The 288,358-nt window shown below is 44.5% G+C and overlaps 4 protein-coding genes and 2 pseudogenes across 11 annotated transcripts in view; 3 read left to right on the top strand and 3 right to left on the bottom strand.

Moving 5' to 3' along the window:
• The window catches only part of SENP7 (SUMO specific peptidase 7), a 286,873-nt gene extending 146,320 nt beyond the window's left edge, over window positions 1-140,553 (bottom strand). Inside the window, exons 1-10 of the mRNA XM_033943657.1 lie at window positions 140,533-140,553; window positions 123,872-123,950; window positions 118,638-118,756; window positions 83,748-83,917; window positions 76,319-76,473; window positions 57,624-57,969; window positions 47,857-48,032; window positions 25,497-25,643; window positions 10,419-10,452; window positions 961-1,143 (exon numbers count right to left, since the gene is read on the bottom strand). Of these exons, the coding sequence (XP_033799548.1) occupies window positions 961-1,143; window positions 10,419-10,452; window positions 25,497-25,643; window positions 47,857-48,032; window positions 57,624-57,969; window positions 76,319-76,473; window positions 83,748-83,917; window positions 118,638-118,756; window positions 123,872-123,886 (1,345 nt within the window). The 5' untranslated portion in view covers window positions 123,887-123,950; window positions 140,533-140,553. The remainder of the gene's footprint in view (window positions 1-960; window positions 1,144-10,418; window positions 10,453-25,496; window positions 25,644-47,856; window positions 48,033-57,623; window positions 57,970-76,318; window positions 76,474-83,747; window positions 83,918-118,637; window positions 118,757-123,871; window positions 123,951-140,532) is intronic.
• Window positions 140,554-171,461: 30,908 nt separating this feature from the next.
• Window positions 171,462-190,794, bottom strand: TXNL4B (thioredoxin like 4B). The gene is made up of 4 exons (XM_033940446.1): window positions 190,683-190,794; window positions 185,860-186,033; window positions 172,550-172,701; window positions 171,462-172,014 (listed from the first exon to the last, which is right to left on the bottom strand). Exons 2-4 carry the CDS (start codon window positions 185,989-185,991, stop codon window positions 171,849-171,851), a joined length of 450 nt encoding a protein of 149 aa, XP_033796337.1. The 5' UTR covers window positions 185,992-186,033; window positions 190,683-190,794; the 3' UTR covers window positions 171,462-171,848.
• On the top strand, window positions 187,255-193,981 carry LOC117359694 (annotated as a pseudogene).
• LOC117359013 (putative protein FAM172B) lies at window positions 190,892-228,163 on the top strand. Of its 5 annotated transcripts, none has more exons than XM_033941083.1 (3): window positions 190,892-191,015; window positions 219,776-219,886; window positions 226,341-228,163. In XM_033941083.1, the coding sequence occupies exon 3, from the start codon at window positions 226,347-226,349 to the stop codon at window positions 227,412-227,414; it is 1,068 nt and encodes a 355-aa protein (XP_033796974.1). In that variant the 5' UTR covers window positions 190,892-191,015; window positions 219,776-219,886; window positions 226,341-226,346; the 3' UTR covers window positions 227,415-228,163. The 5 variants fall into 5 exon arrangements, with proteins under 5 accessions (XP_033796974.1, XP_033796972.1, XP_033796971.1 ...); XM_033941081.1 differs by having other exon boundaries at window positions 226,323-228,163; XM_033941080.1 differs by having other exon boundaries at window positions 219,776-219,899.
• Window positions 228,151-287,625, bottom strand: LOC117359014 (annotated as a pseudogene).
• Window positions 249,293-265,861, top strand: LOC117359012 (tRNA methyltransferase 10 homolog C-like). Of its 4 annotated transcripts, none has more exons than XM_033941076.1 (2): window positions 249,293-249,352; window positions 264,344-265,861. In XM_033941076.1, the coding sequence occupies exon 2, from the start codon at window positions 264,378-264,380 to the stop codon at window positions 265,659-265,661; it is 1,284 nt and encodes a 427-aa protein (XP_033796967.1). In that variant the 5' UTR covers window positions 249,293-249,352; window positions 264,344-264,377; the 3' UTR covers window positions 265,662-265,861. The 4 variants fall into 4 exon arrangements, with proteins under 4 accessions (XP_033796967.1, XP_033796970.1, XP_033796966.1 ...); XM_033941079.1 differs by lacking the exon at window positions 249,293-249,352 and adding an exon at window positions 250,187-250,309; XM_033941075.1 differs by lacking the exon at window positions 249,293-249,352 and adding an exon at window positions 250,210-250,365.
• Window positions 287,626-288,358: the final 733 nt, after the last annotated feature.

Raw genomic sequence — 288,358 nt, 5'->3', positions numbered from 1 at the left:
ATCCATGCTTCATTATTATCATAGAATTGATTAACACAACAGCCACTAAGATACTGTGCTTTTAATATATTTCAACTGTGAAGTTAATATACAGTCAAACCTCGGTTTACGAGTGCACCGGTTTGCGAGTGTTTTGCAAGACGAGCAAAACATTCTCACAAATCATGACTCACAAACCGAGCATTGACTCGATTTGCGAGTCCCCCCGCCCAGTAACCGGCAGCGCCCCCCGCCCGCAAACACTGCCCCTTCCCCCCCACGAACTGGCATCGCCCCCCCTCGCGAACGCCCGCCCCCCTCCCGCGCGAACTGGCATCCCCCGCCCGCCCAAACTGAAAGCTTACTCCCAATGTGGCACCGGCACGCAGCACCAACCCACAGGAGGTGCTGGTGCCCGAAGATCGTGCCTCTCCTCCGACTGGGCCTTGAGCATTTGCGCATACTCAAGGCCTTCTGGCTCCCGCTTCTCTCTGAGATTCTTGGAGAAAACGAGAGCCAGAATGCATTGAGCATGCGCAGATGCTCAAGGCTCAGTCGGAGGAGAGGCACAATCTTCGGGCACCGGCACCTCCTGTGTGCCAGTGCCACATTGAGGGGTAAGCTTTCAGTTTGGGCGGGCAATGCCAGTTCGCGGGGGGGGGGGGGCAGTGTTTGCGGAGTGGGGGAGATGTGGAAGCGCACCAGTGGCCTTGGGGGTGGGGGAGGGGTCTTGTGGGGTGGGGTGGGGTGGAGCAGCGCTGGTGGCCGGGGGGGAATGGGAGGTGGAATGAATCAAGCGAGTTTCTCTTAGTTTCTATGGGGAAACTCGCTTTGATATATGAGTAAAATGGTTTACGAGCATGCTTCTAGAACGACTTATGCTAGTAAACCAAGGTTCCATTGTACTTGGAAGATCACTAACTGTTGCACTATTCCTGCTTTTCAATCTTCAAAGACAGTTAAGAATCTTACTTTACTTACATGACCAATTTGAATCAGGATTGCCTAGCTGTATTTGGATCTCCTTTGCATAATCTTTAGCTAGCCGAAGAAAAATGAAACTATTACGTTTTCCAGAAGGTGAGTCACCATTGTCAATCCACAGTCCATATCCTTTCAGATGATGTGTATCCAGCAACAAATGCATCTTGTCATTATCATTCACTATAAAAAACAGAATATAAGGCATGTAAGCAGAGTTTTGTGCCTTTCGAAGTACTAGTTTTGAAAACAAGAAGCAATTCTGAGTTTCTCGAGAAAAATCAAGAGGCATGACCTCCCTTCCCCCCAAAATAAAAAAATAAAACACACACAAAAAACAATCAAGACACACTCATAAAAGATAGTTTCAAAGCAAAAAGCTTCACACCTAGAAAACAGAAATTAGGTCTTAGCTGCTAATTTTCTTTCCTGTAGTCGTTTCCTTTAATCCGGCTTGGAGCGCCATACAGAAAGGAGGTATCTTAAGGGCCCATTTATCACCTTGAGGTCTTCAATCAGCCTCCAGTCTTTTGAGCCTCTCTTGGACACACTGAAGTATATCGAGTATCTGCTGGAGCCCAAGTTTTCCTCTGGTATAGGCTCCTTGGCTTCCAGATCCAGCAGCCTTTTGCACTATTGCTCAGATTTTGACTGCTTTTTCCAGCTTCAGAGTCAGGATACGAAAGAACTCGAGCTTATACCCCGCCTCTATAATGACTAGCACCCAGCAGTCCTTAGTGATCTCTGCCAAGCTCCCCAATAGGCCGATAACCTCTGATGTGTGGAGGCTCGGCTGACAGCTTGGCATCATAACTGCTTCTTAGGAGCCGTTGCAAAGAGAATCCTGATAATTGGGTGCACCTGGCCCCTCCAAATCTTTGTTTAGAGCGTTGAAATAATCTCTAGCCTGAGGGTTCTCGTGAGAATTGATGATATTGTCTGAAGGTCTGAAAATTACTGTGCCCTGACCCCCTAGGGGTTTGAGGTCTGCTGTCTGGTAAAGACTTCAGCTTGCGATCCTGCACACTGGCCATAAGATTATCCATACCTTTCCCTAAGAGTAAACGTTCTCTAAATGGCAGTTTATTTAAGGTAGCCTCCAAAAAGATCATATAGAGCATCAGCTACATAATCTACCCCAGACATCAGAAACTGGGGATCCTTCCCGGCCTTCACCTCCAGATCACGGTGTAATTTGGAGCATGTGTGACAAAAGAAGTCGCTGCAGTAGCATCTAAACCTGAGGCCACAGCTTCAAATAGTTTCTTATGATCAAAATCTAGTCTAAGCTCCTGGGCCTCCTGTAATAACCACACAGCCTTCAGTGGGGAGCAAGGTACTCTTGGTAGCCTGCGCCACCAGGAAGTCTACTTTGTGGAACAAAAAATTGGCTAAATGCAGCATCCATTGGATAGAGCTTTGAAATAGCTTTAGTCATCTAAAGGGGACCCTCTGGGGCCTCCAAATGGGCCGTTAACATTTTGTAATGTCTTCATGAGTGTGGAAACATGTAGTCTGCACTTTGTGCTGCTCGTAAGCAAGCACTGTGTAGCTGAGGACTGCGGAGTCTCCATCTTTAATTTCAAAAGTGCTAAGAGGAGCTTGACCAATGTCGGGTTCTCACCAAGATCCCAGGCCTCCATCAGATTCGGAACTGGCCCAACTAATGAGAAAGAGTAAGCATGGGTTCAGCTGAGGGAGATCTTGCCTCACCAATTTGCTTGACTTCTTTGAAGGTGTGAATAAAAATGTGGATAAAGGTGAGCCAGCTGATGTAGTGTATCTAGATTTTCAGAAAGCTACTGACAAAGTTCCTCATGAGAGGCTCCTGAGAAAATTAAAGTCATGGCAATGTTCAGTTGTAGATTAGGAATTGGTTATCAGATAGAAAACAGAGGGTAGGGTTAAATGGTCATTTTTTCTCAATGGAGGAGAGTAAACAGTAGAGTGCAGCAGGGATTTGTACTGGGACCGATGCCTTTGATCTAGTAGATCATGAAAAATTGTTGAGTTGTTTAGACACAATAGGACTTTCAGGAAGGGTCTGAAACTGGTTTCAAGGTTTTTTGAAGAAAAGATCTTATCAAGTGATTTGTAACGGTAACTATTCCCATTCATGGAGCAAATCATCTGGTGTGTCCCAAGGTTCTTTGCTATCCCTACCTTATTCAACATCTACATTTCCCCTTTAGGACATTTATTACAGAGTTTAAATGTAAAATTTTATATATACGCAGATGACATTTATATTTTAATCCCTCTAAATAATTTTACTATTTAAATTTTAAACCAGATATCTTCTATTATGACTCAGATAGAACAGTGGACAATTAATTTCAAACTGAAACTCAATATGGAAAAGACTAAACTTTTCTTGGCTAGTCCCAACGACACAATAACAAACTCACTGCTTCATCTTAATGGTCATGAGTACCCGATTATTAAATCTATCAAAATTCTGGGAGTCACACTAGACCAGTGGTCTCAAAACTCAAACCCTTTGCAGGGCCACATTTTGGATTTGTAGGTACTTGGAGGGCCGCGGAAAAAATAGTTAATGTTTTATTTAAAAAATGACAATTTTGCATGAGGTAAAACTCTTTATAGTTTAAATCTTTCCTTTTGGCTAAGTCTTAATAATAATATTGTAATTTATAGCTAAAGAGACATATGATCAAGAAACTGCTTTATTTTACTTTTGTGATTATGATAAACATACCGAGGGCCTCAAAATAGTACCTGGCGGGCCGCATGTGGCCCCTGGGCCATGAGTTTGAGACCACTGCACTAGACCGACATTTAACACTAGCAGAACACATGAACTTAGTGGTACAAAAATGCTTTTTTACATTGTGGAAATTAAGAACCAAAAAAAATATTTTGATCCTTTATCGTTCAGACCATTGGTGCAGGGATTAGTTTTATCTATTTTAGATTATTGTATTATCATCTATTTAGGAGCACCCAAAAAAATTCTAAGGAAATTAAGGATAATTCAGAATACAGCTGTTCAATTGATTTTTGGTTTAAAAAAGAACGACCATATTATTCCATATTATCATTTACTTCATTGGCTGCTTTTGGAGGAAAGAGTATTATTCAAATTTTCCTCTAACTACTTTAAGCTGATATCGAGATTGTCTCCACTTACCTTGTTCCTCATTTTGTGTTGCATAGACCATCAAGAGAAATTAGAAACTTCTACTTATTTGCTTATCCAAAAATTAATGGGTGTAGATATAAGACCTTCTTAGATAGGACCCTAGCATTTCAAGCTGGTAGGCAACAATCTTGGTTAGGTAAATATATTCAGCAAGCTATGTTATTCTATTGCAGTTTTCAGAAATTAAGACCACTTTGTTCGATAAGTTTATTACTTAGTGAGCTTTATTATTGAAATTCTATTTTACAAATATTTGTATTTTTTAATGTATTATTGTATTTCACTGATTGTCCAGCTTTTTTTAGTGTAAACCGCCTAGAACTTTTGGTTATGGCAGTATAAAAGAATAAAGTTATTATTATTATTATATTCAAAACTGTTTATTGGTCAAAAACACAATCCAGAATCAAACAACAACAAACAACACAGACCAAATTTTTTTCATAAGGCAAAAACCACCCCCTCCCCCAACCCAAATTAAAAAAGGGGCATGGAGCAGCAGGACAGCAAGCGAGTAAGTATCACAAATACTAGAAAAAAAAACAAACCACTATGCATTCAAATATTCAATGGCTACGAGCATACCGGGTCAAGGAGGCCCAAAAAGGCTCCCAAGTAAGCTGTAATTACCGTATTTTCACGTAGATAACGCGCACCCGTGTAAAACGCGCACACGGGTATAGCGCGCGGAAAACACAAATCTATGTACAGAAATTTTTATATACCGCGCACACCCGTATACCGCGCATGCTGCCCGACTCTCCCGTTGCCGCCCGACTCTCCTTTCGCCCACCCCGACTCTCCTCTGGCCACCCCGACTCTCCTTTCGCCCACCCCTACTCTCCTCTCCCCCTTGAAGTCCTGTCCCCACCCTGAAAACCTGAACCCCCCCGATGTCCGATTCACCCCAACGCAGGACCGCTCGCACGCACTCCCGTCCTCTTGCCCCAGCCAACCGCGGCACCCCCGACACGATCGGGGCAAGAGGGAGCTCAAGCCCTCTTGCCCCAGCCAACCGCGGCACCCCCGACACAATCGGGGCAAGAGGGAGCTCAAGCCCTCTTGCCCCCCCCGACACGATCGCGGCAAAAGGGAGCCCAAGCCCTCTTGCCCCGCCGACTCCCCAACTCCCCGACAATATCGGGCCAGGAGGGAGCCCAAACCCTCCTGGCCACGGCGACCCCCTACCCCCACCCCGCACTATATTACGGGCAGGAGGGATCCCAGGCCCTCCTGCCCTCGACGCAAACCCCCCTCCCCCCAACGACCGCCCCCCCCAAGAACCTCCGACCGCCCCCCCAGCCGACCCGTGACCCCCCTGGCTGACCCCCACGACACCCCCACCCGCCTTCCCCGTACCTTTGTGTAGTTGGCCGGACAGACGGGAGCCAAACCCGCCTGTCCGGCAGGCAGCCAACGACGGAATGAGGCCGGATTGGCCCATCCGTCCCAAAGCTCCGCCTACTGGTGGGGCCTAAGGCGCCTGGGCCGGGGGTGCCGCGGTTGGCTGGGGCAAGAGGACGGGAGTGCGTGCGAGCGGTCCTTCAGGGTGGGGGTGCGGGTGGTAGTGCGTGCGAGCGGTCCTTCAGGGTGGGGGTGCGGGTGGGAGCGCGTGCGAGCGGTTCTTCGGGGTGGGGGTGCGTGTGCGTGCGAGCGGTCCTTCGGGGTGGGGGTGCGTGCGAGCGGTCCTTCGGGGTGGGGGTGCGAGCGGTCCTGCGGGGGGGGGGGGGTGAATCGGACATCGGGGGGGAACTATGTAAAAAAAATTTTGTACAACGCGCTCACGCGTATACCACGCAAGGTTATGCACGGTTTGTAAAAACACGTATAACGCGCGCGTTATATGCATGAAAATACGGTAATGTCCCTTAACAGAGTCCATCTCAGAAATGTCCAAATGTTCCATCTTCAATTGAGAAATCATCCCCTTACATTGTCCCGCCACTGTGACAATGTAGGGGGATGTGCAGCCAACCAATGAACCAAAATAGACTTTTTCCCCAACAATAATGCATGCTTCAAAAAAGTGCGGTATAGGATGAGTCAAAATTCAAGTATAAAAAAGTATCTTCTGATGAGGTAGACAACGCGTATTCCAAAAGTGTGCAATATGGCGATGAAGAATTTTGCAAAATCTCAACACAAAAGGACAAAAATAAAACATGTGCCCCATGGTAGCATTCACCCCTCCTACATTTAGGACAACAAGAAACTGAACAAAGGGCCGCACGATAAGCCCTGGAAGGGGAATGTAAACACACATCAGCAGTTTATATTGCAATTCAATCAAAGGAATAGAAGCCCAGGACTGCCTAAAGGACTTCAATGTAGTTTGTAACAACTCTACAGAAATAGAAGTCCCCTAATCAATAGACTACCGTTCACTCAAAGAAGCAAAGTCATAGTCCGAGGCCTCTTCTAACAAAAATTTATGATGGAAGCACAGAGGAATCATAGCCTGTGCTTCCAAACAATACGATTCCTTCAATAAGTCAAAAATGGTCTTAGTTAAAGTTTCCGGCAGCAAAATGCGAACATAATGTTGTAATTGCAAATAAGGAAACACATCTTTGGCTGGAGCCCGTACTTCTGAATCAAATTTGGAAAGGAGCACATCTGTCCAGCTGAGGTAAGGACATGATGTAGATACACCAAACCCTTAGCAGACCAAGAGTCAAACAATGACATCTCCAAGCCAGGGAGAAATTGTGGATTACCTTTTATCGTCAATAAAGGGGAACTAACTGAAGAAAGTTGTAAAAGTGCACGTCCATTGCCAAGCCTTACGAACCGAATGGTAGATAGGATTGTTATTATTTATAAATGATCTGGAAATTAGAATGAGTGAGGTGATTAAATTTGCAGATGACAATAAACTGTTCAAAGTTGGATTGTGAAAAATTGCAGGCAAACCTTAGGAAATTGGAAAACTGGGTGTCCAAGTGGCAGATGAAATTTAATGTGGACAAATATAAAGTGATGCACATTGAGAAGAATAACCCAAATCACAGTTACCTTGGGGGTTAGCGCCCAAGAAAAGGATCTGGGTGTCATTGTAGACAATACAATGAAATCTTCTGCCCAATGTGCAGAAGTGGCCAAAAAAGCAAACAGGATGCTAGGAATTATTAAAAACGGGATGGTTAACAAGCCTAAGAATGTTATAATGCACCTGTATCACTCCATGGTGTGACCTCACCTGAAGTATTGTGTTCAATTCTGGTCTCCTTATCTCAAGAAAGATATAGTGGCGCTAGAAAAGGTTCAAAGAACAGGGACCAAGATGATAAAAGGCATGGAACTCCTCTTGTATGAGGAAAGACTAAAAAGGTTAGGGCTCTTCAGCTTGCAAAAGAGACGGCTAAGGGGAAATATGATTTAAATCTACAAAATCCTAAGTGGAGTAGAATGGGTACAAGTGGATTGACTTTTCACTCCGTCTAGGGGACACTCGATGAAGTTACAGGGAAATATTTTTAAATAGGAGGAAATATTTTTTCACTCAGAATAGTTAAGCACTGGAACGCATTGCCAGAGGTTGTGGTAAGAGTGGATAGCACAGCTGGTTTTTTATTTATTTATAAATTTTCACATTATTTAACAAGCATACCATCTTGTACAGAAAGTGTAATTAAGATAACATAATATTTAAATTACTTTCCATCCAGAAAATAAATCAAACTATAATAGGAAAATATCTCTCTACTTAATCACACACTAGTCCTCAAAATTAAGATCCAAGATTAGAGAATAGGAGTGATTAAAATACAAAATAATAAGCAAGAAAACACATTATCTGATGCTGAAATAGAGCTAAATTATTACTTGGACATAGATATTTTTCCATTTTCAAGGCACTTCATGGAGAAGAAAGCCGTCAAATGAGCCGGTTCAAAGAACACATATTTTAAAGTACGATACCTCACTACACATTTACAAGGGTATCTAAGGAAAAATAAACCCCCAATCTGAGTCACACCTGGTTTCAATATTAGAAATTCCCTTCTTCTCTTTTGAGTCTCCTTAGAGACATCAGGAAAAATTTGAATATGGAAACCCAGGAAGTCTCTAGATCTATTTTTAAAAAAAAGTTTAAGGATCCAATCTTTGTCTGGAACCAAAGCCACAGACAGTGAGAGAGTGGCTGAAGTAGCCGCTTCTCTATCTGATTGTTCCAATAAAGCAGAAACGTCTAGAGAGCTTTCCTGAGGTTTTCCTAGATCTTTTTTCTTCTGAGAATCCTGAGTAGCACAGCTGGTTTTAAGAAGGATTTGGACATTTCTTGGAGGAAAAGTCCATAGTCTTGTTATTGAGAAAGACATGGGGCAAGCCACTGTTTGCCCTGGATCGGTAGCATGGAATGTTGCTACTCTTTGGGTTTTGGCCAGGTACTAGTGACCTGAATTGGCCACGGGCTACTCAGCTTGATGGACCGTAGGTCTGACCCATTAATGCTATTCTTACATTCTAATGCCTAGACATGAACCAGCATCCCCTGCTACTGCATCCTGTACATGGCACTGTTGCAGAGAAATTGCAATCTAAGGGAGGGAAAATCGGCCATTGCAAGAGGTTGCCAGAGGTTCTGTGTGACATTTATTAGTCATGTAAGTTTAAAACATCATATTGTTGAATTTCAGGCGGGAACCCCTGTCCAGGACATCGAGACGACCCCCGAGTATGCTCACGAGTTTCCTTCTGGATTTTGTGGCAGTTGTACTGCTGCACTTCACAAGGGACGCACTTGCGCTACTCCCCAGCTCAAACTTGAACATTTTTTTCTCTGGTCCTTGCACCATCTGGGCACTAATACCCCCATGGGACTAAGGGAGGCTAATCCAACGGCTCCCCCCCCCCCCCCTTCATACCACACGGCACGTGGGACATAGACAATCCTCAGAAAGTCATCCAGGACGAATCTGGCATGAATCCAAGGTATCCTTGCCTGAGTTCATTACAACTGTTTTTGAGTAAGATCAAGATGTTTTGAGGCAGATAAAGGTTTTTATTTTCAGATTGGGAAATTCAAGATGGTTGTGTGGCAGTGATTTTAGCACCAAAAACCAGCCATTTGGGGATTTTAGAGGTGGGGGACCCTGGCTCTAAGCCCAGAACCTAAAAAATTCCACTTTTAAAGATACCCCCCTTTTCTTTATTAAAGGCTGTCAGCTTATTTACTCACTGTGCCATGCTGTGAGTTAAGAGCTGCTTTAGTGAAGCTGCAAACAGCTTACAGAGAGAACTTCTGCCTCAAACAAGCCTGGAATCCAGACTGTCTCTTCAGATTGCCTTTCAGACTCAATGACTGACCAGAGACTTCAACCCCCACTGGAACCTCAGATGTACAGTAGGGGGGAGGAAAACAGTCTGTCCCGATCTTGGAAAAACTGCCACAGAGCCACTCAGCCTGTGCTGAAGCCTACTGCACACAGAACCTGGGATGAGCCTTTTCCCAAGGAACAGGTCTCTGCACTCCCGGATTGTCAGTGCAGGCTGTCCAAGTGAGTGCACTGCAAAGCAGTCTGCCCCTTGGATATAGACCTCCAACCTAAAAGTCTGCGCTCTCCTGCAGCCAGACTCACAACAGGAATCCTCTGCAGCACTGAAATGCTTCACAAACAGTAAATAAAAACCAAATTTAAAAGGAAATAAACAAAAGCAGAAAAGATAGGCTCCCACCATTTCACTTGAAGAGACAACTGAGGAATTGGAGGAGCCCAGAGGGATGAGAGGCAGAGCAAAAGAATGCTGAAGTTTTCTACAAGAATTCTCGCAGGAAGGGGTTGACTATTCAAAGGTTTAGGACTAAAGTGTCTGTTGCACTAGAATTTCTGATAGTTATTTTAGTTGTTCTCTGCCTCCATCTGCTTGTATAAACTCAAGTGTATGAACTGGCCAGATGAAGGATAAAAATGCAATGTGCTAATTTATATTCCAAAATTTCTTAGAAGTAGTTTCTGATAGTTATTTTAGTTTGGGTCCCAATGCCCAATGCTATTCTTACAGTAGAATATCATTTTGTGCCAGGCTTAGCACAGACTATACTAGGGGCACAAAATCCTTAGTGTATACTAAACCCCAAGGTAGGAAATAACCTGTTTAATCACCAATCTATTTCCTCCTTGTTAAGAGAGAAAGCAGCATATTGTAGTCTTGTATACATTTTAGGGAACATATCAGAAACAGCTCAGTCAATTAAGAAGAGCCTCTAAGTCTGCATTCACTAACTGAAATTACATGCACAGTCTGAAATAGAGAATTCATGTATAAAGAAGGAAAAATGTGAGCATCTTACCTTGAAAGGGGATCTCAATGTATTCTGTTGCAAACTTAAAGAAAAAAGAAAAAGAAATATTGTTTGTTCAGAATATACAAGAAGTCTCCAGGTTAAGAATGAGTTCTTTTTAAAACTGTTCTTAAGTTGAATTTGTATGGAACTCATATCATGTGAGAATCTATGTTTATTTATGTTCTCCTATATAGTACACAGTATATAAAACCATTAAACATTAAAGAAGCAGTCCTCAAAATAAAGTACTATATCTAGTTTAAATAGAAAGAAAAGATAGGAGGTTTACACTTACTTTCATTCTTCACCATACTCTTCCTCTCTTCAATGTCCCAACGTGCCCCTCTTTGTCCTTCCCACCCTCTATTCTGTGTCCCAATTTGTGCCTCCCTCCCTTACCTGTTCTGGCTGGCTCCCTGCTCCCAGCCATACTTCTCTTCACAAAGCCGCAAGCAGTGGCTCCTTCATGCAGCCCTCGGCTAACCCAGAAGCCTTCCCTCTCCCATCAGAAGGAAGGCTTCTAGGTCAGAAACTTGTGACACAGAATAGAGGGAGGGAAGGACAAAGAGGGGCATGTTGGGACATGGAAGGGAGAAGAAGGACTCTAGTTCGTAAGTGCAAATCCAACTCTTTTTATTTTTTTTAACAGCCAGTAGTAATTTGTTTTAGAAAAAAATTCCAATGTAATCAGTTTATGAAAAAAGCAAAAACAGATTAGGTTCTTACCTTGATAATATATTTTCTGGTATTTAGGAATGATATGTTGAACTATAGGATTATCCATGCATGCATGCTTGCGAGCATTCTGCAGAAGATATCAATCACAGCTTTTCAGCTCCTCCTCCATCTCCTTCTCCTTCTCCCTGATCTTTGCTGTCCCCTTCAGTTCATACCAAAGCCAACATTTTGACAGGGTAAGACAATTTGTAGATAAAGGACAACTGGGTACAACAATTAGTAGGAAGGCAATTGATACATAAAAATAACTCCTTATTTCTTTAAACAGCCAGTAGTAATTTGTTTTAGAAAAAAATTCCAATGTAATCAGTTTATGAAAAAAGCAAAAACAGATTGGGTTCTTACCTTGATATTTAGGAATGGTATGATGAACTGTAGGGTTATCAATGCATGCTTGCAAGCATTCTGCAGAACATATCAATCACAGCTTTTCAGCTCCTCCTCCTTCTCCCTGATCTTTACTGTCCCCTTCAGTTCGTACCAAAGCCAACATTTTGACAGGGTACGACAATTTGTAGATAAAGGACAACTGGGCACGATAATTAGTAGGAAGACAATTGGTACATAAGAACAGCCTTACTGGGTCAGAGCAATGGTCCATCAAGCCCAGTAGCCCGTTCTCATGGTGGCCATCCAGGTCCCTAGTACCTGGCCAAAACCCAAGGAGCAGCAACATTCCAATCTACCGATCCAGGGCAAGCAGTTGCTTCCCCCCATGTCTTTCTCAATAACAGACTATGGACTTTTCCTCCAGGAAATTGTCCAAACCTTTCTTAAAACCAGCTACGCTATCCGCTCTTACAATGCGTTCCAGAGCTTAACTATTCTCAGAGTGAAAAAAAAATTCCTCCTATAGGAATCGTATTAGATAAACATCTTACTATGAAAACCCAGATAGATGTTGTTGTACGTAAAAGTTATTTTACTTTATGGAGACTACGAACAATTAAACCCTATTTTGAATTTTCAGCCTTTAAATTGTTGGTCTACTCATTACTGTTGAGTTTCCTTGACTATTGCAATATTGCTTATTTATCAATTACTAAGAAGGAATTATTAAGATTATCATTGATACAGAACACAGCAGTTAGATTGATTTACGGATTGAAGAAATACGATCATGTTACGTTATTTTATTGCAAATTGCATTGGTTGCCTGTGGAAGCTCGGGTATTGTTCAAGTTGGGCTGTTTTTGTTACAAGGTTTTATATGGTGCAGCCCCTACTTATCTGGCTAATAGTTTTTCCATAGCTACGCACAAATGCAGTAGAAAAAAAACTCATGCTCTGTTCAATTTCCCTTCTGTAAAAGGTTGTAAAAGCAATAAATTTCTTAATCACTCTTTAGCATCTCAGGCAGCTTCTCATGAAAAAGAATTTCGATCACTGTTGCTCACAGCTGATTCTTACAGACATTTTAGAAAACAGCTAAAAACCTATCTTTTCTCCAAATACCTGACTAGCTGACTCATTCATATATACAATTATGTTTAATGTTTATAATCTTTTGTAAACCGCATGGAACTTTTTGGCAACGCGGTCTATAAGTGTTATGTTATGTTATGTAAAAGTATTTCCCTGTAACTTTGAGCGTCCCCTAGTCTTTGTAATTTTTGACTTGTACCTGTTCTACTCCAGTCAGGATTTTGTAGACTTCAATCATATCTCCCCTCAGCCATCTCTTTTCCAAGCTAAAGAGCCCTAACCTTTTTAGTCTTTCCTCATACGAAAGGAATTTCATCCCCGTTATCATCTTGGTCGCTCTTCTTTGAACATTTTCTAGTGCAGCTATATCTTTCTTGAGATAAAGAGACTAGAATTGAACACAATACTCCAGATGAGGTCGCACCATAGAGTGATGCAGGGAAATTAAAACATTCTTAATCTTGTTGTTTTTTTTTTTATTATTTATCTATCATTTCAATACATCCAATTTACAAAGATGTTAAGGCAATACAAAAGTATAAATTCACTTAGTTATAGGACTAAGGACCAGAAAATAAACAACGAAACATTTATCTAATACAGGCCACAATCTGAGAAGAGGAGACAAAATAATTAAAACCCCTCGGGAAAGGGGACATATACAAAAGAAAATCAAAAATTAGGAAATAGAGCAGTGTTAAGGTATTATCCCATCCATTAATTAAATACCGCATTAATAACCTGTTTCAATCAGACTGTGTCGAGATTCCTTTACCCTCTAAGAAAAAACCTAATTGGGCAGGTTCAAAGAAAATATATTTACTCCCTTGATATGAGACAAAACATTTACATGGAAATCTCAACTGAAACACTGCCCCCAAAGCAATCACCTTTCCTCCTGGATTATGTCCACTTTGAGACATCTGGAAATATATATAGCCTTTCACCTAAATAGGTGATCTGTTTTAAGTTAAAGTATAATTTCAACAGCATTTCTTTACCTTGTAAGAATACCAGTGAAACCAATAATGTTGCCTGCTCCTGAATTTCAGTATCAGAAGATTGCAAAATAGCAGAAACATCCAACTGTGTATTTTCAACTGCTACAGCTTTTTCATTTTGCATTTGTTTTAAATAATAAATTTTTTGTATAGGGGAAAGACTTGCTTCCAGAATATTTAGAACAGTCAACATAAAATTCTTAAAAAGTAACATAGTAACATAGTAGATGACGGCAGATAAAGACCCGAATGGTCCATCTAGTCTGCCCAATCTGATTCAATATACATTTTTTCTTCTTAGCTATTTCTGGGAAAGAATCCAAAGCTCTACCTGGTATTCTGCTTGGGTCCAACTGCCAAAATCTCCGTTAAAACCTACTCCAGCCCTTCTAAACCCTCCCAGCCACTGAAGCCCTCTCCAGCACATCCTCCCCCAAACGGCCATATACAGACACAGACCGTGCAAGTCTGCCCAGTACTGGCCTTAGTTCAATATTTAATATTATTTTCTGATTCTAGATCCTCTGTGTTCATCCCACGCTTCTTTGAACTCAGTCACCAATTTCCTCTCCATCACCTCTATCGGAAACGCAGTCCAGGCAAACACCACCCTCTCCATAAAGTAGAATTTCCTAACATTGCTCTTGAATCTACCACCCCTCAACCTCAAATTATGTCCTCTGGTTTTACTTTTCTTTGGAAAAGATTTTGTTCTACGTTAATAACCTTCAAGTATTTGAACATTTGAATCATATCTCCCCTGTCCCTCCTTTCCTCTAGGGTATACATATTCAGGGCTTCCAGTCTCTCCTCATACATCTTCTGGTGCAAGCCTCCTATCATTTTTGTCGCCCTCCTCTGGACCGCTTCAAGTCTTCTTATGTCCTTCGCCAGATACGGTCTCCAAAACTGAACACAATACTCCAAGTGCGGCCTCACCAATGACCTGTACAGGAGCATCAACACCTTCTTCCTTCTGCTGGCTATGCCTCTCTTTAAACAGCTCAACATCCTTCTGGCAGCAGCCACTGCCTTGTCACACTGTTTTTTTCACCTTTAGATCTTCGGACACTATTATCCCAAGGTCCCTCTCCCCGACCGTGCATATCAGCTTATCACCTCCCAGCATATACGGTTCCTTCCGATTATTAATCCCCAAATGCATTACTCTGCATTTCTTTGCATTGAATTTTAGTTGCCAGGCATTAGACCATTACTCTAACTTTTGCAGATCCTTTTTCATATTTTCCACTCCCTCTTCGGTGTCTACTCTGTTACAAATCTTGGTATCATCTGCAAAAAGACACACTTTTCCTTCTAACCCTTCAACAATGTCACTCACAAACATATTGAACAGGATCGGCCTCAGCACCAAACCCTGAGGTACTCCACTATTCACCTTTCCTTCCTCCGAGCGACTTCCATTAACCACCACCCTCTGGCGTCTGTCCGACAGCCAGTTTCTAACCCAGTTCACCACTTTGGGTCCTAATTTCAGCCCTTCAAGTTTGTTCAATACCCTCCTATGAGGAACCGTATCAAAGGCTTTGCTGAAATCTAAGTAAATTACATCTAACATATGTCCTGGATCCAGCTCTCTGGTCACCCAATCAAAAAAATTCAATCAGGTTCGTTTGGCACGATTTACCTTTTGTAAAGCCATGTTGCCTCGGATCCTGTAACCCATTAGACTCAAGGAAGTACACTATCCTTTCTTTCAGCAACACTTCCATTATTTTTCCAACAACCGAACTGAGGCTCACTGGCCTGTAGTTTCCTGCTTCATCTCTGTGACCACTTTTGTGAATAGGGACCACGTCCGCTCTCCTCCAATCCCCAGGAACCACTCCCGTCTCCAGAGATTTCTTGAACAAGTCTTTAATAGGACTCGCCAGAACCTCTCTGAGCTCCCTTAGTATCCTGGGATGGATCCTGTCTGGTCCCATCGCTTTGTCCACCTTCAGTTTTTCAAGTTGCTCATAAACACTCTCCTCCGTGAACGGCGCAGAATCTACTCCATTTTCTCGTGTAACTTTGCCAGAAAAACTCGGTCCTTCTCCAGGATTTTCTTCTGTGAACACAGAAGAGAAGAATTTGTTTAGCACATTTGCTTTTTCCTCATCACTCTCCACATATCGGTGCCCAGTATTTTTTAGGTTAGCAATTTCATTTTTCATCTTCCTCCTTTCACTAATATATCTGAAAAAATTTTTGTCTCCCTTTTTACATTTTTAGCCATTTGTTCTTCTGCCTGTGCTTTCGCCAAACGTATCTCTCTCTTGGCTTCTTTCAGTTTCACCCTGTAATCCTTTCTGCACTCCTCTTCTTGGGTTTTTATATACCGTATTTGCCGGCGTATAAGACGACTGGGCGTATAAGACGACCCCCCAACTTTTACAGTTAAAATATAGAGTTTGTTATATACTCGCCATATAAGACTACCCCTTCTTCCGCACACCTTCTGCACAACAAATAAAACTTAAAAGAACATCAGAGTTATTTCATTTAATTATGCTACTGAATTAAAGGCTCTGGTAGAAACCCATTTACAAATAAGCAAAAAGACTTTATTAATTTGAAAATATTAATTGGGAAGAATACATACTTTGTAAACGGGTTTCTACCAGAGCCTCTAATGTTTATAAATTTTTATCAACACAACTAATATACTACTTTATCCTGAAGCAAAAAAAAAAAAAAAAAGAAATAGAATTCTTTTCCTACCTTTGTTGCCTGGTTTCTGCTTTCCTCATGTTCTCATTCAATTCCTTCCATCCACTATCTCTCTTCCTTCTGCATCTTCCATTTGCTCTGTTACTGTGCCTCTCCTTTCTTCCCCCTTCCAAATTGGTCTGGCACCCATCTTCTTCTCTCCGCTCCCCCCATAGTCTGGCATCTGTCTCTTCCCTGCCAGCGTCTTCTCCCTACTCTCTCTTCCTCATTTCCTTTGTGTCCTTCTCCCCCCATCTTCCCCATGTCCTTTCAGCGTCCTTCTCCCTCTCTGTCTTCCCCATGGCCTTTCAGCGTCCTTCTCCACCCCTTTGTCTTCCCCATGTGCTTTCAGCATCCTTCTCCCCCCTCTGTCTTCCACAAGTGCTTTCAGAGTCCTTCCCCCCGCCCTTCTCATGGCCTTTCAGCGTCCTTCTCCACCCCTTTGTATTCCCCATGTGCTTTCAGCGTCCTTCTCCTCCTCTGTCTTCAAGTGTTCAGAGTCCTTCCCCCCCTCCTCCTGTCTTCACCATGGCCTTTCAGCGTCCTTCTCCCCCCCTCCTTCTCTACCGCCCCGGGTGCAGCACAGCCGGCCAGGTCCCCTTACTTTTGTGGCACTTCCCCGACCGACCGACAACAGCCCCGGTCCGACAAACCTCCCTGCCCTTAACCGCGAATCTAAATTACCTTCTTAGCTGCTGTAAGAAGGTAATTTAGATTCGCGGCTACAGGGCAGGGAGGATTGTCGGACCCGGGCTGTTATCGTCGGTCGGGGAAGTGCCACAAAAGTAAGGGAACCTGGCCGGCTGTGCTGCAACCGGGGCGGGGCGGGCCGCCCCTCTCCCATTGGTAGCCACTCGAACCGCGAGGCTACTCTCCTTCTCCTTATCTGCCCTGCCTGCAGCACAGAGCCGAACGGAAGTCTTCCCGACGTCAGCGCTGACGTCGGAGGGAGGGCTTTGTTTAAGCTTTGTTTAAGCCCTCCCTCCCCTCCGACGTCAGCGCTGACGTCGGGAAGACTTCCGTTCGGCTCTGTGCTGCAAGCAGAGAAGGTAGGGAGAAGAAGAGTCGCGTACATCCAGAAGACTGAGTACATCCAGCCCCGCAGGAGCCCCGCGACCCTCGGAGGCGTCCCCATGGGATCCCCGCGACCCTAGGGGGCGTCCACACGGGATCCCCGCGACCCTAGGGGCGTCCCCGTGCAGCTCTCTAATGTAAAGTAAGGGCATGTAAACAGTACCCGGCGTATAAGACGACCCCCGACTTTGGGGAGGATTTTAAGGTACTGAAAAGTCGTCTTATACGCCGGCAAATACGGTATTTCATGAACGCCAACTCTTTTGCCTTTATTTTCTCCGCCACTTCCTTTTTCTCTTGTTTTTATTTATTTTCTTCACACAAAGGTCCATAGCCATTTTTATCGCTCCTTTCAGCTTAGACCACTGTCTTTCCACTTCCCTTATGTCCTCCCAGCTCTTTCTTCAGGTACTCTCTCATTTCATTAAAGTCTGTAAGTTTGAAATCTAGGACTTTAAGTATCGTGCGGCCGCTCTCCACTTTAGCCATTATATCAAACCAAACCGTTTGATGATCGCTACTTCCCAGGTGAGCACCCACTCGAACATTAGAGATACTCTCTCAATTTGTGAGGACCAGATCCAATATAGCAATGTTACTTACCGTAACAGTTGTTATCCAGGGACAGCAGGCAGCTATTCTCACTAGAGGGTGATGTCATCAGACAGAACCCCGGTACGGACGTCTCACAAGCACGTGTTGCTTGTAGAAACTTAAAGTTTCTAGATGCCCGCACCGCGCATGCGCCGGTGCCTTCCTGCCCGGAGATCCGGGCGTGTCTCCTCAGTTCAGGTAGCTAGCCTGAGAAGCCAACCCAGGGGAGGTGGGTGGGACGTGAGAATAGCTGCCTGCTGTCCCTGGATAACAACTGTTACGGTAAGTAACATTGCTTTATCCCAGGACAAGCAGGCAGGTATTCTCACTAGTGGGTGACCTCCAAGCTAACCTCAGTGGGATGGAGGGGAGTTGGCGACTTAAGAGAATAAATTTTTCAATACTGTTTGGCCAAACTGTCCATCCCGTCTGGAGAGAGTATCCAGACAATAATGTGAGGTGAATGTGTGAACCGAGGACCAGGTGGCGGCCTTACAAATTTGCTCGATTGGTGTTGATCTGAGGAATGCTACTGAGGCTGCCATTGCTCTGACCTTATGGGCTGTGACCTTACAAGGAAGTGATAATCCAGCCTGGGCATAGCAGAAAGAGATACAAGCCGCCATCCAATTAGAGATGGTGCGCTTTGATACGGGTCTTCCCAACTTGTTAGGATCGAAGGAGACAAAAGTTGAGGAGTGGTTCTGTGTGGCTTGGTGCGATCCAGGTAGAAAGCCAAGGCACGTTTACAGTCTAGAGTGTGAAGGGCCGATTCTCCGTGGTGAGAATGGGGCTTAGGGAAGAATACTGGAAGTACAATGGATTGGTTGAGATGAAATTCGGAGACCACCTTAGGCAGGAATTTCGGGTGAGTGCGGAGGACCACCTTGTCATGATGGAATACTGTGAATGGTGGATCCGCCATCAGTGCCTGGAGTTCGCTGACTCTGCGAGCGGACGTAAGGGCTACAAGAAAGAGCACTTTCCAGGTGAGGTACTTAAGGGGGCCCTGTTGAGTGGTTCAAACGGGGCTTCATGAGACGGGAAAGGACTACATTGAGGTCCCAAACTACTGGGGGTGGTTTGAGAGGAGGGTTAACGTGGAAGAGTCCTTTCATAAATCTGGCGACCACGGATGGGCCGAGAGGGGTTTCCTTGTAGGGGCTGGTGGAACGCTGCAATAGCGCTCAGGTGGACTCGTATGGATGTGGACTTGAGCCCAGATTGAGATAGGTGTAGGAGATAGTCCAGCACGGAGGATAAGGAAGCTCGCTGAGGTTCCTTTGACTTAGAAACACACCATGAGGAGAATCTGGTCCATTTCTGGGAGTAGCATTGTCGAGTGGCGGGCTTCCTGGAAGCTTCCAAGACCTCCCTCACTTCTTGTGAGAATTGGTGAGGGGTTACGTTGAGAGGAACCAAGCTGTCAGGTGGAGAGACTGCAGGTTGGGATGAAGTAGTGATCCTTGATGTTGAGTAAGCAGTGAAGGAAACACTGGAAGTGGTACTGGTTCCCTGTTGCTGAGTTGAAGTAGGAGGGAGAACCAAGGTTGTCTGGGCCGAGGAGCTATTAGAATCATGGTTGCCCGTTCGAGTTTCAGCTTGACCAGAGTCTTCTGGATCAGCGGGAATGGTGGGAACGCATATAGAAATCGTTTCCCCCAGTTCAGTAGAAAAGCATCTGCCTCGAGGCGATGAGGAGTGTAGATCCTGGAGCAAAACTGAGGCAGTTTGGAGTTGTGGGAGCCGCAAAGAGGTCTATCTGAGGCGTCCCCCATTGCGTGAAGATTTGGTGAAGGGGGCTGGAATGGAGAGTCCATTCGTGCGGTTGTAGCAGACGGCTTAGTTTGTCTGCTAAGACGTTGTTCTCCCCTGGATGTATACTGCTCTGAGTAGGGCGTTGTGGCGCACCGCCCAGTCCCAGACTCGTAGAGCTTCCTGGCAAAGGAGGGCCGAGCCCGTGCCTCCTTGCTTGTTGATATAATACATGGCGGCCTGATTGTCTGTGCGAATGAGGATTACCATGTCGTGAAGTAGATGTTGGAAAGCTTGGAGCGCATTGAAGATGGCTCTGAGTTCCAGTAGATTGATTTGGTGTAGTCTTTCCGCACTGGTCCAGAATCCTTGGGTGCGGAGACCATCCAGGTGGGCCCCCCATGCATAATTCGACGAATCGGTTGTGAGAACTTTCTGATGGGGGGGAGAGTGCATCAGCAAACCTCTGGATAGATTCGAAGAGGTCATCCACCAAAGTAGAGACTGCCGAAGAGCAGGTGTGACTGAGATGTGTTTGGATAGTGGATCGGACGTCTGATTCCACTGTAATGCCAGGGTCCACTGGGGGATCCTGAGGTGGAGTCTGGCAAAGGGTGTCACGTGTACTGTGGAGGCCATATGGCCCAGGAGCACCATCAGTTGTCTCGCCGGTAGGGTTTGGCGAGTAGACACCGCCTGGCAGAGATGAAGAAGGGACTCCATGCGTTGCAGGGCAGGAATGCTCGGAGTCGGGTGGTGTCCAGGACCGCTCCGATGAAGGGGAGGGACTGGGTGGGTTGTAGCTGAGACTTGGAAAGTTGATCTCGAAGCCCAAATTTTGGAGGAAGTAGGTTGTAGCCAAGGCCGCCGAAGTGACCTCTGGGGCTGACGGGGCCTTGATGAGCCAGTCGTCGAGGTATGGGAACACCTGTAGACTCCTGTCCCGGAGTGCTGCGGCCACTACCACCAGGCACTTTGTGAAGACTCTGGGGGACGAAGATAGGCCGAATGGTAGCACTCGATACTGTAGGTGCAGATTTCCCACCCGAAATCTGAGGAACTTTCGGGAGGCCGGGTGAATGGGGATGTGAGTGTAGGCCTCCTTGAGATCCAGGAGCATAACCAGTCGTTCTGCTCGAGGAGGGGGTATAGAGAAGCCAAAGTCAGCATGCGAAACTTCTCTTTGACCAGAAACTTGTTGAGGGCCCGAAGGTCTAAAATGGGTCGCAGGTCGCCCGTTTTCTTGGGACGAGGAAGTACCGGGAGTAAAACCCTCGGTTCAATTGGTCTGACGGGACCGGCTCGACAGCCCGAAGCTGAAGTAAGGTTTGGACTTCCTGAAGAAGAAGGCGGTCTGCGTCGAGCTTGAAGGATACTCTCTTGGAGGATGGTCCGGGGGGGACCCGGTGGAATTGAAGAGAGTATCCTTCTCTTATGATGGTGAGGACCCATAGGTCCGTGGTTATGGCCTCCCATCGATGGTAAAAAAGATGGAGGCGGCCCCCTATGGGAGAGGCCGAGGTTATGCTCCCGGGGGGGGGGCGTCAAAAGGGCTGGGGAGCCTTAGGTGCAGCCGGTGGCTGAGGTTTTTGCTGAGACTTCTGGGGAGGTTGTCTCTTCGCAGGCTGTCTCGCAGCAGGCGTTTGCCTGGGCATGTAACGCGCTGGTAAATCAGGGGTGGCCTGGAAGGTCGAGACTGTTGAGGTTTGGGTTTGGGCCGCAGGATGGATTGAAAAGATTTTTCATGATCCGACAGCTTCTTGGTAACAGTTTCGATAGACTCATCGAACAGGTCAGCTCCAGCACATGGTACGTTGGCGAGTCTGTCCTGGAGGTTGGGATCCATATCGATTGTACGGAGCCATGCCAGGCGACGCATGGCTACCGCGCTTGCGGCAGCGCGTGCCGAGAGTTCGAATGCATCGAAGGAGGATTGCATCAGCTGGAGGCGTAATTGGGGAGGGAGGCTACCACTTCCTCGAACTAATCGAGCTTGGTTGTCTATGAACGGAGTGAACTTGCGGAGCACCGGCAAGAAGAACTCCAGATAGGAAGAGAAAAAGAAATTGTAGTTCAGCACCCGTGACGCCATCATGGAGTTTTGGTAGTTTTTCTACAAATTTGTCCATCGTTCTCCCTCTCGGCCCGGCGGTACAGAGGCGTAGACCTGGGAGGGATGAGAGCGTTTAAGAGAGGACTCGACCAGTAGGGATTGGTGGGAGAGTTGAGGGCCCTCAAACCCTTTATGGTGCACGATGCGGTATCGAGCATCGAGTTTGCTGGGGATCGCCGGTATGGAATACGGTGTTTCGAAGCACTGCATGAAGGTCTGGTCCAGTAATTTATGCAGGGGAGCCGAAGCGACTCCGTTGGAGGGTTAGGTAAATGCATGGTGTCCAGATACTCTTTGGAGTATCGGGAGCCCGTGTCAAGGGTCACATCCAGATCATCCGCCATTTGTCGGAGGAATGATGAGAAGGACAATTGTTCTGCCAGCGTCGGCCTGTGGGACGGGCTGGAGGAGGGGAGGCCTCCAGGTCCATGGATATCGGGAAGTGGCAAGGAGAATCGGGCATCGGTGTCTCCTCGTACTCCGGGCCCCCGGAGGGGACACCTCTGATGAGGAGTATCCCCTACGTTGCAGTTTTTTCTGCGGTGACACCTCCGAATGGCGTGAAGAGTGCCAGGATGAGTGTCTTGATCGGTGCCCGTCTCGGTGGCGGGACGGGGATCGGGATCGTCTGTGCATCGCATGGTCTCCCGAGGCCCCCAAGTGGATAGGGCTGGAAGCGGTGGATCGCAACTGGGTTTGCGATGCGGGTTCTTGCGATGCTACCCAAGTCTGGTAAGGAGTACGGAGGAACTCTTCCTGACTATGCCCAGGGCTTTGAGTATCGATCGGAGGTCTGGTCCCATGTTGGCGCGGAGGCGTAATGGGTTCTAATGGCAGATATCGGTAAGCGAGGCTTGCCGCGTGGGCATCGCCGCCCTCCCCCGTTCGTCCTCGTCGGTTTTCGAGGTCGAACGGGGAGGAGGGGGAGGGGGGGACCGCCCCTTTGGACCGGTACCGGGAGGTCACCCTGTATGGCAGCGATGAGCCCGGGTCCGATGGTCTGCATGAGCTCAACGAATTGAGCTTCCAGCACGGACCGTAGCGAAGCCGATAAGGAGGGATCCGCACCGAAAGGGGGTCCTCCTGCACGGACATCGCGCTCCTTCGAGGCCGAGTGCTTCTGCTTAGTAGCTTTCGGCACTTTGATGACCACTGGTGGCACTGTGGAAGGAAAAGGTACCTGAACCGAGGAGACCGGGGCAGGCACCGACGTCGAGCTCGTGGATGGTGTCGGGGTGAGCGATGCCGGTCTCACCACACTCGATGCAGGAGGGGTCGATACCGGTTTTGCCCGAACCGGGGGTATCAGATGAAGTGGAGGCTGAGGGATCCTTAGCTGCGTCCATCTTGAACATCGATTCCCACAATAGGCAACGCCGCTTGAATGAGCGTGCCGTAAGGGTAGAGCAAGGCCTGCACGATTTCGGGATGTGGTCAGGGCCCAAACACCGCAAACAGCGCCAGTGAGGGTCCGTGAGTGAAATCGCGCGTTGGCACTTGCTGCACTTTTTAAACCCGGTGATTGGCCGGACATAGGCCGGAAAATCTCCGCCGCGAGGTCGAAGCCAGTGGGCCTGAGCCCGTGGCCGGCCCGTTCGACCCGCCGGAGGAAATAATCTTCTTTTTTTTTTTTTTTTTTTACTGAAAAAGAAAAGTACTGTTAACTGTAATTAAAAGAAAGCGAAAACGGGACAAGGAAGGCAAATTTAACTGAATTCAGCTAGCGCATGATGAAGTTGAACTTCTCAGCTCCGCGGAAAAGAAAGAACTGAGGAGACACGCCGGATCTCCGGGCAGGAAGGCACCGGCGCATGCGCGGTGCGGGCATCTAGAAACTTTAAGTTTCTACAAGCAACACGTGCTTGTGAGGCCCGTACCGGGGCTCTGTCTGATGACATCACCCTCTAGTGTAGAATACCTGCCTGCTTGTCCTGGGATAACGCTTTTTCCCTCGTGGGTTCCGTCACCATTTGTCTGAGCAGAGCCTCTTGAAAGGCATCCACAATCTCCCTACTTCTTTCCGATTCCGCAGACGGAACATTCCAGTCCGCATCTGGCAGGTTGAAATCTCCCAACAGCAGCACTTCCTCTTTCCTTCCAAACTTTTGGATATCCACAATCTGATCCTTATCAATTTTCTGCGATTGAGTCAGATGTCTGTAGACTACACCAACGTAAGATAGAAGTTCCATCTTCTCTTTTCAGAGCGATCCATATCGCTTCTTCCTCTCCCCAGGTCCCTTGCATTTCGGTCGCTTGGATAGTGATCTTTACATAGAGAGCTACTCCTCCACCTTTTTGACCATCTCTGTCCTTCCTAAAAAGATTATATCCCGATATGTATGCATCCCATCCATGTGATTCACTGAACCATGTCTCTGTGATAGCGACAATATCTAGATCTGCCTCTAACATCAGGACTTGCAGATCATGAACTTTGTTGCTTAGACTGTGAAAATTTGTGGTCATCACTTTCCAGCTATTTTTCAGCAGTAATCTCCTTTTTCGTATAGATTTTTGTTTCGTTTCACTTTCCGTTGCAATGCTAAGAAATGAGTTGCTGATATTGTTTACGTTGCAATCTTTACTACCATCACATCTTTTCTTTTGCCAGGGGTGGTCTCTATAATTGTCCTTCATACATACACTACCCCCACCTTCTACTTTAAATGTCAGAAACATATTGTCTAAATTTCTCTGCAAGGTTTCTTTTTCCTGCTGTAGTAATATGTAGCCCATCAGTGCAATATAGCTTCTTGTCCTTCCTTATTATTTCCCCATCCTCCTATGTATCTAAAGCCTTTTTGATGACACCAGGCTTTGAGCACCTATTAAAGTCCTCTGTGTTTTTTACTCTTTGTTCTCCCTTTCCATATGCAGGCAGTATTTCAGAAAAAGCTAAAGTCTTTACAAAAGGTTTCAAACCCTTACCAAGCTCCCGAAAAGCTTTCTGTGCTGCAAGTGTAGAGTTGTTGACCAGGTCATTTGTTCCCAGATGGATAACAACATCAGTGTTAAAATCCATAGTTTCTTCCTTAATTATAGTCAGTATTTGCCTGGAACTCCTGGTAGCTGAGGATCCTGGAAGACATGTCACTATTTTGGTCTCCTCGCCTTGTGTTCCAAGGTTAATGCTTCTGATGATGGAATATTCTAAATGAGGTCTCTCCGGAGTCTTATACAAAGGCATCAATATCTCCTTTTTCCTACTGGCCATATCTCTCCCTATGCACCCTAGCATCCTTCTAACTTTCATCGTCACCTTTTCAACCTGTTTGGACATCTTAAGATCATCATATACAAATCACACCCAAGTCCCGCTCTTTCGTCATGCACATAAGTTCTTCACCCCCTAAACTGAATTGTTCCCTCGGGTTTTTGCAGCCAAAATGCCTGACCTTGCGTTTCCAAGCATTAAATTTTAGCTGCCAAATTTCGAACCATTCTTCAAGCTTCGCCAGGTCTTGCTTCATGCTATTCACACCATCCGGCGTGACTACTCTATTGAAGATTTTAGTATCATCTGCACACATATGAGAAAAGAGAAATACAAATTCAAATTTGAACTGAACATGTTTAAGCCAAGAATTCATTACAACAAAAGCAATGCTCTAAAAATGTGTGATAAAGAGGAATCCCAAGGAGCCAGATTGGAAGTCAGCAAACACTTACCTTGACTACTCCCTGTGGTCTTCCTTTCATTTTACCAATGTATATAGTATCAAACTGTACTTCTATCAGTGAATTTCTCAGCATCCTGCCTTCAGTCCGCGAGGCTGTAGATTTATGTGAACTAGGATCAAATGGTTCATCTAAAATCTATAAAATCAATTTTAAAAAGATGACTGAACATACTAAGTTAGAGTGTATTTTCATTATTTTCTTAATGCAATATTTTGTCCTCTCACTATGCTTAGGCAGTCATTAAATTACATTGTGATTCTTCTTTTCCACAATTACCTATGCAGATTACAGGACAAGACAACTAGGTCAATCCTAGGAATTATAACAAATATGTCATGTATTCTAATCACAAGCTACAAACACTTCCAACTAAAAAGGGCCAAAAAAAATAAAAGAGATTAGGTTCTTACCTTGCTAATATATTTTCTAGTAGATAGGTGTATCATTCTGGACAGTAAGGTATTCTCCCTATGCTCACAAGCCGTTCAGAAGGAATCCATTCCAGATTTTCAACTCCTCCTCCTTCTCCAGGGGGCTCTGCTGCCTCCTTCAGTTTGTAATAAGCAGGCAATAGACCTAGATAGGAACACATAAAAAGGAGGGGAATGAGGAGACTCCCCAAATTTCCAATCTGTTCTGATCTAAAAGTATAAAATTTTAATTGAATAATTGAAAAATCGAAATAACCATTCCAATCAGAAACATTTATGGAGCTCAAACATGCCCCCAATGTGTTATAGCAATAGATTATTTTTCATACCCTTGAGTCTGACTGATATCAAGATTTCAGTTTTGACTTGAACTTCCTGACTGAGACAGTAGGAAGGCAGAGTACATACTGATAGGGTGGGGTTACAGATTGACATATCTATCTACTAGAAAAGATATTAGCAAGGGAAGAACCAAATCTCTTTTTCTAGTACAATAGTTGTGTCATTCTGGTCAGTAGGGTCGCACATAATTAGTCCCAGAAATCTAGCACGGGACCTCTGCATCTGCTCATTAACACTGAGGACCCAAAGAAAGTGTCCTCCCGTGCTGCCACGTCCACTCTGTAAAACTTGGAGAACGTATGCAGAGTGGACCTACAAATTTCCCTGGACAAAATCGCCCAAGCTTCCACCCATGAAGAAGCCACACTTTTTATAGAATGCGCTTCCAAGGAGACTGACGATTGCTTCCAAATGAACGAGACTGTGGAAATACAATGTTCTCGGACCTTGGAGATAATTTATTCAAAATTTATTGATAAAAGCAAGCACAGCAATAAAACAGTGGTAAAAACTCAATCCATATGTGTCTTTTAGAAGGACCCTACAACAAAACTTGAAAGGAAGAACTAATAAAGTAAATTTCACTTAATATATAAACTTTCAACCTGAGAGGTGCTGAAATATGTAAATTTTAAGAGGTCTTATGATCTGATCACCCACGATTATGATACTCTTACCACAAGTAAATCTATTGTTTAGAAAAAGATAGTAGCTTATTTTGCTCTACATGGGAACAGCTAATATTGGAGATAGACATACTCAAGCTAGCCTATGGTAGGCTTTTTATATATTCTTCAAGTATTTTGGAAACATCCATATTAGACCCAATTTGCTCTATGCCTTATGTCATTCTGGATAGGATGATTATATAATAAGGAAGTCCTCTTCTTCTTGGTTTACCTAAGCTCACATATCCTGGCAAGAAGTAGCTACAGCAATAATGTTCTGTGAAATTACTGAATTACATAAAGCATATCTTGGAGCAATCACAACCAGGGTACAGTTGCCAGAGGCATAGCAGTTGCCAAAACTCTACATGACTTTTCTGGATACTCCAGCAGGGAGTCTACAAATCAGTTTGTTAGGGGATGGGCGAACTCAAGCTTGTACCCTCCCCGAATGACCTCCAGCATCCAGCAGTCTGATGAGATCTGCTCTCAGACCTCTGCATACATTGAGAGTCGGGAACTAAATGTATACGAACGCCTTAATATTTCAAATTTTTATTTTGCTTTGCCAATTGAAAGATCTCCATGACCTGCTGATGTCTTAATAACTTAAAAATTAATAGCCGAGGCCCCTTTTGCTTATCGGATCTATCCTCAGGGGGGAAGACTTTGGAGCTGGTATCATTGAGTCTTCTTGGAGGTTGAAGAAGGATGAGGACCAGAGGCTTGGCTTCACCTAGGTCTTGAGAATCTCTGTATTAATCCCTAATAGGATCTTTGAAATAAGGCACCTCCAGAGTATTGTCAAAAGCCCCTGAAATTACAAAAATTAGACTGCCCAGAACCTCTTGAAGTTTGCAGTCTGCTGTCCAGCAGAGATTTTGGCTGGTGATCTGCCACACTGGCCATCAGATTGTCCAGACTCTTTCTGAACAACATCTGCCCCTTGAAAGGGAGTCTGCTGAGAGTAGCCTTGGAGGTGGAATCTCCCACTCACTGCATGCATGACCCTTAGCATTCTGCGGGCTGAAATGGAATAAGCCAAGACTTTGCTCATGACTCTGACGATATTGTAGAGAGCATTGGCTACATAATACACCCTTGCTAGCATAAGGGAGAGGGAAAATATGATAAAGACGTTTAAATACCTAAGTGGCATAAATGCAAATGAGTCGAGTCTCTTTCATTTGAAAGGAAGCTCTGGAATGAGAGGGCATAAGATGAAGTTAAAGAGATGATAATATTTCCTTAGATTACTCCTGAGCCTTTTTTACAGAAATGGTGGTAGATGCGTGGAACAGTCTCCCGGAAGAGGTGGTAGAAACAAAGACTGTGTCTGAATTCAAGTAGTCATGGGATAGGCACACAGGATCTCAGAGTGAGGAACAGATAATGGTTACTGTGGATGGGCAGACTAGATGGGCCATTCAGCCTTTATCTGCCATCAAGTTTCTATGTTTCTATAAGCAGGAGCAAAGGCTCATCCTCTGCCAGGATGAGCACATGCATCTTGGTATGACAAGCATGTGCCACAAAAGAGGTTGCAGCAGCTGCTGTGATCCCTAAGGTCAAAGCTTCAAACTGCCTTTTTAGAACCACATCCACTCTGTACTACTGTGTATTCTTTAATACTATGCTTTCTTCATTTGGCAGGGACGTGCACTTGGTTACCTGAGCAACTAGGGAAACCACCTTAGGCTGAGTGAACATCTACTGACACTCCTGTGCCATTGGATACAGCCTAGACATTGTCTTGGCTACCTTTAAAGAGCTCTAGGAGCATCCCAGTGCTCCTTGACTAAAGCAGTCATATCAGGATGCCAGGGAAAAAACATGGGCTGCACTCTCACTCCGCTCAGGATAGTACACTGAGCGGAAGGGGCATGCTGAAAGTCTAATTGTAACTCTCGCAGGGAGTCAGTAATAAGTTCTAATAGCGCTGAAGCCTTGAACAGTCTGCATACAGTGAGATCCTCCCCTTGGTCGAGGACCACCACTGCTTCCTGTGTACTTGCTCCTGTTTGGTGACCCTATATCTCCCAGCAGAGAAGATTCACTCAGTGACAGCAAGGGCATATAGACTGATCCCTCACCTTACAAATCCCTGTCAGAAAGGTCGACATGATCCTGGTCAGCCACTACCAATGACTCTGATGCGCCCTGAGAACTCAAGCCCCCTTGAGCGACCCCTGGCTCGCTGCCAGACCTCATATGAGGATCCCAGCTATCCAAATAAGCTCTCCACATAAAATTAACAATTAAGAGAAAAGGCAAATACTAGGTATCACTGAGTCCCCTTTAGATAACTCCACCTTACATCTTTTAGGCTCAGTGGATTCCACACTCTTACGTTTAGCTATGCCGCTGTTCTAGGGCTCCAGGAGTAAATTTCTCTCAGTAGATAGGTCTCCCCCAGAAGTTCCTCAGCACTAGAGATCAAAGGGGAGGGTAAGCCTGACGCTCCCACCTCCCCTTCTTGTGTTGTGCAGCACGTGGCGCAAGGGCGCTCTTCCAGCATCTATCCAACACAAAAACTGGCATGAATTAGGGGTAAAAGAGCCTGAGGCAAAACGAGGTGATTTGAAGGATCTGGAGAACTTTGAAAAAAAATATCGGGAAATCCAAGATGGCCATGCAGCAGTATTTTGGCGCCAAAAACGGCTCAAAAACGCCTTAACTAAAAGGAATAATCTCAGAAAACAGGATGTGGCAGAACCCTTTAAAAAAGGTTTTTCATATCTCTCCCCTCACTCCCCCAATTTTGCCCATAGGCAACAACAGCTTTACTCACTGTGAAATGCTTTGAAGCTGTTGCAGCCTACCTCAGCTCTAAGAAGTAGCTGGATCTGGAAAAATAATCCCTGTTTCAATCAACCAATCCTCCAAATGCTGAAATCTTTGGGCTCTAAGTTGGACCGAAGTTGGACTGATTCTCAGCCCCCACATAACCATGCATGCGAAAAGGGAGAGGTGAAAACACTGGCACCCTGAAGAGCTCTCTCTGGATACCTAACAGCCTGTATTCAAGCCCCTACGATTCAATAGGCAAGTTAAACTATTAGGGATACAGACACTGAGCTTCACAAAGTTTTCTGCAGGCTGGTCAAAACAATTCCCCAAGGGATTAACCTGCCGGCTGCAGACCCAAATCCGCTGCTTCTCCATGCACTGGGGAGCTCTGGTGCACCAACAGCCACAAAAACCGTGAAAAATACCAAAAATAATAAAGAAATTATACAGAGCAGATCAGAAAGACACTTTCCAGCTCACAATCAGAAAGAAAAACTGAAGGGAGCAGTAGAGCCCTCTGGAAAAGGAACAGGAGTTGAAAACCTAGAATGGATTCCCTCTGCACAGCTGACGAGATTGTGGAGAATATCGTACTGTCCATGACACAGCTATTGCACTAGAAATTACAATAGACAAAAAAAAAAAAAAAAAAAAGAAACACTATATAACAGAAATTTTTGAAACAAGAAAGTCTTTACTTTAGGTATACTCTCTAAACATAAGGTATACTCTCTAAACATAAAATAGTTTTGTATCAGCCTAACTGAAGATGAAAAAAAAGCCTGATGAAAAAAAAGGATGATGTCAATAACATACAAGAACTATTCTTATTCACAGCAGGAAAATGTAAAGATATCTGGTTCCAAAAAGCACAGTTACTTACCGTAACAGGTGTTATCCAGGGACAGCAGGCAGATATTCTTGACTGATGGGTGACGGCACCGACGGAGCCCCGGTACGGACAATTTTAGAGTGATTGCACTCTAAGAACTTGGAAAGTTCTGGTAGGCCGCACCGCGCACGCGCGAGTGCCTTCCCGCCCGACAGAGGCGCGCGGTCCCCAGTTAGGATAAGCCAGCTAAGAAGCCAACCCGGGGAGGTGGGAGGGACGCAAGAATATCTGCCTGCTGTCCCTGGATTAAACACCTGTTACGGTAAGTAACTGTGCTTTATCCCAGGACAAGCAGGTAGCATATTCTTGACTGATGGGTGACCTCCAAGCTAACAAAAAGAGGGATGGAGGGAAGGTTGGCCATTAGGAAAACAAATTTTGCAAAACAGATTGGCCGAAGTGTCCATCCCGTCTGGAGAATGCATCCAGACAATAATGAGATGTAAAAGTATGAACTGAGGACCAAGTAGCAGCCTTGCAGATTTCCTCAATAGGAGTGGAACGGAGGAAAGCTACAGATGCTGACATCGCTCGGACTCTATGGGCCGTGACAGAACCTTCCAGTGTCAGTCCGGTCTGAGCATAACAGAATGAAATGCACGCTGCCAGCCAATTAGACAACGTACGGTTAGAAACATGACGTCCCAATTTATTCGGATCAAAGGACAGAAAGAGTTGGGAAACTGATCTGTGGGGTTTCGTACGCTCTAGATAGTAAGCTAGAGCCCGTTTACAATCCAAAGTATGCAGAGCCTGTTCCCCAGAATGAGAGTGAGGTTTCGAAAAGAAGACAGGCAAAACAATGGATTGGTTGAGATGGAATTCAGAGATAACCTTAGGGAGAAACTTTGGATGTGTACGCAGAACCACCTTGTCATGATGAAAGACCGTAAAAGGTGGATCTGCAACTAGTGCATGTAGCTCACTGACCCTCCTGGCAGAGGTAAGAGCAATAAGGAAAAGTACCTTCCAAGTGAGAAACTTGAAAGGAGTGGTAGCCAAAGGTTCAAATGGAGGCTTCATTAAGGCGGAAAGAACCACATTGAGATCCCAGATAACAGGAGGGGCTTTAAGAGGTGGTTTCACATTGAAAAGACCTCGCATGAACCTGGACACCAGGGGATGAGCTGAGAGAAGTTTTCCATGAACCAGCTCATGGATGGACTCTGATGGAAGAAGACTTAAGGCCAGAGTCAGACAAAGAAAGCAAATAATCCAACAATGTCTCCACTGCCAGGGAAGTGGGATCAAGATGGTGAAGAAGACACCAGGAAGAAAATCTTGTCCACTTCTGATGGTAACATTGCAGAGTGGCTGGTTTCCTGGAGGCATCTAGAATGGAACGAACGGGCTGAGACAAAAGAGTATCATGAGAAGTCAGCCCGAGAGATACCAAGCTGTCAGGTGCAGAGACTGGAGGTTGGGATGTAGAAGGGTCTCCTGATGCTGTGTAAGCAGAGAAGGAAACAGTGGAAGAAGAAAAGGTTTCCTGGAACTGAGTTGAAGTAGAAGGGAGAACCAATGTTGCCTGAGCCACCTCGGAGCAATCAGAATCATGGTGGCTCGTTCCCTCTTGAGCTTGAACAAGGTTCTCAATATGAGAGGCAGAGGAGGGAAAGCGTAAAGGAACAGATTGGACCAGTCGAGGAGAAATGCATCCACTGCCAGACGGTGAGGAGAGTAGAGTCTGGAGCAGAATAGGGGCAGTTGGTGATTGTGAGGAGCTGCAAAGAGGTCTATCTGAGGAGTGCCCCATTGAGCGAAGATGGATTGTAGAGTGAAAGGATCGAGTGTCCACTCGTGAGGCTGGAGAATTCTGCTGAGCTTGTCCGCTAAGGAATTCTTTTCTCCCTGAATGTAGATAGCTTTCAGGAATAGATGGTGATTTAAGGCCCAAGTCCAGATCTTCTGGGCTTCCTGGCACAAGAGGCGAGAGCCCGTCCCACCCTGCTTGTTGATGTAGTACATCGCAACTTGATTGTCTGTGCACAGCAGGAGAACTTGAGGGAAGAGAAGATGTTGGAAGGCCTTGAGGGCATAAAACATCGCTCTGAGTTCCAGGAAATTGATGTGATGCTTCTTTTCCTGGGCTGTCCAAAGGCCTTGAGTTTGGAACTCGTTCAAATGAGCTCCCCAGGCATAAGGGGAGGCGTCGGTGGTGATGACTAGTTGATGAGGAGGTAGATGGAGCAGAAGACCTCTGGATAGATTTGAGGATATCAACCACCATTGTAGAGACTGACGAAGAGATGATGTGACAGATATGTGACGTGAGCAAGGATCCATCGCTTGGGACCACTGGGTAGCTAGGGTCCATTGAGGAGTGCGCAGGTGAAGACGTGCGAAGGGTGTGACATGAACTGTGGAGGCCATGTGACCCAAGAGTATCATCATTTGCTTGGCAGAGATGGAAAGTTGTAGAAGCACCTGCTGACACAGAGATTGAAGCGTTTGAAGACGGTTGGATGGCAGGAACGCTCTCATGAGGACTGTGTCCAAGACAGCTCCGATGAATTGAAGTCTCTGAGTGGGGATGAGATGAGATTTGGGTAGATTGATCTCGAACCCCAGAAGTTGAAGAAACATGATGGTTTGGTTGGTGGCCAGGAGAACAGTCTGAGATGAATTGGCTTTGATTAACCAGTCGTCCAGGTAAGGAAAGACCTGAAGGTGGTGAGATCGTAGCCACCACAATCAGACATTTGGTGAACACTCTTGGAGAGGAGGCAAGACCGAAGGGCAGCACCTTGTATTTGTAATGACAACGATTGATCATGAAGCGTAGGTACTGTCTGGAGGCCAGATTGACCGGTATATGAGTGTATGCTTCTTTGAGATCGAGTGAACATAGCCAGTCGCCTTGATTGAGAAGAGGGTAAAGAGTGGCCAGAGAAAGCATTTTGAATTTCTCTTTGACCAAGCATTTGTTTAGATCGCGAAGATCTAGAATGGGTCTTAGATCTCCTGTCTTTTTGGGGACTAGAAAATAACGGGAGTAGAATCCCTGCCCTCTCTGATCTAGAGGAACTTCCTCTATAGCGTTCAGAAGGAGGAGGGATTGAACCTCTTGAAGAAGGAGGGAAGACCGAGGAGTGTTGAAAGCAGACTCTCTTGGCAGACTTTGGGCAGGAGGTGTCTGAAAGTTGAGAGAGTAGCCGTGGCGGATGATGTTGAGGACCCACAGGTCCGAGGTGATGATTTCCCAACGGCTTATGAAATGTATAAGGCGTCCTCCTATGGGCTGTGGAAGATGAGTAGAAGGAGGAAGATTGGCTATGTCCCGGAGAACCAAGTCAAAAGGGCTGAGTTGACTTTTGAGAAGGAGGAGGTTTCACTTGCTGTTGCTGCTGGGCAGGTCGAGCAGGTTGCCTCTGTTGCTGCCTCTGACGCCTGGGTTGTTGCTGTGTTTGAGGTAATGGACGAGCCACAAACCTTCGTTGGTAGGCCGATTGTTGACGAAAAGGCCTAGAAGGTGGGGTCTTCTTCTTTGTCTTAAGGAGAGTATCCCATCGAGTCTCATGAGCTGAAAGTTTCTGAGTAGTAGAGTCCATGGATTCTCCGAACAGCTCATCCCCTAGGCAAGGTGCATTGGCCAGTCGATCTTGGTGATTGACATCGAGTTCGGACACTCTGAGCCAGGCCAGTCGTCGCATAGCCACTGACATAGCTGTGGCTCTAGAGGTCAGCTCAAAAGTGTCATAGATTGATCTGACCATGAACTTGCGCAGTTGCAAGAGCAATGAAGAAGTTTGGCGAAAGGCTGATTTCTTACGGTCAGGGAGATATTTCTCAAAAGATGACAAACTTTGAATAAGATGCTTAAGATAAAAGGAAAAATGGAAAGCATAGTTTCCTGACCTGTTCGCTAGCATTGCATTTTGATACAGCCTTTTGCCAAACTTATCCATGGCCTTACCTTCCCTGCCAAGAGGGACAGAAGCATATACACTAGCCCCCGTGGATTTCTTTAAAGTAGACTCTACTAATAAAGACTCATGGGGGAGTTGAGGCTTGTCAAAGCCTGGAATTGGTATAACCTTATATAAGGAGTCCAGTTTACGGGGAGCTCCTGGAATGGTCAAGGGTGTCTCTAGATTTTTGTAAAATGTCTCTCTTAAAATGTCATGGAGAGGCAGCTTGAGAAATTCCCTTGGAGGCTGGTCAAAGTCAAGAGCATCTAAAAATGCCTTGGATTTTTTGGATTCAGCCTCCAAGGGAATAGATAAAGAGTCACACATCTCTTTAAGAAAAGAGGTGAAAGAAGTTGCATCAGGTTTGGAAAATGGATCAAAACCAGAAGGATCCTCGTCCCCTGATGAACACTCTCCCTCAGAGAGGAAAGGCTCTTCTGAATCACCCCACAGATCAGGGTCCCTCACCTGAAAACTGCGGTCTCGTGACTCCGGTGTGGAGGGTTCTAGGTGCCGAGTTTTATGAGTCGACTTACCAGACCTCTGTGAACCGGTACCGGGAAATGTTAAGGGTTGTGCCGGTGCCGATGTTTGAACAGCCTGGTGTCTCGGTTCCGGTGCCAAGACTGGCATTGATACCGAAGAAGTGATGTGCCCCGGTACCGACAAAGTGGATGCCGATAAAGAGGGCTGCTGCACCTTCGGTACCGGCGGCTCAGACCGGACCTGGACTGGAAGGCTCGGAGTCAAAAGAGCAGGGAGTAGTTGTTGGAGTTGTTCCTTTAGCTGGACCTGCAGGACTGCGGCAATGCGCTCGTCCAATGAAGGCACCAGTACCGCTTTTTTCTTCTGCGGTACCTTGGGTGCCGCTCTACACTCCGAAGAGGAACCTGATGTCGAGGGGCTCACCTCAATCGGAGCGGAGCGCTTCCGTGGGCGCCTCGTGATCGGCAGGATTGGACTCGCTGCTACTGAGACCGGAGGACGCTCCAACGGGGAAGGCTTCTTAGCCGGCTTACCTGCGGGGTGCGACGCCGGCGCGGTATCGCGCGGTGTCGACGAAGTAGGTGCCGATTGAGATGGAGCCGACGTCGGTGCCGGTGGTGCGGAATCAGACATCTCGGCGCCGAACAATAACTGCTGCTGTATCTGGCGGTTTTTAAGTGTTCTCTTCTTTAAAGTCGCACAGCGGGAGCAGGTAGACGCTCGATGGTCAGGACCAAGACACTGCAGACACCAGTTGTGTGGGTCTGTCAGTGAAATTGGTCGAGCGCACCGCTGGCACTTTTTAAACCCGGGTTGAGGGGGCATGAAAGTGAATACGGCTTCTGCCAAATCGAAGGCCGAGGCCTCGATGATGGCAATAGGCCCCGCCGGGGCTAACAGAAAACTGAAGAAAAAAATTAAGTTTTTTGTTTGTTTTTTTTTAAGAAAAGAAAAGAAACAACGGAAATAAAATTTCCAAAAGGGTTTACGCGAGCGGGAAGGCGATATTAATAGAAAAAAGAACTTTCAACAGCCGTTGAAAGAAACGCGTCTTCTTAGCTCCGCGGAAACTAAGAAACTGGGGACCACACGCCTCTGTCGGGCGGGAAGGCACTCGCGCGTGTGCGGTGCGGCCTACCAGAACTTTCCAAGTTCTTAGAGTGCAATCACTCTAAAATTGTCCGTACCGGGGCTCCGTTGGTGCCGTCACCCATCAGTCAAGAATATGCTGCCTGCTTGTCCTGGGATAATGCATGCATTCTACTACCATTCAATAACTGTATAAAATCTACCATATTGTATGATGATGCATTACATATAAGATTTCAAATACTAACATACACAATTTGACTTGAACTCTAGTCTCAATTGGTAACCAATATAGTCAGAGGAAAAAAGGAGTAATTCTAATAAATTTATTTCAAGTTGTTTCTGGACTGTTTGTAATTGCTTAATTAAAGTCTTTGAACATCCAGAGTAAACTACTACTACTATTTATTATTTATTACTTTTTATTATTTTTACTATTTATTATTTCTATAGTGCTGAAAGGCGTACGCAGCGTTGTACATTTTAACATAGAATAGACAGTCCCTACTCAGAAGAGCTTACAATCTAATTTAGACAGACAGGACATCTCAGGGTTGGGGAGATCATGGTAGAGGAAATGATACAGTGGGTATAGGTATCTAACATCAGTGAGTGGGAGTTAAGAGTTGAAAGCAGTTTTTAAAAAGTGGGCTTTTAGCACTGCTAGGGATGGAGCATGACGTATTGATTCAGGCAGCCTGTTCCAGGCATACGGTGCTGCAAGAAAGAAGGGATGAAGTATGGAGTTGGCAGTGGAAGAGAAGGGTACAGTGGAAGAGAAGGGTACAGATAAGAACAATGGTCCATCTGATATAGAGAATAACACGGGGACAAATTTGTCCCCATCCCCGCAGGAACTCAATGTTCTCGTCCCTGTCCCATTCCTGTAAGCTCTGCTTCATAGAAACATAGAAATAGATGGCAGATAAGGGCCACGGCCCATCTACTCTGCCCACCCCAATGACCCTCCCCTACCTTTCTCTGTGAATAGATCCCACAAGACTCGAACACTTATGATTTTAAAGTGTTTGAGGCTTGTGCAGATGAGGGTGGGGATGGTAGGGACATGAAAAGAACTTGCACGGGAAAAAATTTGTCTCTGTGTCATTCTCTATTCTGATATAGCAGCAGGAACTGAGTTATCAGTCTAAATGTGGTTAATCCAAAATACTTTCTCAAAAGTTCTAAGCTTCCATAACAGCATGAAAGGTTTTTGTTACTTTATCCACTTGCACCCCTAAAATCATCAAATGTATGAGTTTATCTTCAACTTTTGTTACTTTATCCACTTGCACCACTAAAATCATCAAATGTATGAGTTTATCTTCAACTTTTGTTACTTTATCCACTTGCACCACTAAAGTCATCAAATGTACAAGTTTATTTTCAACCTTATATGATGTATGTCAGAACTTATCAGGTGTTCCAATTAGAGAATGACATGGGGGAAAAAATTTGTCCCCATCTCCGCACCGTCCCTGTGAGCTCGGTCCCTGTCCCGTCCCCATGAGCTTGGGCCCCGCCCCACCCTATCCCCGCAAACCATCTGATCCCATCCGCACAAGCCTTGAATAGTTTTATACTGAATTTGTTTTATTAAAGTATAAAAAGAAACAATATTCTGTACAATTGTCATTTTATAAATCAGAGATTTGGCTGCCGAACTAGAGGAAGAGATCTTCAGCTGGCAGGGCTTTGTTTATAAATGTTTATCAACACAGCTACAATACAAATTTATCCTAAAGTTAAAAAAAAAAAAAAAAAGGAAATAGAAATTTTTTCTACCTTTGTTGTCTGATTTCTGCTTTCCTCATCTTATTTATTTATTTGTTCATTTTTCTATACCATTCTCCCAGGAGAGCTCAGAAAGCAATGTTACTTACCGTAACAGTTGTTATCCAGGGACAGCAGGCAGCTATTCTCACTAGTGGGTGACGTCATCCAACGGAGCTCCGATGCGGACGTCTCACAAGCATACTTGCTTGTAGAAACTTTAGAAGTTTCCAGTCGCCAGCACCGCGCATGCGCGAGTGCCTTCCCGCCCGATGCACCGGGCGCGTCTCCTCAGTTCAGATAGCTAGCAGAGAAGCCAACCCAGGGGAGGTGGGTGGGACGTGAGAATAGCTGCCTGCTGTCCCTGGATAACAAATGTTACGGTAAGTAACATTGCTTTATTCCAGGACAAGCAGGCAGGTATTCTCACTAGTGGGTGACATCCAAGCTAACCACAATGGGATGGTAGGAGAGTTGGCAACTTAGGAGAATAAATTTTACAATACTGTTTGGCCAAACTGTCCATCCCGTCTGGAGAAAGTATCCAGACAATAATGAGAAGTGAAGGTATGAACCGAGGACCAAGTGGCAGCTTTACAAATTTCCCCAATCGGTGTCGATCTGAGGAAGGCTACAGAGGCTGCCATTGCTCTGACCTTATGGGCTGTGACTTTACTGTGAAGGGGTAATCCAGCATGGGCATAGCAGAAAGAGATACAAGCCGCCATCCAGTTGGAGATGGTACGCTTAAGAGATAGGACGTCCCAACTTGTTCGGATCGAAGGAGATGAAAAGTTGAGGAGCAGTTCTGTGTGGCTTGGTGCGTTCTGTGTGGCTTGAAGCTAGAAAGCCAAAGCACGTTTACAGTCCAGAGTGTGAAGGGCCGATTCTCCAGGATGAGAATGAGGCTTCGGGAAAAACACTGGAAGAACAATGGATTGATTGAGATGAAATTCCAAGACCACTTTAGGAAGGAATTTTGGATGAGTGCAAAGCACCACCTTGTCATGATGGAACACAGTGAAAGGGGGATCCGCAACTAATGCTTGAAGCTCACCGACTCGATGAGCAGAAGTGAGGCCAATGAGAAACACCACTTTCCAAGTGAGATACTTCAGAGGGGCCCTGTTAAGAGGTTCAAATGGAGGCTTCATAAGTTGAGAAAGAACAACATTGAGGTCCCAAACCACTGGAGGAGGTTTGAGAGGAGGATTCACATGGAAAAGTCCTTTCATGAATCTTGAAACCACAGGATGAGCAGAAAGAGGTTTCCCTTGAAGAGGCTGATGAAAAACAGCAATTGCACTCAGATGGACTCGGATCGATGCAGACTTAAGGCCAGATAGTCCAAAACAGAGGACAAGGGGGCATGTTGAGGCACCTCGTGATGAGAAAAGCACCAAGTAGAAAATCTAGTCCATTTTTGGGAATAGCATTGTCTAGTATCAGGCTTCCTTGAAGCTTCGAAAACATCCCGCACAGCTTGTGAAAACTGAAGGGGAGTTACGTTGAGACGAACCAAGCTGTCAGGGGGAGAGACTGCAGGTTGGGATAAAGCAGAGATCCCCGATACTGTGTAAGCAGCGATGGAAACACTGGTAGAAGGAAGGGCTCCCTGCTGCTGAGTTGAAGTAGAAGGGAGTACCAAGGTTGTCTGGGCCACCGAGGAGCAATCAGAATCATGGTGGCATGGTCGGACTTTAGCTTGACTAGAGTCTTTTGAATGAGAGGAAACGGAGGAAATGCATACAGAAAGAGATTCCTCCAGTCCAGAAGAAAAGCATCTGCCTCGAGACGATGAGGAGTGTAGATCCTGGAGCAGAACTGAGGCAGTTTGAAGTTGTGGGGGCTGCAAAGAGGTCTATCTGAGGCATCCCCCACAGAGAGAAGATGTGATGAAGGGGCGTGGAATGGAGAGTCCATTCGTGAGGCTGTAAAAGACGACTCAAGTTGTCCGCCAAGGCATTGTCCGCCCCCTGAATGTAGACAGCTTTGAGGAAGGTGTTGTGGCGAATCGCTCAATTCCAAACTTTCAGAGCTTCCTGACAGAGGGAGGCCGAGCCCGTGCCCCCTTGTTTGTTGACATAATACATGGCGACTTGGTTGTCCGTGCGAATGAGTACCACCATGTCGTGAAGGAGATGCAGAAAAGCATTGAGAGCATTGAAGATCGCCCTGAGTTCCAGAAGATTGATGTGACATAGGCAGTATGCACCGGTCCAATAGCCCTGAGTGCGCAGACCATCCAGATGAGCCCCCCAAGCATAAGTCGAGGAGTCGGTCGTGAGAACCTTCTGATGGGGAGGCGTGTGAAACAGCAAACCTCTTTAGAGATTGGAAGATAACATCCACCAGCGAAGAGACTGTTGCAGAGCAGGAGTGACCTGGATGTGGCATGTCAGAGGGTCGGATACCTGCTTCCATTGAGACGCCAGAGTCCACTGAAGAATTCTGAGGTGAAGTCTGGCAAAAGGAGTCATGTGAACTGTAGAGGCCATGTGGCCTAGGAGAACCATCGCCGAGACGGACGGGCGAGAGGATACCAAGTGGCAAAGATGGAGGAGAGCTTCCAGACGTTGGGGAGGGAGGAACGCTCTGAGTTGGGTAGTATCCAGAACAGCTCCGATGAAGGGAAGAGTCTGGGAAGGTTGTAGATGGGATTTCGGGAAGTTTATCTCGAACCCCAGATGTTGCAGAACCAGATCGTCCTCCGGGCCGCTTGGACGACTCCCTGTGACGTGGAATCTTTAATGAGCCAGTCGTCGAGATAGGGAAACACCTGAATACCATGATTCCTGAGTGCTGCGGCCATCACAACCAGGCACTTGGTGAAGACTCTGGGCGACGAGGCCAGGCCGAAAGGGAGCACTCGGTATTGAAGATGCAGATGTCCTACCCGAAATCTGAGGTATTGACGGGAGGCCGGATGAATGGGAATGTGAGTGTAGGCCTCCTTGATATCCAAGGAAGCATAACCAGTCGTTCTGTTCGAGGAGGGGATAAAGAGAGGTCAGGGTTAACATGCGAAACCTCTCTTTGACCAGATACTTGTTGAGCACCCTGAGGTCCAAAATAGGACGCAGATCGCCCGTCTTCTTCGGAACAAGGAAGTACCAGGAGTAAAAACCCTTGTTCCGTTGGTCCAAAGGGACCAGCTCTACGGCCCGGAGCCGGAGCAAAGCCTGAGCTTCTTGAAGAAGAAGGTCGGTCCGGGTGAAGTTGGAAGGATACTCTCTTGGAGGATGTTCCGGAGGAACTTGATGGAACTGAAGAGAGTATCCCTCCCTTACGATGGAAAGGACCCAGAGGTTGGTGGTAACAGTCGTCCATCGATGATAAAAATGATGGAGACGACCTCCGATGGGAAAAACAGGGAAGGGCAAAACGATGGAAGTTATGCTCTCTACAAGACAGTCAAAGAGGCTGATGAGCCTTGGGTACAGCAGAAGGCCGAGGCTTTTGTTGGGGCTTCTGCTGGTGTTGTCTCTGCACAGGCTGACGGATGGTGGGCGCCTGCTTTGGAGGGTAGTGCTGCTGATAGATCATAGTCGGGCGAGACGGACGAGAAATAGCAGGCTTGGGCTTCTGGCGGAGAATGGATTGAAATGACTTCTCATGCTTCAACAGCTTCTCTGTCGCCGCCTCGATGGACTCGTCAAAGAGGTCGGCTCCCGCACAGGGAACGTTGGCAAGTCTGTCCTGGAGATTCAGGTCCATATCAATGGTCCGAAGCCAAGCAGCAGCTCTCGCAGCAAGGTCAAAAGCGTCGTAAGACGATTGCATCATCTGCAGAAGAAGTTGGGACAACGACACCAGAACCTCCGAATACTCGAAGCGAGCCTGAGAGTCCAAGTAGGGTAGAAACCTTTGGAGAATTGAGAGGAAGAACTCAAAGTAGGTTGCAAAGTGAAAGCTATAATTCAGGACTCGAGAGGCCATCATCGAGTTCTGGTAGATGCGCCTGCCAAATCTGTCCATGGTCCTGCCCTCCCGGCCAGGTGGAACAGAGGCATAGACCTGGGAGGGATGAGACCGCTTCAAGGAGGACTCTACCAAGAGGGACTGGTGAGAGAGCTGTGCACCGTCGAAACCTTTATGGTGCACCATGCGGTACCTGGCATCCAACTTCCCGGGGACAGCGGGGATGGAGTAAGGTGTCTTGAAACATCTCATGAAGATCTGGTCCAGGAGCTTATGCAGAGGCAAACGGAGAGACTCAGCTGGAGGTTGGGAAAGATGCATCGTCTCCAAATACTCCTTGGAAAACTTGGAACCCGAGTCCAGAGTAATATCAAGGTCCACCGCCATCTGACGCAGGAACGATGAGAAAGACAATTGGTTAGCCAGAGCCGGGCCCCGAGAAGGACTCAATGAAGTCGAGGCGTCCTGATCTGCAGAGGCCGAGGAGCGGCAGGGGGAGAACGATCCCATGGCGACCTCGAGCTCCGGCATAGGAGAAGGCGAGTAAGCCGGCGGAGAATAATCCCTAAAGGGGTGCTTAGGACGAGGCGAGGCATGCCTCGATGAATGCCTCAATGAATGTCTTGAGCGATGACCAGAACTGTGTCTAGAAGCAGGTCTCGAATGTCGAGGCGAGCGAGGCCCAGACGAGGCGTCCAGCGAGTAGATGGGGCTTGAGGCCGTGGATCGAAGCAGAGGAGGCTGAGAAGAAGCCCATCGAGGCACCCGCTAAGCCTCGAGGCTCAGCATCAAGGACGAAGGATCCACTCCAGGCAGAGGGGAGGAATCAGCGCCATGCATCGAGTGAATCGAAGGCAGCACGGGCAAAGACTCTACTCCTTGCGATGCATGCCCCGAAGCCAGACTAGACACTCGCAGAGACTCGGCTCCCAGCAGTGAGAGTGTACGTCGCGGGAGGCCTCCGCATGGCCAGGCTGGATTTGGGAGAGAAGCGTCGGCCCAATCTTAGTAAAGAGCTCGACGAATGGAACGAAGCCGGCAAAGAGGGATCCGCATCTGCAATGGTATCTCCTGCACGGACATCGCGGTCTCAATCGCCAAGGGGCTTGGGCTTAGAAGCCTTGGGCACCTTGAACACCACTGGAGCAATGGGAGGCTGCGTTACCTGACCTGAGGAGACATTGGAAGGCAACGCAACAGGCATCGGAGTCGAAGCTGGCAAGAACGAGGCAGGTTTGAGAAGACTCGAGGCCGAAGAGGTCGAAGCGGAAGTCGAAGGCGCGGCGCCCTGCGATGAGGACAGCTCCGAGGACGCCTCCATGCTGAACAGCGACTCCCACAAGATGCAGCGACGCTTGAAAGCACGTGCTGTAAGTGTGGAGCAAGGCCGGCACGATTTCGGAAGGTGTTGAGGCCCGAGACACTGAATACAGCATCAATGAGGGTCCGTCAACGAAATCGCGCACTGGCACTTGACACACTTTTTAAAGCCGGTGACAGGCCGGGACATAGGCCGAAAAGAATTTATTATTTTTTTTTAATACAAGAAAATGCAACGCGAACCAACGATAATGAGTAAAAGAACCCAAAACCGCGGGTCTAGAAGGCACAAGTGAAGTTACTTCGCACAGAGAGTCGAAGACGGACTTCTCGGCTCCGCGGAAAAGTAAGAACTGAGGAGATGCACCCGGTGCATCGGGCGGGAAGGCACTCGCGCATGCGCAGTGCAGGCAACTGGAAACTTCTAAAGTTTCTACAAGCAAGTATGCTTGTGAGACGTCCACATCGGGGCTCCATTGGATGACGTCACTCACTAGTGCGAATACCTGCCTGCTTGTCCTGGGATAACGGTTTATTCAGGTACTCAAGCATTTTTGTCATTCTCTTTCTTCCATCCACTGTCTGCTTTCTCTGTCTCTTCTTTATGTCATTTGCTCTATTTCTATGGCTCTACCAGAAACTATCTGCCTCTTCCTTCCATCTCTCCTCCCCCTCCAATTGGTCTGGCACCCATCTTCTTCCCTCCACTCCCCCCATGGTCTGGGATCTCTGTCTTGTTCCCTTCCATCTCTCACTCCCTCCCCCAGGTGGTTTTTAGCATCTCTTTCCTCCTTTCCTCCCTTAAGATCTTGTATCTGTCTCCTCCCCCTCCCCCTCCCCCAATGCTCTGGTATCTCCCTCTCCTCTCCATTTCCCTTCCTTTTCGGCTCTTCCTTCTCAATTTGTTTCTACCTCGTCTACTTTCTTACCTTCCAGTCCGCAATTTCCCTTTCATTATGTCTACCTACAGCTTGTCACCTCTTTCCCTCACCCCTTCCAGTATCCCACTAACTCTATCCTCTTCCCCAAATCCAGCTTGTGCCCTTTTTTCTTTAGCCCCTCCTTCCATCCAGTATGTGCTCCCCTCTCTCTCAACTCCCCACTTCCCTTCAGTGTCTGCTCCTCCCTCTCTCCACTTTCCTTCAGCTTCCGCTCCCCTTGCTCTCCTCCCCATTTCTTTCCAGTGACTACTCCCCTCTCTCTCCTCTTCACTTCCTTCCAGCATCTATTTCCCTCTCTCTTTTCTCCCCATTTCCATGCAGCATCTGCTCCCCCTCTCTCCTCTCCATTTCCCTTCAGCATCTATTTCTCTCTCCTCACCCCCCTCTCTCCACTTCCCTTCAGTGTCTGTTCCCCTCTCTCCCCTTCCTGCTTCCATCCAGTGTCTGCTCCTTCCTCTTTCTCCACTTCCATTTGGCTATTCTCCCCTCTCTCTCTCTTCTCCACTTCATTCCAGCGTCTGTTCCCCTCTCTCTTTCTTCTCCCCACTTCCATGGAGTGTCTGCTCCCTCCTCCCCATTTCCCTTCGGCGTCTGTTCCTCTCTCACCTCCCCTCTGGCATCACTTGACCTCTTCCCCTCATCGGGTAATCTCCCTCCCTTCCTGCCACCTTCACGGACAATCTTCAGAATCAAGGTTTTCTCTTCAAGTGGCCTGGACACTATAGCCTTTTCACAAATCACGCACGATTGCCCCAAAACATCTCCCTTCATGCAACTTCCTGTTTCTACCTGGGCGGCTCATGGCAGAGGAGAAATTTCAGGGCAGTCGCGTGCGACTTGTGAAAAGGCTGTGGCATCCGGGTCGTTCAGAGAGAGAAATCTCTGAAAAGCGCAAGCGAAGATGAGGGGAAAGGAGGGAGATGATCCAATGAGGGGAAGAGATGCACGGACTGTGGCAATCAGGAAGGAGGGGGCCTGCTGGACCGCGCAATCATGAGGAAGGCTGCTGACAGGGAGGGGTGGGAAGGGAGGCAATGCACGACAAATACTTCACTGCGGGGACAGGCCCATTCACTGTTCCATGGAGCAGTGAATGGCCTTGTTCCTGTACCCGCAGCTACCAATCCTTTTTTCACCCTATTCCTGTGGGTTACCCGCAGCTAGCCATGGGTAACAGTCACCGTGTCATTCTCTAGTTCCAATCCATAAAAATGTATTCTCTCTCTGTTTAATTTCAATTTATGAGACAATACTCAATTATCTAATCAAATCTAAAGATCTTTTTATCCCATTCAATGCATTTTTTTAATCTTGCGATATAGGAAATAAGATTGCGATATCATGTGCATAAATAAAAGATTTAGCACTAATTTTCTTCAGTTCAGTTTCCAGAGCTTAATTTATCTTCACGTTGAGTACAAATAATTTTATTAGCACAAAAAAACTGGGTAGGTAGAACTTCTTATTCATTGCTAACATTTTAAATCATTCTTCTAACTTGGACAATAAACAAACCAAGACAATTGCAAAGAAAGATTAGGCTCTTAACTCAATAATCTTTCTAGTAGACAGACACATTTTTCATGAACCTTCAATCTATTTAGTCAATCTATTTCTGCAAGAATTATTGTAGAGAGACTCATTAGCATTCTTTGGCTCTGCCTCCCATCTCTCTGGGCTGTTCTTCAATTCCCCAGTTTGTACCAAAGCAGATGTCAGCTCCAGCGAGGAAACAAAATAGTGAGGGGTACGGGGATGCTCCCTGAGAAACATGTCTGTTCTGCTCATATCATTATTTCTTCCCCTCCCCCCACCCTCACTCCAGCATATGCACATCTCTTTGGATCCCTCCTTCCCTCCCTCCTTGTACTTCTTCATCAGGGCCTTCCCCCCCCAGGCCTGCATGTTTTCCCCCCTTCTTTCTAGTGTCCTCCAGCTTCTTGGTCTCACCTTCAAAGCAGCCTGCAGCCTCTCGGCTGTAGCGATCCTAGCAGACTGCCGTCGGCATCTACAGCACTTTCCCTCTGCCGCAGTCCCGCCCCTCCTTTGACGTACTGGACTGCGGCAGAGGGAATGTGCTGCAGAGGCTACAGCAGCCTGTTAGGATCACTACAGCCGACCGGCGATCCTCTTGTTAATTATGTATGCTTTAAACATCATACTGATGATTTTAGGGGGAAGCCCACGCCCAGGACATCCAGATGGCTCCTGCAGACACTCACAAGCTCTTTTTGGGGGTTTGGCAGCAGCGATGTGGCTGCACTTCACCGGGATGCACTTTTGCTGTTCCCTGGCTCAAGCCTGAACTTTTTACCTGGTCCTTGCACCCCCCAGATGGTGTGTGTGTGTGTGCTTAGTACCCAGATAGAAACAGACAGCAGATAAGGGCCACGGCTCATCTAGTCTGCCCACCCCAATGACCCTCCCCTACCTTTCTCTGTGAATAGATCCCACGTGTCTATCCCATTTTGCCTGATTTTAAGGCCAAATGGGATAGACACGTGGGATCTATTCACAGAGAAAGGTAGGGGAGGGTCATTGGGGTGGGCAGACTAGATGGGCCGTGGCCCTTATCTGCCGTCTATTTCTATGTTTCTATCTGGGTACTAAGCACACACACACACATACACCATCTGGGGGGGCACCCCCCCACCGAGAAACTAGAAGAGGCTAAACCAGCGACTCTAATCTAACCTTATGTGCAGGACAGCACGTGGGACACGGATGATCCTCAGATGGCCATCCAGCATAAATAAATTCAAGGTATATTGGCCCAGGGAGTCCAACACAACTGTTTTTGATCAAAATCAAAGTGTTTTATGGCAGATAGAGGTTTTTATTTTCAAATAAGGAAATCCGAGATGTCCACCATGGCAGCAATTTTAGTGCCAAAAACGACCAATGGGAGCTATACCGGGGTCCAGAAAAACAGCAATTTTGGGATTTTAGGGTTGGAGGGTCTATGACTAACCCCAGAAACAAAAAATTCCACTTTTAAAGACACCTCCCCTGATTTTATTTTATAAGGCTGTCAGCCTGTTGCTCACTGTGCCATGCTGTATGCTGGGGGCTGCTTGTGATGAAGCTGTAGACAGCTTACAGAGAGAACTTCTAGCTCAAAAAAGCCTGGGATCTGAACTGCTTGTTTTTTCAGACTGCCTTTCGGGCCCAACGACTGTCCAGAGACCTCAACCTCCACCAGAACTGCCCCTCCCCCACACCAAACACACACATACAATGGGGGGGAAGTAGTCAGCCCCAATCCTGGAAAAACTGCCAAGGAGCCAATCAGCCTGCACTCAAGCCCACTGCAGACAGAACCTGGGGCAAGCCTTGCTCCCAAGGGACTGATCCCTGTGCTTCCGGACTAGTAGTGCAGGCTGTCCAAGTGGGTGAACTGCAAGGCAGTCTGACCCTTGGATGCAGACCTCCGACCTTAAGAGTCTACACTCTCCTGCAGCCAGAGATGTCCCCAGACTGGGATCATCTGCAGAACCTAAAAAACCTTGCAAACGGTAAGCAAAAACTGCACTTAATAGAAAAATAAACACGAGCAAAAAAGACAGGCTCCTACCAACTGGAGAATTTAAGGACAGCCCAGAGAGATGGGAGGTGGAGCAAGAATGCTAATGAGGCTCTCTACAAGAATTCTTGTGGGAATAGATTGACTACCCAAAGGTTCAGGAATAATGTGTCTGTCGCACTAGAAGTATACAGTGCAACTGTTTTATGTAGTGTTTTGCATCTTAGTAGGTGGTACTGAGATAATAAGATGCTGCCTTACCATATTCTGTGCCATTTCACCTTCCTGAATGCTGGCTGGCGATTGCTCTGATGGGGATGGCACAGTGGTCACTGCAGTGTCCTCTCTGTCAGATATCTCCCTTTGCAGAGTCTGCAAATGCACATCAGCACTCGGACTTTTAGGAGATTCTCCTTCCTCATCACTGGAAAGAACAACTGTGCCAGAACAAGAAACTTAATTGCAGTAGAACTGTTCACATTCATAATATTCCCAGCCACTGTAGTTTATAATCCTTATTTACTGCAACTGAATATAGATATTAAACTACTTTATTACACCTTTTTTTGAAAGGTGGGTGGTGAGGGGCTGGCAAGTGTCCATCCCTCATCCCGCCCCCCAAACAAACAAGATATTTAGTCAGGTCAATAAATGAAGAGATGCTGCATAGAGACTAGCACGGTGACAAATTTTTCCATGTCCCTTCAGGAACTCAATTTCCCAGTCCCATCCCCACAAGTTTTGCAGCTGTCGCTGTCCCATTTCTATAAGCTCAGTCTTAACCGCACAAACCTCAAGCACTTATGATTTTAAAGTGTCTGAGGCTTGTGCAGATGAGAATAGAGCTTGCAGAAATGGGACAGGGACAGGAAAAGAACTCGACGGGACGGGAAAATGAGTTCCCACGGAGACAAGGAAAATTTGTCCCCGTGTCATTCTCTAGTGCTGCATCATTGCTAAGAGTGTTGACAATGTAGTTAAGAATACCAGGCAGCTATTTTGCTTGAAGGCTGGCATGCAGGGATCAGGCTAGACTCTATACCCTTGTTACTTTATGATAGAGACAATCTGAGCTGCCTTGTTTGATTATGTAAAAGATTTGACCAATTAAATCATTTAAGTATCTAGATGTAATTTTTAATTCTGAACTATCTTTTGGCCCACAAATTTCTGTTTTGAGCAAATCATGCTTCTATACTTTGAGACAACTACATTCAGTGAGACATCTGTGATTTTTCAAACTTTTGTAACCCTAGTACTGTATTTTCACGTAGATAACGCGCACCCGTGTAAAACGCGTACACGGGTATAGCGCGCGGGAAACACAAATTTATGTAAAGAAATTTTTATATACCGCGCATGCCGCCCCGACTCGCCTCTGGCTGCCCCGACTATCCTTTCACCCGCCCCGACTTTCCATTCACTGCCCCAACTCTCCTCTGGCCACCCCGACTCTACTTTCGGCCACCCCGACTCTCCTCTCCCCCTTGAAGTCCTGTCCCCACCCTGAAAGCCTGATTGCCCCCCCCCCCCCGACGCCCGATTCATCATCCGGAAGGACCGCTCGCACCCCCACCGCTCGCACTCCCACCCCGATGGACCGCTCGCACTCCCACCCGAAGAGTGGAGACCGCCGGCAGAGGAAGCAGCTGGGCTCACTGGAATCCGGAAACAAGGTAGACAGCTTCTCCATGGGGGAGGGGGGAGGCTGTGGGGGTGCGAGCGGTTCTTCGGGTGGGAGTGCGAGCGGTCCATCGGGGTGGTAGTGCGAGCGGTGGGGGTGCGAGCGGTCCTTCCGGATGATGAATCGGGCGTCGGACAGGATGGGAACTATGTAAAAAAAAATTTATATACCGCGCACACGCGTATACCGCGCAAGGTTATGCACGGTTTGTAAAAACACGTATAACGCGCGCTTTATATGCGTGAAAATACGGTAACTGCCCTCTTCACAATCAAATTGGATTACTGCAACATAATCTATTCTGGTATTTCCAAAGTACTTATCAAATAATTTCAGATGTTACAAAATTATGCAATTAGACTATTATGTAGGGTTAACATATTCACTCATAACACATTGACTAAAAAAAAAGTACCTTTGGCTCTCCATAGAAAAACAAATTAAATTAAAAATTCTCATTCTCATTTTTAAAGTTCTTCGATTTGAATTACTAGAATACCTTCATCGACTGTTTCTTATATTGCATCCCATAATCTCCATAGGTTAATATTACCAATTCCTCGTCTTGCTCACTTGGAATCCATAAGACATTCCCTTGGATCTATAGCCTAAAAATTCATAGCACACAGAAGACAGTTCTGAACTTGAAATAAATAACATGAAGCTTGAGCTCCAGACATGTCCATATACACCCAAGGGCACCCACTGGCAGGGCCGCCATCAGGGCAGTACTACCAGTCCTGCATTCAGGGGCCCGAAGCTGACAGGGGGCCCGGGCTCCCCCAGGATCCTAGGCAGTGTTCTTGGCCCAGTAGCTCGCCAAGGCAAAGTGAGTCGATCACCCAGGACTCACTTTGTCTTGGTGATCTAATCTATCGGGCCGATCAGTCTTCCTCTCCCCGACGTCAATTCTGCAGTCGGAGAGGAAGTTCGGGCCAGCCAATCGCTGCCTGGCTGGGCGGAACTTCCTCTCCGACGGCAGAATTGACGTCGGGGAGAGGAAGACTGATCGGCCCGAAGCAGGGAGAGCATGCGTCGGCGTCGGCTTTGGGGCCTGTTATCCATTGCTGGGTCCTGTTTCCCGATGGCAGCAGCAGCGGCAGTGGCTTGGGGAAAGGCAGGGAGAAAGAAAGAAAGGGGGCAGGCAGGGAAACAGAAGGAAAGAAGAGAAAGGTCAGGGAGAGAGGAAGAAAAAGTTGGGGGAGGGAATGAGGTGTGGAGGAGAGGAAGCATACAGGCTGATAGAAGGGAAGAAAGATTGGATGCACAGTCAGAAGAAGAAAGTGCAACCAGAGACTCGTGAAATCACCAGACAAGGTAGGAAAAATGATTTTATTTTAAATTTAGCAAAGTGGAGGCGGTATTACCACAGTTTTCAAAGGAATTTGCCCAAATAACTTAATAGTTAACTGGGTAAATTCCCAGAGATTAAAACTTCCCTTCAATTACTATGCACAGTTCTGAATTTATATCTGCTGTCTATATTTTATAATATGGCCCCCTTTTACTAAACCGCAATAGTGGTTTTTAGCGCAGGGAGCCTATGAGCGTCAAGAGCAGCGCTGGGCATTCAGCGCAGCTCCCTGCGCTAAAAACTGCTATTGTGGTTTAATAAAAAGGATGGAGGGTATATTTGTCTATTTTTGTATGGTTGTTACTGAGGTGACAATGCATAGAGTCATCTGCCTTGACCTCTTTGAAAAAAACCCAGAATAGGAATGATAATTAACATTTTCTCAGCGTATAGTGTGCTTTGTGTTTTTTAATTTTATTGTTGGTAGATCATTTTGACTTGGTCATTTTAAAGTAGCTCACAAGCTCAAAAAGTTTGGGCACCTCTGAGCTAGAGCGTTGAAACTGTGTATTTCTATTTTATCCCCCCTTTTACAAAACTGTGGAGCGTTTTTTAGTGCCAGCCGTGGTGGTAGCAGCTCTGATGCTCAGAATTCTATGAGCATCAGGGCTGTTACCACCGTGGCTAAAATCCACACTACAGTTTTGTAAAAGAGTGAGGGGTTAGTTTGTGATGACATATTCCATACTAGGCAAAGGTGTTTTCTGTGTTCTGTGTGTTCGAAAGACATGGTTTTCTGTTAGGATTTACGGTGTAGGATTGATCTGTGCTGGTCTGGCTTGTTTAGTTTTACAATGGGTGTATTGATGTACTGCTCACTGCAATATGTAAGATGCTGCCTTTTCCTAGGTACTCATGTGTGACGTGTGGTTTGTTACTAAAAATCATGTTTTTCTTACAGATGGGGGGGGGGGTGCCAAAAAATGATGGGCCCCGGGTGTTACATATGCTACGTACGCCACTGTATGTAAACATACCAGAAAGCTGGCTTAGCAAAAACTTTAAGTAAATTGTTATTCTTCTAAGTTTTGAGTATTTAACCCTCCCACAATCTCACGGGCACTCGTTTCAAGTTTCAAGTTTATTGAGATTTTGATTTAAACGCAATATCAAATATTTTCAATGCGTATAACAAAAATAGATTTGGGGAAATAAATAAAACCATTTGAACAATAAACATACAAACATATCCATAGATGATTAAAATTACATAAGGAGTACAAGGATAAACTACATTTGTTTAAAAATGCGTTCTCCACGCCTGCTCATAAATTTGTTGACTGGAAGGATCCAGCAATGTGGCCAGATGTCATTCAGGACAAAGACAGAGAAAGAATTGTGCAATTTGGATTAATGATGGAAGATGATTTAAAGCAAATGGCACAATCTATGAGTAAAGATCTTGACGGACATTCTTTTTATGAATATCTCCTCTATGCCAAATCACCCAATGGACGTGAGATTTTAAGGGACTGGCTTAGGTGGAGCATTAGCAGAAAAGTATGTGTGTATTCGGCCCATGGAAGAAGGGGGGGGGGGGGTAGGGGGGAAGGGGTGCGTGGGGAGCCCAATAGGATTGCTCAGTAAGGGGCCCAGAAATTTCTGATGGCGGCCCTGCCCACTGGGGAGAATGCCATGACAGTCTCTCAAATATTTCACATCTGATTTTAGAGCTAAGGTTTGGGAGAGGGGCTTGTAATGCTGGTTCCAGCAGAACTTGAGGTATCACCACACAGTGGCCTCATGAGTAGTCTGGGTATATGTACATTCTAAAGGGAGAGACACAAACTAATCACTGCCACAAATATTTGTACCTGCCACCACTAGACACTTGGGCCATATTTTAGATAGGTCTGTCTTGTCTGCGATCTGGCAAGTCTTCTCCTCCATTTTCTTGCACGGTATCCTCCGGGTATACCGGTTCCCGAACCATCGACTCTCTTTCTCGGTCGACTGTCGGCTTTCCCCTTCTTCCTAGTTTAAAAACCTCTCAACTTCTCTCTTGATGTTGCTTGCAAGTAGCCTCATTCTGTCTCTGCTGAGGTGGAGTCCGTCTTTCCTGAATAGCTTGCTCTTCCCCCAGAATGTGGTCCAGTTGCGCTCGAAGTGGAATCCCTCTTCCTCACACCAGCGCCGCATCCACGTGTTGCCTGCTTGCAGCTCCATCTGTCTCTTCTCATCTGCCAGGAATGTGGTATGATCTCAGCCTCTCAAATTTACTGCTAACACTCATCATAGTACTTGCACCATGCCAAAAAGCTTCCTTCTGGAGTATATAAGAGGTAACATCTAGCCACGTATGCTTGAAAATTATTTTTAATCAAACCTGTGGCTCACAATACAAGTGGAAATATTTCTGTATCTTTCTGCCATATTGTCTTGGTCTCTGACTACATTTATTGGTATTTTAAGGAACCCTCTTTTCTCTCTTCACCCAATTCACAGAATAATTGCTTAGAACTGACACCTCTAACTCTACAATCAATGCTGCTCTGGTCTTTTTCTCATTTAACACAATGTCTGGTTTTCTAGCATCAAGTTTTTTATTGGTTGGAACCGAAATGTTCCAGATGATCATAACCTTTTCATTTTCTAAGCAATACCCACTGTAGCCTCCTTGTGACCCTGGGTAGGTCACTTGGCACTCTATTGTTCCAGGTACAAAACAGATTGTGAGCCTGCTAGGGACAGAGACAATACCTGCATATAATGTGTACAGCACTGCATATGCCTACTAGTGCTACAGAAATGATTAATAGTAGTAGTAGTATAATGGTTACAAAACTTCTAATGGATAAGATGTGCTACCTTATTGTGCCTTTCTGTACAGAAAATTTCTGAAACAGAACACAGTCAGCTACAAGATAAGTATTTCCAGCTCTTTCTCTTAAAATCTATGTATGTCTGTTTTCCAAGTTTTTACAGTTCTTGCTGTGAACAATCTTGTCCATGATCCAGAGTCCTGGGCTACAACTATCAAGCTTTCACCCTTTGACATCAGTTTACTTCTTCACAATCATTTGTGTGACCATTTGATGAACATATGGTTCCCTAAAGAATCGCTTTGTATTTCCCACTGTATTTGTGCAGTTCTACATCATTGCTTACTGATCTAATTCTTTAATAGGAGGACATATTTTTTTTCACTCAAAGAATAGTTAAGTACTGGAAGATATGGTAACAGCGATTACCATAGCTGGGTTTAAAAAAATGTTTGGACAAGTTCCTGGAGAAAAAGTCCTTAGTTTGCTATTGAGATAGATATGGGGAAGCCTCTGCTTGCCCTGGGATTGTTAACATGAAATTTTGCTATTACTTGGGTTTCTGCCAGGTATCCACAATGACATATGCTGTGGATAAAACTGAGGTGTGTGAATTGGGGCTCTGCCTCTATAAGGGAGGTGCTCAAAGCTGTAAGTATTCTCTCTGCAAGCCAGGTCGCAGAAAGGGATAAATCACCACAGAAAAGAAATAAAAACCCTGCTATTCAAGAAATCCATGAAGACTAACTAAAAAGAATAAGGCAAGTAAAACCCATCAAAACCACTACCTCTACCGAACCTATCACACCCGCATCTATTCCCTGTGCATATCTTAATATTAGATCTGTCAGGAACAAATCCTTCCTAATTAGTGATTGGATCATCAGCAAGCAAATAGCCTGCCTTTTTCTAACCGAAACATGGCTATTGTCTGAAGATGATCCAATAATAATTGATCTTCTACCAGACAATTTCAAAATCCTTATACTAAACCGCGCGGGAAAAAGGAGGAGGCTTAGCAATTATTATTAAAGGATTTGAGTTCGAATTACTGGATTCCAAAGTGACCGACCAACTAGAAATTTTAGCCTGCAAAATCAGCAACTGTCAACTAGAAGAATCCCTATCCTGCATATTATTCTATGTCCCACCAAAAAGCTGGCCAAAAGCCAAAGAAGACTTCTGTGAATTTGTCCTACATAATTCAATTGGTCCTTCTTACAATATCATCGCAGGAGACATAAACTTACACCTAGATGAAGAGGACAACACAAACACGAAAGAGTTTAAAAACTTTCTATCCCTACTCAACTACAACCTCCCATTATCCACACAAACACATGAAAAAGGCCATCACTTAGATGTGATAGCCATGTCCACAAAGGAAATCCTAGACCCCTTCATCTCTTTACCTAAAGGCACCTGGTGTCACGATATCTGGTCTGACCATTTTACTTATTATTTCAAGTTAATTTGGTCTTATCGTAAATCTAAAACACGTCCAATGATAAAAGAGAACATCACACAAGAGGTTATATTAATCTAGAAGAATACTGGTCACAATACGAATTGCAAACGGAGATAGAAGAAGGTATCGATTTCTGGGATCACTGGATGACAACCAGCACATCCATTTTAGATAAAATTACCCCTAAACGCAATAGCAAAAGCAACGCAAATAAATATAACAAATGGTTCGACACCAAACTTCTAAAAACGAAACAACTAGCTAGATGACTGGAAAGAATTTGGAAAAAAACAGGAGAATTAGCAGACCTTAACAAATGGAGAGCTAATATAAAAATCTACAAACAAATGATAAAAGACAAACAAACGTAAAGCATTTTACTCCACTAAAATCAACTCATCTTGCAATGGTTCACAAGGAATCAATACAAAAGAACTGTTCAACCTGATCACGAATTTATTTGACACCACTCACTACACCACACCCATACACAACACTAAGTTACCCTCTGCAAATGACTTAGCACTGCACTTAGATTCAAAAATTAAAAACCTTAGAAACCACTGTTCTACAAACGACCCTAGTGATCAGCAAATAGTTAACATACAAGGTAATGATATACCAGCAGACATGATCTGGAGTTCCTTTCAAGACTTAGAATGGAATAATTACACCAAACTATATAACAAATACTCTAAATCTTATTGCATTCTGGACTCATGCCCCCCAGAAATTATGAAAGCGGCGCCATTAGAATTTAAACTATCGCTGCTGCAATACTTGGCCCACAACCTAAAAAATGGGAAGTTCCTCACTAATAATGGTCACATAATAATAACCCCAATCCTAAAAAATCGTAAAGAATCTTCACCCCTAGTAACCAACTACAGACCGGTAGCATCCATCCCATTTATTGTAAAAATCATGGAGGGATTGGTACACACCCAACTGATGGATTATCTTAATCAGTTCTCTCTCCTACATGAAACTCAATCCGGTTTTAGACCTTTATTCAGTACGGAGACAGTAATTGCGGCTATTTTAGACAATCTGCGCTTACTGTTTAGCAAGGGCCTCAATGCCCTGCTTATGCAATTCGATATGAGTTCAGCCTTTGATCTGGTAGACCATGGGAAAATGCTACAATGCCTAGACGCTATTGGTATCAAGGACGAGGTGTTGAACTGGTTTCATGGCTTCCTTATATCCTGCACCTATCAGGTACGTTTCAATTATGAGCTCTCCGATACCTGAAGCAATCCATCCGGTGTGCCACAAGGGTCACCGCTATCCCCACTGCTTTTCAATGTCTACATGTCCTCACTGGGCATGCAACTAACCCAGCTGGGGATAAAACTATTCAGTTATGCAGATGACTTTACGATTATCATCCCATTTGCTGACTCTAACTCGGAAACTATTCCCAAAGCTTCAGAAGCTATAAACACGATGGAACAAGCTCAAACTCAATTCAGAAAAAACGAAATTATTCGTTGCTTCACCACACTCGCTTGACACCAAAACACCATTATGTATCGATGAACTTAGCTACCCTATCCAGCCCACCAAGAAGATACTAGGTGTAACTCTGGATCAATGCCTAACCTTGAAAGACCAGGTGGACTCCTTAATCAGAAAGGGTTTCTTCACCCTCTGGAAACTTAGATCCATTAAAGCATATTTCAATACGTCGGCATTCAGAACCCTGGTTTAATCCCTCGTACTAAGTCTACTTGTCTACTGCAACATCGCCTATTTAGCAATTTCCCAAAAGAATATGCGACGTTTATAATTAATGCAAAATGCAGTGGTCAGACTAATCTTTGGGCTAAAGAAATTCGATCACGTGACACCCTACTACCGGCAATTGCATTGGCTACCGATAGAAGCACGCGTAAAGTTTAAGTTTGCCTGCTTCTGCTTCAAAGCACTATACGGACTTGCCCCTAAATACATAACTGACCTTTTCTCCTTCTCAGCCAACAGACACAAGAGAAGTTCACATTCCAACTTCGTTTCCCCCCAGTTAGAGGTTGCAAACTGAAAAAACACCATGAACACCTTCTCTCACATCAAGCAGTATTATGGGGCAAAGATCTAGAACAATTGCTTTCACTCACTACTTATGAGGAATTCAGGAAGCGTCTAAAAACACACCTGTTCCTAAAGTATCTAGACAACTGACCCACTCATCTCTTTCTCCTCAATAATGATTACCTTGACCTATTAATCACTTTCTCCCCAACACTGGTTTTCTTGTCCTATTAATCACTTTCTTCCACCTTTTTTAAGTTCAATCAATTTGTACCTTCGCTTAATCTTTTGTAAACCGCATAGAACTTCATGATACTGCAGTATATAAACTGTTATTATTATTATTATTATTAACTAACACTGTATGAAACATTTCAATTCTCTGAAGCAACCCGCTCTACTCTGTAACACCTCTAGACATTGCCCAGAAATCCTCTTCTGTAATCCGACTTGAACCGCAAAGTAATGGTGGAATAAAAATCACTAATGTAATGTAATGTAATGTACGGAATCTGAAGCAGATATAACTGAATGGTTAGTGCAGTGGCCTGAAAACCTAATAAAATTGACTCAAAGCCCCACTGCAGAACCTTATGACCCTGGGCAAGTCACTTAGCCCTCCACTGCCTCAGGTACAAAATAAGTACCCGTATATAATATGTAAACTACTTTGATTGTAACCACAGAAGGCAGAATATCAAATCTCATCCCCGTTCCCTTACTTACTTGGATCAGGTGAGTTAGCAGCACTTTTACTATGATGGGATCCAGTACGCAACTTCCCCAGGCCCCAACGTTTCCCACCAATCTTCAGTTGTGGAGAAGTCCTCAAACTATTGTCTCTTGTAGAAAATGATTTGCAAGCCTTGGAAAATGAGTCAAAGCTAGGTTTACATGGATAGTTAACAGGGAGTTCTGTGCTGTCCCCATGATATGTTAACTGCGACTCTTCCTGTTGAGGCAATGTTCTGTTCTCCTGACCATCTGAGTTCTGGCCCTCCTTCCTGAGACAATTGTGATTCTTTCTTTGACTTTTGTTGATGGGAGATAAGCAATTAGTGTTTGACTCTTTCTGCAAATGAGACATCAGGAAAAGTACATGCCATCAGTATATTTCCAATTATTCATTTCTAAAATCAGGATTTTTTTTCCTTCAGATTTACCGTATTTGCCGGCGTATAAGGCGACTGGGCGTATAAGACGACCCCCCAACTTTTAGTTAAAAAATAGAGTTTTGTGTTATACTCGCCGTATAAGACTACCCCTTCTGCACACCTTCTCTACCGCCCCGGGTGCAGCACAGCCGGCCAGGTTCCCTTACTTTTGTGGCACTTCCCCGACCGACCGACAACAGCCCCGGTCCGACAAACCTCCCTGCCCTTAACCGCGAATCTAAATTACCTTCTTACAGCTGCTGTAAGAAGGTATTTAGATTTGCGGCTACAGGGCAGGGAGGATTGTCGGACCCGGGCTGTTATCGGTCGGTCGGGGAAGTGCCACAAAAGTAAGGGAACCTGGCCGGCTGTGCTGCAACCGGGGCGGGGCGGCCGCCCCTCTCTCTTGGTACCGCGAGGCTACTCTCCTTCTCCTTACCTGCCATGCCTGCAGCACAGAGCCGAACGGAAGTCTTCCCGACGTCAGCGCTGACGTCGGAGGGAGGGAGGGCTTTGTTTAAGCCCTCCCTCCCCTCCGACGTCAGCGCTGACGTCGGGAAGACTTCCGTTCGGCTCTGTGCTGCAAGCAGAGAAGGTAGGGAGAAGAAGAGCCGCGTACATCCAGAAGACTGAGCATCCAGCCCCGCAGGAGCCCCGCGACCCTCGGAGGCGTCCCCATGGGATCCCCGCGACCCTAGGGGGCGTCCCCACGGGATCCCCGCGACCCTAGGGGCGTCCCCGTGCAGCTCTGTAATGTAAAGTAAGTACATGTAAAACAGTACCCAGCGTATAAGACGACCCCCGACTTTAGGGAGAATTTTAAGGTACTGAAAAGTCGTCTTATACGCCGGCAAATACGGTAGGTGACATCTTGTCAGTGGTATCTCAAAGTGAATTACATTTAGGTACAATAAATATTTCTTTATTCCCTGAGAACTTACAATCTAAGGGACTCTTTTACTAAGCTACGGTAATCACTAAAACATTTTTACCGCAACATTAAATGGTATACACTTCTCCCTCCGTATTCGCTGTGATAGGGGATTAACAGACCTGTGAATAACTTTTTCATACGTTATTCGCTGTTTTCTATTAAAAACCATTATGAATATGGTGAAACCGCGAATAACATGGTGGGAGACCTGGTCTGTTCCTGAAGGAGAGGCAAAACATGGTGAAGAAAGTGCCGGGAATCAACTATTTTTCTCTGTAAACGCTTGGAATTGGCGATTTCTGTATGCAAGCTGACGTAATTGGGGGGAAGGAGCCAGCAAGCTAAAAACCGTGAATAAACAAAACCGCAAATGCTGAAACCGCGAATACGGAGAGAAAAGTGTAGTGCAAGGTGTGCTGAGGTATCCTACGCACAGGGCAGGATTAATTCTTTGAGGGCCCCTAGGCACAAAGTACACTGGGCCCCCTGGCCAACCACCCCGCCTCACCCCTGCCCCATCCCATTTATTTATCTGTTTTCTTATTTACTTCTTTATTCCCATTTGATTTTTTTCTTTTAAAATTCAAAACAAACAAGAAAGATTACTATACCAGTGCACAGTTTTTCTTCTATGCAACCCCCAAATATCTCTGAATAAATCCCCCCTTCCTTCCTAGAGGAAGAGATCTTTGGGAAGCCCACCAATTTATATTTTGCATTTAGGTAGGAGGCATGGGGCATGGCAGGTAGAAAATTTAGTGCCTGCCATTTTATTGGTCTAATACATTTCTCAATTAGTTTTCAGAGGTGAAAACCTCTTTCTTCAGGTCAGTAAACTATACTGCTTTTACACTATCCCTTTCCTGACCTGAGGAAGGAGGTTTTAGTCTCTGAATTAGTAAAAAAGAAATGTATTAAAATTAGTCCAATAAAAAGAATCACCTTATTTCCATTTTCTATTTATAAACGTTTATCAACACAGCTACAATAAAGCACAGTTACTTACCGTAACAGGTATTATCCAGGGACAGCAGGAAGCTATTCTTACATATGGGTGATGTCATCCGACGAAGCCCCGATGCGGACCCCTCACAAGCAGACTTGCTTGAAGAAACTAGAAGTTTCGAGTCTGCAGCACCGCGCATGCACGAGTGCCTTCCCGCCCAGCACAGGGCGCATCTCCTCAGTTCAGATAGTTAGCAGAGAAGCCAATCAGGGGAGGTGGGTGGGTTGTGAAAATAGCTGCCTGCTGTCCCTGGATAACACCTGTACGGTAAGTAACTGTTATTTTATCCCAGGACAAGCAGGAAGGTATTTTCAAATATGGGTGATCTCCAAGCTAACCAGAATGGGATGGTAGGAGTGTTGGCAACTTAGGAGAATAAATTTTGTAATACTGTTTGGCCAAACTGTCCATCCCATCTGGAGAAAGTATCCAGACAATAGTGAGAAGTGAAGGTATGAACCGAAGACTGAGTAGCAGCCTTGCAAATTTCCTCAATAGGTGTAGATCTGAGGAAAGCTACTGAAGCTGCCATTGCTCTGACTTTATGGGCTGTGACTTTACTGTGAAGGGGTAATCCAGCCTGGGCATAGCAGAATGAGATACAAGCCGCCATCCAGTTGGAGATGGTACGCTTAGAAATAGGATGTCCCAATTTATTTGGATTAAAGGAAACAAAAAGTTGAGAAGCAGTTCTGTGTGGTTTGGTGCGTTCCAAGTAGAAGGCCAAAGCATGTTTACAGACCAGAGTATGAAGAGCTGATTCTCCAGGGTGAGAATGAGGCTTTGGAAAAAAACACTGGAAGTACGATGGATTGGTTGAGATAAAATTCTGAGCCCACTTTAGGTAGGAATTTAGAATGAGTGCGAAGAACCACCTTATTATGAATGGTGGGTCAGTAACTAAAGCTTGCAGTTCACTGACTCGTCGAGCAGAAGTGAGGGCAATGAGAAATACCACTTTCCAAGTGAGACACTTCAGATGAGCCTTATCAATTGGTTCAAATGGAGGCTTCATGAGTTGAGAAAGGACAACATTCAGGTCCCAAACCACAGGAGGCGGTTTGAGAGGAGGTTTGACATTGAAAAGTCCTTTCATGAATCTGGAAACCACTGGATGAGCAGAGAGGGGTTTCCCTACAACAGGCTGATGAAAAGCCGCAATTGCACTGAGATGGACTCGGACAGATGTAGACTTGAGACCAGAATTGGATAAGTGCAAAAGAAAGTCCAAAACAGACGATAAGTAGAAATGCTAAGGCTCCTTATGATGAGAAAAACACCATGTAGAAAATCTAGTACATTTTTGGTGATAGCATTGTCTAGTTGTAAGCTTTCTAGAAGCAGGGATGAAGCAGGAAACTACAGGCCGGTGAGCCTCACTTCAGTTGTTGGAAAAATAATGGAAGTGTTGCTGAAAGAAAGGATAGTGTACTTCCTTGAATCTAATGGGTTACAGGATCCGAGGCAACATGGCTTTACAAAAGGCAAATCGTGCCAAATGAACCTGACTGAATTTTTTGATTGGGTGACCAGAGAGTTGGATCGAGGACATATGCTAGATGTAATTTACTTGGATTTCAGCAAAGCCTTTGATACAGTTCCTCATAAGAGGCTGTTGAACAAACTTGAAGGGCTGAAGTTAGGACCCAAAGTGGTGAACTGGGTCAGAAACTGGCTGTCAGAAAGACGCCAGAGGGTGGTGGTTAATGGAAGTCGCTCGAAGGAAGGAAAGGTGACTAGTGGAGTCCCTCAGGGTTCGGTGCTGGGACCAATCCTGTTCAATATGTTTGTGAGTGACATTGCTGAAGGGTTAGAAGGAAAAGTGTGCCTTTTTGCAGATGATACCAAGATTTGTAACAGAGTAGACACCGAAGAGGGAGTGGAAAATATGAAAAAGGATCTGCAAAAGTTAGAGGAATGGTCTAATGCCTGGCAACTAAAATTCAATGCAAAGAAATGCAGAGTAATGCATTTGGGGATTAATAATAGGAAGGAACCGTATATGCTGGGAGGAGAGAAGCTGATATGCACGGACAGGGCGAGGGACCTTGGGGTTATAGTGTCCGAAGATCTAAAGGCGAAAAAACAGTGTGACAAGGCAGAGGCTGCTGCCAGAAGGATGCTGGGCTGTATAAAGAGAGGCGTAGTCAGTAGAAGGAAGAAGGTGTTGACGCCCCTGTACAGGTGGTGAGGCCCCACTTGGAGTATTGTGTTCAGTTTTGGAGACCGTATCTGGCGAAAGACGTAAGAAGACTTGAGGCGGTCCAGAGGAGGGCGACGAAAATTATAGGAGGCTTGCGCCAGAAGACGTATGAGGAGAGACTGGAAGCCCTGAATATGTATACCCTAGAGGAAAGGAGAGACAGGGGAGATATGATTCAGACGTTCAAATACTTGAAGGGTATTAACGTAGAACAAAATCTTTTCCAGAGAAAGGAAAATGGTAAAACCAGATGACATAATTTGAGGTTGAGGGGTGGTAGATTCAGGGGCAATGTGAGGAAATTCTACTTTATGGAGAGGGTGGTGGATGCCTGGAAAGCGCTCCCGAGAGAGGTGGTGGAGAGTAAAACTGTGACTGAGTTCAAAGAAGCGTGGGATGAACACAGAAGATTTAGAATCGGAAAATAATATTAAATATTGAACTAGGCCAGTTACTGGGCAGACTTGCACGGTCTGTGTCTGTGTATGGCCGTTTGGTGGAGGATGGGCAGGGAAGGGCATCAATGGCTGGGAGGGTGTACATGGGCTGGAGTAAGTCTTAACAGAGATTTCGGCAGTTGGAACCCAAGCACAGTACTGGGTAAAGCTTTGGATTCTTGCCCAGAAATAGCTAAGAAGAAAAAAAAAAAAAAAATTTACATTGAATCAGGTTGGGCAGACTGGATGGACCATTCGGGTCTTTATCTGCCGTCATCTACTATGTTTGCTTCTAAAATGTCTCTTAACAGATTGAGAAAACTGAAGAGGGGTTATGTTGAGAGGTACCAGGCTGTCAGTTGTAGAGCCTGCAGGTTGGGATGAAGAAGAGATCCCTGACTCTGTGTAAGCAGAGAAGGAAAAACTGGTAGAAGGTATGGCTCCCTACTGCTGAGTTGAAGTAGAAGGGAATACCAGGGTTGTCTCGGCCACCGAGGAGCGATCAGAATCATGGTGGCATGATCATTTTTCAATTTGACCAGAGTCTTGAGAATGAGAGGGAATGGAAGGAATGCGTAGAGGAAAAGATTTGTCCATTCCAGAAGAAAAGCATCTGCCTCGAGGCGGTGAGGAGAGTATATCCTGGAGCAGAACTGAGGCAGTTTGTAGTTGTGGGGAGCTGCAGAGGTCTATCTGAGTCGTTCCCCACTGTGAAAAAATGTGATGAAGAGACAAGGAATGGAGAGTCCATTCGTGAGGTTGCAGGAGATGACTTAAGTTGTCCACCAAGCAATTCTATGCCCCTTGAATGTAGACAGCTTTAAGGAAGGTGTTGTGGCGAATTTCCCAGTACCAAACCTCCAGAGCTTCTTGACAAACGGAGGCAGTCCCTGTCCCTCCCTGTTTGTTGAAATAATACATGGCGACTTGGTTGTCCGTGCGAACGAGGACTACTGTGTCGTGAAGGAGATATTGAAAAGCATGGAGAGCTTTGAGGATCGCTCTGAGTTCCAACTGATTGATATGACATTGACGATCCGTACTGGTCCAGAGGCCTTGAGTACGGAGACCATCGAGATGAGCGCCCCAAGCATAGGTGGAAGAGTCTGTCGTGAGGAACTTCTAATGAGGGGGCATTTGAAAAAGCAAGCCTCTGGATATATTGGAAGAGAGCATCCACCAACAGAGAGACTGCTTCAAAGAAGGAGTGACTGTAACGTGTCGAAAAAGAGGATCGCAAACCTGCGTCCATTGAGATGCCAGGGTCCACTGAGGATTTCTGAGGTGAAGTCTGGCAAAAGGAGTCACGTGTACTGTGGAGGCCATGTGACCCAGAAGTACCATCATGTGTCTCGCTGAGATGGAAGAGCAGGAAGACACTGTATGACAGAGTTGAAGGAGAGCTTCCAGACGTTGTTGTGGAAGGAATGCTCTGAGTTGGACAGTGTCCAGAACAGCTCCAATGAATTGTAGATTCTGCGAGGGCTGAAGTTGAGATTTGGGAAAGTTGATTTCGAATCCCAAACTTTGTAGGAACCAGGTAGTCCGTTGGGTCGCTACAATAACCCCTTGAGATGTGGAATCTTTGATAAGCCAGATGGTGTGGTATATAAACCCAAGATTTAGTTTAGTTTAGTCTAGGCAGGGAAATACCTGAAGACCATGATTTTGTAGAGCTGCTGCTACCACTACCAGACACTTGGTGAACACTCTGGGAGACGAGGCCAGGCCGAAGGGTAGAACTCTGTATTGGTAATGCAGATTTTCCACCCGAAATCTGAGGTATTGACAGGAGGACGGATGGATGGGAATATGAGTGTAGGCCTCCTTGAGATCCAGAGGGCATAACCAGTTGTTCTGCTCGAGAAGGGGATAAAGATATGCCAGGGACAACATTCAAAACTTTTCTTTGACTAGAAATTTGTTGAGAGCCCTGAGATCCAAAATGGGTCGCAGATCGCCCATCTTCTTTGGAACAAGGAAGTAATGGGATTAAAACCCCCTGTTCTGCTGTTTCAAAGGAACTGGTTCAATGGCATGGAGATGAAGCAGAACTTGAGCTTCCTGAAGAAGGGCGGTCTGGGATGGATTGGAAGGATACTCTCTTGGAGGAAGGTCTGGAGGAACCTGAGCGAAATGAAGAGAGTATCCTTCCCTGATGATGGTAAGTGCCCAGAGGTCAGATGTAATTATTGCCCATCTGTTGTAAAAATGATGGAGACGACCTCCTATAGGGGGAAAAGGGGACAGAGACAGAACGGTGGAGGTTATTGTTCTGTTGTAAACAGTCAAAAAGGCTGAGAAGCCTTAGGTGCAGCAGAAGGTTGGGATTTCTGTTGCTTTTGAGGTTGCTGTTTTTTCAGAGGAGGGCGAGTATAAGGAGCCGGCTTCGGAGCAAAACGCCTTTGATAGATAACAGCAGGGCGTGCAGACTTGGCAGGAGCTGGCTTTGGTTTAGGTCTGACGATTGAAGCAAAATATTTTTATGTAGTCAGACAATTTTTTCGTGGCTGCCTCGATTGACTCATCAAAGAGATTGTTGCCTTGACAAGGAATGTTAGCCAGGCGATCTTGAAGGTTAGGGTCCATGTCAAGGCAAGCAAGGCAGGCAATATTCTAGGCAAGAAGCCAGGCAAGACGACGCATAGCCACAGAGCAAGCAGCCGCTCGGGCAGATAACTCAAAGGCATCGTAAGATGATTGCAGGAGATGAAGACATAACTGAGAGAAGCAATGACTTCTTGAAACTCAAAATGCATGTGGTTATCCATATAAGTCAAAAACTTTGGTAGAAGAGAAAGAAGAAATTCAAAATAAGTGATGAAATAAAAATGCGACATCCAAATTTGTCCATAGTTTTCCCCTCCCTTCCAGAAGGAACTGTGGCATAGACCTTGGAAGGATGGGATCTCTTCAAGGAAGATTCAACTAGCAGGGATTGATGAGATAATTGTGAATTGTCAAATCCCTTGTGATGCACTGTCTTATACCTCAAGTCCAATTTTCCTGGAACTGCTGGTATGAAAAAGGGAGTCTCCATGCATCGAGCAAAAGCCTGGTTCAAAAGCTTAAGAAGTGGAAGCTTGAGACACTCTGCCGGAGGCTGAGGAAGACGCATGACTTTGAGATATTCCTTAGAATATTTGGAGTCAGTATCCAATTGTACATCCAAGTCTACAGTCATCTGTCGAAGGAAAGACGAGAAAGATAGTTGATCTGGCGATGCCTTGTCTCGAGAAGGACTCGAGGACGTCGAGGCAGCATGTGTTGAAGAAGAAGCTTCGGCATGGAAAAAAGTAAAGAACCCGGTGACTTGGACAAGGCAATCAAGACCGGAATATCCTAGAGGTCCGGCATTGGAGACCTCAAATGAGGAGTCGGTGGTCTGGTCGAGGTTGGAGTAGAGCGAGGCTTCGAGGAAGATGGTTTATCTTGCAAAGACCGATGCCTGGAAGAATGCCTCGATGAAGGCTCGAATGATGGTGAGAACTGTGTCTAGAACCAGATCTCGAGGATTGAGGAGATTTCACCTTGGAGACGGAAGTAGCCGATGCCAATGTATGAATAGGACTATAGATCGAAGCTCCAGAGGCTTGGAGGAGGAACCTCGATGCACTCGCAGACTCTGCTACTTGCTGAGAGTGTGAGGATTCCTGTCGATGCACTCGCAAAGAATCTACTCCTTGCTTTTTGCGCTTGGATGGCAGACCAGACACTCGCATAGACTCTGCTCCCTGTAAAGAGTGTGATCCCGACTGGGACAGAGGAAGCGGCTCGACCTCGCAGGAGTCTGCTGAATGCCCAGGCAGGATAATAGGAAGCAGTTTAGGACCCATAATGGTAAGGTACTGAAAAAACTGCTTCTCTAATATGGTCTGGAAAGAAGCCGGCAAGGTTGGAGCCGCGTCTGAAACAGGACCACCTGCCTTGGCTGGAGGTTCCTTCGAGGCAGTGTGAATGTGTTTCAACTTAGTAGTCTTGGACACTTTAATCACCACTGGTGGAACCGACTGCTGAGCCATCTGACCTGAGGAAACAGGTAAAGTTACAGCAGGTGACGTTGAAGCAAGAGCCGCTGAAAACAATGAAGGTTTGATGAGGTTCGAGGTGGAAGCAGGAGGCGCAGAAGGAGCCTCAATGGAAGTCGAGGTCGAAGACGCCATCGAAGTCGAGGGATCAGTTGGAGACTCCATGTCGAAGAGCTTATCCACCAAAATTCAACGACACTTGAAAGCACAAGGCTGAAGTGTTTGACAAGACAGGTACGACGTTGGATGATGTTTCGGCCCAAGGCACTTGAGGCAGCGTCTGTGAGGGTCCGTGAGGGAGATTGCACACCGACACTTGCTTCACTTCTTAAAGCCTGTAGCAGGCCGGGACATAGATAGAAAAATAGCCGCCGCAAAGTCGAAGCTCGCGGGCTGCAGCCAAGCGGCCCGTCCCAGAGAATGGATGGAAGACAAAAAAATTTTTACTTTTTACAAAATGAAACAAAACAGCAATTCGTGAAGAAAAAAAACACAAACCGTGGTCGTATAGAAGGCAAAAAGTGAACAAAGTTGAACACAGAGAGTCAAAGACGGACTTCTCGGCTCCGTGGAAAACTAAGAACTGAGGAGACGCGCCCTGTGCTGGGCGGGAAAGCACTTGCGCATGCGCGGTGCGGGCAACTCGAAACTTCTAGTTTCTTCAACCAAGTCTGCTTGTGAGGCGTCCACATCGGGGCTCCGTTGGATGACGTCACCCATATGTGAGAATACCTGCCTGCTTGTCCTGGGATAATACTTTATCCTAAAGCAAAAAAAAAAAAAGAAATAAAGAAATTGAAAAATCTTGTTCTACCTTTGTCTGGTTTCTGCTTTCCTCATCTTCTCATCATTCTCTTCCTTCCATCCACTGTCTGCCCTCTCTCTGCCTTTTCCATATGGCATCTGTTCTCTTTCTAAGCCTCTTCCAGAAACTGTCTGCCTCTCCCTTCCATCTCTCGCTCCCATCCATTGGTCTGGCATCCATCTTCTTCCCTCTGCTCCTCCCATGGTGCGGCATCTGTCTTCTTCCCTTCCATCTCTCCCTCCCCCCTCCCCCAATAGATCTTAGCATCTCTCTCCTTCTTTCCTCCCTTCAGATCTGGTATCTGACTTCTTCCTTCTCCTAGATCTGGTATCTGTCTCCTTCCTCCTTTCCTCCCCCCAGATCTGGTATCTGAGATTAAGGTGACCTTTCGTCCCTTTTTGAACGTGACTGTCCCGTTTTTAGATCTCCTGTCCCGTTGTCCCCACGCACTGCTTCGGGACCCCGAAATGTCCTGTTTTCAGGGACAGTGTCCTGAAGCTGTGCATGGGGACAATGGGACAGGTGATCGCTTCCCCTCCCTCCAGCACTGAAGCCTGCACCCCCCCCCCCCCGGACCAGCTCCCACCAGCCGCAACTAAAGAGAAGGAAGGTCCAGGTGCAGGCCCACAAACCTTCCCAACATCAATTCTGATGTCAGAGAGGAAGTTCTGGGCCAGCCAATTGCTGCCTGGCTGGCCCAGAACTTCCTCTCCGACATCAGAATTGAAGTCGGGAAGATTTGTGGGCCAGCGCCTGGACCTTCCTTCGCTTTAGTTAAGGCGGGTGGCGGTCGGCAGTTGCGGCAGACTGGGGAGGTGTTTGAAGCGGCAGTAGGCAGCAGCAGCGGGGGCCAGTCTGGGGGGGGGCAGGCTTCTGCTTCAGCGCTGGAGGGAGGGAGGCAGGTTGGCTTTAGCAAGGCAGGGAGGGAAGGAGGTAGGCTGGCTAGCTTTGGGAGAGGGGTGGGGACAAAGGCTGGAAGGCAGTGAGGGGGATATAGGTAGGAGGCACTGTGGGCACTAAGGACATGGGAAAGAGGCACTGTGGGCACTAAGGACATGGGAAAGAGGCACTGGGGGCACTAAGGACATGGGAAAGAGGCACTGGGGGCACTAAGGACATGGGAAGGGGAACTAAGGACATAGGAAGGAGGCACTGGGGGCATTAAGGACATAGTAAAGAATGAAGGAGAGAGGGAGGGGAATAGAAAGGGACAATTGTTGTGCCTGAGTGCAGAAAGAAATGAAAGAAAGGATGCACAGTCAAGGAAACGCAACCAGACACTCATGAAATCACCAAACAGCAAAGGTAGGGAAAATGATTTTATTTTCAATTTAGTGATCAAAATGTGTCAGTTTTGAGAATTTATATCTGCTGTCTATATTTTGCACTATATTTGTCTATTTTTCTCTAGTTACTGAGGTGACATTGCATATTTTAAAGTCATCTGCCTTGACATCTTTGAAAACCCCCCAAATATAAATAATTAATATTTTCTCTGCATATAATGTGCTTTGTGGGGGGGGTAATTTTATGGTTTCCATTATGAATTAATAAGATATTACGTGTACATGAAAAATGAATGGAAGAAATTAGGGGCGGGGCTAGGGTAGAATTGGGATGGAGCTAGGGCGGGATTGGGGGTGGGACTGACAATTAATAGATGTCCCGTTTTGATGAAAAAAATAAATGGTCATGTTAAGTATCCGTCTCCTTCCCTTCCCCCCATGTTTTGGCATCTCTCTCTCCTCTCCCTTCCTCCTTTTCTTCCCTGGTCTTCCTTTTCAATTTATTTTCTGTCTCTATCTAAATTCTCTCTTACTATTCAGTCCTCAATTTCCCTCTTTCATTGTGTCTGTCTACAGCTTGCCACCTCTTTTCCCCACCCCTTCCAGTATCTAGCTCTATTCTCTTCCCCAAATTCAGCATGTGCCCTTTTTTCTCTCTCCTTCTCACCACTTCCATCTAGAGTCTCCTCCCTTCTCTCTCCTCCCTATTTTTGTTTGACATATTAAATGGAACGTCTGAAGGTAGTAGAATATCTCCTTTGTGCTTGAGACTGGATTGTCTTAGAAGACAAGGTGGTCATGCAATCAGTATGTCTTTTGATCTTTCAAATCGCCTCTTCTATGCGATCTCCAAAAAGATCATCTCCTATACAGGGTATGTTGGCGAATTGATCTTGTACGTTGATGTCTAGGTCTAAAATTCACAGCCAAGCTTGTCTACACATGGTAATAGAGACCGACGTGGTACAAGGGACTATGTCAAAAGCAATGAAGATGGAGCACACCATGTACTTTATAGATTTTAGGAGATCATTGGTCAGGTATTGGTAATCATTCAGATGTTCTGATGGTATACGATCAAAATATGACATTTTAAGATAAGTGATTTCATATAAAATGTCATGTAAAAATTGTAGTTTAATATTCCGTTAGCCAGCATGGAGCCTTGGAATACTCTGTGCCCAAACTTATCTAATGTTCTGCTTTCTCTGCCTGGTGGAGTACTTGCATAAGTTTTAGAACTATCAGCTCACTTTAAGGCAGATTCTACAACCAAGGACTGGTGCTGTAACTGTGGTTTGTCAGAGCCTAGGCACAATTAATTCTGTAGAGAGTATCTAATTTTCGTGAACAGACAGTAGAGCTTCCCAGTTTTTGAATAAGGAGAGCATCCATGAGCTCTGCTTGAGGCTCTGACTCAGATTCCATATTAATTGGAAGCACTTGCCCCAATTGTCTGATAAACTTTGTAAAAGACAGACTTTCTGGAAGCGACCTTTCATGAAGCGGTGGAGAAGATAGATCAGATGGAATCCATAGGACTCATCTGCAGACAAGTCAGGGTCATTGCTAGAAGAGCGTGGAGACAAGTCTGAGTCATACTCCTTGATGTCAGTCCTTGTAAATATAGAATGTTGAGAAAAGTGTTGAGGATTGCGTCAAGATAGACATCAAGGTGATGAGTTGTGCTCTCTAGAAGAAGATGGACATATTCTTGACGTAGACACTCAACGGTTTGTTGTCAAAAATCGATGACCCAATGGAGTTTGATGGCGATGCTTGGACTGGACTAAGACTGGGTGCATTGAAGCAGGTTTCTGCATTGAGTGCGGCTGCAACAACCCAGAGAGCTCCTTCTGTAACAACTCTCTGAGCTGATCTGAATAGATGGCACCAGTACGGATATTGGCATGGGAACAGTATGTGCTGTCTGCGTTGGGTGTCAAGGCACTGGGGACCGCTATGTCGAGGCATGTCTCAGAGGACACACCAATTGTAAAGATGGTGATCTGGCATCTGTGCACCACTGGAGTACATGGATGGCGATGATGCCTGGGACAACATTGATGCCTGTTTAGAGGGGGAGAGATGTTTACGATGCCTTTTTACGATGCCTTTTTACGAAGTTCCCCCAATGCAGGTGTTACTGACTGTCAGTACTGACATTGATCGAAGTTGATAATCAGCATCAGAGTCTCCAGCCATAGTCAATGAAGTAGACTATGGCTGCAATTTCTTAGCCTTAAGCAACCTTTTCTGTAACTTAGCGCAGAACATGCAAGGAGTATCTTAATGTTGAGGACCTAGGCACTGGATCAAAATAATAGGTGCTTACATTTGCTAATCTTCTTTCTTGTAAACACAGAGGAACATGCAGCAACCTTCGGATTTGCAGATTTCAGACCACCTCCCCCTAAATCACCTCACAGGCTGTGACAGCCTTACTCACTGTGACTTGTGCTGCAGCGTGCCTCAGCTCTGAAAGGTAGCTGAATAGAGAAAAATCACTGGGAATGCCTCCTTGACGATGATCATTTAGGCTGTCGGTCAAATACAGAGCCTAACCATCCCCCACCCCACGGACCAATGGATGCACACTAAGAAGGGGGGAGGTGAAAAATGCAGCCAGCACCCTGCGAGACACCGCTGAGCTATGGAGCCTAACCGTTCCCCACCCCGCGGACCAATGTATGCGCACTCAGAAGGGGGGGAGACGAAAAATGCAGCCAGCACCCTGCGAGACACCGCTGAGCCTCCTAAGGGTTCCTAACCTGCTGCGCTCCAACCCCTGCTCAGCAGTAGGTAAGAAAAATGGGGACAGCCCCATGCTCCGATTATACCTACACAGGCTGGCTAATAAGTACTTCCAGGGATTGGCCTGTCAGCTGCAGGCCATAATCTGCCATTTCTCTCTACAGGCAGAGCTAAATGGGAAAGTTCAGAGCACTGAAACACCGAATAAAAAAATAAGAGAGAGCAGAACAGAACACTCCTTCTGGCTCGCATGCACAATGGAAAAACTGCAGATGGCAGCAGAGCTCCCTGTGAAGTAGAGGAGAGTCATAAAAAAAATCCAGAGTGGATTCCTTCTGCAGATGGCTTGTGGCCATTGGGAGGGAACCATTGCACTGGAACAACAATTACAAGAAATGCAGTAAATACACAACCTAGATTCATAATTTGATAAAAAGTGACAGTGTTAGTCAAGACCATGAAGCCATACGACTCTCTAATATTACAATTAAGCTCCTGTTTGCATACATACCATTGCTCAGAATACTGGCTACTACCCAGTAGTTAACCTAAATAGCAGCAGGAGTGTACACTGAATATTGTAAGGGTCGAGTTTGGGGAACAGTTTATCTATCATAATATTTCTTGTATAACCAGGTTTTCACTAATCAACAAAATGCAAGTAGTCCAACACCAATCTGATCTCTAAAGGAAGAGAGTTCCAAAGTTCTACTCCCTTTCCTAGGATAGTGGAGTTGAAAGTCCTTCTCAGATGACACTTCTGATAGGTAGGTAAAAAAATTATCGTATCTTTTAGAAATCTAAGAGCTTAACATAGTAACATAGTAGATGATGGCAGATAAAGACCCGAATGGTCCATCCAGTCTGCCCAACCTGATTCAATTAAAAAAAATATTTTCTTCTTCTTAGCTATTTCTGGGCAAGAACCCAAAGCTCTGCCCGATACTGTGCTTAGGTTCCAACTACTGAAGTCTCTGCCAAAGTTCACTCCAGCCCATCTACACCATCCCAGCCATTGAAGCCCTCCCCAGCCCATCCTTAACCAAACAGCCATATACAGACACAGACCGTGCAAGTCTGCCCAGTACTGGCCTTAGTTCTTCAATATTTACTATTATTTTCTGATTTTAGATCTTCTGTGTTCATCCCATGCTTTTTTGAACTTTGTCACAGTTTTCCTCTCCACCACCACTCTTGGGAGTGCATTCCAGGCATCCACCACCCTCTCCTTAAAGAAGAATTTACTTACTTTGCTCTTCAGTCTCCAACCCCTTAGCTTCAAATTATGCCCTCTGGTTTTACCATTTTCCTTTCTCTTGAAAATATTTTGTTCTGCGTTAATACCTTTCAAGTACTTGAACGTCTGAATCATATCTCCCCTGTCCCTCCTTTCCTCTAGGGCAGGAGTGGACAACTTTGGTCCTCGAGGGCCAGAATCCAGTTGGGTTTTCAGGATTTCCCCCAATGAATATGCATGAGATCTGTTTGCATGCACTGCTTTTAATGCCTATTCAGTGGGGAAATCTTAAAAACCCAACTAGATTCCGGCCCTCGAGGACTGGAGTTGCCCACCCCTATTCAGGGCTTCCAGTCTCTCCTCATACATCTTTTGGCACAAACCTCCTATCATTTTCGTCGCCTTCCTCTGGACCCCTTCAAGTCATCTTATGTACTTTGCCAGATACGGGTCTCCAAAACTGAACACAATACTCCAAGTGGGGCCTCACTAACAACCTGTACAGGGGCATCAATACTTTCTTTCTTCTACTGGTTACGCCTCTCGCCATACAGCCCAGCATCCTTCTGGCAGCAGCCACCTCCTTGTCACACTGTTTTTTTGCCTTTAGATCTTAAGACACAATCACCCCAAGGTCCCTCTTCCCCTCTGTGCATATCAGCCTCTCACCTCCCAGCATATACGGTTCGTTCCGATTATTAATCCCCAAATGCATTACTCTGCATTTCTTTGCATTGAATTTTAGTTGCCAGATATTAGACCATTCCTCTAACTTTTGCAGATCCTTTTTCATGTTTTCCACTCCCTCCTCATTGTCTACTCTGTTACAAATCTTGGTATCATCCGCAAAAAGGGAAACCTTACCTTCTATTCCTTCAGGATTGTCATTCACAAATATATTGAACAATATATCGGCCCCAGCACTGAACCCTGAGGGACTCCACTACTCACCTTTCCCTCCTCTGAGCGACTTCCATTAACCACCACCTTCTGGCATCTGTCCAGCAACCAGTTTCTAATCCAGTTCACTACTTTGAGTCCTAACTTCAGCCCTTTAAGTTTGTTCAAGAGCCTCCTATGAGGAACCGTGTCAAAGGCTTTCCTGAAATCTAAGTAAATGACATCTAGCATATGTCCTGGATCCAATTAACTGATCACCCAATCAAAAAATTCAATAAGATTCATTTGGCATGATTTACTTTTAGTAAAGCTATGTTGCCTTGGAGCCTATAACCCATTAGATTCTAGAAGTTCACTATCCATTCTTTCAGCACCAATTTCATTATTTTTTCAGCAACCTAAGTGAGGCTTACCGCTTCATCACTGTGACCACTTTTGTGAATAGGGATCACATCCACTCTTCTCCAATCCCTAGGAACCACTCCCATCTCCAGAGATTTGTTAAAGAAGTCTTTTTAATAGTACCCGCCAGAACCTCTCTGAGCTTCCTCAGTATCTTGGAATGGATCCTGTCCGGTCCCATCGCTTTGTCCACCTTCAGTTTTTAAAGTTGCTCATAAACATTTTCCTCTGTGAACGGCGCAGAATCTACTTCATTTTCTTGCGTAACTTTACCAGACAATCTCGGTCCTTCTCCGGGATTTTCTTCTGTGAACACAGAAGTGTTTGTTTAGCACGTTTGCTTTTTCCTCATCACTCTCCACATATCGGTTCCTAGCATCTTTTAGTTTAGCAATTCCATTTTTCATCTTCCTCCTTTCAACTAATATATCTGAAAAAATTTTGGGCTCCCTTTTTTACATTTTTAGCCATATGCTCTTCGCCTGCACTTTCGCCAGACATATCTCTCTCTTGTCTTCTTTCAGTTTCACCCAGTAATCCTTTCTATACTCCTCTTCTTGGGTTTTTTGGTTGGTAAGTTTGAACAAACTTTTGTAGGTAGCCAGGGGCTAGACTATATATACCTTTGAAAGTTATCGTCAAGAGTTTGAATTCAATTCTCACTTTGCATGGAAGCTAGTGTAGCTTTACCAGGAAAGGGGTGGCATGCTTGAACCACCATCCTCCTCCTATTAATTTAACCACTTTCTACAATCTGTAGCTTCTTCAGGAGCTTGTTTGGAATGTCCAGGTACACAATGTTGCACTAATCTAGAACAGTAAGATCAGAGCTTGCACAATGATGTGGAAATGTTTCGAGTCCAGCAGATATTTAATGTGATGAAGTTTCAGTGCTTTCTCAGCTGATGAAGCCACCTTCTGATACAATGGTGCTTACTTACTTTAAATTTGTTTCCTAGAAGATTGTAACATGATACTAGAAAAATATCAGCAAGAAGAATAAGGGAACTATAGGTTCTAGCTTACTATTCCACATACCTAAAGTTGACAAAATAGGGTAGTGTAAAGAATTTATCTGAGATTGCTATCAAAAGTACCGTATTTTTTGCTCCATAAGACGCACCTGACCATAAGACACACCCTAAATTTAGAGGAGGAAAACAAGAAAAAAAAACCCCATTCTGAACCAAATTCTCCCTGCTAGGCTCTGTACCCAACCCCACACTCCTTGCCAAGCTCTGAGCCCTTTTCCCCCTCCCTACCAGGCTCTGTACCATGTCCCCCTCTGGTGGTCTAGTGGTAGGCTGGGACAGGGCAGACAGGGACAGGGCAAACGGCAGGCAGGTCTAGTGGCTGACAGGCAAGTAGGGACAGGGCAGGCAGGTCTAGTGGCTGGCTGGGCTAGTAGCTGGCAGGCAGGGACAGGGGACAGGGCAGGTAGCTGGCAGGCAGGCAGGCAGGGCTAGTGGCTAGCAGGCAGGTAGGGACAGGGCACAAGGCAGGCTGGTCTAGTGGCTGGCATGCTAGTAGGGACAGGGCTGGCATGCAGGTAGGGACAGGGCAGGCCGGCCTAGTGGCAAGCAGGCAGGGGCAGCCCCCCGTACCTTTTTTACTTTAATCTCTGCAGAGACCTCCGTACCTTTTTGTTCTCCCCTCCGTACTCCCCCCCCTCCCCGTGTACTATTTTTACTTTATTTAAATCCCGGCAGGGCCCCCACGTACCTTTTTGTACGCCCCATGGTGTTTCCTTTGATGGAAGGCAGCGACCTTTTTGGACTCCTGGTGCTTCCCCGATGGATGGCTGTGGCAGCAAGAGGCAGAGCGGCGAACAAGGCAGGTACGAGCTTCTCGCACGCCTGCCTGGTCCTGCGCCACTGTGTGAATGGTTGTCGTCAGTTCTGATGGCAACCATTCATGCAAGGACGGAGAGAGCGAGAGCCAGAAGTCCTCGAGCATGTGCAGATGCTCAAGGCATAGCCCAGGCAAGAGGCAGGATCTTTGGGCATCGGCACGTCCTGTGGGTTCAAACCCTGCGCTGCTCCTTGTGACCCTGGGCAAATCACTCAGTCCTCCATAGCCCCAGGTACGTTAGATAGATTGTGAGCCCACCGGGACAGATAGGGAAAATGCTTGAGTACCTGATTGTAAAAAAACCTTAGATAACCTTGATAGGCGGTATATAAAAAAATCCTAATACTTACAATGGCTTAATAATAGCTGTAACTTTTACTATGCAAGCTTTCAAGAACCATTGCAGTAAACACATTTAACTTACAAATCGTTGTGCTGATTTCTCTTGAGAACTGGTGCTACTTTGATCAGAACTAGAACCACTACTTCTTCTCTTTCTACTACAGGAATTCAGACACTGGTCTTTCTCTGAATCAGGATCTTTGTTTCCTTTTTTATGAGAATCAGTTTCTTCATTACCTATGTTAAAAAAGAATAAAGTTTGAGATAAACTGTATTAGGCCAGATTCAGTTTGTATAATTGAATACAGGTCTAATAGACTAAGATGCAAACTTTCATGACCCAAAAAATATTCAAATCAGAAAATAGCTGCAAAGTGATTCTTCACCCACTATTCTCACTTATAAAAATATAAAAAATGCTAAATTAGGTTATCAAACAGAGAATCCTGTTTCTAACAGTGGTCAATCTAGGTCCAAAGTACCTGGCAGGATTACAAAAGGAATCAAAATCATCCAAGAAACATATATATAAAATAAGTGTACTTTATGGAGGAAAATGACCTCAGTGAAAGGGGTAGACCACAAATGTTAATTGTTTAGCAGTACCACTGGCCCATATCCAAGTTCAATCATAGGTCAAAAAAAATCCAGTATCCTTAAATGTGTTATGAACTACAACGAGAAAAACCAGCACTTATCTTAAGTCCCTACAGAGTGTCTCCATTTCACCAACAGCTTCTTCAGGGGAATGAAATGGCTGTAAATCTGACTCTGTTTAACACAGTTGCAATTTCTAACAGGAAAAAAAAGAAATGAAACACTGGATAATTAAGGCAAAAGTTTGACTTAAATTATTACAACTGAGGCATATGGGACATTGTAAGCTATACTTATTGACGTATTCCAATTCAGGCTGAAGTTTCCCCATGCCATGCAGCCATTCAGTGAGTGGCGAGGGACCAGGCAGGAAGCGAAAAACTGGCGCTCCTGCCTTATTTGCCGCTCTGCATCAAGAAAGGAAGCAGCTGTCCAGCGAGGGAGGGGCAAGGAGCACAGAAAGCTCCTGTCAAGACCGCGCTGGACCACTGGCATTTAAAAAAAGGTATCAGGTGGCGGGGGGAGGTGGTTAAAAAAAAAATTGCATTCGCTCCATAAGACGCACCCACTTTTTTGTGGTAAAAAGTGCATCTTATGGAGCGAAAAATACTGTAATTGTTAGTGCACATGTTGAGGACAGAGTGGAAGGCAAGGCCTGTACAGGTGCGTACAGGTGACACTGGAGGTGAAGATAGGCCCCCTGAAATCCCCAGAATAATAGAAATATGCCAACACTGTTTAAAGGCCTGCAAATACACCCTGAACAAACTGTCAGCTTTTACACAATCTGTTCTTCTGGGATAAGCAAATCAAGGGAAATGCTGAGAAAGCAAGTCAAGTGGAACTTGTCCTTTCACATAAGCAACTAGCATGAACATCTGCTGAAGTATCATAAAAATAAGGAAGCAAACATAAGAGGATCAGCACATACCATTGACCAAGAATATAAAATTAACTATTATACAAGGAAAATCCCGGAATGGGCAGGCCCTTACTGGAAAATGGATGACCTTGATAGTAAATGGCATATGTCGGGGAAATAGCTAGATTTTTGGTACACAAGGGCATCACACGCGGTATGACTCAGAAAAAGAAAAGATGTTGACCAATTAATAAACTGATAAGTGAAATGATGATTGTAAGTAACCAATAGAAATTAGAAATATAATTTGCACTAACCTGGTCTCAGGCTGTCAAAAATGTATATAAAATAGCCTTTTGCTGATATAGGTAGAACAGATCTGAGGTTTCTTCAAGCCGGCTTGATGTACCTATCTATGCTCTGTTACTCCATATGCTGAAAGATTTATTCTTGTAAGCTGTTCTTGTTTGTTAATAAAATACATATTACTTATACCAGCATATTGGGTGTCGTGAGGTCAGTTATTGAAGGCCCATATAAACAGGGTGGTCTTCAATGTGCTGCAACTGTCACACAAAAAAGACCAGCCAGTGCACTGACAATTGCGTCCCACGATTTTAGGAATCCTTTGGATGGCAAAGTTTAATTTTTTGAAACACCATACTAATTGTAAGACTGAATTTATTGTCTATGTGATCATTTGCCCTTGTCAGAAATGTTATGTAGGCAAAACATCTAGAAATCTACACACATGAATGAATGAACACAAATCATGCATTACACTGCAAAAATTTGGAGCCCTTTGGTTGCTCATTGCTCTACTTTCAATCATGTTTTTCCAGATTTCAAATGTCTTGCGATTGATCATATCCCCACCAACATATATGGTGGAGATTGAGATAGGAAACTTATACAATGTGAAAAAAGATGGATATTCTGTCTTAACTCTGTTGAGCCATCCGGCCTGAACATTAATATTCAATGATCTGCCTATTGGTAACACCTCCTTGATATGTTTTATTCAATATTTTTCATTCAGTAGTTTTTACAGGAAGTCACCACGACACATTCTCTGCTGACTGGTTTCCCTTAAGCTCAGCTGTGGGCTTTAAATTTGCCCAAGGCCATTTTACAACACAGCATGGGGAAACTTCAACCCAAATTGCAGCACGCCGATACAGACTTACAATGTCCTGTATGCCTCAGTTGTAATAATTTAAGTCGACCTTTTACCTTTATTTTCCAGTGTTTCATTTCCTTTTTTTTTTCCTGTTAGAAATTGCAACTGTGTTAAACAGAGTTAGATTTACAGCCATTTCATTCCTCTGAAGAAGGTGTTGGTGAAATGGAGACACTCTGTAGCGACTTAAGATAAGTGCTGTTTTTTCTCTGTGAAGTTCACAACACGTTTAAGAACACTAGAGGTTTTTTGGCTTATGATTGAAATTGGATATGGGTCAGTGATACCGCTAAACAATTAACATTTGTAGTCCGTCCCTTTCACTGAGATCATTTTCCTCCATAAAGTACATTTATTTATATATTTGTTCATTGGGTGATTTTGATAACAAGACAATTGGAATCACAATGTTTCCCACTGTTGATGTGTACAGAAATGTAATTTTTGTGGATTCTTCCTGCCTTTTTTGTGGTTTACAAAGGATCCCAAAAGGAAGCCAGATTCTACATTGCTAAGATATAAGCAGTGGCTTTCCCCAGGGCTACCTTAATAACAGTTTATGGAATTTTCCTCCAGGAATTTATATAAATCTTTCTAAGGCCAGTTGTGTTGTTTTTAACATACCCTAAGACATCGTATACCAAAGCTTAATTATACATTGAGTAAAAACATATTTTCTCAGATTTGTTTTAAATGTACTCCTTAGTAACCTCATGGCCTGCCCCCCTAGTCTTTGAACTTTTCGAAAGACTAAACATCTACCTGTTCTATTCTATTCATGATTTTAAAAATCCAACCAATTTCAATCAAATTTGGGACATATCGTCTTGAAAAAATAAGCCTACTTGCACGCTGGTCACCTCACAAAAACAATGTCATTTTTCTATCCTGTAATCCAACTGTCACAATGTTTCCTTCAGAGCAAACTGATCAACCCTGCCACTTTCTCACTGGTGATCAGTTGAGCCCCTATCTTGCAATTTCTATAAAACATATTCTATGCTTACCTTCTTCCACCTATTTTCTGGAAACTCTTGTACTAGTCAGATAACTACTGTATAACCTTTCTCCAGATACAAATTTTTAATACAATCAGATCCTCCTGACTGAAAACCAAAAAGCAAAAAGGTGTCTGCGCATATAAGGACAATAATCACTAGGTGGTGGTGACATTGTTTAGGTGAGGTGGCTAACGTGAGTCTAGGCTTATTGCAAATTTATTCAGGATGATATATTCCAAATTGTATTTAAATTTGGCAAGTTTTGACAGAGCTATGCAGAAAACAAGTTTATACAGTTTGTTTGTTTTATTTTTAAACACAGTGTAGTAGAGCTCAATCATATTTTCCCTCAGTCACTTTTTCTGCAAGCTTAAGAGAACCTAACCTCTAATTATTTTGGTCACCCTTCTCAGAACCTTTTCTAATTATGCTACATCTTTTTTGAGATGCAATGACTAGAAATGTGCACAGTATTCAAGGTACATTTGCACCATGGAACAATAGAGAAGCTTTGGGATATTGTTTCATTTTTCATTTATTTCCTAACATTCTGGTTGCTTTTTCAGGCATCACTACACTCTGAACAGAAGACAAACATTTTGTCCACAATGACAATATGGGTCCCTTTTACAAGCTGTGGTAGCAATTCCCATTGTGGTAAATGCAATGAGGCCCATAGAAATTAAATAGGCTTTGTTGCATTTGCCACACAGGAATTGCTACAGTGGCTTTGTAAACTACTACTACTATCTACTCAGTCGTGTCTAACCCTTGGATACTCTGTAAGACAGTCCTTGCCATACTTCCCTGTTTCCACAGTTTCTTTCAATTGCTTGATGTTCATTCCCGTGTCATTCATGATGGGCCTTTGGTCTCCCCTGCTTCCTTTTACCACTGACCATTCCAAGTAGCACCTCCTTTTCTAGTGAATTCACCCTTATCACATGTCCAAAATAGGCCAATTTTTGTATGGTAATCTTGCCTTCCACACCCAATATATGGTGAGGCAAAAGCTGCACAAATCCATCTGGAACTAGAAGCCTTAGAGGCTGACTTACCCAGGAAACTATGGCTCGTTAGCACAAAAAGCACAGTTACTTACTATAAAGGTGTTATCCAGAGACAGTAGGCAGATATTCTTACATGTGGGTGATGTCATCCACGGAGCCCCAGTATGGACAGTGATAAAGTATGCTGTCACTTTAAGCTTTTAGCAAAACTTCAACACTGCCCACACCATACATGCGCGAGAACCTTCCCGTTCAATGCCAGCTCGTGAGGTTGTCAGTTCTATGCCCAAGTGAAGAAGCCAACCAGTGGAGGTGGGTGGATTGTGAGAATATCTGCCTGCTGTCTCCGGATAACACCTGTTACGGTAAGTAACTGTGCTTTATCCTTAGACAAGCTGGCAACATATCCTCACATGTGGGACTCCCAAGCTTTAGCATAGTGGATAGAGGGAGAGTTGGCATCTAAAGAAACATAAACACTTGTTGTCTCACAAAAAAATCAGATATACCATCTGAGCCAAGTGGGCAGAGGCAAGGGAAGGAAATAAATACAGACTAAGCAGAAGAACCATATCCTCAAGAAGAGGATAAAGGGAAGAATCCACGGAATACTAAAGTAATTGAGGTTGTAAATAATAGATGACCTAGGCGAGGAAGATGCCAGAAAGATTCAAAAAGAAAAGAATAAATGGGTACTGCAAATGTACATATATGGACAACCAGACCAAAAAGTGCAGGTAAACCCAGGTGTGGGTGACTCAGGAAGACACAGATGGGAGTGAAAGGGAATTCTGTCAAGCAAAATGAAAGCATGGTTCCTAGTGACTAGGAAAAAACACAGTAGTAAGGAGAGAAAAATTGTTACTGTGGATTACAGAAAGAAAAAAAAAAAAAAGTGAAGGACTGGGAGCAAAACCACATGGTAAAATTGCTCCCCTTGAGGGCTGTGAGAGACAGCTCTGGTAAGTCTTGAAAATGACCAGAGCAAATACAAGGATGGCAAGAAGAAGTAGCACTTCTGAAGAAAAAAGGGATACCAGCAGAGAAGTGTAAGAAAACCATGGTGAACAGGGAATGGAAATATGGACTATCCCCGTATAGAAGAAAAACAAGAAAGGATATGCAAAGTTACTGCAGAGGCCAGTCTCATCTTCTACTGAAAGGAGAGTAGTGAACTCAGAAACTTGAGAATCAAGTAAGAGATATATGACTTTATCCTCAAGAAAGGAAGGAATAGGAAAAAAAGAGCTGCCATAATCTGGCTGCAAATAGTTGGTAAGTACAGCGAGAAAAAATATGTGTATTAATGGAAGGAAACTGTAGAATGATCAAATGACAGTCCTATTCTGTTTCCAATGTGTGTGCCTTTTTTTTTTTTTAAATGAGAATAGAAAAAACAAACTAGACCACTGTTCTTCAACTGCCGGTCCGTGGACTGGTGCCAGTCCACAGAAAATTCCTGCTGGTCCGCACAGGGCTGGCGAGATCATGGGGAGCCTCCAACAGTGGCTTTCTCCCCTCCCAGCAGCTGTCGGTATTTGCCAGCGCAGCGATTCATGAAGGCAGCCTTGGGGATTTTGCTGAGTCGCAGCCGCCACTGATGATGCAACTTCCTCTTTCCTCAGAGGCGGCGCGACCCATCAAAGGACTCAAAGCTGCCTTAGTGAATTGCTGCGCTGGCAAGTACGGAGAGCTTCTGGGAGGGGAGAAAGCCACTGTTGAAGGCTGGGAAGCTCCTGGGCAAGGGAAAAAAAAGGGACAGCTGCTACTGGACCTGGAGGGAAGGAGAAGGAGAGATGGTGCTGGGAGGGGAGGAGGGAAAGGGAAGAGAGTGATTGCTGGACAGGAGGAGGGAAGGGAGAAGGAAAAAAGGAAGGAAACAGTTGGCAGGGAGATTAGAGGAGGGGACGGGGAGAGACAGGAATGAGAAAGTAAGAGATTGATGATGGGAAGGGGGTCAGCAGAGAAATAAGCAGAGAGGGACAAAGATGCTAGATCTGGTGTAGGAGAGATAAAAATGAAGAGAGCAGTGAAGCTGGAATGAATCATGTAAAAAGGAGAGAGGGGGCACAGGCTGGATGGAAAGGGGAGAGGGGCATAGAAAGAAGACAGATACCATATGGAAGGGGGAGAGGGCAGACAGTGGATGGAAGGGGCAGATGCTGGATCGAAGAGACAGAGAGGGCAGACGCAGGAAGGAAGAGAGTGTAAAGAAGGTGAAAGCAGAAACCAGAGACAACAAAAGGTAGAAAAAATAATTTTATTTCTATTTTGTGATTAGAATATATCAGATTTGAAATATATATCCTGCTAGAGCTGGTGTTAGACATAACTGGGGAATGCAAACATAAATATCATTTGTTGGTCTCCTAACAGCTTCTTCCTTCCTTTTTAGTCCTATATGAAACTGTCAGAGAATGTCCTGAAAACAACTGGCCCAAGTCCTATGACTAAAATGGATGTGCTCATCTTACTGAATTACAATAACTAGGGTCATCAACAGATGCCTTTATAAGCCTCCTTATAATCTTTCTTACGATTATTTTGTCACATAAGCGTGCTTTACATCAAACCTAATACATATGTGCTACACAACATACATCACCTTTTCAAATTAATTCTAATATGAGATCTGGAAAAATAAGAGGACAAACAATGATTACTATCGCCATCTCTTCTAGGTATATATGGCGACTTGCTCAATGTTTTTTATCAGACTAACTTACCAAACACCAAACATTACTACAACTACTATTTATCATTTCTATAGAGCTGAAAGACATACACAGCTCTGTATATTTAACATTCAATAGACTAGATTTGAATACCCAAAACCACTATTACCAAATTCACAAACAAACCTTTAGGCTCCTTTTTCTTCGTTAAGAAGATATCATGAGAACACTTCTTTCCCTTGTCTTGGGTTTTCTTCGTTAAGAAGATATCATGAGAACACTTCTTTCCCTTGTCTTGGGGACATTCAATCTGCTTCTTAGGAGAAGCAGCTGATATTTTCTGGGAGTACAGAGACCTGTAAAAACACCATTATACAGTTTAGCAGAACTCTTCTGGAGTCATACAAATCAATCAGGGCAATTCTATAAACAGACGACTTACCTATATCAGAGGCATAAGAACTTGCAGTCAAATGCTTATATACACTAGGTATTATTCTATAACTACAAGGGAAGCACACACTTTGGCATGGCATGGCATGGGCAGGCTATGGGTGTGTCGCCAAGCAATTAATGCAACTTATGGAAAACTATCAGTTATGAATGTTACAAAGTACATTTCAAAGGAACTACAAACAAACCCAAAAAGAGGGGAGATAAAACAATAAAGGGAAAAATCTCCCCAGCCCCCCCCCCAAAAAGAGAAGGATGAGGGAGAGAGACAGGTCAAACAACACACTATCACAATTAGGAAATATTTGTAATAAGAAGGAGCCCTCAGTAACACAGCTTGCAAAGGGGAACACCCCTAATGCACCGGCTGTCACAAGTAAATACCCAAAAGGCTAATATTCTACGGAGAAGCTAAGTACCTCCTATAGGTGCTTTTTCCTTTTTCTGCTCGTTCAGCTGATTTTGGACGCTCTTTTGTCCCCTGGATGAGTGGTAGAGACAGCTTTAACAACTTTGTATGTTTATGGTTTATTTTTTCACTTTTTCACCTTTAGCACTTGGTTTTGTGTATTGGTTTATCACAAAAAATTCACACGAAGGTAGCCCAGGGATGTTTCACAGATAATACCTATTACAAATATTTCCTAATTGTGATAGTGTGTTGTTTGGGCTATCTCTCTCCCTCACCCTTCTCTTTTTTATTTTTTTTTTTTGGGGGGGGAGATTTTTCCCTTTATTAACATAGTACATTTCAGCATGCCAACTTATGCCAGCCACTGACCTGGCGAAAAATGGGCATGCCTAAACTGGGACACGCCAAAGCAACTTCACACTAGTATTCTATAATTCCTTATGCACACCACAATTAGTACTCAGCACACTCTATTCTGCACAACTGTGCACAGAATTCCCCATCTGCACAAGCTACCTGTTTTCCCATATGCCTCGCCCAGCTAATTGTAGAGGTGACATTGGACTACTACTCTCACCCTCTTGCAGATTTCAGTCCCTTATTCCACCTCAGTCCACCACTTCTCTTCCTTTGAAGTCCACTCTCTCTTTTTGTACATTTGCATCTCTGCACTGCTGTCACTTACTGACTCGCTAATAAGTCCCTCTTTTCATTACTTACCAACATTGACTCCTGGCTTTTCTTCTTTCTTGAATCCATCTCCCTCCCCCATTCTTGGTGATTTCAACATTCATGCTAACCCCCCTCTGACTCTTATGCTTCTAGCCTTAACATCCTCATTTGATCTTCAGCTGCACTCCACCACCAGAACGACCACTGCCTTGATCTTGTCTTCTCCAACTCCTCTATCACTAATTTCTCCACGGCAGTCTATCCCCTCCCTGATCATCATCTGATAACCTTCACAACCCATCACCCTCCCTCTTCAGTGCTGGCCAATCTCCTGTACAATTAGGAATCTTCAGGCCATCTAACCCAGCACTCTAAATACATAAGAATTGCCATACTGGGACAGACCAATGGACTATGAAGCCTAGTATTTTGTATCCAACAGTGGGAACCCAGATCCCAAGAACCTAGCTAGATCCCAAATAGTAAAACAGATTTTATGCTGCTTAAATCCTAGGAATAAGCAGTGGATTTCGCCAAGCCATCTCAATAATGGCCTATGGACTTCTTTTAGGAAATTATCCAAACCTTTTTTAAACCCTACTAACTGATTTCACCATATTCTCCGGCAACGATTTCCAGAGTTTAATTACAGGTTGTGTGAAGAAATATTTTCTCTGGTTTGTAGCTTCATCGCATGCCCCCTAGAACTAGTATATTTGGAAAGAGTGAACAAGTAATTCACATCTACCCTTTCCACTCCACTCAGTATTTGATAGACCTCTATCATATCGCCCTTGAGCCATCTCTTCTCAAGCTTAAGAGCCCTAGCACCTTTAGCTTCTCCTCATAGGGAAGACATCCCATCCCTTTTATCATTTTCATCACCCTTCTCTGTATCTTTTCTAATTCTGCTTTATCTTTTTTGAGATACAGCAACCAGAACTGTACATAGTATTCAAGTTGCAGCCGTACCATAGAGCAATACAAGGGCATTAAAACATTTTCATTTTGTTTTCCATTCCTTTCCCAATAATTCCTAACATTCTATTTGCTTTCTTAGCAACCACCACCACATTGAGCTGAGTTTCAAAGTATCCTCAATAGTGACTCCTAGATCTTTTTCCTGAGCAGTGACTCCTAACACAGAACCCAGCATCATGTAGCTACAGTTCGGGTTTCTCTTTCTCACATGCATCACCTTGCACTTCCTCACATTAAACGTCATCTGCCATTTTGACACCCAGTCTTCCAACCTCAACAATTTTTCATAATCCTCTTGCAATTTACCAACTTTGAACAACTTTGTGTCATCAGCAGCAAATTTAATTATCTCATTAGTTATTTCTATCTCTAGATCATTGATAAATATGGTAAAAGCAGCGGTCCCAGTACAGACCCATGGGAAACCCTACTATTTAATTAACCATGTGAAATACGCCACATCCATAAACTCAAGTGACAAATTATTCAAAACTCCAATACTCTTGACCCAAATTCTCCTGTTCCCAAACAAAGAACATAATAATTGCCGTTGCTGGGTCAGACCAATGGTCCATCATGCCCAGCAGTTCGCTCCCGCAGCGACCCTTAGGTCAAAGACCAGTGCCCTAACTAAGACTAGCCTTACCTGAGTACGTTCTGGTTCAGCTGGAATTTGTCTAACTTTGTCTTGAATCCCTGGAGGGTGTTTTCCCTTATAACAGCCTCCGGAAGAATGTTCCAGTTTTCTACCACTCTCTGGGTGAATAACTTCCTTACATTTGTACGGAATCTATCCCCTTTTAAGTTTAGAGAGTACCCTCTCGTTCTCTCTACCTCGGAGAGGATGAACAGCCTGTCTTTATCTACTAAGTCTATTCCCTTTATTATCTTGAATGTTTCGATCATGTCCCCTCTCAGTCTCTTCTAATCTCTCACTGTACGGCAACTCCTCCAGCCCCTTAATCATTTTAGTCGCTCTTCTCTGGACCCTTTCTAGTAGTACTGTGTCCTTCTTCACTTTAGTTATTAGCTTATGTTTGGCTCGACAAAAAATATGCAAAAAAGTAGACATGCTTACCAGCTTAAACAACTAAACATTTAAACATTCCTTAATTCAAAGAACCACAGTACTCACTTTGGCTCATAGACTCCGTGCTCACAGGCATTGCAACAATGGCCACCGCTGGCTCAGATTTTGAATACCAGGGCATCTGATGTCATAGAAACGCCCCCTTAAAGGCAGGCCATTCAAATCGCCCTCTCCAGAAAATACAGCTGACCTCATAGAAAACTATGCAGACCAGCCTCAAACTCCCACTGGGGCTTAAGTCCCACCTACTAATGTTAACATCAGAACTACAGCCTCGGGGGAGGCGGAGCATAATCTCACTGCTCTCCCCTGCCTCACATATTTGAACATTCTGGAGGATTACAATACATCTTTTTTCTCTATTTTTTGAAATACTGCTATACTAAATCTCAGATATGGCTTAGAGAAAGCAAAATAAGACAGATACTGCTTTTCCATCGGGGGAAAATCCAAGCGGTTGAAAGCTGATCCCCCTACACCATCTAAGATTCCTTTGCCTAAGGAATCCAACGAACTTATGGAGCAAGTTATAGAAGATCTCCAAATAATAAAAGAATTGCTGAAAGAGAATACATCAAAATTAAATGGACTGCAGAGTGAGGTTTCTAACCTGTCCCATCAAATGGCAGTGAGCAATGCTCGTGCTGAACAACTAGAACAGAGGGTTGTGGCAGTGGAGGAGGCTGCTTGTCAGAGCCATTTGGATCACAAAATTATAGCCCAGATCTCTGATGATTTGAAGGAGATGGAGAATAGAAGCAGGAGGGAAAATGTCCGGATTTTAGGAATCCCAGAGCAATTGGAAGGAAAAAAACCCTGTTGCTTTCCTCACCACTCAAGCCTGAAGTTTTATCCCTTCATTTTCTGGAGCCATTTAAAATTGAGAGGGCACACAGGGTGCCCTCTCGTATGCAGAGCAACCAGAAGGGACCTAGACAAATGCTAATTAAAGTACTGCATTTTAAACATTTAATACAGATTTTTGAGGCTGCCAAACAGTTAAAAACAGTGAAATGGAAGGACAAGAAGCTTCATTTTCTTCCAGATTTTGCCAGGCAGACAGCTTCTGTCAGAAAGCAATTTTTGAATTTTCGTGGGCAGCTTCGGGATTTAGGGGCAAGGTACGGTTTATTTTATCCTGCTGTCATGCGGGTTACATTTAACAATAGTACCACTCATTATCGGGACCCGAAGAAACTCGAGGAATTCATACAACTCCATAAACATCATATGGAAGTGTAATGGAGAGAATTGACAGTTGCTGACAGTTTGTTGTTTTTGTGGAGAATTGCATCCATGAGTGATTTTTGTGGTCCTACCAATGGGATGGAAGCTTTGCTGGGGCGGGACTCCTTTTCTAGCACCCTGATTGGAGAGTGGAGATTTTACTCTAGTTTGATCACTTCCGGGAGGTAGAACAGAGACATTGCTTGGATGGAGACTGAAGCTGTGAATTACCATGATGATTTGGGTAAGGTGATAGATGAAATGCCCCAGGAAGTGGAGGGTAAAGCAGGCAGCGTGAAATGGGTAGATATCAGCAAAGATCTGTAGTGGTATGCAAGTAATTCTCATTTTCTCCAGCTAGTGCCAGAACATCGAGATCTTGTGTTTTTTTAACAGTTTTACTTGCACAAGAATTGTTTCCCTGAAACCATTTCTTAAATTCTACACCTGCAGAAATAATACTCCTTATGTAACTGAGGCTTAAGAGAGCGGAATGTTTGTTTTAACACTCTTTCTCATGCAGCTATCATTTCTGCAGCTCTCAGGGCACAGTCTGCTACAGCAGGGAATCTGGGCTACTGCTGGATAGGTTCCTAGAGGATAAGGGGATAGAGGGGTACAGATATAACTTGAGGTAGGTTACAGAAGTGGTCAGAAACCACTTCACAGGTCGCAGACCTGATGGGCCGCCGCGGGAGCGGACCGCTGGGCGAGATGGACCTCGGTCTGACCCAGTGGAGGCAACTTCTTATGTTCTTAATGCTTTGGGACTTTGGTATAGTACTCTATACCTTTGTAGGATTGCTTTTGTTGTGGGGGTTCTATTTCCATAAATATTAAACATAAATATTTTATTTCAATGTGTTGGTTATTTTTAAGAAGATATGATGAGATTTGGGTACAGGGGTTGCAATAGGTGTTAAGGGAGTCTAGTTATAGATATGGATGATTGTGGGAGGAATTAGATGATTGTAATTTACATGTTATTGAGAACATATGAAATTTAGTTAGCTTTGTCTAAATAGTTATTATACCTGCTAATTTTCTCTGATAAAATGATATGATAAATTGGAATTGGTAGTTACCATATAATGGGGATGGTATAGTTATGAAAAGATTTAAATTAAAAGTGAGGAAGGTAGTATAAGAGTAAAGTACATTGATGCATTGTTATTTATGATATTTAATTTGTTCAATTTATCAGTTTTTTTATGTATTCCTGAATATTTCAAATGCAAATTGGGTAATTTGTGATGAAATTATAATTTGATCAATTTAAATTAAAAGAGAGATAGGGGGGATGAATGGTGTACTTTAAGTTGTGGGGTGGGGGGATAGTGGTTTTGTGTGTCTATTCAATCCATATCTGGATTTTCAGAAGGTGTTCGACAAGGTTCCGCATGAACGATTACTTCGGAAAATTGCGAGTCATAGAATTGAGAGTGAAATACTCATGTGGATTAAAAACTGACTGGAGCATAGGAAACAGAGAGTGGGGGTAAATGAACAATACTTGGACTGGAAGAGCACCACCAGTGGGGTGTTGCAGGGCTCGGTGCTTGGACCCGTGCTCTTCAACATCTTTATAAACGATCTGGACATTGGTACGAAGAGTGAGGTGATTAAATTTGCGGACGATACGAAGTTATTCAGAGAAGTGAAGACACAGGGGATTGTGAACATTTGCAACGTGACATAATCAAGCTTGAGAAATGGGCATCGACATGGCAAATGAGGTCCAAAGTGGATAAGTGTAAGTGATGCATGTCGGGAACAAAAATCTCATGCACGAATACAGGATGTCCGGGGGGAGTTCTGATCAACAAATCAATGAAGCCATCTGCACAATGTGAGGCGGCGGCAAAAAGGGCAAACAGAATGCTAAGAATGATTAAAGGGATCACGAACAGATCGGAGAGGGTCATAATGCTGCTGTAATGGGCCATGGTACGCCCTCACCTGGAATACTGTGTCCAGCAGTGGTTGCCGTATATGAAGAAGGACAAGGGTCCAGAAAAGAGCGACTAAAATGGTTAAGCGGCTGGAGAAGTTGCCGTACAGTGAGATATTGGAGAAACTGGGCCTCTTCTCCCTTGAAAAGAGGAGACTGAGAGGGGACTTGATCGAAACGTTCAAAATACTGAAGGGAATAGACTTAGTAGAGAAAGTCAGACTGTTCACCCTCTCCAAGGTAGGGAGAACGAGAGGGCACTCTCTAAAGTTGAAATGGGATAGATTCCGTATAAACGTAAGGAAATTCTTCTTCACCCAGAGAGTGGTGGAAAGCTGGAATGCTCTTCCGGAGTCTGTTATAGGGGAAAACACCCTCCAGGGTTTCAAGACAAAGTTGGACAAGTTCCTACTAAACTGGAACGTACGCAGGTGAGGCTGGACTCATTTAGAGCACTGGCCTTTGACCTGAGGGCCGCTGCGTGAGCGAACTGCTGGGCAGGATGGACCACTGGTCTGACCCAGCAGCAGCATTTTTTATGTTCTTATGAAACTTGAAAACTCAGTATAGCTTGCCAGGCTTGTGCTTCCAAACAGATTTGCTGGGGCAGCCAAGTGGTATAAATTAATATCTGATTTTTTGAATAAAAACCCTCCAAAAACTAGTCTAAAAGACATTTGGAGCATTGAGACAAAGCAGCAAATTTCTGCTACTCAATGGCCACGGATTTGGAGGATGAGATGTTCGGTGTCAGCGTCTTTGAGACAAACATTTTTTTTTGTTGTTATATAGAAGTTTTTGGACCCCTGTTAGATTACAAAAATTAGATAGTTCTAAGTCAAATAGATGCTGGCACTGTCATCTCGATATAGGGACACTGGATCATCTGCTTTTATTTTTTCCCTTGATACTTAAATTTTGGCGATCCATTTGGGGTCAAATAAATGGAATACTGGAAGTTCCATTGGCATTGATGTTCAATGTAGTGCTATTTGGTATGTTATTGAGGGCCAAGAGTCCAATAACTCCACATAATAATAGACTACTTCTCATTATGACGAGAGTTGCCATAAAGCTTATTTTGAAAAATTGAGATAGGTTAAACTATAATTTTTGGTGGGAATCCTTGTGCCAAACTTACAAATTTGAACATATGAGTGTAATACAATTGGGACATTATAAGAAATTCAAGGAGGTTCGGGACCCATTGACAAAATTTTGTAAAGATTGATTATTAGTTTTGCCCATTGATTATACGCATCCAGGAGGGATGGGGGGGTATATGTACTTAATTCATTTTTAAATTGTAATTTGTTTATTTTGGTCATTTGTATTACTCTTGATTGTTTTTATTCTGTATGAAAGGGTGGGTGGGTGGGGGGAAGGGATATGTACTTATATTCATTGATGGAATTAAGTGCTGTTTATTTTGTAAAATGTTTGATAAATTGTTGCACTTGATGTTGATTATTAAAATGAATAAAGATTTTTTTAAAAAAATCCCAAAAACTTAGGCACCTGTAATATAGGCCAGGGTTCTAAAGGCCTACATTATAGGCACCTGAATCCTTTAGAGAATCACACCTAGTAGCACCTAAGTCTTTCTCTATCTCTAAACATGCCTACTTTAGTATTAGGCTCTGATAGGCACCTATCTTTTGTAGAAACATGTCCAAGAAGATAGGTGCCTATCTCCCATTAAAATTTTTTTTTTTTTTCAATTATAATCTTGTTAAAGCTCATTACTAAAGTCAATTTACTAATTAAGGCCTAAATTCACTAACCCTCCAAACCGTGTGCGATCCATTTGCATGCCAGCCGACGAATTCACTAAAGGCCTGCAAGTAAATGGGGGCGATCGTTAACCCTACCCACGGCAAGGATCACTAACAAGCGATCCCCGCTCATGCGCACACCCTGACAGTAGTGACAGGAGAAGCAGCCTCCTGTCACTGCTGTCAAGTCTCAGCCCCGATCTCTCCTGCCTGCCCTGCTCTGCCCAGATATCTCTTGCCTGCTTCCGGATTCTCCTGCTCTCTGCCGCCGTTCCCTGCAGTACAAGCCCATAGTTCTAAAGTGGGCCTGCACTGCGGGGAACGGCAGCAGAGAGCAGGAGAGTCCGGCGAGCAGGGAAGAGAGATCGGGACAGAGCAGGGTAGGCAGGAGAGACTACACTAGCCCCACCCACCAGCCCGATACTCCCCCAGGCCCCGACCTCTCCCTTGGCACGGCAAGGTCTACCCACCCCCGGCACCAAAAAGTTGGGAGCAGGAGGGGTTCTCAGTCCCTCTTGCTTCTAGGCATCCCACCCCCTGCCCACCCCTGGTTGGCCATGGCGGTCGGGGCCGGCCCACCCACCCCGGTACCTTTAAAATAGTTGGGAGCAGAAGGGGTGCCCGGTCCCTCCTGCTCCTTGCGATAAGGCTCCCTCCATCTTCGGGAGCAGGAGGGGTGCCCAGACCCTCCTGCTCCTACACCAATCTTAGGGAGCAGGAGGAAAGTCCTCCTGCTCCTGCCGGCCTTTGCCAAATAGCGACCTTAGGCCCCTGCCCCAGCGCATCATCTGATGCACAGGGAGGGGCCTAAGGCACTGATTGACTGAGGCACCTCAGGCTTCTCCCTGGGAGGAGCCTGAGGTGCCTCAGCCAATCAGTGCCTTAGGCCTCTGCCCGTGCATCAGGTGATGCGTCGGGGCGGGGCCTATGGCCGCTATTGGGCGGCAGCCAGCCGGAGCAGCAAGAGCAGGAGGACTTTCCTCCTGCTCCCGAAGATGGAGGGAGCTTTATCGTAAGGAGCAGGAGGGACCGGGCACCCCTCCTGCTCCCAACTATTTTAAAGGGACCGGGGTGGGTAGGTGGGCCGGGCCCGATCAGGGGTGGGCTGGGGGGGGAGGCCTAGGAGCAGGAGAGACTGAGCACCCCTACTGCTCCCAACCTTTTGGTGCCGGGGGTGGAGGGGAGGGCGAGGGCTGTGCCAGTCGGGGGGGGGAGGGGGTGAGTGCTGTGCTGCATGCAGCATTTTTTTATTTATTTTTTTTTTAAATGCTGATGGAAGGGAGTTGGCATCCCTCCTGTCTTTTATCTCAGGATGGGCGCTTTTGTGTGTGGGGGCACATTTTTTTTGACAGGCCTGCCTGTCTTATTAATTTTTTTTATGGGGCAGATATTTTGCGTGTGTAACACACGCAAATATCTGTGCCATGAAAAAAAATGAATAAAAAAGATATGCATGCCTGTCAAAAAACCTGCAGACCTGAGGGTAAGCACAGTTACTTACCGTAACAGGTGTTATCCAGGGACAGCAGGCAGATATTCTTGACTGATGGGTGACGGCACCGACGGAGCCCCGGTACGGACACTTTTAGAGTGATTGCACTCTAAGAACTTGGAAAGTTCTGGATACCGCACCGCGCATGCGCGAGTGCCTTCCCGCCCGACCCCGGCGCGCGGTCCCTCAGTTAGTATAAGCCAGCTAAGAAGCCAACCCGGGGAGGTGGGTGGGACGCAAGAATATCTGCCTGCTGTCCCTGGATAACACCTGTTACGGTAAGTAACTGTGCTTTATCCCAGGACAAGCAGGCAGCTATTCTTGACTGATGGGTGACCTCCAAGCTAACAAAAAGAGGGATGGTGGGAAGGTTGGCCATTAGGAAAACAAATTTTGCAAAACAGATTGGCCGAAGTGACCATCCCGTCTGGAGAATGTATCCAGACAATAATGTGATGTAAAAGTGTGAACTGAGGACCAAGTAGCAGCTTTGCAGATTTCCTCAATAGGCGTGGAGCGGAGGAAAGCTACAGATGCTGCCATAGCTCTAACTCTATGGGCCGTGACCGAACCTTCCAGTGCCAGTCCGGATTGAGAATAGCAGAATGAAATGCACGCTGCGAGCCAATTAGATAGCGTACGTTTAGAAACAGGGCGTCCCAACTTATTAGGATCAAAAGATAAGAAAAGTTGGGGCGAAGATCTGTGGGGTTTAGTACGGTCTAAATAGTAAGCTAAAGCCCTCTTACAGTCCAAAGTATGAAGAGCCTGTTCACCAGAGTGAGTGTGAGGTCTTGGAAAGAAAACAGGCAGTACAATAGATTGGTTGAGATGGAATTCAGAGACAACCTTTGGGAGAAACTTTGGATGTGTACGCATAACCACCTTATCGTGATGAAAGACTGTAAAAGGTGGGTCAGAAACCAGTGCATGGAGCTCACTGACCCTCCTGGCAGAGGTGATAGCAATGAGGAAAAGTACCTTCCAAGTGAGAAACTTGAAAGCGGCAGTAGCTAAGGGTTCAAAAGGAGGCTTCATCAAAGCAGAGAGAACCACATTAAGATCCCAGACCACAGGAGGTGCTTTTAGAGGTGGTTTTACATTAAAAAGACCTCGCATGAATCTAGAGACTAGGGGATGAGCTGAAAGGAGTTTCCCATGGATGGGCTCATGAAATGCAGCAATAGCACTGAGATGGACTCTGATGGAGGTAGTTTTGAGACCAGAGTTAGACAAAGAAAGTAGATAGTCCAATAGGGTCTCCACTGCAAGGGACGTGGGATCATGATGATGAAGAAGACACCAGGAAGAAAAACGTGTCCACTTCTGATGGTAACATTGCAGAGTGGCTGGTTTCCTGGAAGCATCCAGAATAGAACGAACGGGCTGAGACAGAAGAGAATCCTGTGAAGTCAGCCCGAGAGATACCAAGCTGTCAGGTGCAGAGACTGGAGGTTGGGATGTAGAAGAGTCTCCTGTTGTTGCGTAAGCAGAGAAGGAAACAGTGGAAGCAGAAAAGGTTCCCTGGAACTGAGTTGAAGTAGAAGGGAGAACCAATGCTGTCTGGGCCACCGTGGGGCAATTAGAATCATGGTGGCTCCTTCCCTCTTGAGCTTGAACAATGTTCGTAACATGAGAGGCAGAGGAGGAAAGGCATACAGGAACAGATTGGACCAATCGAGGAGAAATGCATCCGCTGCCAGACGGTGAGGAGTGTATAGTCTGGAGCAGAAGAGAGGCAGCTGGTAATTTTGAGGAGCCGCGAAAAGGTCGATCTGAGGAGTGCCCCACTGAGCAAAGATGGACTGTAGAGTTAAGGGATCGAGTGTCCACTCGTGAGGTTGGAGAATTCTGCTCAGCTTGTCCGCTAAGTAATTCTGCTCTCCCTGAATGTAAATCGCTTTCAGAAAGAGATGGTGATCTGTGGCCCAAGTCCAAATCTTCTGGGCTTCCTGGCACAAGAGGCGAGAGCCTGTCCCACCCTGTTTGTTGATGTAGTACATGGCCACTTGATTGTCTGTGCACAACAGAAGGACCTGAGGATAGAGAAGATGTTGGAAAGCCTTGAGGGCATAAAACATCGCTCTGAGTTCTAGGAAATTGATGTGATGTGTCATTTCCTGCACTGTCCAAAAACCTTGAGTTTGGAATTCGTTCAAATGAGCTCCCCAGGCATAAGGGGAGGCATCTGTGGTGATGATCAGTTGATGAGGAGGTAGATGGAATAGAAGACCTCTGGAGAGATTTGAGGATATCAACCACCATTGTAGAGACTGACGAAGAGATGATGTCACAGATATGTGCCGTGAGCAAGGATCCGTCGCTTGTGACCACTGGGTAGCAAGGGTCCACTGAGGAATGCGCAGGTGAAGACGTGCGAGGGGGGTGACATGGACTGTGGATGCCATGTGACCCAAGAGTATCATCATTTGTTTGGCAGAGATGGAACGTTGTGGAAGTACCTGCTGACACAGAGATTGGAGAGTTTGAAGACGGTTGGACGGTAGGAATGCTCTCATGAGGACTGTGTCCAGCACCGCTCCAATGAATTGAAGTCGTTGAGTGGGGAGGAGATGAGATTTGGGAAAATTGATCTCGAACCCCAGAAGCTGTAAGAACAAGATGGTTTGATTGGTGGCCAGGAGAACTGTTTGAGATGAGTTGGCCTTTATCAACCAATCGTCCAGGTAAGGAAACACCTGAAGGTGATGGGAGCGTAGGTAAGCAGCTACCACAATTAGACACTTGGTGAATACTCTTGGAGATGAGGCAAGACCGAAGGGGAGAACTTTGTACTGGTAATGACAGTTGTTGATCATGAAGCGGAGGTATTGCCTGGAGGCTAGATGGATTGGAATATGAGTGTATGCCTCTTTGAGGTCGAGGGAACATAGCCAGTCGTCTTGATTGAGAAGAGGGTAAAGAGTGGCCAGGGAGAGCATCTTGAATTTTTCCTTGACCAAACATTTGTTGAGATCTCGAAGATCTAAAATGGGTCTGAGATCTCCTGTCTTCTTTGGAACCAGAAAATAACGGGAGTAAAACCCCTGCCCCTTCTGGTCCAGAGGAACCTCTTCGATAGCGTTTAGAAGAAGAAGAGATTGAACCTCTTGAATAAGGAGAGAAGCCTGGGGAGTGTTCAAAGCAGACTCTCTTGGCAGACTTTGAGATGGAAGTGTTTGGAAGTTGAGAGAGTAGCCGTGGCGGATAATGTTGAGAACCCATTGATCGGATGTTATGTTCTCCCAACGGCTGAGATAATAAGTGAGACGGCCTCCAATTGGTAGGGGAAGTTGAACTGATGGAGGCAAAATGGCTATGTTCTGGAGAAACACGTCAAAAGGGTTGAGTAGACTTTTGAGGTGGAGGAGGTTTCACCTGTTGTTGTTGATTTTGTCTAGGTGGTTGACGTTGTTGCTGCTGGCGCTGACGCCTCGGTTGTTGGGAATGCTGAGGTAAAGGCCGAGCAGCATATCGGCGTTGGTATGCCGATTGTTGGCGAAACGGTCTAGCAGGGGGAGTCTTCTTTTTATTCTTTAAAAGAGTATCCCATCTGGTTTCATGAGCCGACAGTTTTTGTGTTGTTGAATCCATGGATTCCCCAAACAGCTCATCCCCCAGACAAGGAGCATTTGCTAGACGGTCTTGGTGGTTCACCTCTAGCTCTGAGACCCTGAGCCATGCCAACCTGCGCATAGCCACTGACATAGCCGTGGCTCTAGAAGTCAATTCGAAGGTGTCATAAATTGACCTGACAAGAAATTTCCTCAACTGAAGGAGAGAGGAAGCACAGGAATGAAAAGAAGGTTTTCTACGATCAGGAAGGAATTGTTCAAATGAAGACAACTGCTGGACCAAATGCTTTAAATAAAAAGAAAAATGAAAAGCATAGTTTCCTGATCTATTGGCCAACATGGCATTTTGATAAAGCCGTTTGCCAAATTTGTCCATAGATTTCCCTTCTCTGCCAGGAGGGACTGAAGCATACACATTAGCCCCCGCTGATTTCTTTAATGTAGACTCTACCAAAAGAGATTCATGTGGGAGCTGGGGCTTGTCAAACCCAGGAATGGGGATTACCCTGTATAGAGAGTCCAGCTTACGAGGAGCTCCTGGTACAGTCAGGGGAGTTTCAAGATTTTTATAAAACGTCTCTCGTAAAATATCATGGAGAGGAAGTTTAAGGAATTCCCTTGGAGGCTGGTCAAAATCCAGAGCATCAAGGAATGCTTTGGACTTCTTGGATTCAGCCTCCAAGGGAATTGACAGGGATTCACACATCTCCTTCAAAAAGGAGGTAAAAGAGGTGGAATCCTGTTTAGAAGGAGGGTCTGTCACCAGGTGTTCCTCTTCATCGGAAGAGCATTCTCCTTCAGATAGGAAGGGCTCTTCTGAATCTCCCCACAAATCAGGGTCTCTAACCTGAGAGCCATGGTGTCGAGACTCAGGTGTGGAGGGCTCTATGTTTCGGGTTTTATGTGTAGATTTGCCCGATCTCATAGAAACGGTACCAGGCGATGCAACCTGATGTATCGGTACCGAGGTCTGTACCGCCTGGTGCTGAGACCTAGGTTCAGGAGCTAGAACCGGCATCGATGACGATGTGGTAAGTGCCGGTACCGATAAAATGGATGCCGATAATAGAGGGCGTTCCTCTATCGGTACCGGAGGCTCCGACCGAACTGGAACTGGAAGGTTCGGGGTCAAGAGAGCAGGAAACAGCTTTTGAAGTTGATCCTTAAGCTGCACCTGCAGAACGGCGGCGATGCGCTCGTCCAAGGATGGCACCGGCACCGCTTTTTTCTTCTGCGGTGCCTTGGGTGCCGCTCGACACTCCGAAGAAGAGCCCGATGTCGAGGGACTAACTTCAATCGGAGCGGAGCGCTTCCGTGGGCGCCTCGAGGTCGGCAGGATTGGGCTCACTGCTGTAGAGACCGGAGGACGCTCCAACGGGGAAGGCTTCTTAGCCGGCTTACCTGTGGGATGCGATACCGGCGTCGAATCACGCGGTGTCGACGAAGTCGGAGCCGACTGTGGAACAGATGTCGGTGCCGGAGTTGCGGAGTCGGACATCTCGGCACCGAAAAGGATCCGCTGCTGGATTTGGCGGTTTTTGAGGGTCCTCTTTTTTAAAGTTGCACAGCGGGAGCAAGAAGATGCTCGATGGTCAGGACCAAGACACTGCAGACACCAGTTATGGGGGTCTGTCAGCGAAATTGGTCTAGCGCACCGCTGGCACTTTTTAAAACCGGGCTGAGGGGGCATGAACGGGAAAACAGCCTCTGCCAAATCGAAAGCCGAGGCTTCGATCGTGGCAACAGGCCCCGCCGGGCCGAATCGAAAAAGAGGAGAAAAAAATTATAATTTTTATTTTATTTTAAGAAAAGAAATAAAGAAAACTTTATTGTAAAAGGGGGGTTTACGCGAGCGGGAAGGCGTGAAAAAAAAATCTCTTCAACGGCCGTTGAAGTGAACGCGTCTTCTTAGCTCCGCGGAAACTAGAAAACTGAGGGACCGCGCGCCGGGGTCGGGCGGGAAGGCACTCGCGCATGCGCGGTGCGGTATCCAGAACTTTCCAAGTTCTTAGAGTGCAATCACTCTAAAAGTGTCCGTACCGGGGCTCCGTCGGTGCCGTCACCCATCAGTCAAGAATAGCTGCCTGCTTGTCCTGGGATAAACTCAGTTACCGACAGGTCTCAGCAGTCGGGTTTGCTAATAGTAAAACCCAATTAAAAATAGCCAAGCAATTGTTAGTGAATCAATCGCTTGGCTATTTTGCATGGGGTTTTGCTAATTTGCTAATTTGCATGGGAGGATCGCTACAGGCTTTAGTGAATGGGGTTGGTGGGAAATTTGGTCACAAAGGGCTCGTAAACCAATCAGTGTATGATCGGTTTGCTTAGTGAATTTGGGCATGTTAGACATCTAACTTTGGGTACCTATTTATTTAGGCGCCTAGGTGCCTCTTATAGAATTTCCCTCCTAATCTCTGATTTCACATTGCTTCTTCTATTATTTGTTATATTAAAGCTCAATGCTCATAAAAAAAAAAAAGAACTACAGCCTCGTTCTCAATAAAATCCTTATGCTGTCAATAATACTGTTTACAGTATTCTAAGTCCCTCATTTCAATGTCAGGTTCGTTTTCATCTATGGTAATCTTTAATAATGTATATTCTTTTTTAAAATCGTTCCAGTTCTTACAAATGTGTATACATATATTTCTTGCCAATCACTCATTTTACCACCTACCGTACTTAACAAATCTTGTAACAGGAGACAACCCAAAGAGAAACCTAAACAACAGGAGATCATAGAACAATGTGCCAGTCTATCCTGAAATTAAGACCCTGAGGCTCCTCTGTCCCAAGACAAAAGATCCACTCCTGTTCATGTTTTAATATCACTCTACTTCCATCACAGACACTTTCTGGAATGTGATCTATAATACAACATTTCAAGGTAGAGAGACAATGGTTCAATAGCTTATTAGAACCAATGGTTCTTCTTTCCTGTCACAGTTGATACTGTTCCTGTGCTCACCAAAACGCGTCCTGAACCGACGGGTCGTTTGCCCCACATACAGTTTCGGGCATGGGCGCACAACTATATACACCACAAAAGTAGTGCTGCATGTTGTTTGAAATTCTAGAAAAAAATCTTTCTTTAATCTGAGGATATTCTAAAAACTTTTCCAATTCCATAGTAGAATCACATGTCAAATATGTGCCACATTTCCTTTGCCCACCTTCTATTCTTAACAGATCTCTTTGCTCAGTATCCACCGGGCATAAAATTTCTTAAAATTACAGTTCCTACTGAACGCAAATCGCAACTGCTTCCCCTGGAAAACCTGATAGCGCTGTAGAATCCTCCAATGCTCTTTAATGATTGAAACCACTTGTCCTATCCCACTTGCATATCTTAAAACACAAGTAGGAATCCATGGGCACTTTGTTCTTCTCTAAGAATAACAGATCTCAATTACAAAATTTCACTCTGGGGGTCACGTGATGCAGCTTACCTAGAGGACGTCTGTATGGAGAGCTCCCGCCCTGTCCCCTCTAAATTCGGCGATTACTACCTGCATTCCGGTTTTTCCCCTGGGGCTTTTCTGCTGACTTGCTAGGGATAGGCTGCCGCTACCCCCCGGGTGCTTTGGAGAGCGATTTGAGCACCGGGTATGCCTATAAAATCGGCTCGGGGTTCCCGGGAAAAATCTATGTCAACCCCCTCCAAGATGGCGGCGGATCAGGCCACTTTCACGATCCCGGCCGGGAACTGGATTACCGATATTACAAAATCTGTGTCGGCTGCTTTGACGGACAGATTAAACAAAATACAGTCAGCGGTTGATGAAATGCATGAAAAATTTGACTCACACACTCGGCGGCTGAACGATGTGGAGCAGCGCGTGTCTGATCAGGAAGACACATGCACAAGTATGGCGGCGCAGATGGCGGCACTGCAGCATCAGAACCGGGAGTTAACTGCACAGTTGGATGATCAGGAAAACCGCAGCCGATGGAATAACTTGCGGCTGATCGGGATTCCGGAATCGGTCACGGATGCGAAGCTCTATGAGATTTTCAGTAAGTGGCTGCCTACCGCTCTGGGTCTTGAGGAGAACACCATGCAATTTGCCTGCGAGCGGGCTCACCGTGTAGGAGCGCGTGTTTCTGGGGCCGGGAGACCTCGCGTAGCTATTGCCCGCTATGTGAATTGGAGAGAGAAGGACGTGCTGCTCCGTGCGTTCCGGAAGGTGGGAGCCCTAGAATATGAGGGCTCAAAAGTGCTGGCCTTTAACGACTACTCAATCAGGGTGGCTGCTTTGCGAAAGGCCATATCGCCCTGCTGTACTGATCTGCACAATCGGGGGATTAAGTTCGCCTTGGTGTTTCCAGCCCGTCTACGAGTCTGGCATGAGGGCCAAAACCATTCATTGGCTACAGTGGAGGAGGCTCAGGCTTTCCTGGCTAAGTTGCCAGCCTGTGAATGCCTTCCCGACCTGTTTCTGCTCTGGCCTGGTGGGACTTTCGGGCTCCAGAGGGTTCGCTGCGATGGGAGTGGTCCTAATGGGTTCAGGATAACCCTCCAGGCTTGCCTGCTCTGGATCTACAGGATCTCTTGTTATGCCACCTGAACTACAGGGCCTGTGGAGTGGATTTGGTTTTCATCCTTACTGCCCTCCTTACAATTCTTCTCTTTGTCATCTGCTGGCTGGAGGCTGAGAGGGGCACACTTGCACTTGGACCTGCCTTGAGACCTGTCCTGATTGCTGCGGTTTGTAGCCCTGGATATTGCTGGACTATTTGCTCTGTCTTTCGACTGGACAATCTGTTTGTTCTTTGTGCTAGTTTGATCTTGCTGCATTTGGGGGTTTAGGGGACATTGAGGGGGGTGGCAGGGGGGGGGGGCTCTCCGGGTAGGTTGGGGATCTGTTTCTGGGAGTGCATGTTGGGGGGGTTGGCATGCTAAGGGGGGAGGGGGATGGTAGGAGGGGGGTGTGGATGGGAGGACTGAATGGGGAGTATGCATGGTGGATGCTGTGTGTTTGGTGGGTGTGTATGAGGTGGGGAGGGGGGAGGGCAGAGGATTGCTGGATACTGTGGGTATTTTCGACAATGGGGGCCGGGCTTAGCTGGGGGGCCTGGTCTCTTATTCCATTTTCTTTTTCTACATTGTGGCACTTTTGGTGGCTTTTTATGCTGCATAGTTATGGTTAACTTGACAGTGGTGACTCTTAATGTTGATGGTATCCACTCTCCTATTAAAAGAAAGAAAATTCTCACGTGGCTTCGACAGCGTCAGGTAGATATTGCATTCCTTCAAGAAGCTCATCTTACGAGTGCTGAGCATGAGAAGCTGCGCAGGGATTGGGTCGGGGATGTACGGTACTCTGCCTATAATGGCCGCCAGAGAGGAGTGGCTATCCTGGTTCATAAAAGCATACCACTCCAAGTTCACAAGACAATTCAAGATAAACATGGCAGATACATTATGGTTGCAGGGGACCTTTGGGGCTTTCAGTTTCTTTTTTGCAATCTGTATACCCCGAATGTTTATGACCATAGTTTTTACTCTGGGCTGCTGGGTATTATAGCTCAATTCCCTACTTATCAATTGGTTGTGGGAGGTGATTTTAATGTTGCAGCTGACCGACAGTGGATTGTTCTCCTGCCAGGCCGCGACCTAGGAATCATGGCCAGAGGGGTGTGAACTTTCTATGTACTCAATTGGCGGTGGTGGATACCTGGAGAACTCTTCATCCTTTTGACAGGGAATATACGTTTTACTCTCATCCCCATTCCATGTATTCTAGACTGGATCATGTTTTGGTCTCCCACGCTCTCTTTCATCGTGTGGATAAGGTTTCTATTGAGGATACCACTCTGTCGGACCATTCGGCAGTCCTTGTGACTATAGCGGTTACGGAGCGTAGGAGGGATAGATCTTGGCGGTTCCCAGCCTCTCTCTATAGTGACCAGAAGTTTCGAGAATTTCTGCGGGACAAATGGGTGGACTATGATTTGTATAATAATACTTCTGACGTAGACCCGGTAGTGTTCTGGGAGGCTTCGAAGGCTGTGTTGAGGGGTCATATCATCCAATATGTGTCAGCACAGCGGAAACGACAGGGGGAGAAACTCCTTGCCCTTTCGGAGCAATTGGCAGAGATTCGTAAACGACACCGAGCGACGCTACAGGGCACGGACGGGCAGCAGATTCGCTCCTTACGCTCTCAAATTAACGAGATACTGGATGCTAGGGCCCGTCAAGATATTTACTATCAAAAATTTCACCTTTATCGCTGGGGCGGAAAGGCGGGTAAACTCTTAGCAAATCTGGTCAGGCCCTACCGGAAGAAGCAAATTGTACGAGTGGTCAAGACTTGTAGGGGAGAGACCCTCACTCAGGAATCTCAAATACGGGAGCAATTTGTTGATTTTTATAGCGCGTTTTATGCGAGGAGAGACTTTACCATCGAGGAGCGGGACCGTTTCTTTTGGGATTTGTCTCTCCCGCAGTTGTCCGAGGTTCAGACGGAGCATCTGAATGCCCCTATTTCTTCGGAGGAAATCCAGTCGGGGATTAACAAACTAAAACTCACTAAATCGCCTGGTCCCGATGGCTTTGGCCCCGAATACTACAAACTTTTGCCTGACCTGCTTGTCCAACCTTTGGGTAATTATTTCAATTTCCTTTCCTCAGCACCCACGGGCGTTCTGCATAATCTTGCTCATATCACCCTGCTCCCGAAGCCGGGAAAGGATCCCACGCAGGTCGGTTCATATAGGCCTATCTCCTTATTGAATCAAGATGTTAAGCTGTTAGCGTCTATCATGGCAACTCGGCTCAATGTGTTTCTCCCTCAGCTTATTGGGGATGATCAGGTGGGATTTGTCCCTCAACGTTATGCATCGATGAACCTTCTTAAGGCGTTGACTGCGATCCATGAACATAGGGGGAGAGGGGGTACTTCCGCGATCGTCGGGCTCGATATGGAAAAGGCTTTCGACAGTATTTCTTGGCAGTACCTCTTTTGGGTGTTGCAGGAATATGGCGTCCGTGGGACTTTCCTCGCTTTGATCCAGGGACTCTATACGAAGCTGCAAGCTAGGCTACTTATTAACGGCAGCCTTTCGCAGTCGTTTCCACTTTGCCGGGGTACTCGCCAGGGTTGTCCCCTCTCTCCCCTATTGTTTGTCCTAGCTATAGAGCCGTTAGCTATTAAGATTCGTTCCAGTCCTGCCCTGCGAGGCATCCGCATTGGTAGGTCAGAGTGTCGTATTACACTATTTGCGGACGATATTTTACTTTTCCTGGACCAAGCCCTCACCCATTTGCCGGTGGCGTTGCAGCTGGTATCGGAGTTTGGTGTTCTCTCCGGTCTCCGTGTGAACTGCACGAAATCGGAATTGTTACCCCTGTCGGGGCTTGGGTGGAAACCGTGGCATTCTGGCCTGCCTATCCCCCCGGTAACGGCTCCTATGAGGTATTTGGGTATCTATCTGCATCCGGACCCTAGGGTTCTGTACAGGAGTAATATCTTGGCTGTAATTGATAAGATTCAGGCTCTGTGTCACGCGTGGCGGGACCTTCCACTATCCCTCTTGGGGAGGGCGGCGCTGATTAAAATGATTTTACTGCCTAAGCTGCTCTATCCCCTCCAAGCGGTGCCCTTTTGGATTCTACAGCGCGCTATCCGACGGCTTCGCTCTCTTTTTTCTGTATTTCTTTGGCATGGCCGGACTGCCCGCATTGCTTATGCTAAGTTGACCCTTTTCAAGCTGGAGGGGGGCCTGGGGCTTCCCGATATTCGTGCTTACAACGTGGCGGCTTTAATGCGCTTTATTCATGAGGGTGTGACGGGGTTGGCTCGATTTTCCCCGCAAGGATGGCTGGAGGGATGGTGCGCGCCTTACACTTTCTTGAACCTTTTGCATGCCCCACGGGGACTGCGGGGTGAGTTGTCCTCTAAGTTGCAGTTCTTGCGCCCTTTTTGCCAGGCCTGGCACTGGTGGCGCCGGCTGCAGACGAGATCTCCCAGGGCTTCGCCTTTTCTGCAACTACAGGGTAATCCGGACTTTTCACCAGGATTGGGATGTTCTCCCTTTGCCGCATGGGCGGTCCAGGGGGCTTCGACACTCGCTCACATGATGGATGGGGATACGGGGGTATTTGACTCTTTTGCCCAATTTCAGGATAGGTGGAACATACCTAAAACTCACTTTTTCGCTTATTTACAGGCCCGCCATTACTTTCAGAGTCTTTGTTTGCAGTATGGCGCGGAGTGGCCATGTGGACATCTTGATATACAACTCTTGAGTATCCCGCCTGCCCTGAGTTCTCTAGCGCTCTGGTACAGGGTGGTGCGTTCGTCCGTGGCTCAGGGGCCTTTGACATTGTTATGTAATGCCTGGAATAGGGACCTGGCCTCTCATTATACCCCTGACTCTTTTCTGACACTCTTTCACACCCTTCATGCTTTCGTGAAATCTGCGGCCTGGCAGGAGACCCAATTCAAAATCCTCCATAGAGCCTACATTACCACAGCACAGGGGGCCAGGATGGGTTTGTGGGAGGAACCTACATGTATTAAGTGTAGCGGGGCACCTGGGACATTCCTCCATTCTTTTTTGGAATGTCCTGAGCTTTCTCTGTGGAACTCTTCCTTCGCGCAGCTTCGATTGGTTCTCCACTGCACTATTGAGAGGGATTATAAGACGTTGTTGTTGGGTGACCAGACTTTGTTGGAGGAACAGGGCCTCACGATTCCTCAGAGGCGCTTTATCTACCTGATGTTCTTGACGGTTAAACGTCTGATCTTGCAATACTGGACCCAGCCGGGGGCTATCCCCTTGGACTGTTGGATCCATCAAATGCATGAGTTAGCCCGCTTTGAGCTTGGTTATTATAAACATTCTACTAATCTTGAGGTCATGGAATATTTAGCCATATGGCGGGTGTTCGCACATCTACCTATGGTTTCCAGCTTGGGGGGTCAGGGGGAGCGTCTGATTGATGGGGGTATGGATGTGGGATATGCTTGTGGGAGTGGATGGTGTGCTTGTCTGGGCGGTTGCTGAGTTCTATGTTTAGGGGGTTTCGCAGATGGATTTGTTTGCTTGTTCTATATAAAAAATACTTGTTGGGGTTGCCATGAGAGACACCTCATTTATGCTTTTGGATATAAGTAGAGGTCTCCTTGGATGTGTTCTACGCTCCTGACTGAGTTCATTGTATTTTTGTTGACCATTGTTCTATTCTTTTTGTATTTTCTTGGTCTCTCTTGTTGACTCCTCAATAAACATATTTTCAAAAAAAAACAACAAAATTTCACTCTTGTGAAAGCTTTAGTTAGTGACAGTACTAGAGGGATATCCCCTCTTCAACAGTTTGTGTTTTAAAGTCTTGGATTGTTGTTTATAATCTTTAATATCCGAGCAGTTCCTCCTATATCGGAGAAACTGAGAAAAAGGCAGACTTTTCTAGGATGACAACTATCATAGTGAAGAAATGTTGAATTCAAAAAAGCAAGAAATAAACACAGAGGATCTCTAATTAGAAAACACATGATATAAATTAAAGAACTAAGGCCGGTATTGGACAGACTTGTATGGTTTGTGTTCCATATATGGTGATTCAGTGAAAGATGGGCTGGAGAGGGCATCAATGGGAATTCCACTAACTTGGAACATAAGGACGTTACTGGCCAGACTTTACAGTAGATATCCTGCAAACAACGGGATGGTTGGGTAGGCTGGAGTGAGTTTAGATGGAAACTTCAGCTGCTAGAATCTAGGACAATACCGTGTGGACTTTAGTCTATGGCCCAGAAATATCAAAGAGACGTTAATTTAATTATGCATTGTATTTTTAATAACTAATGGGCAGACTGAATGGACCATTCAGGTCTTTATCTGCCGTCATTTACTATGTTATGTTACCTGGAGTAGGACCTCTGATATTTCTGAGAAGGGGGAACTACTTCTACGGCATTTAGTTGATGCAGAACTTTGATTTCCTGAAGAAGGTACATCTGCTGAGATGTGAAAGATGACTCTCTTAGAGGGTTGATGACTTCGAGGACTCAAGTGTCCGTTATGATAAGAGCCCAGTGCTGATGAAACGATTGTAGACGACCTCTGATAAGTTGGGGAAGAGGTTGAAGAGGAGGGATCTTGGCCATGCTCTCTAAAAACACATCAAAAAGACTGAGCTGGTTTTTGCAGGGTTGAAGACTGAGACACTTGAGGTCTCTCTTGTTTTTGCCTCTTCTGTGGTGGAGGCTTAGAAAAAGAGGATGCTGGATTCTTTCTTTTGTAGGAATAAGAACTAGATTTTGCAGCAGGTTTAGACAGTTGACTCTTAGCTTTAGAGCTGTTCAAAGAGTTCCAGTTTTGCTCATGCTGAGTAGGCTTTTGAATAGCCGCCTCTATCTGGTCACCAAAGAGTTCTTCACAAGACATGGGATGTTGGATAAGCTATCTTGGAGATTAATGTCCATATCAGAAACTAGCATATGGACTTGTTTTTAAAAAATTATCCAAACCTTTTTTAAACCCTGCTAAGTTAACTGCTTTCACCACATTCTCTGGCAATGAATTCCAGAATTTAATTACACATTGAGTGAACAAATATTTTCTCCAATTTGTTTTAAATCTGCTACTTAGTAGCTGTATAGCACAGTTACTTACCGTAACAGGTGTTATCCAGGGACAGCAGGCAGCTATTCTCACATATGGGTGACGTCACTGACAGAGCCCGGATGCGGACGCCTCACAAGCAGACTTGCTTGAAGAAACACGAGTGCCTTCCCGCCCAGCGCAGGGCGTGTCTCCTCAGTTCAGATACCTAGCAGAGAAGCCAACCAGGGGAGGTGGGTGGGTTGTGTGAATAGCTGTCTGCTGTCCCTGGATAACACCTGTTACGGTAAGTAACTGTGCTTTATCCTAGGACAAGCAGGCAGGTATTCTCACATATGGGTGACCTCCAAGCTAATCAGAATGGGATGGTGGGAGTGTTGGCAATTTAGGAGAATAAATTTTGTAATACTGTTTGGCCAAACTGTCCATCCCATCTGGAGAAAGTATCCAGACAATAGTGAGAAGTGAAGGTATGAACCGAGGACCAAGTAGCAGCCTTACAAATTTCCTCACTAGGTGTAGATCTGAGGAAAGCTACTGAAGCTGCCATTGCTCTGACTTTTTGGGCTGGGCATAGCAGAATGAGATATAAGCTGCCATCCAGTTGAAGATGATATGCTTAGAAATAGGATGTCCCAACTTATTTGGATCGAAGGAAACAAAAAGTTGAGGAGCAGTTCTGTATGGTTTGGCGCTTTCCAAGTAGAAGGCCAAAACACGTTTACAGTCCACAGTATGAAGAGCTGATTCTCCAGGATGAGAATGAGGCTTTGGAAAAAACACTGGAAGAACGATGGATTGGTTGAGATGAAATTCCAAGCCCACTTTAGGTAGGAATTTCGGATGAGTACGAAGAACCACCTTGTCATGATGGAATACAGTGAATGGTGGATCAGTAACCAAAGCTTGTACCTCACCGACTCGTCAAGCAGAAGTGAGGGCAATGAGAAACACCACTTTCCAAGTGAGATACTTCAAACGAGCCTTATCAATTGGTTCAAATGGAGGCTTCATGAGTTGAGAAAGGACAACATTGAGGTCCCAAACCATAGAAGGCGGTTTGAGAGGAGGTTTGACATTGAAAAGTCCTTTCATGAATCTGGAAATCAACGGATGAGCAGAGAGGGGTTTCCCTTCAATAGGCTGATGAAAAGCCGCAATTGCACAGAGATGAACTCGTATGGATGTAGACTTGAGGCCAGAATTGGATAAGTGTAAAAGATAGTCCAAAACAGAAGATAAGGAGGAGTGCTGAGGCTCCTTATGATGAGAAAAACACCATGTAGAAAATCTAGTCCATTTTTGGTGATAGATTTGTCTAGTGGTGAGCTTTCTAGAAGCCTCTAAAACGTCTCTTACAGATTGAGAAAACTGAAGAGGGGTTATGTTGAGAGGTACCAAGCTGTCAGGTGTAGAGACTGCAGGTTGAGATGAAGCAGTATGGCTCCCTGCTGCTGAGTTGAAGTAGAAATGCGTACCAAGGTTGTCTCGGCCACCAAGGAGCGATTAGAATCATGGTGGAATGATCGTTCTTCAACTTGACCAGAGTCTTGAGAATGAGAGGGAATGGAGGGAATGCGTAGAGGAAGAGATTTGTCCATTCCAGAAGAAAAGCATCTGCCTCGAGGCAATGAGTATATCCTGGAGCAGAACTGAGGCAGTTTGTAGTTGTGGGAGAGCGTTCCCCACTGTGAAAAAATGTGATGAAGAGATGAAGAATGGAGAGTCCATTCGTGAGGTTGCAGTAGACAACTCAAGTTGTCCGCCAACCAATTCTCTGCCCCTTGAATGAAGACAGCTTTGAGGAAGGTGTTGTGGCGGATTGCCCAGTCCCAAATCTCCAGAGCTTCTTGACAAAGGGAGGCAGACCCTGTCACTCCCTGTTTGGTGACATAATACATGGCGACTTGGTTGTCCGTCCGAATGAGGACTACTTTGTCGTGAAGCAGATGTTGAAAAGCATGGAGAGCTTTGAGGATTGCTCTGAGTTCCAACTGATTGATATGACACTGACAATCCATACTGGTCCAGAGGCCTTAAGTACAGAGACCATCGAGATGAGCGCCCCAACCGTAGCTCAAAGAGTCTGTCGTGAGGACCTTCTGATGAGGGGGCATTTGAAAAAGCAAGCCTCTGGAAAGATTGGAAGAGAACATCCACCAACGGAGAGACTACTTCAAAGAGGGAGTGACTGTGATGTGTCGAGAAAGTGGATCGCAAACCTGCGTCCATTGAGATGCCAGGGTCCACTGAGAAATTCTGAGGTGAAGTCTGGCAAAAGGAGTCACGTGTACTGTGGAGGCCATGTGACCGAGGAGTACCATCATGTGTCTCGCTGAGATGGAAGATCGGGAAGACACTGTATGACAGAGTTGAAGTACAGCTTTCAGACGTTGCTGTGGAAGGAATGCTCTGAGTTGTACAGTGTCCAGAACAGCTCCAATAAATTGTAGGGTCTGTGAGGGTTGAAGCTGAGATTTCGGCAAATTGATCTCGAATCCCAAATTTTGTAGGAACCAGGTAGTCTGTTGGGTCGCTACAATAACCCTTTGAGACATGGAATCTTTGATGAACCAGTCGTCTAGGTAGGGAAACACCTGAAGACCATGATTCCTTAGAGCTGCTGCTACCACTACCAGGCACTTGGTGAACACTCTGGGAGATGAGGCCAGGCTGAATGGTAGAACTCTGTATTGATAATGCAGATTCCCCTCCCGAAATCTGAGGTACTGACAGGAGGCCGGATGAATGGGGAGTGTAGGCCTCCTTGAGATCCAGAGAGTATAACCAGTCATTCTGCTCGAGAAGGGGATAAAGGGATGCCAGGGACAACATTCAAAACTTTTCTTTGACTAGAAATTTGTTGAGAGCCCTGAGATCCAGAATGGGTCACAGATCGCCCGTCTTCTTCGGAACAAGGAAGTAACAGGAGTAAAAACCCCTGTTGTGCTGCTCCAAGGGAACTGGTTCGATGGCATGGAGACGAAGCAGAGCTTGAGCTACTTGAAGAAGAAGGGCGGTCTGGGATGGATTGGAAGGATACTCTCTTGGAGGAAGCTCTGGTGGAACCCAAGTGAAATGAAGAGAGTATCCTTCCCTGATGATGGTAAGCACCCAGAGGTCGGAGGTAATTGAAGTCCATTGGTCGTAAAAATGATGGAGACGACCTCCTATAGGGGGAAAATGAGACAGAGTCAGAACAGTGGAGGTTATGCTCTGTTGTAAACAGTCAAAAAGGCTGAGAAGCCTTAGGTGCAGCAGAAGGTTGAGGTTTTTGTTGCTTCTGAGGTTGTTGTTTCTTAAGAGGAGGGCGAGTGTAAGGAGCCGGCTTTGGAGCATAACGCTGTTGATAGATAAGAGCAGGGCGTGCAGGCTTGGCAGGAGCAGGCTTTGGTTAGGTCTGATAATCGATGCAAAAGATTTTTTATGGTCAGACAATTTCTTGGTGGCTGCCTCGATAAGATTCATCAAAGAGGTCATTGCCCTCATAAGGAATATTAGCTAAGCGTTCTGGAAGATTAGGGTCCATGTCAATGGTACGAAGCCAGGCAAGATGACGCATAGCCACAGAGCAACCAGCTGCTCGTGCAGACAACTCAAATGCATCATAAGATGACTGGAAGAGATCCAAACGGAGTTGAGACAAAGAAGCAATAACCTCTTGAAATTCAAAGTGCATTTGAGTATCCAGATAATGCAAGAACTTCGGTAATAAAGAAATAAGAAATTCAAAATAAGTGATAAATTGAAAATTATAATTGAGGACTTTAGAGGACATCATAGCATTTTGATAGATGCGACGTCCGAATTTGTCCATAGTTTTCCCTTCCCTTCCAGGAGGAACGGTGGCATAAACCTTGGAAAGATGGGACCTCTTTAAGGAGGACTCGACAAGGAGGGATTGTTGAGATAACTGTGAGTTGTCAAATCCTTTGCGATGCACAGTTTTATACCTAGAGTCCAATTTGCCTGGAACAGCTGGTATGGAAAAAGTCTGATTCAAAAGCTTATGAAGTGGAAGCTTAAGAGACTCTGCCGGAGGTTGAGGAAGATGCATGACTTCTAGATACTCCTTAGAGTATTTGGAGCCAGTATCTAATTGAAGATCCAAGTCCACAGCCATCTGACAAAGGAAAGACGAGAAAGATAGCTGATCTGCCAATGCTTTGCCTCAAGAAGGACTCAAGGACGTCAAGGCAGCCTGTCTCGAAGATGAAGCTTCGGCAGGGAAAAAGGCATCAAAGGAACCTGGTGACTTAGACGAGGCAATTGAAACCGGGATATCCTCGAGGTCCGGCATCGAAGACCTCAAACGAGGAGTCGGTGGTCTGGTCGAGGTTGGAATAGATCGAGGCTTCGAGGAAGATGGTCTGTCTTGAGAAGAAGAACTATGCCTGGAAGGATGCCTCGATGAAGGCCTCAAATGTCGGTGAGAACTGTGTCTGGAACCAGATCTCAAGGATCAAGGAAATTTCGCCTCGGAGACAAGAGGAGCCAATGCCATCGGATGAATAGGACTAGAGGCTGTAGATCGAAACACCAGAGGCTTGGTGGAGGAACCTCGATGCACTCCCAAAGACTCTGCTCCTTGTATAGTGTGAGGATTCCCATTGAGGCACTCAAAGAATCTACTCCTTGCTTCACGTGCTTGGATGCCAGACCAGACACTCACAGAGACTCTGCTCCCTGCAAAGAGTGTGTAAGTTCAGACTGGGGCAAAGGAAGCAGCTCGACCTCGCGGGAGTCTGCGGATAAGAGGAAGCAGTTTGGGTTCCATGTTAGTAAGGAACTGAATAAACTGCTTCTCTAACATGGTCTGGAAAGAAGCCGGCAAGGATGGATCCGCGTCTGAAACCGGACCACCTGCCTTGGCTGGAGGTTCCTTCGAAGTAGTGTGAGTGTTCTTCGACCTTGGAGTCTTAGACACTTTAATCACTACCGGTGAAACCGACTGCTGAGCTATCATAGAAACATAGAAAGGGACGGCAGAAAAAGGCCGAGGCCCATCGAGTCTGTCCACTCCATTGATCCACCCCCCTAGTTAATCGCTCTCTGATGACCTTTTCCCTCGTAGAGATCCGACATGAGCATTCCATCTGTTCTTAAAATCTGGCACGCTGCTGGCCTTGATCACCTGTACTGGGAGCTTATTCCAGCTGTCAACCACTCTTTCGGTGAAGAAGTATTTCCTGGTGTCGCCATGAAACTTCCCGTCCTTTATTTTCAGCGGGTGTCCTCTTGTGGCCGAGGGTCCTCTAAGAAGGAAAATATCATCTTCTACCTTGATACGACCAGTGACATACTTAAACGTCTCAATCATGTCTCCTCTCTCCCTACGTTCTGACCACTAGGAGACAGGGGAAGATACAGCAGCTGACGTCGAAGAAAGAGCCGCTGCAAACAACGAAGGTCTGATAAGGCTCGAGGTGGAAGCAGTAGGTGCAGGAGGGGCCTCGGTAGGAGTCAAGGCCGAGGACGCCTTTGAAGTTGAGGGAACAGAAGACTCCATCTCGAAAAGCTTGTCCACCAAAATACAACGACGCTTGAAAGCACGAGGCTGAAGTGTTTGGCAAGGCAGGCACGACCTAGGATGATGTTTCAGCCCAAGGCACTTGAGGCAGTGTCCGTGAGGGTCCGTAAGAGAGATCGCGCGCTGATACTTGCTACACCTCTTGAAGCCCGTGGCAGGCCGGGACATAGAAGTAAAAATAGCTGCCGCAAAATCGAAGTCCTCAGGCTGCGGCCGAGCGGCCTGTCCCAAAAAACGGACGGAAGAAGAAAAAAAAATTATTATTTTTTACTAAAAATAAAAGAAAAAAATAAAACAGCGATTTGTGAAGAAAAAAATACAAACCGCGGTTCAAAGAAGGTACCAAGGAACAAAGTTAAACGCAGAGAGTCAAAGACGGGCTTCTCGGCTCCGCGGAAAACTGAGAACTGAGGAGACGCGCCATGTGCTGGACAGGAAGGCACTCGTGCATGCGCGGTGCGGGCGACTCGAGACTTCGAGTTTCTTCAAGCAAGTCTGCTTGTGAGGCGTCCTTATCCTGGTTCCGTCGGTGACGTCACCCATTTGTGAGAATACCTGCCAGCTTGTCCTGGGATAATGCATGCTCTCTAGTCACTCAATGCCCTTGTTTACTGGACTACATAGGACAAATGTCCTGCTCTAAGACACAACTGTTGGAACATTGTTCTTATGTTAACACGTTTTCCTTTTGTTCCAAACCTGTTTCCCCAGAAAACAACTGGCACAACTGGGTAAACCTCTCTGAATCTACATACTGCTCTCTTGCCTACTAAAACGGTCTCCTACTCCCGTAAGGCCCCCTGGTATCTTCCGTACCACAGAGAACTGAAGCAGAAATGCCGAAAACTGGAGCGTAAATGGAAAAAATCTAAATCCCCCGCAGATAGACAGTCCTGGAGGGACAGTATCAAGTTCTACAATACAGTACTAAAAAAAGCAAGGAAGAATTTCTATGGTGACAAAATCACCAGATCCAATAACCAGAGCAGCACATTGTTTAACATCTGGCGCTCCTTAACCTCTAAAAATGACTCCTCTATTCTCCCCTCCTCTCCAGCAGCTGACAACCTAGCAAAATTCTTCAACGAAAAGGGTGCTACTATAAGAAGCTCTTTTCCATCAGCAGTCACTTACAATTTTCTGGTGCCCAGCGACACTAACCCTTTCCCAGTAGACAGATCCTGGACAGTCTTTGAGCATGTATTCAAAGCACAGGACTCTAAACTGTGCCACAAGTTAAGATCCTGCAAATGTGCCTGGACCCGTTCCCTTCCTACCTTTACAAGAATATTCCCACGCAGTCTATTTCATCTCTCACCAGACTTATCAACTCAGCCTTACTATCTGGCCTATTTTCCGTACAAATGGGACACATTGCCCTGACCCACAACTGAAAAAAGCTGATCTAGACCCGTCCTATAGCAAATATTCCTCTCCTGACCGAAATGCTCGAGGTTATTATATCCACTCAGCTCTCATCTTACTTAGAGAGATTCTCCATTCTATTACCTTGAGCACTGAATCCCTGCTGGCCTCTTTAATCTCAAAGACTCAACAACTTCAATCTCGTAATAAGTTTGCTATCCTACTACAATTCGATCTATCTGCGGCCTTTGATGTTGTCCACCACGATATCCTAATTTACCAACTTTCTGAGATAGACATTGATTCCACAGTCTTAGACTGGTTCTCGAAATTTTTACGATCCCACTCTTACACTGTTAACATGAATGGAATCGTGTCTTCTCCTTGGAGACTGCTATGTGGTGTTCCCCAGGGATCACCCCTGTCCCCTATTCTTTTCAACATTTATATGTCTTCTTTAAAATTCTTCCATCTATCTCCCTTTGAAACTCTATTTACATATGCAGATGACATCCTTGTCCTTCTTGAGATAGATTCAAACCTCACTAACCTCAACGGAAATATAACAGCTTGCATAACGAAACTCCAATCCTGGGCCCTCTCTGTACAAATGAAGCTGAATGAATCCAAAACAAAACTATACTGGCTTTTGCCCAAAATTAGATCAGTTACCCATGCTCATTCCACTACCTTCTGGTCCCACATTGCAGATTGAATTCTCAAGCAAAGTTTTGGGCATCATTATTGACTCTACACTTTCTTTTAATGATCATCTCAACTCTCTGGTAAAAAATGTTTTTTTAGTCTTCACATGTTGAGGAAAGTGAGATCCTGCTTCCGCCAACAACATTTTGCTGTCCTTGTACAATCAATCATTCTTTCCAGACTGAACTATTGTAATTGGTGACAGGTTAAATGCGCGCAAGACAACAGCGCGCAGACAAAAACGCCAAGACAAATCAGCGCAAAGATAGCAGCGCGCAAGTACAACTCAGCGCAAGACATCTGAGCGCAAGGATAACAGCGCGCAAAACAATTGAGCGCAACGATAACTGAGCGCAACGACATTTCAGCGCGCTACAAAATGGCGCGTGGCGAAGGGCACGCGCACGTTCAGCAAGGCAACACGTCATCACGGCACCACGTTATCAGTATGGTTCCCTTGCCTCTTTGTGCTTTGAATATAAATCACATGAATGCATTTTCATTACTATGGTTACGTTTCCTCTTTATATATGTGCTCAGAACAGCCCGCCTTCCTTTCACTGCCTATAACAGATATTTGTCTCACACGGATTTTACTCGCCTCTGGTGAGAGCAACACTACTTCCAGATTTCAGATTTCTTCATTTCCAGATGTCTCTCGCTCAGTTGTCTTGCGCTCACTTGCCGGCGCTCAGATGTCTCTCGCTCAGTTGTCTTGCGCTCACTTGCCGGCGCTCAGATGTCTTGCACTCAGTTGTCCCGCTGGCGCTTGTTACTGAAAATGATTTGCGCTGAATTGTCTTGCGCTCAAATGTCTTGCGCTCGGTTGTCTTGGCGCTCATTTGCCTTGCGCTCACTTGTCCGCACGTGTTTGTCCGCATGCTGTTGTCTTGCGCACATTTGACTATGAACCATTGTAATTCCATCTATCTAAGTCTAACCAAGAAAAATCTTCAAAGACTTCAGCAGATCCAGAACACTGCGGCTAGGTTGATCTTCACAAAAAGCAAATTCGATCATGTTTCCCCACTTCTGTCAAAACTTCACTGGCTTACGGTGATTTCTAGGATTCACTTTAAATGTACCTGCCAAATTTTCAAGATCCTACATGACATTCTTCCTCCCCTAATCCCACTATCCTGGAATTCTTCGAGACCTGACACTACCAGATCCGCTCACATACTCAAACTATCTTTCCCCTCATTAAAAGGCGTCATGTATGCAGGTAAATTAGGGAAATCCCTTTTCTTCAAATTCACTGAGCTTTGGAATAACCTCCCTGCCCTGCTGCAGAACCTAGGCTCATTCCAATTATTCCAAAATCATCTGAAAACTTGGCATTTCTTCAAAATGTAAAGCTATCCTCTTCATACCCTCTTATTTCTTATTATGTCTTTCCCTCATTTATTGAACTACCTGTAAACCTTGCCGAGCTTTATCTTTATGGAGATGATGCGGTATAGAAACTTAAGGTTTAGTTTAGTTTAGAATGGAAATGCCTCTAGTGTTTCATTGCCTGGACTATCAACATGATTTTTCATCATTGCAATTTGTTATTTTGGAACAATGTACACAGTCAGTAAGAAGAGAAGACTGGTGTCTGTTTTTGCGGCAGAGGGGACAACATCGGATATACATGCTGGATTCTGAACAGCTTAGTGGCTTGAATGCACCCATTGAGTAGATGGTGTTCTTTTGAGGTAATGCTGGCTATGTACTGATTGGGTGATTTTTGGTGGAGGTGAAACTCGAACCTGATATTAATCAATTCTCTCTAGGCGTCTGTGGTTGCCAACGCCATTTTGTGAAGGATAATGGATTATGAAGAGAACAGTGAAATATGAACACCTGATGAAGTTTGTAGCGAGATGGGGATTCTGTGTCGAGTTGAGAATGAACAACTGGATTCCAGCATTGCATAATAGCAATTTAATTGTGTGGCATGTGTGGAGTGCAGCTAAGACTTTTTCTTTTTCTCACTGCATTGTGTCTATAGAGAAGATACTTTTGGAATAGAAGGTTAAATGATGTGTTTTCTCACAATTCTATATATATCATACATATCACAAATGATAACACACAAGGATCACCATCAAATGGGATCTGGATATATGGATTAAGGGCTTTTTTCATACTCACTCCCCCTTTTACAAAGCCACAGCTTGAAGAGACAAGGTGTTGCACTTTTTTCATTGCTAGATCATTCAAGTAGAACAAATTCCCCACCAACCTCTGGCTATGTTTGATACAATAATGTTTTTAAAAGGCAGTTGAAAGTAGGGTTATTCAGACAAGCATTTGATGGAGACACTTACTGCTGAATAATTTTGCCCTCCTCAACAAAATACTCTGACCCCTACTAAAAAAAAAAAAAATCAGATTTACTGCTAGACCATACTTCGCAGGATTTATGTCATGACATCATTGGTCTCGGAAATGTATATGTTAACTATATTATATCATTAGTTGCTGTAGTTTCTGTTTTTAAGATTTTTCTTCTATAATGTATGCACTTTTTTTAATCTGTTTTGTACTCTAGGCAGATAATTAATTAAATTAAAATAAATGTAAGCTGCCTATGCATCTACTTTTGTGATTTGCATGTAAGAATTCCCAGGGGAGTAGTTTTGCTAGAGTTGCCCGGTACTTGCAGGTTTTATAAAATATACAGGTATACGTTTAGAATTCCTGCATGCACTTACATTAACTGTAAAGGTGTATTTGTACATGGGCATTTCCACCCTAATTTGCAGCCGGTTTCAATGCCCTTTTTATAAAGGCACATAACTGCCTATGTTGCTTTTATAAAATATGTGCATTTTGGACTTCTCACACAGGTGTTGGGTTATAACATCAGGCTCATTACTGGCTAATGAAAAAAAAGGGATGAGACTTGCTAGTCACTATGTTTATCTGCTACTTGTTTTCCAAAAGACTCTTAAAAAGCGTAATTTTCAAAAGGCCATTTAGGCATGTTATTTAGGCTATCTGAAAATTGTCCATCCTTTCTCTTGGTTAAAAACAACCGCATAGCTAAGGAGGTTGACGCCTGGGGCAATGGTGACCTGCATTGCCACACCATCTTCCACCTGCTGCTTGCAGTGGCCTCAGTTCCCTTCCAACATCAAGTCCTGGTTACCAGAGATATAAAAAATTACAGGCCTTAGTGTAATTCTACTGCTTGCGTTGTTTATGTTAGCTACTTTCTAATGATATTCTTCATGTTGTTCTGAAATATCTTTATATTGTCTAGTATTTGTAAAGGCTTCTTACCAGACTTGTGCTTTTTCTTCAATAACATTGCATTTGTGTATGTCACATTTACTTCTATATTTGTTGCATTCCTGGTTTCTGGTCCTGTTGTACCTGTCATAATATGACGGTAAGTGGTCCTTAAAAAAAAAAAGGGGGGGGGGGATAAAAAATGTGAATACAAACCATTCAAAATGTCAGTGCCACTGCTATTCTCTACATTTACTGCCACTCTACCTCCCCCCAGTAACTAATTATGGCCTTTTGTAATCAGTTCTACAAAAAAGCTTAACCTCTTATTTTCTTGAGTCCCTTAATCAGATTATAAGCTCCATGGGGAAGCGAATCTCTTTCATGTAAGGCTGGACAATTATCATTTATTCAATTTGATACCCACCATCCACAGGATGTCGTGCTTGTATGTGGTGAGCGTGTTGTCGGGGCAGCAGCTGACTTAGGAGAGGTGAGGTCGTGCGCATGCTCGCACAGGATGGTGGCCGGCTTGGATCTGGAGCCAGGAGGCACTGACGGACGGCAGAGGCATCGGCTGAAGCAGGAGGGTAGCTGCATGGGGACCCCAAGGGAAGGAAGCCACCACTTTAAAAGCGCTGCAGCACCTGCAGGCAAGTACTCACCCCAGGGCCACCACTGCTGAGTGCTCGTTTATCGGGGCAGTGCTCGGTTTGCGAGACAAAAGTTTGCTGAGAGTTTTGCTCGTCTTGCAAAACACTCGCAAACTGGGTTACTCGCAAACCGAGGTTCCACTGTACTGGGATTTTCAACCCATCTCTTTTCTCCAGCAACTTCCAGGAAGAAAAATGGTGTGTCTATTTTTTTTTTAACTCTAAACTACCTATTGACATTATATCCCACAAAACTGATGCAGAGGGCAGATGGTGTTTGGTACAAGCTGTGTTGCACTCAATTGAATATACCTTCATGAATATATACGCTCCTGTCTCTGATAATCCAGATTTTTTTAGAGAACTCCAATCAGTTCTCTTGGAATTTAGCTCTTACTCCCTTGTCATAGGAGATGACTTTAATTAAATACAAGACCTAATACTAGACAGATTGTCCCTCTGTAAATCCTCCAAATCTAAAACATATTTAGAACTTCATAATCTCATTGATAACTTCACTTTAGTAGATCCGTGGAGGCTCCTCAACCCTAAAGGTAAAGAATATTCACCACCTCCTCAATTGATCCACTCTGTTACAGATGCCACGATCCATCCTATTACCCTTGCTGATCACGCATCCATTTCCTTACACCTCACTATCTCCCCCACTCCTCATAGGACACCCTCCTGGAGACTCAATAATCACCTTCTTCTAGATGATGAAATCATTGATAAAATAAAATGCTTTACTGCTGAATTTTTTGCATTCAACTCTAAGGATCCTGAGATATGCCCCATCATCCTTTGGGAAGCTTATAAGGTCTCTCTTAGAGGGGAATTAATTAAACTATCATCTTGGAAGAAAAAACAAATGGTCCAGAAAGAAAAAGACTTAGAAGTATCCATCAAACAATTAGAGTCTCAACATATGTCAGAACACACATACAATCCCTCTATATATCATCAGCTTCTGAAACTCAAATATGAGTACAACTCCATTATCTCTTACAAAGCTAGACAAGACCTTTTTCTTCATGCCTCTGGTCACTATATGGGAGTAACGTCATGGGCAAACCTCTGGCTAAATACCTTAAGACAAGACAAAAAATTTACATATTTCTTCTATTCAAAACTCCGCAGGACATGTTGTCACATCCAATGATGCTATTGCATCTCAATTTGAACTTTTCTACACCGACCTTTATAAAACCGAATCTACCTCCTCTGAATCAGACATTGACATTGATCATCCCCAATTGAGTGCTTCTGCGAAAGCAGAATTAGAAATGTCTATATCTCCCTCTGAAATACTTCTCGCAATATCCTCTTTAGCCAACAACAAGGCCCCAGGACCAGATGGGTACACCAATTAATTTTATAAAAAATTTAATGTTCTGCTAGCCCCTTATCTCCTCAATTATTTTAATTTCATTCACAACTCCTTGGAAAAACAATTCAACTTCACTGAGGCCACTATTGTTGTTTTCCCAAAACCAGATAGAGACCCTACCCTTGTTAAAAATTTTAGACCGATATCCCTCCTGAACTTGGATTACAAAATCCTGACCAAAATTCTTTCGATTAGACTTAAAGTGATATCCTCTTTGGTGCATAAAGACCAAATTGGATTCATTAGAAACCGTCACATATGAAACAACCTTCGACTCTTCCATCTTATTAATGCCCATGTTAAACATCTCACGGAACCCGTGGTGGGACTTGCCATTGATGCTGAAAAAGCTTTTGATCGGGTAGAATGGACTTTCCTACTACAGGTTCTACATTGGTTTAATTTTGGAACATACTTTACCTCTTGGATTAAAGCACTTTATTATCAACCCACTTCACACATCCTTATCAATAACACGCTCTCTAAACGCATCTCCCTATCCGAGGTACCAGACAAGGATGTTCTCTTTCATCTCTCTTATTTAATCTCACTTTAGAACCACTACTGGCATCTATCCGCTCCTGCACTGACATCAAAGGCATTATCTCTAATCCCAGACAGATTAAACTTGCCACCTATGCAGACAATGTTCTTCTTTTCATTAGAGATCTCCTCCATTCTACCCCAGCTATTATTACTCTTGCTACAGAATTTTCCCTCCTATCAGGCTACCTAGTTAACTGAGAAAAATCTGAACTTTTTCCTTTAAATGATCTCATCACTGTGTCAGAACTGTCACACTTCCCATTCAAATGGTCCCAAGAAGCCATCAAATACCACATCATAGTATGGAGCTTAATGTTGATAGGATCAAACAATTAATCACTAGATCTACCACTAAATGGTCTCCCCTGTTTCTCTCATGGTGGGGGAGAATTGCATCAGTTAAAATGACCTTCGCTCCTCAGATCACATATATATTGTCCATGCTACCTTTTTGCTGTAAGAAACTATTATTCCAATGGATCAATAGGAAACTTACTTCATTTATATGGAACAATGAAAAGCCTTGTATTGCTATAGCAAAACTGTTTGCCTCCAAATTGAACGGATGTATGAATCTCCCTGACTTTCACCTCTACCAAACTGATTTTTGGTTTCATACACCTCCTCCTCATGATTTACCTTCATGGTTGGAGTTCAAGACCTATTTATGCACTCCATATCTGTTAACTATATTAGGCACCATGAATATTCCAATGCATCTGAGGGTATATTTTTTGCTAAGTGCGACACAGCAAGCTTTGAGACATCTGGATGCTGCGTCTGAGGTATCTATCTATGCAAGTCCTGACATGTCAATCTGGGACAACTACAAAATTAAACACAACGGCAAGACCTTATGCTGGAAAAAATGGCAGAAGGCCAGAATATGGTCTGTAAATCATCTCTTTTGTAAAGACCAGATCCTATCCTTCTTTTCATTATGTATTCAATATCCACAACTAAAACTAAGCCCTTCACAATGTCTTACCCTTACTGCTGCCATTACAAAGGTGACACTGATTCTGAAGGATACAACTTCTATTCAATCTATACAAAGATAGAGTTCACTTGTTATATCTTCAGGGAAAGCCATTTCTACCTTCTACCACATTTTATGAGATAACCACTATACCTTCTCCCCACAATCTATGCATCAATGGGAGAGCATGTTGACTGTACCTCTTTCTGACATTAACTGGGCTGAGTTTTGGTCCATGACCAATCATCCTTTGCTATCATCCAGAATCTCATAATCACTGTTCTTTGTAATGTTGCAGGCAGTCTGGACTCCAGTTCGTATGTGGAAGGCCAAGTTGAAATCTGATCCGAAATGTTGCCATTGTTCTGAAGCTGAAGGCTCTCTCGATCATATGCTATTTTATTGACGATCTATTCATTCCTTTTAGTTCCGTATTTGGAAGACTACCAAAGACATTACATTTTGTTCTGCAGATTTGACCTTTAACATGGTCATCCTTCGCTCTCAGCATCCCTGTTTTGCTAATAAACCTTGTCCTCCTCAACTGATTGATACGATGATTGCTACTGCTATCATGCATATTCTAAAGAACTGGAAATCAACTGCTCTGCTGGACTACACCTTCTGGTGGAACTCGTTATGCCTATACCATGAACATGAACAATATGCTTTTGAAAAACGCTGTATATCCAGATTATCCTCACGATCCTCTTGTCCGTCCTCTCCATGGAAATTTCACGATAGGTTTATTTTATTTACTTAGCAGACCACTTCATCACCTTTAATGTCTATTTGCCCATTCTCTATCTTCTCTTCCTCTTCTTTTTCTCTTTTCTATTTATAATGCATACTTCCTATATCCGTTTGGCTGAATTTTGTACTGGGTTTTTACATAGTTCCTGTTGTTTGTTCAATTAATTGTTATCTTTCTAAATATGGAAGTTATTGTACCTGGATTTTTATTTCTTTGTTGCATTTTGCAAAAATTTCAATAAAACTCTTTTGAACTAAAAAAAAAAAAAAAATCTGTGGATAGTCCTGCTCAGTGCTACTTATTTAGACAGCAGGTACTGTAACCCAATAAGTAGCTTTGAATATTAGGCCCTATGTTTTCAGTAAATCAGTATGGCACATATTCTATAAATGGTGCCGGTAGGTGCCCTACCTGTGCCTAACTTAAGTTGAAAACACCGTTTTAAAAAATTAAAAAAGCATTTTAAAAGAAAAAATGTAGAACAGCACCTTCATTGTGCTTATGGAGATGCTTTATGATGCCTAATGCCACTGTAGGTGTGGCTAACGCCGGAAGTGGCATTAGGTGTCAAAGTGCCTCCGTAAACACGATTCACATAAAATGTAGGTGCTAGAAATGTAGGTCTTAAAAACCCTGGCTTACATTTCCAGCACCTACCTTTTCTGAAGCCATGATTCTATAAACAGTGCCTTTGCATGATTGACATGCAATTGGTGGCCACTGACAACAGCGCCATTTATAGAATCCAGGTCTATGTGACTATTCATGACAATTTAAAAGAACTCCTCTATAAAGAGTTATTTCCTTGAAAAAATAAATTTATACTTAAAAGTTCCCCATACTATATTTCAGCTCTTATTCCTTTAAACTAGTCTCTCTGGTCCTTTTTAGACCCTTCAAGCTTCTGATCTTTCTCTCAAACACCAGATCTTCCCTGGAGGTATACACTATTCCCATGCATACCTTGGCAGATTTCATTCTATTTTGATCTGAAGACAATGAAGCTGTTCGTCGCTCTTCTATTGTCGCCACAGCTGAAAATCTTGAAAAGAAAAATTATAATTAGACCAGGATTGGTTCCTTAAAATTACCACAAGCTAGAACACCAATTTCTTCAAAGATCAATACAGCAACTAAAATTCTGCACTAAACCAATTTTAAATTTACTTTATTGCATGCAACTCAAATGGATCAAATAATTACAATCAGATATCAGGATCCCAAATGCTGCCCCTAATTTGAGATTTTATGGGACTATCACAGTAACAATCCCAAAATCAGGCCATACTTGCCAAATCTTGTCTGTTTTTAGAGCCTTTGTCATTTCTCCCCATCTCAATCAGCAATTGCATTCCAATCAATATCATCATCTTTACACACACCAAGGAGATCAGGATTCTGATTATTGTTTGCAATTACCTGATTCATCTCTACCTTATGGCTAGTATAAGTAAGCCAAATACAATAGACAGACTAAGATTAACATCAAAGTAATTTGCATTTCAACCAATGCTACATGAGATGGCAACCAATATTTTGTCTAGTGAACAGCTATTGTCAATCTACTATAATAAAACCCTAAGCGCGCATGCGCACTCTTATCTGCGTGTTCCGTGATCCGTATGTCCGTGGCCGGCAAGAGTGCGCATGCGTGCTTCGACACCCCCCCCCCCTTCACTCACTGTAAGGAAGGAAGGCAGTTTGTCGTCGTCAACCCCCCCACTGCACCCAAACCCCTGTTAAGCCTCCCATCCGCCCCTCCCACCACAAAACGACCACAAACCTCCGCATGTTTCCATATCCCCCCCACCACTACCGCCGCTGTGCAGCCAACCACACTGACCCTCCCATCCGCCCCTCCCACCGCGAAATGATCTACAAACCTCCGGGCACCAGCAGCATCCCCAGCACTTTAAACACGCTGCTTCGCGGCCTTCTACTGCTGATTTCCTCTGCCGCGTCTCTGATGATGTCATCAGGGACGCGGCAGAGGAAATCGGCAATAGAAGGCCACGAAGCAGCGTGTTTAAAGTGCTGGGGACACTGCTGGTGCCAGGAGGTTTGTAGATCGTCTCGCGGTGGGAGGGGCGGGTGGGAGGGTCAATGGGGTCGGCTGCACAGTGCAGTAGTGGCGGGGGGGGGGTGCTGCTTACCGGTTCTACTGCACAAGGAGGAAGGGAGGGAAAGAAAAATGCCAGCTTCTACTGTACAGGGGGAATGGGGGAGGTAGAAATTGAAAGATGCTGCTCTATGGTTCTACTGCATGGGGGGATGGGAGGCAGGCAGGCAGACAGTCTGGTTTTGGGGGTGGGTCAAAGTCTGGAAGGCAGTGAGGGGGACATAGGCAGGAGGCACTGGGGCACTAAGGACATAGGAAGGGGCACTGAGGGCACTAAGGACACGGGAAGGAGGCACTGGGGGCACTAAGGACATGGGAAGGAGACACTGGGGGCACTAAGGACACAGGACGGATGCACTGGGGGCACTAAGGACATAGGACGGAGGCACTGGAGGCACTAAGGACACAGGACGGATGCACTGGGGGCACTAAGGACATGGGAAGGAGGCACTGGGGGCACTATGGACATAGGACGGAGGCACTGGAGGCACTAAGGACACAGGACGGATGCACTGGGGGCACTAAGGACATAGGAAGAGGCACTAAAGACATAGGGAGGAGGCACTAAGGACATAGGATGGAACACTAAGGACATAGGAAGGCGACACTGGGGGCATTAAGGACATAGGATGGAACACTAAGGACATAGGAAGACGACACTGGGGGCACTAAGGACATAGGAAGGAGGCACTGAAGACACTAAGGACATAGGATGGGACACTATGGACATAGGAAGGGGGCCACGGAGAGACAGGCCTGCATGGCGCAACAGAGAAATACAGGCAGGGGGGGCCAGGGAGACAAAGACAGAAAGAAAAATAGACAGGGGACCAGGGAGAGACACAGACAGAAAGAATGACAGACAGACAGCATCCAAGGAGAGAGAGACAAAGAAAAAAAAGCCAGACAGACAGACAGCATCCAAGGAGAGAGAGACAAAGAAAAAAAAAACAGACAGAAAGACATCTACTCTAGCATCCATTAATGTAATGGGCTTAAACACTAGTAGATATATAAATGTGTATACTTGATTTTTTTATTACATTCATAACAACTCATTTAGCATAATAAAACACTTCATTATATCCAGAGATAGTAAATAACTCCTATCATCACCATCCAATGGAACAACTTTAAGTAGAAAAAACTCTCTTATGGCATCAGATGCAATTTGGGCTGGACAAATATGGAAATGCAACTTTTCATAATGGAAAACTAAATTAAACCCAAAAAAGTCTCTAACATAAAAGAGCTTGAGCAGTAAAGTGCATATAATTATCTAGACTGAAGCTGGAAAAACCCGAAAAGATGGGAGCTGCAACACTCAAAGAACTACTCACTATGAGTGAAGATTAAATAAGCACTTTAAGCACTTTTTGTGTTATTTTGCACTAAACTCACTGAGAGCCCAAGGATGTTTCACAGTTGATACCTTTTGGTGTAAGCCAGTGACAGCCGTTGCCTCAGTTCGGAGGTGGCTGTGTGACTGAGGGCTCTCTACATAATTCTAAATTATATTTTCTTAGGTTATTTTTAGTGGAACATTTCAGTTCCTCCATTCTCCTTGTGGGCGGTCTCTACCCCTGATCACAGTTTTCGCCTCGGGGCTTGGGAGTTTTTTTGTTCTATAATTATCTAGAAGCAGAGGAAAACATAACAATCCAACTCAACTGAGAAAAGAACAGCAAAAAACACTATGTCAATCGCCAAGGATGCACCAAGGGCGATACTCTATGTTTGGAAGTCCAAATGCTTTTTCAATGGGCAGAGGCCCATCTTTTAGCTCTCTCAGCAGTAGCAGGAGTAGACAATGTGCAAGTGGAATTCCTCAGCTGGAAGACCCTAGTTCCTGGGAAGTGGTCACTGTCTCAGGAAGCCTTCACCTGCATTGTATATCGGTGGGGTCACCCGACATTCAATCTGTTGACATTGGCAGCCAACAAGAAGGCGGTCCAATTCTTCAGTCGAAGATACAAGCCAGGAAGAGAGGGCCTGGACACCCTGGTGCAACGCCTTCCCTCCGTAGCCCATAACAGGCAGACTTCTGCGCAACATCATGGTGCACCAGGGGCTGGTGATTCTAGTAGCATGGACTGGTTGAGACAACCGTGGTCTACAGACCTGGTTCGTCTACAAAGGAATCAGGGTCTCAACCTTCCATGTCATCTCCAGATGCTCATGCAGGGTCTAATCGCCCTGCAGGATCCAGAACGCTTTTGGTCTTACAGCATTGGCTTTTGAGTATGTAGGATGAAGGTGATTATAGTAGCATATGCAAAAGCCTGGAAGTGCTTCCAAGCTTGGTGCGATCAGAGGAATGAGGACCCAAGCTTGGCGCCAATCTCTATGGTGCTCGCTTTCCTGCAGGTAGATCTGGAAAAAGGCCAAGCGTTTGGCTCCCTGAAAGTTCAGATTGTGGAGCTCTTATGTTTTGGGACTAGGATTAATAAGAGCATATAGCCGAACATCCAGATGTGACCAGGTTCTTGAAAGGCGCTTTGTGTCTCCGTCCTCTAGTGCAATAACCTTTTCTGGCATCGAGTCTTAATCTGGTCCTCCAGGTGCTGGCTAGAGCGCCCTATGAACCTCTGGTGCAAGCTTCTCTGATGGACCTTACCATCAAGACAAGTGTTTTTGGTGGCAATTACCTCAGTCAGACAAGTGTCAGATTTTGTTATGCAGAGATTCCTTCCTCAGAATTTCGGATTCAGGTGGGGTCTTATGCACAGGTCCATCTTTCTTACTGAAAGTGGTTTCCAGCTTCCACATCAACTAAGAAGTGTGCTTGCCAGCCTTCACTCCCTCAGGATAAAGAAAGTGTGATCAGGTGCTGAAATTGTTTGGATGTCTGCAGACTCTTTCTGCTGTTTCTGGAGGTTACAAACACATTTTGACTGTTTGATCATCTTTTTATACTGGCGGGGGCTGCCCATGAAAGCCAACCAGCCCCGAAAGTGACCATTTCAAGGTGGATCTGTATAGCCATGTCTTCAGCCTATATCCGAAATGGAAAGCATCCACCTCTATCTGTGAAGGTGCACTCCACTAGAAGTGTGGCTTCCTCATGGGCGGAATTCTTCAGCGATGCCCTCGGAAGAAATCTGTAGAACGGCCACCACAAGGTCCTCTCTCCATAAGCTCATGAAGTTTTACAAAGTGGACATGGTGGCCACACAGAACTTGGCCTTCAGGTCTTCGGTTCTGAAAGCAGGTTCATCTGTTCCACCCTAAATTCAGGGGACTGATTTGATATGTCCCACATATTCAGAAATAGAGTGTCTGTCGCACTCAAAGGAAAGATTAGGCTCTTACCTCGGTAATCTTCTTTCTAGTAGACAGACACTCAAATTTCTGAAGCCCGCCCTGTCAGATGTTCATTTGCCTGTTTACTACCTTGAATGTAGGAGGATGTGATGGAGGACATGACTACTGCATTGCAGAATCTAGGGGGTATCTGTAGAATCTTCCATACTCTTAGTGCAGGTTGTGCTCAGGTTGGTGACTTGCTTGTTTTCACCTTGTTATGTATTGCAAATGGTTAAGTTTTGTTTTATCTGTTATATGTTAATGATATGAGCAGAACTTACGTTTCTCAGGGAGAGTCCCCATACCTCTCCCTGCTCTGTTTCCTCTCCAAGGCTGACCATCTGCTTTGGTACAAACTGAGGAATGAATGACAGTCCAGAGGGATGGGAGGCGGAGCAAACAAATGTTAATGAAGCACTCTACAAGAATTCCCGTAAGAAGGGATTGACTACTCACAGGTTCAGGAATAGAGTGTGTCTACTAGAAAGAAGATTACCAAGGTACGAACCTAATTTTTCCTTGCTTGTTCTGTCCTTTCTCACCCTCATGACACACTCTCACCTTTTTCTGCCTCCCTATCTTCTCCATGGCAAACTCACCTCGCTCTGCCTTCACTCTCCCTATGGCACAGCCAGCCAACATCAGCTGTTCTCTTCCTCTCCCCCACAGAGATTGCAAGGCAAGAGGAAAAAAGTGAACCACTACACACTGGGTCACTTCCTCCTCCACTGGCTCAGACCTGACTGCTTATGTGAACTGCATGGGCTTCCCTACATGAACAGTTGGGTCTAAACTGGCAGAGGAGGACGAAGTGATCCAAATGCAGCCATTCATTTCCTTTTCCTCTTGCTACACAAATTCTGCGATAGGGAAGAGAGACTAAGGAGAGACCCAGTGCCAGCACTTTGCAGAACTCTGCATAGCAAGTACAGTATTCTGCAAAGGTGGGGGAACTGTACACAAATTCTACATTGTGCAGTTGCACAGAATTCCTACCGGGTTATTATACATACTGAGCTAGTATCACAGATCTTCAGTCATACAGTTATTAAAATTAACAGACCAAAATACTCAAAAAGTGATGAGATTCGAAAGCAAATGGCCAGGCAGTCTCCATCCTTGGTCTACCAGTACAAAGAGGGAAATATGCAATAGAATTTGTAAAACAATTACACTAGCAATCAAGGAGAAACAACTGGCTAAAATATAAATCCAGCAGGAAATATGCAGAGTTACTTTAGAATTCACAAGGGGATTTAGATTTAGCTCATGCCTTTCGTAATAGTTCAAGGCAAGTTACATGCAGGTGCAATAATTGTAAGCCCTTTGGGGATAGGAACTAAGCTTATACTTCAAACAATGGAGGGGGTTAAATGACTTCCCAATGTCAAAAGAAGCCACAGTACTAAGATTTGAACCTGGCTTCCCTACTTCTCACTTTGCTGCTCTAATCATTAGGCTTCTCTTCCCATCTACAAATCTAAAAGGCCAATATTCTCGATGAAGGGTAAATAGAGGGGTTCATATATCCATCCAAAAAGCTGTAAATATAATCTGTGAAAACAGGCACTAACGGGTGTATGGTTTCTATGATTAATATGCCGGAGGAAAAGCCTCAAAGCCCCATTAGGGAGGAGACCCTTGTCCAACTGGAAAGGGCAACTAACCTCCATTGAGCAACAGAAACTCTTAACAGCTTTTAATTGATACGCAATCTATACGCAAACGCTGTCCACGGATTGCATATCGATTAAAAGCTTGTTTCTCTTATTCCCTGAAGCAGCCATGAGGCAAAACTCTTGGTCACTGTCGGTAGGGATGCTAGCCTTGCTTGAAGATAAATTTTCATTTAATTATCTCAGCGTTTGTGATGCTATAATGATTTGATTTACAAACTTAAAAAGTATAAAACTTACTCTGTAAACTGTATGTTATATTGTGCTGTGTTATGTTATGTGTTCTTCAGTATACCTATTAAGAGTTTCTATTGATCAATGGAGGTTTTTATGCCTATGAAGTTACCTGCCCTTTCCAGTTGGATAAGTGTTTTTCCCTAACGAGGCTCTGAGGCTTTTCCTCCAGCATATTAATCATAGAAACCATACATCTGTAGTGTAAGTTTTCACTGATATTTTCACAGCTTTTTAGAAGGATGTATGATTGAATTTCAGCTGTTTGGGCAATTTTTGTGTATGATTTTATAAATAGAGGGGTTCCCCAGGGGCCTATGCTGCTTTTTAACATATTTATCAATGATCTAGTGATGACAATAACTAAACATAGAAACTTGATGGCAGATAAAGGCCAAATGGCCCATCCAGTCTGCCCAGCTGCAGTAATCTCTTCCTCTCTCTAAACCCTCTTTTACAAAACTGCAATAGCAGTTTCTAGCGCGGGAAGCTGCGCTGAATGGCTCGCACTGCTCCCGACGCTCATAGGAACTCAATGAGTGTTGGGAGCAGCGCGGGTCATTCAGCGCAGCTTCCTGCACTAGAAACTGCTATTGCAATTTCGTAAAAAGAGGCCTAAGAGATTCCATGTGCCTATCCCAGGCTTTATTGAATTCAGACACAGTCTCTGTCTCCATCACTTCTTCTGGGAGACTGTTCCACGCATCTACCACCCTTTCTATAAAAAAGTATTTCCTTAGATTAATCCTGAACCTATCACTTCAACATCATTCTATACCCTCTCTAGTGAGATAATTAAATTTGCAAGATTGTGAAACATTGCAAGAGGACCTTGTGTGACTGGGCATCAAAATGGAAGATGACATTTAATATAAGCAAGTGCAAAATGATGCATGTGGGAAAGAGAAACCCAAACTATAGCTATGTGATGCAGGATTCCACATTAGGAGTCACCACCTAGGAAAAGGATCTAGGTGTCACAATGAGGATACATTGAAAACCTCAGTTCAGTGTGCGGCAGCGGTATAGAATACAGTGGTACCTCGGTTTATGAGTGCACCGGTTTGCGAGTGTTTTGCAAGACGAGCAAAACATTCGCAAAATCGGCGCCTCGGAAACCGAGCGCGCTTTGATTTGCGAGCGCCCCCCCCCCCTGCGAACTGGCACTCTCCCCCCCGTGATCCGCCCCCCCCACCCCCACCGCCAACGGGCACCCCCCCTGCCGCCGCCATCGGGCACCCCCCTGCCGCGACCTGAGGTCCCCCCAACCCACCTGAACCCTCTTCTTACTTTGCTGTAGCCTCCGCAGTGGCACCGGCACCAGTATGTCCTGTGCGTGGTGCCAGTGCCTGAAGATCTGCTTCCTGTGCTGGGCCTTGAGCATGTGCGCATGCTCAAGGCCTGAGAGTTCACGTGGAACGTGAACTCTCAAGGCCCAGCACAAGAAGCAGATCTTCAGGCACCGGCACCACGCACAGGACATGCTGGTACCGCTGCGGAGGCTATAGCAAAGTAAGAAGAGGGTTCGGGTGGGTTGGGGGGAACCTCAGGTCGCGGCAGGGGGTGCCCAATGGCGGCGGGGGTGTGTGGATTGCGGGGGGGGAGGGTGCCGGATCACGGGGGGCCTTTGGGGGGAGCAATGCCAGTTCTCGTGGGGGGGGGAGCAGCGCTGCTGGCCTCAGAGGGGGGGGGGAACCTATCAAAGCGAGTTAACATTATTTCCTATGGGGAAACTCGCTTTGATAAACGAGCATTTTGGATTACAAGCATGCTCCTGGAACGGATTATGCTCGTAATCCAAGGTACCACTGTATTAGGAATCATCAAGAATGGAATGGAAAACAAAGATGAAAATGTTATCATGGCTTTTGTATTGCTCTATGGTACGGCCACACCTCAAATACCGTGTGCAATTCTGGTCTTCGTATCCCAAAAAGATTTAGCAAAATTGGAAAAGGTACAGAGAAGGGTGACAAAAATGATAAAAGGAATGGGACAACTTCTCTATGAGGAAAAACTAAAGTCTAGAGCTTTTCAGCATGGAGAAGAGACGGCTCAGGGGAGATATGACAGAGGTCTATAAAATACAGAGTGGAGTGGAAAGGGTAGACATAAATTGCTTGTTTATTCTTTCTAAAAATACTAGGACTTGGGGGCGTGCGATGAAGCTACTAAGCAGTAGTTTTAAGACAAACTGGAGAAAATATTTCTTCATTCAACATGTAAATTAAACTCTGGATTTAGTTGTCGGAGAATGTGGTAAAAGCAGTTAGTTTAGCAGGGTTTAAAAAAATGTTTGGATAATTATTTCTTGCAATGAGATCTGAGGCACTAAGTATTGGTGCCTCATTCTTTTTGGCATATCCGTGCAAGTGTATGATTAAGTACTTGGGAATGAAAAGCACAGTTACTTACTGTACCAGGTGTTATCCAGGGACAGCAGGCAGATATTCTCTACATGTGGGTGACGTCATCAATGGAGCCCCGAGCGGACAGTCTCGCAAGCAAACTTGCTTGAAGATCTTCAAGCTTGCGAGTATACCGCGCATGCGCGTGTGCCTTCCCGCCCAAGTCAGGGCGCGCGTCTCCTCAACATGGCCTCAGTTCCGATAGCTAGCAAAGAAGCCAACCAGGGGAGGTGGGTGGGTTGCGTGAATATCTGCCTGCTGTCCCTGGATAACACCCGTTACGGTAAGTAGCTGTGCTTTATCCCAGGACAAGCAGGCAGCATATTCTCTACATGTGGGTGACCTCCAAGCTAACCAAAAAGGGACGGAGGGAGAGTTGGCAATTTATGAGAACAGATTATGCAAAACTGACTGGCCAATCTGGCCATCCCATCTGGAGAAAGTATTCAGACAGTAGTGAGAGGTGAAAGTATGAACCGAGGACCAAGTGGTGGCCTTGCAGATTTCCTCAATAGGAATCGATCTGAGGAAAGCTACAGACGCCGCCATCACTCTGACTTTATGCCCCGTGACCCGACCCGGCAGAGGGAGACCAGCCTGAGCATAGCAGAAAAAGATACAAGCAGCCCACCAGTTGGAGATGGTTCGCTTAGACAAGGGACGCCCCAATCGATTCGGATCAAAAGATATGAAGAGTTGAGGAGCAGTCCGATGAGCCTGAGTGTGTTGCAAGTAGAAAGCCAATGCACGCTTACAGTCCAGAGTGTGAAACGCCACTTCTCCAGGATGAGAATGAGGCTTAAGAAAAAATAATGGAAGAAGAATGGATTGGTTGAAGTGGAAATCTGAAACCACCTTAGGTAAGAACTTAGGATGTGTATGGAGGATCACCTTATCGTGATGAAAAACAGTGAAAGGCGGATCCGCAACCAAGGCTTGCAGCTCACTGACCCTGCGAGCAGACGTGAGAGCAATAAGAAACACTACTTTCCAAGTGAGATACTTCAAATGAGCCCGATCGATTGGCTCAAAAGGAGGCTTCATTAACTGAGGAAGGACAACATTGAGATCCCAAACCACCGGAGGCGGTTTGAGAGGAGGATGAACACTGAAAAGACCCTTCATAAATCGGGAAACCACCAGATGTACAGAGAGCAGTTTCCCTTCAAGCTTCTGATGAAAAGCAGCAATGGCACTGAGGTGGACTCGAATAGATGTTGACTTGAGACCAGACCAAGACAAGTGCAGCAGATAGTCCAGCACAGAAAACAAGGAGGCAGAATGCGGCTCCATGTGTAAAATCTGGTCCATTTCTGAGAATAACAATGTCTTGTGGACCGCTTTCTGGAAGCCTCGAGAACATCACAAACAGACTGAGAAAACTGGAACGAGGCAGTTAGGTGACGAGGTACCAAGCTGTCAAGTGCAGAGACTGCAAGTTGGGATGAAGAAGAGAGCTTCGACTCTGAGAAAGAAGAGAGGGAAAAACCGGAAGAAGCAGAGGCTCCCTGGCATTGAATCGAAGCAGCAGGGAGAACCAGGGTTGTCTGGGCCACCGAGGAGCTATCAGAATCATGGTGGCATAGACAGACTTGAGCATGACGAGAGTCTTCAGAATCAGAGGGAATGGAGGGAACGCATAGAGAAACAGGCACGTCCAGTCCAGAAGGAAAGCATCCGCCTTGAGCTGGTGAGGAGAATAAATCCTGGAACAGAAACGAGGCAACTTGTGGTTGAGGGGGAATGCAAACAGATCTACTTGCGGGGTCCCCCACCGAGCAAATACCTGATGCAGAGTCGACGAATTGAGGGACCTTTTGTGAGGTTGTAGAAGGCAATTCAGTTCTGCTGACCCTGAATGTAAACCGCTCTGAGAAAGATGTTGACAGATCGCCTAATCCCAAATCCTCAGAGCTTCTCGGCAAAGAGACAGAGAACCCATACCTCCCTGCTTGTTGACATAATACATGAAGACCTGGTTGCAATGAGAACCACGTGGTTGCAAAGCAGATGAAGGAAAGCCTTGAGAGCATTGAAAATGGCTCGGAGCTCTAAGAAATTGACGTGACAGCGCCGCTCCTCGCTGGACCAAGGGCCCTGGGTCCGGAGGCCGTTGAGGTGAGCCCCCCAAGCGTAGGCGGACAAGTCCGTTGTCACGATCTTCTGCGGAGGTGGCGCGTGAAACAGAAAACCTCTGGAAAGATTGGAAGAGAGCATCCACCAATGGAGAAAGTGTTTCAACAAAGGAGTCACCGCAACACAGCGAGAGACCGGATCACGATCCTGCCGCCACTATGAGGCCAGGGTCCACTGAGGAACTCGAAGGTGAAGTCTGGCAAAAGGCATCACATGAATGGTGGAGGCCATGTGCCCCAGCAGGACCATCATGTGCTTGGCCGAGATGGTCGAAAGAAGATACACACCCCGGCAAAGGCGGATGAGAGCCTCCTGACGAGGTCGAGGCAGAAATGATCAGAGACAAAGCGTATCCAACACCGCTCCGATGAACTGGAGAGACTGGGAAGGACACAACTGGGACTTGGGGAAGTTGATCTCGAATTCCAGACATTGAAGGAACAGAATAGTCTGTTGGGTCGCTGTAATAACCTCCGGTCGAGACGACGCTTTGATGAGCCAGTCGTCGAGATAAGGGAATACCAGAAAACTCTGCATCCACAGGGCTGCGGCTACCACCATAAGACACTTCATGAAAACCCTTGGGGAAGAAGCAAGTCCGAAGGGGAGAAAACGATACTGTAGATGGAGATTCCCCACCCGAAATCTCATAAACTGGTGAGAGACCGGATGAATTGGGATGTGAGTGTAGGCCTCTTTGAGATCCAGGGAGCATAACCAGTCCCCCTCGTCCATCAGGGGATACAAAGTCGGGAGAGAGAGCATGTGAAACTTTTCCTTGACCAGACATTTGTTGAGAGCTCTCAGGTCCAGAATGGGACGCAAGTCCCCGGTCTTCTTGGGAACCAGAAAAAAACAGGAATAAAACCCCGAGTTCTGCTGGCATGCAGGAACCTCCTCGACAGCCCGGAGATGGAGGAGAGCCTGAGCCTCCTGCAGCAGAAGGGGATGTTGCGATCAGTCAGAAGGAAACTCTCTTAGGGGCTGATCTGGAGGTACATGCCGGAAGTGAAGAGAGTACCCCTCCTGAATTATGGTGAGAACCCAAGTGTCCGATGTAATCAGCTCCCACTGATGATAAAAATGATGGAGCTGACCCCCGATGGGCAGGGGGGGAAGGCTGGTGGACGAAAGGGACCAGTATGCTTTGACTGGAATTGTCAAAAAGACGGTGCCGGCTTGGCCGCCGCAGGCGTCTTAGGTTTAGAAGGACACTGCTGCGGTCGCTGCGGTGGCGGACGGGAGAGAGCCAGCGTAGACTTCTGCAGGTAACGCCATGAAGGAAGCTTATACGGCTTAGCAGGAGGGGCTCAAGCTTTAGGTTGCACCAGGGAGGCGAAGGACCGCTCATATTCTGAGAGGCGTTTCGTGGCTGCCTCAATTGAGTCATCAAAGAGCTCGTTCCCCACACAAGGAAGATTCGCCAGAGGATCCTGTAAATTGGGATCCATATCCATGATGCGCAGCCAGGCTAAGCGGCACATCGCCTTGGCAAAGGCCATGACCCTAGATGACAGTTCAAAGGCGTCATACATGGCCTGGAGCATATAGAGACGAATCTGGGACAGTGTCTCCTGAAGTTGACGAAAGTTCGGTCGACGATGAGCAGGCAAGTCAGGGAGAAAAGACTGCAGGATCTTCAGGCAGTGTTTGAAATAGAAGGTAAAATTAAAGTTATAATTAAGGACACGGTTCGCCATCATTGAGTTCTGATACAGACGGCGACCAAATTTGTCCATCGTCTGCTCTTCTCTGCCCGGGACAGCAGCGTAGACCCTGGAGGGGTTAGATTTCTTCAGTGAAGATTTCACAACCAAGGACTGATGGGATAGCTGTGCCTTCTCAAAGCCCTTACAAGGGACCTTGCGATAGCAAGATTCCATCTTGGAAGGGATGGCAGGAATGGCATAGGGGGTCTCCAGATTCCTGAAGAAAGTCTGTTTCAACACCTGATTCAGGGAAAGATGCAGACTCCCTGGGTGGATGAGAGAGCTCCAACTCATCCAAATATTCCTGGGTATATCGGGATTCAGACTGTAGATCCAGCTGAAGAGCCGTACCCATGTCAGAGAAGGTCCGAGAAGAAGAAAGGGCCTCATGTGGCGAAGAAGATCCGGAACATGGAGCCGTCGAAAAGGAAGGGGATGCTTCCCTAGAAATCAGAGTCCCGAAAAAAGGACGAGGAAGTCCTGCTCCACTGCCTTGGGGGGAGGTCGAGGAACGCCCGCACCGCATCATGCTGGGAGAAGATCCCGGAGTTCGAGGAACAGGAGAAGAAGGGAATCTCCCAGACGGCTTCGATGGAGGGGTCCTCAACCTTGACAAGCTGCGCCCCAGCGAAACAGAAGGGGAAGGCAGCCATCGAGAACGAGACCCGTGTCTCAGCTGCACAGAGGCCTCAGGGGACCTCGAGGTTCGGGGGTCTGGAGACCATCCCTGCTGAGGTAAGTCCCTCGGCCGCTTAAGACGGTGGGAGCCTCAAGGTCGAGAGAGACAGAGCCCAGTGCTTCGATCAAGGCCCACGGGCTGGGGAACCAAGCCTCGAAGCAACAGGAGACGAATCACTGGAAGACAACCAGCAAGACCTGCGAGATTGAACTCGAAGGGCCTCGGGAGGATGCTCACGCTGGCCTGCCGAGAGCAGGATCAAGGCAGGAGTAAGCTGATTCAAGACCGATGAGAGCTGAGTCTTCAGGATGGCTTTCAACATGTCCTCGAACATCAGCACCGAGACCATAGGGACTGGTCGTACTAATGCAGCAGTGCACTCCAACAAGGGCGACCTCGAGGAAGAGTATTCCCTATGTGTGGAAGCACACTTGGAGGAATGTCTCAAAGAGGTCTGCAACACCGCACTCGCATGAGACCCCGTGGAAGGCTTCTTCGCCAGCGCACCTGAGGGAGGAAGAGGAGACTTATCCGAAGCAGAGATTTTCACAGGAGCAGCCATCGAGGCCCTAGAGGTCGAGCGCAACTTCGATGAGGTCGAAGCCTGCGAGGCCAAGGCCCCCGCCGGAGCTAAGATCGAGGCTGAGGCCGCACCGACCGGAGGATCCATAGCTCCGAAGAGCGCAAGGATCTTTGCACGCCGCCTATGAAGAGCCTGCGGCTGAAGAGTAGCACAATGTGGGCAGGATTCGGTCTGGTGATCGGCCCTCAGACACTCAATGCACCAATAATGAGGGTCAGTAATCGAAATCACCCGACATGCACCGAGTGCACTTTTTAAACCCGGTAACAAGCCGGGACATAAAGCCAAAACCACAGCCGCATGAGGCAAGGCAGCCTTGTCCCCGAGTCAAACGAAAGAGAGAAAAAGTTTGTTTTTGGGGGTTTTTTTTCCGACGCGTCACACAGCTACTCACCCATTTCCAAAAACAAAAAAGGGACAAGCTGCGGTGCAAGAGGCACTTAGCGATTGCGCAGAGCAGAGGAACAGGGCTTCTGGCTCTGCGGAAAACTAAGAACTGAGGCCACGCTGAGGAGACACGCGCCCTGACTCGTGCAGGAAGGCACACGCGCATACGCGGTACACTTGCAACCTTGAAGATTTTCAAGCAAGTTTGCTTGCGAGACTGTCCACTCGGGACTCCGCTGATGATGTCACCCACATGTAGAGAATATGCTTCCTGCTTGTCCTGGGATAATATGTCTTCTATGCACCGGAATAACTGAGAACATTCTTGGACATGAAGAAGTTGGTGACGTGAATATTTGGGAGAGATTAAGAAGCGATCTTATGGATATTGGGACCTTCCATTAAGCCTTTTCCTTAATTTTTGGGGGGTCTTAAATATGTTTCTCTTCTCTTTACCAAGATCTGCCCTCCCTGTTATTGGGGTCTAAGGAAGATAGCAATTTTTATGTTAATTGAAAATTTCTTTAATTATTTGAGTTTCTTTCTGTATTTCTTGTATAAGAGTTTATTTTGTCTTGTTGAAATTGTTAAATCTCAATAAAAAATTTAAAAAAAAAAAAGTTTGGATAATTTCCTAATGCAAAAGTCCATAAGCCATTATTGAGATGGCTTGGGGAAATCCAGTGCTTATTCCTAGAATAAGAAGCATAAAATCTGTTTTACTCATTGGAATCTTGCCATGTAGTTGTGACCTGGTTTGGCCACTGTTGGAAACAAGATACTGGGCTTGATGGACCTCTGGTCTGTCCCAGTATGGCAAATCTTATGTTCTTATGAATGGTTGAGGAGGGGTGATTTCAAACAAAAAGATAATGGCAACACACGATGATAAACAGACAAATGCAGATTTTGTAGCATTACTACTTATTTATATAGCGCTACTAGACAAGAGGCAGTTCCTTCTCAGTAGAGCTTACAATTTCACATGACAAGTAGGGTGTTAGGGAGTTTCTTAAAGAATGATGAAAACAAGCATGGGAGCTTTACAAGTGAGTGGGAGTTATGAGTTAAAAGCAATCTCAAAAAACTGGGCTTTAAGCCTAGATTTGAATGCTACCAGAGACGGAGCTTGACATACAGATTCAGGTCATCTGTTCCAGGCATAAGGTGCAGCAAAAGAGAAGGATAATAGCCAGGAATTGGCAGAGACTTACCCGATGAGCAAAGTTCGTGAAGGGGAGTACAGGGAGAGATAAGAGAGTGCATGAAATTGTAAGTCAATAAGATAAGTTTGAACTAAACTGTAAAAAGGCACATATTATATTATTTGGTGTGATATACTGATGTCAGAAAAATTGTATACCATAAGATAACAGATCTCATTCACTGGAAAATTTGTAACCACTATAATATTACTGTGTCAGAAAAACATGAACTATATGTAATTGTGGAGAAGGAAGAATAACTCTATGAAATAATACTATGAAATATATAAAATGGAGTAACTAAGGGGGTGTTGAAAATTTCTCAGCCCAACCAACCAACTTCCTAAATTCTGAGCATTATTTTGCCACTGTAGTTCAAAAAAGTGTTCTTGTTTTGTTAAGTGCCAATTTACAGAAACGAAATTCTGTTTTGACATTGTTTCACATCATTGATTGAACCATATCCACATCATTCTCTTCTTGGTTGGGCTGAGAATTTTCAGCACCCCCTCGTAGTACAATTAAAGGGGTCTTCACTAAATAAATGTTAACCCTATAATGTTCAAAACTGTGCATTTAAAAAATAAGAAAAATGCAAAAATCATAGTACACACAAAGAATATCTTCAGAGGAAACTACTTTTTATGAAAATGGATAAGAAAGCAATGTTAGTCACAAAAAGAAGTAGCTAACATAGTAAATTGGGAACATATTTTCAACTTTGGTCTTCTAACGCAACCTACTAAGCAAATTTCACCTTCACAGAAACATATTATTCAGCTCACAAGGGAAGGGATACTTTTAACAGGATACCTAGATGCCCAAGTACCAAATACACACTTTGAGCCTATAAATAACATAGGGTAAATGCTTAGGTGTCTTTATGAAATTAGCTTCCAAAACTAGCCCCCCCAATAGTGCACAAATATCAACACACAAATTTATATGTGCCCCTAATTTGATGTAAATGTGAGCATGCACATTACACTTGAATCAACATATTTTATAAAATATGTATGTGCATCTTTCAACTCTGCCACTATTCTAAACAAGCTTTGCTCCAGGAATGCCTATGCACTGTGTGCACCATCCTGTCAGTGTCTTATCAGTTATCTACAGCTACAGTATATCCCTATATGTATTAATATTAATACATGCGTTATATGGAAATACTGTACGTACCGTTTTAGTAATATTGATATTAAGATCCTTGAACATATGGTACAGCAGCTGCACTAAAATATTAAGGTATACTGTATAATCTCTTTGCTTACACTACAACTATTTGACATATCTCAGGATTGCAAGACAAAGTCTAAACAGGAAGCTACAGACACTGCTTTGGGCGGTGTCAGGTTGTAGTAATACTAAAAGCTAGGGGATCCTGCGGCCTACCCTGTCCCAGGCCTTCCGCCAGCTCGGTTGGCAGTAACCATAACGACAAAAAGAGGACAAAAGACCTCAGCTTCCGTGTCATACACTCTCCGTCACTCACCTGCCACCCACGCGTCTCTCCGGTGCAAGATTTGGGGGGAGGGGTTCGATTCCTCCCTCCCCCCTTCCGCAGTCTCAGACAACAGCGATAATTTCTAAGTGCGTCACGCACGCTCCACCCTGCTATCGCAGAGCCCGCCCACTGTTTACATTACGCTACTTGAGACTTCCTCTCTCCCACCGGAAAGGCCCGACTATAGCCTAATTCTATGTGTTTAACAATAAACACGGTTGTCCTGTTTTTCGATACATACACATTTCAACTTTCATTAATTGTATATGACATGTAGGAGCTATACTATAATCTTAGAAGGGGGGGCACAGGAGGTGAGGCACACGTTCCAGTCATCCTCTTCCTCTCCTATGTTTTTTTTTTTTTCCATTTACTAGTTTACCACTGTTGTCTTTATTTATCCTATCTTCTCCCCCCCCCCCCCCCCAATTTATTTAATCTGTGCCTATTTAATAAGTAAGGGTTGGTACAACTTTTACCTGCATTTTGAACATACATCAATTGCTCCTCTAGTCTGTGATGTTTTAATGAACAAAACTAGATCATTTCCCAAAGTTTAATAGATTGTGGGTTATAAATTTAATGGACTGCGGGGAACTGTGGGGGGAACTGTTTTAGTCTTTAGTTTTCAAATTATGAACTAACATACACCATATATTATGACTAGAGGAAAACAAGAAAAAATGAATGTTATTGATCTTCAGAAAAGGAGGAGGACAACAAAGCAGAGCTGTCAAGCTAACCCTTTCCAAGAGAGGCTTGGCTTTCTTACAGCGTTACCTTAGGGGTCCTTTTACTAAGGTGCAGTAGCCGATTTAGCACGTGCTAAATGCTAACTCGTCTATGGACACGTTAGCAGTTAGTGCACGCTAAATCGGCAACTGCACCTTAGTAAAAGAGAGAGTTAGTGTGCTATGGCAGTGGTTCTTAAACCTGTCCTGGGAACCTCCAGCCAACCCCAGCCAGTGGGGTTTTCAAGATATCCTTAATGGTAAACCAAATTAAATTAATATCTTAGGGATTAATAATACTTAAAAAAAATTAAGCTACTTATATCTTTATTTAATTACTCCATATTATAAATCCCCAAAACTGGGGGGGTGGGGCGGACCAGGGGGATGGTGGGAGAGCCTAGGGGGAGGGGGGAGAAGAGGGGATTAGGGGTTTGTGGGTGGCTGTAAATGACACATGTCTTTGTATTGAAGTGCTTTGTTAAGCAGATCTCTTGCCTATGTTCGTTGTCTTCTGTAACCTTTTGTTTTCCTCTGGTTCTGCCAATCTTTTTTGTCAATAAAAATTGTTTACAATCTAAATCCCCAGAATTGTTTATTATTATAATATTCATTTAACTACATTATAATTTACTCACAAAACATAATTTTCCTATTACATTAAAAAAACCCATATTGTTAAAATCTCCTTATATTTCGTTGTTTGTCTTTAGCAGTCTACCTTTAATCCTCTTTGTAAGGAGCAAACTGATTCCAATGTTCTCGAATGGGAATGTTTCCTTCCACAAAAATGCAATCTACTTGCACCAAAAGTTCTTATCTGATTATCTCACCATTAGAGAATGACACGGTAAAAAAATTTCCTTAGAATAGCAGCAGATGAATCCAGAGACAAGTGGGATAGCTCACATCGACCAGCAGGTGGAGATAGAGAAACTGATTAACAGGTGGTCTTATAGACTGGAATTCCTCCTGTCCATTCAGTTTGCTCTATCTCCCAGCAGAGGTTTGGAGCTCTCACTCTAGCTCCTGGATTCTGGCTGTGCAGGAATAAATTTCTGGGACTTTTATATTCTTCTGTTGAGACTAGTTCTCTTCAGTTAAGAAAGGGGTGTCTGGCTGAGTGGTGCCAGCTTTGGGAGCTACACCTGGGCCCCCCCAGGTCCCTTCTCCACCCTCCCCTCCATTGGATTGAGGGTTTTATTTGGCTCTGTGTTCTTTCTTCTTTCCAGTTTAAAAAAAAAAAACCCAACAGGGTCAGAGCCTTTCTGTGCTGTGCTGTGCCTCCGGGTCAGCGTTCAGCCTGTAACTGCCAGCTATAACCTTTCTTCGGTTGAATGTGTGCTTGTGTTAGGTGAGTTGGAATTTGAGTTTGGCGTGCGATTTGGGCCGTTTCGAGGGGTTAGTTTGGGAGTTCTGCGTCGGTGGTTTTTGGCGGGATTCTCCGTTTAAAAAAAAAAAAAAAAAAGTCCCCATGGCTGCAGAAACAGTGTTCGCGCTGTGGGAAGCGCAGGACACCGTCGGGTCTGTGCTCTGCAGGATGTGTAGACGCGCAGGCAGAGGATTTGTTTTCGCAGCTGGGTGAGGGGGAGTTTTCCAGCGCTGAAGAGGCACGCTCAAGCTCCTCTTCCCGCACGGTCGCGTCAGCCATGTTGCCGACCACGCGGACGCCTGAAGCGAGTGCGGCGGCTCCCGATGCGTCGGGTGCGCTAGGGGAGGCCGCGTTTTTGCCCCACGGGACAGGCAAGGCTGGACCGGCAGAAGGTGGGCTCGGCTCATTTTCGCCAGAGTTTATTATGATGTTGCACAGGGCTTTTGTGTTACAGAGCTCTCAACCTGCTCAGGCAGTGTATTTGGGGCTGCATTTGTTGCCTACTCTGTCTGCTTCTCCTATTATTCCTGATTCGGCGGGGCCTGCTTCCTTTACTAAGGTCGCTCCTCCGGTGCAGGTGCAGGCTCAGGCGGCCAAGCGGCGCAGGCTTGCAACGGCGGACGAGGGGGAGGCTATCCCCGTCTCCCCCGTATCTCTGACCCTTCCTGAGGAGTTGGAGGACGGTGAGGTCCCGGATTTAGACGCGGAGGAGCTGTCAGGTAGGGACGGGGATGATCCTTCCGCGCTCCGTCTGTTTCACAGGGAAGAACTTTCTTGTTAATTTCTAAAGCTTTACAAGGTTTGAACATCTCGCAGGAGGATCCGCCAGTGTCAGGGTCCGCGAACCCCCTTATGGCCGGAACTCGCAAGCTGGCTATATCCTTTCCGGTGCATGAGGCTATGCAGGAGCTTATCACGACGCAATGGGACACGCCGGAGGCAAGTCTGCGGGTGTCGAAAGCCATGCGACAGTTGTATCCTATTGCTCCTGTGGAACTAGAAAAGTTTAAGTTGCCTAGAGTGGACGCGTTGGTAGCCGCGGTCACCAAAAAGACTACCCTGCCGGTGGAGGGGGGTGCTGCACTGAAGGATGTTCAGGATAGGAAGATTGAGTCGTCGCTTAAAATGTCCTTTGAGGTAGCGTCAGTCACCTTGCAAGCGGCGGTTTGCAGTTCATATGCTGTGCGTGCTTGTTTGCAATGGTTGCAACTCATGGCGGATAACATGATGGAGTCCGGGGGTTCTGTTCCCGCGGAGATGGCTGATCTGGAATCTGGTCTGGCGTATTTGGCAGATGCCTTGTATGATATTATTCGTGCTTCTGCCAAGCAAATGGCTCTTTCTGTGGTTTCTCGCAGGTATTTGTGGCTTCGTAATTGGGCGGCGGATGCGGCGTCCAAGCTTCGTCTTGTGAAACTCCCTTTTAAAGGACGGTTGTTGTTTGGGGAAGACTTGGATAAGTTGGTGAAGGATTTTGGTGATACCAAAACGCAACGCTTGCCAGAGGATAGGTCTAGACCCCCTCTGAAGACCTCGGTTGCGAGACCGCGCTTCCGGGATGTTAAGAGATATAGGCCTGGTAAGCCTTCCTTCCAGCCCACTTACGGTTCGTTCTCTGTTGCGAGACCTAGATTTCCTCAAAAGAGTTCCTTTCGTGCAGCGAAGCCCCCAGCAGGTCAGCCAGCCCGTGCTCCAGCAAATCGCACTCCCCAATGACGGGGTCTCGGCTCCCTCCGCCATTCCTTTAGGGGGGCGGCTGTCTGCCTTTCTGGCGGAGTGGGCCAAGATCACGTCAGATCGGTGGGTTTTGGACATTATTCAAGACGGTTACAAGTTAGAGTTCGCCTCTCCCGTCGCCGATTCTTTCTTGGTGTCCCCGTGCAATGGGGCGGCCAAGGGGGAATCGGTCCGCCTGACTCTTCAGGTTCTTCTGGATCTGGGGGCGGTGGTGCCGGTGCCCCCGGACGAGGTGGGTCTCGGCAGGTATTCCATTTACTTCATTGTGCCCAAAAAAGGGGGGTCATTCAGGCCTGTGCTGGATCTCAAAAGGGTCAACAAATTTCTCAGGGTTCGCCATTTCCGAATGGAGACAGTTCGCTCGGCCATTGCGGCGGTAAAACCAGGGGAGTTTCTCACGTCCCTCGATCTCAAGGAGGCGTACCTCCATATTCCGATCTGGCCTCCGCATCAGTGGTTTCTTCGGTTTGCGATCCTGGGCCGGCATTATCAATTTCGGGCGATGCCCTTTGGTCTTGCTACGGCTCCCCGCACCTTTTCGAAGGTGATGGTGGTAGTGGCAGCTTTTCTGCGCAAAGAGGGAATTCGTGCGCACCCTTACTTGGACTAGTTGATTCGCGCCTCTTCCAGGCGGGAGAGTTTGGCGATGACTCAGAGAGTGATCTCTCTCCTCCAGTCTTTGGGGTGGATAATCAACTTTCCCAAAAGTTCTCTGTCCCCGTCCCAGTCATTGGAGCATCTGGGAGTGCGGTTCGACACTTGTCTGGGGAAGGTGTTTCTGCCCCGGGACCGGGGAGAGAAGTTGCAGTCTTAGGTTTGTCTGCTTCTCAAGTCGCCCAGACCTCGGTTTTGGGATTATGTACAGGTTCTGGGATCGATGGTAGCGGCTCTGGAGGTGGTCCCCTGGGCTCGGTTCCACATGAGGCCGTTGCAGAAGTCTCTCCTTTCCCGGTGGTCTCCGGTGTCTCAGGACTACGATCGGCATCTCCAGTGGAGTCCTCGGGCGGCCCGCAGCATGCGGTGGTGGCTCAGCGAGTCCAATCTATTCCGGGGAATGCCGCTGGCGACGCCGGATTGGGTCGTGATTACGATGGATGCCAGTCTTCTGGGCTGGGGAGCTCAGTGCCTGCAGGCTTCGGCGCAGGGTGTTTGGTCCTCGGAGGAGGCCCAGTGGTTGATCAATATGCTGGAGTTAAGGGCGATCAGGCTTGCGCTTCTGGCGTTTCACTCCATGATTCAGGACCGTCCGACCAGGGTCTTTTCGGATAGTGTCACGGCGGTGGCGTATATCAATCGCCAGGGGGGTACCCAGAGTCCTCAGTTGGCCAAAGAGGCAATGGTTCTGTTTCGATGGGCGGAGGCGCATGTTCCTCTTCTCTCGGCGGCACACATTGCGGGTCACGAAAACGTTCAGGCGGACTTTCTCAGCAGAAATCTTCTCGATCCAGGCGAGTGGGAGCTGTCCGCTCGGGCGTTCAATCTGCTGGTCCTATGGTGGGGTCTTCCGGAAATGGATCTAATGGCCTCGTCCCGCAATGCGAAGCTTCCTCGGTTCTTCAGCAGACACAAGGAACAGGAGTCGGAGGGGGTGGACGCGTTAGCCCTCCCGTGGCCTCCGGGTTGCCTTCTTTATGTATTTCCTCCTTGGCCGATGATAGGTCGGGTGTTGCACCGTATCTCTCTCTTTCAGGGCAGAGTGATCCTGGTGGCTCCAGATTGGCCGCATCGGCCGTGGTACGCGGACCTGAAACTGTTGTCAGCGGGCGATCGGCTGACGTTCCCGGTAACTCCGGACTTACTGACTCAGGGTCCCATCGCCATGGAGGATCCGTCCCACTTTGGTCTTACGGCCTGGCTCTTGAACGGTCACGGCTGAGACGTCGGGGCTATTCGGAGCAGGTTATTTCCACTCTCCTTCAGGCTAAAAAGATTTCTACCTCTGCCTCCTATGCTAGGGTCTGGAGAGTTTTTGAGTCTTGGTGTGGGGGACAGGGTATTTCTCCCTTCCAGGCGTCTCTGTCGGCTATTCTGTCCTTTCTGCAGGAGGGCGTAGCGAAAGGATTGGCCTATAATTCCCTGAAGGTTCAGATGGCGGCCATTGCTTGTTACAGGGGCCGGGTCTCTCGTTCTACGCTCGCATCGCAACCCGACGTGGTTCGTTTCCTCAAAGGGGTTCATCGTATCCGGCCTCCTGTCAAACGTACCTGTCCCGCTGGAGTCTTAAACTGGTCCTTGGGGGATTGCGAGCGGCACCTTTTGAGCCTTTGTCTGCGGCTACTCTGAAGGTTGTCACGTTAAAAACGGTGTTTTTGGTGGCTATAGCTTCGGCCAGGCGGGTGTCGGAGTTACAGGCACTGTCCTGCAGGGATCCGTTTTTGCGCATTTCGGATGCTGGGGTGTCTGTTCGGACGGTGCCGTCCTTTCTGCCTAAGGTGGTTTCTTCCTTTCATGTGAACCAGTGTTTATTCCTCCCGGCGTTTTGGCGGGAGGATTGGGGGGAACGCTTCTCTTCGTTGCGCCTCCTGGATGTACGCCGGATTGTGCTGCATTATTTGGGGGTGACTAACGACTTTCATCGGTCGGATCACCTGTTCGTGTTGTTCGCGGGCAAGAACAAGGGTATGGCTGCGTCTAAGGCTTCCATTGCTCATTGGGTCAAGGAGACGATTGCTTCAGCTTATTTGCTAGCGGGGAAGCAGTTACCGGAGCAGCTTCATGCTCATTCGACTCGAGCGTTGGCTACGTCTTGGGCGGAGTCCAGAGGTCTTTCTTTGGAGGAGATTTGCCGTGCGGCTACTTGGTCATCTGGGAACACCTTTTCCAAACATTACCGATTGGATGTGGCGGCCCATGCGGAGGCTAGTTTTGGCGCTTCGGTGATTGCGGAGGCGGCGTTAGCTTCCCACAAGGTTTGAGTTTTGCTTTGCTACATCCCACTTGTCTCTGGATTCATCTGCTGCTATGCTAAGGAAGGAAAAATTATGTTCTTACCTGTTAATTTTCTTTCCTTTAGAAGCAGCAGATGAATCCAGAGCCCCACCCTTTCTGGGAACGATCTGTCTGTGTTTTGTGTGGCGTTACTCAGTTGTGTGGCGTTACTCAGTTGGGTTATGGTTGGTAGTTCTGTTCTTTAGTTTACTTGTTGCAATTCGATACTGGAAAGAAGTTTTTGATTGCTTAGTCTCTTATCTTGGGATGCTTGGGCAAGGAGCATAACTGAATGGACAGGAGGAATACCAGTCTATAAGACCACCTGTTAATCAGTTTCTCTATCTCCACCTGCTGGTCGATGTGAGCTATCCCACTTGTCTCTGGATTCATCTGCTGCTTCTAAAGGAAAGAAAATTAACAGATAAGAACATAATTTTTCCTTATCACCGTTCCCGTCCCGTCCCCGCAAGCTCAGTTCCCGTCCCTGCAAGCTCAATCCCCGTTTCTGTCCCGCAAACTTGGTCCCCCGCCCTGCAAACTGTCAGATCCCATCTGCACAAGCCTTGAATAGTTATGATTTTATATTGAACTTATTTTATTAAAGTATAAAAAGAGACAATATTCTGTACAGTTGTCATTTTATAAACACAAATAATACAGAGCAAGGATCAACAAAACCCTGTCTTCCCTCCCTTTCACAAATATCTCCTCCACTATTGTGAAAACTGAACAAACCAAATTACTACAGAATGAAACATAGAAAAATCAAGCTAACTGAATACTTCAGTCACACATGGCAGGAATAGTGTTAGGGGAGTGCAACCACCCCCTGGTCAGAAAGCAAGTCCTAAGCCAGCTGGAAGCTAAAGAAGCACAGCCTGGGCTTTGCGATCTCCAGTTATGTCTAATATCAGCTCTAGCAGGATACATATTTCAAATCTGAAATATTCTAATCACAAAATATAAAATAAATTTATTTTTTTCTACCTTTTGTTGTCTTGTAATTTTATTCTTCAAATCACATTGGTCTCAGGCTTTGGTTTTGGGTTCCTTCTGTCTTCATCGTGGCTCCTGAAGGCAAAATAGGCGCAAGAGGAGCTGGGGAGGAGTCTGACAAGGGCGCAATTTTTTTACCACAGGAGCAAAATTTTTTCACCGCTCCTGCGGGGCGGTGAAAGGTCTTGTCCCCATTCCTGCGGTAAACCAGTTGCAAATGTCTCCATTCCTGCAGATTTACTACAGTGACCACGGTTTACTGTGAAAAATGGTCCCCGTGTCATGCTCTAATCACCCTCTCACAGTCCCACTCAACACCAGTCTGTGTTTTGCCTGACAGAGTCTGCAGGAGCTGAGACCACAGTGGGAGCCTTTCAGAGAGGATTTTGTGCCTAAAACACCAACTTTGAATTTTAATAAATTTAATTAAATCTTAAACATTTAACATATTTATTATTATTTTTTTATTTATTTATTCAGGTTTTAAAACATTATTACTTGTACATAATAATAAGAGAAGGATAATACATAAACAAAATTATAGAAACAGTATTAAAACCAAAGGTTATCACAGAATTCCTCTAGTCCTCATAACTGTGGGAGAACAAATACTATATACCATAACAAAAGTCTCAAAATAAACATGATCATATAGATCAATCATATTAGTGTTAGATATTTTAAAACTCCAAATAATTAATTATGTGGTGGCAGAAGAACTAGATTCTTGATGTTGCAAAAATTGTTCTAACTGAATTGAGTCCCAATAAACATAATCATTCTCCTTAAATTTAATCAAGCATTTACAGGGAAATTTCAAATAAAATGTGGCTCCTAAAGCCAACGCCGTAGATTTCAAAGCCAAAAAGGATTTTCTTCTTAATTGTGTTGCTTGGGCCACATCTGGAAAAATCAGTACGTTATCTCCACAAAATTTAATTTGCTTATTTTGAAAATAAGCCTTCATTATTAAGGATTTATCTATCTCTCTTGTACAAGTTATAAGGAGTGTAGATCTAGTTTGAATTATATCCTGTGAGTCTTCTAGGAAACCAGTTAAATCAAAATCAATTTGTTCCAACTGATCTATACCCAACTCTGTGGGAACTTTTTTCCTCTGAGGAATATAATACAAATTTGTTAAAGGCAAATTTTCTACGTCCGTCATCCCCAGAACTTCTTTAAAATATTTCTTAACCAATATTTCTGGAGATAATAAATGAGTTTTGGGGAAATTAACTAGACATAGATTTTTTGCTCTATGTAAGTTCTCAATTTTCTCAATTTCATATGAGTGATATGAAAATCCTTAACTGCTGTTGAAGAAACTGCTTGTAATGTAACCACTTGAGACTCAGTTGTTCTAATCGATTTTTCCATAATTTTTAAATTAGAGTCAACGTTTGCAAACTTTTCAATCACCTATTATTTTTTAATACTTAAATACCGTACATTTGTGGAATTTTGTAGAAGGAAACAACATTCCCGTTCAAGAACACTGGAAACAGTTTGCTCCGTACAAAGAGGATTAAAGGTGAACTGCTAAAGACTTCATTACAGAAACAACAAATTATAAGAAAATGAATTTTTAACAATCGAGGGGGGGGGTTATGTAGTGGGAAAATTATAATATGTTTTATGACTAAATTATAATATAGTTAAATGAATATGATGAGGGTCATTTTATAAATAATGCACACTTTTTTTTTTTAATTTACATGTTTTGTGTTTTTTTCAAGTATTTCTTTACAATCCTTCAATATAGTCTCCCTGCTTTGCAATGACCGAGTCCCAACATCCGGGAAACTTCATTATTCCATCCAAGTCACCGTTTTTGTTCAGTTGCCGAATGGCTCAGGTAACGGCGGAAGAAAGCTCTTCCAGAGATGCAAAACAATGTCTATGCATAGGTTGTTTCAACTTTGGAAAAAGGTCAAAGTCTGTTAGACTCATGTCTGGACTGTAGGGAGCATGAGGTTAACACCTCCCAGCCATATTCATGTAGTTTTTCAATGACGACATTCCTTATGTACATGTGGGAAAACGTCATGAAGAATAAGTGGCCCAGCCAAGAGCAACTGAAGTCGGGTTTTGTGCATTTTTCTGTGCATTTTTTCTAAAAAATCATGATAATACACTGCTGTGACACTTCATCCACATGGAACTATGTCGATGATGATGATGCCTTCATGATCATAAGCAAAAATCATCATTTGTTTGATTTTTGATTGAGCTTGTCAAAATTTTTTTGGTCTTGGGGGAAGGTGGAGCTCTCCACTCTTTGGAACTGATTTCAGCTCAACGAATACATCTGGGAGGTGTTATCTCATGCTCCCTACAGTCCAGACATGAGTTCACCAGATTTCGACCTATTTCCAAAGTTGAAACAACCTATGTGTGGACATCATTTTGCATCTCTGGAAGAGCTTTCTTCCGCCGTTACCTGAGACATTCGGCAACTGAACAAAAACGGTGTCTTGGATGGAATAATGAAGCTTCCTGGATTTTATTGTTAAAGGTTAAAAATTTTCAAGATAATTAAAAAATTTAGGAAGTAAATTGGTTTACAAGGGAAGTAGGTTTTAGAATATTGATTAAAAGGGGAAAGGGTATAATTTATGTGAAATTAAATTAAATATAAACGAAAGATAAAGAATTAACTCACTAATATTTTTTTTTTTTTTTTTATTATTTTATTTATAACATTTTACAATATTACCAAGCATATACATCTTGTACAGAAAAGTGAGATCAAACTACATATTAAACTTAAATTCCAAACATAATATTGCTACAAGGAAATATCAAATTAGCTGTTCTCACACTAGTCCTCAATATTATTGAATCCATTATTAAGAGCAGAACTTATATACTTCAAATTAATTAAATAAGAAAAAATCCTTGTCTAACTGAAGTGCAGGAAACTAATTTCACTTAGGCGTTTATTACGTTGTTATTCCTTTTTCAAGACGTTTCATTGAGAGAAAACTAACCAATTGAGATGGCTCTGTAAATATATATTTCAATGATAAGTATCTCACTACACATTTACATGGATATCTCAAGAAAAAATTACCCCCTATTTGAGTCACTCCAGGTTTTAAAATTAAAAATTCTTTTCTTCTTTTTTGAGTCTCTCTAGAGACATCAGGAAAAATCTGAATATGTTGCCCCAGGAAGTCTTTAGACCTATTTTTAAAGAAAAGTTTTAATATCCAATCCTTGTCTGGAGCCAAAGCCACAGACAACAAGAGAGTAGCTGGAACCGCCAACTCTCTATCTGATTGTTCCAATATTGCTGAAATGTCCAATGACCTCTCCCGGGGTTCCTCCATGTTTTCTTCTTTGAATTGGTGCTTAGCAGGTAAGTAATACACTCTTGTAAGAGGAGGTAAGGAATTTTCTGGAATTTCCAAAATTTCCATGAAATATCTTTTCACCATTTCTCTGGGAGAAGTTGACAGGATCTTTGGAAAGTTTATAAATCTCAAATTATTTATTCGACCATTATTCTCCTGCATTTCCAACTTCTTCCTGAGTAATATATTATCTTTTACCAACATATCTTGATTTTGTTTTAGTAATATTAACTCCTTATTTGTATCTTGTGTCTCTGTTTTAAATTGTAACATATCTTGCTTTAAAACTTTTATTTCTTCCTTTTGTTCTTTTAATTCTTTATCCAAACTTTTTATTTGAGGATTTAATGAATTTCCCAAATTCACCACCAAGTCCCATAATGCTTCAAGTGTGACTGTAGGAGGTTTTGTAGGTGAGAAAAGTTGTAAAGGTGTAGTGACTACATGTTCTGAAATTAGCTTTACCTCAGTGACGTCTTGTATTCCCCCAACTTCTGTTGTCCCGGTCACAAGTCCTTGTGGAGAGATCAGTCCTCTCTGCGTTGTTATATTCGGCAAGCTCTCCATACTAGCCTCTGTGGACAGAAAGGCACCCACCTCCTCAGGTGGGTTCTGGTCCCTTGGAGAGCTTGCAGCTTGTGGCGTTGGTTGAAGGGGTGGCGTCCTAACATCGGGGCTAAGAGTGACATCATGCTCAGGGGCACCCACCGCACCGCTCTCCGGCGGTGTTCCCAACGAGCTAGAACCCGACCCTTCTTGTTCCCGCTGTAGGCGTCGGAGAAAATCATCAATGGTAACCACTGGGGTTAAGGGTCGCCGGGAGGCTCCTCCGGTATTCCTTCCCCGTCTTTTCGGCATTGTTAAAATAAGAAAAATTCCAACGACGTCCTCACTGCAGTAGACATAGGATGAATTTCTTGGATCCAATAATAGGAAGCAGGGTCCAAGCTGGATCTATGCACCCCGAATAAAGGTTACCCACTATCGGCTCCTGGGCTCCACGTTGCTCCTAAGGGGCTCCCAAGGGGCCTTGCGTGCCCCTTAGGGCACGCCCCTTCGGCCACGCCCTGCGGCCGCAACCACAGCAGCGGCTGCCTTTAGCGATGTTGGAGACGGACCCAGTGACGTCAGGGGTCCGTCTCTGTGAGTGCCTGTCTGCGCCGCCCAGCAGGAAGAAGAGCCGCCGCTGTGGGATCCAGGACCAGCCACGGGTCTCCTCACACTCTCCTCCAGCCGGTAACTGCTCCGAGTACTGCCACAGCAGCGGCTGCCTTTAGCGATGTTGGAGACGGACCCAGTGACGTCAGGGGTCCGTCTCTGTGAGTGCCTGTCTGCGCCGCCCAGCAGGAAGAAGAGCCGCCGCTGTGGGATCCAGGACCAGCCACGGGTCTCCTCACACTCTCCTCCAGCCGGTAACTGCTCCGAGTACTGCCACAGCAGCGGCTGCCTTTAGCGATGTTGGAGACGGACCCAGTGACGTCAGGGGTCCGTCTCTGTGAGTGCCTGTCTGCGCCGCCCAGCAGGAAGAAGAGCCGCCGCTGTGGGATCCAGGACCAGCCACGGGTCTCCTCACACTCTCCTCCAGCCGGTAACTGCTCCCCTCACTAATATTTTTAAACAACATCAATCAATTATGGGATATAAAGGGATAAATTAATATGTATGTTAAGGGTCACAATATTTTTAAATGGATCCAAGTGTGGGTTATATTAATATAATTATATTATTTTTTCATAATGAATTTAGAATATGAGTTGAATAAATATAGTTATTATTCATAAGAGATCTCTTGATATTAAGAAAATATTTTCATTAATACATTGAAATTTAAAAATAAAATGATGCTTCCAAATTGTATTAGATAATATATATATATATATATATATATATATATATATATATATATATATATATATATATATATATATTACATTACATTACATTCGTGATTTCTATTCCGCTTGTACCTTGCGGTTCTAAGCGGATTACATTAGAAGATGGCTGGTCATTTCCAGGCGATGACAATACAATACTTTACAAACTTTGCATACCTTTCTTTACATAATTTTTCATACATTACTTTACATAGCTTTACGTAGATTTACTTTGCATTACTTTGCATTGCCTTACAGTACTTATATAACTTTACATTACATTATTTTACATATATAGTAAAATGTGTACAGGTATAGAAAGAATTTGAATATTCCACAAATGTTCTGAAGAATATAGATATGTGGACATATGATTTATTGGGATTAATTAACTTGTATGTATAGAATGATAATTTGTTCATATTCTTCAATCAAATGTTATTTAGATACACTTATTTATTTATAATCAATCAATTTATAAAATGAATTTGATTAATATAAGGTTTGGGGGAGGGGAGCTTTGGGATTTAGCTTCACATTAACACTTCCAAGCAGTCAAAATTTGCAGGGGTGGGAAGGGAGGGAAAAGGGGATAAATGGGTAGGGAAAAGGTACATTATTTACTTATCGATTAATAAAGGGGAACTAATGGGAATATGTTATGGAATGTCAACACATGAAATCAAAAATGATTATTACATTTTTTTCTTTGAATGTTAATGGCCTCAACCATCCGATTAAAAGAAAGAAGACTCTTAATTTCTTAAAGAAACAAGAAGCGGACGTATATTACATTCAAGAAACTCACCTTTCGGCAATTGAATCATTAACGTTAGAGAGAGATTGGGTGAAACATTGTTTTTATGCCTCAGCTGTGGGTAGAAAAGCAGGGGTAGCTATTTTAATAAATAGAAAATGTTCTGGAAGCTTTAGATTAATTTCTGCAGATGTCATGGGAAGATGGGTTCAAGTAAACATGAGTTTAGGGAAAGATACCTTGATGCTAGTTAATGTATACGCACCTAATTCGGGTCAAATGGAGTTTTTAAAATCTCTTCAACAGTTGATTTTACCACTGGCTACAAACAAACTGATTGTGGCTGGAGATTTCAATGCGGTTATGGATCCTTTGATAGATAAAAAACCAAGTAGAATATCGAAATCCTTAGGTTTGGAAAATTTAGTTCTATCTTGTGGACTAAAAGATATATGGAGGATTTTACATTTTAAAGAACATAAGAAGTTGCCCCCGCTGAGTCAGACCAGAGGTCCATCTTGCTCAGCGGTCCACTCCTGCGGCAGCCCATCAGGCCTAGTGCCTGAACAGTGGTCCCTGATTAATTTTGTAACTTACCTCTAATCCCATCCCTATAATCTACCTCTACTCTTATCTGTACCCTTCAATCCCTTTGTCTTCCAAGTACCTATCCAAAGCTTCTTTGAACCCCTGTAGCGTGCTCCTGTTTATCACATCCTCTGGTAGCGCGTTCCATGTATCCACCACCCTCTGTGTGAAAAAGAACTTCCTGGCGTTTGTTCTAAACCTCTCCCCTTTCAATTTCTCTGAGTGCCCCCTTGTACTTATTGATCCCCTTAATTTGAAAATTCTGTCCCTGTCTATTTTTTCTATGCCCTTCATGATCTTGAAGGTTTCTATCATGTCTCCTCTAAGTCTCCGCTTTTCCAGGGAGAAAAGCCCTAGCTTTTTCAGTCTGTCAGTATATGAGAGGTCCTCCATGCCCTTTATTAGCTTAGTTGCTCTTCTCTGGACCCTCTCAAGTACCTCCATGTCCTTCTTGAGGTACGGCGACCAGAACTGAACAAGTACTCCAGGTGCGGGCGCACCATAGCACGATACAGTGGCAGGATGACTTCCTTTGTCCTGGTCGTGATACCCTTCTTAATGATACCCAACATTCTGTTTGCTTTCCTTGAGGCCGTGGCACACTGTGCCGACGCCTTCAATGTTGTGTCTACCATCACTCCCAGGTCTCTTTCAAGGTCGCTCACCCCTAGCGCTGATCCCCTCATTTTGTAAGTGAACATCGGGTTTTTTCCCCCTATATGCATGACCTTGCATTTCCCTATGTTGAAACTCATTTGCCACTTTTTGGCCCATTTTTCCAGTGTTGTCAGATCTTTTTGGAGATCTTCGCAGTCCTCCATGTTTTCATTTTGTTCTCAAGTACACAAATCATTTTCAAGAATAGATTACTTTTTTGTGGCAGATACTTTAATTCAGCAAGTCACAAGAGCCATCATTGATCCGATTATTTTCTCAGATCATGGAGGAATATGGATAGAATTACAAATAACAGATCAAGATAATAGTAGACCTGTTTGGAGGTTTAATAATGCTCTGCTTGCTGAAGACAATTTTATTAAAGATGTACAACAAAAAATTGATGAATATTTCCAATTAAATTCTTCAGAAGAAATCTCTGTGGGATGCTTTTAAAGCTACTATGAGAGGACATAATTCATTTTCAACACACGTAAAGAAAAAACTTAAAATGGAATTTTCTAGTTTGGAAAAAAAGATTAAAGATTTAGAATTAAAATTGCCTTTAAAATAGGAACAAAGCACATTGCAAGAGTTATTAAAAAACAAATATAAGTATAATGAGATTTCCTCTAAATGGCTAAAAAAGAATTGTTTTATCAGCAAGCATTGTATTATGATAATTTGAATAAGGCAGGAAGAATGTTAGCTAATTACCTTAAAGTAAAAAAATAAAATAAAATAAAAATTGTAGCTATAAAAGATAAAAAAGTCATTCCCAAATTAAAAATATTTTGGAACAATTTTTGGAATTCTATAAAGCATTATATTCTTCCGAGCTTGATTCAAATAAAGAAACTGAAGGAATAGAATTTTTAAAATTAACTGAAGGACCTAAAATTCCTGATCATTTAAAAGAATCACTTGAAAAGCCGATTACATTGAAGGAAATACATTGCATTGAAATCTCTTAGAGTTGGATCCGCTCCAGGTGGGGATGGTTTCACTGTTGAGTTTTATAAATAATTTCAAACCACATTATTACCCCAATTATTAAATTTATATCAGGATCAACTGAATAATGGTTGTATTACAGGTACTATGGCTGAATCTTTAACTATAGTATTGCCTAAGCCAAATAAAGATCCTACTTTGGTCTCAAACTACAGGCCTATTTCATTGATCAATGTGGATGGTAAATTGTTGGCAAAGACTCTAGCCTTAAGATTGGCTAAGGCTCTCCCGTATATCATTGGAATGCATCAGGCAGGGTTTGTTGCTCAAAGACATTCCTCTAATAACACCAAATTGGTGTTTCATATGCTGAACTTAACAAAAACTTTAAAAGATCCAGCTTTCTCTGTGTCGTTAGATACAGAGAAGACTTTTGATCGTGTGGAATGGATCTTTATGTATCAGTCCATGAAATGGTTTGGAATTGGTTCAGGATTTATACGAATGATTCAGACCTTGTATAGTTCCCCCTCTGTTAAATTGTATATTAATAAAAAATTTTCGGAGAGTTTTGGTCTAAGAAGGGTTGTTAGACAAAGGTGTCCATTGTCTCCTTTGTTTGATATTGTATTGGAACCCCTGTTATTAGCAATACAACAATCAAGGGAGATTCAGGGTATTCCATATTCAGTTCGGGAATATAAAGTTTCTGCTTATGTAGAGGATATTTTGCTTCATTTGAGAAATCCATAATCTACCATTCCACTTATTGGAATTGATAAATAAATTTGGGAAAATATCAGGATATAAAATAAATTGGGATAAATCTGAGATTCTTTCATTAAATATTCATTGTCAAAAAGGATTATTTGATTTGTTTTCCTTTATATGGAAAGATGAAGGCATTAAATATTTAGGAATTTGGATTCAAAATACAATAGAAGAAACGATGAAGGTAAATGAAAATTTTTTATTGAAAAAGGTTACTGAGATGTGTGAACAATGGAACCCAATGCATCTGTCTTGGTGGGGGAGAGTTCAGATTGTTAAAATGATGATTTTGCCTGTAGTTTGCTATCAAATGAGTATGTTACCTATATATTTTCAGGAGTTCTTTTATAAGAAATTAAATAGTATGCTAACAAAATTTATTTGGCTTGGAAAATCTGCAAGAATTGCTATGGTATATTTAAAAAGCCAATTGCGGAGGGTGGGGTAAATTTTCCAAACTTTTATAGGTACCATCAAGCCTATATTATGCGCCAAGGTATGTACTGGATCCTCCCTGAGCTCATGAAAGAATTTCCAGACTGGTTGACGTTAGAATGGCAACTCATATTTCCATTGAGACTAAGTCATGTCATCAGTATCAAAATGCCTATATTATATAAGGATCACAGAATATTAGCTGATATTTGGAAAACAATAAGATATGTTAATGATTTAACACCTATTTCATTACTTAAATCAACATATCAGACCATATGGCTAAACTCCAAGATTAAAATAAGGTCATCTGGAAATATTGGATGAAGGCAGGTATACTTACTTTAGATGATGTTATTTCTAACTAGTCTTTAAGTCCGTTACATTAACGGGTGCTAGAATATGTGTGTGTCTGTCTTTCTTTTTCTCTCCCTGGCCACTTTCTTTCTCTCTCTTTCCTCGGCTGTCCACTACCACCCCTTGCCTGCTCCCCCTGTCCAGCAGTAGCCCTTCTCCCTTCCTTTTACTTCCCCCCTGTCCTGCAGCACCCCTTCCATGCTCCCCCTGTGCAGCAGGAGCCCTTCTCCCTTCGTTTTAAGTCTCCCCCTGTCCAGCAGCACCCATTCATTCCCCCCTCTGCCAAGCAGTAGGTCTTCTCCTTTCCTTTTACCTCTCCCCCGTCTAGCAGCACCTCTTCCCTGCTTCCCCTATCCAGCAGTAGGCCTCCCTTCCTGTTATCTCCTCCCCCCCCCCCCCGTCTAACAGCACCTCTTCCATGCTCCCCCTGTCCAGCAGTAGGCCTCCCTTCCTGTTACCTCACCCCTGTCCAGCACAACCTCTTCCCTGCTCCCCCTCCCAGCTCCCCCTCCCAGCACCCTTTACCTGCTCCCCCTGTCCAGTCCGGCGATCTCCAGCCATCGGGCCAGCTCCTGCAGGGAGTGTCGTTCCTGCCCTGTCCCCGCTGGGCGTGCAAGCCTGCTCTGCCCCCTCCCGACCTGCCAGGAGTATTTTAATTTGCTTCCTGTTGAGGAAACCACTCCTTACCGGACTCAGCGGAGAACTCCAGCCATCGGGCCTGCTCCTGCAGTGAGCCTCATTCCTGCCCTGTCCCCGCCGGGTATGCGAGCCTGCTCTGCCCTCTCCCAACCTGCCGGGAGCATTGAATTTCAGCGGACGCTTCTTGTTGAGGAAACCTCTCATTGCCGGACTCAGCGGTGGGAGGGTTGGATGGGAATGTCAACAGGGGTTTGGGTGTGCCGGGGGGGGGGGGGGAGCGATGATGGAAAACTCTGCCAGACATCACGGGGGCTTTCCCTCTTGCTAAATCGCTATAGGCTCTGCCAGTCTCGATCCCGCCCCTCAAAATCAGGAAGTAACTTAAGAGATGGGCAGGATCGAGACCGGCAGAGCCTTTAGCAATTCTCAAAAGTGAAGAACCCATGGCATCTGGCTTTGTTATTGGCAGCCGGTTTAACAGGGACAGGACCGAAGGCAGGACTGGTGAGGAGCAGAGGCTGGAGTCGGGCAAAGGAGACTTACGTTTGAGGGAAGGCAGGACTCCGCGTTCACTCCCTCTGTGACGGTCTTCTGCCAGTGACCTAGTAAGCACGCATGCGCACTCGTGCGGCCACATCCCGACAGAAAAGGGATCAGGGAACACGCGTCGCAAGTGCGCATGCGCGGGCTAGCATTTTATTATTTAAGATGATAAGTTACTTGACTTTTCACAATTGCAACAGAAATATGACCTTAATAAATCACAAAATTATAAATGGTTGCAACTGAAGCAAGCCATTCAGGCAGAGTTCCCTGAATGGAAAAATCTTAGTGATAAGTACAGCTTGCCTTTCTTATGTTTTCAGGTGGACTTCTTGGGACACCAGGCTGCCCAGTGATACAAATTAATATCTGGATTTATGAATAAAAAACCAAAGAATGGTCTTCGAGACATTTGGAGCATTGAGATTAAGCATCAAATTATTGCGTCTCAATGGCCACGAATTTGGTCTTGGAGGATGAGGTGTACAGTGTCAGCATCTATGAGACAAACTTGGTATTTTCTGTTACATAGAGCATTCTGGACCCCAGTGCGTTTACAAAAATTAGATTGCTCCAAGTCTAATAGATGTTGGCACTGTCATCTTGAAGCTGGTACATTGGATCATTTATTGTTTTTTTGTCCTCTAATACATAATTTTTGGAAATCTATTTGAAGTCAAATTAATAATTTATTTGAAAATCCAGTAGCGCTTTCATATGACACAAGGGCGAAACGGAGATCTTCCGTCGAACCGAGTGTGGGCATTTGTCTGCTCTTGAATTTGAGCTAAGTACCACACGTTTTCAGCACATTTAGTAGAATAATAACTGAAAATAACTTAAAAATAAGCATTTAAATTAAAGTATTAATTTTATAACTAATAAAAAGGCTCACAGAGAAAATAAGACAATATTCGATGATAGCCCTAGTAACGGTGTAACAACCATGACTAGCTCTGGTAGTTGACTGTGGGCTCTTGAGAAATTTAGTCTTCGTCTCTGCAAGTGAGCTAGTGAGACTTCTTAGTTTCATTGTTGGCCTAGTACGGTGTTTGAGTACAATATTATTTGGTACATCAATAAGGAAAAAGTCAAATATCCTTTAAAAACAATAAATTATTACTTATCATGACAGGAGTTGCCATTCAACAAATTACTAAAAACTGGAAAAATTATTATAGATTAAGTTATAATTTCTGGTGGAATTCATTGTGCCATATTTTTAAAATGGAAAAAATATTAGCTATTCAACAGGGGCAGTATAAAAAATTTATTGAAGTTTGGGAGCCATTAACATATTATTGTAAAGATTGATTATAATTAATAATTTATAGCTTCCCCTTTTATTAACTGAAGTATAGGGTGGGGGGTGGAAGAGTTCAATTTCAAATTATCTGAAACTATACAGATATATGGGAGGGAGGGAGAAATAAATTATATTATGATTTAACAAATGTATGATTAAAAAGTGATATTAAAGTGGATATGATTGTATTATAACTTGCTTGTTGAAAGTTTAAAAACGAATAAATAATTTTTTTTTAAAAAAGGTAGGTGCATCTTATAGTCAGGTGCATCTTTTATAGTGAAAAATACGGTAATCTTATTAATATTTAATGGTAACCACAAAAAAAAAAAATACAAAGCACACCATACACAGAGAAAATATTAATTATTTATATTTGGGGGAGGGGTTCAAAGAGGTCAAAGCAGACGACATAGAAACATAGAAACATAGAATATGACGGCAGAAAAGGGCTGTAGCCCATCAAGTCTGCCGACCTTAATGACCCACCCCATCTAAGGCACAAACTGGATCTTAGGGGTCTTTGGATGTTTTTCCAAAAGGAAATGTTGATTTTTTGACATCTATAGCACGCATTGCCCTTGAGAAAAATTATTTTCAGTTTGACACCAAATTCTTTTTACAAATTAAAGGCACTGCCATGGCTCCATCTGTGGCCTGTCTGTATGTGAGTGACTTTGAAGAACATTATGTGTACACTTCTTCATTTTAACAAAACATACATATATGGAAGAGATTTATAGATGACATCTTTGTACTCTGGACAAGCACAGAAGAACAGTTACAAGGTTTTTTACAGTGGCTTAACATGGCTGATCCGAATTTACAATTTACAGCATCTAGGTCCAAGTCAGTTATCCCCTTTTTGGATATAGAGATCCATTTAGATCATGGCCAGTTTAATACCACTATCCATCGCAAAGTCACAGATAGGAATAATTTATTGCAGTTCGACAGTTACCATCCTAGACACTTGCGAGTGAATTTCCCAGTGGGCCAATTTTTGAGGCTACGGCGATTATGCAGCACGGTTGAGGAATACAAATCAAGATCCACAGAAATGTGGCAGCGTTTTTTGGAACGGGGCTACCCAGTAGGGGTTATTAAAAAGACATATAAAAGGGCTTTATATGCACATCGGGAACATATCAATACTAATGCCCCTGCCAAACCCCGTTTAGTATGCACGTTACCTTACTCATCGAGATCAAGAGGATTATAAAATCCCACTGGCATATCTTACAAGTTCATGAAGCGCTGGTTCAACCCCCCCATTTTTGCATTCTCCAGAGGAAGGAATCTGTGTGACTGTATAACCTCGTCACAATTCCCAAGCCCTGATCAAAATTCTGTTACTGCTTCAAGAGGCCATTGGAAATGTGGTGGGTGTAGTGTTTGCCCGAATACCATTCAAACTGCATAAATCGTTTACTTTGAGACATCACACAAATTGTGGCACTGAAGGGGTTGTATATTTGATTGTTTGCCCTTGTCATCTTTTTTATATAGGTCATACTACCAGATCTATTCGAGTACGAATCACGGAACATCTTAGCAAGATTCGCCGGGGAGACATGGCAGCTCCACTTACCCAACATTGGCAAGCACAGTCACACACTCTAGTTGATTTGAAATTTGTAGTATTAGAAGCCCCAGTGCTGAAGAGAGGTGGTAATAAACAAGCACTGTTATGGAAAAAGGAACAATCGTGGATTTTCCATTGGCAAGCAGTGACTCCAGCAGGTTTGAATCGAGAGGTGGAGTGGTGGGCGTTTCTACCCTCAGATTGACATCTGCAGTAGTATTTCTACCGGGCAACCAGCAGGAAGTGGTTCTAATAGAAAGTGATGTAATTTTGGGAGCAGAGTAAGGCATCCACCAGCAGCGATGTGAGTTTGTGTGAAACTTTTTATGTGTTTTACATCATCAATGGTTTTATTTCTTCTTTTGTTAGGGAGAAGTTTTACTCTTGATTACAGCCAGAAAATGGGGGTTCTCTGAGGAAGCCACTGGAGAAACGCATCAGGACCCGCTGGACTGAAACAACTTCCTTTCTCCTTTATTTCAGTCAAGTTAAGTTTAAAAAAAACTTTTTTTGTTAATTTATGAGCTTTATTTAGAACTTTTTTGGAGTTTGTTCTACACTACTAAGTACACTTGAGATTTTGTTAAAGTCTATTTCATCCCCTTTCTACCAAATGAAGATGGTGCATTGATAGAGGATTGAAAACACTCACAGGGGAGGATTCCCCGACTCGTGATTTTCTCACTGTTACACGGTTCTGAGCACCGCTTTGGTTACAAAGGCTGAAATAGTCAAAGTTCCTATTTTTTGTTTTGGTGTTAGAAATAAACTAAACAATTCTGTTTTTTAAATAGGGATGATAAGCCTTGAAAAAAACCTTATGTAGGTGAAACATGTTGGCTCCTATTTCCCTGAAAAAAAGACCACAATTAAAAGCTAAGTTGGTGTGTTCGTTCCAAGATGGCGCCGAGCATGGGCCGTTTTGCTGGTGTCAGCAGCTTTCCGCGCTCCTGCCTGGCCCTGCGCTGCTTTCTGATTGGTTGCCCTCAGTTCTCACGGGACACAAGAACTGACGGCAACCAATCAGAAAGCAGCGCATGGCCAGGCAGGAGCGCAGAAAGTTTGCGCCTGACCTCCGCTGCTCCTGTCTGGGAAATAGAAGATGGCTAGCGAGGGAGGAATCACACTAGACCACCAGGATGGTTTTAACAAGGTATGACTGCGGCAGGGGGGGATGTTTTAAAAAGGTGTGGCAGCGGGTGTTTGCGGGTGTGTGTGAAAAAGGTGTGGTGGCGGGTGTTTGTGGGGGGATGTTTTAAAAAGGGGCTTGCAGCGTGGGGAATTTTTTAAACAGTATGGGGGATTAAAAATTGTACTTTTGCTCCATAAGCCACACCGAGATTTCCACCCACTTTTGGGTGGAAAAAAAGTGCATCTTATGGAGTGAAAAATACGGTATATACTGAGCTTGGTATATATCTTGGTGAAACTGTATGTATTTTCCAGCATAACTATTTCAACCAAACTTGGTATTCATATGATTTACTATCTGGGGAAAAATACTGTGGGGTAGAAAGGGGTGACATCACGCAGTGTTCCCTCTAAGCGGGCGGGTGTTGTGAGCAAACTTTTTTCACTGTGAGCTAAAAATATCGGGCGCCAGCAAGTTATGAGCCAAATAAATATGTTGCTTTCTACCACAGAACTTCCTTACGTTTGTATGGAATCTATCCCCTTTCAACTTTAGAGAGTGCCCTCTCGTTCTCCCTGCCTTAGCTACTAAGTCTATTCCCTTCAGTACCTTGAATGTTTCTATCATGTCCCCTCTCAATCTCCTCTGCTCAAGGGAGAAGAGGCCCAGTTTCTCTAATCTTTCGCTGTACGGCAACTCCTCCAGCCCCTTAACCATTTTAGTTGCTCTTCTCTGGATCCTTTCGAGTAGTACCGTGTCCTTCTTAAAGTACCAGTGCTGGACACAGTACTCCAGGTGAGGGCGTACCATGGCCCGGTACAGCAGCATGATAACCTTCTCTGTCTCTTCAGTCCAGCATCTGCCCCTTCCATTCACTGTCTGTCTTTCCCTGCCATCTCTCCTCCTGCCCCCCCCCACCCCCCAATTTGGTCTAGCATCCATCATCTTCCTTCTGTTCCCCTCATGGTCTGGCATCTCTATCCTTCCCTCCCCCCTGTGGTTTTTAGCATATCTCTCTTCTCATTTCCTCCACTCAGATCTGATCATTCTCTGCTCTCTCTTCCCTTTTCTTCTCTGGTCTTCCTTCTCTATTTTCTGCCTCCATCTAAATTAAATTCTTTCTTACTATTTAGTCCCGTTTCCCTCTTTTCACTGTGTCTACACACAGCTTGTCACCCCTTTCCCTCACCCCTCCATTATCTTACTATTTTCTTCCCCCTTTATTTATCTCCTCCTTCCATCCAGTATGTGTTCTTTCCCCACTTCCATTCAGCATCTGCTCTCCCTTCTCAACTGACATCCATCTGCCTTCTGCTCTCTCTCCCTTCTTCTCACTTCCATCATCTGTCCCCTTCTCTCTCTCTCTCATCTCCTCCATTCCATCATCTGCCCCTTCTCTCTCTCTCTCTCCCCCCCCCCCCAACTTCCATCATCTGCCCCCCTTCCCCTCACCTTTGTGGGTCACTTTCTTTCCCCTGAGGGTGGCTCATGTCACAGGGGAAGCTTTGGCCGAGCAGAACCGCTTGATTGACAGTGGAACTTACTTGATTGATGTCGATGCTGGGGCCCGTTGCCGTTTGAAGGAAAAAAAAAAAAGGTGGAAAAAAGGAACCTGTAAAGGCGAGAGGAAGGGAAACCTCCAGGACAGCTGCTTTTTGCCCTCCTTCAGCGGCCCAAGAGTTCAGACCAGCAGCGGCAGCTGTGTATGCTTTTAACTTCGGCACAGAGCTGCCCCTAATCAATAGTTTAGCGCGGTTTCATGAGGCAGCCTCGGGGCCTTTGATAGCCGGCCCGCTTCGATGATGCGATGTGGGCCGGCCTAGCAAAGGCCCCGAGGCTGCCTTATGAAACCGCGCTAAACTATTGATTAGGGGCAGCTCTGTGCCGAAGTTAAAAGCATACACAGCTGCCGCTGCTGGTCTGGAGGTGCGGAGACAAGGCAGGAGGCAAACGCGGTGGAAGGCAGGAGTCCCGGCGAAGGCAGGAGTCCCGGCACAGCGACTGCAACAGGAAGTTGCAAGTCAGCTGACGCCGGCCTTTCGTTGCGGCGGGGACCGAATCCTTCGCGGACCGGCAAGATTTTGTTTGCGGACCGGCGGTTGAAGAACTGTGCTCTACACTGTGTGCGCTGTGACGAGAAACTTGTGCGCTGCGAGGTAATATTTTGTGCGTCAGCGCACCCCAGCGCAGCTTAGCGGGAATGTAAAAATTATCAAAAACGACAAATTTTAGTATCTACCCCATAATTTTCGGGCTCGCTGAGATGAATACTCAGCTTAACTCTGAAACGCATAGAGAGATTTCAACCAAACTTAGTACACATATGACTTACTATCTGGGAAAAAATACTGTGGGGTGGGAAGAGGGTGACATGTAAAAATCGATCCAATACTGGAAGAAGGGGATAAATAAATATCCGGGCAACGCCAGGTGATCAGCTAGTTATTTATAAAGAAACTAGTGAGCAGTGCAGTGTAGTGCTGCCCGATTCAGGGAAAAATTTTTTGAATCAATTTTCCTGCCCATTTATCAAATGTCCTGGTAGCCTTTTCACCCACCCCACCCCATCCTTTTTCCTCTCCAACCACACGCCAGCGCTGTGGTTTAAACAAAAAATAACTTTTCCTCTCTCTGTTAGACAGTGAACGTGAGCTAGGACCTAACACCAGCTCTGGCAGGATACACATTTCAAATCTGACATATTGTAATCACAAGATACAAAATAAAATTATTTTTTCTACCGTCCACTGCCATATCAAACATTTGTTTCTATTTAACTATCTACCATCTCTCTCTCCTGCTCTCCCTGCCTTGTGCCTTGGGTCAAGCCCTTTCATCCAGCATCTTTCCCTTCCTCCCCTCCATTATCATGTGTAACATTTCTTTCTCTCTCCCCATGCACCATCTCTTCCTGCCCTCCACCCTATGTCCAACATTTCCCCCTCTCTTTTCTCCATGATTGTCTCCCTCCCCTCCACCATATGCAAAATTTCTCCCTTTCAACCATTTCTACCTCTTCTCTCCCTTCCTCTCCTCCACCCCAACAATGCTTCCTCTCTTCCACCATGTGCAACTTTCCTCCCCTCTCAACCATTCCCCTGTGTAGCAGCTTTCCATCCCTCCCACCTTCCCATCCCACTTTGTAGTAGTTTTCCATCCCTTCCTCCCATCCCCCTGTGCAGCAGCACCCCACCGACTCTCCCACCGTGCAGTAAGCTGACTTACTTCCAAGGCCTCCTAAAGCAGCAGCGGCAGCAGATGGTCAGCAGTGGCATCGTTCTGAATGGACTACTCAGGGCTTCCCTCTGCCGCATCATCAGTGATGTCATCGGTGATATGGCAGAGGGAAGGTCCCTGCAGGGAAGGCCACGAACACCCCATTCAGAACGATGCCGCTGCTGACCATCTACCACCGCTGCTGCTTTAGGAGGCCTCGGAGATATGTCAGGTTTGATAGGAGAAGGGAGCAGGAGTTGGTCGCTGAATCGATGAGTCTGATTTCTCAGACAACGAATCAATTCACCAAAGTGAATCGGTGAATTGGACAGCACTAGTGCAGAGGGAAAGGCAACTGCTAAAGGAACTTATCTGTCGGTTTAATAAAATTTATTTCCTTGTCATCAGCAGCAGATGAATCCAGAGACTAGTGGGATTATGTCCACCAATCAGCACGGGGAGATAGAGAGCACTGAATTGACCTTGGGTATATCTTGGATGCACATCCTTCTGGCCAATCAGTATACTCTATCTCCAGCAGGTTGAGGATGGGTTTCTTGCAGTTCATTGATTCTGCAGTGGATTTCAGCCAGGCTTGGCTGCAGCTACCAGCACCGGTTTCCTAGATCTGAAAGATGGCTGCTATCGTTCTGGTTCCTGGTTTCGGCTCCTGAGGACGGAAGGCTATTTGATCCTGTTGCTGCGGCTTCAGTAGAGTCTAGGGTGTTGGCCATATTGAGCCAATTTTAGGCGCAACACCTGGGCCCACCCAGGTCCCTTCCCCATCCTCCCTGCCGGTGGAGAGAAGAAGAAGCAGATGTGGTCGGAGGGTCCATTCCCATAAGAAGAAAAGCCCGACCAGGGTGCCGGTACAGTTCCCTGTGCGCCTCAGCACTAAAACTTCTCCCTTTGCCTTCCGGTAGTGCAGGAGCACGTGAGTACTTGGCTTGACTCAGTAAAGAGACATGATCCTGTGGCTTAGGCCTCAGTAGAGAGAAATGTTCTGGTGGCTTAGGCCTCAGTAGAGAGAAATGTTCCTGTGCCTTAGACCTCAGTAGAGAGATATGTTCCTGTGGCTTAGGCCTCAGAGAGAAATGTTCCTGTGGCTTAGGCCTCAGTTGAGAAATATTCCTGTGCATGTTCCTGGAGCTTAGACCTCAGTAGAGAGAAATGTTCCTGGGGTTTTAGGCCTCAGGTGGGAAATATTCCTGGGGCTTTAGGCCTCAGGTGGGAAATGTTCCTGGGGCCTCAGATGTGGAAATTTTGGTGGCTTAGGCCTAGGTTTAAAATAAAAATAAAAAGATTCTGGTGATTTAGGCCTAAGATGGGTAATGCTCCTGTGGCTCGGGCCTCAGTGGAAGGAGGATTCCTGGGGGGACTCAGGCCTCAGTGGAAGGAGGATTCCTGGGGGGACTCAGGCCTCAGTGGAAGGAGGATTCCTGGGGGGACTCAGGCCTCAGTGGAAGGAGGATTCCTGGGGGGACTCAGGCCTCAGTGGAAGGCGGATTCCTGGGGGACTCAGGCCTCAGTGAGAGGAAGATTCCTGGGGTTCCGGCCTCAAGGCAAGAAGGTCTCCGGCCTCAGGGCAAGACATATTCCTGGGGCACAGGCCTCAGATGAGAGAGGCTCCTGTGACATGGACCTCAGATGAGAGAGGCTCCTGTGACAAGGACCTCAAATGAGAGATTCCTGTGGCTCAGGCCGTAGTGAAAGGCCGATTCCTGTGGCTCAGGCATCGGTAGAGAAGGATTCCTGAGGAGTAGGCCTCAGTTGAGCTGCGAGATATGAGCTGTATGGTGCCTACCTGTGGGGGGGGGGGGGCAATAACCTGGGATCCCATGTCCCCTTTTCTCCCTCCCCCTGAAGGACTAGGATACTTCAGTTCCATAAGCTCACTTGGGCTATGGGTATGAAGTTACAGAGGTCGCTGTTTTCTTCAGGAAGGCACTGGTATGGAGAGCATTTTTACTCCTTTCCCACGTAGGGAAGCGGAAGCTGCTTCAGCTGTAGTAGCAGATGCCCACGGGCTTGCAGCCAGGTCGGGCAGCAGCGGGCAGTCGGAGGCCCTAAGGGTGGTCGCTCGAGGCCCTTCCCTCCTGCTGCGGATTGGGGTCACTGCAGTTGCAACTGACATGGCTGCCGCTATCAGTATTTAAACTCTCGGATTAGGGGCGCCGCTTCCAGCAATACTGCCTTTTCCACCGCTAACCGGCCAACCCTAGTGGCTGCCACACTTGCAGTGGGTTGGCCTTGGTTGGGGAGCCATTTCGCTTGCAGCCTGGTGTACCGTGTTTGGTCCCAGCCTGATGGCAGTTAAGCTATGGCTAGTTACGGGTTAGTTGATAGTTCTTGCTATTGCTCTGAGTTATTCTTTCCACTCCTTCTAGGTTCATTCATGTGGAGGAATGGACTGGCGGTTGAATAAGCTACCTCAGTGTCTGAGGCTCTGAGGTTACTGTTTCTCCTTGGGACGCTGGGACAGGCACTTGTCACTTCGTGGCCTGGGTACAGAGTAGTGTCGGGTTACAAGGGGATGCCTTGCCTCTCCTCTGGCATTATTCTTGACTGGGGTCAACAGTGTGGCCTCCTGGGTCCTAGGGACTTGGTACTTGAGAGGGCTTCAGTCAGATGGGGAATCTTCATTTGTCACGAGTCCAGGCTGGCTGCCCTAGAACCTTCCGAGGAAGTAGGTCAGGTTTACGAGGCTCATGGAGTTTGAATCAGCCGAGGACCATTGCCAGACATGTTGGTTGCATTCACAGGTTATTTGAAGCCTGGTGATCACATTAGCAGACTGCCTTGCACTCATACTATTTATGGAAGGAAGCTGTAGCTGGGGTTTTATGCAGCATGGTGCTCTTAGGCAAAGATTGCTCCTGCTCACATACCCTCTGTATGTTCATAGGATACATACTCTCTGGGTGTCGTATCTCCTTAGACATGTGCTGCAGGGCAGGTTTTTCAGTTCACTTTATTTCCCTCCCTACGTTTGGACTGCTTTTGTACATCCCACTAGTCCAGGGATCTCAAAGTCCCTCTTTGAGGGCCGCAATCCAGTCGGGTTTTCAGGATTTCCCCAATGAATATGCATTGAAAGCAGTGCATGCACATAGATCTCATGCATATTCATTGGGGAAATCCTGAAAACCCGACTGGATTGCGGCCCTCAAGGAGGGACTTTGAGACCCCTGCACTAGTCTCTGGATTCATCTGCTGTTGATGACAAGGAAGGGAAAATTATATCCTACTTGTTAATTTTCTTTCCTTTAGTCACAGCAGATGAATCCAGAGCCCTACCCTGGTGCGGGGTTTGTCGCTCTCAGGAGCAGTTTGGGCTTGCCTTTAGACTGAAGTTGCAGTCTCGATTTTTATGTATCAACGATTTAGGTAGCGCATGTGACGGAAGAAGTTCCATAGGTGTCCTATGTCTCATATGTTTAATGCGGTTGATGTGATTTACTTTTATATGATTTATTTCAACTGCTTTGAGAAGACCTATACTGATTGGCCAGAAGGATGTGCATCTAAGATATACCCTCTCTATCTCCCCTTGCTGATTGGTGGACATAATCCCACTAGTCTCTGGATTCATCTGCATCTGCTGTGACTAAAGGAAAGAAAATTAACAGGTAGGATATAATTTTCCCTTCTGCTGGTTTAAAATCATATTGACTGAGAATTACTTAAAGGAAGCAGTAAGCAGTGCCAGGAGAAGAGCCACTGTGACTAGAATTATCTCTTTGTTGGATTATAAAAGTTATTTTTGGGGAATTGGACTATACAACTTTGGCTGGTTCCTGGTCCTTGGATCTACAAATACCAGTATCAGAATCCATGTTAAAGCGGAGTTTTAAATTGGGATCGACTATCCCGGTGGCAGCGATTGAAAGGGAGCAATACTATAAATTCTTGGTTCGTGCTTATTTTGCACCTACACGAGCCTATAAAGCCCATATTAGTTCTTCTGCAGGCTGCCCTAGATGCGCTGCTACCAGGGCAACCCTCGGACACATGTTTTGGTTATGTCCTGGTATTCAAGCCTACTGGCGGCGCATAGGACTTCTAATTCAGTCCCTGTGGAAATGCTCCTGGACACAGACATCGACTTTTCTCTTCACTTAGAAATTTTCACTGGACCCAGTTAAGCCAGGGGTGAATGCTTTTGTTCAAAGGGCTATCTTGGTGGGTATAAAGACTATTTTACAATGTTGGTTGTCTCCGCAGACACCTGTCTCACACTGGCGGACTCAAATGATTTATTGGGCTGGTTATGAACGACAGGCTATTTTCGATTTGCATTCCAAAAAAGGTATTTTATTTCTCCATTGTTGGAGACCTTTTTGTTCTACTCTGTCTCCTGTAGCGAAAGCTCGTTTGCTTGATTGATTATTTACTGGCATGTTTACCAGTGGCTGTTCCGGATGGGGGGGCTTTCTTGTGTATTGTACATTGTTTGGTTGGTATTTTTTGCATATTGCCATTTACTGACCTTTAATAAAAAACAAATTTAAACATAAAAGTTATTTTTCTAAAGCTATGAAAGGTTATGAACCCGCACCGCTGGTAGAAATTGGGCTCAGCTAAAAGAAGATCCCTTACCAGCCAAAGGCAGATGATTTGGCCTTTATATCCAGAACCTGGCGAAGATGACCAAGGGACTCTTATCAAGATGAAATAAATTTATTCATATAACTCCCTTGAGGGAACAAGACACTTAACACTTCTCCCGCCATTTCCCGTGAAAATATGGAAGTGCAGATACCTTTTGAAGAACTCTAGTACTAATTAAAGGAATCTTAATATCCAAGTCCAAAACTGTCCTCATTTTTGCTTTACAAGATGATATGTAATTAGTATCTCACCTAACAAAGAAAAAATATATCAAATTGACTCTCTAAAAGTGATAGTTCAAGCCTTTTGCCAAGTAATCCAACTGCTAAAATTTGACCTTTTAACCAGATGGTTGCAGATACAATGAGCAGCGTGCAAACAGTCCATCTCAGTACTGGAAGAATTCAGCTTACTGCACAAGTCCAACATGATCATGGCTGTTAAATTCCTTGATAGAGAAGATCATACTTGGGAATGTTCTTGGGGTCAATAGGACTTTGCACAATAAGTTTTCCACGCATTGCTCCACGATAAATCACTTCAATTAAGTCTATAAAGTCTTGCTTTGTTTTGAAACTTCCCACAAACTTTGTATGATCTGGAGACCTAGAGAACATCAACAATAAAAATATTCTCTCATTAGCACAATTCTGTGAAAAAAATGACAGGTTTATAAGTATTCTTCAGCAATTCCCAAACCTATCTCGGGGATCCATAGCCAGTCACGTTTTCAGGATATCCACAATGAATATACAGGGGAGAAATATGCATGCAGTGGAGACAGTACATAGAAGTCTCATGAATATTCATTGTGGATATCCTAAAAATTTGACTGGCTATAGTTCCCCGAGGACAGGTTTGGGAATTACTCATTATGTAAAGATGCCTTGACTTTTTCTTTATTTTTTTCTAAGCTAGGGAATTTAATGTTAATTATTTTCTTTCTAAATCCAGGCATTGTGGAGTTCAGGCTTTTACACTCCAGTAATAACATGGATAAATTTGAAACAAATTCATGCAATGTGTTATGATTTCTAGCATCCACACATTTACTGTGATAGCCCAACACTATATTAAAATACTACCATATGCAGCATGTAAATAAAGAAGCAAATGGATAACAATTCTACAAACATCTTACCCATAATCCACCTTCATGTGCTGTCCATTGAAGAAAAAGACAGTGGATGGAATGTAACTGATGTCAAAATATTGGGTGTATACTGGCATCTTGTCCACATCAACCAAATAAATGGCTGCCATTTTACTTAGGTCATGAGAAGTCTTTGCAAGCTTTGCAAATAAGGATGAATACATGGTAAGATGATTAGTTACCAATGACAGCATGTTATACAAAATGAATAATTATATTCACATTATCACCAATGTGTTAATTTGTATAGCACCTTATACAATTAACAGTGTCCCTATGTCAAGGGGACTTAAAAGTTAAAGCAAAGAAAACTCAGAGCCTGATTTATTTATATACCACGCTATCTTATATTCTAGGCTGTATTTTATATAACACCACACTAAACATAACCTAGTCCCTGCTTCATTAGCTGACATACATTCCCCATGTATTTACAAGAAGCAAATTGTCTAGGATATGGCTAACTGGAAAGATTTTGTATTTGGTCCTAAAATGATTAGATACTCCTCACCTTTTTGATAACAAATATTGAAAGATTAGGTTCTTACCTGGATAATCTTCTTTCTGTTAATATACACAGGAGCCTGTAAATTAGGTGATCAATCTATGCTCTCGAACTGTTGCAGAAACTGGAGGAAGGTCAACAGTCACTCAAAAGACATGGTTCAGGACAAGATATCTTTAAAAGATATCATCATAAAAGGGAAGACATTGCATTCCGATAGTGATATTTAAATACAGGCCACAGTAGACCAGGTTTCCTTAAATACAGAGCACACAACACAAACTGACTTCAATAGAGTAACCAGTCTATAGAGGGTGATCAAAAATATGTAGAATGCTCAGAGACATGAAACTCTGAAGGGAAGGCTGAAAAAACCTCCCTGTTGTAAGAGTTCACCTTCCAGTCATTGCAACTTCATGAATCAATGATCACACTCCAAGACTTGGTGAATAACTTAAATTGATTTCAAAGTCCTTTTAGTGGTTCATAAATACTGAGAGTGATATCTTCTCTTCTTATAACAACATGCAATCATCACTAATACTTCCACTTAGCTTTAAGTGAAGTGCCATGGGGTGGAAGGAGACGTACTTAGATGAATCAGAAACTGGTTGGCGGGTAGGAAACAGAGGGTAGAAGTGAAGGGCCACTACTTGGACTGGAAGAGGGTCACGAGTGGGGTCCCGCAGGGCTCGGTGCTCGGGCCGCTGCTATTTAATATATTCATAAATGATCTAGAAGCAGGGATGAAGTGTGAGATAATAAAATTTGCGGACGACACCAAACTATTTAGTGGAGCTCGGACTAAAGAAGACTGCGAAGAATTGCAAAGGGACTTGAACAAACTAGGGGAATGGGTGACGAGATGGCAAATGAAGTTCAACGTTGAGAAATGTAAAGTATTACATGTGGGAAACAGAAACCCGAGGTACAACTATACGATGGGAGGGATGTTATTGAATGAGAGTACCCAAGAAAGGGACTTGGGAGTAATGGTGGACATGACAATGAAGCTGACGGCACAGTGCGCAGCGGCCGCTAAGAAGGCAAATAGAATGCTAGGCATAATCAAGAAGGGTATTACAACCAGAACGAAAGAAGTTATCCTGCCATTGTATAGGGCGATGGTGCGTCCGCATCTGGAGTACTGCATCCAATATTGGTTGCCGTACCTTAAGAAGAATATGGCGATACTCGAGAGAGTTCAGAGGAGAGCGACACATCTGATAAAAGGTTTGGAAAACCTTTCATACGCTGAGAGATTGGATAAACTGGGACTCTTTTCCCTTGAGAAGAGGAGACTTAGAGGGGATATGATAGAGACTTACAAGATCATGAAGGGCATAGAGAGAGTAGAAAGGGACAGATTCTTCAAACTTTTGAAAAATAAAAGAACAAGAGGGCATTCGGAAAAGTTGAAAGGGGACAGATTCAAAACAAATGCTAGGAAGTTCTTCTTTACCCAACGTGTGGTGGATACCTGGAATGCGCTTCCAGAGGGCGTAATAGGGCAGAGTACAGTACTGGGGTTCAAGAAAGGGTTGGACAATTTCCTGCTGGAAAAGGGGATAGAGGGGTATAGATAGAGGATTACTGCACAGGTCCTGGACCTGTTGGGCTGCCACATGAGCGGACTGCTGGACACGATGGACCTCAGGTCTGACCCAGCAGAGGCATTCCTTATGTTCTTATGGAAGTATTATTATCCTATTTACGCAGTGATGATTGCATGTTGTTATAAGAAGAGAAGATATCACTCTCAGTATTTTTGAACCACTAAAAGGACTTTGAAATCAATTTAAGTTATTCACCAAGTCTTGGAGTGTGATCATTGCTTCATGAAGTTGCAATGACTGGAAGGAGAACTCTTACAACAGGGAGGTTTTTTCAGCCTTCCCTTCAGAGTTTCATGTCTCTGAGCATTCTACATATTTTTGATCACCCTCTATATATTAGGCATGGATGTTGTTCAAAAATACCATCCTGGACACCCAGACTAGTCAGCACAAACAAATAGTTAAAGAGACCAAACTCTTTAAGGATCTCCAGATAATGCCACAGAACTCTGCACACATTCAGTTACTTCAACAGTTGACCATGTATCCTGGAACCAGTAGGCTGAAAGGCAGTCAAACGCACTTTCTGATTAACTTGGAAAGCTGATACCACCTTCAGCAGGAAGGAAGGAACTGTCCAAAGGGAAACCAGTCTCCAAAATCTGGAGGAACGGTTCTCTGCAAGACAGCCTGTAGGTCTGACACACATAGCACCAACCAGAAAAACTAACTTGAGCGTCAAGTCCAAGAGAGAAGTATCTCAAAGGTGCTCAATGGAGCCTTGGCAAGGTTAGACAGCACCAGGTTAAGTTCCCAGGAAGGGAAAAGTAGCTTAACCGGTGGTCTGACATGAAAAGCCCCCTTCAGATATCTAGCAATATCAGGATGTGACACCAATGAGGATCAATGTTCCCAGGATCTAGAAAGAGAGAGTGAGGCCATTATCCAAACCAGACTGAAGAAAGGCGAGAATCAGCGAGATTGGAGCTGAATAAGGGTCCACCAGGTCCTGGGTGCACCAATGTTGAAAGGTCTTCCGCATCTTAGCGTAAGCCGAAACCATAGATGACTTCTTAGACTTTAGAAAAGTCTCAACAACCATAGTATAGTATAATATCCTTTGTGCTCTAAGGCTGCGCTCAAGAGCCATGCCATAAGAGCAAAGTGACCTGGATCCTCCATGGACACTATACTCAGTGGGAGGAGGTCCAGATAGGTGTTAAGTCGAAGGCCACAACTCTTGCACAGATGTATCAGATCTACGGAACACGGCCTGCAAGGCCAATCTGGAGCCACCAGAATGAAGCGGCCCAGATGGGCTGCAATCTGTCGAATGACCTGGCTGAACATCAGCCAAGGAGGTAGGACATACAGGAGAATTTCCTGAGGCCATGGCTGCACCAGAGTGTCAAGTCCCTCGCATCCGGGCACTTTCTTCTTTCTTGTCATGGCCATGAGGTTGAAGCGGGCCGAACCCCAGCACCACACTATTGCTCTGAACGCCGCAGCGGACAGGGCCCACTCGCCCAGATCCAGAATCTGTCTGCTACAGAAGTCAGCTTGAGCATTGTCTACTCCCTCCATATGCACTGCCAGCAGCGCTAGGAGGTGACATTCTGCCTAAAGGAAAAGAAGGTGGGCATCCTGAGCCAAAGGAGTGCTCTTGGTCCTTCCCTGGTGATTGACTTAGGCCACTGCCATTGCATTGGCGGAGAAGACCCTGACTGCTTGACTCTCCAATCTTCTGCAATCTCTTCAGAGCAAGTTGAATGGCTCTAAGCTCCAACCAGTTGATGTTCCATTTTCGCTGAGAAGGTGTCCGACTCTCCTGAACAGGAAAAAGATTGCAATCGGCTCCCCAGCCCCAAAGGCTGTCATCTGTCATCACCAAAATCCAGGAAGCAATGTGTAGCAGTATGCCCCTGCGGAACAAGTGTTGGAGAAGCCATGCTTGTCTGGGCTTCCAGAGTCCAAGGCAGATGGGCCTGCAAGGCCTCCTTGTGTGGAGCCCGAGAAATCAAAGCATGCTGACGAGAATGCATGTGCGCCCTCGTCCAAAGAACTACATCCAGTATGGCAACCATGGATCCCAGAATTTGAAGCTAATCCCATGCCAAAGGAGCCAGACATTCTACAAGGGAAGAAATCTGGGCACATAGCTTCTGCCTGTGGGCTTCTGGTAGACAGAAGCCACCATGTCGAAAAGGACTCCAGGTATTACAGCGACTGTGTAGGTGTCAGATGGCTTTTCCTGAAGTTGAACACAATGGAATCAAAATACGCAAAAAGTCAATAACACCCAAAAAGAGGTGTACAAGCCAACAGAACTGGGTCAACTGGTTCTTTATTTGTTGAATAAAAAACCATTGGTCCCAGTTCTGTTGGCTTGTACACTTCCTCCTGAAGTTGACAATCCAGCACAGGTCCTCCAGCACCTGGAGCACCCGCTCTATCATGTTCTGTCCCTCAGTCAGTGAGGGAGCTCTGGAGCTCTGATCAGCCAGCCAGTGAACCAGGAGACCCATCTTTCGCAGGTAAGCCGCCACTATCACAATCACTCCGGAGAAGGTTTGGGGTGCAGTTGCCAGTCCAAAGGGCAGGGCCAAGAACTGGTAATGCTGTTCCAGAACATGAAAATGCAAAAACTTACGGTGGGTTGGAAAAATGGGAAAGTGCAAGTATGCCTCTGTGAGATCCATAGAGGTAAGAAACTCTCCTGGGGCCACTCCTGTAATGACTGAACACGTGGTCTCCAATAATAAGCGAGGAATCTTGATAGCCGCATTCACGTGCTGAAGATCCAGAATAGGCCTCCAATCTTTTGAGCCTTCCTTGGCACAATAAAGTATATGGAGTATCTGCCTGAGCCCGAAAGGTCATGCGGTACTAGCTCTATAGCTTGAATATCCAGCAAGTGCTGAATGGTTGCTTAAACCCTTTGTCCAAGAGGCCTGAAGGAGAGCCCACAAACCAATCTGTCAGAAGTTGAGCAAATTCCAGCTTGTAGTCCATAGAATAATGTCTCAAGACTTAACTGAAAAGGAGCATCCAACCAGCCTGGCACCATTGTGGCTTAAGTTTCATTAAAATCTAAAATAATAAAATGCTAGCCGTGCATGCGCACTCAACTGCATGCTTCTGTAATCCCTGTTCCGTGAGATGTAGGTCCGTGGCTTTGCAGGAGTGCGCATGCGCGAGTCCCCTGCCTTACTTAAGTTTCCAGCACCTACCACTCGCCGCTAGCGCTGGACTTCCTGCTCTCCGTGTCGGCTCCTCTCACCCTACCTCGGACTTAAACTGCTGTTGTGAATGTCAGGCGGGGATTGACAGAGGAGCCGCGGCACCTTTTCAAACCCTCCCCAGCACTGCCGCCATCGTTGCTAAGTTTTTAAAGTCCAGAAAAGCCGTCGGCCGTGAAGTATGTATGTGGCATACTTCACGGCCGATGGCTTTTCAAACCGCCCCCCCCCCCAGCACCGCCGCCATCGTTGGTAAGTTTTTTAAATCCGGAAAAGCCGTCGGCCGTGAAGTATGCAGGTGGCATACTTCACGGCCGATGGCTTTTCAAACCGCCCCCCCCCCAGCACCGCCGCCATCGTTGGTAAGTTGTTTTTTTTGTTGTTTTTTTAAACCTGGTAGTCCAGCGGTATCCCTACTTCGCTCTCGCGGCTGCCAACGCTGGAGGGAGCTTTGTTGTTAAGGCCTGGCTTCTTCGGGCAGCAGCAGCATTTAAAATTTGCTGCTGTTGCCGACTTCAGGCCTTACTCTCTGGCGGGTCCTGCCTACTTCCTGTTTTCATGAAGACAGGATCGGCCAGAGAGGAAGACCTGAAGCCTGGCAACAGCAATGAATTATGAATGCTGCTGCTGCCCGATGAAATTCAAGGAGGAAAGGGAGCAGAGGGGGAGATAATGGCTTAGAGGGAAGAAGACATGGCAGGGCATGCAGGGAAGGATGAAGGTATGCCACACCAAGTGAATAGGAAGGGGGAAAGGAAGGAGGAGATGCCATATGGAACAGAGAGAGAGAGAAGGCGGACACTGGATGGAAAGAGAAGAGAGGGCAGTGAATGGAAGGGGAAAAACAAGAGGGTGAATAGTAGATAAAAGGGGTGAGAGAGGGAGACAGATACTGAATGGAAGTGTGGGGGAGAGGAGGGACAGCCGCTGAATGGAAGTCTGAGGGACAGGGGGAGCAGACGTTGGAAAGAAGTGGGGAGAGAAAGAAAGACAGATAGTGGGCGGGAGGGAGACAGAAAGGACAGAAAAAAGAGACAGGGGCAGGGGGAGAGACAGAAAGAAAGAAAGACAGCGGCAGAGAGAGACAGAAATAAAGAAAGACAGACAAACATATATTCTAGCACCCATTAATGTAACGGGCTTAATTGCCTATTCCAAGGTTTCTAGGCAAAATACAAAAATAAAAATTGAACAATGTTAAAATACATGAACATAATTTTGGATTTACCAAACATACAGGAACATTAGGGTAGGCGGAAAGGAACTACAATTGTTAAAAGAAAAGAAAACATTCAAGGTTAGAACAAAGTGGGGGAGGGGTGTAAAGATAAGAGAATACATTTTGTTTTTAACAAAGATCAATAGTTAGGTTCAAAGTTATATTGAGAAAGCATCTTTGAAAAGACGGCTTTACAGTTTGCCTTTGAAATGGTCTAGTATTTTTTCTTCTCTTAGTTTGGATGGCAGACTATTCCAGAGCTGAGGACCTGTGACAGAGAAGATTTCCAATCATCTTACACCGATAATTTTTAAGAAAGGTATGGTTAATAAATGCCAATTGGTAGATCGAAGAACGCGCAGTGGGGTATATGGTATTAATAGATTATAAATGAATTCAGGTGTTTTTACATTAATTGTTTTATGTACTAATAAACCTAACTTATAGGCAATCCTATGTGTGACAGGGAGCCAATGAGCTTTCTTTAAGAGCAGTGAAGCATGATCGTATTTTTTGGCATTTGATATAATTTTTATTGGCGCGTTTTGGATTATTTGAAGACACCTTATTTCTTTTTGTGTTACTCCTTTTAATAGTAAATTACAATAGTCTAATTTTGTTATTATTTTTAGTGCGTGAATTCAGGTATTTAGGGATTTGTGTTCCAGAAATTTTGAAATCGATTGAATTAATCGGAGCTTGTAAAAGCAGATCTCACAACGTTACTACTATGTTCATGATATGAAAATTTCATATCAAAGGTGACGTCCCAGGATTTTTAATGAGGTTTAATGATTGGATCACCTAGATGTATTCCCTCTTTCCATGGGAATAACATCATTTAAGTTTTGCCTACAAAAAAATTCAAGGAAAGGTGTTTTGGAGGAAATGAACCTTAGCTTTGGCCCCAGACACCCTTAAAAATGATTTTTTCCTACACCCCCCCCCCCCCCCCCCCCCCAATTTTCCCCATAAGAAATAATGGGCTTTGTTCACTGGACTGGGCTGGTGCCTGCCTGTGTCAGTTTCACTTCAGCCTGACTGAATGGAGAAGACTTTTTGCCTCAAATCCACAACTGGAGATCTTCAGGAACAGCCATTCCACACTAAGGGCTCCTTTTACAAAGGTGCGCTAGCGTTTTTAGTGTGCGCTACCTGAAAAACTACCACCTGTTCAAGAGGAGGCGGTAGCAGCTAGCGCACGCGGCATTTTAGCATGCGCTATTCCGCGCGTTAAGGCCCTAATGCACCTTTGTAAAGGGAGCCCCAACAGTCACACTTGACATAAAAACTAAACATTAATAATAATAATCAATTTATATACCGAAAGGCCGTAAAGTTCTATGCGGTTTACAGTAGTTAAAAAAAACCAAATAAAAGAAGATGAATAGAATTTAAAAAGTTAAAAGCCAATAATTAGAGACACTAAAATGATCAAAACAGTGCATAATAAAATTTTTACGAATTAGCTGCCTAAATACTTTGAAAACAGATGTTTTTAAATGTCTCCTAAATTCCCCATAAGTGTCAGTAAGCAAAAGCAATTGTTCTAAATCCTTACCCCTAACGCTGCTTGATATGAAAAAAGATTTTGATGATGTTTTTTAAGTTTACATCCTCTAACAGGCGGAAAAACAAAATTCAGATGCGAGTTTCTCTTATGTCTGTTGATTGCAAAAGAGAAAAGCTCAATTATATATTGTGCTTATTGCCAAGATTAGCATTTTTCTGAATCAGTAATGGTCCCCCCTTTAAGAAACTGGTATTATTTTAAAAAATTTGTTGCTGCTATGCTGCTTATTTCGTGGGAGAACGATGCCCCTTACTAATTTACAAGTTTTAGCGCTGGTGACAGGTTACCAGCCTAGCAAAGAATATGTAACTGAGCTAGATAAACCAGTATGATGCAAAGTTGCATCATGCACAAGTGGTGTGCTACTTACTATTAACTGATATATCATTTTTGGTCTTAATTTTCACATAGCAAAGGAAAAATTGTGTGTGAAAACAGTCTTGTAAATGGGGTCACAAAGTCACAATAAGTCACAAAGTATTATTTTGTTGTGTAGATAATAACAGGAATTTTGGCATAATTTCTGTTATGTGTTTATAAGAGTATATGAATGATGTAGGCATGCATGAAAAATAAACATTGTTTACCGTATTTTTCGCTCCATGAGACACACCCTAGATTTAGAGGAGGAAAACAAGAAAAAAAAAAAAAAATACTTTCTGAACCAAATTCTCCCTGCCAGGCTCTGCACCCAACCCCACACTCCTTGCCAAGCTCTCCGCCCTGTCCCTCCTCCCTGCCAGGCTCTGTACCCTGTCCCTCCTTTGGTGGTCTAGTGGTAGGCCAGAACAGGGCACAGGACAGGCAGGGACAGGGCTAGATCCATCTGTCTGCTCATTTCCCTACCTACTACAGCACCTGTTTAATTATATTTTACTCTGCTGTTATCCATTTTGGATATTTTACAGATTTTACACTTTTTTTTTTACGACCAAGGATCCTCTGTGCCTAGTCCATCCATGATTAAATTTAATTTTTTGCCTCACTGCCACCTCTGTTTTCCACCAAAGGATCCCAAGAAGTGATTGGGGCCTGTGGGCACCACTTCTGGCCAAAACCACACACTACCTTTTTTGTATATTTATACTTTTATATCATTCCCACCCAGTACTTTTAGATCACCCTCTCACCCCAGTACTTTTAAATCATCTCCCACCCCCTCCAGTACTTTTAAATCACACACAAACACAAACAGTTCTTTTAGATCACCCTCCCACCCCAGTACTTTTAAATCATTCCCCACCCCCTCCAGTACTTTTAGATCATCCCCCCGTACTTAGTGGTCCAGCATGTATCCCTCCCTCGCTAGCAGTGCACAGGTCAGGAGTGTGGATGTCGGACGCGAGCTTTCCGTACTCCCGCCTGGCCCTGTTCCATTTTTTCTAAATGGCTGCCTTCAGTTCTCGCGAGTCCTGCAAGAACTGATGCCAACCATTCAGAAAGCAGCGCAGGCCCAAGCGGGAGCACAGAAATCTTACTCCTGACATCTGCACTCCTGACCTTTGTGCCACTAGCGAGGGAGGGATACATACTGGACCACCAGGTACTACGACGGCAATGACAGCAGTGGCGGGCGGGTGTTTTTAAAGGGGCTGTGGCGGCAGGCGGACATTTCTAAACATGCGGCAATGGCAGATGGATGTTTTTAAAGATGCTGTGGCGGCAAGTTTTAAAACGGTGCGGGGGGAGGGTTAAAATTTGTACTTTCGCTCCATAAGACGTATTGATGCCCCCAGTTTCAGCTGCAGAAAGACAGAGGAAAAGAAGGCTCATGTTTAGAGATGAAGGAACCTATGAGCAATATAAAGCCAAGAATGCTCAGTACAGCAGAAGCTTCCTCATGAAAAAGCAACAGGAGCTGAAAAGGTTGACAACACCAGGAGAAAAGCAAACAAGTGGATGAGAGAAGGGAAAAAGACAGAGACACAAATAAGATGTAGAAGCAGAAAGAGAAAAAAAGGTTCTTTCTTTGAAGGCAGTTCAGGCCTCAACCAGTCCTGTTGCAGCGTACAGTGCTGCACATTCATTTGCACGAGCACTTAATCATGTTAGACGTACGCTGCCATCAAGCCCCAGGAAAAGAGGTGCAGTAGTGAGGAAGTTGTCAATTGAATTTGGTGCAACAATAGCAACACCACAGGGCAGAACATCAAGATCAGAGGAGATACCAGATGAAACAATTCTGTGTGTGACCAGAGCTGTGGAGTCGGAGTCGGAGGAAATTTCGGGTACCTGGAGTCAGAGTCGGAGTTGCCAAACAATGCACTGACTCCGACTCCGACTAAATTTAGATTGGAATTAAAAAAAAGCAAGTTTAAATGTCCCAATTCACAAAAAGTTATAATTAATGACTTCTCTACTGTAAGAATAAAAACCAATGCATGCAGTGCCTCACGTAACTGCAAAACGAACACATGCTTCACTATATGGCACGCAATGCACAATTCGGAGCACCAATACTTATAAATATATTACATAGAAACATAGAAGATGACGGCAGAAAAGGGCTACAGCCCATCAAGTCTGCCCACTCTGCTTACCCACCCCCTGTCTATGCCCTAATGACCCATTTTCTTATCTTGACCCTCGTAGGGATCCCACATGGGTATCCCATTTATTCTTAAAGTCTGGCACGCTGTCTGCCTCGATCACCTGCACTGGAAGCTTGTTCCAATGATCAACCACTCTCTCTGTGAAGAAATACTTTCTGGTGTCGCCATGAAATTTTCCGCCCTTGAGTTTGAGCGGGTGCCCTCTTGTGGCCGAGGGTCCCTTGAGAAAGAAAATATCATCTTCCACTTCGACACATTCCGTGAGATACTTAAATGTTTCTATCATGTCTCCCCTCTCTTTACGTTCCTCGAGAGTGTAGAGCTGCAATTTATTCAGTCTCTCTTCATACGAGAGACCCTTGAGCCCCGAGATCATCCTGGTGACCGTCCGCTGAACCGATTCAATTCTGCGCACATCTTTACTGTAATGTGGCCTCCAGAATTGCACACAGTACTCCAGATGAGGTCTCACCATGGCCCTGTACAACGGCATTATGACTTCAGGCTTTCGGCTGACGAAACTTCTATTGATACAAGCCAATATCTGCCTTGCCTTAGATGAAGCCTTCTCCACTTGATTGGCAGTTTTCATGTCTGCACTGATGATTACTCCTAAATCTCGTTCTGCTGAAGTCCTAGTTAAAGTTTCTCCGTTCAAGAAGTACGTCCTGCATGGATTTCCGCTTCCGAGGTGCATAACCTTACATTTCTTAGCATTGAAGCCTAGCTGCCAGGTTGAGGACCAATTTTCCAATGTAAGCAGGTCCTGCACCATATAATTCTGTAAACTGCATTCACTTACTATATTACATAGTTTGGCGTCATTGGCGAATAGTGTTATTTTACCTTGAAGTCCTTGAATCAGATCCCCTATGAATATGTTGAAAAGGAGTGGACCCAGGACCGAGCCCTGCGGCACTCCACTGGTCACCTCCGATGTTTTAGAGAGGGTACCATTAACCACCACCCTCTGAAGTCTGCCACTCAGCCAATCATTGACCCATGCAGTTAGTGTCTCTCCTAACCCCATCGATTCCATCTTGCTTAGCAGCCTGCGGTGTGGGACACTGTCAAAAGCTTTACTGAAGTCCAGGTACACGACGTCCAAAGACTCTCCCAAGTCCAACTTTCTTGTTACCCAGTCAAAGAAGCTGAAGAGATTGGATTGGCAGGACCTACCCTTGGTGAATCCATGCTGACTGGGATCCCGAAGATTCCCTTCATTCAAGATCGTGTCCAATTTGCTTTTAATTAGTGTTTCCATGAGTTTGCACACTATTGATGTGAGACTCACTGGTCTATAATTTGCAGCCTCTGCCCTGCAATCTTATTTCCAACGTTCAACAAGGTTTTCAATACCTCGTTGGTAGAAATCACCTGGTGTAGACTCGAAAAATTCATCCAACCAAGCTCTCCCACCATACGCACAACATCTTTTTACGCGGTTGAAAATCTTGTTTCACGCGGAGTCGGAGTCAGAAATACAAAAAACTGAGGAGTCGGGGAGTCGGAGTCAGGGTCGGGGAGTCAGAGTCAGAAGTACAAAAAACTGAGGAGTCGGAGTCGGAACATTTATCTACCGACTCCACAGCCCTGTGTGTGACACAATTTTTTGAGGGTGATGACATAAGCAGAATGGCTCCAAGGAAGCAGGATGCACAGAACACAACAAGTTCAGGTGGTGAAGCTGGAACAGCTGAAGCCGTGTAGCCAACTATCATCACAGAAATAGGTCACTGGTATGCAGTATACTAGCGCAACAATGAGCACTGGTTTGTCAGTCTTGCCATTCAGAAGCAGGGGCAGTTGGTGAAGCTTGAATTCATTCACCAGACATCTCAAAATATAAATTGCTTCAAGACAGCCAATGACATCGACACAGTGCCCAAAGATGACGTGCTGACTGAAGTTTGTTCTCCTACACCCGTGTCATTATCACGGTGACTGCTCACTGTTGCACCTTACATATGAGGACTACAACACTAATTAGCAGTTACAATAACTTCTGTCATGCTTAAAAGAGGCAATTTGCAACACTGATAAAATAGTGTAGTGTTAAGTCGGTTCAGTTTTAAAACAGTTGACTTGGCTCCCAATGGAACAGATCCTGAGCCTCGAAGAAGAACAAAGCAGGAGTCTGTGTTCTCTCCCAATATTTCTGCAACAGTCTGCATCCTCTCCAAGACAGAGAGGCCCCAAAAATGGGATCCTCTTGGCACCGAAGCCTCCCAAAATGGAAGAAAAATACCCCAAAATAATACAGAGCAGAACACACCTTCTCAGTTTGCTTTCAAAACTAAGAGGGCACTATACTCCACTGCTAGGGGAGGAGCTGAAAGATGTGATCAACATACTTCTACAACAGTTCATGAGCATGGATTGATTACCTAACGTACAGAAACTGGATTATTATCCATACATTAATTACTGTACTTCCCATGTTTAAAATATTAAGGAAGTATGCTTCCAAATAAAAATTAAATGTAGAACACTTTAGAAAGCTTTTAATTGGTAGGACTGGCTGATGTGCTTTTATAACAGTTTACAGCAAACATTTAAGATGTTACTACACATGCCTGCTTTAGTGTGAAAATTAGGAAAGATGGAGAAAGACCTTGTAAATGAGGATAGGCTTAAAAATACAACCCACTCACTATATCATCAAGCTGTAGACAAACAGAATCCTCATCTCTTCCAAATCGAAGAACCAAAACTTTTTCTGCTGTGCTTTTTATCACTTGGTCTACATCCCTTTTGCTGGTTAACTTGGGCAACAGGAAACTCATTCTAAATAAAAGCTTTCAGATTTCCAAATGCTACCGTTACTTCTAAAATAATGAAAAAAAAGAGGATGCATCTTAACACATAATCATAAATAAAAATACCAAGCGCCTCATAGGATTAGATGGTGGTGGCACAATAGCATTCCGATTATAGAAATGGGTGTGTGGGAAGCAATGTTAACATTAGTGCTGCCCAATTTGCCAATTTGAATTGATTTGTTTTCTAAAAAAAAAAAAAAATCACTCACCAATATACTCACTGACATACCTCCGAGTCTCCTAAAGCAGTAGCAGCAATGGTGCTGGCCAGCCAGCAGAGGCAAATCTCTGAACAGACTTCTCCTGGCCTGCCCCACTGGGGCCTTCCCTTTGCCGCATCACTGATGATGCAGCAGAGGGCCCCCCTAGTGGGGCAGGCCAGAAGCAGCCTGTTCACCATGCTGCCTCTGCCTGCTGGCCACCACCATGGCTGCTGCTGCTTTGAGAAGCTTGAAGGTATGTCAGATCTCATGGGGGGGGATCGGGAGGTGCTGGACAGGGGGATGAGAGGGATGGATGAAAAGCTGCTATGCAGGGGGGATGGGATGGATGGATGAAAAGCTGCTACACATGGGAGAGAGGAAGAATTGTTGGATATGGGGTGGAGGAGAGGAAAGGAGAGATGCAACAGAGGCAGGAATGGGTGAGGGAGAAATCCTGCATATGGTAGAGGGGAGGGAGACATATGGAAAAGAGGGAGAAATGTTGGACATAGGGTGGAGGTCAGGGAGATGGTACATGGGGAGAGAGAAAAATGTTGCACATGATAATGGAGGGGAGAAAGGGAGGGAGAGATGCTACATGGAGAGTGTTGAGGATTTCTAACCATTCTATCCTTGTTGGTGAGAAAGTGATAACATGTGGAGATCTTAAAATTCCAGGTGATTGTTGAAAGACATAGGTATGGGATTTAAAGCAGAATAACACAAAGAAACAAATAATTTGGGGAGGAACACAATAGCCGGGGAGAAAATGTGAAAGAGTAAGGTATGAATCTGAAATTTACATGAGCCACACTTTTACACATTGCATTATTAGGTCAGAATGGCAAATGGGTTTTGCAAGTAATATTGGACATGAGAGAAATCTTTAGAACAAGAGTTAGAAGCTGTTTGTTAAAAGAAGTCCCCAAAATACCAGAGATCATAGCTAAAGATTAGGACAAGAGACTGAAACATGCCTAGGTGCAGATCTTAGGACTAACAGTATTGAGCAGGGCAGTGTCACATGAAATGTGGTAAAAGCATCAGCCATAGAACACTGGAACGGAGTATTATTCAGATGTTTCCTGATGATATGCTTCTGTACCAGTCCAATGTAGAAACCGCATGAAGTTAGTTATTAATAAGTTACAGCAAAAGTTACTAAGAGTATTGTATGAAAATTGCTATTGCCACCTAGTGATGAGTATATGACATACAGTATATGTCAAATAGTAAAGCTTATATGTGAGAACAAAAATAATAAATATATAACCAAACGTAGTCATCGGTTAGAAAAAGGGATAGGACATTATGATACTAGCAGTAGATAAACAAGATTAGAATTATCAAGATAACATGCTAGTTGAAAGAAGATGCTCAATTGGAAAGGTGAAGAAGATTAATTATTGGAATTTAGAGCTTATGTAATTTTGAATCAGTATGCAAGGCAGGATGAGGGCATGTAATAAATTATTTGCAAAAGTCACAGTACTACTCGAAAGGATCCAGAGAAAAGTGACTAAAATGGTTAAAGGGATGGAGGAGTTGCCGTACAGTGAGAGATTAGAGAAGCTGGGCCTCTTCTCCCTTGAAAAGAGGAGACTGCGAGGAGATATGATCGAAACATTCAAAATACTGAAGGGAATAGACTTAGTAGAGAAAGACAGATTGTTCCCTCTCCAAGGTAGGGGGATCGAGAGGGCACTCTCTAAAGTTGAAAGGGGATAGATTCTGTACAAACGTAAGGAAATTCTTCTTCACCCAGAGAGTGGTAGAAAACTGGAATGCTCTTCCAGAGTCTGTTATAGGGGAAAACACCCTCCAGGGTTTCAAGACAAAGTTGGACAAGTTCATGCTAAACTGGTGAGACTGAACTCATTTGGAGCACTGATCTTGACCTTGGGGCCGCCACGTGAGCAGACTGCTGGGAAGGATGGAGCCTTGGTCTGACCCAGCAGCAGCAATTCTTATGGTCTTATGTTCTTAAAAAAATTGTAAGTGTTCATAAACATTGCATTTAGTACAGTATATGTCTCACGGTTATGCTGTGTTTTAAAAAGACGAAGTTTGAGGAGAGAATCAAATAAGGAAAAAAAGAAACTAGCTGTGTGTATGTATGAATGTTTAAATGTAACCACAGAAAATGCATAGACAATGAAGCCAATGTAAATGATATAAAAGTGCTGTCTTGTTATTGTAATGTAGAAGGTGGTGTGTGACATAGCCTAGGAAAGATCACATGACCTTCAAGCACAAATGTAACTTCCTACTTTCTTTTCTTTTGTTTAATATACAATTCTTTTGACTTCAACCTTTGTGCTTTCCTCATTTTTGCTGATATCGTAAGTTTTACTAACACCTCAGGATTAGGGAGCCCCTAGAGTTATGAGGATCTTCATTCCTGGTGGGCTGTCTCAGTCTGAATGTTGGGGCTGTGATACTATAGTCTCAACAAGGGGAATAGAGAGGTTTGACCCGGGGAACAAAGCAGGGAGGGGGAGAGAGAGATGGTAGACAGTGGAAAGAAACAGAAATATTGGATATGGCAGTAGAAGGGAAGGTACAGAGATGGAAGGGAAGGCACGGAGAAAGAAGAAAACATTCAATGGGCAGGAGACCCTGATGAGTTAGTCAACAGAAGACAAAGAGAAACCAGAGCCTGGGGCCAATGTGATTTGAATAATAAAATGACGAGACAACAAAAAGGTAGAAAAAAAATTATTTTCTCTTTTGTGATTACAATATGTCAGATATGAAATGTGTATCCTGCCATAGCTGGTGTTAGACACTAGGACCTAACAGAGAGAGGAAAAGTCTTTTTTGTTTATTTTGTTTACACCACAGCACTGGTGTAGTGGTGGAGAGGGCAAAGGGGAAGGGGGTGAAGAGGCTACAAAATAAACCCACCATGATGTTTGAAAAAAAACAAACCAAAAAACACCAGATTGAACGGGAAAAGTGAATCGAATCGAAAAATCAATTCAATAGGCAGAATCAAATCAAAAAGTCTTTCCCTGAATTAAAAACAAACAACTATCCCTGCTGTATCATTAATCAAATCATATATCATAAATCAGTTGTTTAGACATATATGCCAACATATCAAAAGCTGGCGCATGAAGTCTCATTTACTTCTTACTGTGTCATTTGTCATTAAAGTTTTTGCAAATACACAAACTTTTTTTCTAAGTATTTTTGTATGGACCTTAGGGTAGCAATCAGGCAAACCAAGCCAGTTGCTTGAACTCTGTATCAGTCCAACCTTTATTTATATTTAATTCATTGTAAATATAACTATTTCTTATTGCTTTATATAAAATGCAAGGAACCTCACTTAACTTATAGTGAAGTAAATCTCGTGTTAGCCCCCGCATACGCATTCCTCGACCCTGAAGAAAGGTTTCAATCTGAAACATGCATGTTGGGAGAGGAGAATATAGGAGTACTTCACTATAAGTTAAGTGAGGTGCCTTGCATTTTATATAAAACAATAAGAAATAGTTACATTTACAATGAATTAAATATAAATAAAAGTTGGACTGATACAGAGTTCAAGCAACTGGCTTGGTTTGCCTGATTGCTACCCGAAGGTCCATACAAAAATACTTAGAAAAAATGAAAAAAAGTTTGTGTATTTGCAAAATCTTTAATGACAAATGACACAGTAAGAAGTAAATGAGACTTCATGCGCCAGCTTTTGATATGTTGGCATATATGTCTAAACAACTGATTTATGATATATGATTTCCCTGAATTAGACAGCACTAGTTAACACCACCCCTGATCATCTATTTGGTTATTTCAAACAATCTGGAAGTCTCAAAAAGCATACATACCATATTGACTCTCTAAGGGTAGAGAAGGGAATAAAATGAGAATTGACACTCAACACCAGCATACAGCATCTTTCACAGAAACATAAGCACTGGGGTGTTGAAGAGTTTTGGGACAAAGGAGCCACCTTTTCAAAATTATTGGGGGCGCAAAACCCAATGAAAATTACCTCATTGGACAGAGTCAAGGATTTATTTATTTTTTAATGTTGGCAGTTCTCAAGCACCACTGTGTCACCTTCACCCCTGCCAAGCTGACTCCTATAGTTTGAGATACTAAGGGGGAAGAGAAATTGTGAGCTACCAGATAGCTTATTTTACCACAAGACATACTATTTTTTTTTTTAGCAGTCTCACTGCATAAAATGGGACCCGCGCTAATATTTGCACGACTTTCGGTTAAAAAAAAAAAAATCAATCCTCTTTAACAGAAACCCACAGATCAGTTGACCTTGTCAAAGAGCTTTAAGAATCCTAGAGACATGCACGGGAGCCATACTACTTTGAGACACAAAAATGAAGAAATTTAAATGAGAAAGCGAAGCAAATAATCTAGTATTTTTTTTTCCTTAAACAAGATCCAACATAAAGTATCAACACTGATAGAAAACCAACAAACCCCAGCTCATATATGTTCGTTCAGTGTCCTCAGCACTAAAAAAAACATGCCCAGTAGGGGAAAAGCGGAACGAATGTGCTCCTCCAGAGGGAAAGATGACCCTGACCGTACCGGAAACGGAAGTAAGAGTTTCTCGACCAGCGGGTTCCAATAGCTTCTCGCGTTAAATTCAAGCCTCATTCTGATACTCCAATAGCTTCTATCAGAGCGTTCTAGACCTCACTCTGGCTGCTCACCTACTTCCTTCTTGTAGATGGTCGATCCCTTTTGACAACATGATGATTGCAGTTTCTCACCCACCAAGAAGGGTTTTTGGAAGTGAGAAAACAAGGGGTAAGATTAAACGGACATTATAATCTCTTGCTAGTTACTTTACTTTCAATGTAATATCTCAGTATCTGTTCTTTTGTGTGCAAGATTAGGAACCAGACTGATTTGTAAAAGTTTCTCCTAATCTCAGGCTGGAGTAAGATGTGGGGTGATGTTAAATGCAAATTGTTCACCTCAGGACAGCATTGTAATCTTTGTTCACCGGGCAGGAATGTTGTTTATTTATGTATTCAATTTTCCATACCTTTCTCCCAGGGGAGCTCAGAACGGTGTACATTCATTTATTCAGGTACTTTAAGTAATTTTTCCTGTCTATCCCGGCAGACTCAAAGTCTATCTGATGTACCTGAGGCATTGGGGGGATTAAGGGATTCACTAAGCAAACTGATCGTGTACCAATCGGTTTGCAACCTGATTTCCCTCTGACCCAATTCACTAACCTGTGTCCCGATCATCTTCCGATCCGCACGTGCAAATGAGGGGGGACGGCATTCAAATGATGGCAGGCAGCGATTCACAAACAAAATCCCTGCAACATCGACTGGCAGATCACAAACAAGCGACTGCTGAGGACCATTCGCTCAGGTCCTTTCCGACTGCCCTACTCTCTGCCCTGTTTTTCTGTTCTCTGCCCCGAACTCCTGCTTTCAGCTCCGATCTCCTGCTTGCCCCAAACTTCTGCATCCCCGACTCTCCCGCCTGCCCCGACTCTCCCGCCTGCCCTGAACTCCTGCAGCCCCAATTCTCCAACCTGCCCCGATTTTCCCACCCTTCCCCACAGTGCAAGCCTGTGGTTTTAACCCACGGGCTAAAGTGGGTTAAAACCACAGGGTCATAAAAAAGTTTTTTTTTAAATTCTCTGCCAGACTCGGAGGGCCAGCGCATGAGCAGACCATCTACAGATGTGCATGAGTTGGGATCGCTATAGAGCGATCTGGGCAGGCGGTTGGGAGCATGATTCTGATCGCCCTCATTTGCATGAGGGTGATTCATGAATCAGCCCCCTAGACACGGATCGGATCCCTCAGTGATCGGATCCGATCAGTGCCCTTAGTGAATCTAGCCCTAAGGGACTTGCCCAGGGTCACAAGTAGTAGGGTGGGTTTAAACCAGGGATCTCAAAGTCCCTCCTTGAGGGCCGTAATCCAGTCGGGTTTTCAGGATTTCCCCAATGAATATGCATTGAAAGCAGTGCATGCCCATAGATCTCATGCATATTCATTGGGGAAATCTTGAAAACCCAACTGGATTGCAGCCCTCAAGGAGGGACTTTGAGACCCCTGGTTTAAACCCATAACCTCAGGGTTTCTGATTACGGAGTCCACCTGGTCTTTCATGGTTAGGCATTGATCCAGGGTTACCCCTAGTATCTTTAAGGTGGGCTGAATAGGGTAATTGAGTTCATTGATGCATAGTGAGGTTTTGTTGTCAAGCGAGTGAGGAGAGGCAACAAAGAATTTTGTTTTTTCTGGATTAAGTTTGAGCTTGAAATCTGTCATCCATTGTTCCATCTCATTTATGGCATCGGATGCCTTGGGAGTAGTTTCCGAGATAGAGTTGGTGAATGGGATGATGATCGTAAAATCGTCTGCGTAACTGAATAATTTTATCCCCAGTTGGGTTAGTCGCACGCCCAATGAGGACATGTAGACATTGAAAAGCAATGGGGAAAGTGGTGACCCTTGTGGCACCCCGGATGAGTTGCTCCAGGTATCGGAGTGCTCATAGTTGAAGCGTACCTGTTAGGTAAGGGATGTAAGCAAGCCACGAAACCAGTTCAACACCTCATCCCTGATTCCGATGGCGTCTAGGCATTGTAGCATTTTCCCGTGGTCTACCAGATCGAATGCAGAGCTCATATCGAATTGCATGATCAAGGCATTGTGGCCCTTGCTAAATAATAGGCGCAAATAGTCTAAGATAGCGGCAATAACCGTCTCTGTACTGAATAAAGGTCTAAAGCCGGATTGAGTTTCATGCAGGATGGAGAATTGATTAAGATATTCCATCAATTGGGTGTGAACCAATCCCTCCATGATTTTTACAATAAATGGGATAGATGCTATAGGTCTTTAGTTGGTTATTAGAGCTGAAGTGATGAGCAACAGAACATTCTCGTGGAATGTTCCACCAAATCATCCAGAAAAAAGTAATTAAAACATTTGACTATTAAAGAACATTTAAAGAATGTTGAAAAAGCAAAGAAAGAAAAACAGATGGCAAAAAGGAAGATCATGCTGGAAAAGCCAATAGAAAGAGAGGCGCTAAGTAAGTCTCGGAACACTTCCTGCTTTTCTGGCAGAGATCCTTTGACTGCATGTACAAGTGGTGGGCTGCCCAGCCCATGAGGTTTGGTCAGCCTCTGGTGTTTGATAATTGTCTGTGACAAATACATGTCCTGTAGGGAAATGAAGAATACAATATAGCAGCTTTTAGAAACTGAAGGCTGGAACCACAAATCATTGGACCCCTTCTGCATCAATTTTTGCATTCTCTAAAGAGAGGGACCCTATCATGAGTTACTCGTCTCAAACACTGTGGAGAGGCATGGGATAAATTTGCTTGCGACAGCAACAGGAAAGGCTTATATACTGTACATAGAAATGTTTCCCAAGGACAAGCTTGTTTACTTAACTGCAGACTTGCCCAATAAAATAAAGATATGAACATGACAAAATTTACATCATTGATTCAGTTGTTGACAGATCTATACAAACAGAGTATCACTTGCCAATGCAAAGCGGTTGAAGCTGAGCACAGCATGTCTTCCTCTGGAGAAGTACTTGCATTGGGAATTTGGTAAAAAGAAACTCGCACTGGATCAAATGATGCACATTTTACTGACTTTGAAAAATACTGGTGACTGGAAGGTGGCTTTGGAATTTGTTCCTAAAAGGAAGCACATGGGGTTTGTGAACACTCAGAATCACAAGACAAATTACCATAAATACCTACCCCCTCTTTTATGAATGCATAGCGCAGGTTTTAGCGCCGGCAGTAACTGCTCTGACCCTAATAAAATTTCTATGAACATCGGAGCAATTACCACTCCTGCCGAAACTAAAACCCGCGCTATGTGTTCATTAAAGAGGGGGCTAGTGATTTGTAAAGCATATACTATGTATAAAAGGGAGAAAAGACCTCAAAGACCTTGATGCCAGAACTAAACTTTTACAGTTCTTGACTTAAATAGGTCGAATCTCAATCATCAGTCTAAAGACTCCCAATTGTGCATTAGCTGTGCTTGAAAAACTTTTCAACCAGTAATTCTTAAATAAAGCACCATTAAAATAAAGCAGCACTTATCTATGTTTGCAGAGATGTGCCACATTTAAACTGCAGCACTGCTTCTCGAACCCTAAGGGCCCTCCGATTCACCAAATTGCTGAGGCTTCGTTAGGGGTAAAGTGCTGAAAATTGTCACGATTGACTTACTCTTGAAAATGGCGCTATTTTTTGCGTCAAGGTATGTACTGGATCCTCCCTGAGCTCATAAAAGAGTTTACGGAATGGTTGACTTTAGAATGGCAATTCATGTTTCCTTTGAGATTAAGTCATGTTCTTAGTATCAAAATGCCTAGGTTATATAAAGATCACAGAATATTAGTAGATACATGGAAAACATTAAGATATGTTAATGATTTAACACCTATTTCAATACTTAAATCAACATATCAGACCATATGGCTAAACTCCAAGATTAAAATTGGCGGATATAAGGTCATCTGGAAATATTGGATGAAGGCAGGTATACGTATTTCTAATGGTAAGTTGCTTGACTTTTCACAATTGCAACATAAATATGATCTTAATAAATCACAAAATTATAAATAGTTGCAATTGAAGCAAGCCATTCAGGCAGGGTTCCCTGAATGGAAAAATCTTAGTGATAAGTACAGTTTGCCTTTCTTATGTTTTCAGGTAGACTTTCTGGGACACCAGGCTGCTCAGTGGTACAAATTAATATCTGGATTTATGAATTAAAAAAACAAAGACTGGAGCATTGAGATTAAGCATCAAATTACTGAGTCTCAATAGCCACGAATTTGGTCTTGGAGGATGAGATGTACAGTGTCTGCATCTATGAGACAAATTTGGTATTTTCTGTTACATAGAGCATTCTGGACCCCGGTACGTTTACAAAAATTAGATTGCTTTAAGTCTAATAGATGTTGGCACTGTCATCTAGAAGCTGGCACATTGGATCATTTATTGTTTTTTTGTTCTCTAATATATAATTTTTTGGAAATCTATTTGGAGTCAAATTAATAATTTACTTGAGAATCCGGTAGCGCTTTCATATGATACGATATTATTTGGCACATCAATGAGGAAAAAGAGTCAAATATCCTCTAAAAACAATAAATTATTACTCATAATGACAAGAGTTGCCATTCAACAAATTATGAAATAGATTAAGTTATAATTTCTGGTGGAATTCATTGTGCCATATTTTTAAAATGGAGAAAATATTAGCTATTCAACAGGGACGCTATAATAAATGTATTGATGTTTGGGAGCCATTAACAAATTATTGTAAGGATTGATTATATTTAATTTATTTCTTCCCCTTTTATTTATTGAGATATGGGGTGGTGAGAGGGTGGGTTTAATTTCAAATTAATCTGAAATTATAAAGTTATATTGAAGGGAAGGTGGGAAGGAGGAATTATATTATGATTCAATACATGTGTGATCAAAAAGTGATATTAAAGTATATATGTTTGTATTTTATTATAATCCACTTGTTGAAAGTATAAAAATAAATAAAGAATTTAAAAAAAAAGAAAATGGCGCTATTTTCAAGACTTAAAGAATGTTTTACAATTGTATTAGCCATTTCCTGCAATCTTGCCAAGTGAATGTGCCACTGTATTTGAGACCTCTATTTGTTTAGTCTTCTAAAACACTAAGGCCTGGATTCTGGAAATGGCACCTACATCATCTGGCGCCTCCAAAAATGGTGCCAGCCACACATTGATCACGTGTAGGCGCTGTTACCAGACTCAAGGCTATGTCAAACTTGGGCCTCCATTTACAAAACCGTGATAGCTGTGTGTAGCACAGGGAGCCGCATTGAATGACCCGTACTGCTCCCGACGCTCATAGGAGCTCTTCGAGTGTCGGGAGCAGCGCAGGTCATTCAGCATGGCTCCCTGCGCTTCACAGAGCTATCGCAGTTTCGTAAAAGGCAGTCTTAGGCACCAGTAATGTAGGCCAGGGTTTAAAGGCCTACATTACCGGCGCCTTTTTTTGATGGCGAATCATGCCTAACGGCACCTAAGGTCATTTCCTGCCTTTATTACACCTACTTTGACCTTAGGCACTGCTGGTGCCATTCTTGGATGCAATTCTAGTACCTACAATAGTAGGTGCCTCCTAGCGCCTACCTCATGGTCAATTACCGTGCTGATTAAAACCAATTAAAGAAATTAAATTAGGCAGCGGTAGGGCACCTAACTTATTAAACCATTTCTAGAATCCAGGCCTAAGTTTTTTCTAGGAGATCCTTTTTGTGATTATGACCACTGGTACCTCCTGTTAAGTTTTTCACATATCTGTGCTCTATCAGTAAAATGAGATGGACACACTCATTCAGGATGTGTCTTGTATAAAAAAAGAATCTTTATTTTAAGAGAGAAAATCAGCTTAATTTGTGTGGAAATCTAGCATTCAGGCAGCTGGGTAATTTCATTTGGCTGGACAATAGGGTTTAATTAGCTAAATATACTTCCACATTCTCATTTAAAGGAAAGCCTGCTTGACATATGGCTTTTACAAGATTCTCACTTGTAGTTTACTAGATGACAGAGGCAAATTAGCAAAGGTGTCAATAAATGCTGAAAAGCCATAGTGGTTTACTTCATGAAACATGTAGTTAGTTCTCTGGTTTCCTTTTTTAAAACAAAATTATTTGTTATAACTGAATAAGTTATAAGTTTACTAAATATTTGTTTTAAAATTCTCTGAAAACATTTGGCATGGTATAATAAATTTTAGGCAATTGAATCCCTTCCTGAAGTTCTTACTAAGTGGAAACTTGGCATAATGGGAGTTAATATGGCACTTGACCAAAATCCTGAATGTCTGTGAAGGGAGTATGATTTGAACTCAGGTTTCCAGAGTATTATTCTAAACCAGGGGTTCTCAATCCAATTCTCAGGACATATCTAGCTAGTTAAGTTTTTTAGGATACCCATAATGGATATGCATGAGATAGATTTGCTCTCACTGAAGATAGCACATGTAAATGTCTCATGCATATTTATTAAGGGTATCCTGAATCTTGAATGGCTTGGTATTTCCAAGGGACTGGGTTGAGAACCCCTGTTCTAAACACTAGTTCATTTTCTCTTATGTTTAAATGATTTTTATTATTCCAGCAGTAAGAAGCAAATACAAACAGCAGTACCATTCAGGAAATAACATTTTCAACAATATAATCAGTTCCCCTCCCATCCCCCCTCCCCAAGAATCCATGGCCAGTCCAACAGCTGAGAGTGGGAATAAAATCTTAAAGATTCAAAAGTCTACTGCGAGCACGCGGTGTGAGGTCCTGCCAGAAGTGCTCCCACACCTGACAAAATTTGCGACCCGGGCCAAGAGTCAAGTCTTCCACCATGCGTCTCTCCAGTGTTGCGTGCATTATCATTAGGGATCTCCATTGTGCATATGACGGGGGATCACGGGAGAGTCAGTTGGTGAGAATGGCTTTTTTCCCCATCAAAAGGGCTCTGGAGATAAATGCTGACATTCCCCTGGGTTTGGGCGAGGCTATATTATAAAATCCAAATAACGCCGGAAGCCATCGCCTTCCCCAAAGCGATGTGGTATATAGGCCAAGATGTCTCCAAAACTGTTGGATTGCGGGGCAGGCCCAAAACATGTGACTCAAAGATGCGTGAGCCTGATTGCATTTCGGGCAAGAATGCGACGCAATAATCCCCATCCGGGCTGCACATTCCAGTGGAATGTAAAGTCTAAGAACAATTTTCAATTGCATTTCCCAGTGAGTAATATTGAGTGACACCTTCTGAATGTTCTTCAGGACCCGTTGTAACTGTTGAGCAGTCAACTGGAAATGGAAGTCCTCAGCCCACGCTGTCGCTAATATATCCAGATTCGTACTTGGTTGGCAATCCCGGATCCCCACAATATGAAATCGTAGAGGAATCCTCTGTTGGGCTGAAAGGCTGAAGAGTTCCGAAAGCGCCTCCCTGCAGACTTCAGTAAGGGCAGCCACTGGGAGGGACTGAACATAGTGACGGATCTGGTAATAGGCGAAGAGATCATTAGCCTGTAGGTCAAAAGTTTGTTGCAGCTCGGCAAATGTGACCAGATTCCCCTCCTCCGAAAACAGGTGAAAAAGATATTGTAGACCTTGTGCTTGCCACCTAAGAAAGGTGGCATTTTGCATGGTTCATTTTCTCTTAAAGCTACCATAATTCTGAATGCAGCAGGTTAAATTATATAGGGCTGCTCCTATGAAATTAGAGATCTGAAGCAATGATTTTGAATTCAAACTAAAACACTTTAATGCAAATGAATTCATTATTACAGTTGTCTTACCTGGTTTCATTTTTCCCATCATCAGCCCAAGTAGATCTTGCACCAGTTGTTCACATCTGCCTTAAACTTGCTGCTTTTCCTCCTTGAACTAGACCTTGGCTTTGCAGCAATATTAATTTGCTTGAGTGCATAGTATGACTCCTCCCCTCATTGTGACCAGTGGGTGTGTTGTTCAGTGACTCATTGAGATACTACACTCTGCCCTGGCTAAAAATTATTTTATGGCTGCACAGGCTTAGATTTTTTTGTCCTATGGAAATATAATTTAGAGTTAGGATGGCCATATGTTCACTCATCTAATAAACTTTAATGACTCTGTATGAAATTATGTAACTTAATATAAGTACAGTATTTGCAAGAGTGTGAGTGTGCTATAGGTTTTTGTATACTGATCTTTTGTAGGAGTCTTTTGTAGGATCTTTTTGTAGATGACATGTTCTTCGGTCTTTTGTAACAAAAGCAAAAAGTTCATGCAAAGTTTAATGGAGTCTACTTTCTGGAATATGCATGGATGGATGGATTAAACAAGTGTTTTTTCAACCTTTTTACACCCGTGGATCGGCAGAAATAAAATAATTATTTTGTGGACCGGCAAACTACTAGGACTAAAATTAAAAAACCTCGTTTCCGCCCCATCTCCGCAAGCTTGATCCCCGCAAATCATCTGATCCCATCTACGCAAGTCTCAGTTATGATTTTATATTGAATGTATTTTATTAAAGTACTAGTCTTTAAGCCCATTACATTAACGGGTGCTAGAATAGATGTGTGTGTCTGTCTTTCATTCTTTCTCTCTCTCCCCTTGGCCTTTGTCTGTCTGTTTATGTTTATTTGTTTCTCTCTCCTTGGACACTGGCTGTCTCTCCTTAGACGCTGGCTGTCTCTCCTTGGACGCTGTCTGTCTGTCTTCCTTTCGGTCTGTCTCTCTAGCCCCCTGTGTGTCATTCTTCATGTCTGTGTCCTTGTGTCATTCCCCCGCCCCCCCCCAGAGCAAAGCTGTCTGCCCCCAGCATACCCCTTCCCCCAAAGCAGCCCACTTTTCCTCTCCCTGACTGTCTCTCCATGGCCCCCTTCTGTCTTCCCCCCCAGATCAAAGCTGTCTGCCCCCCAGCACACCTCTCCCCTCAAAGTAGCCCCTTTCCCTCTCCCTGACTGTCTTTCCATGGCCCCCTTATGTCTCCCCCCCCCGAGCAAAGCTGTCTTCCCCCCAGTACACCTCTCCAACAAAAGCAGCCCCCTGTACCTGCTCTCCCCAACACCAGTCCTCATTCTCAGGCTGAAGGAGCCATAGGGTTTGGCAGCTTCCCTCAGGGTTGCCCGTCTCTTCCTCCTGTACACCTCCCCTTTCCAGAGGGACTTCATGAGCAAAGTGGTGAACAGCGCGGCCCCCAGCGTGAGCAGGCAGACCCCGCCAGCACACATCTGTCCAGATGCACCCCGCCACTGGCACTCTCCTGCACCGGGCTGGGATCTCGCCGCGCTCCTTCTTCGCCTCTCGCAGCACCGTATGGGAGACGACCACCAGCACCACCCCGGCCACTAAACGGATCACGGCGCTGACGAAGCCGTAATCTGTCGATCTGCCTTGGGTTTCGGCCACAGGGTACTCGTGGTGGGGGATCGGGGGCGAGCTGGGCTGTACCTCAGTTTGGGGAGACCCGTCCGTCTCCGGGCGAGTGGAGGGAATGGGCGGCTCCTCCCCCAGACCGCGCCAGTTCGCCTCTTGCCTGAGGGTCGAATAGCCTCGGCTGGGTGGAGCAGGGCTACCCAAAACACCGGAGGTGCTCGGCCTTTGTGTGGATTGACAGCGACATGTTGCTGTGCCTTGGCCATCCCTTCCCTCTGTCCTGCAGTCGGCACACCCCCGGTCCAGCCTCTGGTAGTGATCATCATCAGACTGTCCTTTGCCTTTCTCCAGGTGCAAGAGCTCCAGACACGCCATCAAAAAGCACTGCTGCAAGTCTTTTCAGGATTAAAAGCGGCCTGCTGAGGTTCGCGGCCGGCTGTAGCGAACCTCGCAGGCCGCTGTCCACCTCAGTAGCATGTTCCCTCTGACTTTGAAAAAGTAGCTACAGGAGTGGAGGTGGTTTGAAGTGATTTGAATTGGGAGAATTGGATAAATTGGGAAAGGGTGGAAAAGGGAGGTGAGGGCAGGGCTCTTCAGGAGGCAATGAATACTTATGCTCTTTTAAATGTATGGTAGAGAAGACACCCAGGGGTACGGGAATATTCTTGTTTCTTCCCCAGTATGGTTCTTATTCCAGAATAGATTTCTTGCTGGTGGATGAGCAATATATTAGTAAAATTATGTCAATAGGGATGAATATAATCATGCGGCAGTTTTTGAAGTGGTGAACTTGGAGGGAAGGAATGTAGGACAGAGGGGGAGTTGAGAGGTTAAGTGTGGGACTTTTGGGTAAGAAAGGAGTAAGGGAATCTTTACTGGCTGCTTGGAAAGAGTTTCTCCTTTTTAATGATAATGCTGAAACAGCAGTGGGGACTCTCTGGGATGCAGGGAAGACTTTTATAAGAGGGCAGTTTTTACAAATTGCAGCTACACACAAGAATGCTAGAAAGGCTGAGCTAGTTGTTTTGAGGTTGGAATTTAAAAAGCTCATCCCAATCCAGGAATAAAGCTGTTTATCAGAAGTTGCTTGCTATCAGACAAAAAACAGAAGTTCTGGAAGTACCGTATTTCCCCCATAATAAGACAGTGTCAAATTAATTTTGGGCCCAAAAAACGCACTAGGTCCTATTTTCAGGGTAGGTCTTATTTTTTTTTGTATACAATAATCATCTCTCCCTTCCTCTCCTCCACCCCAATTCTTCATCTGTCATTTCTCCCCCTCCCTCCCCCCCACATGTGCAGCATCTTTCTTCCCCTCTCACCCATCTCCTTGCGCCTTCCTTCTGCAGCATCTTTCTATCCTTCCTTCCCTCCTATCCCCCGTACAGCAGAACCTTTGCACAGCATCTTTCTATAAGAACATAAGAAGTTGCCACCACTGGGTCAGACCAGAGGTCCATCGCGCCCAGCAGTCTGCTCCCGCGGTGGCCCATCAGGTCTGTGACCTGTGAAGTAGTTCCTGACCATTTCTGTAACCTACCTCTATCTGTAACCATCCATCTATCTGTAACCCTCAATCCCCTCATCCTTTAGGAACCTATCTAAACCTTCCTTGAAACCCTGTAGTGTTCTCTGGCCTATCACAACCTCCGGAAGCGCGTTCCATGTGTCCACCACCCTCTGGGTAAAAAAGAACTTCCTCACATTTGTTCTAAACCTGTCCCCTCTCAATTTCTCTCTCCCTCCCATCCCTTGTGCAGTAGAACCCTTGCACAGCTTCTATCCCTCCCTTCCTCCCATCCTCCCCCGCCATGCAGCCAAACCCCCGCTGACCCTTCTATCTCTCCCTCCCATCCAAACCCCACCGACTGCAAGACCGACATACCTTCTTCCAAACAGCAGCATCGGCAGCACTCTAAACAGGCTGCTTCGCAGCCTTCTGCTGGGGCATTTCCTCTGTCGCAATGCAGCACACTGAACACCCCGGCAAGAGAAGGCCGCAAAGCAGCCTGTTTAGAGTGCTGCCGACGCTGCCGTTCGGAAGAAGGTATGTCGGTCTCGCGGTCAGCGAATTTCAGATGGGAGGGAGAGATAGAAGGGGGATTTGGCTACATGGCGAGGGAGGGGGGAGCGCTGCTGCTAGGGCTTATTTTCGGGGTAGATCTTATTTTCGGGTAAACACGGTAGAGAGATTGAATTCCTCACAAGACTAACACTTAGATCATATTTAGGGCATAGTATTAGGGCAGGGAAATTGTGTGCCTGGCAGTTATGTAAAATGAGAGCTTCTAGGCTGGTGAAAGAAATTGTTGGAGGGGATGGGGTAATCCATTGGACCAATGTAGAAATCGCAGAATTTAAAATTTTTTTATCATTTGTATACTTCTGAGGGAGTGGGAGCTAAAGAGGCTTTGTAACAATATATTGACTCTAGTCAGTTGCCTAGAGTGGAAGAGGAAAATCACCTCCAACTCAATAGACCCATTGTGGCTGCTAAGTTATGGAAGACAATCAAGAGCTTGACCAGGGGTAAAACTTGTGGGAAGGATGGCTTCCCAGCAGAATATTACAAATTAATGATAGAGGTGGTTAGTGAGATTCTGGCTAGAGTGATAAATAATTCGCTGGGGGGTGGTGTCTGCCATCAATATACAGAGCCAATGTAGTAGTATTACATAAAGTAGGGAAAACTCCTGAGAAATGTGCTAGTTACAGACCTGTGGAGGGGCATAATCAAAAAAAGGTCTAATTCCCCTTTTCGCCTTGGCCCTAAACGCTGAAAGTAGAAGCAGGGAAAATGTCCATTATTCAAAAAATGGACATTGGCACCTTTAGAGATAAGCACTGCTGGAGAGGCATACCTAGAGACTAATATTTCTCAAGATAAGTAGTTTGTCAACTTTTTCATTATACCGGATAAGTGCCTATGACTAAATATACGTTGTAATAATGAGACCTGAAATATGGAGACACTGGTGTAAATTTTAAGGTAGTAATTTATAAATTTGAAAAGAAGAAAAAAAGTTTCTTTAAAAAAATAAGGATAAAGTATAGAATATGAGTTCCACCACCAGACCCTTTGGCCAATGATTGGAGCAAGGAGAAACAATACTACGCTAATTTTTCCAGTTTGTGATAATACAACTGTGCGTAGGCTCCAACTCTGAGGCCCCTGGAACTACATGCACTTCTCTGGTTGAGTGTTGTGTTATATATTGTATACTAGCTGATGCCCCGGCGTTGCACGGGTATTTAATTATAGCAATAACACTGTAAATGGATTCAAATAAAGATACTTTATAGTGGTGAATGAAAATATTTTTTTACAGCTTTATAAAAAGGACAATATTCAAATTATAATGTGAAATATTTGACAAAATGAATACAATACAACTAACACAAAACTTGATTATAAACAACATTTTTAGTTTCACCTCCAGGAGCAAGAACATATAAATTCTTGGGTGAACCCACCCTTGAGCAAGCAACATAGAGTTGACCATGGGAAAAACAGGGGGATCTTAAATCCACTCCACAGTATGTAATAGTCTGTCCCTATGATTTGTTGATTGTGATAGAGAATGCAAGTCTCACTGGAATTTGCAAGCTCTTAAACTGAAAAGGAAGATGTGTTGCAAGTTTCGTTCAAATCGGGCAAGCCGTTTTTGTGTTGGCAGCTTTTTACAATTTTTCCATTGACATGAATGGGTGAAATCAGATTTTCTGTTTGTAGCTCCGCCCACGTGTGCAGGTGGGCCGCGAGACCCCCAGAACATATCACCCCAGGTAGTGAGAGATCTGCATACCAAGTTTAGTTCAAATCGGGCAAGCCGTTTTTGCGTTGGCAGCTTTTTACATTTTTGCCATTGACATGAATGGGTGAAATATGATTTTCTGTTTGTAGCTCCGCCCACGTGTGCAGGAGGGCCGCGAGACCCCCAGAACATATCACCCCAGGTAGTGAGGGATCTGCATACCAAGTTTCATTCAAATCGGGCAAGCCGTTTTAGCGTTGGCAGCTTTTTACAATTTTTCCATTGACATGAATGGGTGAAATAAGTTTCGTTCGAATCGGGCAAGCCGTTTTTGCGTTGGCAGCTTTTTACATTTTTTCCATTGACATGAATGGGTGAAATCTGATTTTCTGTTGTAGCTCCGCCCACGTGTGCAGGTGGGCCGCGAGATCCCCAGAACATGTCATCCCAGGTAGTGAGGGATCTGCATACCAAGTTTCGTTCAAATCGGTCAAGCCGTTTTTGCGTGATCGCGGCACATACACACACACATACATACCTCCGATTTTATATATATATATATAGAAGAAGAAGAAGAAGAAGATAGAAGATAGATAGATTGCTGTTGACTTGGGATAATTTATTTAGATTACATTCTCAAAAAAACCCATCCAAAATGAGGGTTGGGGTTTTTTTTTTTGAGAATGGCCTGCCTCTACATTCAGTTGTTTAAACGCCCAGACCACCACTACATCTACACTTACAACACATAATCAACCAAAAAAAACCCCTAAGTCCCAAATGCCCAAAACAAGAGCTTTTAGGCGAAGGAGGAGCCAGTCCTTCGCCTAAAAACTGGATTCTGTAACTGGTGTCTGTCAAAAAAGAACACCGGTTACAGAATCCACCCCCCCCCCCAGCAACGATTGCGGCAGGAGAGATGGCTCATCTCTCCTGCAGCATGGTGATCCCCCATCCCCCGAGCCGCAGCACTTCAGGGGGAGGATCGCAGCAGGAGAGATGAGGCATCTCTCCTGCCACAATCCTCCCACCGAAGTGCCACGGTTCGGGGGATGGGGGATCGCCATGCTGCAGGAGAGATGCCCAATCTCTCCTGCCACGATCCACCCCCCCCCCCCCCGATCGTATCAGGCAGGAGGGAGCCCAACCCATCCTGCCCCAAAGCAGTCCCTAACGCCCGATCTGATATGGGCAGAATGGAGCCCAGGCCCTCCTGCAAGAAGACCCCCCTCCTGCCAGCGACCCCCCCTACCCCCTCACTAAGATACGGGCAGGAGGGATACCAGGCCCTCTTGCCCACGACGAACCTTTAGGCTTTAAGCACAATCTTTGATTTTGAGCATTTTATTTATTTAAAAATTATTTATAACCCGCTTATTCACAAATCTAAGTCTAACCCCCAGGTTCAGCTGTGTATAAAAGCTAAGTATATACTTTTGTAATAATTTCTTGACACTATTGTAATTGAAAAAAAAGGCATCTTTATGAACACATTTGAATTATCACAGCGTTTAAAAAAATCATTTACCTATGATGAGCTACCACATAAATCTCCCGCGTTTTTTAAATTTAACATAGCGGTGGAGTGGTGGGGCTGGGGTATTTCTGAGAAGATACTTATATGCATAGTACGCCAACCTAGCTGCTTATTTATTTATCTTGAGAGAGAGAGGGTTGGTGATAGACCTATAACTATACTGGTATTAAAGCTAATACTGAATTACTGAAAGCTTCATTAGTTTCCATTTGAAACAAGAGTTATATTTAAATTTGGATATATCTGTTATTAAGTTAACACATGGTCTAGTTCCAGATTATCTTGTTGACAATTTCATATTTATAGACTGTAGACATTTACTACAAAATTTTACTTGGTTCTCTTTTCATCTGTAAAAGGTTGTTCACATAGAAGATATTTTCATTTCCTTAGCAACAGTAGCAGATGAATCCAAAGACCAATGGAATAGCACGCATCTACCAGCAGGCGGAGATAGAGAAACTGATTGACAGGTGGTCCTATTGGCTGGCACTCCTCCTGTGTCTCCAGTATTCACTATCTCCCAGCTGGAAATGGTCGCTATTCAACTAGCTCCTGAATTCTGGCTGTGACTGGAACTTTATTTTCTCCTGTTGAGGTTTCTCTTCAGCGAGACTGCCATTCTGTTTCTCCTGTTGAGGTTTCTCTTCAGTGAGCTGGCAATGCTATTTCTCCTGTTGAGATTTTCTCTTCAGTGAGACAGGGGTATCCGGCTGAACGGTGCCGGCTTTAGGGGTTACACCTGGGCCCCCCCAGGTCCCTGCCTCACCCTCCCTCCATTGCTAGAGGGTCTGACTGGATCTCAATTTTTTTCTTCTTTCCCTTCTCTGTTTAAAAAAAAAAAGGAGACCACAGTTGCTGCATTCTGCTCTGTTAGTGCTGCTCATCCAGCTCTAACTGGCTTCAACCAGCCCTAACAACAAGCTTTTGAGTATGTCTGTTTGAACTTCAGGTTCTGTTTTGGAGTTTTAGTACTGTGGGTTCGGTCAATATACGTTTAAGGAATAGATATTTTATTGAGACTAAGTTTTATGACTAGAATCCGTTGAGGGAGCCAGGACTTTCCCGCACTTTGCATGCAAGCACTTGGTTTCCTTGTTGGTTACAGCGCGACAGTAGTGGTGCGATTTCATGCTTGTACTTGTACTCCTCGTTGAAGTCCTGTTTATTCCAAGGCTCTCTTTCGTCGGTGTTTGTCACGGCCATGTGCAGCTGATTGTACAGGTGCCGGTTTATAGCAGCGCACATGAGATGGAACGTGTTTTTTCCGGCGCTGTGGGAAGCACCCCACCGTTCTTCTGGTTATTCCTCGAGTCTTTCTTTCTATGCATGCCGCAGCAGGGTAAATTTTGCGGGGCTTGAATCCGACTATGTCTCTAGGAGCGTTGATGCGGCGGCCACGTGTCAGCGAGAATCAGGCGTGCACTTGGGTCTCCAGCGATGGAGGGAGAGCTGCAGCGTTCCGGTAGTTTATTTACAGCTGACTTTGGTCAGGGTATGCCGCGGCTTCTCTCCTTTCCGGTTCAGACAAGTTGTATGTGTTTCACCAGCTTTGGGACAAGCTTGGGCAGATTTTATGTCTTTGTCTGTGTTCCTGCTGTATTACCTTGAAGGAAGCTGCTAGTTTAATCGGATTCTGGGGTTAGCACTCGAGGGGATTACCAGAGAGACTCTGACCTGTGCTAGGTCACCCAGTCTCGGTTTGTCTCCGGACTGAGCCGACATATGGCAACTCACAGCACAGTGAGATCAGCAGTAAGATAGTGCCCTGTATTTCACACGGGTATTTCATTGTCTCTCATGGGGTCCCTGCAGATTGAGCCTTTGTCTGTTGGTAACTGTCCTTATTTGGGCCTCTGTGCTGCACTGCATGTGTCTAGTAGTGGCATAGGATATATATGCCTAAAGGTAGTACTAATGGTTTCCAAGTTCAGGCTGTCTCTAAGGGCATAATGACACTTCGCATCTTTCTGCGGCCAGGACTCTCTTTCTCTATTTCTGAGGGGGCCTGGACTTCAGATTTACATGCTTATCACGCTGGTTTCTCCTGTCGCCATCTTCTCATGGCACATGCTAGACGGACCTCCTGACCAGACAGGAAGGGCGGTACAGCTCCTTCTAACCAGGAACCAGTTACCTATTCTATCAAACGCGCGGAGGAGCGTGCTCTGTGTGGCGGTTAGCCTCATCCCTGAAGCTCTCATTAGCGATGTGAGCTTTGTCTGATACCTGTTAGGATGCTGTTGTTTTCCACGGGGCGGTAGAGGCAGCATCTTGATTGCGTCTAGTACGTATTCACTTTAAAGGACATACGTATTTCGCTCATGTTGCATGGAGTTAGTACTGTTTTCATGGTTCCAGTATATTCCTCTTTACATTGCGAAACTTGATTTTTCCTAGGAGAATTTCTTTCTTCTTACAGATCCTTCAGTTCTCATCCTGCCGTTCCCTGACCTTCTGCACTTCATTCTGAGGGATCTAGACTTCTTCCAATGACTCTTCAGGCTTTCTCATGAGGGAGAAGATGCTATAATGTCAGGTCAGGGGGCTGTGAACTTTTTTGAGGATGCGTGCAACTTTGCATCCTCCTCAGGTTTCCGGTTAGTTCTTGGAGTCTCTATGTTTTGTGTTTCCCTTTTAAGTGTTACTGGTCCTCAGGGCAGTTCTTGTAGTTCTTCAGGAACTAAGGGACGTTGTTCCACTTAATGCTTGGTGCCCAAGTCGGGGGCATTGGGCAGGCTGGATCCCATTCTGCTGAATTAGTTTCTCAGGGTTACACATTTCTGCAGAAAAACTGGGAGAATATTTACATTTTCACAATGGACTCCGAATCTGCACTAGGTTTGCTTGCCTCTCTTGGAGCAGCACTTTCAGTTTTGGCACATGCCATTTCGCCTACCCAAGGTCTTCATGAACATTTTAGAAAATGTGGGCAGTGGTACCGTTTTGGCGCTACCAGGTGATTCACCTAATTTCTTCTTGACTGACTGCTTGATTCGGACGTCTTCCAGTCGGGCCATTTGACTGACACGAAAAGGGTGGTTTCTTTTCCTCAGTTCTTTGGACGTGAATCTTCGAATTGACACAACACTCTTTTCTCCTGTACTATTTATAGGTACATCGGGGAGATGTTTTTATTCATATAGGAGAGAAATGTGTTTCTTCCCAGAGACTAGAGCGATGGGTCACAGTCTCAGGTTTGCATTCTTCTTTGGTTACCATGTTGCTGACTCCACTGAGAACTTCGGCTTGCTTTCCCATTATGTTACTACAGCAGTCGCTTTTGTTCCGGTGGTTCCCGGTATCTCAGACTCCAATTATTTGGTAGGCTCCTCAAGCATCGCTCTGTATGATTTGGTGGCTCAGCGAGATTTCTCTTTTCAAAGGCATGCCTCGGTCTTTGCTGGACTAGCTCATGGCCACCAATAATCCCGGGCTATCGGGTTGGGGGGCTCGGTGCCTTCCATCCTCAGCTTTAGGAGTCTGGTCTTAAGAGGCGACTCAGTACTTATTCATTCTTCTACTCTGGAGCATGGTCAGGTTACCGTTTCTGGAGCTTCAGACCATTCTTCCAGGATGACGCTGAAGGTCTTTTCAGTCAGTATTATGATGGGGATATTTCTCTACAGCCTGGGCAGTAGGTGATGTGCTCAGTTGGAAGGTAAAGTTGTGGTTCTACTTCAATGGGTGGACCCTCATCTTCCTCTTCTGTTGGCAGATCATTTTATGGGTCAGGAAAAGAGTTTGGATAGACTTTCTCTCCACAAAATCTGTGCATGGCCCATTTATTGTATGTTACAGTGTACAGCACTGTGTATGCTCTAGAAAGTGTAAATGTTAGTGACTAGTGAAATCTTCTACATCCTGGATATTGAGAATTTTGGCTCAGACGTTCCATCTCTTTTTATGGAAGTGAGATCTCCTGGAACTAGACCTCATGGCCTCGTCTCAAAATTCTAAGCTTCCTAGCTTCTTCGGTGGGCACAGGGAGTGGGAGTCAGAGGGGGTAGCAGCGTGGCATTTTTTCTCACCTCTGGTTTCTCTTTTTTCAGTGTTTTCCCCTGGCTGATGATGGCTTGGATTTGCCATCTCAAGCTCGCTTTCAGGGCACAGTTTTTGTAGAATCTCTAGATTGGCTGCACCATCCTTGCTATGCGGATCTGATGAGTCTTTCGGCAGCCGGATTGTTGAGTTTCCTGGTATCTCTGGATTTGCTCATCTAGGGTACGATCAACATGGATATTCGTACTACTTTGGTATTGCCCCTAGCTTTTGAAAAGTCATGGCTGACGTGTAAGGGTTATGCAAAGCAGATTGTTTCTTCTCTTATCCAGGCGATACAGACGTCTTTACCTGTGGCTTCTGCTTCCTTTTGGAGGTTTTTCCTTTCTTGGATACTTCTCAACATTTGCACCCTTCCAGAGTTCTTTTTTGGCACAAGTGTATTGCCAAGGGCTTAGCGTTCAATTCCTTCAGCTTCAAGTGCCATTCTTAGCTTGTTACAAGGTATATTGCTCTTCGATTACTTCTCAGCTTCATGTAGTTCAGTTCCTAAACGGAGTACAGTATATTCGTACACTTCTTAGAAAGCCCTGTCCAGAGTACAGTCTTAAGGTACTTCTTCGCAGTTTACCGAAGGCTTCATTTCATCCTTGTCTTTTGAACACCGGGTTTCTTGTGGCCATGGCTTCAGCTTGGCGGTTTTCTGAGTTGCAGGCCTTGTTTGGCAGGGATTCCTATTTCTGATTTACAAAATCTGGGGTATCAGTTCGGATGGTACCACTATTTCGGTGTCATCCTTTCTTTTATGACACTCTCACTTTTCCTTCCTTCTTCCTGGGAGGAGAAATGGGGAGAAGTGCTTTTATTCACTGCATTTTTTTTGAAAGTGCGTAGCATTCTCCGCGAGCTAGGTTTCTAACGACTTTTAGTTCTTTAGATCACTTTTTTGTATTCTTCACGGGACGCCTAAAACATATGGTTGCGTCCAAAGCCTCCATCGCTCAATGGGTCCAGGAGGACATTCTTTACGCTTGCTTGATGGCAGGGAAGCGGTTGGAGAAGGAACTAGAGAGTTGCGCGGGGACAGAAATCCCACCTGTCCCCACCCGTCCCTGCCAAATCCCACCCGTCCCCATGAGGACTCCCACCCGTCCCCGCCCGTCCCTATAAACTTCAGAAATAGTTATTTCAGTTAATTATGCTACTGAATTAAAGGCTCTGGTAGAAACCCATTTACAAATAAGCAAAAAGACTTTATTAATTTGGAAATATTAATTGGGAAGAATACATACTTTGTAAACGGGTTTCTACCAGAGCCTCTAATGTTTATAAATTTTTATCAACACAACTAATATACTACTTTATCCTGAAGCAAAAAAAAAAAAAAAAAAAGAAATAGAATTATTTTCCTACCTTTGTTGCCTGGTTTCTGCTTTCCTCATGTTCTCATTCAATTCCTTCCAACCACAGTCTCTCTTCCCTCTGCATCTTCCATTTGCTCTTACTGTGCCTCTCCCTTTCTCCCCCCCTTCCAAATTGGTCTGGCACCCATCTTCTTCCCTCCGCTCCCCCCATAGTCTGCCATCTGTCTTCTTCCCTGCCAGCGTCTTCTCCCCACTCTCTCTTCCCCATTTCCTTTCAGCGTCCTTCTCCCCCATCTTCTCCAAGTCCTGTCAGCGTCCTTCTCCCCCCTATGTCTTCCCCATGTCCTTTCAGCGTCCTTCTCGCCCCACCCCCCGTCTTCCCCATGTCCTGTCAGCGTCCTTCTCCCCCCCGTCTTCCCCATGGCCTTTCAGCGTCCTTCTCCACCCCTTTGTCTTCCCCATGTGCTTTCAGCATCCTTCTCCACCCTCAGTTTTACCCATTTTCCTCTCCACTCCACCTTTCCTCCCTTTCTCTCTCCCTGCCCCCTTACCTTCGTGGCGCTTCCCCGCCCGAGCGACAACAGAACAGGCCCGGTCCGACAAACCTCCCTGCACTTAACCGCAAATCTAAATTACCTTCTTACAGGTAAGATTCGCGGCTACAGGGCAGGAGGTTTGTCGGACCGGAGCTGTTGTCGGTCGGTCGGGGAAGCGCCACAAAAGTAAGGGGACCTGGCCGGCTGTGCTGCACCTGGGGCGGACCGCCCCCCTCCCTTGGTACGCCACTCGAGCCGCGAGGTTATTCTCCTTCTCCATACCTGCCCTGCCTGCAGCACAGAGCCAAACGGAAGTCTTCCCGACGTCAGCGCTGACGTTGGGAAGACTTCCGTTCGGCTCTGTGCTGCAAGCAGAGCAGGTAGGGAGAAGAAGAGCCGCGCGACTGAGTACATCCAGCCCCACAGGAACCCCGCGTCCCTCGGAGGCGTCCCCACGGGATCCCCGTGACCCTAGGGGGCATCCCCACGGGATTCCCGCGACACTAGGGGGCGTCCCCACGGGATCCCCATGACCCAAAGGGGGAACCCGTGAGATGCCCGCGGGTCCCGTGGGATTCCCGTCGTCCCCGTTCCCGTGCAGCTCTCTAGAAGGAACTTCATGACCATTTTGCCAGAATGATGGCTACTTCTTGGACTCGATCCAGAGGTTTTTTCCTTGTAGGAGGTTTGTCTCGTGGCTGCTTGGTCTTCCGAGAGTGCTTTCTCTCAGCATTACTGGTTGGATGTGGGGGCGCATGCGGTAGATGTGTCTAGTGCTTCGGTTGTTGCGGAGGCGGCATTTGCTTCCCACCCAGATTGAGGATTGCTTTGCTACATCCCATTGGTCTCTGGATTCATCTGCTGCTGTTGCTAAGGAAGGAAAAATTATGTTCTTACCTGTTAATTTTCTTTCCTTTAGACGCAGCAGATGAATCCAGAGCCACACCCTTTCTGGATATTGTCTGTCGGGTTTTTTTTTCTTTTCCAACTTTCGAAGTTTGTTATTATTGATGGTTGTATTCTGTATTATTGCCCTTTGGAATTTGTTATGGGAAAGAAGTTTTTTACATGCTATGCCTATTGATGGTTATAGATGCTTGGGCAAGGAGCTATACTGGAGACACAGGAGGAGTGGCAGCCAATAGGACCACCTGTCAATCAGTTTCTCTATCTCCGCCTGCTGGTAGATGTGTGCTATCCCATTGGTCTCTGGATTCATCTTCTGCGTCTAAAGGAAAGAAAATTAATAGGTAAGAACATAATTTTTCCATTGTCTTTTATCCTAGGATAGGGGTGTCCAACCTGCGGCCCCGTGAAGTATTTTGTGCGGCCCCGTTCAAGGGCGATGCAGTGTTTTCCTCTGCTGCCCCCGGGTGTTTACCATCTTGCCGGCTCCCTCCTGTGTCTTGCTGCAGCGTTTGAAAGCTTGTGCGGCCCCAGAAACATTTTTTTCGGCCAATGCGGCCCAGGGAAGCCAAAAGGTTGGACACCCCTGTCCTAGGACAAGCAAGCAGCTTGTTCGCACATATGGGTGACGTCATCCACGGAGACCGGTACGGACAGTCTGACAAGTTAACTGTCACTTTAAGTTTGAAAAACTTTGTGACTGCCCGCACTGCGCATGTACGAGTGACTTCTTACCCACCAAGGCATGAGGCTCCCCAGTTCTTCATTTTCCACAGAGCAAAGAAGTTTATTTCTCCTGAACTCTGTTCAGGTTTTTACTTACCCTCCCGCTTCACATCTTTTTTTCTCTATATATTTTCTTTTTACTTTTTCTACATTTCTTTTCTTCAGTTCGGGATTCTTTTTTTAAAAAAACCCAAAATAAACTCTCCGTCGAGGTACTCCCCCATCTTAGCGGCAGGGGGATCACGGTGTTACATTGGTTTATTGACTTTCTTCAGGTTGATAGCTTTTCAGTTCACATGTTCTTATAGTTCTTATAGTTCTTATAGTTTTCTTTTTCTTCATTTGCGCTTTTCTCTTATAGTTCTTATAGTTCTTATAGTTCTTATAGTTTTCTTTTTCTTCATTTGCGCTTTTCTCTAGAGCAGTTTTACAGTGCATTCATGGAAGGTGCCAAGTTTTGATAGCCGTCGACATCAAAGGCATCAGCATCACCGGACATACCAGCTTCGGGGAAGCCTGCTAAGAAGCCGTCCGCTTCCCAACAAGCATCACAGGTCTCCACAGAATCGAGTCATTTGATGCAGACCAAACAACAATGCCACCGCTCCCCAGTTTCGCAGGTTGGCAACTCGGTCAACAATCCTTTTTCGGCAACATTTGGGGTTCGAGGTCAACTTCCCCAAATCGCAACTTCAACCCTCGGGGTTCAAGATCAGCATCCCCAAATCGTAACTTCAACCCTCTCAAACTCTTCAGTTTATAGGAGCCCTACTTGACACCATACAACTCGGGGCATTTGTACCACAACAAAGACAAGACAATCTCATACAACTTTGCAGTCAAGTTTCTCATCTTCCAACCATCTCAGCCAAACATATGATGAGACTCTTGGATCACTTGGCCTCTACAGTCCATGTTTCTCCCTTCGTGAGACTTCATCTCAGAATAGCTCAGTGGTCTCTGGCGTCTCAATGGTATCAGGCTCTTGATCCTTTTTACCAGAAGATTACTGTCACACCATCACTGCGTCAGTCTCTTCACTGGTGGACAAATTCTTTGAATCTTTCCAGAGGGCTCTTATTTCAAATGCCGCCACATCAGAAAGTTCTGAACATGGACTCCTCCAGATATGCAGGAGATGCTCATCTGGACAGTCTCCGGACACAGGGCCACTGGTCTGCTCAAGAACAGAAGCTCCAAATCAATCTCTTGAAACTCGGAGCAGTCCGCAATTATCTGAAAACATTTCAACACTGGATATCCAATCACATGCTGCTTGTTCACATAGACAATCAAGTCGCAATATTTTACATAAACAAGGAGTCATGGGTTCTCTTACCTCTCTGTCAAGATTCCGAGAAGGTTTGGACTGGGCGATTCCCCGGAACATCTTTTGAAAGCGGTCTATGTTCAAGTAGAGCAAAACAATCTTGCCGACAAACTCAGCAGATATCTTCGGCCACAGGAGTGGATACTTCACTCCAAGGTTTGCTTCCTTTGGGAACTCAGAATAGACTTGTTTGGCCTATCAGCCACAAACTGCCTCAATTTTGTTCCAGACAATAATGTCCTCATCGAATGGAGGCTGATGCTTTTTTCCTGGATTGGATAGACGAGTTTCTCTATGCATTCCCTCCAATTCCACTTATTCTCAAGACACTGGTCAAACTCAAGCAAGAGTCAGCCACCGTGATTCTAATAGCTCCTCGGTGGCCCAGGCAACCATGGTTTTCCCTCCAGCTCCAGCTTACGGTCAAAGATCCAATAACCATCTCTTCTCACTCAGATTCAAGGGTCACTTTTACATCCCAGTCTTTACACCTGACAGCTTGGTACCTTTTGCCATGAACCTCAACAGTCAATGATCTTCTGAACCCCGTCAGAGTCATTTTAGACACATCCAGAAAATTTTCCACTCGGCAATGTTACCAGCAGAAGTGGACACAGTTTTCAGCGTAGTGTGCTCTTCATCATGATGCTTTACCCCCTTCCGTTTCTTCAGTGTTGGAATATCTTCTACATTTATCTAGCTCAGGTCTTAAAACCACATCATTCAGAGTTCATCCTAGTGCTATCAGTGCATTCCATATTCAGATCGGCAACAAATCTCTGGCTTTGCATTCTCTTGTTTCTTGATTTATGAAAGGTCTTTTCAACATCAAACCACCTCTCAAACCACCTCCAGTGTCTTGGGATCTTAATGTTGTTCTTTTCAGACTAATGAAGCCTCCATTTGAACCAATGTTGTCGGCTTATCTTAAATTCCTCACTAGAAAAGTAGTACAGTGGTGCCTCACACAACGAACTTAATTGGTTCCAGGAGCAAGTTTGTTATGCGAAACGTTCGTTATGTGAAACGCGTTTTCCCATAAGAATACATGTAAAAAAAAATAATTCGTTCTGCAGCATAAAATATGCTAAGATGACATAAAAAAAGATAAATTTTTGGTTATTATTTTTATTTAGATACATCTAAAAACATAATTGTTTTTTAAAACAACACACATTTTTTAAATTTAAAGACAGACTAAGTAGAGTCTAATTTTACAGTGAGAGAGGGCAGAGTCTCAGCGGCAAAAACTGGGACTTAACTGTTCATTTTTTTTTTTTTCTACCGTGTTTCCCCGATGATAAGGCAGGGCCATCAAATAAGACAGCCCCCCCTTTTTAGAAAAAAATGTAAAATAAGGCACCCCCCCCCGCAAATAAGCCACCCACCGATACCTGCGCTTACCCGAATCGGGTGGTACGGTGGGTGACTCCGTGTGGTCCCTGGCACCCCCCACCCGATCGGGGCAAGAGGGAGCCCAAGCCCTCTTGCCCCCGACTCCCCGACACGATCGGGGCAAGAGGGAGCCCAAGCCCTCTTGCCCCCCCGACTCCCCGACACGATCGGGGCAAGAGGGAGCCCCAGCCCTCTCGCCCCCCCCCCCGACTCCCCGACACGATCGGGGCAAGAGGGAGCCCAAGCCCTCTTGCCCCCCGACTCCCCGACACGATCGGGGCAAGAGGGAGCCCAAGCCCTCTTGCCCCGCCGATTCCCCAACTCCCCAACAATATCGGGCCAGGAGGGAGCCCAAGTCCTCCTGGCCACGGCGACCCCCTAACCCCACCCTGCACTACATTACGGGCAGGAGGGATCCCAGGCCCTCCTGCCCTCGACGCAAACCCCCCCTCCCCCAACGACCGCCCCCCCCAAGAACCTCCGACCGCCCCCCCAGCCGACCCGCGACCCCCCTGGCCGACCCCCACGACACCCCCAACCCCCTTCCCCGTACCTTTCTGTAGTTGGCCGGACAGACGGGAGCCAAACCCGCCTGTCCGGCAGGCAGCCAACGACGGAATGAGGCCGGATTGGCCCATCCGTCCCAAAGCTCCGCCTACTGGTGGGGCCTAAGGCGCCTGGGCCAATCAGAATAGGCCGGGAGCCTTAGGTCCCTCCTGGGGGCAGGGCCTGAGGCACATGGTCGGGTTGGGGGAAGGGGAAGGGGGTTGGGGGTGTCGTGGGGGTCGGCCAGGGGGGTCGCGGGTCGGCTGGGGGGCGGTCGGAGGTTCTTGGGGGGGGCGGTCGTTGGGGGGGGGGGGGGTTTGCGTCGAGGGCAGGAGGGCCTGGGATCCCTCCTGCCCGTAATGTAGTGCAGGGTGGGGTTGGGGGGTCGCCGTGGCCAGGAGGACTTGGGCTCCCTCCTGGCCCGATCGTGTCGGGGGGGCAAGAGGGCTTGGGCTCCCTCTTGCCCCGATCGATGTCGGGGAGTCGGGGGGGCAAGAGGGCTTGAGCTCCCTCTTGCCCCGATCGTGTGTCGGGGAGTCGGGGGGGGGCAAGAGGGCTTGGGCTCCCTCTTGCCCCGATCGTGTCGGGGAGTCGGGGGGGCAAGAGGGCTTGGGCTCCCTCTTGCCCCGATCGTGTCGGGGAGTCGGGGGGGGCAAGAGGGAGCCAGGCGGAGAGAGGGCAGTTAAGCGCAGTGCCTGCGCGGAAGGATGCAGCTCGGGCGACTTCGTTGTGTGAAACGAAGTTCGTTGTACGAATCAAGACATAAAGTTCGTTGTGCGCAGCGTTCGCTGTGCGAGGCGTCCGTTATGCGAGGCTCTCCATCACTTCTGCATGTCAAGTGAGTGAGCTTCAAGCGTTGGTGTCAGACCCACCTTTTACATTTTTTTCACCATGATACGATGGTTCTCTGCACTCATCCAAAATTCCTACCAAAAGTGGTCTTTGAGTTTCATCTCAACCAGTCTATCATGTTACCAATTTTTTTCCAAAACCACATTCACATCCTGGCAAGACAGCTCTTCATACACTGGACTGTAAGCAAGCTTTGGCTTATATACAAAGGACTCAGTCTCACAAAACATCTCCTCAACTGTTCATCTCCTTTGACCCAAACTGACCGAGCAAGCCTGTAACCAAGAGAACTATTTCCATATGACTGGCGGCTTGTATTTCTTTTTGCTATGCTCAGCCTGGACTGCAACTATGTATCATGGCACATAGAGTTTGAGCTATGGCAACTTTAGTTGCATTTTTGTGTTCCACTCCCATTGATGAAATCTGCAAAAGCTATTTGATCCTCAATGCATACCTTCACCTCTCACTCTGGAATCTTTTTCTAGACGTGATACTCACTTCAGCCAAGCAGTTTTACAAAATGTATTCTCTTAATTGGCTAACTCTCCCTCCATCCTTTTTCAGTAAGATAGGGAGTCCCATATGTGAGAATATGCTGCCTGCTTGTTCTAGGATAAAGCACAGTTACTTACCATAATAGGTGTTATCCGGGGACAGCAGGCAGATATTCTCACAACCCACCCACCTCTCCTGGTTGGCTTCTAAGGTTGCTTACAGAACTGGGGAGCCTCGCGCCTCGGCAGGCAGGAAGGCACTCATGCATGCGTGGTGCGGGCAGTCGCAAAGTTTTTCAAACTTAGTGACAGTTCTCTTGTCATACTGTCCATACCGGGCTCCGTGGATGATGTCACCCATATATGAGAATTTCTGCCTCTATTTCATACCAACATTTTAGGAAATTTCTTAAGACTTTTCTGTTAAAAAAAATCGTTGTCAGCTTAAGTTTGTATATCACTGTGTTTGTAGAGGTTTTCTTTTCTTGTTAACCGCATTGAACCGCAAGATCTTGCGGTTTATAAATAAACTTTTGTTATGCTTATATTATGTATTTTTACTATAGGGATCAGAAGGCTTGGGTGGCTATAGAAGAGATGCTTTTGTACCCTAGGATTATTTTTGAAAGTGGGAGGCAGATAATGTTTAGTAATTCCAAAACTAGTGTGGAATGGGAACACCCTTTATTGGGCCCATTGCTGAGGGAATAGAGGTTGCAGAGGAAATTAATTGGAGTGGGTGAGCAGGTTTTTCCAGATAGTAAAATTGTAGCCTATGCACCCTTTTCTGGATCGGAATGGAAGTCTTTGAGAGCTCAATTGCAGGGGGTGTGAGTGGACAGATTTAAGCAGATGTTGGAGGACAAGGTAATGATCACAAAAGGTAGATTATATCAAATTGTCAGGGGTTCCTTCATCTTTTTTTTTTCCAGCTCAGGTACCTTACTCGTATCTCTAGGATACAGGTTCATACTTTAACATGTCCAGCTACCCCTTTAGAAAACTGTGGACCCACGTTCTCAGAAATTGCTCTCAAGAGTAGCACTTTGTTGGAGGAAGACGCGTAGGCAAGCAAGACTCATGAAGCTCAGTGGAACGATTTATGGGAGACCCCGTTGACAGAGCCTGAATGGCAAACAGTTTATCTTTACATTCATAAATGTTCATGGGCTACTAAGTATAAACAGTTATAAGGTTATTCACAGGGTTTGTGTGTCCTTTGCAGCTGCTTCCTATGGGAGACTGTTGCGACGGGATGTGGGGGCGAATGGTTTCTTTAAGCATCTGTGGTAGTCTTGTAGATTCTGGTCCTCTATACAATTTTTTTTAAAATGTCGTGTTTCTGAGAGGTTTTCTTGAGGGCCTCAGCTTTGTCTTTTGGGCTGGGTCTAAGTGATAAATTGCTGGGAGGTCAAAAAGAATTTGTGCTGAACTTGTTTGGCAGCTAGACATACTATTGCAAACCAATGGTGTTTAGCTGAGGGTCCTCAGATAAGTCACTGAGAAGTGCTTAGAAGAGAAATAATGATATATGATAAGTTGACTTAGATGTTAAAGAGTGAAAGAGAAGAAAATGGAGGAGGTATGGCACTGGTTGGAAATGAATACATCTTGATGTGGGAAGTAGTTGGGATTTTTGTTTTCTTTTTCCTTGCTCTATATTATTATTTTTCATACTTCTATTTGTTTCAAGAGATATGTAATAATTTGGCTACCTTGCAGTTACTAATAATGGATTCTGCTTGTATAAGTGACTTAGAATTTCCTAATTTATCCCTTTCTACGACCAGTTTTTAAGATATATTGGAGGGAACAGTATTTTCATCTTTATATGTATTTTGGTCTTAGGGAGAAGGAACGGGTCAGGGTTGGAAGGGAGAGGGTTAATTTTTCACTTTTTTTTTTTTTGAAATAGTGTATACTCCTGTACTTATTTTGGATATGGTAAGAGAGAAAGTCTCAAACTTTGAGAGATACGAACATGGGAAAGTTTGCGACTTGTTATGTGGAAGTTCCTTTTGGAGGTGTTTTTCAGTACTGTGGTGTATTAGTATTGATGAAGCTTGCTTTGTCTCTTGCCATATGTATTTTGCCTGGAATTGTGGTTTTTATACAAATAATTTAATAAAAATGAATATTAAAAAAAAAAGTATTTCACCATTTATTTGCCTTTATTCTCAGATAGACCATGCTGACCAATAGACCTTGGATCGCATCTTCTGTAGGAAAGATCCATACTTTTTGCTTGTGTTTAGGTACTCTACTCTCAAGCTATAAACAAAGGAGAACCAGGTAATACAAACAGGTCAGTGTCAAGCCTCTGAGGGTAAAACTTGCAACTCTTACCTCAGGATCATCTTGTGCCCCACCACCACCACAACCACAGGCTTAGTTTTATGATTTATGTCAGTCTTATACAGCTAATTTAGGGACTCATTTTCAAAGTACTTAAACACAAAACATAGGTTTTGAAAATTGGTTTCCCTTCTTTATGTAATACTACTACATTGGCCCTGTACATTGATGGAGGCAAACCCCCATAAATGGCGCCATAAGTTAGGCAGCAGTAGGCGTCTTACTGATACCTAACTTAATTCCTTTAATCAGCACTGTAATTGTCCATGCCGTTAAAAAAACCCAAAAAACTGATTTTTTTAAAAAAGTTGCCATCGGAAACGTATCTATAGCAAGGCGCCTAGCAACGTCTAAGGTCAAACTAGATATGATTAGGGGTGATGACCTTAGGGGCTGTAAGATGTGATTCTCAAAAGAACTTAGGTGCCTTAAGTTTTGTGAAAGGTGCCTTTTGCCACGATTCTTTAAATGGTGCCTAAATGTGATTGACACACGGCCGGTGCTTTTTTGTAGGCAACTGCTGATTAAGGGCCAGATTCTGTAAACGACACCTAAATGTTTTTCACACATTATTGTATGTTCACTAACCCAAAAGTTAAAAAATATATTTACAATACAACTTATAGCAACCAAGGGAGAAATAATGAATTTTCAGAGGGGATAGTTGGGGAGTCTGTAACTTGGGGAGAAAACACAAATTTTCTTTGTGGCATACATATAGAATTTGAGGAAGCTTCACACATTTGCCACCCTGGGATGCAGGAGGAAGTGAAAGTTGCAGTTATCAAAAGTTTTGTGAAAACTGGAAAGGCATTTGTCATTTTATTACTATGTTCTTCATGCAGCTACATATATCAAGAGCACTTTGCATACAAATAAATTTACACTTGCCGTCACATTACTGTGATGCATTTTTTATTGTAAACCTAATACCTAAGGGGATAATTTTGAGAGAGACCAGAGCTTGAAAGTATCTGTGGGTCAAAGTACCCATAGTAATGTGTGTTTAGGGATATTAAACTGAAATCCACTTGTATGTTTTCCTCCCCTCCACCCACCATGTACTTTAACCACATTGAGGGGAATTTTTCAAAGTGCCCCATCTAGTCAATTAAATAATTTTAATGCACCTAGACCAGTTTGAAAATTGCCCTCAGAAGGCATTACAAATGATCAAATAAAATACACCACAGAGGCATCAAAATTAGACTTGAGAGTATAATTTTTGTGGTTGTTCAGGTTTTGCCACATCTAATAGTAAGTGGAACCAATGTTTCAGCCATTGTGCTGTGGCTGGAAGTTGGTTCCACTTACATGGACTTTACAAAACCCAGACAACCACAATGAAATCACTAGCCATGGAAGCCTAAGAGAACAAGAGTTACTTGATTGTATTTATCACTATTGAAATATTGTATTGCTTTTCTGTGTGCTTTGTATCATTGTATTATTCTGTGAACCGCCTAGAACTTTTGGGGTATTGGTGGTATAGAAAAATAAAGTTGTTATTATTATTATTAGTTATGACTTTGTTTTATCCCCTCTTCTATAAAGCTGCGCTAGCCTTTTTAGCGCTGGACACTGCGGTAACAGCTCCAACATTCATAGAATTTCTATGAGCGTCCAAGCTGTAACCTCTGTGGCTGGCGCAAAAAATTATAATGCGGCTTTGTAAAGGAGGGGGTTAGTTAGGATGTGGTACTATATAATAGGTGCTTTATGAAGACAAAGATTGATATGAACCTGGAGATCCTGATTAAGTTCCCCTCATCACAAAGGGCCCCATGCACTGAGTTTCTCCACAAAGGTCCCTTTTTATGTGACTTGAAGCAAGTCACATACTAAGGATTAGAGAATGACACGGTGAAAAAATTGGTCCCCGTCACCGCCCCGTCCCCGTCTCACCATCCTCTGCACCGCCCCGTCACCGCCATTCCCTTCACCGCCCCGTCACCGCCACTGCCACCCCATTCACCGCCCCGTCACCGCCACTGCAACCCCATTCACCGCCCCGTCACCGTCACCGCTGCATACATAAAAGCCTCAAACGGGTACGATTTTATATACTTTTCTTTATTTACGTATAAAGGAAACATTCTTTAAAACTTTAAAACTTAGTTAAATATTAGTTAATAACTATACAAAAACAAACACGACATGTACTTTTAATGCTTACAATGTTAGCCTACATGGTAAGTAGACGCGGCCGCTGTACCTAATCGCGGCAAAGATCTCCCTGCCGTGATTAGCATAGTGACCGCGGCTACGGCTGCAAGTCTCCCCTCCCCCCAGCGATCACGACAGGAGGGCACCCAACCCCTCCTGTATGCTTCTCCTCTGATCCTCCTTCCCTCAACCAAGCATCTCTCTCTCTCCCTCCATGAGTCCAACTTTTCACTCTCTGTGCTCTCCCCCTTCCCCAGTGTAACATTTCTCCTTCCCTCCTTTCTGTCCTCCCCATCCATCTTGCCCTCTCCATGAGTCCAACACTTTCTGCCTCCTGCACACTTTCTCTCTCTGTCCTTGCCTCTTCCCTCAGTGGTATCCCTCCTTCGCACCCCACAACCCAACATGCTCTCTCCCCATGCACCATCTCACCTTCCCCTCCAGTGTGTAGCACCTTTCCTTTCCCTCCTTTTCTGCCAGGTTCAGCAGTACCTCTTCTCCCTTCCTTTTACTTCCCCCTTGTCCAGCAGTACCCCTTCTCCCTTCCCTGTTCCCATTGTCCAGCAGTACCCCTTCCCTCCTGTCCAACAGTATCCTTTCTCCCTTCCTTCTTCCCCTCCTCCCCTTGTCCAGCAGTACCTGGTGTACACTGGGCAGGAAGAGAAGCTCCGGCATCAGCGTCAGCTGACTAGCAACTTCCTGCAGCTGCATCTTTTGCTGGGACTCCTGTCTTCGTGTATCCGGCAGATATGCGAAGGCAGGTGTCCCATACGATGGGGGGGTTGCTAGTCAGCTGACGCCGGAGATTCTCTTCTTTCCCAGTGTGCAAGATTGCGCCAGCGTCAGCTGATTTGCAACTGCCTGCTGCCGTCCAGTGTTCCCTCTAAGCGGGCGGGTGTTGTGAGCAAACTTTTTTCACCGTGAGCCAAAAATATCGGGCGCCAGCAAGTTATGAGCCAACTCGCCCGATTCTCCTCTCGCCGCCCTGCCATCTGCCGTACGCCTCTTCCGATCGTGCGCTGTGACGAGAAACGTGTGCGCTGCGATGTAATATTTTGTGCGCCAGCGCACGCCAGCGCAGCTTAGCGGGAACACTGGTTCAAATGGTTTTATTTATTTCCCCAAATTTATTTTTGTTATACGCATTGAAAATATTTGATATTGCGTTTAAATCAAAATCTCAATAAACTTGAAACGAGTGCCCGTGAGATTGTGGGAGGGTTAAATTCTCAAAACTTAGAAGTTTTTGCTACGCCAGCTTTCTGGTATCTTTACATACAGTGGCGTACCTAGCATATGTAACATCCGGGGCCCATCATTTTTTGGCACCCCCCCCCCCCATCTGTAAGAAAAACATGATTTTTAGTAACAAACCACACGTCACACATGAGTACCTAGGAAAAGGCAGCATCTTACATATTGCAGTGAGCAGTACATCAATACACCCATTGTAAAACTAAACAAGCCAGACCAGCACAGATCAATCCTACACCGTCAATCCTAACAGAAAACCATGTCTTTCGAACACACAGAACACAGAAAACACCTTCGCCTAGTAAGGAATATGTAATCACAAACTAACCCCTCCCTCTTTTACAAAACTGTAGTGTGGATTTTAGCTACGGAGGTAACAGCTCTGATGCTCATAAAATTCTGAGCATCAGAGCTGCTACCACCAAGGCTGGTGCTAAAAACGCTTCACAGTTTTGTAAAAGGGGGGATAAAATAAAAATACATAGACAAAGGTTAAATTGAACCAGCAAGAAGCTGGACTCTGCATACAATGCTTCACAGAAACAGTGACACATGTCTCCTAAAGCAATAAATAAATAGAAATTTTTTTCTACCTTTGTCTTCTGTGGTTTCTCCTTTCCTCATCTTCTTGTAACTCTCTTCCTTCCATTCACTGTCTGCCGTCTCTCTTCCCCTATATGGCATCTTCTCTCCTTCTATGCCCCTTCCAGAAACTGTATGCCTCCCCCTTCCATCTCTCCTTTCACCCCATTGGTCTGGCATCTCTCTCCTCGCCTTCCCTCTCCCACACCTCTCCTCATAGTCTGGTATCTCCCCTTCCCTGATTCTCTGGCATCTCTCTCCTTTCCTTTTCTTCCATCTTTCGCTCCCCCTCCATGCTCTCACATCTCCCCCTTCCTTTTCCCTTAGACTGGCATACCTTCCTCCTATGCTCCAAGCCCTGGCATCTCCTTTAATTCCCTCCCTCATCTTCCTTCTCCCTCCAGCTGGGTACCGCAACACTCTTCCCTGCAGCTCTGCACTTCCCCACAATTGCCATGCTTCGGTTCCTCTTCTTCCTTCCTTCCTCCCCCCCCCCCCGCGGGACCCTGCGGCACCATCAACTCTTACTCCCTCTAATGTCGGCCCTGCAGCTCCAGACTTCCTCGCACCTTCCCCCCTCCCCCTTTGGATCGCTATTATTTTAAATGTTATAGCCGCGGAGCTGTATCCATCAGTGGAGATGTCTAACCTCGGCCTGCCCCGGAACTCTTACTGCAGCAGCCGCCCGTCTAGGCAGGAACAGGAAGTCACTGTTGCAGTAAGAGTTCCGGGGCAGGCCGAGGTTAGACATCTCCACTGATGGATACAGCTCCGCGGCTATAACATTTAAAATAATAGCGATCCAAAGGGGGAGGGGAGAAGGTGCGAGGAAGTCTGGAGCTGCAGGGCCGACATTAGAGGGAGTAAGAGTTGATGGTGCCGCAGGGTCCCGCGGGGGGGGGGGGAGAGGAAGGAAGGAAGAAGAGGAACCGAAGCATGGCAATTGTGGGGAAGTGCAATCCCCCCAATGCGTCCCCTTACCTTACCTCCCCTTACCTTTGCGACGCGTGTGTGCGCTGTGAAGAGAAACTTTGCGCTGCGATGTAATATTTTGTGCGCGCGCGCAGGCCAGCACACCTTAGCGGGAACACTGCTGCCGTCGCGTATGCCGGGACTTCTGCCTTCGCGTATCCGGCAGATACACGAAGGCAGGAGTCCCAGCATACGCGACGGCAGCAGGCAGTTGCTCAGATTTCGGGATCAGGTTGCCCAGTTGCAGTTGCCCAGATTGCGAGTTCGGGTACTAGACTGTGTATTCCTGTAGACCCCCCCCAACGGCCCTCCCGACAATCGCAGCAGAAGGGTACCCAACCCCTCCTGCCGGTCCTCCCAATGGCCTCCCCTAAGATCGCCGGCAGGAGGGTACCCAACCCCTCCTGCTGGACCCCCCCCCCCCCCAACGCACCCTCCCACCCCGGAACCCCCTTAGTCTTACTTTCCAAGTTGGACCGGACAGCTCCTCGCTCGTCTGGCCAGCAGGCCTGCCTCCGTCCAAATGAGGCGTGCCCGCCCCTCCCCTCCCCTGCCTAACCCACAGGATCCTAGGGCCTGATTGGTCTAGGCACCTAAAGCCACTCCCGCTATAGGAGGGGCCTTAGGTGCTTGGGCCAATCAGGCCCTAGGATCCTGTGGGTTAGGCAGGGGAGGGGAGGGGCGGGCACGCCTCATTTGGACGGAGGCAGGCCTGCTGGCCAGACGAGCGAGGAGCTGTCCGGTCCAACTTGGAAAGTAAGACTAAGGGGGGTTCGGGATGGCGGGGTTTGTTGGGGGAGGGTCCGGCAGGAGGGGTTGGGCACCCTCCTATCAGTGATCATAGGGGGGCTGTTGGGGAGCTGGCAGGAGGGGTTGGATATCCTCCTGCCACGATCGTTGGGGAGGGTTGGTTCTGTCGGCATGAAGGGCTGAGCACCTTCCTGCCGGCGATCGTCGGGGGGGAGGGGGCGGGTTCTATTGGCAGGAAGGGTTGATCTGACAAATGCAAGTTGGATCGAGAGTAAATGCGGCAACGTGCGAGTTGGATCGAAAGTTGGAGGAGACAGACAACATGGCGGAGACATCTAACACCCGGTCACGAACACGGTGAAACACAGGTAAATAGCGGTTCCTAGAAGGGGGGACATTGGCCTGCGGGGACAAATCTATTCACCGTTTTTGCGGGCGGTGAAAGGATTTGTCCCCGCATCTGCGGCGATTTGCTAATGAGGTCACCATAACCCGGAGCCAAACCGCAGCCACGCAGCGGTTCGCTGCGGGGATCGCTCCCCGTGTCATTCTCTACTAAGGATCTTAGGTAGACCATAAATAGTAAGGGGGGTATAATGTAGAGTAATTATGTCAGTTATTTTATTCAATGATTTAACAACACATTCAGTATTCTTTTAACTTACAGTTGCCAATGGCGTGGTTAGTGAGCTGTGGGAAATCTGATGGTGCAAAGTGTCTGGAAGAATTTAAATACTATTTTAATAAAGAAGGAGAACTAAGGCATATGGATACCAATGAACCCTTTGTCTTTAACTATTACAAAAATGAACCTGAGAGAAATCACAAGCGCTATCAGGTGTTGGGACACATGATTACACAGTATGTGTATGAACTGCTGGAAAAGGAATGTGATCTGCAGAAAGTACACATCCCACTGGATGCTCAAAGCGATGAACCTCAGAGCTGCTTTTTCATGAGTAAAGAAGCTTTAACCAATCCCTTAAGCCTCATTATTCTTTTGCAAGACTATGGGGTTGTTCGAGCTGGTCAGTGGGTGCAGAAAACCATCATCCATCATGGCCTGGACCGAGGAACTCAAATACCATTCATTAAAATAGCCAAGAAAGAATATGGTGGTGTCATTGTATTGAATCCCAATGACAACTTTATTGAAATGAAAGTAGAAGAGCCTGAATTGACCCTTATAAAAAAAGAGTCCTCATTATCTACTGAAAATGATCAAGATACTACAGTGTGCAGTAAGCGGTTGATCCCCAAAAGATGCTGTAGTACTGCTGAAGAACACACTATTTATGTGTGGGACCACTTTATCAGTAAAAGTTTAACTAAGAAAATAGCTTTTATCACCCATGGCTATGGTGGCTTGACCTTTGTTGATCTGCTAATGCGGAGGAAGGAAGTGATGAGCAAAGTGTTTGCTGTTGCATTCATAGACTCCAAACACAACACCCAGCATCAAGTTGGGAATGATGCAGAGGTACAGGATTGGATTCAAAAGCACTGCAGGAGTTGGATCCTCTCTTCTAAACCCTTAGACAGGCCCACAGGCTCTGTGTTGAGGATGGATTGTCCCCGAGTCTCTGCTGGCACTGAAAACCATGAACTGGCACCTTCCCTTAGCCTCCAGCCCATCTTCAGATTTCTTAGTAGGTCATCAGAACCCAAAACAAATGCAGTAACCTCAAGGACAAGAATGGTGACTAGAAGTACTGTCCGAAATAAAAACCCTACCAAATGAATGAGAACATTATTTTGGAAATTTGTTGTTGACATGGTGACTCACAAACCTTTTTTTTTTTTTTTACTTTTCTATGTCATTCTCAAGAGGAAGATTGTATCTTCGGACTGATGATTATAAGCATGAGTTTGTGAAAATATGAATGTCCTTCGTCCTTTCTATAAAATATTGTTTTTTATGACTGAAAGTGACAGAGTGAGTGTTTGCATTACAGAATTATAAAGTATATGCTTTTCACCTTATAGTGGCATTTAACCCTTGACCTATTGCAGGTACTTTGTTGTATCACTATATCATAGATTTAGATTTCCTGCTACTCTCACTTCTCCATAGAACCTCTGTGTAGCTATTATAAATAAAAAATAAGCAGATGTCATGTTTTGTACTAATGGGACTTCTGTATTTAAGGGAGAGCCTTAAAGAATGGCAGTAAAGATGCAGCTCAGCAAGGTGGGTGACACTTCCTTCTTTTTGTACCACTTGATCACTGTATAATGGTTGTAAAATACCCACAATTTTAAGCTGTTAGCAGAATCTTAGCTCATGTTAGCCCAGCAAATAAATGTACTATAATCAATTTAATTTGAAATAAAATTTTTAAAATATATTTATTATATTCCAATACTTAACACACTGAACAACAAGGTGTTTCCTGCAGCCCACTTACCAAATATTTTAAGGCACCAAAACCAAATTACTAATTCAATGTATCTTAATAACCAAGTCCAATTTTCACTTTACCAGAAGGTATGAAATTAGTATACCTAACAAAGAAAAAATAATTTACTCTCTGAAAGTGATAGTCAAGCCTTTTGCCAAATAATCCAACTGCTAAAATTTGACTGTTTGAACCAGATGGTTGCAGATACAACGAGCAGAGTGCAAACAGTCCATCTCTGTACTGAAAGAATCAGCTTACTGCACAAGTCCAACATCATCATAGCTGTTAAATTCCTTGATAGAGAAGATCATACTTAGGAATGTTCTTAGGATTGATAGGACTTTGCACAATAAGCTTACCATGCATTGCTCCACGATAAATCACAATTAAGTCTATAAAGTCTTGCTTTGTTTTGAAATTTCCCACAAACTTTGTATGATCTGAAGACCTAGAGAACATCAACAATAAAAAGGTTCCCTCATTAGCACAATTCCATGAAAAAAATGACAGGTTTACATGCATTCTTTATTAATTCCCAACCCTGTCCTAGGGATCCATAGCCAGTCAAATTTTCAGGATATCCAAAATGAGTATACAGGGAATGTACAAGAGCAATGTTAGGAAATTCTACTTTACGGAGAGGGTGGTGGATGCCTGGAATGCGCTCCCGAGAGAGGTGGTGGAGAAGAAAACAGTGGCGGAGTTCAAAGAAGCGTGGGATGAACACAGTGGATCTAGAATCAGAAAATAATATTAAATATTGAACTAAGACCAGTACTGGGCAGACTTGCACGGTCTGTATATGGCCATTTGGGGGAGGATGGGCTGGAGAGGGCTTCAATGGCTGGGAGGGTGTAGATGGGCTGGAGTAGGTTTTGACGGAGATTTCGGCAGTTAGAACCCAAGCATAGTACTGGGTAGAGCTTTGGATTCTTGCCCAGAAATAGCTAAGAAGAAAAAAAATTTAAATTGAATCAGGTTGGGCAGACTGGATGGACCATTCGGGTCTTTATCTGCCATCATCTACTACGTTACTGTGTTACTATGCATGCATTGGAGTCTCCATTTGGCTCAAAATCGATGGACCCCTTAGACTGTTCTACCCCTGTATTATGCCAGTTTTCTGCTGGTTGGTCAGCCAAGGAGCATTCGTATTTCGTATGCTGCAGTTCACATAAGGGAAGGGTGGGGGAGCCTTGGGTTTATCCTCGTTTGAGCCCTATAGTGCTGGGGAACCACAGGGGGGGGTCAACTGGTAGGGAGAAAATCCCTCCCAGAGTCCTCAAAATAGTGAAGGTGTGAAACACAAGTGAACGGACCCTGCGGAGCCCGAGGTCCTGCAGGGGTCCTAGGGGCCTCCTGTTCAAGAATTTACTCCAGAATTTATGAATATTCTGTGTCAAGCTTGTTTGATGAGCCCAGGGTGCACTGGTATCCAGACCAGGGAAAGGTGCCTCTTCAGGAGGTCTCTCCTCCACACAGTCCAGCTCCCAGCCTATGTGACCAAGCAGAGCAGGTCTGGGATGATTGGAGATCAGACTCGATGCCTTTATTGTCCCAGGGCTCAGCTTCCTTCCTAGAGGATTTTGGTTCCCTGTCATGGACCAGGAGTCAAGAGGCGATTTGTTGCTCTTGACCAGGGAGACAATTCATTGGTGCAGAGACTGTTCAGGTCGACTACCATTCCACATGTCATTATAGATACACTCAGGGAGTTGAAGTTGGACCCTCAGCGGCCATATACTTCACAGTACACTGTCATGCATGGCACAAATGCTCAGACCACCTTTTTTCATTCGCTTCCGGAAATCACTTTACTGGTCACTAAATAATGGGAGCCTCCCAAAGGCTCCTTAAAGGTAGTCAAAACTATGTCAGACTTTAGCCTCTGGCTATGGATCTTCAGCAGCTGTTTAGTCAGTCAAAAGGTGGCTCAGGTAATGAAATGTACCTTCCTCCGTAGTGAGGGAGGAGTGATGTTAAAGGATGCTGTGGCTCGCAAGGTGGACATGTTGTTTAAGAGGCAATTTGAAGCGCTAACCTCATTTGTGGCATGTGCTTGCAATACCAAGTTACGGTGAAGTCCATCCGGGTAGGAGGATGCCTGCCACCGGTGCTGGAGGATGTGGATTATGTGGCATATGCTCTTTATGACATCAGAGTCATGAGCTGGGTGTTGGCATATCCAATTTCTGCTAAACAAGAATAAAAGATAAAAAGGTGAGGCCCAAATGGAAACAACCACAGCGTACAATATCCTCACTCTTTGGATTCAAAAATAGGTTAGCAATACGAGCTTCAAAGTCATCAAGATTCAGACAACCAAAGTATATGCCTGCCTTTGGCTCATCTCATTGCCTCCTGATATGATATAACTTGTCTATTTGCTTCTGTATTATTCAACAAAAAAATAAAGACTAGTTGACAACAGGCAGTCTTTTACTTATTGCTTTAACGTTAGAGACAATGCATTAAAGCGATAAGTAAAATAATTCCTGTTGTCAATTAGTCTTTATTTTTTTTTGACTTTGAAGCTCCTATTGCTATCCTATTCTTGAATCCAAAGAGTGAGGATATTGTACGCTGTGGTTATATCCAGTGTCTGCCCACCGCATGCTCTGGATCAGACAGTGGGTGGGTGATTCAGCCTCCAAAGCCACCCTAAGCAGGCTATCCTTGAAAGGGCAAATGCTATTTGGTAAGGGCCTCGACATTATGGCCAGTGTGGCAGATTGCTGCCCCAAATCTCTGCCCAATAGGAGACCTTGCCAACCCGCTGGGGAAGGCAGAGGTAGTTTTCATTCCTCATAACTTTCCCACCACGTCTATGCCAGTTCCTCCACTCAGAGATCTTATCAGGGTCAAGACAGTGGTTTGGCAACTCTAGACCCCAGCAACCCTCAGAGTCTCAAGTCAGCACAGCCTCCAAGAAATCACAATGATGCCAGGTCAGCTGCCACACTCTCAAACATTGGTGGAGACTGTATGCATTCTGGAGAGAGTGGGAAATAATTTCCTTGTACTTCTGGGTTCTAGGTAGAGTTTTATCACCCTCCTTCAGATCTGTTTATCGACTCTCCAGCCAACCAGCTGGAAAAGGAGGTCAGGATTCAAGTGATGGTGCAAAGACTATTAGACATTCAAGCTATAGAACCAGTTCTTGAAGAGGACTCGGGCTGTGGCAGATACTCCATATACTTCATAGTGTCCAAGAAAGGTACCGAAGATTGAAGACTGATCCTAGATCTAAAAGCTGTAAATGCCAGCCAAGCAGCAACGACCACCTTCTGGCTTGCTTCAACCTTGAGGTGTGCATCCTTAGTAAGGTCACCCTCTTTGAGGCAAGCCACGACACCGATGGTACCAGTAGATAAGCCAGAGTTACCGGTGCTTTCCTTCTGGGTACAGTTCGATGCACTGTTCTGAAGGGACTTGGGTGATGCCTGTAAACAGCTAACTCCAGTATCAACTCCCTCAGTACCGGTTCAACCTAAGTACAGGGCTACCAGATCTTACGGTACCGCAGCTGGCTTCTCCGGAGTGACATCGACAGGCCATGTCTAGGTATTGATCCTCTCACCACCGGTCTAGTTCTTCAATGGCAATCCAATGAGCATCATTCTTCCTCGGATTCTTCAAAGCTAAAACATCACTCCCTCACGTTATTCGAAGAGAACGACAGCTTTGCATCATACATCTTTCTAGCATCGGACCGGTACTGGTCTCAAAGTAAACATCAATCTTTTCAGTGCATTTCTTCATTGAGGCCTTCATCTCTCTTGGGCTTACAATCTGATTCAATTCAGGTCTTTCTCTGAGTCTACAACAAAGTTTCCACTCAACTGTCCACCAACAGCTAAATCTTCTGAAAGACTTTTTGTCACTATGTTTATTATGCAGTTGCACAAAGAGCTACCACTCGACCTAGAAGCTGATTCTGTCTCCAGTGCTGAATACTTGGAGGTCTTGGATTGTGATCAACCTCTTAAAAGAGCTTCTCTGCTGTTTCTCTTTCTCAGCCTCTTCCTCAAACTCTCGGACTCGGCTCCAACTGTATTATCCCCTTTGGAAACTAATAACCACATCTGGATTCTAAAGGTCATTCGAGAGGGATATTCTCTTCATCAGAGCTTGGAAATGCCCCTTACTATTACAGGGGCTCCTTGAAACTTTGACTTTGTAGAGACCAGTCACTACAGTTGATTTAAAAAAAAAAAAATTACTCCATCGAAACTCTATGCCATTAGCGTGTGAAAGGTATACTATGGGCACATTTGGCTGTCCCTTGTACCAGTACTCCATATTGGCGATCACAATTTCTGTATCTCCTGCTATGTGAAGCATTTTGTTCAGAAATTGCCTTCTTGTGCGGGATACCTTCCTTATCAACGTCTACAGGAATTTCATTACATCTCTTTATCCTTTCCCCTATCTAGAATGTATCGGGCTGGATCCATTTATCCATGGTCTAAAGGAGGAATCTAACATGGGTATAGAGTCTGTAAAGTTAGATTCCTCCACATGGTATTCAGCAAGCAACTTGACATGCATCAAACGACTTGCGACTACTTCAGTATTCCACCATTGGGCATAGTACCCGTAAGGTGGCTCTTTCCTGTTGTTTCTATACAATTATATATGAAATGGCGTGATATAACAGGAGTTTACAAGCCTGTAAGTTAGATTCCTGCTATATTAGAACCTTCCACTGTTTTATTCTCAAAGCAGGATCAACTAGGTGTTCTTTTCTTACAACATGTCTTCCACTGTTCCATCAATGTTTATACAGTACCTTTTAGAAGACATCCATTTGCTTTAAGTTTTTTTCCCTACATCTGTTCCTTAATGAACATTTGCTACACTTTTATTCCATCGTCTGGAGGTTGGGAGTGGCTGTAGGGGAGGAGGAGGCCACTACATAAAAAATAAAAAAAACTTTTTTGAGAATGACTTTCTCTTCACTTAATCATTATGCCTCCAGACCTCCAAGAGAGTCTCTTTTTAAGTCGACTTCTTTGGAGGATGGTACTTCTTCTCAAAGAAGAGTCTTCACCTCTACAGAGGAACCAGTGTTTTTACTTCTGGTATTTCCTCATTCCAAAAGGGAAGGGAGGTCTACAGTCAATTTTAGTCCTCAGGAGCCTGAAATGACTTTCTCGTCACTTAATCATTTTGCCTCTAGATCTCAAAGAGAGTCTCTCTTTAAGTTGACTTCTTCGGGGGATGGTGCTTCTTCTCAAAGAAGAGTTATCCCAGGACAAGCAGTATGGACCACTTTAAAAATGCTGTTCAAGTAGGCTGGAGACTTGAACATCAAGGCCAAAAGAATTGCCAGAACGGATTCTCTTTCCCACTTGATTGGGCTAGAGACTCCGTTCTGTGAATTCAAATAACAGATGAGGAAAAGTCATGTAAAAACAAATGTTTTATTGACAGAGCTCCCTTAGTCTGGGAAGAGCAAGCCCTCAAAATTTCAGTGCTTTTCAAAGAGAGAAAACAAGGCAAACAGATTTATACCCTATGTGACATCATTTGTAATAATTATCATGCTTTAGAATGACACAGTGATCACATGACTTCCTTTCCAAAAATGCCTTACGTCAATGTTAACATTAAAAGTCCATTCTGTTAAGTTTTCACTTTTCTTCCTAAATCACCCTTGATCTTTGACCTCTCCATATTATCAATCATGTCTGTAAAAGCCCTACTTCCTGCAGACACATCTTAACTTCTGTATGACCTTCAAATTAGTATTGTATTTTCTAATCTATAAGAAACAGATTCTCTGTAAAACACCCAAATTTCCTGTTCCTCTGAGAACCTTATCCCCATGGATGTATGTGAAGAATGGTGCATATATCTATGTCTCTTAAGAGTCACAAAATCAACCTTCTGAACTTCCTAGCATTAGCTGAAATGTAGAATCTGCAATTTAGACAATCTGTGAGCTAGCTAAATCTATTTATTACAAGGCCTCAAGGCTGAGTTTCCAATGCAATGTGAAGATATTGTATTTTAATTTATTCACGTAATTTTGATTCATTCACAATCTCAGTTTTCATATCATCGGTGACAACTGTCACACCTGTAAATTCCAGGAATCTTCAACAGTGCATCACCACTTTAAGTCTTTAGAAAGTTCACAATAACCTGCACTGCGCATGCACGAGTGCCTTCCCGCCCGATGTAAGTTGCGAGATCTGTCAGTTTTTTCATTTCCGCAAAGCTAAGAAGACACATTTAACGATCGTTTAACTTTTCTTGCCTTCCCGCTCTCGCAGCTTTCTGACTTTTTGTCAGTTTTTTCCTCTTTTTTTCTTTACTGTTGATTTATTAAAAAAAAGAAAAAAAAGCAATCTCTTTTTTAAACAATTAAATTCGTCTTCGTTTGACTCGGTGGGGCCTACTTGTTCACTTCAGCCTCCAACCTTAATTTTCCTCGGCTGTTGTATCCCCTCCATGACAGAGTTTAATCAAGGGAAGCTGTGCTCCAGCTTCTTTAATTTTTTTATTTGAAGCCACTGCACCGTCTTCAATTTTATTGCTTTCAAAAAAAAAAAAAACCCACCAAAAAACGGTGAGAAAAAAGAAGTAGAGGAACAGGATCTTCATCTTTTCTTCACCAACGGACTTTCTCATCCTGTTTTTTGCCTTCCCCGCACTGGAGGGGTGGGGTCGAAGTTTTGACGTCAAAGGTTCCAGAAATTGTGAGGGGAAAGCATAGAATGTAAAAGGGAGAACAGAGCTGAAGTGAATGCTCCGTGAACTTGCAGGCCTTGAGCATGTGCAGATGCTCAAGGCCCAGCAAGAAGAGGCGGCCGATCTTCGGCACCGGCACCAACGCGCAGGACATGCCAGTGCCCAGATGACAGTAAGCAGCGGCGGGGAGGGGGGTGCACAATCACGGCGGGGGGGTGCACAATCGCGGCCGAGGGGTACCCGATTGTGGGGGGGAGGGTGCCCGATTGTGGGGGGGCACTCGTAAATTGAGCTATGCTCGGTTTCTGAGGCGCCGATTTTGCGAATGTTTTGCTCGTCTTGCAAAACACTCGCAAACTGGTGCACTCTTAAACCGAGGTACCACTGTAAATAGAATGCTATATGTGAGATATTAAATAAAAGTCAGTATTCTATAAAGATGCATGCATAAATTTTTAAGAGCACATCTGAAAAGGGACATTCGCTTCAAACGTATTCAGTATTATAGAATTATTGGCACTAACTGGCTTGATATTCAGTTAAATTGCATGTGCAAATTGGGCTTGCACCCAAAATTTGTGTATGCAGTTTTGAACGCCATTTATAGAATGGGGGGGGAAGAATATCTTCATTGTAAATTTTAACATGGCTTAAAATGTTTGGAACTAATTCCAGAAAAGAATGGGTAAGAATATTCTCCTCAGTTCAACTACCTTCTTTTTTTTTCTGTATGAAGGTCAACCAACTTAAGTAGTTTCCTTTAGTTAAGAGCTGATAAACTAATCTTTTCCTGGCTATTGAAAGAAGTGAGCAAGTAGGGAAAATAGTTGAGGTGCCAAGCACGGGTAGAGGGAAGTGGATCACACCACCCTTTTCAGCCAGTCTATGGGCAAGCAACTTTTGCCCAGAGAGCTGTTTTGTCCACTGATTGCTCTGCTGCCTCCTACAGTTAGTTCCAAAGCAGGCAAGCACCTTTCTAGAACAGATTTGAAGCAGGGGTACAGGGAACTCCCTGACAAGTCTGTTATGTTCTGAAATTTTAACAAACATGTTAACTATTGAACAATGGCAAAACAATCATGTCAAATAGAAACATTAATGGAGCTCAGACAATACCCCCAAAGTATCCCAGCAATAGACTACAATTCATACACTTATGGTCTGACTGGCATCCAACTTGTGGGTTTGAATAAGAACATTCTGAGTGAGATAGTAGGTAGGCGCAGGAAATAAATGACAGGGTGGGGTCCAGAATGACACACCTATTTACTAGAAAAGATATTAGCAAAGTAAGAACCTAATCATTTTTTCTAGTGCAATAGATGTGTCATTCTGGACAAGCAGGATGTGCATAAGCAGTCTCAGAAATCTAGGGTGGGACCACTGCGTTAGCATGTAACACTGAGGACCCAAAGGCAGAGTCCTTCCTTGCTGCCACATCCACTCTGTAAAACTTGACAAATATATGTAGAGTGAACCAAGTCAGTGTCCCACAAATTTCCTCAGGTGAGAGTGCCCTAGCTTTAGCTCATGATGAAGCCACACTTCTAATCGAATGCACCTTTACGGAAACAGGGGACTGTTTTCTATAAACAATGTATGCTGACAAAATGGCCCTATGAATTAATCTGGAAATTGTGTCCTTGGAAGTCAGTGCACCGCACCTAGGTGGATTTGAGAGCACAACAAGATGATCAGATAGCCTGAACTTGGTGAACCCGAGATATCAGAGAAACACCCTCATAACATCCAACTTCTTTAGAATCCGGTCCTTTCTCTTGAAATGCTGGCAATCTGACTTCTTGATTGACATTGAATGCCAAAACCACCTTCGGTAGGAAGGAAGAAACAGTGCGCAAAGAGACTACAGCTTCAGTGAATTTAAGGAAAGGCTCTTTGTAAGAAAACAGCCTGCAACGCTGAGACCCATCTTGCTGAGGTAATAGCCCTCAGAAAAACCGTTTTGAAGATCAGGTCCATCAAGGATGCTTCCCTCAGAGGTTCGAATGGAGCCTGGTTAAGATCCCAAGAATGGAAAGGAGGTTTTACCGGAGGTCTGCTATGCAGTACTCCTTTTAGAAATCTGGCTATGTCCGGAAGAGATGCCAGCAGAGATCTGTGGTCTTGAGCCCTAAACAAGACAATCCTACTACTTAGATTGTTAGGGATGCTACTGTAAAGCTACTGTAGGGATTGTTAGGGATGCTACTGTAAAGACCTTTACTTTTGAATGAGCCCTCTCTATACCTGTCTTAATATTAAATCGTGGATGCCAGATGATCACCCACTGTAACATCAGAAACACTTTCCCCATTTGTAAGCACTAAGTCCAGCATGACCCCCATCCCACATGGGTTTCATTACCAACTGCTGGAACAGTTCTCGTTGTAGAGAATCCAGGATCTCCCTACTTCTAGAAGACCCCAATAAACATCTGGCATGTTAAAATCACTTATAGTAAAACTTCCCCTTTTTTAGATATATTCTGAATGTCTTCTATTAAATTTCTGTCAACTTCTTCCTTCTGTGAAGGAGCCCTGTATATCATACCAATGTACATATATTTACCATTCCCTCTTTCCAAATTGATCTTTCTTGCCTGCAGATCCTGCAATTGTGTGGCTTTAATATGTTCTTTCACATATAACGCTACTCCCCTTACTTTTCTTCCTACTCTGTCTTTCCTGAACAGATTATAGCCCAGTATAACTACATCCCAGTCATGGTTCTTTGTGAACCATGTGGCTGTAATCGCCACTATATTCAACTCATCTTCTTCCATCACTGCTAGATCTAGAATTTTGTTTCCTATACTTTGAGCATTAGTATATACTGCTTTGCAAACATTGTCCCCTTTTCCCATCCATGTATATACTTACCTGAGGGCTTATACTCATCCAGTGGCTTGGATCACTCTGCCCCATCACTTTTAGTTTAAAGCTCTCTTCAGTATATTAGCCAGTCTGCATTCTACGACACTTCTTCCCTTCTTTGATAGATGTATACCATCCCTGCTCAGCAGCCCTTGGAAAATCATCCCATGGTCCAGGAAGCCAAAATGCTCTCGATGACACCATCCATATTGCTACGCATTCATCTCCAGGATGTGAGCTTCTCTGCCCTGGCCATTACCCTCAACAGGAAGGATGGATGAGAATACCACATGTACACCTGACTGCTTCACCTTCTCTCCCAGAGCACAAAGTCACTTTTGATATATTTGCAGGCGTACCTGGCAGTATCATTAGTGCCAATCTAGATGAGCAGCATCAGATAATAGTCATCAGACTTGATGAGTCTTGGCAATCTCTCTGTAACATCTTGGATTTCAGCACCAGTTAGACACCATACCTCCTGGGACACCATGTTTGGTCTGCAGATGGACACTTCTGTATCCCTCAGAAAGGAATTGCTAACAACCACTACTTTTTACCACCTAGTGGTCATGAATTCAACAATTTTAGGGGTTTCAAGCTTTGGTTCTTCCTCTCCCTGGGATGCTCTCATCTTCTCTACTTCCAAGGCGGCTGGTGGCATAACAGTACCAATCTTGCAGGGTTCCTTAATCTGAATCCAGCTGTATTCCCTCAGCACATCCTCTTCTTCCCCACTGCTAGAAATCTTTTGACACCTCATGAACCATTTCATTGATGTTCCTTTCATTCTCACGGATACTCTCAGTCTTGCCACCTCCTCTCTCAGTTCCTTTACTTCCTTAATGAAGGATTCAAGCTAAAGACAGCTTGTACATGGAACCACTCCCTCTGCCTGGGCAACATTTTCTGTCTATATAGAGACAGAAGCTGTAACCTGAGCAGCAGCCTTGGTGACACGATGTTTCCCAGTTATAATGTAGTTGTAGAAGTATTCACACCTGTTAAAAAAAAAGAAAGACGAACAGAAAAATCCTACCAAAGCGATGCCCTATTCTTGGTTGGCTGAACAAAAACGCTCTGCCTTGGGGCGGGCGGGTGGGAATTAACCCCAAGGGTCATACCATGGTCTGCACAGTCATTCTGGGGCCACGAGAATAACCTTTCCCTGATAGCTTGCGATCCTGTGGAGGATCCTTCCTATCATGGGCTACAGAGGGAACACATTCAATAGCTTGCTCTGCAGCCATGGCTGGACCAGACTCGTGCTTTTGGGCTTGGATCTTTGACTGAAGAATCTGTCCGCCTACCTGTTTTGTGCTATTGTCATGAGGTCGAACATCAGGTGTCCCCAGCTGTGAGCAATGGTTTGGAAGGCTGACACAGACAGCGTTCACTCGCCCAGATCCAGTGTCTGTTGAGGAAACTGGCTTGAACACTGACCTTCCTCGCTATGTGTGTCGCTGAGAATTCCTAAAGATAAAGTTCTGCCCATCTGAATAGCAAGCGGGCTTCCAGACACAGCTGGGCACTCTTGGAGTCTCCCTGGCAATTGACATAGGGCTTATGTAAAACCAATCAAATGGCTCAAAGTTCTAGCCTGTTGATAAATCACTTTTTCTGGGTAGTCAACCAATGATCTTGAATTGGCTGATGGTTGGAGTAAGCTCCCCAGCCGAAGTGACTGGCATCTGTGTCACTTCGGCTGCTATGTATAGTGGTACGCTCTTGGTTAATGACTGAGGGTGGAAACACCAGTCCATAGTGGCTCAGGCTTCCAGTGTCCAGGGCCAGGATGTATGCAGAGAGCCCGTCTGAGGAGACCAACGTGATAGCAACACACTTTGGAGAGGACACGTGAGCTTTCATCCAGGGAACCACATCTATTGTGGCCACCATGGAACTCAGCACTTGGAAATAGTGTCACGCTGATGAAGCAGGTTTGGCTAGCAAGCTCATTATTTGAAAGCAAAGCTTATGTCTGCATGCCTCTGCAAGATGGACACGGTCATACACCATGTCAAACAAGACACCCAGAAATTCTAGGGACTGAGTCAGAGTCAACTGGCTCTTTTGGAAATTTACTATCCACCCAGGCTGTCCTTTGTCGAATGATGAAGCCCTGATCAGCCAGTTGTCCAAGTATGGATGAACTTGAAAGCCCATCTTTTGCAGGTGGGCCACTACTACCACCATCACCTTGGTGAAAGTATGAAGGGCAGTCGCTAGGCCAAAGGGAAAGGCCAAGAACCAGGTAATATAGTTAATATGGGAATATGCAAATAGGCCTCTGTCAGATTCAGAGAGGCCAGGAATTCCCCTGGAGCCACCGCCACTAGAACAAACTGTCTCCATGCAAAAGCACGGAACCTTAAGCACTGCATTGACATCAGTAAGATCCGTAATGGATCTCCAATTGTCTGAGCCTTTCTTTGGCACGATGAAGTATATGGAGTATCTGCCCAAGCTCAAGTCTTAGGCGGCACAGGTGCTGTGGCCTGAATCTCTAACAACCTTCTCACTGTGGCCTCCACCTGTTGGCTTTTTCTGGTTGCCCTGCTGGGGAGCCCACAAAACAGTCCATTAAGGGCCAGGTGAATTCAAGAGAAAATGCCATACTAGGCAGTGCTGAGTCTTCTGTAGAGGACTCCAGCTTGCGTCTCTTGGATTCCATGGCCTCCATGCCCCTGCGCTTAGGTCAACTGCTATTCCAGGGCCCAGAAAGAAAAATTTTCCAGGGCCCAGAAATGAAAATTGCCCCAACCAATGGGCTTCCTGCCCATTATTTGGCCCTAGAGAGTAAAGGGGAGTCTAATCCAGCTACTCCCATCACCCTTCATGTGATGCATGGCACTTAGCACAAGGATGCTATTCAGGCACTCATTTAATGCAAAACTGACATGAATTAGGGTCAAGAGCCTGAGAATTCCATCTCTGCCAGTTTTGAGGCAAAACGAGGTGATCAGAAGCTTCTGGGCAACTCTGAAAAAATTGGGAAATCCAAGATTGTTGCTGCATTAGCTTTTTGACGCCAAAAAAACACCTCAAACTCGGTAAAATAAAATTTAAAAACTAGTGATTTTAGGATTTTAGAGGAGGGGGATCATCCATCAACCTTCAAAAACACCATTTGCAGACAACCCCCCCACACACACCTGATTCTCCTCATAGGCTATAACAGCCTTACTCACTGTGACCTGTGCTGGCAATGTGCTGCAACCTGCTTCAGCTTAGGGTAGCTGGGAGAAGAAATCACTATCTCAAACAGAACATCCTTCAGTGTTAGATCTTTGGGCTGCCAGTCTGACCGGTGTCTGACTGAGCCTCCAACCCCCACGGATGCATAAAAATGGAGGGGAGGAAAGAGGTGAAATGCAGCTGGCACCCTGCAAGATACTGCTAAGCTCCCTATGGATGCTTGATAGCCTGCGCTCAAACCCCTGCAAGCAGTAGGTGAGCAATGCTATCAGGGGCCTGCCCCGAGCTCCAAAAAGGCTTCTGCAGGCTGGCTAACAGGTACCATAAGGGATTGATCTGTCGGCTTCAGATATCAGTCTGCTTCTCTTCCATGCAGGCAGAGCTGGACCCTCAACTAAGGGAGCTCTCATATGAAGAAATAATGTGAAACAAAATTACCATAGCAATCAGAAATACTCCTTCAGGCTCATGTACAGAAGGAAATAACTGTAGGGGGCAGCAGAGACCTCTATGAAGTAGGAGGGATTCAGAGAAAATCTGGAATGGATTCCTTCTGTAAGACTCGTGAGCACTGGGATATAACCAGCTCGTCCAGAATGACACACCTATTTGAACTAGAATAGGCTGCCTCAGCATGAGCTAGCAGAGGTTCTTGTAAAAATGGAAATACTGTATAAGACAATTGTGCTTGCAATCAAGAAAAAAAATACCAACAAAACAGACAGTTGACAAGGTGACTGCTCCTTACGAGCTCATGCATCAATAAATTGGTTAACCTATAACATGGATAGGCAATTCTATTCCTCGAGTGCCACAGGTAGGTCAGCATTTCAGGATAACCACAGTGAATATGCATGAGATTGTGCATGCAAATTTATTTCATGCATATTCATTGTGGATTTTCTGAAAAGCAGACCTACTGTGGCACTTGAGGATTGGAGTTGCCTATCCCTGGCTTATAAGGTGCAACCTGCTTCTGGTCATTTTCTGCCACACTTGAAAGAGTACAGTATATTTTTAAAAATGTACTGTTATTTTGGTGTTATTGTATCCATATAAGCTTATAGGACAGAAATTTAGTACTATGGACCAGTTTGGAGTATTTTAACTCAGGTAAGTGCCTTTTACTGAGGGCTGAAGAATGTTTTCCCTTGTATATGTCCAGATGTTTCCCATCAACAGACACATGTTTTTACCTTAGCTTTGGCTTCCATTGCCGCCTTCGTTTCAGCTGCCATGGCTTTCTCAAAGGATTCAGGTACCTTCACTCCATTCCTATGTGGTATCACGCATGTTAAGCTGAGGGTAACAGAAGAAAATGAAAGAGCAAAAATCATTTCCAGGACAAAAAGCAGAATGCAAACAAACTTTTACTTGGCAGGTTTCTGGTTCTCACAAAATGTGTAACAAAATACAGAAGAAAGGGTGGAACATGTTAACTTACTACAAAATATTATGTTTCCAGAAATACTGAGATCTGGATTTTTTTTTCAACTTCTAAGAACATAAAAATAGCTTTACTGGGTCAGATCAATGGTCCATCAAGCCCAGAAGCCCATTCTCATGGTAACCAATCCAGGTCACTAGTACCTGGCCAAAACCCAAAGAGTAGCAACATTCCATGCTACCGATCCAGGGCAAGCAGAGGCTTCCCCCATGTCTTAATAACAGACTATGGACTTTTCCTCCAGGAATTTGTCCAAACCTTTCTTAAAACCAGCTACGCTATCTGCTTTTACCACAACCTCTGGCAACATGTTCCAGAGCTTATCTATTCTCTGAGTGAAAAAATATTTCCTCCTATTGGTTTTAAAAGTATTTCCTGCAGTTTCATCGAGTGTCCCCTAGTCTTTGTAATTTTTGATGGAGTAAAAAATCGATCCACTTGTACCTGTTCTACTCCCTTCAGCCTTCTCTTTTCCAAGCTGAAAAGCCCTAACTTTTTTAGTCTTTCCTCATATGAGAGGAATTCCATCCTTTTTATCATCTTGGTCACTCTTCTTTGAACCTTTCTAGTGCCACTATATCTTTCTTGAGATAAGGAGACCAGAATTGAATGCAATACTCCAGGTGAGGTTGCATCATGGAGCGATACAGAAGCATTATAATATCTGTAGCCTTGTTAACCATCCCTTTTTTAATAAATCCTAGCATCTTCGCTTTTTTGGCCGCCGCCACACATTGGGCAGAAGGTTTCATTGTATTGTCTACAATGACACCCAGATCCCTTTCTTGGGCACTAACCCCCAAGGTGGACTCTAGCATCCATTAACTGTGATTTGGGTTATTCTTCCCAATATGCATCACTTCGCATTTGTCCACATTAAATTTCATCTGCCACTTAAATATTAATTCGGAAATATTTTAAAGAAGTATTGGGATTGGCAAACGCAGAGGAATTGCCCTTAACAAATTTATATTATACTAGCTGATGCTCCGGCGTTGCACGGGTATTTAATTATAGCAATAACACTGTAAATGGATTCAAATAAAGATACTTTATAGTGGTGAATGAAAATATTTTTTTACAGCTTTATAAAAAGGACAATATTCAAATTATAATGTGAAATATTTGACAAAATGAATACAATACAACTAACACAAAACTTGATTATAAACAACATTTTTAGTTTCACCTCCAGGAGCAAGAACATATAAATTCTTGGGTGAACCCACCCTTGAGCAAGCAACATAGAGTTGACCATGGGAAAAACAGGGGGATCTTAAATCCACTCCACAGTATGTAATAGTCTGTCCCTATGATTTGTTGATTGTGATAGAGAATGCAAGTCTCACTGGAATTTGCAAGCTCTTAAACTGAAAAGGAAGATGTTTTGCAAGTTTCGTTCAAATCGGGCAAGCCGTTTTTGCGTTGGCAGCTTTTTACAATTTTTCCATTGACATGAATGGGTGAAATCAGATTTTCTGTTTGTAGCTCCGCCCACGTGTGCAGGTGGGCCGCGAGACCCCCAGAACATATCACCCCAGGTATGAGGGATCTGCATACCAAGTTTAGTTCAAATCGGGCAAGCCGTTTTTGCGTTGGCAGCTTTTTACATTTTTGCCATTGACATGAATGGGTGAAATATGATTTTCTGTTTGTAGCTCTGCCCACGTGTGCAGGAGGGCCGCGAGACCCCCAGAACATATCACCCCAGGTAGTGAGGGATCTGCATACCAAGTTTCGTTCAAATCGGGCAAGCCGTTTTAGCGTTGGCAGCTTTTTACAATTTTTCCATTGACATGAATGGGTGAAATCAGATTTTCTGTTTGTAGCTCCGCCCACGTGTGCAGGTGGGCCGCGAGACCCCCAGAACATATCACCCCAGGTAGTGAGGGATCTGCATACCAAGTTTAGTTCAAATCGGGCAAGCCGTTTTTGCGTTGGCAGATTTTTACATTTTTGCCATTGGCATGAATGGGTGAAATCTGATTTTCTGTTTGTAGCTCCGCCCACGTGTGCAGGAGGGCCGCGAGACCCCCAGAACATATCACCCCAGGTAGTGAGGGATCTGCATACCAAGTAGCGTTCAAATCGGGCAAGCCGTTTTTTCGTTGGCAGCTTTTTACATTTTTACCATTGACATGAATGGGTGAAATCTGATTTTCTGTTTGTAGCTCCGCCCACGTGTGCAGGTGGGCCACGAGACCCCCAGAACATATCATCCCAGGTAGTGAGGGATCTGCATACCAAGTAGCGTTCAAATAGGGCAAGCCGTTTTTTCGTTGGCAGCTGTTTATATTTTTGCCATTGACATGAATGGGTGAAATCTGATTTTCAGGTTGTAGCTCCGCCCACGTGTGCAGGTGGGCCGCGAGACCCCCAGAACATATCACCCCAGGTAGTGAGGGATCTGCATACCAAGTTTCGTTCAAATCGGGCAAGACGTTTTTGCGGTGGCAGCGTTTTACATTTTTGCCATTGACATGAATGGGTGAAATCTGATTTTCAGTTTGTAGCTCCGCCCATGTGTGCAGGTGGGCAGCGAGACCCCCAGAACATATCACCCCAGGTAGTGAGGGATCTGCATACCAAGTTTCGTTCAAATCGGGCAAGCCGTTTTTGCGTTGGCAGCTTTTTACATTTTTTCCATTGACATGAATGGGTGAAATCTGATTTTCTGTTTGTAGCTCCGCCCACATGTGCAGGTGTGCCGCGAGACCCCCAGAACATATCATCCCAGGTAGTGAGGGATCTGCATACCAAGTTTCGTTCAAATCGGTCAAGCCGTTTTTGCGTGATCGCGGCACATACACACACACATACATACATACACACATACATACCTCAGATTTTATATATATAGATAGAAGATAGATAGATAGATAGATTCCACAGAGAAAAAAAGAGTCCTTTGGCTATGGGAGTAGAACAGTTGGAGCAAATGGAGTTTGACTTAACGGGTTTTCTAGAAGACTCTCAAGATGTAATCCAAACTAGATCTACTCTTTTAATAACTTGTGTTACAGAGATAGATAAATCCTTAATAATGAAAGCTTATTTTCAGAATAAGCTAATGAAATTTTGTGGAGATAATGTGTTGATTTTTCCAGATGTGGCCCATACCACACAATTGAGGAGAAAAGCTTTTTTAGCTTTGAAACCAAGGGTGTTGGCTTTGGGAGCCACATTTTATTTGAAGTTTCCATGTAAATGCTTAGTTAAATTTAAAGAATGTGAATATGTGTATTGGGACTCTACTCATTTGGAACAATTTTTACAACTTCATGAAACTAGTAAGGCTGATATCTGACTTAGTATTGGAGTTTAATTATGTAAGCACCATAATTTGTTTGCTCTTTTTGATCTTGATTATATAATAGATGTATCTGTTTAATTAAGATATATTCTCCCAATAATGTGGGCTTGAGGAAATGATTTGGATATCTTATGTTTAAACTTTAATTTCTATGTAAAAATCCTTATTTTCTTATTGTTGTAAAATGATAATGATGAAAATTTGAATAAAATAAAAAAATAAAAGGTTTCCTTGCTTCCACTTCTTTGCCTTTTACCAACTTTTTGAACCAATCCGGCCAGAAGCATCAGACCCTGCAGGATGCTTTGAATGTTTCACATTTTATCTATTTGATTAATCATCTTTCAAAATATCAAACAAGGTGGTGTAACATAATACTAGATTAGGTTCTTCTTTCTGTTAATACACATAGAAGTCTATACTCTAGGTGAATAACCTCTGGTCATGAACTATTGCAGAAGGATGTCAATCACATCTCTCGGCTCCTCCTCCTTTACCAGTGGAGTATAGTGCCCTCTTCAGTTTTACCAAAGCAATTGATATCCACTGTAACAGATGAATGCAGAAGGAGGGACACCGGGAACTTCCCCAAAACAATAGTACATTTCTGTTCTGCTCTGTAACTCATGAAAAAGAACAATAGTTAGCATGAACTAATAACATAGATATACCAATGAACCACCCTGTTGTGTGCAACAAATACATATGGAGCTCAAGAACTCAACAAACATATTGCTTTATTAGTCATATATGATTACTGTACTTCCAACTGATAGAAGAAAAACTCCAGTTCTGGATTATAGATTTATCCAAGGCAGAAAGTAGGCACATTGAAAACTGACAGGACAGGTAGTACAGACTATTGTGTCTATTAACAGAAAGAAGATTATCCAGGTAAGAACCTAATCTTCCATTTTGTTACATAAACATAGGAGTCTGTACTTTAGATGATATACCAAAGCAGTGGCAGATGCCTGGGTGGGACAGATGAGCCTGCCCGCTAAACCGAGGACCCAAAAGTCACGTAATCCGAGCCACCACGTCCAGTCTGTAGAATCTGGTAAAGATATGGAGAGTAGACTAGCTGCTCTACAGATCTTTTTGGGTGGCACTGTCATGGTTTCCACCCAGGAAGCCACCATACTTCTAGTTGAATGAGCTTTGAGAGAAATAAGTGGCTCTATGCCATAGGCAACGTATGTCGACGAGATTGCCATACAAATCCATCTGGCAATAGATGCCTTGGAAGCTGGTCTGCCTCATCTTGACATGCTGGTTAGAACAAAAGATGATAAAGACCACTAGTAGAACAAAAGATGGTCAGAAAGATGAAATGTCAATGGTCCATTCCAAATTGTGGAGCAAAACTCTCTGTACATCCAGTCTCTGCAATACTTTAGTTTCTTTAGCCGAACCTGTAGACTGAAACACAGGTAGACGGACATCTTGGTTGATGTGAAAGGCCAAAACAACCTGCAATTCCAAAACCCTTCTTGCTGAATACCACCAGAAACACTGTCTTCACTGTGAGATCCAGCCTCTTGAGTGGGCTCATATGGAGGCTTAAAAAGTCCCTTCAGGACGATGTTAAGATTCCACTTTGAAAAAGGCTGGCATAACGGAGGCTGCAATATGAGTGCCCCCTTCAAAAATTGGGTCACATCTGGATAAGATGCCAGTGAAACCTTTCCCACTCAGGCACGAGAGGCCTGTCACCTGCACCTTGAGAGATGCAACTGCCAGGCCTTTCTCTAGTTCAGCCTACAGAAAGTCAAGAATCATCAAAACTGGAGCCTTGAAAGGTTCCACATCATCTTTGGTGCACCAGAGCTGAAAAGCCTTACAGGCTTTAGCATAGGCTTCAACAGTCGAAGGCTTTTCACCTTGGAGAGTAGAAATGACTACCTTCAAATATCCTCTGCATATTAAGGCAAAGTGCTCAATACCGTAAGACCAAAGCAATATAGGTTCTCCATTTGGATTGGACCCTGACTGTGTAGCCCCGTATGAACCAGTAGCTTGATGAATCTGTCTTGTTGAAACCATACTAGATCCACATACCATGGCCGATGAGGCAACCCTGTGCTTCGTCTCTTCGGCTGTAGAAGTGAATCACCTTCATATTTTTGACTGAAGCTATCAAATCCATCATTGCCCAATGAAATCAAACACTCTTCAAGACAGCAATCATTCTCCCAGGTCTAACGTGTGTCTGCTGAGAAAGTTGGCCTGCATGTTGCGGAGAATGCTTGAAGGTGAGCTTTCGCCCACCTGAACAACATCTGAGTCTCCAAATGTAACAAAACACACTTGTTGCCTCTTTTTCTGTTTACATATGCTACTGCAATGGCATTGTCCGAGATCACTCTGAATGTCTTGCCTTCCCGATCTTTCTCCAGCGACCTTAAGGCTAGTCAAATGACTCACAGTTCCATATGATTTATGGACTATTTTCTCCAACGGAGAGACCATTGGTCCTGTACTAGACACCTGATGCAATGAGCCTCCCAGCCTGACAGGTTGGCATTGGTTGTTAGAATCATATATAAGGCAATTCGGAATGGAATTCCCCTTGATAAGGAGTCTACTCGGAGCCACCAGTCCAAGCTGTTCCTCACTTTCACAGATCAGGGAAGCTGCATCTGGAGGAATGACTATAGGGGTACCACCTGGAGAAGAGGGACTAACTTTAGGGGATGTGTGCTCTCGCCCAGGGAACCACTTCCAGGGTGCCTATCATCGAGCCCAGGATCTGAAGGTAATGCCAGACAGTGGAGTTTGCATCACTAGATCTGCAATCTGCTTTCTGAGTTTCTGTGTGCATGGCTTAGGAAGGAAGAGGTGGCCCTTTATCGTGTTGAAGCAGACTCCCAAGTACTTCAAGCACTGGGCTGACTCTAGATGACTCTTCTTGAAGTTGACTCTCCAGCCCAGATCCTGAAGATTTATTTATTTCTAAAATTTCTTAACCACCTATAACTGAGCAGTTTACAGCCTAAAACATTCACAATGATTCAAACAGCAACATCTGACAATACTTTCAGTACACACATTTAACCAACTAAAAATAGCAGAGAACTACAGTAGGATTACATATCATCAATCATTAATTGATCAAGAGCATTTTTCATAGTAGAGAATGACATGGGGAAAAAATTTTTCACTGTTCCCGCCCCGTCCCTGTGAGCTCAGTCCCCATCCCTGCCTCGTCCCCGCGAGCTCAGACCCCATCCCTGCCTCGTCCCCGCGAGCTCAGACCCCATCCCTGCCCCTTCTCCATGAGCTCAATCCCCGTCCCTGCAAGCTCAGTCCACGTCCCTGCCCCATTTCCGTGACCTCAGTCCATATCCCCACTATCAGCTGAGCTGGCAGAGTGCCACATTCAGCTGATTGTGGTTATGGTGCCAGCTCAGCTGATCATGGTTCCATACTAGCTCAGTTTACTGGAATAGTAAGGGGGGGAGTCCACCCTGCATGCCATGTTGGTGGGGGCACTGGCACCCCTCCTCCTCTCTGCCCCACCTCTTCCTATTCCTCCCCACAATGCGTGCACCCCCCCCCTTTCCTTCCCCCATACCTCTAGTTGAAGTTGTTTGCGGCGGTCAACAACATGCTCTTCTTGACCCCATCGGCTCTTCCACTGACGTCACTTTTTGGTACCGCTCATAGGAAGTGATATCAGAAGGAGAGCCGACAGGTCATGAGGAGCACGTTGTTGACCGCCGTGTGCAACAACTTCAACTAGAGGTACAGCTGTGTATGGGGACAGAGGATCAGAAAAAGGGACGGTCCCGTTCAAAACGGGACATATGGTCACCTTAGATATTGCATTTCTTTACAGGATGCCTGTAATTCACTCTGGGTTAGGCTTTTCTGTTAAGGTTATAAAACTCACTTCCAAGGAACATGGGGAGAGGGCAATAATCTATAGTGCACCTTGCAAGTCCTGTAACTTTTGAACACAAGCATTTTCTGGCAGAGGACAGATTCCACCTTTTTAAAAAGTCTCCCACATTAATCCAGCCAGAAGGTGCTGATCATCTCCTGCTGCAGGTTTAGAAACTAATGTAAGGAGGAGTAGCAGCTACATCCTGCTGCACTGTTTAAAAGACAGTAGCATTCACATGCCTAGTAATTAGTTTAAATAATGGACAGGTCACTAAAAGTCACCTTTTAAATGCAAAGTGTTGCTGGGGTTTTGTGTTGGGGCTTTTTCCCCACTGCTTGGATAAGTTACAACCTATTTTGATTGTCCCTCTGGCTATCATTTTGCAGGGAGGCCACAAGCTGACATCATTTCCTTCTCTGCCAGTCCGCACACACAAGAAGAGACCGGCAGAGAAGTAAATAAGACCTTGCAGGGGACTCCATGTAAATGAAAAGCAGCAGCTTTATGGAAGTCTGCTTTTATGATAGTCTCCCGGAAAATCCTGCTTTTATATTTTACCAGGATCTCAATACTGTTCAATGAAGATCCTGGTTTTAACCTTGTTCCGTTCCAGTTGGATCTCCATGACTTTCAAGCCTCATTCTAGGTTTCCAATAGCCTCGTAATCCAAGCCTCATTCTGGGTTTCCAATAGCTTCTCTTGTTCAATTCAAGCCTCATGCTAGTGCTGCAATAGCTTCGGTCAGTGTTCCAGACCTCACTCTGGCTGTTCACCTACTTCCTTCTGGTAGATGATCGCTCGTCCTTTAGAACGTGGTGAGTTTTGCCTCCCATCTACCCAGAAGCGTTTTCTGGAAGGAAGAAAACAAGGGGTAAGATTAAACTGTTGCTAGCTGTTCTGATTTCAATTCTGTATCCCCAGTATCTGCTCTTTTGTTCCCTTCAGTATGCGAGATTGGGAAGCAGACTAATTCGTAACAGCTCCTAACATCAGGCAGGAGAAAGTGTGGGGTGATGTTAAATGTAGCTTGATCACCGTCCTGTAGTCACTGTAGGTGCTGATGTGGATGAAAAAACAGGAATAAGGTAAAATAAGGATTTCCAGGATTTTCATATAACAGTATTGAAATTCTAATAAAAAAGCAGCATATGCAGGATTTTCTCTTAACAATAGACCTCCTCGTTTTTGTTCGTTTTTTGGCCACAAAGCTGCTATCCATTTAGAACAGGGGTGTCAAAGTCCCTCCTTGAGGGCTGCAATCCAATTGGGTTTTCAGGATTTCCCCAATGAATATGCATGAGATCTATGTGCATGCACTGCTTTCATTGTATGCTAATAGATCTCATGCATATTCATTGGGTTAATCCTGAAAACCCGACTGGATTGCGGCCCTTGCGAAGAGACTTTGACACTCCTGGTTTAGAGGGAGTTCTTTGCTGACTTCTTCATTCCTTCTCCACCAGGTCCCACCCCTGTAATATGCCCTTTCTCTTCCCGAGTGGGCAGACCCTTGCAAGAAAAGAAGATTTCAGTGCAGGGATTCCCTGCAGAATGAAAGCCAGAGGAGTAGTCAAAACAGGCTGTAGCTTATCCAAGCAGTGGGAAAAACCAGCAACACTTTGGATTTAAAAAGTGATTTTTAGTAAGGTGGTCAAACTTATTTAGACTGATTATTAGGCAAGTGAATGTTACTGTCTTTTAAACAGTGCAGCAGGATGTAGCTGCTCCTCCTTCCTCTGCTGTTTCTAAACCTGCAGCAGGAGGAGATTAGCAATGCATCTTCTAGCTGGATTAATGTTTGAGACTTTTTAAAAGGTAGAAGCTGTCTTCGCAAGAAGCTACTTGTGTTCAAAGGTTACAAGACCCCCATGTTCTTTGGAAGAGAGCTTTCCAAACCTTAACAGAAAAGCCTAACTCAGAATGTGAATTAACTTCAGCTATCCTGTAAAAGAAATGCAGTAGCCCTTTTGCCTGCAGTCACACTGGCTTTAGCGCGGTTTTGCTCTTCAAGTGGCTATGAGGTTTAGTTGTGTGTTGCTATGAGGTTTAGTTGCCCCCCTCTTTCTGGTTATAGCAGTGTCACCTGACCTCTTTTAAATAGGGTCAGTTGACAGTTGAAACTCTCTGGAAGTAAAGAGCAGTCTGACCTCCTAAATGTAGAGGGTTAGGGCAGGATGCACAGTGCTCCAACAGCACAGTAATAAATACCATGTTAGGAGCAATTTAAATTTATAAGGTGAAGCTCTGCACAATAGCATGCAAATTATATGCATGCTGTTTGTGCAAAGCAGCTCCAGTAAAAGGGGGAAGAACTCTGCCTGGCACCTGTTCAGAAGAGCAAAGGTAAGTACAGCTTTTACCCCTTCTCTGCCCACTGAAAAAAAACCAAAAACCTATTCTCCTCTGCCAATGATCAGCTGGTTGACACTGGAGCCGCGATCAGCTGAGCTGGCAGGGAAGAAGAGAAGAGTATCAGCTGTACTGGTATGGATCTACGATCAGCTGAGCGGGCACCTTAGTCATGGTCAGCTGATTGCAGCTCTGTGCCAGCTGAGCTGATAGTAACTTTTCACCGCACTGGTGCCATTCAGCTGATCACAGCAGGGGAGAAGCAATTTAGGAGGTGTATATAAAAAAAAAGAAGTTAAAAAATGGGCAAAACAGTAGGTGTTGTGTGCCTGAGTGTCCCGCCCATAGGTGCGGGGCATACACTCGCACAACATGAGCACAACAGCTACCAGCAGGTCCAGACCTGCTGGAAAATTTTGCTCCATAAAAGAGGGGCATGCCCATTTGTGCATCACAAGGAGAGCTCATTTAAATACTAATGAGCTCCTTATAATGCATTTGCATAGGATTTTTGGTGGCTGCTACGAGAATTGGTAACGGTTCCTGAGAACCCTTCTGAGCATCGGAGGCAGAGCTTCCATGCCAATCAAAACAGGTAGTTGCGGATGGGAAAGGTGAAAGGCAGAGGTGAAAACTGCTGTACAGGGTGGGTGGGGTATTGAAAGAGGCAAAAAGTAGGAAAAATATTTTCCAGGAAGGAGGAAATAAATAGCAGACAAAGTAGGGTGAAGAGGGGCACTGGAAGGAGAGGTGATGTAAGCATGGTTTTGAAATGTAGCTGAATTAGAGGTTGGAGATGATGTCCAGAAGAAACGAGCCTCTTTAACCAAGAGCATTTCAGGTGTCTCTGGTCTAAAATCAAGGATTTTAAAGATATAGTAAAAAAAAAGAAGGGGTAAGGGTGTTCACACAGAGTAGAACCTGTAGCAGTTGTTGGCTCACTCAGCAGTGACCTTTGTAAGACCCTAAATATATAATGTTGCAATAATATATTTAGGGGCTTACAAAAAATACTTAAAAAACTAAGACTAATCCAGAATACTTCAGTTCGCCTCATTTTTGGTTTAAAAAAAATAGGAGCACATTACCCCTTACTATCAAAAACTTCACTGGTTGCCAGTGGAGTCTAGAGTTCTGTTCAAGTTTTCCTGCATTAGTTACAAAGCAGTTTTTGAGATGCTACCTGATTATCTTACCTCCCAGTTTTCCATGGAAAGTTCCAATAGGAGTATTCGTAGAATAAACTTATTTAATTATCCTTCTTTTAAATCATTTAAATACAAGAAGTTTTTTGACAGAATTTTATCATTCCCGCCAAACTAAATATAAGATTAATGCTTGAGGCCACTTTCTATCTTGATTTTAGAAAATTACTAAAAACACGCCTGTTTGATATGCTTTCTTCCTACTTATGTTACTGTCAAATCTATCATGATCTTTATAGCTTTTTACTTGCCAATTTGAGCTATCGTCTTAACTTTTACTGATTTACTTGATGTATTCTTTTACTGATTGTTTTTATTCTGCACTAGATATCAAATGTTAATTCTGTATCTTAATATCAAATGTTAATTCTGTATCTTAATTATCTGCTGTATGTAACCTTGTTGTGAACCGCTTAGAACTTCTGGTATAGTGGTATACAAGAAATAAATTATTATTATTATTATTAACAGTGACCTTTGTTCAATTTTTCTTATTTTCCATGCTCGGAAACAGGGCTTGATCAATTCAAAACAAGCACCAAATAACACCAGAAGGTCTAGATCAGGGATCTCAAAGTCCCTCCTTGAGGGCCGCAATCCAGTCGGGTTTTCAGGATTTCTCCAATGAATATGCATTGAAAGCAGTGCATGCACATAGATCTCATGCATATTCATTGGGGAAATCCTGAAAACCCGACTGGATTGCGGCCCTCAAGGGAGGGACTTTGAGACCCCTGGTCTAGATCCACCAGGAGCCAACCCTCCTTGCCCACCTAAAGCATAGGATCTAACCAGATCTGCCAGGATCCTGCAGTCCTTAACTCAAGAAGGGCAGTATCTACCCTCTATAAAACTGGAATCACTAGGATCCATCCCTCCTTGCTCATCAAAAGCATACACAGGATCTGTCAGGATCCTACCACAGGAAGGGCTGTATCCCCCTTCACCCTATAAGGCAGGAAACATCCATACCCTGCACTCCTTCCCCATCAAAAGCACATGAGCTCCTAGAATCAAGCAGGATATGCTAGAAATCTGCTAAGATCCTACAGTCCTCGCCCCAAGAAGGGTTGTATCCACCTGGATTCAGCTCCCATTACCACTTATAATGCAGGAAACATCCATATCCTATACTCCTTCCCCATCAAAAGCACAGGATCTGTCATGATCCTACCACAGGAAGGGCTGTATCCCCCTTCACCCTATAAGGCAGGAAACATCCATACCCTGCACTCCTTCCCCATCAAAAGCACACAATCTCCTAGAATCAAGCAGGATATGCTAGAATCTGCTAAGGTCCTACAATCCTCACCCCAAGAAGGGCTATATCCACCTGGATTCAGTTCCTATTACCACTTATAATGCAGGAAATATCTATATCCTGTACTCCTTCCCCATCAAAAGCACAAGATCTGCCAGGAACCAACAGGATATACCAGGATCTGCAATTCCAACCAGACAATCTGTATTAACCTGGATTTAGCACCCTTCACTATCTGTAAGTGGAAAAATCTCCTTCCCCATCAAAAGTACAGGATCTGCCAGGATCCATCAGGACATGCCAGAATCCTGTTATTCCAACCTCAGAAAAGGATGTATCCACCTGGAGTCAGCACCCTTCACCACCTATAAGGCAGAAAACATCCATATCTTGTATTCTTTTTCCATCAAAAACACAGGATCTAGTACTCCTTTCCCTCCAAAAGCAGAGAATATTCCTGGATCTGAGAGGATCATGTACTCCTTCTCCTGTAAAAGCACAGGATCTTCCAGGATTAATTGGGATACTTCAGAATTTAATATGATCTTGTACTCCTTCACTTCTAAAAAGCAAGAATATGCCAAGACACAGCAGTCCTTACCCAAAGAAGGGCTGTATCTGCCTATATTCACCACCCTTCATCACCAGTAAGGCTGGAAATTACCAGTTTCCAGCACTCCTTCCCCACCAAAAGCATAATATCTTCCAGGATCCACCCAGAGATGCTCAGATCAAACAGTCATCACCACAAGAAGGACTTTATTTACATGGATACAGGGGGATCAGGGCTTGCTATTGAGACTGGACTGCATGTATGTGGATACAGCCCTTCTAGTGGTAGCAACTGCTGCATCTGGGTAGATCCACATCTATTCTTACCAGAAGGACTGGATTCACCTGGATACATCCAGCATCTCTCTTGCAGTAGCATGGTCACTTTAGGCTCAGTCCTACTCAAACTTCTTATGCTCTTGTTATGGCTGGTGGGGCTTCTCAAGCACCAACAGATTCAAGGGTCCTCTGGTGGCAAAAATCTGCTCCCTCTCCCACTTTCTTCAGCACGTGGCACTGCACAGGAAGGTAGGGCAGTGACAGCGCATGGACAGAGCAGTGGCCTGGAGCATGTGGGAGAGGCAGGAGTTCTTGCTGCCAACTCTTGCAGCTGGGGTGGGGGGGGGCTTTGGCATTCCCCACCAGCTCAGGTATTTTTAATAGTTTGAGTTGGCCTGGAGGGGGCCTACCCAGTTTGCCCAGTGCACCACCCAAAATTTGAGATCTGGCTATGCCTCTGCTCTCTTGTTCCCTATCTCTCAAACTTTCTATGTGATGTCCAGCATTTCTATCCTTCCCTCACCCCCATTATGTATAGCATTTCTGTTTCTCCGAATCCCTTCATCTCCTCCTTCCTTCTCCTCACCCATGATTTCCAGCATCTCTCTCCTTCAGGATCTCTAGTATATCTCTTCTTCATTCCCCACCTCAGTTTGCTGCATCTTTCTCCCCTGATTTGTTGTTGATCAGCATGTCCTGCTTTTTGATCTCATAAATATCTGCCCTCCCTTCCCCAATTATCCATAGCATCTATCTTCTGAGAAGATTCTTCTCACTCTAAACCCCCCACCAGGTTGACCAGCATGTTTCTCTTTCTCCCTTACTAATTTAGTGTATAAGTCCACTGTACAACTTATTCCTTTTCTCTCTTAACCCTTCCCCCCACCCCGTATAATATATTCCCCTCTTCCCAAGCCTCCAGCCCCCCCCTGAAGCCTCTGGCCATTAAACATTCCTTCTTCTAGGGAATTCCCACACTGCTGCTCTGTCCATTTCTTGTCTAATGGGTCATACCCACACAGAAAAAGAATAGTGTGTCATAGTGGGTGGGACAACCAAAGAACTAACACGCAGAAGGCTCACCGCATACTGAAACCAGCAATGGCCAGCAGCAAAAGAAGACTGGTTTTATAGTTGTCTGGAAAATCTGTGAAATCCTTCCCTTACTGGTGAGAATGTTAGCTGAATACAGAAGGATACAGCCCTTCTTGGGATAAGGTCTGCAGGATTTGAGCACATCTGGGTGGATCCTTGCAGATTCTATGCTTTTGATTGGGAAGGAGTACTGGCTATGGGTATTTCCAGCCTTACAAATGGTGAATCAAGGTGGATACAGCCCTTCTTGGGGTGAGGATTGCAGGATCCTGACAGATCCTATGCTTTAGATGGGCAAGGAGGGTTGGATCCTAGTGATTACAGCCTTATAAATGGTGAATGGTGCTGAATCCAGGTGGATACAGAACTTCCTGAGGTGAAGACTTCAGGATCCTGGCATATCTGGGTAGATCCTGTGCTTTTGATAGGCAAGGAGGGCTGGATTCTGGTGATTCTAGCCTTACTGATGGTGAAGGATGCTGAATCCAGTCAGATACAGCAAGGCTTCTCAACCTGTGGTCCGTGTACCCTAGGGAGTACACGGACCGCCTGTTGGGGATACACAGGCTGGCTGGCTTCAACCACACCTCCGGAAACGGAAGGGCCAGACGCATATAGCGATTGCACACCACCAGCCCACAAGCCTTCCTCCCCAATGTCAATTTTGTAGTCGTAGAGAAGGTCTGGGCCAGCCAATTGCTACTTGGCTGACCTGGACCTTCTCTCCGATGTCAGAGCGGGTAGGTGTAGGTGGTAACGGGTTGGCTTAGGGGACTGGCAGGCTTTGACGCAGCTTCAGGGGAGAATGGGACAAAGGCTGGAAGGCAGTGAGCCCAGTATGCAATAACTAATCCATAACGCTGTGTAAGACTTTTCTCCCAATCACCAGATGTGTTCACCGCTACAGTAAAAAACAAGCAGGGCAGGGATTGGTAGAAGTCCTCTGTGCCTGAGTGTGAGAGAATGAAGCCCCAGCTTCCATGGACGGTTAAGTGATGTTCTCTTCCATGCTCTTTCACGAGAAGTAACAACGCGCACAGAAAAAAAGTTTGGGTTTCCAGTTTGCCAGAGTACAGTCTGAGCCTGAAGGATGAGAGAAAAGGGGGAGGGGGAGGGACAAAGGGAGGAAGGAAGCACTAACTTGGGACTTAGGAAGGAGGAAGGGAATAGAAAGGACAATTGTTGGGCCTGAGTGCAGAAAGAAAGGATGCACAGTCAGAAGGAAGTGCTACCAGAGATTAATGAAATCACCAGACAACAAAGGTAGGAAAAATGATTTTATTTTCAATTTAGTGATCAAAATATGACATTGCATATTTTAAAGTCACCTACCTTTACATCTTTGAAAAACCCCCAAATATAAATGATAATTAACATTTTCTCTGTGTATTGTGTTTAATTTTGTGGTTACCATTATGTATTAATAAGATCATATTATGTGTATATGAAAAATGGATGGAAGAAATTGCATTACAATTAGTATTATTATTATTATGGGGATAGAGTCAGGGGCAGAGTTTGGGCAGGTCTGGGGCAGGTGTACTCAGTTGGTATTTGTTAGGCTTAGGAGGTACTTGGCTTGAAAAGGTTGAGAAACACTGAGATACAGTGCTTCTTGGACTGAGGACAGCAAAATCCTACCATATTTCCCTGAAAATAAACCTACCCCAAAAATAAACCCTAGCATGATTTTCGGGGTAGGTCTTAATATAAGCCCTACCCCGAAAGTAAGCCCTAGTCCTGGTATTCGCCAGCAGCAACTCTTCAACCCGTGCCCCCTGCCGCGTAGCCGAACCTTCGCTGACCCTTCCATCCGAACCCCGCCAACCATGAGCGAGCAGCCAAACCCCTGGTGACCTTCCATCCTTCCCTCCCATCCAAACCCCGCTGACTGTGAGCGAGCTCCACATACCTTCATCCAAAGCAATGTCGAGCCAGCAGCACTCTATAAAGGCTGCTTTGGCCTTCTCTGCTGGGAAATTCACTCTGCCGCGTTACTGATGATGTCATCAGTAACGCGGCAGAGGGAATTCCCCAGCGGACAAGGCCGAAGCAGCCTGTTTAGAGTGCTGCCGGCCCGACGCTGCTTTGGATGAAGGTATGTGGAGCTCGCTTACAGTCAGCGGGGTTTGGATGGGAGGGAAGGATGGAGGGTCAGCGGAGGTTTGGCTGTGCGGAGGGATGCTCAAGGGTTCTGTTGCACAAGGGACGGGAGGGAAGGATAGAAGCTGGGCAAGGGTTCTGCTGCACGAGGGGAGAGGGAAGGATAGAAGCTGGGTAAGAGTTCTGCTGCACAGGGGAATGGGAGGGAGGGGAGGAAAGATGCTGCACATGTGGGGGAGAGAAAGCGAGTAATCACCAAACCGAATTAATTCCCACAGCTAAGTGCTCTAATTTCAAAATTCCTTCTTTAAAAGACATAGAAACCCTCATTCAACAAATCAATTTAAAAAATTCCCGATCGGAAATTATCCCCCCATTCTATTTAAAAAAATTCTTCCATTGCTTTGGATCTTTTATTCATTCTATCATCCTAAAAAGCTTACTTACTGCAACAGTCCCTCCCCCCTGGAAAACCACTATCATCTCTCCTATACTTAAAGATTTCAAAACCAGTATTGACAACTCTACAAACTACCGCCCAATTGCCAATATACCTTTTTTGGCCAAATTAACAGAAAAACTGATATTTAATCAAGTTTCCGACTTCATTGAAACAACCAACCAACCAAACAGGCTTCCGTAAATTCCACAATATTGAATATTCATTGATTGGCTTAATAACTAACATCCATTATTTCTTAGATCACCACAAGTCTGTTGTTCTGTTCTCTCTGGACATTTCCACAGCATTCGACACAATAGAACATGACTTACTTATTAATCGGCTAGAATCGATAGGCATTAGTGACCAAGTGCTTAGCTGGTTTACATCCTATCTCTCAAAACGCACTTGCTTCGTTAAGTTCAATAACGAATTTTTGAACGCCTATTCTTCATCTTACGGGATTCCTTGGATCTATTCTGTCGCCCCTTCTGTTTAATATTTTCCTCTCACCGCTTCTGAATCTCTGCCAATCAATTGGTTTTACTGCCTTCTCCTACGCAGACGATATCCAACTTATTCACCCTCTTGATCCAGAAAATAACAATGATATCCAATCTATAAATAAAAAACTAGAAACAATACAAGACTGGCTTAACTCAAACAAACTATCTTTAAACATAAAAAAAACAAAATCCATGATCTTCTCCTGGAAAAAAGACATTGGCTTGAAGACCCCATTCATTCTTAACAACATCTCACTAGAGTTCATCTCCACTTTAAAAATCCTTGGGGTAACAATCGATGACAAACTATTGTTCCACGAACACATCAATTATATAATCAAAACTTGCTTCTACAAACTACGTTTAATTCGATCAATCGCCAAATTTCTCGAGCCCAAATCTATCAACATTTTGGTTCACTCGCTAATTATAGCTAAAATGGACTATTGTAACTCTCTACTTCTTAACATCTCTCAAAAAGAAAAGAGAAGACTTCAAATTATCCAAAATACAGCTATTAAATTAATCTATAACACCAAGAAATATGACCATGTTACGCCACTCTTGATTGATTCCCACTGGCTTCCTATCAGTCACCGCATTTTCAAGGTCATGCTTTTAACATTTAAAACCCTCATCTACAATGAACCCCAATTTATAGCCAGAATGTTAATACCCCATAATACTATGCGACCACTTAGATCATCCTCCCAGAATCTCCTAACTATACCCTCCTTGAAAATAATAGGCACGAGAAGATTAGACATGTTTTCCGTAATGGGCCCCCAATGGTGGAACTCATTACCACAATATATTAAAAATGAAAAAGATCTTTCCTCTTTTATAAAATCACTAAAAACTCATCTTTTTAAAGATGCTTTTAACATTTAGATTTAAGACTTGTTTTATATACTCAGATTTTTAATCCTCCCGTCCCCCTTTTGTTGTTCTCCTTTTTTGTTTTTCTTCACATCGAAAAAAACTTGTAACTTTCCCCCTCTCTCCTCCAATTCATGTTTGTCTTGTTGTCACGTAATTGTCATTTTGTTTGTCTTTTTGCATCTCTACTCTTTTTATAATTATGTACATCGCTTAGCAAACTGATTAAGCAATTCATCAAATACTAATAAACTTGAACTTGAACTATGATCATGTACATACCCCGAAAAGAAGACCTAGTGCATTTTTTGGGCCCAAAATTAATATAACACTGTCTTATTTTGGGGGAAATATGGTAGTAGACCTAGAGAGATCTTGACAGATCTGCTGGATCCTGGCAGATCCTGTGCTTTTGATGGGGAAGGAGTGCAGGATATGGATATTTCATGACTTAAAGGTGGTGAAGAGTGCTGAATCCAGGTGGTTAGAATTGCAGGATCTTGGCAGATCCTAGCATATCTCGGATCCTAGGAGAACCCCAGAATGTGTCTCCTCCCTTATACCCATTTTCTACATGCTTTCTCGCCTTTCACTCCCCCCCCCCCCCCCCCGGGTCTACTATTTAGTTCCTCCTTTCTAGAAAGTATTCCTATTTTGTGTCTCTTTCAATCCCCCCACACCCACCCTGTGCAGCAGCTTCCACTTCCACCACTATCCTTTACCTCTTCCAGCTTCAGCAACTGTTTTGACTGCCCCTCTAGTTGTCATTCTGCATGGAGTCCCTCCCCCCCCTGGTGCTGACGTTATAGGTCCTTCTCTGCCAATCCCACCCACACAAGAAAAGAACTGCATCATAGGGAGGTGGACCTTGCAGAGAAAGATGAAAGAGCATGGGGATTCTCCATTGAAGGACAGCAGCAGGCAGTCATAAAGGAAGAGAATTCTATTCTTAAGATGATTTGTCCTAGATTCTGGAGATCCTGAGGATCCTGGAAATCCTGATTTTTCCCAGACCCTGAAAATTTACATCCATATGTTTTGTTCTGAAGTAATAACAGGATTTCTGGTGCAAAGGTTAATTACATTACATTACATTACGGATTTCTATTCCGCCTGTGCCTTGCGGTTCTAGGCGGATGTGGTCTTGAACTCTCTTTAACTGCAAGATTGTAGAAGGCATATTTTTTTCCTGCTCCGCCTCCTTCCCCAGTGGGCTGTGCTATACCGAGAAACATGATGACAGATAAAGGCCAAATGGCCCATCTAGTCTGCCCATCCGCAGTAACCATTATCTCCTTCTCTGTCTCTCTGAGAGATCCCACGTGCCTATCCCAAGCCCTCTTGAATTGTGACACAGTCTCTGTCTCCACCACCTCTTCCGGGAGACTGTTCCATGCATCTACCACCCTTTCTGTAAAAAGTATTTCCTTTGATTACTCCGGAGGGTATAGGATGAAGTTAAGAGGTGATAGACTCCGGAGTAATCAAAGGAAATACTTTTTACAGAAAGGGTGGTAGATGCATGGAACAGTTTCCTTTCAAATGAAAGGGACTTGACTCATGCGCATTTACATTATGTAGGTGTTTAAAAATCTCTATCTCCCCTCTCCCGCCTTTCCTCCTAAGTATACAGATTGAGATCTTTAAGTCTGTTCTCATACACCTTATAAAAAAACCACACACCATTTTAGTAGCCTCTTCAATCTTTTATTCTGCATGCGAGATGAAGGAAATTATCTAATCTGTTCTGAGATCATTTTATTATTTTGGGGTTTTTAATCCAGGTTTGGAGCCTTTCAGTGCGTAGGTTCCAGTAGTCCTAGAACAGCTCTGACTACAAGACAAGACCCTCGGTGTATACATCTGTAGCTAGCAGGATACCCTCTTGTACAGGGCACCTGCCTAGCCAGCCTGCACTAATAAATTTAGAGGCTTAGGGACCGTTCCCTTTGGTGCACAACTTGCTCTTGATTTATAAAGAGCTTGAGTATGTGTGGTCCTGGATTGGTCTATAGACTTTAGCAGGTGCCGACTAAATTTTTTTTCCTCCTCTGTCAACACGTGCAGAGCTTGGGGGTCTGAGGACTCGGTCCAGATTTCGGTTTGACTGGCAGCCCAAAGATACAGGTATCTTGACATTTGATGCTTGTCTGAATACTGGATATTGCAGCCTATGGGATACATTTTTTTTTGGGGGGGGAGTTGAAAATTGACTTTGGGGGGGTTTCTGGTGCCGGAATTTGGGTCCTCCACCTCCAAAAATCCTTTTTTGAATTTTTTGACTCTTAATATTGCTCCCTGAGCTGTTTTTGATGTGAAATCGCTGCCGCAGTGGCCATCTTGCATTTCTCAGTCCATCTCAGTCTGCTTCAAAGACACCCAGATTCAAATTAAAATTGATAGACATGGACTCGTCAGGCTGTTTTACCCCTGTATCGTGCTAAATTTTGTGCTGGATGGCGAGTGTCCATGTTCACATGCCACAAAACATATGAATGGGGGTTAAGAGCCTTGTGCTTATCCTCCACTGATTCTCTAAGGAGGTAAAGTTGCAAGTTGCTCAGTTTGTGGGTGAAAAGTCTCACTGGAGCCCTCAAATAGCGACACGGTTGATACAGCGATGCACCCCTACGCAGAAATCTCTAGGCCTAAGAGGAGACATAGGGCATCCTGTGCGGGGCCTTACCCTAATTGTGTGAGTCTGATGTTTGAAGCCTATCTAAATTATTAAGGTCTGTCTGCTCCTTCTGGAGCGTCATTGGTGGTTTTGCACAGGGGTTTACCTTCAAAGAGCACAGTTTCCTCAAAGCAAGTCCAGTCAGAAGGAAACTGGGAATCAGAGTTTATGCCTTTAATATCTCACAGTGATTCCTCAGTTGTAGAGGAAAGAGGGTCTCGGGCTGGGACTGTTAGGAGTCTGTAGTGGCCCTGGACATGAAGGATGACTCGACAGTGCGTCACCTCTTTAAGCTGGCAGCTTTATTGCAAATCATTACTGAGGCGCTACAGGAATTGAGACTAGAGCCACCGCAGACCTCTGCTGCTCAAATCTCGATTATGAGCAGCACTAATACTCGGACCACATGTTTTCCCCTGCAATCCATATATTCAATTATGCTCACGGAGAAATGGGACATGCTGGAAGGTTCCTTGTGGGTAGCCAAGACCATGGCGAAGCTGTACCTGATGGCTCCAGATTTTCAACAGTATCACCTATGTTGGATTTGGTAATAGCTCAGGTTACCAAGCATACCTTTCTGCCCAGTCAAGGGGGAATGATTTTAAAGGATGTGCAGGACCGCAGGATAGATTTAGTTCTCAAAAGACAGTTTGAGGCTTTAGTGTTGGGACTAAAAGTGACAGTGGTGGCATCTCATGTTAGGGGGGTCCAGGAATGTTGGGGGGTGTAGGGGATTGGCGGCTCATTTTTTATTTGGCTAGTTTGGTAGTGTACTGGAGGGGATCAATGCCTGGGAGAGAGAGAGGAATCTCCCTGCCAGTTCAGCTGATCCTGGCAGGGGGAATCCCTATCAGCTGATCCGACAGGAATCCGTCTCAGCTGATTTCCCTGCCACAATGAGCTGATGGCAATCCCTCGATGTACTGTTTTTTTCTCCCATCTTTGGGTGGTGGGAGGGAGTCATTGACCACTGGGGGAATAAGGGGAATCATGCCTTAATTTCTTCAGTGGTCATCTGGTCAGTTTGGGCAGCTTTGGGGCACTTAAACACAATTAAAACATGTCTAACTGCTGGCGTCTTAAGTTCCATCTAGGATGTCCCTGGAAAGCTTTGATTATTGCTGCAGGATTTCCAGGTCTAAGTCTGATGTCCACCCATAACACACCTCCCAACACACCCCTTTGAGCTCTGGACACACAGGGGCCTAACAGTCCTGCTGGACGTCCAGAAAGTCAGTTTTGATTATCGGCACTTGGTCGTCCTGGCTGTTAGGATGTCCAAGTGCTGATGGACTGGTTTTTGGATGTTTCAAAGTTTTGATTATGAGCCTCTATTGTACATTAACTGCTCTTGTGCATACCCAAGAGAACCCTGATTTCATATTTTGTTGTAGAGCATGATTGTGTGCTAGGATTTGAATCTTGTAGGAATAAAAGATGATATAAAGTTGAGTTTTACAGTTGTTGCCATTCATTTTCTTTGTTTTCTTTTTTTCAGGTTATTGGTTTTGATAATATATTGAATTCTTAAAATGAGCTTCTTAAATGCCCTTTTCAAAAAGGCAGTTAAGCTCACTGTCTTCCAGTCTGTCTTACCAGAGGGGACAAGGAAGGCTTTGTTTCTCAGGACAACCTATAAACTACCACCTGGTAGAACTCTGGTCTTATATTTTGGTATGAGAAAGAATGAAAATCAACTAGTACCTTCAAAAAAGCTAGACTTGGATGAATGGAAAAATGTAATGAAATCTAGTTTGCCAGAAGAAGGCAGTCCTGAGATTCTGGAACATGAAGGAGATTCTTCATCAACTGCTGTAAGAGAACTTGTGGAGATGTGGAGGTTGATAGGCGGAATGGTCCCAGAGCACATCAGTGATGAGCAATGGAAAGTTCTCATGGAACTTTCCACCAAAACATCTAGAAAGAAGTACTTAAAACACTTGGCTATTAAAGAACGTTTTAAGAATGCTAAGAAAGCAAAGAAGGAAAAACAGATGACAGAAAGGAAGGTCATGTTGGAAAAGCCAGTAGAAACAGAGGAGCAAAGAAAGGTTAAGAATACTTTCATAATGTATATCCGGCAGAAAAACTTTGACGACATGTACAACTGGCGGACTGCCCAGTCCATGAGATTTGGTCAGCCCCTGGTATTTGATATGGTCTATGACAAACATATGAACCGTAAAGAAATGGAGAATACAGTAAAGCAGATTTTAGAGACTGAAAGCTGGAACCACAGATCACCGGATCCCTTCCACATCCATTTTTGCAGTCTCCAAACAGAGGGACCCTTTCATAAAGAGTTAATCAAACGCTATAAAGAGGCATGGGATAAATTGCTTGTGACAGCAACCGAAAAGGCTCATGTAGAAATGTTTCCCAAGGACAAACTTGTTTACTTAACTGCAGACTCGCGCAATGAAATGAAGGCATATGAGCATGACAAGATTTACATCATTGGTTCAATTGTTGACAAATGTATGCAACCAGGGTTATCACTTGCCAATGCAAAACGGCTGAATCTGAGAACTGCACGTCTTCCTCTGGAGAAGTACTTGCATTGGGAAATTGGTAATAAAAACCTCACACTGGATCAAATGATCCGCATTTTACTGACTTTGAAAAATACTGGTGACTGGAAGGCGGCTTTGGAATTTGTTCCTAAAAGGAAGTATGGGGGGTTTGTGAACACTCAGCATCACTCCAGGATAAAACTAGAACTTCTGGGGGAAAAAAAAGTCCACCTGTTTGACAGATCATTTTCTAGCAATTTGAATAAGGAACCCAAACCAAAAAAATGGTGGGAAGAAAAATAGTAGATCTCTGCAAACCATGTTTAGTAATTTTGATGTGGGTTAATAAAGAATACTGAATTAGCCAGTCCCTGCACTCTCATCAAGTGAATATTTCACTGTAGCATTCTAGTAGTTGGGTAATTTCATTTGACTGGACAATAGGGCTTAATTAGCTCAATATATGTCTATATTCTCATTTAAAAGGAAAGTCTGCTTGACATTTGGTTTTTATAGCATTCTCACTTGTGGTTTACTGGATGACAGAGGCAAATTAGCAAAAGGTACCTGGCAATAAATGCTGAAAAGCCATAGCTGTTTACTTCAAGAGCCATGTAGTTAATATTTTTTTAAAAGGAAGCCATACCTGTTCTGTATCTCATTTTCTAGTCTGTTTTATGGGTGGGGTTTTTTTTAGGTATTTTCTGATTATAGCTGGAACATTGTTTTTTGCTTTGGTTTGTTGCCTTTTATCTTGCTTCACTGGGGAGAGGGGGGAAGAAAACAATGGATGACAAGTTCTGTATTATGTTATTCTTTCACTATTTTCTGTGCTGTCATCAATAAAAAATTGTTTCCATTAAAAGGAAGCCAGTTGGCAAATGAAAACTGTTTGTTGTAACTGAACAAGTGATAAGTTTTCTAAACATTTGTTTTCAAATTCTCTGAATACGTTTGTATAATAAATTTTAGGCAATTGAGTCCCTTCCTGAAGATCTTACTAAGTGGAAACTTGGCGTAATGGAAGTTAATATGGCACTTGACTAAAATCCTGAGTGTCTGTGAAAGGAGGAGGATTTGAACTCAGGTTTCCAGAGTATTATTCTAAACCAGGAGTTCTCAACCCATTTCTCAGGACATACCTAGCTAGTTAGGTTTTTAGGATACCCATAATGAATATGCATGAGATAGATTTGCTCTCACTGAAGATAGCACATGTAAATTTCTCATGCATATTCATTGAGGGTATCCTGAAATCTTGAAGGTCTAGGTATTTCCCAAGGACTGGGTTGAGAACCCCTGTGCTAAACACTAGTCCATTCTATCTTAAAGCTACCATATTTCTGAATGCAGCAGAGTAAATTATATAGGGCTGCTCCTAGAAAATTAGAGAATTTGAAGCAATGAGTTTGAATTCGAACTAAAACACTTATGTTCAAACAATTTTTATTGATGAAAGGAGAGAGCATGTACATACATAAAATAAGAATCAACTACAGTACAAAAAGAGCAGCGAGAGTGGTATGACACAGTGAATCCACAAACTCCATCATCAAAAATTTTTCAGCTATAGGATATTAAACCAATAACCTAAACCCCTCCCCTATAACTCTCCCCCCCCTTAGTATGTGGCAACGTTTTTTATTAATGACAAATACAAACCACTAAACAAATAGAACAGCAATACACTTGTCAACCATTTTCTGATCCTGAAGAAACTCCCATCTCCCACCCAGAAAAATACGAGCTTGGGTTCTAAAGCAGTCCAAAAAAACCTAGGTGTAAACTAACAAGATCCATAATACAATGAGAGGAGGGGATGAACTCTTAAGACCCCCCCTTACTGGAAAACAAAAAAAACAGCACCACTAAAAGACATCCTGGAGTCTCATCTCCTAGAAACTCCCCCCCTTTAAAACACTTTTATACAAATTAATTCATTATTAAAGTTGTTTTACCTGGTTTTATTTTTCCCATATATCAGCCCACATAGATCTTGCACCAGCTGTTCACATCAGCCTTAAACTTGCTGCTTTTCCTCCTTGAACTAGACCTGGGCTTTGCAGCAGGACTAATTTGCTTGAGCACATAGTATAACTCATTATGACCAGTGGGTTTGTTGTTTAGTGACTTTTAACATACTATATGCCCTGGCTAAAAACTCTTTTGTGGCCGTACAAGCTTAGATTTTCTGTCCTATGGAAATATAAATTACAGGATGATCACGTGTTTGCTCATCTAATAAACTTTAATAACTCTGAATTAAACTGTGTAACTTTACAAAAATTAATATAAGTACAGTACAGAAAACTTTGGTTTGCGAACATAATTCTTTCCAGAAGCATGCTTGTAATCCAAAGCACTCGTATATCAAAGTGAATGTCCCCATAAGAAACAATGGAAACTCAGACGATTCGTTTCAAAACCCAAAAACTTTAATACAAAATACTATATGTACTTGTATTGCAAGACCTCGCTCGTTTAGAACAGTCACTACACTCCTGAAGCGTCAGAGAGAGAAGAACCATCAGCTCAGTTGTAATGTGTGTATACTGTATGTACTTGTATTGCAAGACATTGCTTGTCTATCAAGTCAAAATTTAATAAAATGTTTTGCTTGTCTTGCAATACAATTTGTATACTGATCTTTTGTAGGAGATTATAGATGATATGTTCTTCAGTCTTTTGTAACAAAAGCAAAAAGTTCATGCAAAGTTTAATGGAGTCTACTTTCTGGAACATGCATGGATAGATGGATTAATCCATCGCGTTGTGGCAGGTGTGTGTGGCGCGGTGGTTGAAGCTACAGCCTCAGGACCCTGGGGTTATGGGTTCAAATCCCGCACTGCTCCTTTTGACCATGGGCAAGTCACTTAATCCCCCATTGCCCTAGGTACATTAGATAGATTGTGAGCCCACCGGGAGAGATAGGGAAAATGCTTGAGTACCTGATTGTAAAACCGCTTAGATAACCTTGATAGGCGGTATATAAAATCCTAATAAACTTGAAACACGCACAGTGAGGAATCTGCCCTGTGATGTTTCATGGCAGGGAACATGCATAGCTGTGGGTATAAATATCCCTGTCAGAATCCTCTTGATATGACCTGAAAATTTGGTAGGGGAAGGATACTAACTAGAGCTGTCCTGAATAGCAAATTTTACTATTTGGCTGATTACGAATAATGGAAAATATTATTCATCCGAATACAAATAATGGGCATTGAGCTTTAATGTAACAAATAATAAAAGAAGCAACCGTGAAATCAGAGATCAAGTATTTATTTCTGTAGGATTTAGAACAGTAGAGCCCTGAACTAATCGTATTCAAATTTAGATCACTATTCAGCTGAATATGAATAATGTATCAGAGTTGAATTGAATATTATTCTTTGATACAGCTCTAACTATTACTAAAGGGAAATTATGGGGGGGGGGTGTTAATACATGGGAACACACCCACAGCTCTCATAAACCTTCTATTCTTCAAAAAGTAGGTTAAAATACTGTGTAGCAACCTCTTTCAGTTAATATAGGGGGGGGAATTCATCAAGGGGTATTATAGCCTTAATGTGCATTAAGGGAATTAGCTTTCACTAAATGTCAAAACCGGGGAGGGGTGGGGTCATGCCTTAAACCATTCAGTGGTCATTTTGGTCACCTTTGGGGCACTTAGACCTGTTTTACATTTGTGTAAGTTCAGCCTAGGATGTCCTGGGAAAGCTTCGATTATTGCTTCAGGATGTCCAGGTTTAAGCCTGCCCATAATACACCTCCCAACTCGCCTCTTTTGAGCTCTGGATGCACAGCAGCTTTGAAGTGCTGCAAGGATCTGTGCTCTGCCCCCCCTCTCCTGCCAGGCTCTACACCCTGTCCCCCATCCCGATGTCCTACAGGCCTCCACCAAGCCTACTGTATGACCTGTTGGGCCAGAACAGGAGGGATCCCTCCCATCTCTTGTCCAGACCAACTCTCCCTCTTCCCCCAGGTAACTTTTTGAATCCCTGGTGGTCCAGCAGTGTACCAGGTAGGAGCGAGCTTTCCACACTGACCCTGTCCCTGAATGGCTGCCTTGAGTTCTTACGGCCCAGCGGTGTACTGGGCATGAGTGAGCTTTCTGCGCTCCTGCCCGGCACCGAGCTGCTTCATGAATGGCTGCCACGAGTTCTCAGTAATCAGTTAACTTTACTACGCAGCCATTAGCTCTCTTTTACCACACCCTGCCCTGCATTTTGTCTTTGTATCCTTCCCTCTCACACATACCCATGTATATCTTGATATCGGGATGGATAAAAATTTAATCAGATTGTTTTAAATAAAATGCTTTTTTAGGAAATATCTATCTAAAGATAACTTTCTATCTTCTCTCCAGTAGAAGGCATCAAACAGATTGTTCAGCTTTGCCTCCTTGTGTCACTGGGCAGTGCCCTTCTCCCTCCCCAGTACCAAAGCAATTGATAACTTCTAAAATAGGAGAAATAACAAGGAGGACATGGGAAACTCCCTGCCAAAGTCAATTTGTTCTGCTCTGCAATCAAAACAACTAATCAAATGGAAACATGCTATAACCAAGATAGAACATAACCCATCTAACTGAGTGCAACCAGCACTAACATTTATATAGCATTTCTTCTTAGAAGCTTTTGATAGAGAGAGCTATCATATCACTCTTCATCTTTGTTAATGGGCATCCCATGAGCATTTCTTTACCTCTTGACTGCCAAAAGACAAGCATCTGGAATTCCACAATCTAACTGAGACCTTAAGCAGGCATACTCTGACAGGGAATGCCATCCAGACTACTGTACCCAACTACATTTAACTAACTAACTCCCTTTCTTCCAACCCCCATCGTCTCTTTGCCATGCTAAACTCCCTCCTCAAAGCGTCCCAACTTCTTACCCCTCCTCTCTCTCCCCTATGGCTAATTACTTCCATGACAAGGTCCGCAAGATTGAATTCACTATAAAGTCACATCCTTCTTCCCTACCCTTCATCCACTCTCCTGAACTTCAAATTCACACCACCCCTCATCCTTCTACCAAACAACTCAGGAAATTTCTCCTGTCTGGTCCCACCCACATGTTCCTCCGTCAACTACCGCTGACTTTTCTTCCTTCTCTGAAATCAGAGGCAGAAACTGCACAACTTCTGTCTTCAGACAAGCCTACTAAATGCCCCTCAGACTCTATTGCCACCCCTCTACTCGACCCCATCTCACATACTGTTATCCCTCCTATATGCCATATTCTCTATTTGTTTCCACTGCAACTGTCCCTGTTGCTTTCAAACATGCGGTGGTTAAGCCGCTTCTCAAGAAAACCCCACCTGCCCATCCAACTATCACCCTTCTTCCATTCCTATCCAAGATACTAGAGCGTGTTCTCCGTCTCTGCGTGGACTTCCTTTCAACTCAACAGATTCTCGATCATCTACAATCTGGCTTTCGCCTCCAACACTCCACAGAGACTGCCCTCACTAAAATCTGCAGTGACTTATTCATGGCCAGATCTAAGGGCCTTTACTCAATCCTCATCCTTCTTAACCTGTCTGCTGCCTTTGAAACTGTTCATCATAGCTTACTCCTTGATACGTTGTCCTTGCTTGGATTCCGTGAATCTGTCCTCTCCTGGTTTGCCTTCTACCTTTCCCAACGCACCTTTAGTGTATATATTGGTGGGTCCTCTTCTGCTGCTACCCCGCTAGTGGTTGGTGTACCCCAGGGTTCTGTCTTTGGACCTCTTCTCTCTCTACACCTCTTCCCTCGGTGTCCTGATCTCCTCCCATGGCTTCCAGTATCATCTATATGCTGATGACTCCCAGATCTACCTCTCTACACCCAAAATTCCACCTAAAGTCCAAGAAAAAGTCTCTGCCTCTTTGGCTGATATTGCTGCCTGGATGTCCTGCCGTCATCTGTAAGTAAATATGTTCAAGACTGAGCTGCTCCTCTTTCCTCCTAAACCCTTGGCTCCTCCGTCTCGGTAAATAATACTGTCATTATTGCAATCTCCTCTGCTCACAACCATCTTCAATTCTGATCTCTCATTTTCTATGCACATCCAACAAGCTGCTAAGACCTGTCACTTCTATCTCTTAAATATCACCAAAATTTGCCCCTTCCTCTCTGCACACTGCCCGGACCCTTGACCATGCTCTCATAACCTCATGTTTAGATTACTGCAATCCTTAATCCTATTCCTCTGCCCTCCAACCCAGCCAGCTGATTAACCATTCCCCTTAACTGTATCTATGACATCCTGTTTGGCTGTTTAGAATGTAAGCTCTTTCAAGCAAGGACTGTTTTCTTCTTTAAGACTGTATAGTGCTGCATACGTCTGGTAGAGCTACAGAAATAATTAATAGTAGTAGTAGTATTGGAAAGATTATTAAGGTAAGAACCTAATTTTCCCTTCCAGTACAAAGGATACAGTAGTCTGGATTATAGGGACATATCAAAGCAGTCCTCCAAAACTAGGGCAGGACAGATGAGCCTACTTGAAGCATTGAGGACCAAAAACTGTGTCCTTTTGTGCTGCCACATCCATTCTGTAAAAGTATGGTACATGTAGCTGCCCTACAAATCTCAGGCTGTACAACCTGGGACTCTGTCCATGACGAAGTCATACTTGTGGAATGTGCCTTCAATGAAATCGGAGGCTGTTTACCACAACCACTGTATGCAGAAACAATAGCCATGCAAATCTATCTGGTAATAGTAGCCTTGGAGGCTGTCTTTTCAGGTGCTAAGGCTGGTCAATACAAAGAGATGGATATACAAAAGGGATTTGTCACCTTAAGGTAACAGAGAACTCTCCTCACATCCAGCAAGGTCAAATTCTTACCTTTCTGATTTTCATCTGTAGCCAAAAATGCAAGCAGCCGGACTTCCTGATTTATATAGAATGCTGTTACCACTTTCAACAGAAAGGAAGGCACAGTGCGCAGACACTCCAGCCTCTGTAAACCTGAGGAAGGGCTCCCTACATGAGAGAGCCTGAAGTTTCGACACCGTTCTTGCTGAGGCAATAGCTACCAGAAAAAACATCTTCACAGTGAGATTCGTTAGTGATGCCTCCTGCAGGGTTTGTATGGAGCCCAAGACAATGTTAAGACTCCATTTTGGAAATGGCCTTTGCACGGGAGGATGCAAATGTAACACTGCCTTTAGGAATCTGGCTATATCAGGATGAGAAGCCTGGGATCCCTTTTTCCCTTGTTGCAGGAAGCATGAGCGAACTAATCGCCAAGCCCTTCTGGAGGCCATCCTGAAGAAATATCAGAACTGATGAAATTGGGGTCTTAGAAAGGCTCAATCATCTGCACTGAACACCAGTGTTGAAAATGTCTTCCATGCCTTTATGAAGACAAAGATTGGTATAATCCTGGAAATCCTAGTTAAGTCCCCATCCATCACATAGGGCCCCATGTACTAGCATTTTTTTCCCCATATAAAGAAAAAGTTTTTGTAGAAAGGTCCCTTAGTATGTGACTTTTAGAAGGTCACATACCAAGGATCTTAGACTATATATAGTAAGGGGGTAAGATGTAGAGTAACTGTGTCAGTTATTTTATTCAATGATTTAACAACATATTAGTATTTAACTTGCAGTTGCCAATGGAGTGGTTAGTGAGCTGTGGAAAATCTCCTGAAGGTGCAAAGTGTCTGGCAGACTCTGCTGTGCTGGCAAAAGTGAACTATATCCAACAAATGTCTAAATTGACTGCTCTCCAGCAGAATCAATTGACTTTCTACCATGAGACTTGGGACTTGTATGTCAATTGGCAATGAGCCCATTCTGAGCTGACAGTTTTGCCCTAATGGGTTTATAGGTGATACTTTTTCCTTTTCTTCTGTGGGTGACTTCCTTCTTTTTGTGCCACTTGATTACTGCATAATGGTTGTAAAATGCCTATACTTTTAAGTTGTCAGCTGACTCATTGCTCATGTAAACCCTGCAAATAAATGTACTACAATCAATTTACTTTGAAATAAAAACCAAAAATATATTTATTATAGAAGCATGATGGCAGATAAAGGCCAAATGGCACATCTAGTCTGCCCATCCACAGTAACCATTATCTCTTCCTCTAATAATAATAACAGCTAAGAGATCCCACATGCCTATCCCACACTTTCTTGAATTCAGACACAGTCCTGTCTCCACCATCTCTTCCGGGAGACTGTTCCACGCATCTACCACCCTTTCTGTAAAAAAGTATTTTCTTATATTACTCCTGAGCCTATCACCTCTTAACTTCATATTATGCCCTCTTATTCTAGAGCTTCCTTTCAATTGAAAGAGACTCAACTCATGCACATTTACATCACATAGGTATTTAAACATCTCTCAAGATAAATTATATAATAACAATATTCAAATAATATATTCAAAAACAATGTTATTAGCCGAGTGGTGGAGATACCCACTGAAGCACATTTAGTAATAGTGGAGAAAAAGCCTCAATTGCATTCATTTCAGACAGCAAACCAATGTGTTTCTAGCCGTTCAACTTATGTATCATGGGCAAAAAAACTCCACAAAAATGCAATTTTCAAAATGGGTACCCACCCACCACTGTGCATAGGGAAATAATATAGAAGGAACAAGAGAACAATGCTGAATTTAGCTTTGCATGATGAAATCCTCACAGATCGTTGTGCTCTATAGACATCGCTGTTGAGGCACCAAAATTCACTCCACAATGCTGTCATATAAAGAAGCAGTTCTTCCTTCCAACAAGGCTCTTGTTTCACCAACGAGTGGCTGCGTCAGGGAAAATTCCAGAGACTCTCGTTCTCGCTAGTTCCGTGCACTGGCGTCTGGATTTAAGCCCAGCAGATTATGACGTCACTTCCGCTCAGATCATTCACACTAAATTCAATAATAAAAACTAAAAATTAATAGAACGTGCACCATTCAACTCTCTGATTCAATTCTTTTGGCCAAATTGTATCTATGGAAAAGATAAAGCACTGTTCACTCTGATAGAGGTTTATTTTAACATCTCCCCTTCGTTGTGTCAGAGGCACATGATTCAGTACAAAATAACAAAACTCATCCACAATGACGAGTAAGTATATCTATCTACCTCTTATGGGCAATATTTGAACGATGCTCAAACAGCCGAGTTTTTAAACTTTGTGCAGTGTGACCTATATAACATAGGCCACACAGAAAAACTATGGCATATACTATTCCTATTGTTTCATAGATAGCAAAACATTTCATTGTCCAGATTTGTCTTCCTGGAATACATATCTGATCTCCCTCAGACATTAAGAACAAGCTGTACATCTACCACAGCAAAATAATCTCACCCTCCTCTCCTCAATGTTAGACCACACATCTGATGGAGATAGCAGATCTTTAAGGTTTTTGTTCCGGTAGCTGTAAGGTTTTGCTGTGGTAGATAGTCTATAGAGCACAATGATCTGTGTGGATTTCATCATCATGCAAAGCTAAGTTCAGTATTGCTCTCTTGTTCCTTCATTATTATTTCCCTGTGCACAGTGGTGGTTGGGTATCTCCACAACTTGGCTAATAACATTGTTTTTTTAATATATTATTTAAACGTCTATCACATCTCCCCTCTCCTGCCTTTCCTCCAAATTATACAGATTGAGATCTTTAAGTCTGTCCCCATACGCATTATGACGAGGACCACGCACCATTTTAGTAGCCTTCCTCTGGACCAACTCCATCCTTTTATATCTTTTTGAAGGTGCGGCCTCCAGAATTGTACACAATATTCTAAATGAGATCTCACCAAAGTCTTATACAGGGGCATCAATACCTCTTTTTTTCTACTGGCCATACCTCACCTTATGCATCCTAGCATCCTTCTAGCTTTCGCAGTCAACTCTTCAACCTGTTTAGCCACCTTAAGATCATCAGAGAAAGCAGTGGGAATGGATAATGAGCAATCCACAAGAGCCAGCAGTATGAATGAAAGCCTTGTTTATTTTAATCCATCCAGGACGTACAGTAACATAGACCCGACCTAGTACTGTGTTTCAGCAAGCATAAGCACCTGCATCAGGGGTCACTGTAAATTGGAATTCACACAGCATAACAGCTTATTTGTTGATGCATAAATCCAATCCAACAGAGTACAAGGTTTATGTTATTTAAATCCCCTTGTTTTTGGCACCTTTTTTCTGACTTTTTTTTTTTTTTACAATTGTTTGGATCCAATTCTCTGGTCACCCAGTCAAATAAATTGATCAGATTTGTTTGACAAGACCTACCTCTAGTGAATCCATGTTGACTCTGGTCCTGTAATCTACAGGATTCCAGAAACCTCACAATTCTCTGTTTTAAAAGTGTTACCATTAATTTGCTTATCACAGAAGTCAGACTTACCGGCCTATAATTTCCTACTTCTTCCTTCCACTTTTGTGGAGAGGGACTACATCTGCCCTTCTCCAGTCCTCTGGTACCACTCCCAACTCTAAAGACTCATTAAAAAGGTTAGTCAGCAGAGCCATCAGAACTTCCCTAAGTTCATTCAGCACCCTCGGATGTACACTATCTGGTCCTATCGCTTTGTCTACCTTTATTTTAGCTAGTTCCTCAAGAACACAACCTTCTGAAAATCGATCCAGGTCTACCACACCTCTATTCCTATTCACGTTTGTCTCTTTGGTCCTGCTCCTGGCGTTTCAGCTGTAAACAAAGAACAGAAATATTTCTTAAAGAATTCAGCCTTTTCTTTATCAGCTTCTACATATTTTCCCCCTTCACTTATGAGTCTCACAATACCACTTTTGCACTTCTTCCTATCACCAATATATCTAAAAAATGTCTTCTCTCCCCAACTCCCTCGCATTCTCCCAGACACGGACATATCTTACTCAGACCCTGGTTTAACTAACCCAGACCAAGGATCCAGAACAAACCTCAGCTGGAAACAATTCTCACCAATTGACTGGCAAACCTTTAACACTTACTACAACAAATACACCCACTCCTTCTGTAAATTGGACACATATCCACCAAACATCATGAAAACTGCCCCGAGCCACTTCAAAGCAAACATGATGACATGGATTAACTCCCTTTTATCCACAGGCAACTTCCTGCCAGAGCAAGGTCACATCATGATTACCCCCATTATTAAAAACACAAGGGAGTCACGTGATGCTGTGAGCCGGCGTGCACGTAGCTTAGCCGGCTCCGGAGCTCGTTCCCCTCTTACCCATTAAAAACGGGACGAACGGCGAACAGATCATAGCGAATTTCGGCGATCTAGGTGGGAAAGTATATGGACAGATTCCTGACTACAAACCAACCAGCCATGTCCACAAAATCGGCGAAGAAAGATAAAGACAAAGGTAAACCCTCCGAAGACAAGATGGCGGATTCCTCTGGCGGCGTGCTAAGACAATTCACACCGGAGACGCTGGCGGAACTGAAAACTTTAATCACTCAGGCAATATCTCCTAGTATGGAACAGCTGTCAGCACAACTAACAAAATTAGAAAATATTATGGAGGACCAGTCAGCGAGGGTGACAGCACTGGAAGAACGCGTATCCACAACGGAAGACGAGACACGCGGTATAACAACGGACGTGGCACGCATGAAAGTGCAATTGGATCACCAACAAGCCAAACTGGAGGACCTTGAAAACAGGTCCCGAAGGGGGAATTTACGATTCATGGGGTTCCCTGAGACGGTTACAGACTCTTCTCTTTTATCTGTGCTTGAATCATGGCTAGCCAGTGAATTGCCTATGCCGACTATCCTGGGCCCAGCACGCTTTGAACGGGTCCACCGTGTGGGACCCAGATCGGGGAATGATCAGAGGCCCAGGGTAGTGATTGGGAAACTTCACAACTATAGGCATAAAGTGGAGATACTCAGAGAATTTCGCCTTAAAAAGGAAAAGTTGAACTATGATTCTACCCCCATTCGAATTGGCCAGGACTACTCTGCTGCATTGACGGAAAAAAGGAAAGTATTCTACCCTCTCTGCAGGAAGCTGGCTGATCTTAAATGTCGCTTCCTCTTTCTCTATCCAGCTATCCTGAAAATTCAGTTAGAGGGTAAATGGCATGTGTTTGACTCGGATGTGTTGGCCGGGGAATTTATTAACAGATTAGGGACCCCTGGGCCATCAACAACTTGAACATTTTGAATATTCTGAACAAAGAATACATAGTTCGGTGGGATTCACCAATGCAAATTATGGTTTATGCTGTTCTTCCAAAAATGTGTCATCCTTTCTGTTCTGTATAAGAGGGGGACGAGTTTCCATGCATCATAGACGTGCTCTACCTTCCTGTATCGTAGTGTTACAGGATGGGTTACTGTTTTGGGGGGGAAGTTCGGGAACAGGGGTTCCATGGGGGGATGGGGGGGGATTGGGAAGGGAGGGTGGGGGTTTGAATGTTGGGAAATGTGTATTTTTTGATTTATCCTCCAATGTGATATGGCAAACAAATCTAGGGAATATATACCGGTTCTGTGAATATTTCAGCTCTGGTGATACCTCGGGCGAAGGCTGGGCGCCTGGGGGTTTTCAGGAAACACTGTTGAGACAGGTTTGTTTCTGTGGTCCTGGTGAGTGGTAGGACGTTCAGAATATTGTCCTGGAATGTTGGGGGCATAACTTCTCCAGTGAAGCGGACTAAGATCTTGAGCAGGTTAAAACATCATAAGGTAGATCTTGCCTGCTTACAGGAAACACGACTAAATATGACTGAACATGCTAAATTACAAAGGGGTTGGGTGGGCCAGATTTTTTCTGCCTCTGCCACTACTAAACACGCTGGAGTGGCCCTATTGGTGCGTAGAGGTTTCCCGGGACGGGTGGAACAGTTATATGCAGATTCCCAAGGCAGAGCCCTACTTTGTAGGGTGACCATGTCGGACAGGGTACTCAACATTCTTATAGTTTATGGTCCTAATCAATACGATCACAAATTCTTTCAAGGCCTGGTTAAATTAGGCCACCGTGACCCTACCAAACCATTACTGCTCCTGGGCGATTTCAATCAAGTCCTGGACCCAGAGCAGGACCGCACAGGGCCAGGCATAAGTCAATGCTCGACTCCACACAAAGGCCTACCATACTTGTGTGACGCCCTGGATCTTGTAGACCCTTGGAGATTATTACACCCCCGAGAGAGGGACTTTACACATCAATCTCGGGCACATCAATCCTTCTCCAGAATAGATTACATTTTAATATCAACATCCCTATTCTCCCAGATCGAAGCCTCAGAGATAGGTCCTCTTTCCATATCGGACCATTGCCCGATATGGATGGACATACTTACAGATACATCTCATGTTTCCTGTGGGTGGCGCTTCCCATCTTATTTAATAGATAATCAAGACTTTATAAAGTACTTAACGGAGAAGTGGGAGGACTACCTTCGTTTTAATGCTCAACATAGGGAGACACCTCTCCTATTTTGGGAAGCGGCCAAGTCAGTCCTTCGAGGAGACATTATCTCCTATGTAGTGGCTTATAGAAAACGCGTGGCACAGAGCATTATACACCTTGAGCGGCAATGCATGATGCTTAAAAAACAACACCTAGCACATCCTACACCACGCTCTAATGAACTATTGACTTCAGCCCAGGTCGCCCTAAATGCTCTGATTCATGAGCGCACTAAAAATATTTATATTATGTCCAACACAAATACTATAGATACGGGAACAAACCAGGCAGATTACTCGCTTCGCTCACTAAATCCAGGAGGCCTGATAGATATGTTCCCTGTTTGCATTTGCCTGATGGAACGAAGGTGACGGGCACAGGGGACATATCTGATAGTTTTTTGCGTTATTATAAACATTTCTACTCTTCGGTGGAGGGTGATCAGGGACCAGAGGCAGAGGACTTTTTAGAGGATGCAGGGATGCCAAGATTGTCCTCTCCTATGCGTAACTCCCTGAATAGGCCAATACAGGGGAAGGAAATACAAATAGCTGTGAAACAACTAAAGAACCGAACATCCCCGGGCCCTGATGGGTATTCCTTGGAATTTTATAAACTCTTACTCACACAACTTTGTGGACCCTTGGAGGCGTATTATCAAGCGGCAGAAGAGGGGGGAGCATTTCCGGAGGGAGCTAATCATGCCTACATAACATTAATTCCAAAACCAGGGAAACGAGAAACAGATATAGAATCCTATAGGCCTATTTCTCTACTTAATGTAGATATAAAAATATTGGATAAGGTATTAGCCAATCGACTGGCTACACTGCTTCCCCAATTGATTGTTTCTGAGCAGGTTGGCTTTGTCAAACAGCGCCATTCGGTCCTCAATGTTCGAAGATTATTGACGGCCATACACAGAGCTCAAGTAACACGTACGGATGGAATATTGGTTAGTTTAGATGCGGCGAAAGCATTTGATAAAGTCAACTGGAATTACCTATTCTCAGTACTTTCCTACATGGGTTTTACCGGTTGGTTTTATGATATGATACGATTGTTATATACGTCACCCACTGCTAGCATTTTAGTGAATGGAACAAAGACACCATCTTTCCAGATAGCGCGAGGGACGAGACAGGGCAGTCCTCTCTCTCCCTTGTTGTTCTTGCTCTATCTGGATCCCTTTCTGCGATCACTGCAAAGAGATGATGGTATATTGGGCCTTCCGGAAGGGGACTCGCAAATACGTGTCTTGGCATATGCTGACGATATGTTACTGACTTTAGCTGACCCACAGGCTTCCCTGACAAGAGCATTAGCCATCTTAGATGAATTTAGCTTATATTCTGGATTGATACTCAACCTTCAAAAATCACTGGTACTTCCCCTGTCTCGAGAACTCCCTGCTAGGTGGAGGGGGCCTTTTCCCCTACAATGGGCTACCACTTCCCTGACGTACTTAGGTATAAAAATACCAATAGACATCGCCAGCCTTTATTCAGAGAATGTCCTACCACTCTTGACTCTTACACGACAGAAATTGTCACTTTGGAGGGACTTTCCTCTCTCACTAATGGGTAAAATTGCCTTATATAATATGGTGTTGTTGCCCCAGTGGCTATATATATTTCAAATGCTCCCTCTCTTATTGTCCGCCAAACATGAGAAAGAGGTGGGGAAATACCTAACTTCTTATTTATGGAATGGCAAAAAGGCCAGGATTTCACTGTCAATTTTGATGCTTCCTAGGGTGCAGGGGGGATTGGGCCTTCATAGCTTACGATTGTTCTCTCAGGCGTGCCAAATGAGACATCTAAGTGATTGGTTCCGGGGGACTAGCCATTTTTCGGCAACTTCTTCGGAACTAGTCCTATGTTCCCCATACCACTTTAGTTATTTGTTGCACACTTTACATCTCCCAGGGGGACCACCACCAGTTGGAAAATTTCTTTTTCAACCGTTACGTCAAGTGTGGAGACGTTTAAGTAAAATGCTAAAGATCAACCCTACAGCTACAGCTTACCTACCTTTCCTGAACAATAAAGACTTTCCACCGGGGACTTCCAAATTTCCGGTATCTGTGTGGAGAACGTCAAATTTGCAATACATCTCACAGGTGGTAACAGCACAGGGCACGGTACCACCATTCACGGTGATGCAGACTGAATATCATTGGACGCCTCGGGACTGGTTAGCGTATGCTCAGATGACATCTTATATTCGATCTCTCCCACCAGCAGGGCTCACAAATCATTGTCAAGAGATGATTTCGGAAGCGTTATGCTTAACAGCACAGACCCAAATCCCATTGAAATTTCACTTACGCTTCTTACGGGACAGTTTGGGGTCAATTTCTTATGAAGCCTATGCGGCCCGCTGGTCGGGGGATTTGCCCTGTGAGGTGACTGGTCAACACATTCAACAGGGTCTTAAATCTATTCACAAACTTACCTCTCAAGTGACCCTCATCGAATTGAACTATAAATTCTACTTACGTCTTTACAGATCACCAGCATACCTGTATCGTGCTAACCTCAGTACATCAGATGCGTGCATTAAATGCGCTCAACCAAGAGCAACACTGGGTCACCAGTTTTGGTCCTGTCCATTGGTATTGGGCTTTTGGATACAATTACAGCGGCATATCGCCTCCATGTGGCACCAAGGTTATGTGAACCGCCCGGAATTGTTGTTCACGATGGAATCACTCCCCCGGGTGTCCCCGAAAGGCTTCCGAGGCTTTTTGGCCCGGACTTTCCTCATGGGAAAGAAAACAATATTACATTGCTGGATTGTATCGGACCCACCAACGTTGTCATTTTGGAGAATTCTGATGCTTCGTCAAGCATCGATGGAGCGTATGTCCTTAACCTCTCTGGACTCACCTAGAGGCCGTGTATATTGCTCTGTTTGGGAACCCTTTTGGTTAACGTTGACTCATAAAGCACGTAGTCACTTGTTGAACCCGTACTAAATTGATTGCTGGAGGATGATCATTGTTATAGAGGAAAGTTGGGGGGTGGGGTGTTGGGGATAGGGAGGGGGAGGGTGGGGGGATGATATTAGTTTGACTTGTGTATTTCTACTTTTCTTGCAAAATCAATAAACATATTTAAACATAAAAACACAAAAGAATCACCAAATTCCCCATCCAACTACAGACCGATCGCAAGCATCCCCCTATTCACCAAAATAGCAGAAGGGGTGGTAAAGGCTGAACTCTCCTCATACCTAGAAAAATTCAACATCCTAAGCAACTATCAATCAGGCTTTCGCGCGGACCACAGCACCGAAACCATCATAGCCGCCCTTCTTGACCATCTCCACACTCTCTTCAGCCAAGGCTCTAGTGCCTTGATCATACAACTAGACCTGAGCAGTGCCTTTGACCTGGTCGATCACACCATTCTCCTGGAATGTCTGACACACATAAGCATCTCTGATCAGGTCCTCAACTGGTTTCAGGGGTTCCTAAAAAATAGATCCTACAAAGTACTCCAGAACAACTCTTTCTCATACAGCTGGGACAACACCTGTGGGGTCCCGCAGGGTTCCCCCCTATCCCCCACTCTGTTCAATATCTACCTGGCCTCCCTAGGCAACCTCCTACTTACCCTCAAGCTCAAATTTTTCATCTATGCAGACGACATCACAATACTCATCCCTTTTACCTGTTTCTCACCAGAAATACTTGATTACATTACAAACATCCTCAACCAGATTGAACTCTGGATGCTAGCATTCAGGCTGAAACTAAACTCTGACAAAACAAAATTCTTCCTCGCCAGCCCCAACGACAAAATCAAGGACACCACAATTCAACTGAAAGGAAGGACTTTCCCCCTCGAAAACACCGTAAAAATTCTAGGAGTCACGCTGGATAAAAATTTATCCTTAGAAACTCACACCGACCTCATCGTCAGAAAATGTTTCTCGGTACTCTGGAAACTACGTACCATAAAAAAATATTTCAACAACACCGCTTTCAGCCTGCTAGTGCAATCTGCCATTCTCAGCATTCTAGACTATTGTAATATTATCTACCTGAACTCCACAAAGAAAACTACCAGGAGACTAAAATGGATCCAAAACACCGCCGTTCGTCTTATCTATGGCCTAAAGAAATGGGAACATATCACCCCTTTCTATCACCAACTCCACTGGCTGCCTTTCGAATCCAGAGTACTTTTCAAATTCGCATGCTTCTGCTACAAATCGGTAAATGGCCTCTCGCCAAGATACATCAACCCCCTTTTTAACCTTTACTGCAACAACAAGAAATCCCGCAGAATTCAACTGTTCGCCTACCCCTCGCTAAAACTTTGTCATCTCAAAAGATTCCTAGACAAAACCTTTGCCTTCCTAGCAGCCAAGATGAACCCATGGCTTGCCCAAATGATACTCGAGGCCCCCACTTACCTCGGCTTCAGAAAAATACTCAAAACTTACCTATTCAACAAACAAGACTCGTAACCGCCCCCTTCCGGCATTACCTGCCCCACGTTTGACCCTCCCCCACCTTCCTAAACGCTTTCTTCCCTCTCTTCTACCCACCCCCTTCTTCATCAGCCAAGTTCGGCTAAATTATGTTATTAAGCTAATAAATTGTTGTAAATCAGCATGTCAATGCGGATCCTAATGTAATTGTTGTGAACCGCCTAGAACTCGAAAGGTATGGCGGTATATAAGAATAAAATTATTATTATAATGCCACTTTTGCACTTCTTCCTATCAACAATATATCTAAAAAATGTCTTCTCTCCCCATTTTACCATGTCAGCTATTTTTTCTTCCATTTGCATCTTTGCTTTTGTGATTACATGATCAGCCTCTTAACTTTTCCATTTATTTTTGCCTGTCTTCGTCTATCTGTGATCTTTTGTAGTTTATGAAAGCTAGCCTCTTATTCCTTACCTTCTCAGCTACTACTTTTGAGAACCAAAGTGGTCGTTTTTTCCTCTTACTTTTAATTACTTGCTTCACAAAAAGGTTTGTTGCCTTTACAATTGCTCCTTTCAGTTTTGCCAGTACAATATTTAACTCATTGAACTGTTAACAAGGTGTTTCCTACAGCCCACTTGCCAAATGTTTTAAGGCACCAAAATCAATTGTTTCCAATCATAATAGTTCAAGGTATCTTAATAACCAAGTCCAAAGCTGTCCTCATTTTCACTTTACAAGAAGATAGGAAATTAGTATCTCACCTAACAAAGAAAAAAATATATAACAGTTCTAGCCTTTTGCCAAGTAATCCAACTGCTAAAATTTGACCTTTAAACCAGATGGTTGTAGATACGAGCAGAGTGCAAACAGTCCATTTCAGTAGAAGAAGAATTCAGCTTACTGCACAAGTCCAACATCATTATATCTGTTAAATTTCTTGATAGAGAAGATCATATTTGGGAATATTCTTGCAGAAGGGTGTCAATCATATCTTTCAGCTCATCCTCCTTCACCAGTGCAGTATAGCTCTTTCTTCAGTTTTCCCTTTTGCAAGCAAACTTAAAAGAAATGTTCTGATCTAGTCTAGTCAGTTTTTATTATTTTGTGGTCTTTTTTTCTCTATTCTTGGGAGGCTTTGGTGCCAAAGGTCCCCATCTTTGGGGTAATCTGCCTGGGAGAGAACACAGACTCTGCAAGGGCAAACTGCAGCTCACAGGGCAACCCCCAGATGTACCTGCTGAACCAGCCTGCTTTATGTTACTTTGAGGCTCGGGGTCTGTTTCCCTGGGAGCCTGCTTGCCTTCTTCATGGAGAGGGTGGTAGATGCCTGGAATGTGCTCCAGAGAGAGGTGATGGAGAGGAAAATGGTGACAGAGTTTAAAAAATCATGGGATGAAAACAGAGGATCCTGAATCAAAAAATAATGGTAAATATTGAAGAACTCGGTCTGTGTCCACATATGGCCGTTTGGTTGAGGATGGGATGAGTAGGGCTTCAATGGCTGCAATGCTTTAGATGGGCTGGAGTGAGCTTTGACAGAGACTTCAGTAGATAGAACTTAAGCAGAGTACCTGGCAGAGCTTTGGGTTCTGACCCAGAAAAAGCTAAGGAAAATTTAAATTAAATCAGTAATTTAAGAGAGGGTAAGGTTGGGCAGACTGGATGGACCATTCAGGACTTTATCTGCTGTCATCTACTATGTTTCTGATTTATTAGAGGCTTGAGCGCAGGCTGTGGGGCCCCTGTGTGAATCCCTTTGGGTTTCAGGGCACTGGCTGCATTTTATTCTCCCCCTGTCGTGCCACAAAGATTTGTGGGGATTGAGCCTTCAGTTGGTTCTCTTCCAACTGGCAACCTGAAGAGTTCCAGGTCTGGACTGTTCCACAAGGATCTGATGCAGAAAGTTATCTTTCCTTCAGTCAGGCTGAAGTAAAGTTGACACAGGCAGGCATCAGCAGCAGCACTGTGAATATAGCTCATTATTCCCTATGGGGAAGGATGTCTTCAAAAGTTAAATTTAAGGGGCCAGAGATAGGGTCCCCCATCTCCAAACCCCCTTTCCCACAGCCATCTGTCTCAAAACCCCTTAATTTGGCTCCAAATAGACTGGGATAGACTCCTCAGGCTGTTCTAGCCCTATATCATGTCAGTTTTGCACTGGATGGTTGACTGAGGAGCATCCGTGTACCACAGCACACGTGAGAAGGGGTGTGAGCCTTGGGATTAGCCTCCTTCGAGTCCTCTAGTGCTGGGGAATTGCAGGGAGGCTGAGTGGTAGGAAGAAAATCCCTCCCAGAGTCCTCAAATAATGAAGGCGCAAAACGCAAGTACACAGACACTGCAGAGCCAGTCTGTGGTCTTGCAGGGATCCTAGGGGCATCCTGTTCAAGGATTTACTCCAGAATTTGTGAATCTTCTGTGGAAAGCTTAATTGATGAGCCCGGGACGCACTGCACTGCCTAGGTGTGCACCGATAGACCAGGGAGAGAGGTGCCTCTTCAGGAGGTCTCTCTGCTGTACAGGAGGCTATCACCCAGTCTATGTGACCAAGTAGAGTAGGTTTGAGAGGACTGGAGATCAGGCTCCATGTCTTTATTATCCCAGGGCTTAGTTTCCTTTCTGGAGGATTATAGTTCCCTGTCAAGAGGCGATCGTTGCTCTCGACAAGGGAGATGACCTATCAATGCAACTGTTCAAGTTGGCTATTGTCCCACATGTCATTACAGATGTACTCAGGGAGTTGAAGTTGGAGCCTTAGCAGCCTTCCACCTCACAGTGCAGTCATAAGTGGCACAAATGCACAGACCATCTTTTTACCCCAACATCCAGAAATCACCTTGCTGGTCACTGAACAATGGGAGACTCTTGAAGGCTGCTAAAAGATAGGAAAAACTATGTCCAAACTTTATCCTATAGCTTTGGATTTTCATCAGCTGTTTATACAGCCGAAGGTGGATTCCACAGTGGCTCAAGTAACGAAACATACCTCCCTCCCTAGTGAGGGAGGAGTGATGTTAAAGGATGCTCAGGATGACAAGGTAGACATGTTACTTAAGAGGCAATCTGAAGTGCTAGCTTTGGGGATCAAAGCAACAGCCTCATTTGTGGCACCTTTCTTGCCACACCAGGTTAAGGCGATGTCCAGTCGAGGAGGATGTCTGCCCACAGCTGGTGGTGGAGGGGGTAGACTATGTGGCAGATACTCTATATGGCATCAATAGAGTCATGAGAAAGGTGTCAGCATGTACAGTTTCTGCCCGTCACATGCTCTGGATCAATGGGCAGGTGATTCAGTCTCCAATGCCACTCTAAGCAGACTACCCTTCAAAGGGCAGATGCTATTTGGTAAGGGCCTTGATGACCTTACAGCCAGTGTGATGGCTTGAGAGGATGCTGCTTTGGGGTCCTCAGTCTGTCCCTTCCTAGAAGTCGGCACTGCTTTGGTATGTGTATATGTAACAGAATGAAAGATTAGGTTCTTAACTGGATAATCTTTGTTCTGTTAATATACACAGGAGTCTGTATAGCTCACCCTATGCATTCTGCAATTTGTACGCTTTCTGCGTCGGACAATTCTATGGTCCAGATCCGGAGATCTTGTCCTGTCAGTTGGATAAACATATATGGATTTACTTGCTAATAATGTACTGACTTATTGAGCTTTGTAGTTCCTTATGTGTTAGTGCTAGTTGCACACAGCAGGTGAGTTCATTGCTATACCTGTAAGTTCATGCTAATAATTGTTCTTTTTCATGAGTTGCAGAGCACAATACAAATGTATCCAGAAAGTTCCCTGAACCCCACTTCCTTGTTTTTTTTTCTGTTACAGTGGAGCTTGATTGCTTTGGTACAAAGTGAAGAGGGAGCTATACTCCACTGATGAAAGAGGAGGAGCTCAAAGATGTGATTGATAGCCTTATGCAAGTGATTTGCGAGTAGAGGTTGATTACCTAATTTATGGACACCTGTGTGTATTAACAGAAACAAGATTATCCAGGTAAGAACCTAATCTTTCATTATAAAGATAAATATGCCTTGACATTTTTCTTTATTTTTTCTAAGCTTAGGAATTTAATGGTAATTATTTTCTTCCTATATCTGGGCATTGAGGAGTTCAAGCTTTTGCACTGATTTCTCTATCATTTTACACTCCAGTAAGAACATGTTTAAATTAGGAACAAAATACTGCAAAATTCATGCAATGATGTGTACCATTTCTAGCATTCACACATGATTACTATGATAGCCCATCACTAAAATTAAAATATTCCCATGTGCAGCATGTATACAATGAAGCAAATGGATAACAACTCTACAACCATCTTACCCATAACAGAAAAAAAACAGTGGATGGAATGTAACTTATGTCAAAATACTGGGTGTATACTGGCATCTTGTCTACATCAACCAGATAAATGGCTTAGATCATGAGAAGTCTTTGCAAGCTTTGCATATAGGGATGAATACATGGTAAGATGATTAGTTACCAACAAAAGCATGTTATACAAAATGAATAATTATATTCACATCACCAATGTGTTAATTTGTGTAGCACCTTATATAATTACCAGTGGCCCAATTTCAAGAGGGCTTAAAAGTTATAGCAAAGGGAACACAGGGCCTGATTTATTTATATACTTTAGTTTATATACTGTACTATCTTGCATTCCATGTGGTGAACTACAGCCCCCACCTCTTCAAACACACAATAGGAAAAAGAAAAAGCCTCAGTAAATCAGAGCCCAAGTGGTTTGCTTAAATGCACCTTGCTCTCACCATTAGGTTACACCACCACACTTAACATAATTTTATTTTATTACTTATATACCACTTATATCCTAAGTGGTTTACATTCAGGTACTTTTATCATATTTCCCTACTTTCAAGAAGCAACTTGTCCAGGATATGGCTAACGAGGTAGTTGGTCCTAAAATGATTAGATACCCCTTCCCTTTTTGTAACAAATATACTGGAAATTAATCTCTACTTACATAGTAACATAGTAGATGACGGCAGATAAAGACCCGAATGGTCCATCCAGTCTGCCCAACCTGATTCAATTTAAATTTTTTTTTTTTTCTTCTTAGCTATTTCTGGGCGAGAATCCAAAGCTTTACCCGGTACTGTGCTTGGGTTCCAACTGCCGAAATCTC

The sequence above is a fragment of the Geotrypetes seraphini genome, chromosome 4, assembly GCF_902459505.1.
Source record: "Geotrypetes seraphini chromosome 4, aGeoSer1.1, whole genome shotgun sequence".
NCBI lineage: Eukaryota > Metazoa > Chordata > Amphibia > Gymnophiona > Dermophiidae > Geotrypetes > Geotrypetes seraphini.
This window is presented reverse-complemented; position numbering and strand designations above follow the sequence as displayed.

Bases quoted from the DNA above. Each gene is read 5' to 3' on its own strand.
- TXNL4B (XM_033940446.1), bottom strand. From the start codon at position 185,991: ATGAGTTTCCTGTTGCCCAAGTTAACCAGCAAAAGGGATGTAGACCAA. The intron at 172,702-185,859 runs GTGAGTGGGTTG...TTATTTGCAAAG, and splicing joins GTCTACAGCTTGATGATATA to CTTGCAAAGACTTCTCATGA. The intron at 172,015-172,549 runs GTAAGATGTTTG...GATGTTCTCTAG, and splicing joins CACATGAAGGTGGATTATGG to GTCTCCAGATCATACAAAGT.
- LOC117359012 (XM_033941076.1), top strand. From the start codon at position 264,378: ATGAGCTTCTTAAATGCCCTTTTCAAAAAGGCAGTTAAGCTCACTGTC.
- LOC117359013 (XM_033941083.1), top strand. From the start codon at position 226,347: ATGGCGTGGTTAGTGAGCTGTGGGAAATCTGATGGTGCAAAGTGTCTG.